This window comes from Coloeus monedula, assembly GCF_965178545.1.
Source record: "Coloeus monedula genome assembly, chromosome: 4".
NCBI classification, from domain to species: Eukaryota; Metazoa; Chordata; class Aves; order Passeriformes; family Corvidae; genus Coloeus; species Coloeus monedula.
Genome location: NC_138784.1, coordinates 28,497,674 through 28,786,031, shown reverse-complemented (window position 1 = coordinate 28,786,031; position 288,358 = coordinate 28,497,674). Strand labels below are relative to the sequence as shown.

The following is a 288,358-nucleotide window of genomic DNA, read 5'->3' as shown; positions in this document are numbered from 1 at the left end:
AGAAATTCCAACCAATGTACTGTGGTGCCAAAAAAGCCCCAAAGCCCTAAAGAGTTGCATAAAATCATGTTACAACTTGGACCAGGTGTAAGGGCAGCAGCAAAGCAGAAAGGTGACATCATTTTTAATCTGTCCTTTGTTTCTGAGAATTTCCTTTGGGTCATGCAGACCACTGACTGCTCCTGTGCCATGCGTGAGTGGATGTCTCAGGAAAGCAAATGTGTCCTCTCCATGCTGGGATCTTCACAGAGGCACAATATTTGCTGCTCCCACCCTTGGGAATGCAGTACTGTACTATTTTGTGCTTTAGAGGTCCAATGGAGCACAAAGCATATGACTTTTTGAGGCCTTCTTCGTTACTAGTAATATTCAGGGTGGTTGAAACAGAAGAAGGGAGATGGTGCTACAGTTTGATACTTTATTTAGACCTTGCTTTAGGAATGCACCAGACACAAAAAAGGAATTCAGGACTATTACACTGATGAAAGATTTTTAAGGGTCATCAAAACTGAAATTTTTTTCAACTGCACCTTTTGTGTTGCCAGAATGCCTGAAAATTAAGACCCTTGATATTCAGATACACTCCTTCTGCTTGTGAGGGAGACTCTGCTTACTGCCAGTTGCTGAAAATAATCTCCTTTGGGTAGGCATCTTATGTGAACAGCCCAATATTACTCCATGCATTTTAATGTCAAAGTGCTCTATTTCTCCTTAGCAGGTTTTGATAATTATAGTAGGTTGCAAGGCTGTATAGGAAAGGTCAACTGCACCAGTATAAGGGGCATGATTCCTGCTGTTTGTAAGGTTCTCTCAAAGAAATACTAAAAATTTGAGAAAGAATATTTTTACAGAATCATATATAAATATTAGTCCCATTCTTCCACTCCAGTTTGTAACTGAATAATTATATTTATCATAACCTCTCCCTTATTAGGTCTCCACACACACAGGCTGGTAGGTTGGAACCATACCCTCTCCCTGTGATAGACCAGGCTGGGAGTCATTGATCATGTTTAGCTTCTGTACAGGAAGGCATATTTCATGGGGTCTGCACGGTAGCTCTCGTCTGAGACAAAAGCAAGAAAGACTTTGTGATGACAGTGGATTTCCAGGCTTCATTCCAGGAAAGGGCTTATGATGCTGTAACTGAGGATAGTGAGCTTTGATAGCTGTGTTTTTACGTGTGTGCTCACAGTGTAAGAGGAAAGTGGAGAAGCTAACAATCATTCTTACTATTATTTTTATGCAAATAAGGGTAGTAGGAAATGGACTGAATTGTTCAATGTGTTTAGATCTTAGGCTTCGTTCTAGATCCTCATATGCAATGTACAGCTGTGGAGAAATATCCTTGCTTAGTTACACTCTGTGGTTTTGTGCCACTTTCAGACTATATCTTATGAATACCCATCCCAGGCATTGTGGCACTTGAACAGGATAGCTTTGTTCCCAGTAGGAGAGACACTTTGGTCCCCTGTCTCTTTGTATAATCAATGGAGTCCTTCTAGGAGGTAATTCCAAAGGCTTGTTTTGCAGCTCTGTCCCTCTACTGATTGCTGAAGAATCTGCACCAGGGCCAAATAGAGCCAAGTAACTGGAAATGTTAGGCATAGGATTGTGTGACATTCTATGCTTGGGGCTTCTGTGTGAACACTCCGGTTCTTTCAATAATCAGAACATTGTGGCATACTCCGAGCATAGATGGGAAATGAAGGGAGAGGTTGTGGGCTTTGGCACAGCAGTCCAGTAGTTTGGGTTCTTGCCCATGTGGGAGATGTGGATTATCAGCTCTCTGCAGTTGTTGTCCTGTTCAAACTCGCTGCTCAAGAGGTGCCTCCCCCTTGATGATACAAACACAGCGTTGGTGGGTTTGACTGTACTCATGCCCACGGCTCATTATGGGCAGTGAGAGAATTGGAAATATGAGAATTTGGGCAAGCAGGACCCTATCCCTACATTCTGGTGCTCAGGCTATTGTGACAGTAGAAGTGATTTTCGAGGTATTGCTTTGCACCAAGGGCTGTCTGTCCATTTTTTCTATGGTTGTCTCTGGGAAAGGCATTCACAGCATGAGAGAGAAAGAACAAGTGCTGAACACAGAAATCCCTGCTTCTCTGTAGTTAACTGGCCCAAATTCTCTGTTTGATGCCAGCCAGGGTTTAATGGGGGGAGAGTGGACACCATATGCCTTCAAAATACCTTAGTCTGTGATAAATCAGTAATATTAGGTGCTCAGAAATCTCCCCTTCACTACTGCTGCTTCTGGAAGATAAGAAAAGAGTTTTTACTAACATAATTAAACATATGCTGAGTCTTACAGTGTATTGCAATGCAAAGGGAATCTGTTTTTAAATGGCCTTTCAAAAATAATTCCAGTATTTTTATTACTGTACCTTTGACATGACCATGCACATAACCATGCACAGACATCTTTGGCATAGGTGCTTCATGTTAGTCAGAATGATTTGGGGTTTGAATTTTTGTTTTTTTCCTAACACTCCTTGGTCTTTCTTATGGAAAATGAAGAAGCCCTATATTTTTATGCCAATAATTTTCAGAATTAAAAAGACATTTCTGTTCTTTTACACTCATCTTGGATGCTAACAGGCAGACACATTATTTTATTCATAATCAGTGTGACAACCATTAAGATAAATGGTATTTTCTGCATACTGGAAGAAGATGTGTTTAGCTATACCAAATAGTGACAGACTATACATATTTGTTTTAAGATAACTGATAAACCAATTAAGAATATCAAAAGTTATGTGAAAGTTCTTATGTATTTATGGACATCTACGGAAATCTACCAGGGCAGAAGTTTTTCAAAGGTCTGCGAGTAATTCCACAGTGTACCCAAACTTTTCAGTCTTGGAAACACCTTGTGTATTAATGCTATTATTATGGAATGCTTTGTCTTAAAACAGAAATCTCCAAAGGCCTCTCAATGTGTATCATTAACTACTACTTATAATTTTTCCAAAACTGTGGATGTGGTTTGTAGCTAGATGGGGCAAATCCTGTGACACACACTGGTTTATATCGGGAAAAATGGAGACCTTTAAGATATTCCCAGTTTGTCACTACACGTACATGTGTAGATGTGGCAGATAGCTGGTCTTACTCTGATGTTACACTGCCTTACATATACAAATACATCAGCAAATTCTCAGAAACAGAGAATTAAACACGAGTTTTCCTGTCCTTATCCCCACTGCCATCTTCAAAAGGAACCCAGGACTGGAAACAAGCATCTAAATGAAAGGTAAAGGGAACTCACCACACACACCCCACCTCCTTTGTAGAAATTTGAAAACATGTTGAAGCTGTAAGGTAGAGGAAGCTTAGTGCTTCTGGTAAGGAGCAAGGATGGAAGGAAAGTTTCTGGGTAACAGTCTTTTTCCAGAAAGGAGTGCAGTGCTAGGCTGATGGGCCAAAGTTACAGATTGAAAACAAAGCCTTTTTCTTTTGTGCGGAGAAGGGGCAGCTCAAGGCTGACACAAGGCATGTTTCTGCATCCTGTGCTGAGAACATACTTAGCGATGATGATTTTGCATTGTGAAACTCTGCGCTATTGTACCTCAGAGATTTAAGGGCAGCAACAAACAATTAAATACTTTTGATCTATTAAAATATATCTCATGTAATCACTGAAGCACAATTGATGTGTACAGTAACACTCTGACATTCACCTTATGCTGTGGGAGAGAAAAAGGCTTAGGCAGAAGGAGTATAACGGTACTGGTTGGTCAGGAACAAAAAAGAATATGATGCAGGATTTCTGACAGAAAACACTCTCTGACCAATGTAGCAAAAGCAGCTCTCTCTGAAAGACTTGTTATGATACACATTAGCCTTCCACTTAATGAAATAATTATCTATCTCTGAGCTACTGCTTTCAGGCCATCTTTATCTTGCGAGGAAGACATGTGTATATTAATTTATATTTTCCTACATTCTATGACTCATAGAACAGTTTAGGGTTATTTCTGAAGCAATAATTAAACCAAAATGTTTTTCATCTGTTGCAGTTGCATTGTCCAGTGCAGTCATGGGGCAGATCCTGGGAAGACCGACTATGTTGTGCATTTTGTTTTGCTCCTGTCGCAGAAATGAAAAGTGCCAGAACTGAGAGCAGTAAAGCTGTGCTGTACAAACATGCACAGCCCTGACTAACATGTATAGGAAATGCCTAACACAATTTCCATTTGAAACTCTGCTTTTGCTGCAGATGGCCTGCGGAGAACTCACAGTGAGAAGCCAAAACAAAATGTACCTGAAGGGGTGATTCTTTATCCCACGTTGACATGGGTTTGGCTAGAGTGAGAAGGGCACCATTCACAGCAACTTTGTGCTTGCTTTAAAGAAGAGGGTCTGGTAAGAAGGAACTTCTCTGTAGAAATAACATGCAGTACTTAGTGTAGCAAAACAAACTTGCTCAAGTTAGAATTATATTTGCTCTTCCTAAATACCACCCTGTTAGAGGTAGATGGCCCTGTGACAGGAGCATCCACCCACATGGCAAAATCTCTTTCACTAGAAGTTGGAATGACCTTGTTTAACATCAGTACCATATTAACTACATTGGTACATAAATCACTTTCCTGATGCATTTGATTATTTTAATATTTAGAAGTATGTTAAAATTCTGACTTAGAACATGCTATCTCATTTAGCCTCTAAAAATTAAAGGTCTTTTTAAAATCTCTTTTTTTTTCCTAACTTAATTAATTGGGACCCTTCAAGACAAATAAAGGGAAAAGTATATTATTTTATGCACAACTTTATGCATCAATGAGTAAATCAGAGGGAGTGCCATGAGGTAATTTAAAATATTATTTCTGTTGAACTAGAAAGTCTCAGTAAACTGAGAAAAATCTCAGACTGATCTTTAAAAAAAAAAAAACATAAAATTTTTAAAATCTAATATTTACTTCACTTATATTTGTGTATGTTTCTCATACTTCTGTGGAAAGAGAGTTTTTCCCATCCTCTCAGACAATATTGCTTAGATTTTACTCAGTGGAACATATTGATAGAGCATAAATCAGCAGCTGCTAAAGCAAGAAGGAAATGCTAAAGGCAGGTTAGTGATTCATCAATAGCAACAGTGACATCAGATATTGTCTTTGCATGTAGTATTGGAGGTCTGTGGTAAGATAAAGAAAACAAATCTCTGGAACATGAATGAGGTCACTGTGACTTTTTCCGAAGATCTACTAGTTTAAAATCTCTGTCTGACAACAAGCCAGAAATCATTAATTTGGCCAGTCCACAACCCATCACACAGGTGGTGTTTCTCTTAGCTAAAAAAATGGGGTAGTCCCTCCTGAAAAGTGGATGCTGACAGAGAGGGAGGAGGATAGAAGCCCAAGTGCCCTAATTTATTGACAGCATTAAGGTCATGAGAGAAGAAAGCACTCCTGCAACCCCTAATTTAAAAGCTATGTTGTTGGTAGGTACATTTTTGCCCTTGTGTTGGTGAAGGCAAGTTTGCGATTAGCTATGTGTTTTATCACAAATGATTGGTAGAAGATTATGCCTACAATTTTGACTGAAATCAGACTGGATGCTGTTAATCTGATACTTGTGCAGTGAGGCCAGATATTAAGGCTACTGTGAATCAGATAGAACACTGTCATTTCTGTGGATTGCTGAAAGCTCCCTATACTGCAAGTGGATCAAATACAGGAGAGGAAATTTGAATGCAGCAAAAATCGTCTTGACTTCATTGTCTGAAATACAGTCAGGTTTAGGCTGGTCATTTTCTCATCACTTCCTAGGCATTTTGGTTTTTGTTTATTAAAGAGGGGCTATGAAATTGCCTATGTACATTCTGCAAGAGTTTAATTTTATTAACAGGTCTGTGGTTAGATAGTCCATCAGATATCAGCACTTTGGGACCTCCATAGCTGACTGCCACTTCCTTTCTCCCTGGCCCAATTATTTCAGATCTTCTGGAGATGCTGCAGGGATCCTGCTACCTTCATCTGTTCTGAGGAGCAGCGATTTGAATGTAACAAGGATGGAAGGTTTGGGGGAAGAAAGGGTATTTTAAATTTGTCAGTATTGCCATTAATTTGCTCTAACTAGGGTCGAAATGCAGAACAAAGGCTGTTGGAGGTGAGGATGCAAGTACGTAATGGTGTATGTTAAAAGTGGTAGCTGAGTATTTAAGAAGAAACTGAATGATATCACTTACAAAGTGCTTAACTGAATTGCTGTCCATTGATTACTTTTCTACTTCCTTTTCTTGGGCCTTAGAAATCTCTTTTGGGGCAAATCTTAGCCTCTCATCTCTGAGGCCATCTGCACATTTCCCTAGGCTGCTATTGTATGAATAATCAGTCGTCTCACTTAAGAAATTCTCTTTGTTCTACATCATTAAATGCTGACTCCTGCTGCTGCTATGACAGATCACTGTGCAAGAATCTACAAGAGGAGTTGTCTCTGATGTTAACAATGAATCTTTGCTGTGGAACAAAAGAATATGCTGAAGCAAGCACAAGACAATTTGAATTTTTATTATTTTAACACTGAAAAATAAAAAATAACGAAGCTGGTCGAAGCGTACCCATTTTGAGATCTGTATTTCCAAAAAGTGAAGATGGGCCTTTAAAATAGTTTTGAGTAGTTTTGTGCCTAGGAATATAATTTGTAGCTCCCATCAAGGCAGTAGTGAGATAGTATAGGGCAAGGAGAAGAGGAAACTACAGTGGGCTAGGACAGAATTCAAAGTAAGAGCAGCTTGCTATAGGCAGACTGTAGATGAAAGGAAAATGCTTCTATCTAAAGCATGAGTGATGCATCTAGCAAAGCACAGTAATCTAAATGACCTGAGGGTTTTTTCTTCCACCTTGGCCCTTTTGTCAGTAGGTCCTTTCCCAGATATCTCCCTGACCACTGAATGTTTCTGCTAACTCTGTGCACTAGTTACTCAAGAGCATCATCTCTTTGTGAAAGGTTTTCCTGCTACTCTTTAAAAACCAGATGTATTCCTGGTAGTTCTCTCTTTCTCTCTGTTTGTATCCAAATACCCTGTAGCCAGCAACTTAAGCCTGCTTGCCCATTTTCTGTCTACTCTTCATATGCAGCCACCTTTCTCTGCACAGAGAGCGTCTGTTCTCAAAACTTTCTGCCTTCTTTGCTCCTGTTGAAAGAGGACTGAAATGGGCAAATCTTGTGTCTATTTTCGTGTGTAAATAGGTTTGAAACTGCAACCCACCATAAAATGTTTTTACTCTTCAGTGCTTTTAGACAGCAACTGTTACCAGTGTGAATCCATTTAAAATGGACTGCAGTGCTGGGCTTCTTCCTAGACTGTGTCATGCCATCAGGTTGGCATATGAGAACTTATGGTTCCCTGTGTCTGAAACAGACTGTCCATGCTCTTTTTGTCCTAATGGTTGTTTTCTGTCTTGCAGCTTACTTTGTGTGTGTGTTTTATTTTAGTCTGTTTGTTCCAGTGTCATTCGTAATTCTTTGTTTTCACATTTGGGAGCTAGTTTTGTAGATGGTATGGTTAGGTGATGCTCATGGCATGGCAGCATATGGTCACCTGAACGAGGGACTTGCCAGTGGCAACTCTGCATCACTGCTGATAGCAGAAAATGTTGTTGTTTCATGGTATTTAGCTTTAAATCAGTCCATGTTCTATCTGAAGGTCATTAGTTCAAAGAAAAATTGGTTCTGCTAGGGAGGGAAAATGGAAGTACCTTCATTCAATGTGTATGTTTCCTCACCTGAAGCCCCTTGGCTGGATTTTCTAGTGCACTGTCACAAACCCCATCAATCTCTTCAATTTCTTCAGAAGGAAGAGAGGATTTGCAGGTTAACCAGCTGGAAACGCAAATATGGATAAAACCAGACATACAGAAGACAGATGTGGACTTTTCAGAAATTCTTAATGCAATACAAGAAAGTAAGTTATTCCTTGGATGCAAAATTGTGTTTATGGTAGAAGATTCAATAGAGATGCATTGAAATTATAACTGAAGGCATGTACACAGTGATGAACTGAATGATAAGTATCTATTATTAAAATGTCTCAGGAAGTTCAGTGGATTATTGAAGGCTAGTAAGAAATCTTTTACTATCAGAGAAGTCATAGTAAGATTTGAATTGTTATGTGACAAAGGATTCCAGCACTAGATATTTTCTATGCAGATGTAATCAGAAATAGAAAGATTCCTGTTACTTTAATCCATTCTTTGCACTCCTGAGTGGATGCGTGAGCTAATAATATCATAAAAATGCTGCAGTCAGGGATTGAAGACTGGATTTGAAGTTCCAGTTGTTCCAAAATTTTGAGGTATATTCATATTTTTGCAGCTGGTAATACTTGGGAGAAGTCATGAGATTGTCGTAACAAGTGAAGGTCCACATGTCTTAGATGCTTCATAAAATTATCTCTTTTTATATGTAATGGGCTGTGGGCTAGGAGTTTATTGGTTCACCCTTCTTAAATCTGACTACAGAATGATCTCTAGGCTTGTGCTAGAAGAAGTGCTGCTCCCGTTAATAACGGTGGAAGACACCCCACCCCCCAAAAACTGATGCAATTCTGGAATCAAATAGAATCTGGAATTTCAGTGAGAATTTTTCATAACAATTTTTTAAATCTCATGGAGGCCAGGAATCAAAATGTGAGGCATGGCTTCCTGGCTTCCTTATTTTCCAGTTTGATTTTAAACTGGGTGTTTAGTGTAGCAATTTTCTAAAGTGAGAAACAGCAGCTTATATTTTAGAGTGATAAAGGATGAATGTGTAAAAGCCCAGACTCTGCCTGATTTTTGCCACATGAATAAGGAACCACACAGTGGTAGCATCTGGTCGTTAAGTGGTGGTACTAGTTTGGGAGTGAAGGAAAATGCTCAAGTTAGTATGATGATGGGGGTAAGGATTTGAAATTGAATCACCTTACTACTTAAGCTACAGGTTTGGGATGAATTCCATGTTTTCTAATTTAAAAAGCTTTTCCCATCAGGAAATCTTAATATGAGGTTTTGTTTTCTCCCTTCTCCACACCAGCACAGCCCAGATATAGGCCTGGGGGCAGTTGATATGCAGACTGGAGAAGCTGAAAAGGCACCAAATTATCTTTCAGAGGGTGAATAGACTAGATGGCTAAACATGGATAAGCAATTCATGATGGGAATATTTCAAGAATTGCCATTTTGAGTTATAGATTTTTCACAAGCCATTTGAGAAGGATGCAGATTTTACAGCCTTGAAGGTAGTGTTTTTCATTTATCCAGTCCAGACACAGGTGCTGTTGGGAAGTTAATCTCTATGTCCTTTAGCTACATCTCCTTCAGCAAAGACAAAAGGATTTCTATGACTGTACAACACACTTTGCAGAGGTTTGTTGTGTGTCCAGGGGAGTGTTGCTCCATGCAGACTGTTGTGAATATCATCTGATTGGGATCAACATGTCTAAATATTCTTTCTAGGGTAGTTGCTCTCAACAGCTAATGTTACTCTTATTCCCAGTTGTCAGCATTGTATGATAATTTAAAAGAGTCTAATGATGCTTTTAGAAACCAAATAATTTTTCTTGCTGAAACAAGCTTTGGAATATTGATCTTCAGCTAGCATCATCCAAAGTGAGAGTATACTAGATTGCCTAGTGTCATTTTTGCTGATAAAATAAAAATGAACAGAAACATGATATCTGAGCATGTTTCCATCTTCTCACACAATAACATAATCAGGTTGCATTTTTAAATGGAAGTCCTTATTTTTAGGCACTTCAGTTTCAGCATCCACCTTCAGAAAGTTAAATGAGTTATCTTGGGTTTGAGTCCTACCTTATATCAGCCTCTTGGTCTGAAGTGGCTTGTGGACCCACTGAGATTGTGCGTGGACTCCTGCTCAGAATTTATCAGCATCCAGTTTTCAGAATATGTAGTTCTACTATATTTGGGATAAAAATATTTGTATACCCACTTTTTTTCTTTTATTCTTCAAGGGATTCTGAATTACCAAGTCATTTTGATTTTTTTTTCTGCAAAATAGAACATGAGGGGGAGAAAAGAGTTTGCATATTTAAGCTCCCTCTAAAACCAGAGGGAGAATTCTTAATATCTCCTGTAGCAATGCATGTGCTGCTCTGTATTCCTGTTGAATTTCACTGCTTAAAAATACATGACTGTACAGTAGCACCATTCTTTCTCCCAAATAGCATTTATATATATAATAAAGCCATTATATATCATTCTGTTAAGGATATTTGTGGGTATATGCACATCAGGGTCTGAAGAGGACCAAAAAGATGGATCCCTGATTATGCTTTTAGCAACATTTGGCCTTGCAGGTGTTCAGTGCATTGGAGAGGAAGGGCTGAGCTGCCTACAAGCAGCAGGAGAGTTATCTTGGAAGTACCATCACCATTATTAATGTAAAGCAAACAGAAATTGCTATACAAATTATCTATTTGGTTTTGTAGACCAGTATTTTACTATTTTATTGTTAAGTATATAATGAGACTTGGGGTAGAAAAATTATCTCAGCAAATGTTGGGGGCCCATATTTTCTGTAGTGACCAACCAACATGACAATTATCTGCTTATTTCTGATATAAGCAAGTTTCCACTGCAACTTTCCACTGCAGGAAATCTGGACAAGTCCTGGTAGCTAATTTCACAAACCAGCTGAGATTCACTCCTTCCACAACTTCTTCACTGCTGAAATGACCTTAAAATAAGATTTTTTTTGCTCCTCACAAGTCCTCAGGATAATTCAGTAATTCTGTGTTTCAAGTCCCCAGACGCATTCATTGTCTTATGCACCAAGTTCTTTATCTCAAAACATCTGCTTAAAAACCATATATTTTGCAACTCAAAGCATTACCAGCACTTCCAGAAGCAGCAATTCTAGAATCTCAGTGGCCTCATCTTTTATACCACAGCAGTCTTATTGCCAGAACAAAGATGGTTTAAATTCCCTCGAGTTCAGAGAACAGGCAAAACTTTCATGTTTACAGCTTCCATTGACCCTGTCTACAACAGATATATGTATCTTGAATATATTCAGAAAGCTTCACTATTTAATTATTTTTGTGGTTTTTTTCACTGTTGTTTTCAGATTATATTGAGGTGTAAATCATATACAGATTTACACGACACTGTCATGGAGGCACTGATGGGTTTCAATTCAGTGAAGTTCAAGTCATTGGAAGTATTTTCTGTTTCAGCTGCTCTTTCTGTTGAATACTGAGATTAATTCTTATCATTTGAACACATATGCAAAATCTGGTGACGATCTACATCCAGACTATTATCTGATGGGGTGGAATGTTTCCAGTCTTGACTTTTGAAACAGTAGGGACAGTGAAAGACATGAGGTTAGGCTGTGCTGTATTGTGGCAGTTCCTCTCTCTTTTATAATCATCTCTAGTATGATTTTTGTGGATTAAAATGGATGAAGGTGGGAAAAAAAATCTGTAATATTACTGATGCACGTGCTACAAATTAGAGTCTGTTTGTTGCCTTTTAAGTCTCCTAAAGCCTCTGTGGTTTGCCCTAGGACAAGTTGGATGCAGCCACATTGACACTGAGGAGCTGCAGGCTCTCATCACATAAAACTAAACAACACCAGAAACTCAGAATCTCTCTTACAAACTAAGCTGCTTAGGTTAGCACATTAGCCTAGTATTTAGAGTGGATTAATTTGGACATGAGGATTTCTCTGTTGTTTCTGAAACTTTTAGTCATTTTCCAAGCAAAGCTATTGCAATTAAAAATACAATGTCTTTCATTAACCTTGTCCCTATTCTATGCATGAAAATGAAGATGAAGGATTCTTGAATATTTTGACAGGGTTTTCTTTTTTTATTACCTACAGATGTAAAAATAGACTTTAGATTCTGTAAAAGACATATAAAAAAAGGGAGGAAACTTTTCCCTGTCCTCATGATTGACAGGGAAAGAGTAGTATATTTAAAGTGCAACATATGTCTATATTAAAGATGAATATTATGGATAAGACTTTCTCCTGCTTGTGAGCGTGAAAAATAGGCCACCTGCAGAGACTCGGGAGTTGGTATCATCAGCAATTTTTTGAAAGGATTCTTAAACTGGGCTATGACCTCTGAAGAAGGGAAAGGTGAAAAGGAGGTCACAAAATGCTCATGATGGCTGGGAACAGTTAGTGGCTGTTAATTTCTGGCAGCTATCCAGGCTCTACACAGTGGCGGAATTGATTTTTACACCTGCAGCCAGTAGTTAGAAATGGAACTAAGTTGCTGCCAGCAAATAGAGATTTTTGGCTGTTAATATAGATTCTCACCAACAGGAGTTACAATTGTCTGTCAATAAGTTAGGGGAGCTGAGGACAAGCAAAAGCAACAGGAGTTTATTGCACAGAAGAACAATGATTCCAAAAGTCAGGCAAGCTTGCAAAAACTGTAAATAGGGGTAGGGGGTTAGATTAACTTCTGTCAAGACTGCTAGATATTTGGTCCCACTCCAGTCAGGGGAAGAGGCTCAGTAGCTGGGACCTTTGGGGGTCCCTTCTAACAGTTATAACTCTACTGTCATAATTTTGGATTTTGCCTGTGAGGCATGAGGTTGGAGAGTAGAAGTCCATCCACAGCTGAAGCTTGATCCTCAGCTAAGGCATTTTTCTTCTCGTCACACACATCTCTTCATTGTGCTTTTTCACCAGGCCTGTAGCACATGGAGTGCAGAGTGAACCTGCCTGCCCTGCACCTCCCATCTGGCAGCCACTCCAGGCCCTAAGTATCCATACTTTTTGTAAGGGTTGGTTTACCACAGCTTAAATCTGTAGATTTAAGTGATTTGCTACATGCAAGACTGAGCGCTGTGTGGTGGGTGGATCTTAAAGTGTCAGATTTATATGCATCAAAATATGCCAGACTGTGAACAGAGAAGCATTTGCCCAGGTTTGCTTACTCGATGCCTTTCAAGAAACACTATTTATTTAAGGTATTCTGCCTCTGGCTGCCCCACAGGTCTGTACAACTTTGAACTTAACACTTTGTATAGTAGGTTAAAATTCTGCCTCCTTATAGTAAGAAAAATTCAGAGACAATACTAACTCAGAAGGTAATGATTTAAGCCATTTGCCCCAAAAGAAGCTGAGGAGATAGCTAACATCTCTTTTATTGCGACAACAGATTGTTTATTTGTCATCAGAGAAGTGTTGTGGTGTCCTAAACCTTTATGTGGCTCACTGGTGAAGAAAGCTCTCCAACAATGCTCATCAGATTTTAAAAGTAACATAGTATATACTTACACCAGAACTAGAAAGTGAAATTGGTGATGGGTTATACTTGCTGTCTTCATTTGGTTCAGTGCTGATTTGAATGTGTATTTTTATTTTTGTTTTTTAGTAGCTAAGGATGTCAACATTTTTTTTGATGAGTTAGAAGGTGTGAACAGCCCCTCCAAAGATGATGATTCCCTGCTTCACCATGGTAACTTGACCAGTACTTCTGATGATGCCAGCAGGCTGGAAGTTGTGGGAGAGGTAAGGACACACAGAATTATTAATACAGTATTTATTCAGGCCCATTATAAAGATGTAATAAATGTAATTTGATTTAAAATCTAATTATCTGCCATCAATTTGTGTCTAATCTTTCCCATGAGAACTGATTTTCCATTCTAAGACTATAATGCTGAAATATGAAATATCTCAAATTCAAAAGTTTTGATTTGATGCACCCTCAGTGAAACATCTGTAGAAATCTAAGGCTTCAATGCTTCTGAAAATGCTGGAAAAGTTTTCCCTATATTAATCCTTTAAGGGGAAAGAGTGTGGAGGGGATTTATCACGAAACTCCCATAAGAAGCATTGGGTGTCAATTATGAGACGCATCCCATTCCAGTGAAGAACAAGTGACTTGATGGTCATAATGGTGATTCAGAGAACATACCATGGAGGAAGCATTCTGCATATAGTCCCTTCTCAAATCTGTCTTAAAGCAGCCAAAGCATCATGGACCCATTACGAAAATTTGGGCCAAAATTTCTTATTGTGTTTTCTGTGCGGAAAGGAACAATATGCTCTTTAATTTTGCCTCCCAAATCCCTGCCTCCTGTGGATGTTACAGTTGTTTTCTCAGTGAGTGAAGAGACCAGGGACTTCTCTACTTTCCTCCACCCCAGGAATGGGGCTAGATCGTGCTTACTGGACTGGTCTGATGTTACCTGCAAGTTGTGCCTGAGAAGTTTTTGGCAGAGGGCTGACTGGCACAGGCCAGAACTGGCAGGGACTATGCTAGTAATTAAAAAGAGTGGAAAACCACAGGACATTGCTGAGGGCCCTGCCCTGACCCTCTTTTGTTTACTAGTTCTGATAGAGTTTAGAAGATGCAATTAGAGATTATGTCGTTTTCAGCAGCTAGAGGGTTTTGTGGTGCAAGTTCTTTTGTGCAACACTGCTGAGGAGAGAGTCAGAGATTTTCTTTGTTCTAGAAAACCAGCCCACAGAGAGCTGCGCTCCTCGAATGTTTAGAGAGATAATTAAAGCAACAAAATTCAGGGCACCGTGAATATGTTTGACCTTGCTCACAATTTCATCTTCTCTACTCACAGCTCTTCCCTAGCTTCCCATACAACTTACAAAGGACTCTCTTTGCCTGCTTGCACCACAATGGGTTAATCTTACATGACATTCCCATGTTGCATTTTGGGACCATGTACCATATGGTCTTTAGCAAAAAGGCACATGAATTTTGTAAGTTAAAGAGGAAAAATTAACAGAAAATTATCAGAAAGACATGCTGCTGTTAATGTAACAATATTACAAAACCAATACTTCAGAACCTTTTTTTTCTCTTAGATGTGTCCTTGTTGGTTTTTTAAAGGGAAAGGGAAAACTTTTGAGGAATATGAACAGATTTAAGGGGTTTTTAATAACCGTAACTGAGGAAAATAACAATGTAAGCCATGTATAGGTATAAGATGGGAGAAAAAAAGATGAAAATTGAAAGTCTAAATGGGACTTCAGGGATGCTGCATCCTACCAGAGAAAAAAGTTTCGAAGTACTTGGTCCCCACTAAACTCTAGAAGGAAAAGATACACTGTTCAGATGTTGTATGGTTTGTATGGATCAATATGGGTAAACCCTTTGGCCCAAAGCTCTCCTAGCGTGTGCATGTATAGGAGTCATAGGTCTGAATGCTGATGGTTCCCAACTGAGCACCTGAGAATATAAAAACTACTGTATTCCTTGGAAAACAAGTCCAAATTATACAACACATATTACAAATACAGTCATAAAGATAGACAGAAATGGCTAAGCTTCTTTTTAGAGTGAAGTTTTTACTGTTCTTCTACTTTCTTCCAGCATCCTTTTTTTAGATGAAGGAATGGAGGTTTGTCATATATGACTACACCACTTTTTCACCAAAAACAGAAGTCAGACCTAGTCCTACATATATTTTTTTATCAGTTTAGGAAAACTGAATTTTGATGTCATAACACGGGTGAGGGAGATGCAATATTTGAAGGAAGGTAGGACAAACTTCTGTCTGGAATAACATAAGCCTGTAATACTTGGATGATGCAGAAGTCCTGCAGCTGACACTGCTCAACCAACCCTGACTGTCTCTATATCATGTTAGATTCTCAGGAGTTCTTGAAAGTCTAGACTCAGTCTACAAAGTTGCTTTACAATCTGTAACAGAGGGCCAGAGAAAGAGTTCCTTTCCAGAGGCCACAACAGTCAATAGGGTTTGTCAGTCTGGGTTTGACATACAGTGTTCCTAAAATAAAAAGAACCTTCAAGTACAGGTAAGGGTGTCCAAGCCACCTTTCTGAGTGAAAAATTACAATACTGTAGTTGGTAGTGTTTCATAAGTCCAAGAGAAAGTAATTATCCCAGGAAGTCATATTTGTAATGGAAGAAGTCCGACAAGTCAAATACCTTGGCTGAATCTCATAGATACTCCTTCATGTAAGGCTCTGCATTCACTGATGAGTCAGTGCAGGGCAAACCAATTTTCTTCAGAGAAAGAAGAAACATAGGAAGGGGCAAATCTATTTTTCCAGTGGAGTCACTACTGCATGCAGAGAAGGACACATTCCTTATGGTGCTCTTAGGATGGGTCTGAGTTCAGATGAGGAGTGCACATTTGAAGTGGATCTGTCAATTGCCCCTACTCATGATTTCTTTACAGCCCAGAGCAGTGTTGGATTTTAAACCTGGATTTCTTACGGATGTAAATCCAGTGAGGCTTTTGGACCAGACTACAGTGGGCCCAACATGAGCCCTTAAGCCTACATAGCATAGACAGCAGATCCTCAGCATGGATTGTTTTGTTAAACAGTCCCTTTCTTATTACACCACTTGCTAAAGTACGTGTTGACTCTGACTACTGAACAGGAGGCTTACCAGGAGGGTTAGAAATCACAACAGGACCACCAAGTTGACCCACAGCCTCTAGATCTTCTGCTACATCCTTCCTTTATTTAAATAACCTTAAATACCCTTTGGTTTGTTGATTTTTTTTTGATGTCTTCTTGACAGAGATTTTTAATGGAAAAAGATAAAATGTGCCTCCTGAGCTGTTTTCACATTTAATGTTCTATGAAAAGTGCTTCTCATATCTTGATAATATCATTTATCAGCATGATATGCAGTATAGATAAAAGAGTTTGTTGCTGTTTTTTCCTTAGAGATTAAATCATTTTTCTTGCCTTCTTTTCAGACTCTAAGTACTGTTCCACTGTATCAAGTCTGCACTAAGTTGTGTCAGGAGTTAGGCACTGTAAGGAAAGAATGTTTAAAAAATTCCCTTCTTATGTTAGTGAACTGGATGTACCAAGAGGATGGGACATTTGGGATGCTTTCACTGGTTTTTACATTTAATCAAAATGCCTGCTGAGAATCAGAAAGATAGCTTATACTAAACTATTTGAATGGGAAAATCAATTTGGGGGGGTTTTCCTGTAAAAATAATTTTTCCTATTATAATGTTCACTTTGCAATTTAAATTCAGAAGTAGTTCTCTTATGGGGAAAGTACTTTGAAAATTCCTCCTTCTCCCAGATGTGAAAGGCAAAATATTATTTTTTTTAAGAGACTCAATTGTATATTATTGGGCAGAGCTATTTTTGGCAGAAATAGTGGAGCAAGTTTTGGAAAAACAGAGGTAAATTAGCTTAACCTTCCCTTCAACTTCGAGCTGGACTGAACTTGAGGTTCCTGAAGGTCCCTGCCCTTTATACTGCTCAGAGGGAGCGCTGTTTGTTCCCATGTATCCTTCACAGTGTACATTTCCTGTACGAAACACTTCAACCTGTGAACTGCCAGGCAATTTCAACTTGTCTGAAAGTGAAAGCTTAAACCCTGGGCAGTATTGTATTATATAGAAGTAGTGTTAAATTGCAAAGAGGATCTGTAGAGAATTTCATCTCATGACATACTGGAAAAAGACCAGTAGTCTGGTCTTTTATACCTCAGGAGAGTGACCTGTTTGACCTCTTATTAACAGTGAAATCAAGATGTGTTTTTCTGTCAGACCAAACATTTGAACAGGCTTTTTTCTTCTTTTTTTCTTTTCTTTTTTTTTTTTTAATAGAAAAGAAACAGTATTTAGTGCTTTTGTGTGCTGCTACACCAAATGCCAGCAATTCTCTCCAAATAAATCCAATCAAATTCATCCTCAGCTATTCATGAAGCAAGGAATATTCTGTAGTTAGTTTGATGAGGTATGGTGAGGTTGGTACAGAACCTTCATATTGCTGTCTGCGTCCTATGAGGCAAAGTAATGAGCATCTCTGTGCCAGGTTTTAGTGTTTCTCACTACAGTAAATGTTCACAACATTGTTTACTCTTTTCACATGTACAAAGACATTCAGCCATGTTAAGTTCTTAATTTTAAATTTACACTTCAGTAACACTATTCTCTGCTCTATTTTATAAGTAAGAAGTTATTCCTAACCTTATGGAAGGTGGTGGGGGAGGAAGGTTTGCTTGTGTTTTCTATTCTCTCCTATCCCGTCCCTATATGTCCAAGCATTTGCCTAAGAGTTCCTGACACCCCTTAAAACCCCCTTAAGTAGGGAAGTCTGTGCTCCTCTCAGATGAAGTTAGAAGCGCTCTGTGTAAAGAGCCTAAAACTTGAACAGCTTTCTGATTCCTTATCTTTCCTGTTGAGTATTACTGAAAACTGATGATGCAAACACCAACGCAGCAATTACCAATGCAAATTAACATTACTGAGTTGCTTGATTTTCTCTTTACAGGAAGTACCTGATAAGAACAAGACCAGTGGACTGTATTTTAGAGATGGGAAATGTCGGATTGACTACATCCTTGTGTATAGAAAATCTAATCCACAGACAGAGAAGAGGGAAGTATTTGAGAGAAATATCAGAGCAGAAGGACTCCAAATGGAAAAAGAAGTAAGAGGTCTTCCTTTAAAAAACTTTCACTTTGAAGCTATGTAGAATCTGGGTGTATGGTTTGTTTACTCTGAAACTCCTTCACTCTCTTGTAGCAGTAGAAAAATGCTTTTAAGCATGCCTAAATATAGGGCAGTGCTAAAGTGTAGCCTAAAGGAAAATCAGACACAGGGATTGAAGGCCAAAACAGGCCATTACAGTCATCTTCTTCAACCTTATGCACAAGTAGGCCACAGAATTTCATCCAGTGTGCTGTGCAATACAAAAAAACAAGTGCTGGGTTTGAATGGCCTAAATTCTACTGAGTGCAATCCTTATTTCTGCACCTACATTTTCTTCTAGCTATGTGCTCCACTATTTGCTGAGGCTTCTGGTACTTTCCAGAGACCTAACTAGATCCCTACGTTCCTCTACCTGTCAGCTTAGGCATAGTGACATGAGAAGTATTCTGGTAGTTTGAAAACACCTTAATGTTTCTCCTTCTGTCTTAAACCTAAGCCTTTAAATAATTAGACAGTACATATGAATCATTTATATCTATGTTATTTCCAACACAATGTCCTAAATCAGTAGATCTTTTATGGACAAGAGTGTAGAAATTAATGCAAAGAGTCTAAAATGTATTGACATACTAGGCAGCAGGAGCAAGGTCTAAAGAGGCCATATCTCTTTTGCCAAGCCTATGATCTTCCTTAAACTTTGATAACGTGCTCAAGCAGGGCTTAAGTCTCACTTCCACCCAGAACAGGTATTGCTGAGAATTTACTTTTATTTGCGCCTGATGGACTCACACTCGTGCTTTTATGAGTTGTCATGCTGCCACTGATGGAAACAGAAGAGGAATTTTCAGGATAGAGGCTTTGATCAATTATGTAGGTGCTACATATTATCTCCCTTTCTTTCACTGAGTTCTTGGTACATGTGTAGATATTCTGCCTGTGTACTTGAAATTCACACTTCTTTGGAGAACACTGGGGAGGAAAAAAGGGAAGACTTTACAGAAAAAGGAAATGGGGTTTTTTTAAATGCTTTTGGTTGAACATGAGTACTGGTGTATATAAGTGTATTAAGAGCATTTCTCTGGTTACACCAAACAATTACCCTAAACTATTCCTTCAAATAACTTAAAAGTCATCATCTTCAGTGCTGCAGTAGTTGATAGACGTTTTCAATGCCAGAGATGATTAAATATTATTTCCTGTATACGTGCTACTGTCTGTAGGAGCTGTAACCCAACATCCAAGAACATGGGAGTGTTGCTGCAGCTATTCAGCTTCACATCCTAGAACTCTGCCCTGCTTCCACCAGGAGAGATGATGACAAAGTCTCTGAAATTTGGGCAATGTAGAAAATGAACAGTGAATGAATCCTCCCTATTAATACATATGCCAAATGGTTCCAAATAATTTTTTTCTTACTTCATGGTTTTTGCAGATTTAATTACTGCGCTAAGGTCAGCAGGGAAAGCTATGAAATCACTTTATATTTTAAGTATTAGGAAACTTATTGCAACGTTCTGCACTGAAAAATTTCTCAAATTGATTGGTTAAGTGCTTACTATAGAGGTTTTTTTTGGCTTTCAAGACCATTTATTTGGACATTGCTGCCTAGGCTGCATGAATGATCTGCCAATTTGATAATTCATTTCAGTTTCTATTTTGCTAGTGACATGCAGTTTTATTTCTTACTAATCTCATTTGCCCTTGGTGTGGCTTCTTGCCAGCATCAGTAATTGTACATTTTCTAAACTCAGAATGATCAAAATGAGGTTGTGCTACATGACTTGAGCTAATGTTTTTAAGGTCTAAAGTAGCAATCTTTTTTAACATATGACTCTGACCTAAAATTAAACTCTAGCACGTACATTTTATGATCACGTTAGTTTCTAAATTTAATTATAATCCTGAAGGGAATATCTACATTCTTAGTACACTCCCTCCCCCATCCCCAGAGATTAAGAATAGTGCTGCATAACACTTAGCTTTAAATTAAGCTGTGTGATCTGCTAGTGTCTAGATTATTTCTCATTATTTTTACTTCCCCTTTTTTTAAGACTACACATCATTCTGAATGTTAATTGTAGAAAATTTTAGCTGCAGGGTTTTTTTAAGTTGTTCACATGCAATATACCGCTTCCACTGAAAAAAGTTTGCTCCCAGATGAGATGAGAAAATTGTCTGTGGATTTGGCCACAGAACATATCCAGAGGCAGTAGGTGGTAACTGTTGGACTGAAGGAAACTTTTTACCTTGTGTGAATTTTGTGTGGTTGTTGGTTCACTCTCCTTTGACTACCAGCTCTTCGTATGTTGACATTCGATTGTGTCAGTCCTGTCTTTTTAATGCGAAACCATTGGCAGAGAGGAAAACTTGCAGAGCTATCCTCACTGCAATTTCAAACCCATATTCCTCGCTGCAGGGAGGGAGAAGTGCACTACAGTGGCTCACTGACAAGTACAGCAGAGTGAAATTCCAAGGAAGTGGTGAATGCAGGGAGCGAAGCATTCACTTAGCAGCATGAAATGAGAACGTGAATCTGAAATGACTTCACAAGAGCTGAAATAACTTCAGGCACAATGTCAAGATCATGTAGCTGAGAAAGGTCTGAACAGGTATATGTTTCTGACTCTAGGAAAAGGTGATAATGTTTTGCAGATATTCTCCAAGGAATTCACATTCTTCAACTGTACTACATCACTCTGCCTTGGAAGTTCAGGCAGATTTGGTGCTCAGTATATACAGTAGTAAAGAATGAGAGGATCCCAGACCAAGGAACAGATCATTAAAATAGTGACGATTTTAACAAAAGAATAAAAGTAATTAAATAATAGAGGAGAAAAAACAGTGATCAAATATTTTTAAAGAGTGAAAAAAATAGTAAAAATTAAATAGGGAAGATTTTAAATTGAAAACAAAGGTCTAAGAGTGAATGCTAATTGAGTGGTACAACACAAGTCATTTTATGATGCTTCTCCCTGCTTTTCCATGTATATTGGTTCTGGATAGGGTGAGTGTGTTGACCCTATCACAGCCAGACACTTCCAGACCACATCCAACACATGTGATCACATGCATAGATGCTCAAAAAAGTTAATCAAAAATGTAGGTCGGCCCAGGAAAAGAGACTGTATTTTCTTTTCATCCAGGTGTAAAATTTCATTTGTTGATTTATTCTCTTTTTCAGTGTCTCACAAGTGAGATAAGTTATGATATCCTGGCTCTGGGATTCTTGATGACCCTGCATTTTCTAATACTCTTTGAAAAAGACTTATGTGTGGGGAAAAAGGAGAGGACAGTCTCCAAGTGGAGCATGTTCTTATGGGAGATGAGGTACCAATCACATTGCAAGTTTGTAGGCACTGATACCATCTGTAAATACCACAAGAGACTCATGCCCTCCAGAGCTGGTGTGCAAAAGGTTAACAGGGTGTTACTGTCCACATTCTGATGGTATGTTTCATATTTAATCTAAATACAAGATAAACCTGAGATTTGGATCAACACACTGACATGCAGAAGAGAATTACTTGTGATCACTTTTCTGAGAAGAGAAAATATAGGTAGTGTCTGTCATTCCAAACTAAGTGTTCATCCCTGTGGCCCACCAATTCCTGGAAAACCTGTCTTTTCAAGAGAGAATGAAGAGTCAGAATTACTTTGAGCCCATGGTATTTTTCACGAGAAATACATTTTTATAAATTCAACCTGTTGGCCAAAGTCCAGAAAAGTACCCTTATCTCAAATTATTCCTGCAGCATGAATTACTGTTTACCTGCCCCAAATGACCAGGTAGAACTAAGTTGCTGTCAAGAGTATCTATGCAGTTCTGCTACATGAATACAGTATTACAGATATCTCTCAGTAAGATACTTTAAACTATACTATGTTATAATAGACCATGTATTACTCTTTCACTTGCAAACTCTTTAAACTGCACTGTAAAGTAATGCAAATACAGGATAGAGGTGAGAAATTTCTGCTGGGTGAACAAATACAGACCACACTCACATGTGTAATTTGTGCAAGAGAAAAAGAGGAAAGTCATCTTGCATTTAACTAAAAACAGTGTATCCAAAATGAATCTGATGCTGGGTTAGGATCTGATCATGCAGCCCTAGGATCAGAATACATTTAATTTGAACTTGGCATGATTTTTTGGTTTTTCACCTTATGATTACACTAAACTAAGGCATACAGAGTTGTTCTACTACTAAATGTACTTGATACATTATGATTAATGATTGTGTTCAAAGTTTTTAATCTATATATTATAAGTTGATTTCATGCAGTTCACTTGAAAAAGCATTTGACAGACTAGAGGAAAGTGAGTGATAGAAATGTAGTAAATGGGAACTAACCACTTACGTAGTGAAATAATATTCAGACTTTTTATTTTACATATTTTGTATATTTATGGTAACTAATGTCTCAGTATAGAAGCAGTTAACTACTTGAAACCAGTAGCATTCCTTACTGCCCTGGAAAACAGGTCTCCTCACAGCTATTGCATGCAGAATGCACTTCAGAAACCAGCTTCAGATATTTTACAAATAACAGACAATCCATCTGGGCTTCTGCTGGCACATTGATCTTTGCATCTCCCTGATAAAAGATGTTATGGTAGTGCTGTATTGTAGGTCCAGTTTTCAGGAAGAAACCAAGTTGTGTGGGATTTTGTGTTATATGCCTGATTAAAAATTTAAACTTTGCCACCGTAAGTGTCAAGCTGTCACCAGGGCACCTCTAATTGCATTCACTCCCTGCCTCAAGCAGCAACTGACATTTCTGGTGCAACATCTGGCAACAAAAACGCAGCTGGTGTATACAATAGGCAGTAGAAATACATAATAGGTGTTCTCTGGGGAAAACCCGAAAGGACAAGAAAGAAAAGCACGGTATAAACTTTGGTTATGTCGTATGAACAAATATCTACTAGTGAGTATACTCTGAGTCTTAATGTTAACATGACCCTAAAAGTTATCTTTTGAAATCTTTTTCAGTAGTTTATGCCATATAATTACAGAATACTTTTATTTCATTACTTTTCAAGTTTGCAAGCAGATGTAGGTTCATGAAGAGGTAGTAATAGCTGTGCAAAGCAGTTTCTTTTAATGTGGCTGTAACTTTGTGCTAATGGAGCAGGACATAAGAAGCTAGAAATATGTATTCAGTAAGATACTTATATTTAGCAGCAACTTGGAGTCTGCTTTCAATATGATGAATGTTGAGAGAAATTACAGATGACAGAAAGAGCACACAGAGTATCTCCGTGACTTTTAGCACATCCCTGAGTGTAAAAGGAAAATAGACTTATGACCATGTCAAAGTGAGGTAAAAGTTAGAAGAATATGACAAAACTAAGAACTTCAGAGACTGAAACTTCTGAGTACTGTGTTCAGAAAGCGATGATGTGAAAGGGATGTCATAATCAACAGCTATTGCTTCTGAACATAATCAAATACTATAATCTTTCTGGAAAAAAATGACATCTACTCCTTGTTGTTGTTGTTGTTGTTAGTACTGTAGAGCCAAAACAGTTATGAGAGACCGATCTGCGTTTTTTTTGGTTTGTGCGTCATCACTGCAGTTATTCATGAGATTCCTGTTACATAAACGTTTTTTCTGATTGTGATTCATGGGTAGAAAAGAATTGAGCTGACTTCCAGACCCCAAGTGGCGCTTGCAGATCTGAGTTAGAAAAGGTGTTTTATAAACGTAGTTAATGTCATTTGGTTCTCTGAGCAGTGCACAATAAAATCTCAGTGCCTTTAGAGTTGATTCCAAGTTTCTTTTTCAGTTATGACTTCAGTTTGTCCAGTTATTGAAAGAACAATAACTTGTTTGTAGTTTATTCTTTATTGTAGTTTATTATTTATTATATAGTTAATTTAATCAACCAGGCATACAGTTTAAAATAGAGTGCTTAGTCTATGGTCAACTGACTTTTTACAGCTTGCCAGGAGAGTTTGTGTGGTACCCAGGAGCAAGATGCAGGTCAGCAGGAAAATCTTTTCCTGGCTGCTAGTTTTTATTTGGTGCTCATATCCTTTCCCTGTCATGTTCAGCTTACTCTGCACATATCAAAACCACCTATCCACTAGACAAAAGGGTGGCTAGGGAAAGCTTCCACCACTGAAATGATATCAGCTGTTCTCTGAGCTTTTTTTTACAGAGAGGAGATAGCTATGAGCATGCCTATGTGAGATATGTGCTAGGAAGCACCAAGACAACAGTGAGAGTGGTGATTAACCCTGCTGTGCATGTCTAGTTTAGTGCATGTATAGTATAGGTCAAGCAATGTATAGGATGTCACCTATGGCTAACAGGTTTCCTTTAGGCCAAACTGGCACTTGGACAAAACTAGGCTTTCTTGGTCTTTTGGAGAAGATGAGACCTTGTATTGGGTTTGCATGGCAAGGTTTTGGTGGTAAGTGGGACACCAGAGATGGCTTCTGTGAGAAGCTGTTAGAAGCTTCCCTCACATATGTCAGAGCCAGTGCCACATAGCTCCAAGACGAACCCACTGTTGGACAAGACACTGTCAACAACACTGGTAGCACCTCTGTGATAAAGTATTTAAAAAGAGGAAAAAGCCTTCTGCAGAACAGCAGCTAAAAGAGAGGAATGAGAGAGAATATGTGAGAAAAACAAGTCTGCAGACAACAAGGTCAGTGAAGAAGGAGGGGGAGGAGATGTTTCAGGTGCTGGAGCTGAGATTCCCCTGCAGCTCATGGTGCACACCATGGTGAGGCAGCTGTGCCCCTGCAGCCCATGGAGGTCCACAGGAGACCTGTAGCCTGCAGAGAACCCCACACTGGAGCAGATGGATGCCCAAAGGAGGCTGTGAGCCTGTGGGAAGCCCACACTGGAGTAGGCTCCTGGCAGGACCTGTGGCCTCCTGGAGAGAAGAGCCCCATGCTGGAGCAGATTTGCTGGTAGGGCTTGTGACCCCATACGAAAAACCCACACTGGAGCAGTCTGCTCCCAACAGACTGCATCCCATGAAAGAGACCCATGCTGGAGAAGTCTGTGAAGAACTGCAGCTTGTGGGAAGGACCCAAGCTGGAAAAGTTAGTGGAGTGCTGTCTCCTGTGGAAGGGACCCCACATTGGATCCAGGGAAAAGCATGAGAAGTCCTCCTCCTGAGGAGGAAGGAATAGCAGAGACCACAAGTGATGAATTGATTTCAGCTCCCATTCCCAGTCACTTCATGCTACTGTGTGGGAGGAGGTAGAGAAAAGTTGGAGTGAAGTTGAGCCTGGAAAAAGGGAAGGGTTGAGAGAAGATGTTTTAAGGTTTGGTTTTATTTCTCATCATCGTATTCTAATTTGATTGATAATAAATTAAACTAATTTCTCCAAGTCGAGTCTGTTTGGCCCATGATGATAAGGGGTGGGTGATTTCTCTCTGTCCTTATCTAGACCCATGACCTTCCTCTTCTATTTTCTCCCCTGTCCTGATGAGAAAGGAAGTGGCAGAGTGTCTTTAGTGGGCACCTGGCATCCAACCAGGGTAAGCCCACCACACGTGTAGCTCAATGTCACTCTGCTACTGTAACCAGTATCAAACGTTCCATAGCTTTCATGGACTCTAGTAAGTAGTTTCAGTCTCTCACTTTTCTGATCCTATTATTCAATATGTAAATATCTACAGCTAATGAACTTACAGTACAAATTATGCAGCCTTCAGGCTCTGTATTTTCATGAGCAGCATAACATCTTAGTATTAGCAGGTAAAGTTTGTTATTTAATGCTTTAAGCGCTGTGTCTGATTGCATCCCCAAATCATGGATGGAAGCATCAACATGACATAAACTACATCTGCAAAAAGAGAACCAGACTGAGATGCAAACCTTACCACAAGCATTATAAATGAAAGTGCTTCCAGTTATTTAATTTAAAACATTGGGCTGTTCATTTCATCCCAATTCAGCCAGAGCAAGTTGAAATCAGACTGGTCTTATTATCTAATGCACAGAGCAAATTGAGTCTCTTTTCAGCAATGTTTTACAGAAAAATCTGATGGTACAAGCAGAACAATGTCCTTTCCCAGAGAACATTCTGTACAAAAAGCCCATGATCACTAAACAGTTGAGAAGTTTCCAGCTGCGTTTTAGATTTCAGATACTATGTCCACTGTACAGCACAATGGCAATTTAGAAGAAAAATTTGAGGAGATAAATGAAAGTCTGGATAGATAGGGTCTGAACTCAAATTTTAGAATGCAGCTCTTAAAGATAAATTCCTTGATTATCTGAGGGAGCCCATAAATGAATATGCTTCCAAGTAGACAAATTCCAGCCTTTAACAGGGCTTTGTAAAGCTAGTAGACTAAGAAAATGTTGCCGAAAATTTGACCCACTTAAAAAAAAAAAATATGGCTTTTTCAAGGAATATGGAGGTAATACAGAAAATACGTAGATAACTGAAAAGGAGTAAGAAAGCCCCTGACATACTTCTTTCAGGAACAGGTAAAATTTCTTGTCAAAGAATTTACTGTCATCAACATTCACAAATCAGAACATCAAAAATCTTTTGAAGGAAAAAAACCAGATAGACAATACATTAAGAAAAAATTATGGTTGTTATATATGAGATGCCCCCCATATGTCAGAAGTCACCTTTCCCTTTACAATAATTGGTCTTAAACTGCAATTATTTTTGGGATGTTTTTTGCCTGCCAGCAGCACCAGGAATAAGCATAATGCACAAGGCTACAATCACTTAATGCACAGTGAGAGTTTTCAAGGCCCAAAGGTGACATGACTGGTTTGCTGCAACACTCCCTTATAGTAATGGCTTAATAAGCAAAAACCTAAAGTTGTCTGCAGGGAACAGAAGGACAGAGAACAGAAGGTTATAGAAACCCAGCAGTAGGCTTTGTGCTCTCCTTTTATGTTAATGATTTTGGTGTTGAACTTGTTTTGAGAAGGCAGCACCGTATTTACAGCATTATGCATCTAAAACAAATAGTGATGATTGGTTTCAGGGACATTTACATCTTCCCCTAAAGCCTGAGGTGGTGTGGGGCTGCCTCCCTGAAAGTAGTGCCAAGCAGGAAGAATGAATCTGGAAGGGACAGTTCCCTTTCTCACTGCTCTTGGCACAAGGACTCCAGGTCCTCTCATTGTCCAATTACTTATTTTGTTACACAGGGTTAATTAGTAATGGAGCAAGTGGAGAGTTGGTGCTCTGTGCCGTGGATTAACTGTATTTTAGTTGTGGCAACAGAACAAATAGTCAAATTACATCAGGGCTCTACTTTCTTGAAAAAGACCTTTCAGTTTATGGGTCTCTGGGCCCAAATGAAATGCAGAATTACCCACTGCATATTTACATATTTATTTTTTGCTGGTTGAGTGGTAATGAAGTGGTGTTGTAAACGAAGTTTAATAAAGCGTGACCTGAGGTAAAAATGCTTCTGAGACAGCCACATGGTTACAAATGAAGTTTAATACAGCCTGACCTGGGAGAAAATGCTTCTGAGATAGCCACATTGACTGAAACTTTTGTCAGCCAGTCATGTCCCCCTGTTTAAAGTCTTACATGGTTTACAAAACTCTATTCTGTGCACAAATTATCTTTCATTTTCTTATCTGAAAGCTCTTGAAAGAATCTGTAGAAGTACATTTTAGACAAAACAGTTTGAAAACCCTTTTGTTTCCTCTTGGAGGTCTTCATGGTATTCTACTTAATACTCTTCTTAGGTACAGCTTGCTTTTGCTAATAGGCTCAAATAGACCTTTCCATTTATAGTATGATTGACTCCCCTTTCTTAAAATATAAGAATGCTGTGCTTACTTTTTTGTCTAAAAACCATCTCACGCTTTTTGAAACTTCAATATTTTTCATAAAGAATAGAGCCTCCACAGTGAAAATGTAGATAGGAGAAGAACAAAATGGAGACATGTACATCTGGAAACCATGACTTTATACTTTGTCTTGCAATATGCAAAATTCATGTTCTTCTCCTCAAGAAATTTTTCTTTTCGTATTCAGACTTCTGTGTCTTTTTGTGCCTTATAAGTTAATAACCAATTCTGTGACCTCATTTTCTGGGGAATCTGGAGAAGCTCCAGTGTGCGGGCGGGAAGGCATGTCTGAAGGTCAGCTTCGTGAAGCAGAGTTCTCACCAGTGCTAGATCAGGATGGCCACAGCTTTTTTCTATAGAATTCTATGGATTTTCTATAGATTACAGCCTGGTCCTTCATCTCCAGAGTTCTTGAAGTTGTACTGTGAGTGTATTTTCTATTGGAAACTGTGACTTTCTGAGACAAGATTGGTTTAAACAAATGTCCTGAAACAGCAGTTGAGAGGATGGAAGCTGTGATTTTTAGAACGACCCAGGTCACTGTTCTTGTGCAAATTTATGGATTTTATCATTAGCTTCAGAAATTCACAGGAGAGAAGAATTCAAGTAATGAAATACAGAAAGTACTGACCAAAATCAAGAGGCCTTTTAAAGTACAGAGGACACTGATGGGAGGCTTTGTTATTTAAAGATCTGCATTTCCCTATGTCTTCTCTGCAGGAAGAATGAATAAGGTGGGATGGGGGATATGGATGACAGCCAAGGCCTTGTCAAATGTTCTGAATCAAATGCTGCCACTGTGATATGTCCCAGACAGCTGAGCAGTGCACTGGAGGCACCCATGAAGGTGCAGTGGTAGGAAGCAACGTGTCTGTGCTACTGCAGAAGTTGGTGTGGGTGGTGAGGAAGGTAACAGGAGTCCAGGGAAAATAAGGTGGTTGTAGTGTAGAGCCCCAAGAGGAAAAAACACAAAGTTACTGACTGTAGCTGTTGGCAATGTACATAACTGATTGGGTAGAAGCCAGCCCTTAATGTGCAGCAATTCATCTCAGCCTGAGGAAGGTAGAACAAATGAATTACACCTTGAAGGTGCCTGTTCCTCTCCATTGCAGACATCTAAACTTAGTTGCCCTGAATCACACCTGTGGTGTCTGCTCCTTGGGAGTAAGCCTTCAGGGAACTTCTCAGGATCAGTGGGCTTAGAGACATGATGATGCCAGTGTTTTGATACAGATATAGTGGCCTGCCAGTATCCAGCAGGGGAAACTAGGTCAGATACCTGTCACATATCTATAAAATACTCAAGATAAACCTCTCTGTTTGCTCTCTGTCCAGTATTATCTATAGATTTATATTAATAGATCTGTGGATTGCAAGAGCATCCCCAGTACTGGGGAAGTATAAAGTATACAACTAACAGAATTGTGTGACAACTGAAAATTTCCATTCTAAAACCCCCAAGCTGTGGAATAGATTAATTTTTCTGCAGTTTTTCCATTATTTGACGTTTTCTGTTCTTTAATGTTTTGACTGGGAATTGATGACTGCTTCCCATGCCGATTTACATTTCCGTCTTGGGCTGGTTTTTTGTCTGTCTTGTGAAAGGAAACACAATGCATGTCTCTTACTAATACATTGTTCCAGCCAATAGGCACAATATGAAAATGATTTGGGAAAGGTGAGCGCATTACAGTTTTGGGAAAGAGGGGAATTTAGAATGATAGTGAGAAAGTCTAAGAGGACAAAATGTGGAGGCATATCCACATTAAATCATAGCAGATAGAAAAGCCCCCTTCTCACTGTGTAACTCCCACTGTAAAAATCTGAGTGTAAAATCTCTTTGGAAATATAACACAAGCCCTTAACATCTTGAAACAATTGTTTTGTATTTATGGAGAATGTCTTAACAGAATGAAGGAAAGGAGAAAGACAAGGAATTAATAATCGCTAGTATAGATTAGACTCAGCAAAGAGTTTTAGCTGAGGAAAGAGGGAAACATTTTGAATATGTGAAAATATGTCATTAAACAGATTCAGTATTAAATACCTGATATAAAAATGCCATGCTAGTTGTTATAAAGGCTACCTTTACAAAAGAGAAAACAGATATAATCCAGTAACGTACCAAAACATGCTATTTTGTATGGACAGTTTTTTAAACTAAATAAAAGTGAAAATTTTCATGTGTTTCCTGACAAATTTTTAGAAATCTTGTTCAATTTGGTCTATTTTCATATAATTTATTCAGTGTGGTGTTGCAGCAAAATACTTTTCTCTCCTAAATGGCATCACAGCCAATCACTGGAATGTTCATAGAGGAATAACTATGCCTCCCTAGCAAAAGCTTTTATAGGCTGACTATCTCCTTAATTAATTCCATAGATTACTTGTAAGGCACCAAGGATATTTTCCATTAGACAATATGTCACATAAAAGAAAACCTCATTTCCCAAGCTCATGACTAGATTCCTGCTGCAGAAATGATCTAACAAAAGCCTTTGCAATCAGGGTCTCTGCACCAGCATTTTATTTCCTGTGACTACAGAAAAGTAAAATTAGATCAACAGCCTGGGATGTAGTGCTGGGCCACAGTTTGGTTCAGGTCTCATCAGGATATACATGGATGTGAACGCATTACTTGCACTTTTATTCCTTATCCCATATTCAGAGATTATCACAGTCAGTTCCTAAAACTCCTAAAACTAAAATGGGAACACGAATATGTGTCAGGTTTTCTTAAATACCTAGAATTTGTGCACTGTCAACAAACTATTACCAATATCTAAAAGCACTGATCTCTTTCACTGTGTTACTCTTGAGTTCCTAGCCTCTTGTAAATTGAGTCGTTTTGAGTGTATGCCTCTAACAAAGGGAAGACGTATTTCTGCAGCTAAATTTTGATCTTGAAGCCTATAAAAACTGAAGATCTCAGAAAGCAATTTTAGGTAAAATAATAACATATTCCACAGTAAGTGCTGCATACAGATACTGTTGAAAACTCCTAAAATCACCTCTGAAGGATATTGGATGTGTTTGAAGAAACTTATGCTTTTAATACCACTTTTGTCTGAGTTCTCTGTTATTTTTATCAAACAGCTCTTGATCGACTTTAGCGTGATGAAAGCAAAATATGTGTGTATGGATGTGGACAAAGAGTTTAAGTAAGGAACAATTTCTGCCTTCTTGACAGGATTTATTGCAGTAATATCCTCGTGAGAGCATAATGTAGGGCTTCTCCTTTTATCCTGGACCAGGCACTCTCAGCCACTCATATATTCCTTACAGCCCCACATGCCAAGTCCTAGAATGGGGTTAGATAGGATCTAGTGTGGTGTTAGATAGGATCTGACCTAAACCTCCTTTGCTACAATTTAATCCAGTTATTTCTTGTTTGATTGAGAAGGAAAATGGAGTGCTGTTCATTCTCTTCCTCTTCATAACTATTTTTTACTTATTTTTAAAATGTTACTGTGGTCTCTGCTTAGCATTTTTTGTGTGTTGAATTCCATCTGTGTTTTAAACAATCTTTTTCCCCTAGGTCAAGTTTCCCAAAACTCTTTATCATTCTTATTTTCCTGCTCCAATCTTTCTTTAATTAATCCATCTATTTCTTATTCAAGCTGTACTTTACCCCCCAGCTGAATAGCTACACACGATAAAGGACTAGGGAATTTGAGTCCTGTATGGTCATAATTTGATTTTTTTTTTAATCTTTGCGCATCTTACCCTAGTCTGGCTTCTTTTGCTGACTTCTCCTCTTGATTCTAATGGTGATCTTCTGCATTTAAGTCTCAGCCACCTCTCTATCTTCTGTGCTACAAGAATGTGTTTTTCAGACACTAGATTGTCACATGAGAAGCCATTTACCTAAGCACAGAGCATGGTTTCCCCCTCCCCCATTTTCCTTTGCTCTTCATTATACATTAAAAATTATCATATGTTAGATAAGTGCATCACTTTAGGCACTTGGTGACATTTCCAACATTAGACTTTCTATTTTCTTGTCAGTGTTGCTGTCACTGCACTTTCCACCTCCCATGTACAGTGGTGGTGATTGCTCTATTGTTACCCAGGACTCTTTCCTTATTAGTATTTTGATATTTTCCTGTTAACCTTTCATATTTTAAAGGGGAGATGACATCTGTGTTAGATGAGATCTTCACTTAAAATCTGCCAGAAAAAAATATTTTAAAGCTTTCATTTTTCTCCCATTTTGTGCTTAAACACTATCTGGACAAAGCAAGAATTCCCACATTCTTGTTCCCTTGGTAATTTGGGAAATATTGTATATGTATCTTTTATACAAGGTTCCTCCAGTTCAAAAGTTAAGATGACTTCCTGTTACTTTTTGAAACTGAATTTATAAAAAATAGAGATCTCTAATTTGTTGTGCTCCCGAGGCTGCCATTGGCAGAGATCTGGCATTGGAGCTGCCTCCATTGTACATCACACACAGCCAGAGCTATGGGCAGGACCAGTTGCCTTCTGTGGTGATGAGAGGAACCTGATGAGAGAAATGTGACTTTGATTAGGAGATAAGCAAGCCAGATGCAGATGGGATTCTGGAGGAGGAAACAAATCTACCACTGAGAGAAGTATTTATCAGTTGTGTTTCTGGATGTGTGTGTAAGGCACAGAAAGGGGAAGGGGGAGTTGCTTTAAAATATTATGCTGCAGATATTAGTAAATTTTTATGATTTTTCTTTCCTTTTTTGAAGAGCAATATGGCAATTGTGGACAGGAGGGCATTAACATTATTTTAGAAAAGAAATTCACCGGCTGTGTCACTGTGATGATAACAATTCAGTTCAAAGCTTTCAGTCTCTACTACCAAGAACCAGGAGATGTATGTGCCATACAATTTTAATATCATTTCTTCCCTAACCAATTCACCACTCTGCTCTGACATTCCAAAGAGGTTATGCATGACAGTGTATGTGTGCTTGTATAGCACAAGGAATTATAGTGACTCTGCAAAGCTGTATCAAATGATGCAAAGTATATTTCTACACTGCATTTCTTGGACATGCTGGATGTTTTATTTTAAACATTTGGCAGGAACAACAACCTGAGGTGTATGTGCAGTTATAATACCCTAAAAGGTGGCTTGTTGAGATGGTGTTCTGCAATTTGCAAAATTTTTCCCATTGTCTAGTGATGTAGTACTAATGGAATTTCCCCCCAGTTTTAAAATATCTTTCATAATATTTATTGGGCCAAAAATGCTGTGTTTTTAAGAAAATTCCTTTCAGCAGAATTATTATTATTATCTGTAGAGCCACTGATGTGTGAGCCATATTGATTTACATCAAAAATTATCAAGTGGAATTATAATTTTCCTGTCGGGAAGTCTTGTAATAGAAGAAAATGTCTGTAACAGTGCATCTATAAAGAGCTTGAAAAACTGGGACTATTAAGTGAAGTGAGACCTTAATTTTATTTCCATGTTACATTTTTACACTTCTTCTGTAGAAGAGAAAGAAACAGATTGCTGTAAGCATACTCATTCCAGAGCTACAATAGATGAGAATTTCAATTCTACTCCAGAATTTCACACTGAATAAAAGGATCTGAATAGTACCACAGAGCTAAAAACTCTTTCGTAACTTCTGTTTCACTTTTGGACTGTGAAGTCTCTGCTGCAGCTCTGAGAGCTGAGAGGCACAGTCCTTATGGAAAATCAGAAAAAAAAAAAAGAATCTAGAAATATTTATCTGTCAATGGATAAAAAAGAGACTTGTGCTTTTGTAAGCTAAACAGGCTGCCTTTTGTTAGCTAGGGACTTCTTAAAGACAATAATATTTTTTTATCTCTAGAGAAGGACATTATTGTCTATTAAGCAAAGAATCTTCATTACAGCAGTTTCCATGGTACAACTGAATTTGGAGAGGGGAATTCTTTGCCAGTGTATGTGTTACTTGTGGCCTACATTTCACAGCATCATAAGGATCTGAAAACCCAATAGGTTTCAGCAAACAATTTCAGGATTAGTAACACCACTTTGCAACATATGCAATCAGATCAAAACTAACGTTATCTCATGTGATAGTGATGTTGTCTTTCGAGAAAGAGAAGATTTGTTTGTTTTCTGCAACTCCTCTCATTAAATCTGCATGTAAGAGCTTTGACTTAGGAGAGAAAATCATCTCTGTGCTCTATCACATTTATCTGAACCGTTAAGATACATAAGATAAGCTCCATCTGGTGCTGCTCTGCACTTGTGTGTCATACAGGAGGTGTTTTCATCCAGCACCTTATGTCAGTAGGCACACTGGGAACAGCAATAATTGATCAATAGAAGAGCTCATGTTTAGGCGTCTGCCTTGACAATTCATTGTGCCATGTATGGGCATTGCTTTATCACAACAAATTAGAACAGTCCAAACCTAAATCATAATTTGTCCTTGTCATACCTCAACCTTGTTTCATTTAAAGCATGTCCAACAAATGAAGGGATTTGCAAAGAGGTGCACAAAGGATCCAGTATTTTCCCTTCTTAGTTTAGAGACGTTGTGTATTTCAACTTCATCTTGTCTCCAGTTAGATTCTAATTACTCTATCTTTGCTTAGAAAAGTGGGTTTTTCTTCTGTTTATGATGTGTGGGTTTTTAACACCAGATGATCTAGTTACATTCAGTGGTCAAATTACTTTGAGCTTAGCAGAGCAGACAGGTGAAAAATCATGTAGACCATCAATTATTAGAAATTTCCACTCTGCACTAAACCATGAGATTTCTTTTTATGATGAGCATGAAACTGCGGCTTGCTGAAGACAACACATTAATATGGATTTGCCTTTATCTCTTGGGGTTTTGTATTTAATTTTTAGGGGAAGTCTTACACAGTCTGAGCATGGCTTGAGATTTAAAAGAAGGTCAATTTCTCTAATTTTAATTTGAATCGTGAACGGAATAGTGGTAATCAAGCCTATTCTCACCATCATATTTTGCTTTGGAATGAGCTTCCCTTTCATGTAGTAATGGTGTTGTATCTGAAGAGATGGCTGCTTTACCATATGCTTTGGCATATTTACAAGACAACTTTCCTTGTAAAATTTTGTTTACATGCTTTTAGTGTATCAGATCACTTGAGTACCTTAGTTAGACTATACAGAATGCAATTGCTCAGAAATCCACATCTTATTAAAGAAATATAACTACTGTGTAACAGGTTGTATAAAGGGGAAGAAGGAAGGGAAAATGGCTTGCTCAGGTCTCTGCCTTTAGATGAGGCAGGCAGAAAAGTTTTGCAGCAATGATTTGAACAATGTGAAATGAATTATCAGAAGATGGCTCCTCAAACTCTTTCCAGTTCTAATAATCCTTGCAAGATAAGTAAGGCGCAGAAAATTGATATATGAGTCGAGCGAACAAGCATTTGAGTTACCCAGACTAGCAGAGTTTATGGGTAACTGTAACTGGTAGAGTTGTGAGTGATTCACATTCTTCACATGCATCTTTCCCCTTCATTTAACTGGATCTTGGTTTTTCTTTGGTGCTTTTTCCCTGGAAAATGAGAACCTGCATTAAGTCTGAGAAGGAGCAGTCAGCGTGCTCTTCTGTGACTTCCCTGCAGAGCAGAGACTTGTGTTTGTCCTGCACAGCCAGGCATGGTGCAGAAACCCACCCAGGTGTTGCCAGCTGACTTTGTAGGTATTCTAGTCATGTCAGCATGGGACAGCACCTGAGATTACAAGCCATGCTAACAAGCATGTGTATTACCCCACTGCTTCCCATATGGCATGGGCTAACACCTCTGCCGATAATTACTCATGTGGTGGATTTGTAGCTGGCTTAAAGAACTTGAGGCTTCCTTGTGTCATGTGGACTGAACTGAACTGACAGTGACATTAAAAGCAGTCTCTTCCTCAGCTGTGCTCTTGTTGAGCTCATGCATGTCTCCCTTTAGAAAGAATTTTGAATCGTGCCATCAGATACAGAGGTGTACAGAGAGGTGTACAGAGAGGTGTACAGCTCACTGCATCCTGGAAAGTGTGGACACTGAAAACACTTTGGAGTCTACTCTGATAGTCATATATGTATTTGTTGTCTTCCTTGACCCTATGATCTGAGAAACAAGACTCTGAAGAGGGACTTGAGCAACCAAAGAGCTTCACACTGCTGGAGCATGGGCAGGTGCTCGGAACTCAGGCTGCTGCCAACACTTCTGCATCCACAGGGAAGTTCAGCTGTGGCCTTTCTGTCCGGAGACCCTCTGGTGCCCAGGGGGGTTGCAAGGTCTCCAGCCACAGAGATATTCAAGACCCCACAAAACACTCTGGTTGTCCCTGCTTACAGCAGGAGATTTGACTAGATGGCCTCTATAATTCTATGATGCAATAAGCAGCTTATTCAGTTTTCTCTAGTTTAGTCATATGAAAAAGCTATCATAAGCCTGCCTGCACTTTTTGTGTGTTTGATTGATTATTATGTTTGTGAAATTAGCTGTTGGACAAAAAATAAAATGCCTTTTTCTTTACTAAAGTAATGTTTTTCCAATAAGCCTCTAAAAGGAAAAATGAATATTTAATAGACAATTCATTAAATGTAAGTATTTTCTACTTCAAAAAATGATTAATAAGAAATAAATCCATATTGGAAAAATATCAGCTTTATATTTTTCACTTGGGATAAATCACAAAGGAAGCTGCCTTATAAAATGTAGTACAATTGTGTGATATATTTTTTTGGTGGCCTGTGATGCCAAAAGCAAAAGAATGTATTTAAGAGGCCTTTCTTTGGCCAATAGAACAGTCAAAAAGATTTGATGATCTCAACTACCACTGTATAAAGTATTAAATTTTTTAATCTAAAATTGGAGCCCATAACTGATGTTTCATGTAAAGAGACAATGTCAAATACTGTTTTCCTAAGTAAAAATGCATTATTCTGCCCAGAGACTTTAGCTATCTGCATTTTTAAATCTGCAAATAATGAGTTCACAAGTTTATAGTAATTTTCCAGTCCAGAGGAATTAAAAGATATTTGTCCGATAAATTCCATATTATTAGCTATTTTGTCACAGAGATCTTACCCGTATGGGTCAAACCTGTATTCATTCGGTATTTGCTGATTGAATTATCAAGAAATGTTTTATCATTACCTCACAGTCAGATCAAACTTTTCCATTAAGACAGTCATGCTGCAGGTATTTCTAAATCTTTTCTCTCAGAAGTGCAGTCCAAGTCAGAGGATATTGTTTCCATGGTTGATTTACTACATCTAAGTTGCCTTACTGTAAGATCCATTCTGCAGATTTAGATGGCATTAGTTGGAATTAAAGACTTCCTTCTGATGTTGTTTCTTATCTTAAAGGAATTTGTGCTTCTCTACTGCAGATTGTGAGGTCATCATTGCGCAGTAAATTTGAGCAGTGGTGAGATAGTATTTGCATTTTACTTCTACTCAAGTAACCTGCCCTGTTCTTGAAGCTGTCCTTCCACTCACATATGTTTTGTCTATGTAGAAGGGCATTTGCAAGCATTTCCCCTCGTTCTGTTCCAGAACGGAGATCCTGTCAGATGCTGCCAGAAATTAAGCACTGTAACTATGACACCTGCTCTGAGCTGGATTAGATGACACATTGCCAGAATGCTGGCAGTAAGCAGCCACCTGCCTGCATTACTAACTCCACTGAAGCAGAACCTCTGCAAGTACTTTACAAAGTAAAAACAAAGCTTTACTTCATCATCACATTTTGTCATGAGATTTCACATAAAAATCATTCTGAATTGTAATCACGTACCTCTGTCTCCTTACATCAAGTTATTCTACATTTCACATGTCAGTGTCCTCAGGTCAAAATTGCTTTTATCAACAGCTTCCTATTTTTTAGGTAAGGCTATCTTTTTAATTCTTATTTTCATCCTTACTGCTTTTGCTCTACAGTTTCTTGCAAGTCAAAGGCTTCTTAATATCCTAATTAAAATGTGAACAATATATTCTCCTTTTCACTAAACCTGTGCTTTGATTGAAAGTACATGTGTGAAAGATATTGGCACTGTTATTCATTAGGTTCCTCAGAAGCATGAATGTGGAGGCTGAAGTTTGTGAGTATGCAATATTTTCCCTGAAATCAGACATATATTGACAGTATCTAAATAATTGCCCAGTGGTAATGTATGCACTGGAAAAGTATTGGCAGAATACACCTTCTATTTTTCCAGTTCTTTGGAACTACCCCTGTGAATTTACATTTACTTTGGTTTTGCAGAGGAAGAACAGTTTAATCAACTAAAATTTACTGGGTTTTGTTTTTCCACTTAATTCACTCCACATGGCAAATCAATCTGTGCTGTTAAGTAATTCTCAAAAACAGTGGAACCCGTGGTAGTTACTATTTACTACTCTGCACTCAGACATCATACAGAGCTAGATTACAGAGAGAATTGTTACTAGAGGAAGTATGTTGGTTTTGTCTCCTTTTCTGTTTTTGCCTGCATTATGGTCTTACCAGAAATTAGCTATATTTGCCAAAATGTAAAGAACTGTTTCTGTTCTGGCTTTTTAACTTGTCTTATAGGATCTTCCTAAAGTAGGTAACATTAATTCTAGTTGTTGAATCTGTTTCAAAGTCTTACTTATTTCATTTTACTTTTATGAGGAAGGCTTTTAAACGTGAAGAGAGACCCAGACTTGAGTAATTTGCTCTTAAATAATTATAGGGAAAACACCTTAATGGTAAATCCTGACTTTTTTTTGCCCTATTGTTTTGCATACATGAATGAAAACCTGCCTAGTAAGCTCAAGGTAAATAGACAATGGCACCATTCAACTAGAGACACTGTGATTTTATCCTTCTTCAAGGTTATGTACTGTGTATAGGTTTTCTCAAATTTCTTAACTTTTAGACTTAAGAAATGCTTGTATTGAGGTGTGTACCTACATCTGCTTTTGTCTTGAAATGACTTGACAATATTACTGATAATGAACTAAAATTAGCTAGGCAGAGGAGAATGTTTAAGAAGGTTTTTGACAAAAGACAAGGCTAATCTTTAGCCTTGATCCTGGAAGGCAGCCTGCAAATACAGCAAAATAAGGGCTTTTCAAGAGACATTCCATGTCAGCATACTCTGCTTCTATTCAGACTAACAATGATAAGTTCAGGATGAGCAGAGTCAGGTCAACAATGAATATATATATATATATTTAAATCCTGCCATCAAAAGGCATTAGAATGCTTGCAGGAATACATGGGAGCTCAGTAGCCAGGACTTAATCAGCAGTTAGCACCAGTCTGTGCCCACTTTAGGAGGAGAATGACAACCTGACCCTTACAAACTTTCCTCGACCTAGTTGATGACTGTAACTCATCAAAGCAGGTGTTTCTGCTTTTGGAGTTACATAAATGGCCCATGCTTTAGTCTCTTCCACTCCTTATACAGTGACACTGGAGAAGAAAATGTGGCTTTGTTTTTAAATCTGTTTGTGGTTGATTGGATGTCCTTGGGAAATAGCAATGGCTTCGTGAACTTAATGGTAAAATGGAAAGGTAGCCTTGCCAGAAGGGCAGGTCTATAATATGTGGACCTATAGTACTGCCTGTATTCGAGGACTGGCAGCAATGATACAGTACTAATGATGTTTGTCAGTGAAGCCATGATGTATTTTAACTGTCTGTAACCCAGACTCTGATGATCTGAATTCTACCCTACAAACCTATTTCGAAGATTATGGTTCAATCAAACTAAATAGGCCTTGCTACAGCCTCTCAATGAGAACACAATTAAATACAGTTCTTGTAATAAATAAGGGGGTTTTAAGGAAAAACAAGTCTAGAAAGTGGTAGTTTTAAGCCAAGATTTCTCTATGAGGGAAGAGAGCAGTTCTTCAATAGAAAATATTCTTTTCTCGAGCCAGTTTCAGCCAGTGGGTTGCCCAAAGGCTGTGAAATCTCTGCCTGTGGAGATATTCACTACTCAATGGGACAAGCCCCTGTCTGAGCAGGCTGATCTAAGTTAACCCCGCCATAGCCAGAGGCTTAACCCAGGTGAACCCTAGAGGTCCCTTCCACCCTAGATGAGTACAGTTGTCTGATTCTGATAAGTCTCTTGTCTCCCTGGCTTTACACTATTCTGAAGACCACCAAGAAGGTTGTTAGTGACCAGAAGAAAATCCATTTTTTTATGGATAGGTCAATTCCAAACATTTATTCCATTTCTGTGTTTGCTAAGTGCTTTATCTCATTGGTCTGCCCCCTTAATTCCTCTGTTTTTCTTTCTTCGTCATCTGGACATCACTTTATAGCAGATTGCTCATGTCAATAGTTGTCTTATTTAAGTTTCCAAGGGGAGTAATGTTACATTGACTTTTGTTTGCATGTTCCCATAATGTGAAATTGAGTTTACTTCTCCAAATCATTTAACGAGCCAAACCTTGAAAGTCAATTACAACAAAAGAATGCTCCTCTAGTCTCAGTGGAAACATTTATAAGATGAAGGAAATTGAGTCTAAATACTAACCTAACCATGAGAGTTTAGGAGATTCCATTCACTAAAGTATTTTTGTAAGGAAGATGGTCTTCATGCTATCTTTTTTCCAGATATTTTGGTTAGCTATTTACTCCTTAGATTAGGTGAATGTGACATTTCATTCAATTCATCCTCCATCTGGATTTTTTATTCTCTTTCCAGTCGTGTTTTTCCCAGCCTTGCTTAGTGCTTTCCTTTATGAACGTTTAACATGAGCAAACCCAAGAGAAAGGGATTTTCATATGAATAATTTAGTATTATTATTTCTTTTTTTCTGAATATAACTGAGCCTGCCAAATATATTTTGATTAGATTTTCTGTTGGTTAGATCTTCTGTTGGCAAAGCTGATTATCGTTTTGAAAACATTTTGATGTGCTAACACTGCAAGATATTGAGTAGAAAAATACTCTTTAAACATCTGTGTTGTGATAACTATTTGGAAATTTTTCATGTTTCTGCATGAAAGCATGTAACACATAAGGTACCGCATTTAAATAATGTTCACTTGTGAAACAGCATCTTCACAAGTCATGTTTGGCTCCCATATCTAGTATGGCTTAAACTACAATGTGCTGGAAAATACCTATAAACTTCCTGTTTAACAGCCATCACTAAGTTTATAAGCTGTTTTTAATAAATTTCCCCAATTTCTCAGTTTTTATTGGTGTATCAGTACTGTAGTTTCTTTCTGTATACTGGGCTTCTTAGATGGTTCTTTTGAGTTTTGGTAGATTTTGCTCTTTTTTGTTTTTTAATCCAAGTTGTTTGTGACAAAACTGCCAATCCACTGCTGACTTAACCTCACCTTTGAGAGAGCAGTTTGCAGGAGATTTTTAGAGTAACAGAATTTAGTTTTGGTTTTGTGGTATCTACTTGCTGAAGTCTCATGGGAAAATAAAAGCTAATTTTTGAAATGTACCTATAAAGAAAAACATCATTAAAGCCTGAATTAGAATCCATTAAATTCAGTGGAAAGAATGCAAGTGAATTCATTGTCTCTGAAGCAAGTCTCTTGGGGGCATTTTGTTGCTGTTCTATCATTTTGTATTGAAATATTTTTCAGCAATTCATCTGCAAAGAAGATTTATTTCCTTCAGTTTTTAGCACCAGAAAGTCACTCATTCCTTTATATGTTAAATCCATTTTTGCAGCCCATTAGTACTTTGAGTACAAATATTTCTCTGTCTCCATTATGGTCCAATACTATATTTGTTTAAAAATGTTAACTCTATAGTCATTGGGTTGGGGGTTTGGGTTTTTGAGGGGTTTTTTTTCCTTTGTTTTTGTTTTGGGGTTTTTGTTGTTGTTTGTCTGTTCTGGTTTGTTTTGGATTGGTTTGGTTTTTTGGTTTTTGTGGCTTTTTTGATGAGCTAAAGAAAATCATATATATATCTTAACTGTTGGAGTTTGCATTCCTATCATGTCACAAACTAGTAATAATTTTTTAGCTACTCTGAGGACATGGACATGCAAATTCAGTAATTTCAGCATCTATCAGGATAGTGGATGGAGAGTGTAAAAAGTAAAAATGTCAGCCTCCCACCCATACAGTCACAATAGTTTCCAGATAAGCAATACTAGATTTAAGAGCTCCTCATAAGTTGTAACCAAGAATTATTGTGAGCAACAATTAACCAAGAATTTATGTGAGCAACATTGAATAAAAGACAATGTCTAAAAAACACAGGAACCCTCCCCAAAGCTAACTAACAATTTTCTTGCCTGGTTTTCTGTTGTCATACTTTCTTTTTCTCATACTAAGTACACCTCTGCCTATTTCTTGGAATATCATCCACTTGTTTGTCTAAAATTATATTGTATGTAACTTTATGAACAATTCATTTTTATTCATTAGAATCTGAACATTTCATCTTCCAGTATTATCATGTGGCTCTCTGTGTTCTCACATCAGCTTCAGCCAAACCTGCGGTAGAGCACTTGTCTTGTAGAGCACTGTGTCTCCTCCTGAGTGCAAACAGAGCTAAATTCCTCCTTTTCTCCTCTTTGCTACACCTCCTCCTGTCTTTGCCAGACAGCTTCATGTTAGGTAGCAGCCATGCTGATGTGCATGCCCTGCATAAAGTTCTCTTCATGTATGTACAGTAAGCTAACCCATGGATGCATCTGTCTGCCCTCCATGTCCTCTTTTCCATGTAAAGGAAGCACATGCAGGCCAGAAGGGAGTCACAGCATGGCTTTCGGGAGAGCAGAAGAAAAATGAGTTGACAAAATATTGATACAACATTTGAGGAAGAATCAGGAATTGGGAAGGGTGACACATCACATTGACCATTGACTATGATTTCTTTCTTTTTTACTTGAAATAGTAAGCCCTGGTGGCTGTATTGTTTTTCTTTTGCAGTCATCCCTAACAAACAGTGACATCATCTTTGTGAAACTGCACGCCCCCTGGGAGGTCCTGGGCAAATATGCTGAACTAATGAATGTAAGAATGCCTTTCAGGTAGGTGTAGTTATATTTTGTCTCAACCTCCAAAGCCACACTATACTGTAAAGTAAATGTGATAATAACACCAAAATGCCTATAGAAAAGCTCTTCTATAAGATGCCACACACCTTTAGAAAATATAAATGGAGTTCCTTAGATACCACGTTCATTGCTGTTTTTTGTTAAAGCCTACAATTTCAGTACAATACTGGTTTGAGATGGGCTGTAGCAGTGCAGCTGTTTTCATGGGGTGTTCTGTCCTTAGGCCCTTTAACCCCTTCAGTGCTGGAGCCCCCTGCATACTTGTGCGCTGCTGTTTTTTAAATGGACATTTTATTGAAATCAATGGGAGGTCAAGAAGATCCAGGTACGTAAGGCAGCACAGAAAGTGCATGTCTGTTTGACGTATCTGGTATGCACCTGTAAGTTGCTTGTATAGTATGGAATTAGTATTACATGAATACGTATAAATAAGTATCCCATCTAATAGGAAAACAATTTAAGCAATAAATGCTTTTTTCTGCTGAGAAAGTAGAGAAATTATATTAAATGCTACTGATAACCAGATTAATTCCACGTTGAAATTCAGACTATTTTTACAATTGATTAAATATTATTTGCATGTTGGGCTATGAAATTTTCTTTGTAAAATACCGTATTTACTCTGCTGGTGATCAGAACTTTTAAAGACTTCCACTGGAACTGACCACAACCCATGAACTGAGAGGCCTTGATTCTTCTTTCACTTAGCAGGGTTTGTAACATAAAGCTCCATTAATTTTAATGGAATTACTCCTGAACAAGAAAAGGATCAGACCCAGAATAGTGAGCTGGTGCCTTTGTAGGATTCCTTCCATTTTTTCTTACCTAAGTATGAAAAATGCCTCTGGTATGAGACACCGCGCAGCAATAGAGAACTCAGAAGGAAAACTGGAGATGTATAAATGACAAAATTGCAGCCTTATTTTGTATTTATTTTGTTTTCATTTTCACAGCAAATCTTCAACTGTTCTTCCTTATGCTTTTAGTGCTAAAGAGAAAATTCCAAAAGCAATCACAATTCATTGCAGGATAGTAATATTCTTTTTTTAAAGTGTTCTAGAAACAATGGGGTAGGCCAAAAGTGTGCCTTCTCTGACTTCCGTGACAGTCCTTGAGATGGACCTGCTCTAGCAAATGAGTAAGATCACATGATTCAGAAATACAGCAGGAATTCTGAATTTAGTCATGGAGCAGCTTTTTCTATCCTGATCACTCAGCAGATAGCAAAGTCTGCGTCACACAGATTATATAGAAAGCTTTGAAAATACTGAGGGTTTCTTGACCTGCTTCAGGATCATGCTTCATTCTTTCCACATCCATAGAAAGAGAATTATTACAGCATTATTAACAGGAAATCATGGTAATTCACTAGTGACTGCTGGGCAGGCTCTTCAATTTCATTCTAAAAACAACAGTACAGTTTATCATTTCAAAAAATTTTACGACATGTCCACAAGTCTAGATGGTATGTTTCCAGATGCCTTTGTCTAAGCCCTTGTTTTAAGTGCTGCTGATTGTTTATTGCTCCTGATTATTCAGGCTGGAATTGTGCAAGGTCCATGCATCACTGGAGGAAATCCTTGGTGTTTCAAAGCAGGAGTGACAAAGTGGTGGATACCTCTGAACATTAGAAGCAAAATCAAGAAGTGGATGGCATCCTCAGAAACACTTAGCTTTGACCTTTCTCTGTACCTGCTGACTAGAGCAAGATAAATAACACTAACCAAAGAAGGCTGGCCAACATTAAATAGTTTAGAAAATTCTACCTCACCAGCATGATATGGACTCTGATAACAAAAATGTCAAAAAGTTCTGAAAATTAACTTGGAATACTAACCAAATTTGTTTATCATTTATAAAGCATCAGTGCTGTCTTATTTTAGAGGACTTGCTTCCAAGGCACTAACAGCATTCCTACACTACATCTGCTACAATATTTAGAGCATGTGTGGTGTAAGCTTTCATTTTCCAAAAGTGCTGCAGTTCTGCATCACACAATGGAGCCTCTCAGAATACACAGAAACCACCTTGATTTAACAATGACCTTCAGTGGATGACAATGTCAGCCTCTGGAGGGGGAAATCAGAGTTTGGTCAGGCACCCAGTTCTTCCAGTAAGGAGTATGAGTCCCAAATCCACACTCAAGAGCCCTCAGATTTTCTTAACTCTCATGAAGATGTGGTCTCTGTGCTGAAGGCAGTGTCAGATCCTGACAGCTGTGGTATGATAGCCATCTATGAGAAGAACAAGAGCTGCCAGCACTGGAGTGGGACAGGAGGTGGACTCTGTCCTGGATCTACACATGGTGGTTAGGGGCTGCTCTGCATTGCAGAGCTGGTCAGGAGGCAGGCTGGGAGTGGGTTCAGCATGTGTCTGCTCGTGTTCCCTTGTCTGCTCACTTGCTCATCATTTGCTCTCACACACAGCTTATTGCACTGACAACAGAAACCAGCCTGTATGAGGGGCAGAGGGAGTGCTGAACACTTGGCGGGGTGCTGAGCACATGTGCATTTGCTTGTGTAGCCTATATTCTGTTTCTAGGGATGTTATCCCAAGAGCAACCACCAACCCCGCTTGGTACTGCATGTGTTACAGCATAGTGCTGCATTAGATACAGCTTTCCTGGCTTTTCTAAGTAAATCCCCCTTGTGTTTCCCCAAATGCAGCCTTAATAATTCGTTAGTAGATGTCAGATACTTTATCCATATTTGTGTCAGTCCTAAAGAATTCCTGCAACAGTTCATGAACTTCTCTGAAATAGAAACATCTTTGGATCTCCATCTTTCACACATGACAAATAGCAGAAAAGGAGGAGACAATGGAAAAATGATGACCTTCTAGCAATTCAAATGCCACCAGTGTTTGTGTGGCTTCCTGTGACAGTTCTGTTAATCTCTCTTTTAGTCTCTTCCTCCACCTCTTACAGGCTTCTGTCTTCAATCTCCTTTCCTTCCTTGCTAGTTCATACTGTAACTGACGATGGGTTTTCTTCTCGACTGGCTTCATTTTTGCTGTTCTTCCAGGAGAAAAATCTATTACCTGCACCGCCGATACAAGTTCATGAATAGGTGAGTACAATTCTTATGCCAGTTGAGTTTATGTTCATTTGGACCCAGGAACAAAAACAGCAGTTAAAGTCAAGCTGGAAAGAAAAGTTTATCATTTGTGTCTGTAGAAAGGATAAAGGGAATGATTACACACTAGGACATCTGCAAAAAAAACCCAAGAGAAGTTGCATCTCACAGTCTTTAAAGAAATAGAAGTATGTTAGTACAAATGCTGCATCTCCTTCTTTTCATGTAGTTCATTAGGGAGTTTCTTGGGGTTAGAGTACCACTGTTACAGGTTCATTTCCATGAACCTTGCTTACTTGTAATAGTGATGGCATTATTTATTTATTGCTTCCTCTATGGAGATACTTAGTACTTTGTTGGTAGATAGGAAGGCAAAGAACCGAGCTTAAGAGATATGTATTTTCCAAGAATCTTTGAAGTGTTTTCACTCAATTATTAATATCTTTAAGGTTACACTTGATGCCCAGTTTATGTCTGACTTGCTGCAATGAAACTCTTTCCCTGCAGCAGTTTGTATTTTCTTCTTGATACCTTGGAAAATTAAACAAAAATATCTCCAAAATGCCTAAAAATTATACAGGCTTGGCAAAAAACAGATCATTTATATATCTACATTTATCTATCTCGCTGTATGTGACATTTAATGCCATGGTACTGTTGATGCAGTTTTCAAAGGGGTCTAGCACCTGATCTACTGATTTACTGAGGTCAGTGGAAATATTGCCAAGAACCTCTAAGAAAGAAGAATTAAAATTGAAAAATCTGCATTTTGGAATAAACAGCCATACCATTTTGCACATAACATTGATACATTTACATCCATGGGATGATCACTCTGCAGTATGAGCATATTAAAAAGCATTTTGTATATTAAGTTATGTCTCGGCGTGCTGGTGATTTGACAGTACCAGCATTGATATCACATTATAGAATTTGCCTTTTCATGTTAGTAAGCACCAAATGAGCACTTTGCAGAGTTGAGACATTTTATCCCTCTTTGGCACAGGGTAACAGATGCACACAAATGTTGATGCTGCCCCACTTTCCATTCCCACCTTACAGTAGATACTATAGTGGCCATTAGCTTTGGAATTGGTCTTGACTTTAAAGAAGATATGACTGCTTTGACTAAAGAAATAGATAGGAAGGAGAAGGTGAAGGTTCTATCATTTATATGTATTATATGAAGTTCTGCTTCATGTTCATTTTCTTACAAGTCAGGATGCAATTTGAAGTCAGAATGGGAAGAGGTATGATCCTTTTTCTGGTACTTAGTTCCTGAGTGATGAGAACACTTGGCTAAATTCCATTTTTATGTTCAGATCTATAAATAGCTACTTGAGGCAGAAAAGTTGTAACTGACTAGCCCCAGGGGGGAAGAAAGAAAACATATTCAGCTTTTTTTTAACTTACACGAAACTTAGATATATGGTTTCAATAAAAGTATCTATTTCCTCTACTCCTAGTTCAGTGTAGATTAAAGTACTTGAAGCCTTTGTCCATTTTTTTAATTAATACAAACATTATATTGACATTTGGGCAGAATTTATTTTAGAGAGGGGTTTAGTCATAAGGCAAAGACCAGTGCAGGTCTCTGGCAATTTGTAAACCTGACTTGAATTTTCTCTCTGAAAAATTCTAGTGATCTCAAAACTTCAAATTACAAAACTCCCCTGCTTTAAAGGAAAGGACAGGTATCAGGTATCTATACAGCACCTGCATCGTGGTTAAAAACTAAACTAATACAATAGCTAGCACCACAATATGCATAAAGTTCTATGAAAGCTGACCCACTCATAAAAATCAGTCTCAATTAAAAATTCTTTTTTAATTTTCCTAACTTTCCTTTGAAAAACAGTTCTATCCCTACCCCATTTTATGGTGAGAAAACAGTTTCTTTAAAATTATTTGAGAAACACTTTGTGTGAGTTAAACACAATATGTATCTTTAGGAAGAGGGTGCTGAGTAAAACTAGGTTTGGAGAGCTGGGGCAGGATTGGAGTGGGAGAGACTCTGAGACACTGTGAAGCAGCTCCCTCTACATCACTCCATGCACCCCATTGTTCCTGGGTAGGTCACACCACTTTCCAACTCCCCTTCCCCTGTTCAGCTGAGTATAGGGAAAATGAGGCATGGATTAGCCATGAAGAAGTGATAAAAAAATAGATTTTTAACACTGTGTGTCTGTATTTGTTAGCACCAACACCACTCTTTCAGCTTTTTCCTTTTGCAAGATGCTCCTGTACCATATGAAACTCGCACTGCTGACTGATGGCACTGTTGGAATGAGCTGGAATAAATTTTAAAATTTGGTCCTTTTTTTTCCCAAGGAATTAACTAGGGGGCGTTGTTTTCCCTGCAGAAGGCTGTACTGCATGTTCTGTGCTTTGCAGTAAGGTTTTGCAACCTTCTCAGACCCGTTTGCCAGCAGGCTGACTGAGCATGCCAAGTAATCTGAGTCTTGGGAATGGCAAGCCACTCAAATTCTGGGTACACTCAGTTAGAAGCCAGCATGAATAATGCATTGCTGTTAAGTGGGGAAAGCACTCGGTCCCTTTGTGCTGTGCTTGTGTGGTGTGATAAACCTGCAGTAGGCAGTATCTCATATGTGCACATTGACTTCCAGCATGAATGGGAAAAGACTGCAGATGGGCAGGGGTGTTAATAGCTTAGAGAATTCAAACGACTTTAATTAACAAGAATGGAACAGCATATTTAGAAAAACCCTCTTCCTGATTCCTCCTGCCTTTTTCATACCCAGACACACTAAGCCTGCTGAATGTACAGTAACACAGGGCTTATGGAATTTTCAGAGGAAAAAACAGAGACCAGAAGACAGGGATTTTCCTGTAGAGAACTTACTTTCCCTTGGCATTTCTATCAGTGGCTAGACAGACTAGCTCAAGGCTGTCAGGCTGGATGCTGCAGCTGGAGAGTTACAATTGGTCAGGCTCCTTAGAGCCCTGGGATCTGACATCTCACCTGCATTCAGCACAGACATTTGCAAACTACCTCCTCCTGTGCTCCAGACTGCTGGGTCAGTGCAAACACTGCCCATGGACAGTTTGTGATTAATTAAGCGTAAATCTTCTATTATGTTTACATACATATTACAGTTTTTCCAAACAGTCCTGATGATAAATTTGCACACGCATGCAACATCCAACACCCCTCACCCCATCATGCTGTTCCAGATTGGAAATGCACAAATGGGACCAAAACAGGTACAGCTGATTTAGGTACAATTTTGAAATGTGCTCGTGTTTAAAAATGAGCATTAGCTTCCTTATCTGAGATAAAAATACCTGGTGGGAGAAAGCTGGATATTCCAGGAAACACTATATGTATTTTAAATGAAAGTATGTAGCATTTTCACATTCCTTCCCCATACATTCAGCTGCCTGAGTATGGGTTTTCCTCCCTCAAACTGACTGTGCAGAGGTATCAGCGTTTGTTGGTCATAGAGTTCTTACGTTGGCTCTGTCAAAACAACCAAAACAGCAACACAAAACAAACAAAAAACCCCCAACCATATTTCCAGTCCTTGAGCTTTGTTCAGAACTGAACTTTCAGTTCAAAGGAAGTCAATTCTTGCCCTTTAAAAAACATTCTGGAAACGTTCATCCAGTGACTGAAGTATGGCCACACTCCACGATTTGTAGTCTGTGATTCTTGCAGGGATCAGTGGTTAGGACTTGGAGTTGTTAGGAACTTCTGAGAGAGTAGGGGTCATTGTGCTACACACATCTTAGCTTTCTTAGGTGTTTTTCATTATAACATTCTAGAATTTGGTTTAGATTGTCTTCTCCAATGAGCTCTGATTCTTCCCTTCATTTCACTGTGTATCTTTGCATGAGTGCACTTGTAGTTAAATCTGCCCTTTCTCCAGATCAATCGTTGTTTGCTTTCACCTTCCAAATGTAACAAGCTGCATAGCAGTCACCTGAAACCAGGGTTCTGGTTTCATGGAGGTTGTAGTATTGCAAGAAACTACAGTTGAATGAAATGAACAAAGTAGCCCATTTTTAAGTAGCATCAATCGCAAGGTAAGAATCCATACAGAGAGTACTAACAGGATGTAACTTGCTGGGGTTTAGCTGCCAAAAATCTTTGTCACAATCTGTTCTAATGTTTAGAGGGCAAAAATCTAGTATCAGTTAAGCCTGAATTTTAAGCTAACTGAAAATCTGAGAAATAAAGTTTTAGAGACATGACAAGCACTCACTGGGCTTACTAAGGCTTAGCATGTACCATCAGCATTGCTTTTCTGTTGAGACAAAATAAATGCTCCTCTGCAGAAAGCTCATTATTAATAATCAAGTTCAGCTTGTATAATTTGGTCTGCCTCAAAAAAAGTCAAAAGACATTGCACCTTTTCTAGTTGTAAATATTAGGTGGCCTGGTTTGACAACATGTGCTTCATAATGTAGTGAAAAAAACCATCATCTCAAATGCTCATGCTTATCATGTGCTGCAGGATCGAGAAACAGATAAGCAGGTTCCGAGGATGGTTACCCAGAAAGCCAATGAAACTGGACAAGGAAACACTGCCAGATCTGGAGGAGAATGACTGCTATACTGCTCCATTCAGCCAACAAAGGATACATCAGTGAGTATTCTATCATATCTCAATTGCAAGATGAAAACTTTGCCTTCTGGATTCACCTTGGAAAAAATTGATTTCTTAGTTCATGTCTTAAGGACTAGTGCCTTCACAAAAGGGAAGTGCCTTTTCACAAAAAAGGGAGAGATAGCAAGTCTGCATTTCTATTAATTAAAGGTCTGGCTCAAAGCTAAAGGAAATCAATGGGAAAGTTCCTTTTAATTCACTGGAATTTCAATTATGTCCCTAAAGTAGTCAAATGGCTATTTTCTCTCAGGTCAGAATTGCAGCTGATCTTTTCCACTTAAAGATGTGATTCGAACTTCTTTTCTCAGCATTTCTATGTCTTTAGCATAATCAAAATTAGTCCTTCATCTCTGATGGCTGAAATACTGATACTCGTGTTTCATTCCTAGTTACGACTGTAGAGCAAACAGAACTCTAAAGAAAATAGGAAATGTCAATTTGATTGAATTTCTCTTTCACTTTTATGGATGCAAAAGTGCTTGCAAAATCGCAGGGTTTAGACCTATCAGTGGCGCTTTTCCAAGCATACCAACAGCATCAGTGTTGCACAAATGTCACAGAAGCCTTTATTCACTTGCAAAATGCAGAACAGAGAAAGCCCCACATAAACTTCAGAACTCATATGGAACTCAAGAGGTGTCAAATTTTGGATGTCTTACAGGTAACTACAGTGTTTGTAATATGGGAAACAATTGTTGACTGAGAGCAAAACCACAAAAAATAGGCAACACTGATGAGGATACTAAAAGACACAGTATGAATTACAGGTCACTCAAAAATCTGAAATACGTGGTTTTATTCAAGGAGAAGCCAGGTTGATAAAGCTCTGAAATACCTAGTGAATATTTTTTCAGGGATTTGATTTACTAGCTACAATAAGAACGAATAAAATAAACCTCTGCCACAAATGGCATCTTTCCAAATACAGCAGAAAAACAAGAACAGGTGCAAAACTCTAAGGAAATTTCAATAGAAGTCTGTGTGACACAGAGATGGGTCAGTTATTGTGCCCTGCAAGAGGAAGAGTAGGTGCAAATTAGTTTGAGACTAGACCAGTGATAATAAAAAAATTAATAAATTGGGATGTCAGCATTAATGTTTTTATTGCCAGCAATATTAACTGCTAACTTCCCTTAAAATTACTGCACATAGGAAAGGGGTTGGTGGTTTGTTTTGAAAGGTTTTCTGTGTCTGAAAGGAGAATTGGCATATATGAACCAGAATATTTTTTTTTCCATTCTTCTGCCTTGCTCATGTTTGTGTTGGTAAACTGGCAGGAGCAGTTTATTAAGTAGTGTTAGTTTCATTAACACTCCTGCTGCTGTTTGGTGCTTCTTTAACGTCATTGCAGACTTGGAAACTACTCCCTGGCAGGCCTGACATTTTCTGCTTAGCTTTCTGTGTGTAGTCTTCCTTTTTTGTGTGTGTGAGGCTTAGAAAATGTTGGCATAGTTGGCCTCCTTCTCCCAAAAGGTGCTGGCTCTGACAGCAGTGGTGTTCCTATCATGCTTCACTCTGTTGCCCGTGTCAGCTTGTCTTGTTTTGTTTCACTAGAATTTGGAAATACAATGACTTGTTCAATATTTGTCTAGTGAGCTGCATGCAGATATTTCAATTTTTAACCCAGAGACCCGAAATATTTTTTTAGGAATGTGAAGATAATCACAGAAATTCTTGAGATGCTGAAAAGAATTGCTATCTACAGTAACGTTATGATAATTTAGCTTGCATTTTTTCAGTGGTAAGAAAAGTCCATACATTTTTATATTTGGGACAGTTAAAGTTTTGCTAGAGTGCTCTTACCATACCATATTGTAATACAATGAAATTGTACTGGAAGCTACATAATTGTCATGGGTAGTTACTTGTGGAGTTCAGTCTTTAACAAGTACATCATCCTGTAGGCTAGAATAGTGACAATCTCTTTCCTGCTCTTGGGCCTCTAGATGTAACTCTGCATCTTCTTCCATCACACAGTTGTGCCAAAATTGATTCAGAGAGAACAGGTACAGGACAGGAGGGGTCCCTGTACTGCACCAATGCTCAGCTGGCTGACCTCAGTGTTAAGACTTTTCATTGAACATATGGATATTTTTTGAGCAAATAAAATGTTTGTAACTCACTCAGTTCTTGAAGTCCTCAGAGAATGCAGAATAAATGCAAGACTTTTAGTCCTTTTGCACAGTATTAAGGTGGTAGCTGAAAAATGTCACTAGTGTCTGCTTTTTGTCAGAACTTATGTACAAATTTTGAATTTTAAGTTTAGAGTAAAAGACATAAAACTTTCCTGCAAATCTAGAATCCTAAGTGAAAGGAGGAGATGAGTGGGAAGTACATTCAACTGTTCTTTGAGGAATGCCCACAGGAGCCTAAAATATATAATCAGTCTTTTAATTACACTAATGAGGATATTTCTGGCTATCGTACAAGTATTTCTGGAGAGCAAGATATATATTTTTCACAGTTGAAAATATTTCAAATTTCTGTGTTGTCATAAATCACCGTTTATCCAAGACATGCTTAATGACCATGAAGTAAATCACTCACAATTACAACCATCTTGGAAGCATAAAACTCCACATTCTTAGTTTTCAGATAAGATCCCCATGGCCTCACAGTAGATTTTGCCATATGTCCTACCTGGAAGCTGCCAAGTTCTTCCTTTTTTCCCAGTTTTATGTGCTTTTCATTTTCTGAAATATTTTTCCTTAAATATTCATATCAGCTTGGCTGTGTTTGATTCTGTCCAAATATCGCAATTTGGGTCTAAAGTTTCTTCTTTCTTTCTTTCTTCATAGCTTCAGATGTCTTTCACATCATCAGAGAACGGGCAGTTTATCTTTTGTAATCTAGCCACATTTTCCACATAGCGGGCCCCAGTCTGATACAGATTTTATAACATGATCTGAGTACAGTTTTCATTTGTGATGGCTTCTTTTAAAAGCATGGAAAGACAAATAACTGGCAATATTTACAATTCCGTGTCTGGGGAGGAAAATAATTAAGAAAAAAAAGCTGACCAGACCATATTTCCATAGGAAATTAATATTTTTAAAATATTGATGTACAATGAGTGTGTGCAATTTTAGTAGATCATATCAATGGTCTTTTTCTTTCTTGCATTTTTCTTTCTCATCCAGATGGAAAAAAGCCAGATGTGGAGAAAGGTTAGCTTTTCAAAAAAAAAAAAAAAAAAAAAAAAAAAAAAAAAGTTTTGTTTTAAGAGGCACAGCTAGCCATCTGTCCTTCCTCCAAAACAGGCAAAGAAGAGAATGCAAGAATAACATCTGTGAGATGTGCCTATAGCTTTTGCAGTGTGACTTCAGGTTTTCTTTTTAAGGGATTATGGCATACTTCATAGGGTATATCACAAAGTTGTCAGTACAAGAGAAGACAAAAATTCATCTTATTTCTTAAGTAATAGGAAATCTCTTTTTGGAGGAAAGAAGTTCTGCCAGGCACTATTTTTTTTTAATTGTGTGGAATACAAAATGATAATTCTCAAGATAGATTGCTGAGTAGTGTCTCTTTTCTGCAGCCACAACTTGGAAAAGGCTGTGTTTATACCAAAGCATTTCTTCAGAAAATTATCAGTTACAAGAATGCACAATACATGAAAAATGTTTACCATCAGACATACTTAGTTGTTCTTCTACTACATCTTAGTTATTTTATGTAGTCAGCTGCTGGTCACTTGGGGATAGTAACAGTAGCAATCAGCTGCAATTTCTTAGATAACTGTACACTAGCTAGGAAAATATGTTAATTGCTGTTTAGAGATTTCAAGCTCTATATCAGGAGCTATTTTCCCCTTTGTTTTTTCTTTCGAAGGCGATAAACTCTCTGATTAAATATTAATCTAATATATAATTGAATAACCACTTAAATATTTATTACTTTGTGAAAATCAGATTAAATATTTACTCAGTTAGGAGGACTGGGATAGTAACTTGATTAATTAAGCAAAAATGGTCCTACATACCAGAGGTTAATGGAGTGATTCTCATTCATATTATGTTCCCTTGTGGTACATGAGTCTTGTATTTTTTCCAGATTTCCAAGATGTGTGTCTCTCGGGGGGGACCTACTTTTCAAGCTTTTTGTGATGTTCAAATTGACCTTAACAAACCCCATCTCTACCAAGATGATCTGTGCCCATATTCCCCTGAGCCACCTTACCCCATATTCATGGATAGATCGGGGAGCTGCTGCAACTGGAGACATGGCACAGGGCTGCATGGACACTTACTTGTTTTGTACCAGGATGGTCGTTCTGCTGTTTAAATACACCTACAGTATAGTAACCGTACATTTGTAAATGGCTTTTTGTAAATGAGGAACCATGGTTTTGTAAATGCTGCCCTCAAACTAATCTCCGTGCTTCCAAACTTGAACATGCCCTGCAATGGGTTTTTTGATTCTCTCTGCTTCTGGACATTTTAATTGCCTGACAAATAGAATGAAGAAGGGCATCCCTGAAAAATACATAAGGCTCCTTCTATCTCAGATGAATATTTCTGAGTGAACCAATTTAAATTAGGAAGTGATCTGGGGGGAAGACTGATCTGGAGGCAAGGGCAGAGGAAGGTAGAGGAGAGATTCAGCACTTCCATGACTATTTTACTTTGGCAGTTTTGAGGCTGTAGTGCCAGTTTGGAAACAGAGAGAGCCACTACAACATTTTTCATTCCAAAGTCACCCTGGTTTAGGCATATGATATGAAAAACGCCAGTTAACCATTAATAAAAATGTCCTTTTACATAAACAAGACAGTCAGCTGCAGCCTTAAAAGTCAAGGAAAATGAAAATTGACAAGTGCTAATAATATACCCATTTTCAAACAAAAAGAGTAGATAAATGTGTGGTACTATTCTCAGGGGAATACTGCAGGCTCGCCTTGTTGCTGGTACTACAGCTGGTGATTTATTTTCTCTATGTTAAATGAGCCAAAAACCTGCTATTGCCTCAGCCAATAATAGGTTGGCTGTTGGCTCAGTGATTTACCTGGGCATACAGAAGGTTGGGCATTTTTCCTGTGCCAAAGAGTACACTACTCACATAGAAATTACTCCTTCTAATAACATCTGTGCTCTTAGCTTGTACTGCTTCCAGCAGAAGGTACTTTTAGATATGGTGAGTGTCAGACATCAAATGTTTCAGTGTCTGTGGATCCTATGGTGCAAAGACACACATGGATCTGTGCATGCATCCATCCTCCCTTTGTAGCTTTGTCACCAGACCATGGGTGTTCAGCTTTCAGCTTGTATATCTTGCCAGTAAAGCAGAAAATAGCCTTTTCCTGCCGTTTACTTTTCCAAAATATATAAAGTAAAATAAAACAAGAAAAGTAAACCCACTTTTTTTTCCAAATGTGTTTTCAAAGATTCAAGAGCTAAATTTACCCTTAAAGGGTTTGTACAACCTGCAAAATTACCAAAGAGAATGTATGAACAGGAATTCATTGGTAGTTTTTTCTTGGTTGAATTTGCACTAATTTGAGGCCTTTCTTCAGACAACAGTTAGCTTTGCTGTGCTTTGCTATCCACAGAAAGATAGTTTGAAATTTCTAGTTCAGAGTCTAGTTAAGAAGGCTACAAATACGGTTTCAAAGCAATTAACCTTCACTGACTCTTCATGTCTCTTACAGTGTAAATGTAAGAGCAATATTTCCAGAATGACATTTTTAAAAGGGACTTTAATTAAGGATCAACTCTGGAACCTTTCCTTCCAAAAGTACTCTCATTATCTTCATTGGGATTTTCCTTTTGAGTAAGGACATCTCACACAAATAAGGCTTACTGGACCAAGTTAATGATTATAGCTGTTGTGGAACAAATCACTGGCTTTATCTACCTATACATTAACTTCACAGGTAATAAAAACTATAATGTATTAATCCTTGCTTATTTTTTGTTTTACAAATGAGGCGACAAGGTGGTCAAAACCTTTCATGAAAAGTCTCATAAATGAAGTCTAAACCCTTACTGAGCTTGAAAACAAGCTGTATTGCTCTTATGAATATTCAAATCCTTGTGCATGTTGAAAATCTAACAAGGGCAGCAGAAACAGAACAGCTGAGGAAATTCTTCTACCTAACAGCAACAAGGGTTAAAAAAGTTGCTAGAAAGCCTCCGCTCTATACAGTTCATAGCTCAGTAATGTCTGATAAATGTTTATGTGTACCTAGCTTGAAAATATCTTCAGCTCTGGCCCCTGTGAACTGAAATTTGAAGTGTGAGGTTCTTCACAGACTGAGAAAATCTTTCTCCTCTGAATTCTTCATTGGATGCTGTAGAACATGGAATAGATTTGATGGTTATTCTGTGAATATGGATTTACCACCCACATTCAGAAATAAGACAAACTGAAGCACAAAAATTTGAGGGGAAGAAATGTCCATAAAGCATGGGAGGAAGGGGTGGTGGTTAAAAGGGCTAAGTCCTACACTGAGCTGCCTGATTCTCACTGACAAGAATGACTCCTGTGATTTTTGAGATAAATTGGAACCTCCCTGGTATTGTCCTCATTTATGTCAATGTCCAACTGGGATATTGTAACACACAGATACAACTAGCTGAGATGTTCTCAACCTTTCAATGCCTTCCAGTCATGTCCGACTCTTTTTGTTTCCGGTGCCAGAGGCCCCTGTCCCCTTGATTATGGTGATGCTGCTCTTTCTGAGCCTACTCTACAGACAATTTCACAGAAAAAAACCTGAGTATTTGAGTTAAGCAAATGAAAAAAGCCCTATGATTTTTATGTCCAAAAATAAGCGAGGATTATTTTTTAAACTTTACCACATGCAATTCTATCCCGAAATAATGGTATGGTTAGGGATGGTCCAGGACATCCAGAGGATTCATTCTGGCATTCCTTTTTCACCTTTGCTGAACTCTAGCATCTCTTCTTCATCCATGTCTTCATGAATAACTTTGGAAAACACTCAAGGGCGTGGTTTTAGCCCACTCTGATCATGGTGAGTTCTTCCTCTCCTCTCCCCCTCCTGCCCTCAGATGCCTTTTACTGGCACAAGACTGGGCAGGTCAGAACCTCTGCAGCTCATATTCTCATGTGTTTTAGGACTGCTTCAGCTAGTTCTGGAATAGGCAGAGTTCTTCATGGTAGTTATTATACAGAGGTGTTTACATCTGCTTCACAGACACGTCTGGTTATTTCTTCTTGCCCATGTGAGATCAAAAGCTATAATAACACAATTGCTAAGTTTGCAAATGAATGCAGATGACTTAAGTGTTTCTTTAAACAAGTGATTCTTTCTTTGTTTTTAGAGTTTGCATAATCCTTGATTTTTGCCTTTTTGCATTAATGACTCATGAAAGTAGAAATGCCTAAATACAAAAAAAATACTAAACAAGTTCTCCAGAAAAGATGATGAAATGACTGCATCTAGTTGCAGTATGAGGCAGTTGTGATAACAGATGGGCAAAATAACATTGTATTACAAGGAAAATAGATTAAGGTGTTATCTGGTTCCATGCTGCAAGTTTCCCAGATAAGGTGATTCAATTCTCAGTTGTATCCTACAAGAACTCATAGCTAAGTCAGAATGAAAATTACTGTGCTGTGTTTTGATATCTGTGAAGTTATCTTCACAGTTCTGTTACATTTATTCCTGTTTGGGAAGTGAGATCTTGGAAAGTCAGTCAGTAAAAGAAAATTAAATAAAGAGCAAAAATCTCTAATTGTTCATTTCTGTTTTACTCCTGCTTTTGTTTCTGCTGCTACTAAAACAGCCTAATACAGAGTTCCAGCTTCAGCTGAAAACAACAGTGTTCTACCTGCTTCAGAGTTTAGGTGGGGTTTTTTAAATATATAATTTCTATCAGCATTAAAACAAACATGATGACCGTAGTTCTTTTTTCTCAAAATGCTTTTAATAGTTATTACTTTACATACTGATTACTTTCAACTGAATTTGATACAGCTGCAGCTGTAAAGATACATCTCTATACCTGCTTATCTTTATGCATCTGAAAGATAAGCTCAGTCTGACATACTTTTTGAGTAACAGCAGCTTGAAATGGAATAGTGGCCCAAAACTGTTCCTATACAGAAAAGGCAGTGGCCAGTGGACACCAATTGTATTTGCTGTGTGGTACCAGCCCACTGGTAAATCAGCGTGCACATGGTGGTCAGCCAATATGCATAAATCAAATTACTTTAGGTAGGTACTCTAGGGCATGCATAGGACTTTGGGAATAGTAGGGATGTGGGAGGAAGCCAGAAGTACTGACTACAGTAATGAGTAGATTGTAGACACAGAAATGGCCTGTGATTATCTGGGGTGGAGTGGCAAAGGAGACATGAGATAGTAACCTCTAGAAAACCAGGTTTCATTACTTCTGGAGCTCTTGGAGAAACTTGTCTTACATATCTTTACTATAGGATTTTTTTTTTTTTACTGTCTGCCTTTGAAGCAGCCCATAAGGAACTTATGTACACGTTGTATTGTATTGAAAATTCAGCTGAGAATTTTGATAATAAAGAGGGAGCATATGAAGTTCTCAAAGTCCAGAAGTTGAACTCCTTGTTTTACAAAATTACTGTGGAGGTGCAAAGCCATATATTATTTCCCATGGGTAAAGATTCATTCTGAAAAAGCAGATTTTCATTTGAGTAAAATTACCTGAGGGGAAAACTGAGCAGTGAATCTCACATCGTGCAAAAGAGAAGATGATGTGAGTCCATGCCAAGCTCCTGATTAAGATGATCTCATTTAAGGCTGTATTTGTCTAGTGTGCTGTCTTACAGACCAATGTCTCTACACCTCTATGACCGTAGCATTTTATTTATCAGTTTATTCAATTTTGCAGCTCTTCAAAAACACAGATGAGGAAAACAATATTGCCTCCTATCCACAGAGTTTGTTGGGTTTTATAAAAATACATTCAGACTCACCACAATTCTGTCTAACCTATTGAACATTGAACCAGAATATTAACTGGATAAATGGTGTCTGAAAGCTAATTTTCTGCTGTATTTTAGCTTCCAGGACCAAATATAGGAGTATATGATACTTTCCATTTCTAACATATTATTCAGTAATAGTTTTTGGTAAGAGTGGTTTACCAATAGATGTTTCCAGCTGGCTCATAATGGTAAAGCGTAACAAAAAGCCTGGAATAGAAATGGAATGTGAATTTCTACTGCTGCACTTACAAAGATATGCTTTTTGCAAATTTTTGTGCAAGAATTTTGTGGTTTTCAGTGAATTACCTAAAAGTAATGCTTACCATAATGAATACTTAAATATCTTCTATCTTTCTCCAGACTTCTCCATCTTTGTTAGATGTTCTTTGTTTTTTGTTAGAGAATGAATACTGATACTGACAGCATCTCACCTGGCTAATCATCTCTTAATCAAGTATCTTTAATCCTTCTTGCACTTGCTTACATACTGTAGATTTTTAGAGTGTCACAGAAAGTAATGGAACTAAATATTTGCCTTAAACATGTTATTATATGTTTCTGAGATGCCCTTGGTTTTTATTTTCATGTAGTTTCATAATACACAACAAAGACACTTTCTTCAATAATGCTACAAGAAGTAGAATTGTACACCATATCTTACAAAGAGTGAAATATGAAGAAGGGAAAAACAAAATTGGTAAGTACTGAGCAATGTGCTTTAACATGTGTGATTAAAAAAAAGAAAGGAGAAGTCTGCCTGGGCTCATAACAGACTTCTCTCCTTCCTTTTTAATCACCTCAGTTTAGCCTGTTTACATCTCAACCACTGCTGTTGTGGGGGCTTTGCCTGGAAGATGTGATCACTTCCATGTAATATCAGTCAGCTTTCACAGGCACATGTCACCACAGGGGATTTATCACCTCTGCAAGGGAAGAGGCTGATTTAAACAAGAAATATGAACAGATTACGAGCAGTGGAGAAGCAGAGAGACTCATGCAGGAAAACTTCTACTCTCATAAAAACATGCTTAGAAGGATGGCAAGATTTGTGCTGCTCTACATCTCAGCCTACAGGGCTGCTCCCTGGATACCTATCCATCCCTAAGGGAGATGGAAGACTCTGTATCTTTGTTGTTGCTGTAAGTCAAAAGGGAGTTCACCACTGATGTCCTCAGTGCCAAGACTGCTATGCATAACTGTGTCTTCACTTTCAATTAGTGAGTGGAGTGAACATTTGGAGTGGCACGTACACAGATCCAGGAGAGCAGGCAGTGACAGAGGAGGGATAGAATATGAAACAGTGGTCACCTGCCAAGTGGTACGGAGCACATACTGCTTGAGTACCACACAGAGAGAAACATAGAGACAATCTCCATAAAACTCTGCAGTCTATTTCATTTCCCTGCTGTTTAAACCTCACCTTTCCTGAAGAGGAAGAGAAATATCCCAAAACTTCCCATGTTTCTTTCTTTCTCAGCTGCTGGGATGAGGGTAGCAATACCTCTAAGCAGAGCAGACGTTGCATCTAGTGCAAACACTTGCAGTCCCTGCCTACAGCAAGATCCCAATCCCTCACATGTCAGCTTGTGCTGTACCTACAGTGAACACAACCTTGCATTGATCACTGGGCAGAGCAAAGCCCAGCTCAGCTGTACAAGTTTTACTTTTTTGCCAGAGGCACTGGAAGAAAGTATATTCTGCCAGGCAGGTACTGATGCCACCACAGAAAGTGCTATTCATATTGAATATTCATATTGATATTCATATTCCCGTTGCTGTGTCCTTGCTGCTGTGTGTCCTCTGTGAATTAGGAAAGGAATCAAGACTCCACACCTCTTGGTCAATAGAGTTCAAACACCTTCACATTCTTAGTGTGGATATTTTGTTTTGCATTGCCTGGTAACTGCTCAATCCTATTTAGGTGATTTTCCAAGTGAAAAGCACCAGCATCTCAGCAGATATTAGTTCTCAAGGCTCTCACTGAAGAGGCACAAGCCGTGAGTGAGTGGGGTGTATGATTACTTTTTTGTGCCACATAGGAATGATTTTGGTTCAGGTTCCTGTTTATTTTCTAGTCTTGCACTGCTGCAGCTTGTCTTCTTCCTTTTTGTCTGACCAGCAACTTTCGTAAGACATAAACTGAACATATTTTAGAGAGTTGTTATCATATGGAAATTAAGAGTTTCAGTTGCTTTAGTGGTCTGCAATTCAAAAATGTCGAGACCTTCCCTGAAATTTTTAGCTCCCAAGATATGCAGCTTTTCATCTAAACAGCTTTGTTAGACAATATTTTATAAGGTTAAACTTTAAACCTAGTGTGAAGTCTCCAATTTCACTGAAGTTACACTAAAGATGGATTTGGCGAACGAATCTTTAAACCTCCAGCATAATAAATGATAGATTCTGGTTAATATTTGAACATGTCCTTCTTTGTATTATATCTTAGTTATCAAAATCTATAAAAGATTAATTTTTCTACATGTATCTTGTACTGTCAATGGGCTTCAATCTTCATTTAGTCAGTTTATTATGAAAATGTGTTTTGCTTTTTGCTTAGCAATTGTTCTGCTCCTATTGGTAAATAATTGAATACTTTTGATTCTTAGGTCTGAATCGATTGCTCAGTAATGGCTCCTATGAAGCTGCATTTCCTCTTCATGAGGTACTTTTCTCAGTTTGTTTTTTTTTTCTTTTTGAACAGACATTTGCCACAAAATGAATTCTTAATTGTGTAATCATTTATCCTCGATATTTTTAATGTCTGCCTCTGACATGTTTCCATTTATCGGTGCTTTTTTCCTTGGGGAAAAATTAGGGGTGTTTTCTTGCAAAAAGAGATGAGTAAAGAAAGTCGTTCTGGATCTATTCTGTAAAAACTATTTGAGTTGATGTATCAGTATGTTTTCAAAGAGGAAAAACCATTATGCTCTGGGGGTTTTTTTGAGATTCTCCAAAGATTTTCTTTGTGTTTATAGCCTATGACTTGAATATAATTTATTATGAATATCTTAGGAAGAATAATCTCAAATCTTAGTGACATCAGGTGATATTTTTTTAATGTCATATTGAGCTTTTAGAGCACAAGTATGGAGTTTGAATAAATTGTTTTATCCATACTGCTAGTAAGAGCGATTTCTTAAATATTCTTTTTTGCTGCTGTTATTCATTAATGTCCAGATTTGTATTTTAGGGAAGTTACAGAAGTAAGAATTCAATAAAAACCCATGGGGCAGAAAACCACAGACACCTGCTCTATGAGTGCTGGGCTTCCTGGGGAGTGTGGTATAAGTACCAGCCACTGGATCTTGTAAGGTAAGACTCACTTGCTTTTATTATGCCACATTATAGATGCTTTGAGCACGGGTTGTTTCACTTCTGCCAAAACCATGAAAAGCTCCGTTAATTCATTAAAAAATGATCCTGAAGTCATGGGAAACCATTTAGTTCATGGTGCCACTACATCCAAAGATGTATCTATAGAAAAGCTTGTACAAGGACTTGAAAGAGAAAGAAGCTTCCTTCTAGAGTTTCCTGACACCATAATTTGAAATGAAGTGTTTGCAGAATATTTAAGAGAGAAAAAAAGGAAGAGAGAAATCTGTGGAGCCTGGATATACCTGATTAGACATCTGTCCACAGGAGGAATTCTTCCTCCTTGGAGAACGGCTCTGGTGAATGACAGGCTCTCATCAACTAGATTTTCTTCTTCCGAAAAACAACCACAGAATGAGCTCTGGATGAAGTTTCATGATGCTTACAAATGGCACAGAGCAGAACTGACAGTTCTGAATGTGCTACCGTATCCAGCAACACTAGTGGTGGAAGTCTCCTCTGTACCACTGCCCTTTAATTCAGACCAGCTACATCACCACTGTCTGGAGTTTTATTCATCTTGGAAGTAGTCTGCAAAGAAAGAAAACATGAGGAAGCTGAGATGTGATTCCGAGTTCTTATAGTCCTCTTAAATAGTGCTTTCAAATAGCCTTGCATGCACTAAGAGAATTAGATATTTCTTGCGCATATAGAGAGAGCCAGAGCCTTTACTTATCGTGTTGGGAGAACTATTATTGGACAGTAACAGGATTTTTCTACTTGAAGAGAGGAATACAGAGCTTCAAGAGCCTATTAATAAAGTCTTCAGATGTGTCAGGAGCACTGAAGACCCATTGGCCATCAGGAAGGGTCATCCACAACATGCAGCTGGTCCAGCATATTAATTGCCTCTTTCATAAGTCCTGTAGCTAATAGAAAACTTTGCTCTTATTTATTCTCAAAATTGTTTCCAGATGAAAGATTTCTAGAGGGTGGCCCTGGAGACAGACAGTGTTACTGATTAAGGCCATATAAAAACTATCCATTTCATAAAACAGAGAGTTTCATCTCCATGGATAAAAAGTTCACCAAGAAATACAATAAAAAATTTCACTGAGTCATGTAATTTTTTTAATGCTTTACAAAATAATTTATTAAATCTCATAATTTAATCCCAAAAGCTTTTTATTTCTTTTTTAATACACTGAATAGAAATATGGAATTTTTGTCAAATTACACAATAGAAATTGCTGATTTATGGGGGAGCCAACAGATACACTGAAGGGGATTTTTGCTTTCAATTTCCCAGTACACAATAAGATATTAATATCACAGTATAAATAACTTACCTCTAGAGAGTTTTCTAATCATTTGTCCATAGTGGTCAAGGCTTGTTCTTGTTTGTGAAAGTGCTGTTGAGGCAATATCCGGTGTTTTGTTTAATTTGATGATCAGGCATCTGAAAGGTTTTTATTAAGTATGAGAATAAATGATAACAGAGTAGGCAATGTTAGAGATATGATTATTCTGGACCTTGATGGCAGCCTTCTTGAGTAGACTGAGTTTAAAATTTAAGATTTTTTAAGAAGCTTTATTTTTTCATCAGACAGATTTTTTTTAATTCTGTTAAAAACAAACAAACAAAAGAAAGGCAATTGCTACAAACCCCCTATCTGAGGTCATGAGTGTCCTGTGGTTGCCAAGTAGGTGTTTGCCCAAAGAGGAGAGGGGCAAGGGCAGTAGTGAGATTCCCTGAGCACAGACAGCAGCCTGAGTCACAAGCCACCAAACTCAGCAGGTCCAAAGCTGCAGCCCCAGCCCAGTCTGCTGTTTGCTGCCTGGAACACATCCACAGCTGTGATGAATTCATTGAAGGAGGGGTGACACAATAGGAAAAGGGGATGCCTTTTTCTTCTCACTTCACAGATGCTGGATTACTCACATTTCCTCAGCTCCTGCTGAATTTTCAGAGTATTCAAAGATTTAGGAGGAGATAAAGAAATGTGAGTAATCCAGCATCTGTGAATGAACCTTCCATGCCTACTGCCACTCTCAGCAGTTCATATGTGTATTGAGCTGGAGATTTTTCCTTGAAGAACTGATAACACCAGCAAGACCTGCTGTTCATTTTGCTTGGAAGCGTCTCAGCAGGCACACTTTAAAAAGAAGCTTTTTTCATGTCAGTTCTACAGCAGGAAAATCTTTTTTTATCCCATAACAAGAGTTATGTGGGGTTGTGCTTGGAGGGTGTAGTGTTGTCATGTGTACAAAAGGAGTGTCTGGATGTTGATTCTTCCACAGACATCTGACCAGAACTTACACTTCTAGTTAACATTATGCTTTGGAAAGGCTAAGAAGTAAATTAGATGTAGATAGTCCAATTATGTCATTAATTGATATGATATTTCTACCTTAAAGTCAAGTTGCCTCAATGGTAAGTGAAAATGTTTATGCTTCTTTGCTGTTTTATTTTTTCCTTAGCTGTTAAAATGAAGTTTCCATCTCCTGTGCTGTCCATTTGGCAACTCCCAGATTTCATTTAATCTCATCAGCTGGCTGTTATGGAGATACTAGTCACTAAAAATAAATGAGAAAAAGTCATTTGAGGGGAATTGCATGATTCTGCTTCCACTCTGCTTTGAAACATGTGGCAGTATGGCATAATTTATGCATAATTTATGCAGACTAAGCATAATTTACAAAGCCAATCCTACTAATCGACAGATGTGGTACCATGACTTTAATTACACATCTCTTGGAATTTAGTGTCTATAGATATTTACAAGAATAATTTATGACCCTTAGAATTGATTGTAATCTGAAAGAAACAGGACTTATTATATTTATATGCTCTGGGACCATGTAAATCAATGGAAACAGTTACAGTGATTCCTGGGGACTTTGGATCACCTCCTCACACTTACGTGCATAGCTGTTTCCCTCCTGATTGTGCACAAATTGCTCCTGCTGCTGCCTGTGCATGTAATTCACAGGACAAAAACAGAGGGAGAAAACTATGGTTTTTAAGTGGCTGTAAAGCTATCTAAATGAGCCTGGAAGCAAAAACTGATGCCTGAGCAACTTGCATTTTGCTCCATTAAATGTCTTGACTGCAAGCTGACTACTCCCTTTCAATCTCCTGTCAACCCTTCCTACCCACCCCATTGCTTCTGTTGTGAGAGCTTCATATGTCCAAAACACCTGCTGGAAGGCTCTAGATTCTGTGATGTAGAAGGTTCTGTACAGAATTTCATTCTTATTTGCAAAAGGGTTAATGAAGATAGATAGGTTCTTGGCTTGAGCCCTGATCTGTCTATATTCTAGATCCATGACTTCCTTCTAGGCATGCTGAAAGCAAAATATTCTGTAATAAAGGTCATTAAACACAGCATAATCCAATATCACAGTTCATAGGTCTGAAATAAGACTTTGTAGCTTACTAATTTTCAAAAATGTGCCTTATTGATAAATATTGATATTGAAATCTTAACCCAATTAAGACATGGCTCTACCATTGGAATGGGTTGAGGGGATATACAGTTCACCTCTAAGGTAACTGGTACTGAAGGGCTATGATACGGGCTAGCTTACAACTGAGAAGCTGAAATTATGTTTTTATTATTATTTTGATGGTACAGCATATATAAGGATAGGAGAGATGGATTATTCTATTAGGTGCTTGGGGGTTTTTATGTCTCTGCTTTTTAGGTTAGTTGGGGAGAAAATTTTCTGTGGGAGAACCATTAAAAATTCAAACAATTTTTTTCTGTCCATATTAATAATCTGAAAAATTGGATAGTAATAAATTAGCAAAGTTAACAAGAACACAAAGATGTTATCAATGCTGGAAAATTTCAAAGAGGCCTTGACATGAGCAGAATGATAACACATGATATTTAGGTAGAAGTAGTGCACAGTTATGCATTCTAGAAAAAACCTCTGGAATTCCTTGTGTACATTGCTGAGCTCTGGCTCAGAGAGCACTGCATCAGTGAGGCAAGCTGTATGAAATTTCTGTTCTTTACATAGTGACAGAAAAAGAGAAGAAACAAAGAGCTTGTTCTTCAAACAAGTATTTGGGGCAAATTGAAAGGAGTGACAAAGGTATCTCTAAACCTTTTTCATGCCCTGAGGGTCATGATAGTCCAGCTGAATTACATATTGAAATAAATGTAGACCTTCTCTGAATATGGTACCTAGGAAGGCCTCCAAAGACCTTCTTACTGGCATAGTCTGTTTCCATAGCACTTAACTGAGTGGTATCTGAGCAGAGACTAAAAGGAGAAATATGCTAACTATGGGCCCAGAACACATGATATATTAACTTGATCCAGATGCAAATTCCAGCAGTACAGCATGTGCCTGTGGAATATCAGCTGTGTTGCAAAGGGCAATAATGGAATATCAAGGCTGTTTCTCCATATTTAAACCAATATGTATCAAAGTAATATCAAATCTTTCATGCATTTTTAGGACCCAGCTCAGATGCCTTTTCCTTACTTTTCAGAGATGGGTTGCTCCCCATCATGGACAGTCTTCTTTATGCACACACTGAACCTTGCTTGGGTCTTCATCTAGGGTGAAAGTGTTTGATCTCAAAGATGGAAAAGAATACTATGATTTGCACTGTTAGATTGAAGGGCTCAACAGGACAGGAGATGGTTTTTGCCATTAGTGCTTCTCAGCTAGAGGGTTGGAGCCAGGAAGCATTCATCCTTGAGGGTAGGGAATGATGTGAAAAAATAAAGCTTGATGAAGGTTAGGTTGACTTCGCTACTTTGAACTATGTACATGGAGAAAAATAGGTTATAAATATTTAGTGGAAGTAAGGTCAAAATGTGAGTTTGCCTTTTTGGAGGTGCAGGCACAGATTGACATCCTAGGTGCCAGGAAAATGGTCAGGACAAAGGTTTCATTAATACTCTTAGGTCTTAAAATACAGTTTGCAGTGTGGTTTTTTTACAATCAGACCTGCTGCCCTTGTCAGAACTGAGCATGTTATTGTTAACTTACTATCTCTTTAGCCTGTGAATTTGAGTCTGTTAAATAACAGAAGAACAAAAACAAAATGACAATATCTGGGTTCTTATGCAGAGGTGGTAAACTCAAATGAAAATAGTCACTGCAGGTCAGTATCTTCCAGCAGAGCATGAGCTCAGGGCAGAATTTCTCAAACAGGAAATTTTTAATAACAACTTGAAAACTGCTCATTTTCTCCAGTCCAGACCAAGCGTCCTCTGGTGCATCCAGCGCTAGAGACAGACCTAGGTCTTTCCATTCTCACTGAGAAAGTTTGGCCAACAAAATTCTCTCATAGCATAGAAGAGCCAGCAGTGCTGGCTCACGGCATTTATTCTCTGGATAGATCAGAAGTTGCATCATTAGGGTGAAAATGGGTTTCCAGCAGCGACTATTTTCAAATTGAGTGGATATGAAAGTTTAAGTCTCTGAAACATGAGCATGTCATTTTGCCTCATTCTTTTAAACCAGTCTTGCAAATAATCCCCTAAAATCTCAGCCTACTGTGCACACGACATCAGACACAGGACAATACATGAGCCTGCTCCTCTGCTGCTGATGCTCCTCTCCTCCTCAGCAGGTTTTTGTGTGCTTGATGTATTGATATAACACATAAATAAAGGTTTGATTGTGTTTGGGAGGAGGAAAAGTGCTAATGAATATGTAGCAAAAAGGAACTTTCTGGCCACTTTGCTGGTAGTTTTTGAGCAATATATTTAATAAATTAGGATCAATTAAGACGGCTTTCCTCAAATCATCGCAAAATAATGGACCTTACATGCACTACACTTTCCACCGCAGTAGAATAATGAAATTAATTTTCCAAGAATGGAGCTAAGAAAATAAGTAACCAAATGAAAATAAACTGTATTGGAGAATGAACTCTGGTTAACTGATTTCTTAGAAATAATTTGAGCTCAAATAATTTCTGCTGTTGTAGAAGTTTTAGGGATAAAACTGATTTCAATACAATTATTTGGGCAGTACATTCACACAGCCAAAAGGCAAAGCAGATCATCAATTTCCAGAATACAAAGAACTAGTTTTTAGAAGTAACTCAGTGTTTCCTTTATGAGGTCTCCACTTATCTAACTGTAAACTGTGGTTATTGAATTTTTGAATTAACGTTTTAAGTTCATTCCTGGGGCAGGTCCCTCAGTGTGGATTTAGAAGCTTAGTTGAAGGCTTTTTCTTCTCTTTAATCTACTCTTCAGATATGATAGAAATATTTTTGTTCTAATAATGAGCAAGATTAAGTAGATTATACTAATTAGCAGGTAACTTTGTTGTGTTGTGTTTTAAAACAGACGGTACTTTGGTGAGAAAATTGGGCTGTACTTTGCCTGGTTAGGCTGGTACACAGGGATGCTCTTCCCAGCTGCCTTCATTGGATTATTTGTCTTTTTGTATGGAGTCACCACTTTGAACCACTGCCAAGTCAGGTAACGTGGGAACTTTTATAAAGAAATTGCAGCTGTGGGTTACTATGAATAATTTAAGAGATCTTCCCACAAGCTGTTAATTATTTCATTTTGTACCGTTGAATGAACAATCAAGAAAAGACTGTGTAGTTCTCATAAGGTACCCAGTATCAAACTTCCCATGTTTTATGCTCTTGAATTGGGATGAAAGGAAATGCTTCTTGCCCAATTCCAGTTGCTAGTGGTGCTGGCAACTCAGAAACTTCGTTACTCTCTAACTGGCCAGCACAAGAGTGGGGAATTTTCACTCTCTAAAAGGCCTTTCCCAAAGATTCACCAGAGAGAGGCATTTCTCAGATGAAGAAACCCCTGGACCTTCTGCTGAGAGCTGCATCTCTAAGTTTTTGTGCACTTAAGCCACAAGAATAAGTCAAACTGAACTTTGTCTGCAGTTATGCTCAACCTCCCCCTACCAAAAGTCACTCTGACTCAAGGAGTAGCTGGAAATGATAAAGAGATTCTGCTAGGTTCTCCCTGGAGAACTGCACTCTGCAGTTATGACTGTAAACGCTGTAGTCTTAGACAGTCAACAAATATTAATTATACACATGCAATTATGAACATCTTGGCTTCAGTTACAGACCAGTTTTGTTCAATAAGTGACTGAATATTAGCAAAGCCTATCAATCCATTTTAAGACAGATTGTTGTGCAGATTGTTGTAGTAATCAAGCTATTAATTTTTGTCTTTTCTATTTTTCCAGTAAAGAAGTCTGCCAAGCTACAGATATCATAATGTGTCCTATATGTGATAAATACTGCCCCTTCATGAGGTTGTCGGACAGCTGCATTTATGCCAAGGTATGTTTTAGGCTATGCAAATCGAGGTGCTTCCTGGTAAAAGCATGAATTTTGCCTTTTGCATTTGTCTTTAGTGAGCTTGGGTAGATAAAATCTTGAAAGGACAGATCAAGTTCAGCCAGCATTAACATTGTCTTTCACCAATACTTAGTTTGGGTTGTAAAACATTTGAATGCTATTTGCACTTAGAGATTCAGCAGCCTCAGAGATCGTGTCCTAGAGCTATGTGTTATGGTGTCCTTGACATCTGTCTTTGTCTTCTCATCCATCCTCTGTATGTGGCTCCATAACATTAATGCTTTGGGTCTGAAATGATGCTCACACCTGGTGTTGGCAGGGGTCAGTCCCAGGCCAGGATGGCAAATAGTCCTGTCAACTCACAGGTGGATTTCGCGTGTCAAGGGAAGGATCCTCAGGATTGTCAGGCCAGCTAAACTCATGATCACATTAATTTTAGTAGGTGAAAATAGAAAATAAAAGCTTATTATCACAAATTGATCACATTATTAATATATCTTTCAGGTAACCCACCTTTTTGACAATGGAGCTACTGTCTTTTTTGCTGTTTTCATGGCAGTCTGGGGTAAGTTTTCATTTTGATATTAAGTAATTGCACCATCTTTTTCTTAAAGATTGTGATACAACATAGGCCTTTTTATTTTCCAGCACACTTTTTTTTTCTGACACTAAGAAAAAGAATATAGGCTTGAGACTTTTCTGTTTCTGCAAAAGGAAGATGGAATTGGTTGAGCCAAATTTTTATTTGATAATAATTTTAATTAAAACAAAAACATGAATGCAGTTATGTAGTGTCTGTGTAGATTATATATGCAATTCTGTGGAGATTTCTAACAATTTTTAAATCTGTTGGTACTGAGGCTTTCTCTCTACTACTGCTCAGGGCTTCTCTTACCTTAGGGCAGCTCAATTTAGTGTCAGTATTAAAATGAGGTGTGCATTGTTTCCCCACCTTGCAGAAAGGCAGTAAAACTTAAAGCCATGTAAGCTGGTTGCAGTTAAAGCAAACTCTGATGAAATAAATAAAAGATTTAATTGAATGGTAAATTGATCCGAGTGTGGTCTAACTGTTGCTATGGAGGCTGAATTTTGCCCATAGAAATGTTCTATTTTTGGCTCAACTATTTTCCCTACTATGTCATGTAGGCAGAATTGAAGGCAAGAGGAATCAGTAATTTCTGTCAGCCCAAAAAATTATTTCAAACGGTCCCTAAACGTGCCCAGGCTCTTAGCTGCTACCAAGCCATTCTGGGAGAAGGTTAACAGCTATAGAAAATGGCTCAATGAGGTGACACAAAACCAGCATCCATCTCACAGCTCCAGGTCCTTGAGCTATCTGGATTTGGTCATGGTTCTTCTGTTCTTACTCACACATCTCCAACTGCTTTGGAAAAGTGTCCACGTAATTTTTATAATCTTCATTTTAAACTGCAAATCTCTTTACTGAACCACAAGAAATATCCAGGAGGCAACATAAGAACCACCAGGACAACATAGATTAGCCTACCTGTCTATCTCTGTTCCTTCCTCCAAAACTCCAGTTTTGTCTTATTTAACTAATTAAATTAGGTCGTATACCAATCAAGCCTATTTATGCCTATTTCATGTAATACTGACAATATTAAGATATTGCAAATCACATTTAGGAAGAATCTACAGATCATACAGATTTTATGTATCTGCCTGATAATTCATCTTTGTTTTAGAGCTACATAGAGCTAAGAATCACCAAAAATTTCTAGGCCTTAAAGAGTCCTTTTAGATGTTTACTCAGCTTTTCCATTATCCTTCTCCATGTGTTCACTGAAGTTGAGAATTTCCAAGACAGTGTACAGTCAGGGACACCTCTAGGTAGGAAAAGTGATGGGTTAACACTGCTGAACATTTATGTCAGTGTTCCCAACTGCTGGTGAGCATGTCTTTGGAGTGCAGATTTTTGCAGCAGTGCTTTTGTTCCTTCTTAACAACAACAGTGCTTTCAGAAAACAGCTGTGCTCACAGCATGGCTTCTGTGTCTTAGCAGGGCCCAGATCCAGGGCTGTAGGAAAAGCAACTCTAGGTGAGGGGAGTCCCTCACAGAGGTGACCATGCCCAGTCCTGCCTTGCGGTCGCTGCCTTTGAGGAGACTGAGGAGGCTGAACATGCCTGCCTACAAAATGTTGTAGCCCCTCTCTCTTTCCTCTCTTTTGTCAACTCTGGTTGACTCTCATGCATCTCACTCTGGTTAGCCTCTCCTTCCTCCCCCTCCTTCAGCATCACTGTCAGACTCCCAGACCCAATTCCCTCCAGCAATCTCTACACCAGCCTGCCAGGACTGAGAAATGCACTGTCCACCCATGCATCTACAGCATCTAAGACCACGGTGAGATAAGAAAAAATACAATAGAAGCTGCCCCCTGCATGATTTGGCTACTGGAGAAGAGACTATAGAACAGCAGCTGGTGTGAGAGCTTTTGCCACCACTTTTGTTGGCTTACACTGTACTTGTGAGCTGGCTGCCAAGAGGGATGGAGGGGCAGCACCAGGAGGAGGTGTGAGTGTAAGGTGTGGTTTGGGGAATGGGGCAATCCTATGGCTCCGCACAAACCCTACTTCCTTAAAGATGACTTTGCAGAGAAAACAGTGAGATTGTGGAGATATTTTACATGCAGATAGGGCTAAAGCAACGTTCGAATAAGGGAAGTCACACTTTCCAGGGATTTTCTGGTACTGTATTTAGGAGTTGGCTTACTGCCTGTGTTAAATGGGTTTTCAGTCTGCAACAGGCCTATTGGCAGCTGTAGGCCTTGCCATCATCACAGTAAATCATAGAGGAAGAGAAGAATCAATGAGAGTAGTTTGGTTGTGGAAATGCTTTTGCTGTCAGCATGAAACAACTGGCAAGCACATAAAATACTGGCTGTGAAAAGTTCGGCCTTCCAGATGATCCAGTTTGACAGACACTAACATATTAAATAATTATGGCAGTGCTTTCATAAAAAGAGAACAAAAGAAAAAAAAAAAGGCAGATAGAACTGTGCTACCTCTTTAGCCAGAGTTTACACACTGTTTTATTATTATCCAAAGTATTTTCTTCACTGTCTTTAGATCCATTAGTAAGCTCCCATCTTGAGAGAGAAGCCTCAGCCATTTGCTTGGGAGCTTCAAAACCAGGTGTGGCTAGATTGGTCTTTCCATGAAGAGGTGATCTGTATGGTGCTTTCCTCCTTTTACTCTAAAGACCTCTTTAGTTGATGAATTAAGCGGTTTGCTCCCATTTTAAACATAAATAAAATGCATCTCCAAGTGATGAGCAAACTGCTGTGGCCAGGCTGCAGAGAGGAATTACCATGACAAATACCAGCAGGGGCTGCTTGATTTGTGGAGCAGCAATGAGCCGGACTGTAGGGCTCTGAAGCTCAGGGACCCATCTTTTATAATGCTTCATTGTGGCATGAGTGAGACCCATCAAAGGTTGGAATTGTTAAGTGCACCAGAAGATATTGGAATAGAAATACACTTTTCTTCAAAAAATATATTGACCCTCCACCTCACTTATTTAATTTCTGCCTGGTGTAAGCAAAGAAGTAAAAGTAATTGATGCAATAGAAAAAAAGTATGGTACTTACCAAAGTATATCTGACAGCCATATGACTTAAAGCAACTTTCATTTTTAACTGATGTATCAAAAGACAAAAGGTAGCCTCCCTTCAGTGCACTTCAGGAATTCATTAGTAGTTTGTATAAGGTTTTCAGTATTGAAGGTTTTGTTGAAAGGAAATACCCTTTCAAACTGATTGAATCTATAAATCTCTGTGGTTTATAGGAAGAAGTAAATCCCTGTAATCACCAACAGTTTTAAAGATTTTTTTTATTGGTGAACAGATTGTCATTGGTGCTCATTGAGATGTGATCATCTCAGAAGCTGGAAAATAATTTTTTCTTTTAAGAATCTCCAGTCTTGATGACATTTTCCAGATGTTCAAAGCTTTCAAAAATAGGGAAACAATATCATATTTTGTGTTTCTGTGCTAGGGGGAAACACCTACACTTTGTTCTTTATGTATGCCTTGAGAAATGTTGGGCTCTAGGATAAAGTAGCTCCCGTACCTAAGAAAAGTTCCTCTCTTTTTACTGCCTAAATGAGATTCTTACCACAGACAGAAAATGAGAGAAAGATCTCAATTCAAAATAAATGTAGACATTCAAAGTGAAGGAAAAAGTAATTCTCATTAGAAAAATCTAGGTAAATTTGACACTCAATTGACTGTCACCATGTTTCAATAAAGCCAGATGGAATTGTAGATTTTGCTTTTCAAATTGAGGTGGGGAAACCTGTTGCAAAGATATTACTGTCTAGATGTTTCCTGAAGGTCTATAGCAAAATTCTGTAACTTTTCAATAGGAAAGTCCAGCTATTTATCATTTCTAAAGCATTGCTGGAGACAGGGTAGGCTGGTGGTAGCTTCTCTCTGTGCACATCTTTGGGGGACTAAGGGATGCAAGAAAAATCCTTTTTGAAATTTCTTCCTGTGTAGAATGTTTCCTTTGATAAAGGAAGTAGCTTTAGAACACTTACTGAAAGGCAAAATTGGGAGGAGAAAAAGAGGCCTGGCATGAAGAGTTTAACACTTTTTTCAAGCAGTAAGAAATGCCAACATAAAACAATTTTTTTTGTATGTATCTTTTAGTCTAATAAAAGATATTACTTTCCTACAAATCTTGCCTCTAGCATAAAACATTCACATTGATCTGCTCTCTGAGGAGATAGAATTTAAGGATGTTCTTCAGCAATACTCCTGGTCTATAGAATATATTCTAGGAGTCAGGATGGATATATTAAATGTTGCTCTGAAATACAGTAGAGAGAGGATTTCTGAGAGAAGGTCAGGATAAAGCTATTTGCTACAAGAGGCCATTTGCATTATGAGATAAGATCACAACTTGTTACAAAAGCATCTGAGGAAATGATGTTAAGACAGCTGTTTGTACAAGTGGATATTGAGGGCTCAGCTGCAAGGTTGTGCTCTGAAGTAGTACAAACACAGTACAGAAAAAGGTAGTAAAAGATCTGGGAGCTAAGGCCAATGAGAAATTCAAAATTGCAAGCAGGAATTTTGGAGAAAACTCAGTATCTGATTTAAGCACACAAATGGGAAAATGCAACTGTGTCCTACTGAATGTCAAAGTCAGAAAAGAATGCTGAAGTTTGTATAGAGTATTAGTAGTTAAAATTACAATTAGAAAATAAGCAGAGAAATTTGAAAATGCAGTATTTTTAGAAGACATCAGTAGTCCAGTGAATCAATCAAAGATGGTTATTTATAGCACATTTTAAAATATCTAGCAAGGGAAAACTTCGTACTGACCTGAATAGAGGGAGGAAAGTGTAACACAGTGAAAGCTAAAACAGCACTGTACAGAACATCACATTTGCTACTTAACAATTAGAAAATAACTTTCTAAAGGAGCTTCAGGAACTGCACATGCTTACTCTGACAGGTGCTAAATATGCTAAACATAATATGTATAAATTCCTCACTCCAGGTGTGGGAAAAACAAGAAAGAAAATAAGTATTGTTCAACGAAGATGTATCTGAGAGGTTTGTGCCCGGAACTCAAACACCTACTGGAGTTCTGCTGCCAGCAGCTTTTTGGAATGGAATCAGGCTTCTTTCTCCTAGGTTTCCAAAAAGTGCAGGACTACTTGTTAAGCCTGTACAAAATAATTCAATATGAGCTGATAGGACAGAAGCAGTTCTACCAGAAAAAAAAAATCAAGGAATGAACCTTGTGGTGGTTCAGCAGCAGCGGAGCCTCATTAGCACTTAACTAGTTTTGCTGATCACAACAAATCATACTGCAGTTATTACAAACATTTATAGAAACATTAGTCTCATGGCTCTTTATTAGACTAAAATCAAAGTGGTTGTTACTTGGTGTAACATAATTCCAGCTTTCAGAAAAAGAATTACATGATATATGAAAATGCCATCAAACCAAATATTTGCTTCCTTACCCATGCTTTTGATACCTTACCTTGTCTGCTTGTAGTGTTCATTTCCTAAATATACCTTAGCTGCACTGGTTCGTACAATAAAACATAATTCTTACTGTCTAAAAATTAACTTTTGCCAAACTTATGCCAGTACTCAGTATCATGTCCCATTTTTATCAATATGCTGCAGTAGGGCAAACAGATCATTAAGGAGGTGCTTTTATGACTGGATGTGGAGCATATTGCCAGACTACTGTGACACTGTTACAGCTGATACTGTGCTAGCTCATGAACAAAGAGGTTTATGTTCTGTGGTTATCAATCTGCTGCTTTTCAGTGAGCAATAAAGGAAAGAGGCAAATTTCACAGTGGGAGAAGAAGCCTGTCCATTGATTTCTGTTAGCTTTAGGTAATTTCTACATCCTTTACACAAAATAAATGTTTTAAACCCCTGTAACTATAAACAGGCTGAGTATTAATCTTCAGATTATGAGCATATTATGTTACTACTGTTTCCTTGATTGTTCTTTCCATCACAAAATGGAAGCACAATTGTCATGTCAAAGGGGGAATTTTCTCAAATCCTTTATATTCGATTGGTCTGTCAGCGCTGCAGAAAAGCCAGTACCTTTGTCTCTGATCACTCTGTCCTGTTAGGGTGACTCTCCACTGAGCTGCCCACTGGATTAGAGGATGGTTTGACTGACTTTTTCAGGGACGCAAACCGACAACAGAAGGGAGATCCCCTCCCGGGTCTTCACGCTTTTATTCAAGTATGTTGCCCTCTGCTGGCAACTGCCAGCGCCCTTGAAGGACATACACCAACAGTTGAGGGGATAGTGCTCTTTATTAGTATACACACTGAGAGTAGAAAACTGTGACAGGTTAAAGTTCAGAGATTGACAGTGATAGTATCTGACTGCAAAAATCTGTTCAAAGCAGTATCTAGACAAGCTGTAACCATCAATCAAACCTAGCTCGAGATGATCATCAGCAAGCACAGCATATAGTTCTTACCCAATAGGCATTCCTTTGGGGGAGGCGACAGGTTCAGCCTGTCCCCTGATCCCAGAAGTTACAATGGAATCTTCTCTAACTTTTCACCATTCTTAGCTTACTTGTATACTACTTGTTTACATTTAGGTGGAGCTTGAGTGACCCTAATGATACATACCTTTGTTATTGATAGGTGTAAAATTCTCTCACTTCTCTCTTAAGGCTATAGTCAATAAAATATGGAGTGCATGCCCATGCATGAGTGAGGGGTGGTCGTACCTTGAAGGCAGGTAACTTTGGGATGGAGGCGTGTGTTAATATTACAGTTAGGTTTTAATGAACCAAGTTCATCCAAGGAGAATGATTTCACCACAGTTACTGGCTCAGCAACAAGACATCTTCTCCTGTCTCCCCTGGCTGACAGATGCTATGCAGTTTTATCAGCTGCAAAGTAACATCAAGTTCCCCTCCCTGCAAGGGTTACATCAGAGCCTGACCTCTGAGTCTCCTTTCTGCTCCACCCTCCATTCCATTCCCCTTAGCAGGTGCTTAAGTTTGCAGATTGGGTATGTGGGGAGTCATGGTGGAATAGGTTTCGGGCATGCCAACCACATTCCATCCAGGGAGCAGCAACTGTATTTTACCCTGTAGTGTCCATCCTGTTCTAACTTCTGTTAGAACGCAAATATAACCTTCCAGCTTTCTCTAATTTTACTCCCAGTCATCTTCCCATAGCAGTCATGTGCAGGCCTGTTAATCTATCTTGAAGTCAATCAATAAGGGCTGTACTACAAAATGTTTATTATCAGATATAAATGCCACACCACATATACAAACTCACATAGTGTAAAAAAAAAGGGGTTGGATTAAAAAGGTGTAAACCAGAAGTTCCCATTTCCCCACTAGTACTCAACAGATTTTCATATGCACTGGACTGTGCTTCCTGTGGCTTCTGGTTTTTGTGTAATGTAAATGGTCTTCAAAGAAAGAAAGTTACTGCTTAATATACAACAGCCCCAAGTAACCTTTAGCTTCATCAGAAATTTGCTTTATTTAGCAGTGACGATTCATAGGAACAATTATATTCTTTGAGAGCCCTCACTTGGTTGGTTATAAATTAAACATTCTCATTTAGCACCAAATGAAATCGCTAAAGCCTCAATCACACTTGAAGCAAGCAAGCTAATCCTTAGAAAGCAATGCTTTTTGAAAGAAGTTTAGATCATCAGCATGATTTGCTGTTCAAAGGAACCTACTTATGCAAAGAAACGAAAATAATGTAACAGCTTCATTCAACAGTTCTGTGATAGTCATTAACATTTTCTTGACTTCAAAACAATTTTCTATCTTTTTTCTACTTGCTCTAGCTACTGTTTTTCTGGAGTTTTGGAAGAGAAGGCGAGCAGTAATTGCTTATGATTGGGACTTGATAGACTGGGAAGAAGAAGAGGTTTGTATAAAAACATGTACTCCTTCATCTTTAATACAAAATTATTTGGTTGAAAATGTATGGTTTCATTTTGCATTTGTTTTCATTCTTTAAATCTTTATAAACTATGCAATAAGGATTTTTCTTCTCAGATGTTTCCTCTGGAATATAAAGAAACTTTCTCCAGGCTAAACTATTCTCCTTTTTCACACTTTTGGTAATCTAAATTAATTTGAGACGTTTCGGGGGGAAAATGCACTATGGGAGAAATGCATTTTTATTTTGGAAGCTGGAAATTCTTGACATCTCAGGGTACCATGAATTTTGGCAAATTAGCTTTTTATCTATTCTTTTAGTTTGTCTGAGAGTATTGATGAAGAGAAAGCCTTTTGAGGCTTGTACCAGCTTCTGAACATTCAGGTGCTGGTTATCTAAGTGCTATGGAGAGGGAGAGATAAAGAGAGAGGGAGAGAGGACTTAATTCATTCTATGTTGGTACAGGAAATCCCCTTAGGGAAAAAACTAAACTGCAGAAAATAGCCTTATCCTTTTCCTCTGGTGGTCACTGGAAAGAAACCATGTGCTCTTGGGACTGAGAACTGAGGTCTAAATAGAACAAGAAGGTTTTATTATGCAGGAGAAAAGCAAGATTCAGTGAGTGTTGCAGAAAAAGTGCTCCTCAAGTGGGATTTGGACATACAGGTGTCTACAAATCTGCTCTCCTTACTCTACAGAAGCTGTTGGACAGCAGCTCCTGGAGAGATGGTAAGAGGCTGCTGCAGTGGTCTCAATGCAGTAGAACTTCTACATTGCTGCTTTGGTGGAAGATTTTCTTCTTTATCAATCTTGCCAGCAGAGAAACAGACTTCTGAGTTATGGGATTTTTGTCTGTATGAGGCAAAACAGTTCAATGAGGCCATGAAATGGTGCGATTGCTGGTAGGATTTTCTTTTAAATGCTTAATTGCTAAGAAAATAACCCAAGAACATAACATGACTAACTTACACAACTGGAAATTGATTTCTTTATAACAACAGGAACATTGTTACCTGTGCACACATGCAGTCCGTTCTTGCTCACACCTCAGGACTACCATCATATATATAGGAAATACTCTAATACTGATTCAGCTGTTCTGAGATTAGCAGCCTGCTCTTCCCAACGCTGGCAAGTCACAGAGGGACTGAGATAGCCCTGCCTGAGGTTCGCATAGTGGTCAGGATTGACCTGCAGGGATCATGTCTTCTCATGGCTAGTTGCAAAAAAGCCACTGCTGCCGCTGCTGGCAGCTAAGGCAGAAGAGAGCTTCCCCGAATTGCAATTTCCAAGTGACAATTACAGCTCCCTCTATGTCCCTGGAATCAGAAGGAGCCTTTAACAAAATACAAAAGTACAGTATGAGACCCTCTTTATGTTTTTCCCAGGAAGCCTGGTCTTGCAGATGTTTATAGTTGGGGATGTTATAGATCTTCATCTTTCACCACTTAACCTACCTGGATTTGGGATTATGCTGGTTTATAAAGCCATCCACCTGAATCTTCTATGATCAGTTCATTTACAAATATTGAATTTCCTGGTAAGGTTGTCCTTAAGTGACACTTCGCTTTTTTTTTTTGTAAGATATGTTTATATTCCTCTGGCAGATTATTTCAGTTTGGCCTGCAGGATGATATTTGCATGTTAGTAATTTTCAGAGGATACCTGCTCCCTGTTGATATCAGCTGGTCTTTTATTCTCACACAAGGGTTTTTCCAGTAAGCTCGGTCAACAAGACTTGTGTCAGATGTAGTGGTGATTGTACGTGCTCTAGACCTACCAGAGCTGTTCAGTGCACCTCCTTACAGTTCTAGAGGGAGTCTCATAAGTCTCTACAGCAGGAGGTAGAAGTTTCTTCTGAAGTATGTTGTACCTTTCTCAAATAAGAGGTTAAAGATGCTCATAGGAACTCATAGGAACTCAGCAGGCTGCTTCTCAAAGATTTGTGTGGCCAGTCATTAGAACATCAGTATCTCATTGGCATTTCAGGCATCAGTTCCTCCTTTGTTCACCATTCAGTGGGATCCAAAGAGTAGGAGCTGACTGGCTCCCAGAGGAATCTTCTCTGAAGATGCTACAGCCACCATTCCCCACACCTACTGTACAGCTCAAGCATGTCCCTGCTTCAGGGTCAGCTCAATGGGCCACTGCTTCCTCTGCTTGAGCATTTAATGCTGCACTTTTCCATTGGAACTGCACTTTTGCCCTGAGAAAGTCAGAGTTTGGAAGCAAGTGTTCCAGATGAAGAAGCATTGAGATCATTTCCCTGCTCTGTGGTTCAAAGCCCACCTCTTCACTTTGCCATTATCTTCACCTGCAAACCACAGGCTTTGCATGGAGACTTACTTCTGGGGGTGCTATAATTGTGATCAGGATTCAAATTTTCAATCTACAAATCCTTTTTCTACATCTGGAATATAGAGAACAATATTCTTGGACTAGGAAGAACTTCAGTAATTTACCTGTTGAAGGATTAGATAACTCTTGGAAAAAAAATGGAGAAATTTCACAAAGAAATTTAGAGTAGCTCCTCTAGAGCAAAAATATCTGGTCTAAGGCAATGCACATTAATCCATATTTGATACTCCAGAAATCAATATGATTTCTCTTATGAAAAAGTTGGAATTATCCATGTGTGAGAAGTGGGAAGGAAGGAGAACAGTCTGTTTTATGTAGGGTGGAAAAGACTCATCCTGTGGAGTTTGTGAAGTTGTACACCAGTGAGAAGTCAATGAGAATTTGGTCTCCATAAGATGAAATTTTTTCTCCTAAAAGTGCTACTTTCTAATAAAATCACTGCTAATTAGATTTCCTCTCCACTTTCCATTCAGTTATCTCTAGAAAAAATCAGCTGATTGCTTTTATTAGTTATTTCAAAGCAATCGATTAAAGAGTTCTAATTACCATTTTAAATCTCAAGCTTTTGATAATGAAGATTGTTACTTTTATTAACATTATGTGTCTAGCCTTTGCTTGCTTTAATTTTCATTGTCAAATTGAAAAATAAGGTTTTGCTACAGAGGGAAATTCATTCATTCCTACCAACAGTACGCTGAAAAAAAAAAAATTTATAAGACTTCCTATCACTTTGTTATCACCTTCCTGTTCCAAATGAAGAGACTAATAAATGAAACAATGAAGATGATGGAAAGGAGAATTGCACTTACTCAGATATGCAACCTTGTGAATTCCTCCCCACTTTAGATTCTCATCCAAGAAAGGCATACAGTAACCCCTGCAATGTTCAGGCCCCTCAGTCTGGGGACATGAACTGAATGTGTTCTGGCTCTTTCAACCCTACGTATCTGGGTTTCCTGTTCTTGTAAACCAGGTGCAAAATGGGAGACATGGACAGCAACTGGGTCTTGGGTGGGCACGCCACAAGAAACCAAATGCACACAGTTCCTGGCACTCCCCGATGAAATCAGGCTTCTGTTGCTATTTGTAGCACATTTTTTTCTTTTTCTTCAGTGTCACCTTCTTTGTATCGTTAACCTCAGCCAGACACAGTACTGTTTACTTGCCCAGGCATTGCTGATTATCATTAAACAGGTACAAAATTTCATGCCAGAGTTTCAAATTTTTTTGGAGAATATCTGTAAAAATAGCATTTGCATTATTTGCATCAACTGGAGATTGTAGGACATGTGGATATGATAAGAACTTCCCTACACTGCAGATTGTAAAAGATAATCAAAACTTGGCTCAGAGAGAGGTGCAGAGAAGTAAAGGTTTCTTGCTGATGAGAAGCCAGCTGGCAGAGCCCTTGCACAATCTACAGTGTGCAATTCTCAAGAAGCCTGATTGACTGCTATCACACTCTGTCCTTTTTCATGCTCCCGGGCACACAGGAATGCTCTACCTACATTGTTCCTTTTGCCAGATTACCGTCTGCTCAGCCTCCTTCAGCCCTGATAGGGCAGGAACAGCTTGAGCAAAATAGAATAAGAACAAGGTATTACCCTGCCTCCACAGAAACATGCTTAGCCTTTGTGTACAGTTTCCCTCAAGCACATAATTAGTTACATTGCAGCTAGGCATACATGCCTCTTTATTTGTTTTTATAACTTGTTACCAGGTTGCTGCATGAATTCGGAAATTAACTGTGTTGAGAAAGCATCTTCAAAACTTGGAAGAAGGAGAATAAGACACAACGTTTTTCCCCCTCCTCTTCAGGGGAATTTTTTAAAAAGGATGTAGGTTTTTAGGATACCTCACTTTTATTCACATTCTAAAGATTTGTGTGAGCAGTTGACATTCACCTACTTCAATGCAGTCATTTAAGGTCTGGGCTTTTACAACTTTAGTCAGTCAGAGTTCAGTTACATGCGGTTGAAGGGTTGGAAGTCACCGAAATTTGTAAGCTGGTTCTCGTCTGCTCTCTTGTAGCCAGCTGTACCATGGAGCAGCTCTCCAGTATACAGCAGAGCACTACAAACATTGCTCTAATGTCTGCCAGCCTTTGTGAGAGTCCATCCTCCCAGCCTGGTGCTTTCTCTCACCTCTCACAGTGTCCTGGATGCCAGACTGGAGTGAGGTGGCACAGGACACATGGCTCTTGGTGAACCGCCACATGTCAGGGCAGCGGGGTAGCGCTGCTGCAGGTGCTACTGCACCAAGGGCGAACCCTGTCTTCTGACAATGCTGTAAACAGATGTAACCAAACCTCTACCCAAGTAATCCCCAGGTTTCATTTCACAAGGGGGTTTTGAATGGCAAGGAAGGATTTTACATTGCTGCTGCTGAAAGTTGTTCCTGCTAACATGATTATGTTCCTGCCAAGTTAAGAAGTAATTGAGCAGAATTAGGTGGCATGGATCCTTCTTCAAATGCTGAGAAGCTTTTGCTGGTAATGAAAATGTAACCAAATGCCTAAGAAACAGTAATTAGGTTTGGAAAAAGGTTGTTGGGATTTGTTTTGGATTTTGTTGGGATTTGCTTAGTTGTACAATTCCACTATCAATAGGATCACGTCAGACTGAAAAATTCTGGGGTATCAACCTTAAAATGATTTGTCTTGTGGCCACATAGTTTTGAAAGAGCATTATTTAGAGGAATAGCTAATTGGGGATTTTACTTAATACTTTCAGTATTTACTTTTATGGGTACAGTGATTTATTCTAGTTCTCATGAAGGAAACCTGATTTCCCAGCTCAGCTTTTATAGCCGCTGTGCCAGCTGCTGAATTCAAAGATGTAATTCCCCAAAACAGTGATCTGATGAAAGAGCTGAAGTTTCCTGCAGAGTTTTTCCTAGCTGTGCTGTATGTGAACATTATCTGTCTGCTCTTTAGGAGGAAATACGTCCGCAGTTTGAAGCCAAATACTCCAAGAAAGAACGAATGAACCCCATATCCGGGAAGCCAGAGCCTTATCAAGCATTTGCAGATAAATGCAGCAGACTCATCGTTTCTGCATCTGGAATATTTTTTATGGTTTGAGAACTTTTTATTTATTTACCAGTTGAAAAAGAATAAAATATTATTATCTCTGCTAGCAGAGTAGGTAAATACTGGATATGACTGCTTGAAAGTGACATAAGCTTTAGCATGTTTTCTGTCGGCTGAAAATTTACATAGCAAATCACTTGAGTTTCTGTCAAGTCCTACACTGGTTCACTCTTCACTAAATCTCACAGATAGCTAATCCCTTCCTTCAAGGCTACACCTGTAACACTGTATGTAGTTTACACATGCCAGAATAGTGACACTGTCACATTTAGGCACCAACTTCAGTTGACTGAATAGCTCACTGATAGCCTTCCCTGTATAGACAGTCCAGAGTGATGGGGGAAGTTGCAGAAAAAGAAGCAGTTGTTCTTTGTAAACTTCACAGAGAACCTAAATAAGATGCCTAGAGCGCTTAATGATGTTAATACTACCTAGTTTCTCAGTGTGTTGAGGAGATAAGGAAAGAGGGTTCATGTTCTTAGTGCAGCTGAAATGGAGAAACCAATGTTCCTTGACTAAAATGTTGCATTTATCCCCTTTACAAAGTGCAAAACTAAAAGGAACAGCAAAATCTCTCCTAACAGAGAGCTGTGTGTATTTCTGCAGAAACGCCCCCACCCTCTAATTTCAGTGAAGCAGTTGTGGGCTGTTATTCACATGACAACAGGCGTGGTAGTGCTGGTCTTGAAAACACAGTGCTGGTCTGGAATCAACAGGCTGTCACGGAATTTACTACGGCTTTTCCAGGAGAGAAGAAAATGATAGATGTGTACAGCCTCAGGAGCTGTGGAGAGCCAGGTAGCTGAGCTGACCCAGCAACAGGGCAGAGGACAGTAAGAAACTGATGGCTTCAAAATTGCCCAAAGCAATCTAGATCAAGAAAGGCAAGAGCATTATTGAGATGAGCTGTGCTCTGGTACGTCAGGTGATGGACACCCTGACTCAGCCCTTGAGGACACGTACTCAGGACTGCAGTCCTTGCTCAGAATTGGTACCACAACTCCGATATTTTGTGTATTTTCCTTATGTTTTTTTTCTTGAAGGGAGGCAGTATTTTACCCTATGCAAACTCAGTCATTAATCTCCTTAGAGCAGTGTTAGATCTTACTCAAAGTGCCAGAGAGAGTAGCCTTGCTCTAAATTGCATGCACTACAAATTATTGTCCCCATAACAGCCCTTGAAACAAGACAAGAATTATTTTCATTGAAGATATTTTTATTGTTGGCATAGCATGGGCTTCCAGCAAGTTAGAAGAACTTCACATTTTTGACCATTTAGATAAGAATATTTTTTTTAAATTACACCTATAAGCACAGGAGATATATGCTCACCAAACCAGGTTAGCACAGTTCTCAAAATTTTTCAGCATTGACTCTCGCAGTGTAGTTACTAACACAGCTTTAAACAGGTAAGTGGTTCCCTGTTAAGGAAAAGGGAAGTGGCCCTTCTTCCCCTCGACACTATACAGGGAATCCAGAGATAATCCTTCACATTCACACACACTTTCCTTTTACACCTCCACTGGGATTTTTTCAATCACTTTTGTAATGAATGTGAAAATATGAAACCAGATGGATTATCATTTGGTGTTTTCCAAGTAATTTTGTCCATTCAATTAACTTAGATATACTTCAGTTTTGATTGGTTTAAAATGGCTATGCACAACCTTGGAACACACCTCTTTTGCAAATAATTTTCTGCCTTCTACTGAGGAAACTCTTTCTCCTTGCCAAATAAGGTTGCTGGTGGGTCCTGTGTCCAAGTGTCTTTGAGAGGAGTAACTCATGCTGATTCCCAACTATTTGTCCTTTAGATGGCTTGCTAAACTGTGACATAAATTGGTCATGATGGAAAACAGTTGTCATTTGGAGCCCAACTGTTGCATAAGGAACATTAAGTGACTAAGCAGCCTGGCTCAGCTGTGCCTTTCTCATTGTCACTGTCACCTTTGCTGAACGTTTCATCAGAGAAGAAATCACAAGGGCAATTGAACTTGTTACCTTCTCTACACAGAAAATTTCCAGAACTGTAGGAAGAAACAGCTAGCTAGGCTAGCTTGGCAGGGTTGTTGTTGAGGCAGTGCTTACAAATGGAGACATTTGTGTGAAGTGTGAAGTCCTTCAAAGCACAGAATGCATCCCAAGTATGATACTATCAAGCTGGGTCATAAGCTTGAGACTAGCCTTTGCACATCATGTGCAGATAAGGAAAATTTCTAATTCCCAGAGCTGGCAACACTGTCTCCCACATTAATGTTAAGGAAGAGGAACATTTTCAAGAAAATGTTTAAAACTAAAAATTATTTTAATATTATTTCACCTATATTTTTCCCTATGATAAATAAAAAGAACTTAAAAATAAGAAAAATCATCATGTTGAAACCTTTCTTTGGAATCAAAAGGAATGCATTTTTAAAGTCTTTCATTTCATTTAATTTTCAGAGTTTCAGGGAGAAAGTAACTCCTGTTCCACTGCAAGTTTTCAGGTTCTTCTCGCTGTTTTTTTCTTCCTTTAGATCTGTGTGGTGATTGCTGCTGTTTTCGGCATTGTTATTTACCGTGTTGTGACTGTCAGCACTTTTGCTGCCTTTAAGTGGGCTTTAATCAGGAATAACTCTCAGGTTGCAACTACAGGGACTGCAGTGTGCATCAACTTTTGCATCATCATGCTACTGAATGTGGTGAGTAAAATTAACACATCTGAAGTTATACCTGAGCCACCAGAGCAGTAGATATCTCAGTCAGCAGACAACTAAATGCTTTCACTTCCTTTTTCAGCAGGAGTGGAGTGCCTGGCTAAGCCAGACATTGAATTATTGTTTATGGACATGGTTCACTATTTATATGAAGTGCAATTCCAAGTCCAAAATACTATGTAAAACATGTTTGAATATTCTGAAAATATTTTAGGGAGACATGATCATACTCCTGCTTTATCCTTTGCCACTTCTTTTCCTTTTATATGTTCACAGTTTTCAGTCCACTTCATTAATATTCTTCTTTTTAATTGTGTTTTGATGTTATTTTTTAAATATAGTGACAAAGCTAAATTCTTATTAACACTATTTCCAGCAATTCCAGTTTCAGTTTTCACAGTACTTTTCCAGTGAGGATATGCATATATAGACACAACGTCCATAAGCAGAACTCTCTTGGGCTGAAAGCTTCACAAGGCTTGAGCAGACACGACTTGCTCTAGAGCTGCCATAGCTTTGCCAGTGTGCACCAGAGACATGGTCTGGGTGCACTGCAGTGGGGCTGGCTGATGGCAGGTCCTTGTTGTGAGCTGATTTGGAACCAGACTTGGGACAAAGACAAAAATGGAATTTCTATGTGGCAGCAGTCCCAGTAAGACAGTATAGCATAAATTAGATGGGGAATGAGTTTCCTCCTTCCACTGAGATGTCGATAGTCCTGTATATTGCTCTGATAGCAATGTGTCTGCTCTTTGTTGCTCTTGGCAAGAGGTGTATGGCCTTTCACTATCAGGTTTTGTCAACTGACATTATAAAAATGCCTTTTAAGGGGAAGAAAAGTTCAATCTACAAACCACCTGGGTACTGGAGCCAGGGTGGAATATCACTACCTACTCAATAGCCAGCATCTTCTGCAAAAAGCTTGTTAGGCTTCACTCCAGGAGATACGCTGCTTTACTTCCAAGGGAAAAGATGAGATGTTATTTCAGGTCTGCTCATTTCCAAGTGCTGGCTTGGGGACTACTTTCTTTCCTATGCAATATCCAAGCATTTCCATGATCTAAAAATTATTTTTAACAGGTCCTTGTTTATATGGCAGGAAATCCCAAGAGTCTTTGCTGCAGGACTTTGCTTCTTCCTTTGGCATAGGCAAGACTGGATTAGTAACTAAGACAATCTATCTAGAACTGTTGTCTTTCCTATGTTTTCCCTTAGGTGGGACTATAGGCTGAGAAAGGACAGAAAGGAGGAAGCTGGTTTTCTGTCTGAATTTGTACTGAGGGCTCTCTTCTTCTATGTTATTTTTATTTTATTGGGTTTTTGTCTCCAGCTTTTGGGTGTTTTCTTTACTCCACCTAGAGCACACAATAAGCATAAAAGAAAAAAAAAGAAAACTATATATCTATGCGAGTACAACATCCCTTTTCGAGCTCTCAGTGTAAGTCATTGTATATGCAGTGAAGCAGCAACAAAGAAACGCTGCACAAACAAAATTTTTTCATTCTCAAAGAGTTTTACAACTTAGAGAATTTTTTTAAATAATGGAGGATTGCTTGAAGGTGCCTTTCGAGAAACTTCGGTTTATTTCCTAAAATAATCAAATAAGTGGAGCACTGCAAAGATGGATTTCTTAAGCCTTATAGTCATCACCATTCAATAAATACTACGGCCTTAAATCTGGATATAGCTCATGGAAGAAAAAGATCCACAAAATATGAAACTGCTGGAGTTTTTCAAAGGAAGGATTTAGGAACATAATCCCTTGCTTCCCATGATGGATTAATGTAGTTTACTGAAGGGCAATGGTGGGATTTCTTTTGGGAGAAAAAAAATCCCCAGAAGCAATTCAGGTAGTTGAATCCTCCATGAACTGTGAGTCAAGAAAAGTGTCAGAAGAGCAAGAAAAGATACAGTAATAAAACCAGAATGGACCAAGATGTGCACAGCAGTAGAGAATTCACTGCTAGAAGCCTTGAAAACCAGCAGTGATTCTGAAACAAGTTGACAGCCCCTCAAAGCATCAGGGGAAAGGTCTAGACCACTAGTAAATTCCAGACCAAACGTTCTGAGCATTAGGTACCTATTCTGACACATCCATCATGACAAAACAAAATGACCTTCAAGCATAATGTCTCCCAGATAATCCTGCAGCCTGGCCTGAAAACAACCACTAGCTTTACCTAGGTTATGTAAAACTGTTAATTTCAGTAATATTGACCGTGGAAAATACAAACAGAGAACATAATATGATCCTAAACAGGGCCTCTTGGGAGTAGCAGTGATAAACTACAGTAGCAGATATTTAGATCCAAACATTGCTAACAGAATCTCTAACACAGTCTTACTGTTCCAAATAGAATAGCAACAAATAGGAACTTTTGATAACCCCTTCTGCAGAGCAGCGTACATCTGTAAAAAAACCCACACTCCCTGCTGGGATCAGGGTATAAATGACCCAGACATTTAGCACATTTACAGTTGCCCTTAGGAGATAATTTTACACCCAGAAGAAACTACCTTTTCATTACTTGAAATAAAACCATTTACTCCAAAGGCAGTAGAAAGATATTCTAAGCATGAAGCGATTGTTAACATGGATGAGAGATTTCTGGATGACTGCAGTTCTTAAGCAGGCAGTTTGATCTGTAAACAGTACATAACTCAATTTAAGCAAGAGATTTTAAGGATAGCTGCAAATAAAAAGAAACATTGCTTGATATGTACTGTAAGAGTAAGTAAATACTTGAGCCTGAAATATGAGAAGCTTTGTATTCCTGTAGGCATCAGTGAGAGTTAAGGACGTTTAGCAATTTGGAGGAACAGGCTCCAGATTCATTTATAGCAAATGGAAATCTTTGTATTAAGTTACTCTAATACTGATGTTGTTGGTGATGTAGTTAATAGGTTCAAAACTCCTTTGCAAATACTGATTGTGAAAACCCTCCAAGTTAGTTTTGTAATCTTTATGAAGTTTGGAGTCTCCTGGAGAGTTTGAGAGCATGGCACCTGAAAGTGCAGAAAGTACCACTTAGGATTTAGAAAAATGACACTGGCACAGAGTAAGAAATGTGTCTCTTGGTGGGGATTACTAAGGATTTTCTCTGAGGTAACGCTGTCTCCCCTGTGTCTTTCCTTTCAGCACCAAAGTGCCAAACAAAACCAAAAAGCCCCAAACACCCAACATATCCAACATACCATAGTATCCTCTTCTAGGGTGATTTTTTTTCTTGTGAGGAAAATGTTCCATCAGTAACTAAAACAAAAATCTCAGTTGTGCTATTGTTCCACTTTGTGTTTTTGGAAAAGTTCTCTCACCCCTTTTCACTGTGTATGTAAAATAGGGAGAGTGACAGCATTTCTTCTGCATATATTATGGATGAACATTAGATATAAGAACATTACTTTTCCTTGTTTGATTATATCATTACTGTATTATTATGTAGTTTTATTGTCATTATCAGAACATCACAGAAATCATTTGCATGTCAGACTTAACATGTTCTCTCCCTAGAATGCAGTTCTATATTTTTGAGCCACCATGTAACTAAGAGGCTGTTTCTTTTGTGTTACAGCTGTATGAAAAGGTTGCTCTTTTCCTGACAAATTTAGGTAAGTAATGTTAAATATAAAATTGAATAATATTGTACTGACTTATTGGTCCATACACCATGATAACATTCAAAATGTCTGTATAATATGAAAAATCCTAACTAATGTGCAATCTATAGGAATTCATGTATTTCTTAAGCTTATAATAAGGAAGTATATAAACTAAACTACTGTGCCATTCAATCAGTGGTGACAATAATCATCCATCTTTGTTCTTGTTTCGACCCCCTACCATCAAAGAATGTGAACAAACTGTTTACTGTAAATAAATGTAAAATTGTTACCTTGGAGGGAAAGGCATGAGTTTTCAGATAGACTGAGCACTCACAACCTCCAGGGTTTGTAAACATGGAAAAGGGGAGTCACTTCTGGAAAACAAATTTATAGCTTGAAACTAAGGTGCTGATTGGCTATCAAACATTTGCCTTTAAGAAGGACAGTAAGGAGGGAAAATAACTAGGTGAATCATCAACTCTACCTACACCTAAATGATATGATGTTCTAAATTTCAGTAACCTTTTCAGCTCACTCACAGAGGCAGTGTTCATGCTAGAGTAAGGAAACATTTTCCAAGGAGAGCATCTACTGCCAATGGGGGAGCAATAGGCTATAATTCATATATCCATGGCTCAGGTAGACTCCATGCAGATTCTGATATTTTCAGAAGATTGCTGTAGTTGGTGGCAATTGGTGAGGGCTCTTTAGTGTCAAGAAGGCTGAAATGAGACTATGGCTGAAGGCCTATTAAGCAAACCATATTACTGCATGTATACAAGTGGTTTGAGGAGGTTATTTTGAGCTTCTGGAAACTTGTACATTGATGATGTTCAGGAAATTATTTTGGACCAGATGGACAGATTTTGATGTCTGGTCAGAGGAAACAGCTGATTTTAGCTACTCTCAGGGCTTTTCTACATCCGAGAAGTCATTGGTAATGTGTTCAAAACATATCTGTGTACAATAGAATTTTATTGTTTTGTTTCTTATTAAACTGAGACTCATAATTTGTATTCTGTAGTTTTAAAATATTTTTGCTATCCTGTATCCTCTATGGATATCCTGTATGGAGAAGATATCTGCTAGCTGCCGTTGAGAGATACGACTTTGAGGTTTGTGAATTGTACAAGCTATGTCCTGACACGCTGAGGACAGTAAGATATAGTCTAGAGACCTTGAAGCTTGATTACTTTCTGTTAGGTTGTCATCAAGGTATGTCTGCTTTTTGCAGGAAGCACTTTTACAGAAAGTCAGTGGGTCAAGTTGTTTCGATCCTGTTCAGACTGTTTTGTGATTTTTAGTCTGATGACCTGAGGAACTGATTTGATCTGAATGATCTTTATCGGTGTAATAAGCTCAAAGTGGTACTGGCAGCAAAACTACACTGAGGACATGGAGGATGTCCTTCTTCAGCTTTTACATGATCTTTTTCAGAACTCACATCTGTGCTCCTCCAGAGCATCACTATTGTCTCTGATGGGCATGTGAGCAAAGCTTCAGCTGCAGCAGCATTGTTATAGTCCAACTTGTCCTTCTTGCAGACTGGCCTCTAATGAAAGAGCAGCTCTAAGAAACAAGTTTATTGTTGTTTCTGTATTTCCAGTGCTTTACTGGAGGCTCCTTTGGAAGCAGTATATGAGTACTATCATTATGATACTCAAAACCAGCATTAGTACCTCCACTTCTCTGATCACTCCTGTTCCCAGCAATGGGTGGCTAACAACAAGCTCCTGCCAGCTGGAAAGTAGTTCCAGAATATGGTACCGGTGTGTTGGCATGGACATTGTTTTGTTAACTTCTGTCTTGATATTTCTTGAGATGGAGAATAAGGGCCTACCCAAAGAGAAGAATATGTCTTCCCCTTTCCTGATTGCCTTAGCCCATCCACTGAAAAATATTTTTTCCTGGTTTTCTGTGATGGTTTTTTCCCTGGGACGAGGAAGGGGAGTCATGCAGTGGCACTCCACTGATGCGTGTGGGCAAATCCATGAAACAGAATTACAAGGAGGATTTTCTTCAGTTCAGTGTGGCATCTCTAACAAAAAGGCACTTAAATAGCTTGTGGTGGAGTGGCAGTGTCATTATGGTAGGATACAGAAAAGGAAACAGGAGAAGAGCCTGAGCCTGTAAAGACCACTTAAGTACAGGAGGGATGTTTAATACATGCATTACCTCGACCACTTTCTTACAGTCTCCTGGGAACATACATATATAGATACCAGAATAGATTTCTAAGTCTCTACAAGCTCACTAGCTGAGTGCTGCTTCTGGATACAAATTCTTCTGCCAGGTTATATTTTGAAAACAGCAGGCTAATTTACAAATACATTGCCAGCTCTTGTAAGTGTGTGCAGCCTTTGTGCTGAGGGAAATTGATAATCTGAATAAATGTCTGAAACTGATAATTTTCTTCACAGAGCAGCCTCGCACCGAATCGGAGTGGGAGAACAGCTTCACTCTGAAAATGTTTCTTTTTCAGTTTGTCAATCTGAACAGCTCTACCTTTTATATAGCATTCTTCCTTGGAAGGTAGGATTGATGTCTGCACACTCATATGTGCAAAACAAAGTAGAGAGAAGAAATAAAATTGTTTATAATGAAACAAAATGGACCATATTATCACACATCTCAAAATGCAAATTCCATACTAGCAAAGCAGAACAGATTGCAATTTCATATTCCTTTCAAAAGCCCAGAAACAGATGCAATTTTCATTTCCTGTCACCACATGGTCTCAATATTAACTTAACAATTTCACTATTGGAAACAGATGCATCTCACAATACTATACATGCAGGTCATTTCACTCTGTCTTTATGTGTGCTATAAGTAGAGATAAATAAAGGATAGGATAGGATAGGATAAGATAGGATAGGATAGTTCAGTTGGAAGGGACCTGCTTCGATTACATGATCTGGACTGTAAAGAGTGAGTTATGAGCTATCAGTTGGGGTTTTTTTCCATATATATATTTATTGTATATTGTATTTTTATTGTATATTTTATATATATATTATTTGTGTGTATATATATGTCTGTATATATATTATTTGTATATCTCTTTCTGTCAGTCTCCTAAAACCAGAAGACCTTTTTAGTAGAGAAGGTTTGAATAGAAGAATCCATTAGTATGGATTCTTTGCATATGGGAATGATTTGGGGAAAAAACATGGAAGAATAGTTAGAACATCATGGTTCTTAATGAGAACTAATATTTTCACTGATTTCACAGGAAGGCAGACATCACAGCGCATTTTATAGTGTAAGGAAATGCACTGGCAGTTTAAAGCCATTTTCTAAACTGACATGAGTAGCTTCAGTCAGATTTTCCCCTTTCCAACAGCAGAGTATTCGGTATTGAAAGAAAACCGAAAGTAAAAATATCCTTAGTCCTTCATGGGGATTATTCCAGGAATACCCATAAAACATTTTACAGCATAACATCTTTTATAGTTATACCACTCACATTAAGATAACACCAGATTAAAATAAGTGTGAGCTTTCTTTTACTACTGTGAACAGACTGCTTACACAATATAGTTGATATATATTCCTGTGTTAAAGATTTACAGGACACCCTGGTGCCTACTTAAGGCTGATAAACCGGTGGAGGCTGGAAGAGGTGAGTGTTTGATAACTGCACACTGATTTATCTGCTGCCCACGGATGCCATGAATGCAAGCAGAGGCAGTCACATAACTCTGTCTAGGCATTTTTGAGTGTGTTATTGGGTTTTCAGTTGCTGCCTAAATCCACACTATTGACACTACCATCTGCTATAAAAGCATCTACATATTGATATATACATTCCCTTTTCAATGCTAGCAGTTTTAGTGTTTGCATCACATTCGAATAGTGGTATCAGACGGTTTAAAGATTACTCACATATTTATGCTGGAAATATTTTATCCTTGGAATGAATCAAAGACAGATACGAATCTGACAGGTTTTTGCTTGTAAAAAATCCTTTCTTTTCAGCTTTTCTAACCTTGTGGACCAGAGAGCTAAAATAATACAGTAAAGAATTAAAAATCCAGACACATAAAATTTATGTGAAATTTGATCAAGCCAACTAAACAAACTTCCCAAACAAGCTGCTGGCATCATGTTCTATGTGTATAAAACCAAACAAATATGGAGAGCAATGAGAGTTTGGCTTTGCAAGTTACTCAAGGACCAATCCTGTTTTATTTATTTTTTTTAACAAATACATTCAGAATTCAAAGTCCATTTGACAGTTATAGGAGGTGAACAGCAGCAGTTTCTGGACCAGTCATTTACTTTCCAGTGCTGCTATGTGCACACTGAAATCCCATGGTTTCTTTCCTGCTTCACAGATGAATAATTGAAACAACTTTGCAGATAAATGACAAATGGTAAGTGGAAAATGCCTGCCAACTTGAATTTTCAAACACTTCTGGATACATAAATATTTTGGTTATTAGAGGCCATTCAAATATTAGCAAAATATATATATAATTTTAATAAAACCATCCTAATTTTGTAGGTAATTCTCTTCATTCAAGGAAAGAATACTTGATAAATGGGCAGACAGAATTTTGCTTAACATCCCTCCAAAATCTGGCTGGGGCTGAGCTGACCTAACAACTTCCTGCTGTCAAAACACGACAGTTCTGCTCTTCCTTTTGAGTCCTCCCCCTGAGGTTTGCTCCTTCCTCTTCCTCTGCATTGGCTCTCACTTGTCCAACTCCAGGAGGAGCCTATTCAGTTCCTCGTATCAGCAGTAAACTCCCTTTTTCTGGCTGAATTAGTTTTCTGATGATTTATTGGGTGATTCATTTCACAGAAGGATCAGAGAACAGGGAAAGAACCTCATCTCTCTGCAGGAGCAGAGATGGAAGGAAAAGAGAACCAGGTTTGTGAGGAAAGTGCAACAATGAGGTGTTACAGGTTTGGTCAGTTGCTGGTGGAAGCTACTCTTAGTAGTCCCTGTTTAGCTTTTCTCAGAGAAAAAAAAAGAGTCTAATAATAATAAAAAAGTCTAATAAAAAATGTCTTGACATTATTGACTGTATCTGTGCTAGGTCTTATTAGAAACCTGCTTTAGAATATAATGTCCAGATATCCCTCCAACAGCCCTCTCTTCACCTGTTGAATGAAGCCAAGTCTAAGACATTTAGTAACACTAGTCCAGTGTCCATGGACATGCTCAGACGACAGTTTACATATTATTTATGTTACCATTATAACATCACTGCTACTTCATTAACACTGCACCTGCCTCTCTTGGGGTACATTCACTCATGTGACCAATGCCTAAAAACAGAAGGATCCTGATTTAGTAATAATGATGGAAAAGTTAAAAAAAAAAAAAAAAATCTGTCACCCTGTTAATCTAAAGAGATGCTGAAAGAGGTCAACAGAAACCTCAGCAGGGATCCAGGTTCTGAGAGCTGGATAATGCAGTATGTATAAGAAATTCACGTCTCACTTTATTACAGGTCATAACTGATTTTTCTCCCTAAAAAGTTAAAGAGAAATAATTCCAGTTCTATGACAGTGATTTGCTCAACTTATCTGTAATACCCAAGATTTAAAAATACAGCTTGAGCTACACTGTTTGGATCTGCAAAGCCAATTGTACAAAGTGCTGTTTGAGGACAGAAGGCTTTTGTTCCCTTTCTGGTTTTTCCAATACTAGGTAAAAAATTACCTAAATTTGTACTAACTGAACATCTCTCCCAAAAGCAGCACCACAACTTCAAGGTCTGGGGCCACTGCTAAAGCAAGCAAGCACTCAGCAAGAAACACTAAGAACTGTTGCTCAGCAGTTAGAGATTTTTAGTTCTTCAAGAAAATAATAGATTTTCATGGTTTACTCAGTCACAGATGTTAAATACTACTCAATTAACAGTTCTAGGTCTATCTTTTAGGCATAAACTGTTTGCCTGTGCAGCCAAGAGGAATTTTCTCTTCATTCTTTGACTTGATGCACAGTCACCCTCCCCAAAAACTATTGAAATCAATGGAGAAACTTGGTGGCCTTTGCCTCCGCCCTGCCCACTGTTGCACAGAACATTAGAAGCACTGATGTGAAAACTGCACTGGTTTCAGCTGACTCTGACCTCTGCAGAGAGTTAGGTGGTAGGTTTAAAATGTTTAAAGTGCTGACAGAATGATACAGTGTCATCTGTTCCCATGAGTTTATATTTCTTAAAAAAATAAGGAGAATGCATTTAATTTCCTTTTAGTAAATGATCCAGTATCATTTATAGCCTTTAAGAAATGCCTTAAAACTCAGTATAATTTCTGTTTAATATTTTGTTTCTTTTTTCTTTTCCTGTAGTGCCACCCTAGTGGATGCCTTATTGATCTTTGTATGCAAATGGGTATTATAATGGTGTTAAAGCAGACATGGAATAATTTCATGGAACTGGGATATCCGTAAGTAAATATAATACGTGTGTTTCTGTAGGTTATAGAATACTAAGTTTATGCTTTCCTTATGGCCTGTTAATAAAAGCAAGATGCAGCAGTATTCACTGCAATAGAAAATCCCCCCCATGATACAGAACACCAGATATGCAGATGGTGCTCAGGGCTTTTTTCCACATTGGACATGGTTTGCAAAAGTGAAAGTGTAATATAAATATTAACAAATAAGTAATACACGGGAAGTACTTGATTTTGTTAAATTGTATTCTGTGTTCTAAAACTCCTTAAAAATAACTGTGTGACCACTGTATTGATTACATGAAAAATATTATATGTATCCTTTCTTAGCTATGCCAGTAATTTCTAAATTTGATTACTTGTTGGGTGATTAAAGATGCCTGAAAGAGCAGGTACGAGCTGGAAAAAATGCACTGCTGGTATATGCACTCAGAGCTAGAAAAATGTACTGACTGGTATGTAGATATGTTCCCTTGTGATCTTCAAGGTAACATGGAGCTGTGCCCTAGCTAAAAGCTTGGCAATTATTCATTTTCTATTGGTTCATTCCTTATTGATTAGTATTTAATGAGCATGCTTAACATGATTAATATAGGTTTAATATGATTAACGTAGTTGATGCCAGAGACAGTGTTGCTGGTCATCAAGGGAAATTAGCAAGTGTGAAAATCTAAGAGAGAGCTGACATTGTCAGAAAGTTTGCCCTAGCAAAGTTCAGAGGGATTTGCTATTTCTCCATCTTTCCTGGGCCTAGCACTCCTTGCCAGTATTTTGCAGCTGTTAGGGCTGCAGGAATTAGTTGGGACAGGCAGGAGGGAACAGTAGCAGCAGTATTGATCCTTCTCTTTCCATTCCCTATCTCTTTTGTCAGTTTTCATTAGAACTCTCTGCTTTCTATTAATATAGATTTTGAAACTTAACAAGGAGCACAGAAGAGAAATAAAAGAAGGTGACTGATAGAGATAGGAGATTTTTTAAGAGCAAGTGATTTAATAAGAATAAACTGGTTCAGGTGAAGTGAATCTTCACTTTAGAGTCACAAGGAAAATCACAACATAAAAGACACAGTCACAACATTGTGAAAGGCTTCAGCTTATTCTGATGAGAGATGTTCTTGTTCTCCAGACCCTGCAGTCCACCTTCTAGCCCTGAAATGCTGCAAACTTTCTGCTAAGAGCTTGATGGCAGTCAACACAATGTGGATGGCCAGGGGACTTCGAGGCAACTCTACAATCTGTAGCTGGATTCAGTTGAACTGCATTCAATTGCACCTACACTTCTTTAAGGAAGATAGGAAAAGCTGTAACCTTTCCGACAAATTACATAAATGGAAAAATAATCTCTAAGTTTTAAGAAAACAAGCAGTTGTCCAAACCCTTACCCAAATCCAGTGACTATTTGCAGTCACTTTGCACTCTTTACCATTCACAGACCAGACCAGGCCACTGCGAAAGCAAGAAGTGAAGCATTGTCAGGAAAAGGACTTAATTATTTGGGAGATCTATCATGTTCTATCTTACTGAGACAAAGTGGCCAACCACAACTTCAGAGAAAATCTCCGTCACTGTGGTTTGGAGTTTTTTTGCTCTCTATACTAACTCTTAACTAGTGTCCTTTGTTGGCCAAACCAGTTCAACTCCTTGAAACAGTGTTTATTTCAGATGTGAGAATTCATTTCTCTTTTGGCTCAGTGCCTCTCACAGTGGTCTTACACATGCATTTCTTTGCGAATGGCATCTTCCCCCTCATGTCCAGTACAGCTCCCCCATTTCTTGAGATGGAGGTAGCTCATATGTCAGCCATCCATCTCTCAGCCACTGTGTGCTGTCAGTAGTTCAGACACTTCTTTCTGCCTCTTGCTTATCTGAATGCTTGGCTGCAGACATCATTCAGGGTTGCCTTTTCCCTTCCAGGATTGCCCAGAGACTGTTAGCATGCACACTGTAGAGCCATGCAGAGATGCCAGGTCACACACAGGAAAGGATCAAGCAGCATTAGCACTCTTATTTACTGAGCTCAGCTATCTCTAAACAGCATTGCATTCTGTCATATAAACAGACCCTGAAGTGATTTGCTGTTCTGTGCAGAGAAAAAGAAGTAAATAAATAACAAAAAGATGTCAAAATCCTTTTACCATTTTAACAACATCTAGGCTGGGATTACAGCTCATCAGCTGTATCTGTTTTCATATCTATTATGCTGTGTCATCAGCCACATGTATTACTAGTGCTCTATTTTCCTGTACATTGGGAAATTAATTTTGCAAGATATGTTTTGCCCACTTAACCTCCTTCCAATTTTGTGATAACTAGCCGTTAATATTCTTTACCTTGTTTCTTTAATTTAATTTAAAATGTAGGCTTATTCAAAACTGGTGGACCAGGAGAAAACTACGGCAAGAGTATGGCACACAGGGAAAAACAAGCTTCCCACAGTGGGAAAAGGACTATAATCTGCAGCCTATGAATGCTTATGGACTCTTTGATGAATACCTAGAAATGAGTATGGCTCTAATCTTTGTTATCTCTCTTTCACTAGATTCTAATGTTGTTGCTTTTTTGTTGATGTGGGCTGGCGTATTCTTTTAATTATCACTATGTGAAGCTAAGGAGACTGCAAAAAGGTTTTTTTTTTCTCACAGGTCAGGTGAGGAATGGGAGTAAGTTTTTAAGAACCAAACCAATGTAGTTAAGCACACTGCTGATGGTTTGCTAACCCCCCATGTATGAAACAGTTTCCAAACTGGACTTGGTTTGCCAAACCAGAGCCAAGTTCTTTATCTGCATACATTTCTGAAGAACTCTGCTGTTTTTTCTAAAGAAAGTTGCCTTGTGCTTTTACTTTTAAGAGTATGGTACAGACCTGTATGCTTGTTTATGTTTAAAATCCTCCCTCATTTACTACTTCACATTTACAAAGTAATCTACTCACAAAAGGCACTGCTCTATCCAGAGGGGAGAGGAGGAGAACTGCTCCAAAAAATATTAAAGAAACATGACCTTTTGCCCTGTGTGACTGAACTGCATATGTTACGATTGTTTTTTTCTTTTTCTCCCTCACACAATTCTTTTCAAATTAATGGGAAATCTGACAACATGAAAACCTGCCTCTAGAAACTTAAACAAAATTTCAAAATGCTTCCCATCTGAACTGTTAAAAGGAATGTATTCATTCCTGATCTTTGCAAGTATTGAGAGATCGTAGTTGATGCTGGAGTAAAAATGTTCCTTTCTAAAAGCCCAGTTTGTCCACCTCTGAACTTCACTCCAAACTACAAAATTTAGATGGTGCTGTCCATTCCAGGGTCAGATGTGCATTTGTTCTTTTCATCCTTCCTTCTGAACATTCAGCAAGGACTTGCTGTACAACTGCCACAATAGACCACTATATAGTGTGACATAATAAGAAGTGTTTGCATAATTACATAATTTTTATTTGCATATACTGTTTGGAATCTTAGACCTTAGGATCAGATCCTAACAATTATACTGTGATATTTCCTTCTTTTTCCTAGTTCTTCAGTTTGGGTTCACAACCATTTTTGTGGCAGCTTTTCCGCTGGCACCACTTCTGGCCTTACTAAACAATATTATTGAAATTCGGCTTGATGCTTACAAATTTGTTACTCAGTGGAGAAGACCTTTAGCTTCAAGAGCCAAAGATATAGGTGAGCTCTTTGTACGGTGTTTGTTATATGTATGTGTTATTTGTAAGTCAAAGTTTTGACCACTTCAAGTAAGAGCACATTTTAAGGCATTTTCAGTCATCTTCCCAATTAATAATACACCCCTTGATTGTTCAAAACAACTTCAAGTATCTGATGCCAATCTATTTATGCAATTAATAGTCTATATTGGAAAATGTCTCTTAAAGATTTTCTGGGGGACTTAAAAGCCAAGGTGTAAAGTGATCAGTGTTGTCTGCAGGTGTTTTGTTGTGGCAGACACCCTGTGTGAACACATGCTGCTGCCCAACTGGAATATAACAACCAGACAGACCAGATGAAACATGAAAGTCAAGTTCAAGGGGCCACCATCCTGTAAGGGACCTGTATGTTCTATATTTACCTGGCCAAAACCAAGCTCCCCTGTGACTCGTGCTCACTGGGTCCCTGGTGGGTCAGATAGGGTGGGTCTGGATCCCAGCAGACAACTCGCTCTCAGCGAGTCACACCTGCATTGCTAAACACAAGGTTCACACAACTCTGAGGTCATCCAGCCACACACTATTGCAAGGGTTCTTTGAACTATTTTGACTACAAATCTCTTCTGTCCTTGCAGTATGCAAAAGCAGAACACCTTTAGGAAGAACTTTAAAACAAAGTTATCTGCCCAATGCTGAATCCCTGGTGTTTTCAGAGGGGTAAATAGGAAACCTCACTAACTGTCTCCATTGCAAAAATAAGTAGCCCACACCAAGAAATAGCAGAAGCTCAGGCTTTGTACTCTTAGAACATTTTACCTTGTACCTAAAGTCTGTGTCTGATTAAAGCTTTGAATGTTAACAGTGTGAATCTGTGGGTTTTGGCACAAGTCTGGACAATCGCCAGTATATGGCATACACTGCACACATAATTTCTAAAGAAACCAGTTATATAATGAATTAATAGAAGCACAGAAAAATACTTTTTTTCCTGTCGATTCAGGTGTGATTTCTCAAAATCAATTGCATTTGCCCCTTATTCGGCAAAGTTTTCAGTCAGGACAGTTCGATGCTTCATTAAATCAATTGGCATGTCTAACCTTCCTTTAGTGTGGTTGACAGTGATGGTCCTCATGACCAGAGTTGCTGTGTGCCTGTACCACAAGATCTGTCAGGCAGTTGAGGATGGGCCAAATATACCCAGGTGAAGCCCAGACTGCCTGCCATTGTGTAGCATTAATGTGCCATGAAGATTTGGATGCTGATAGGAACACTCTGACCAGCTGTGCATGAGGTCCACACAAGGCCCCTGTGACCAGCAGATGATGGATTGCATGTATTCATGGCTACCCTGGCAGACCCTCCTTGAAGGCTGGAAAGCCATCATCATAAGCAGGGAAGCTTACAGCATTTCTTAAAACTGCCCAAATGGTCATGTGTCTTGGTGAACTAAGGCCTCTGTGAGCATTTTTGCTGCTTCCTTAATATTATTTACAGGATAAAAAACATTTCCACTGTGGGAATATGTCTGGTCCACTAAAGTCACCCTGTTCAATAAGAAAATTTATTTTCACTCAGTGACTCTCGGATAAAAACTACATAAAAACACCTTATGCAGTGGAGACAACTACTTCAGATCATGCAGTATTTCAGGCACTTTGGTTCTTGTTTTTTCTGGAGCAAACATACTCTCCTTGTTGAACAGGCATCTGGTACGGCATCCTGGAAGGCATTGGAATTCTTTCCGTTATCACAAATGCGTTTGTTATAGCAGTGACATCAGATTTCATCCCTCGCCTTGTTTATGCTTACAAATATGGACCTTGTGCTGGCCAAGGAGAAGCTGGACAAAAGTAAGTTTTTTTGGGGGGGAAGGAGGGGGAAACATGTTGACTTACTACTTGAAATAGAAGCAGTATTACTGTCTGTGTATGTTTTGATTCCACTAACCCAAATGTATTGTTTGTGTTTAGGTAACAGATACCAGCCACAGGTACTGATGCTCTGCACGTTCACAGAATGGGTTGCTGAGTGACTGTGATTCATGACGTTAATTCAAGGCAAACATGGCAGAGCTATTTCAGAGATTTAGTGTGTGTGACAGGATGCTGCCCAAGCTGTACTTACCAGCTGGTACTACATGGATATAATCCTCTTTTCTTTCTGAAGCAATGCTGATACTAACCAGTAAAGAATTTGTTGAGCATTTTAAACTTGTACCCTAGGGTTTTTTCCTGATGTAATATTCAGCATGTATTACTCAAAAAAGTAGTGTCTCTCAAGAGGAAGCAATTTCCAACGAATACATCAAGATATACTTACAGAGAAAAGTAATTTGTTTTTCTTCTTAAACTAGAGTTCTTAGATTAAATCTTCCAGGAGATATTTGTGATCTAAATCCCTGCTGCCTAAGTGGATTTTCTTTCAGTGTTGCTAAATACTAAGTCTATATTAGCCTGTGCACACTACCAGCAAGTATGAGGTAGTTGCTGCATGGCCACTTGTGAAATCTAGGCTGTTGGACTCTGGGAAGGTCACTGAATCCAACCAAACACAGACACAGTTTGCAAACGCTCTAGCAGTGCCATTAGCAAGGAACCCTGCTGTTCAAAGAAACCCAGGCTAAACAGTAGACAGTGACAGAGAGCTTACATTCTGCTATTGGGCATATGGCAGATTGGGTTTTTTACTCCATGCTGCAGAAAGTGAGTTCATCTGTTGCTGCTTTTTTGACATATTTTGATTATCAATACATTTAATCATACTGACGGAAGAAGGGTATCTGCTGCAGCAGCTCCTGATTTGCAGATCTGCTAACTTGCTGTCCTGCAAGGAGTTGGGCATTTTAGCTGGGGTTAGGGAAGATATTCTGTTTACTTTCAGGAAGAGTTAAAATCCCTTCAGGGGTAAAGTGGTCTGGTTCCAGTTGTTCTGAGCATGTGCCTCTGCTCGTGCCATTAGAAAGATCTACAGGATATTGCGACACTGCAAGAAACTCTCCTTGCTAAGGAAAGCATAAGGAGAGATTTTCTCAGGGCCACTGTGCATGAAAAAACAACACCTTTAGAAATATTTCTCTTAAGACTCAAATATGACTCAGTGGCTTTGAAACTAGCTCTGCATAGGGGAGGTAGTTTGGCTCACAGAGAAAGCTCTTATGTTCTTTTCACAAACCTCTTGTACAATGTTTTCACACTTCTGCTGCTTTTTTGAGTGAATTTCTAGATGAAACCATCAGGTAGTAATCCTTTGAAGGATTACTTGTGCTAAAAGGAATTACTTGTATTTGAAGGAACCTTGTATTAAAACTGTTTATGTCAGCATTCTGAATAATGTTATTAGTAAGTACTGTTACAAAAGCAGGAAGGTATTCAAAAATCCACAGGAATAGTGAAATTTCTCAAATTAAGGAGTGAAGACCATCTGTTACTGAATAGCTTAAAGGAGAGAGGTACTCTTTTCTTTCAGAAGACATCTGTAGGTGTTAGATCCATATGACACAGAGACCAGAAAAATACTGGAATTAAATTAAGTTCCAAATCCAATCAGTATGGAGACAAAGACAGATGGTGTTTGAATATAAATTCTCAAAGACTGTAAAGTCCATATTTAGAAAAACCCAAACCAAAACAAAAATCCCCCAGCCCTTACTGTGCATTATACTCTGCACCAAGCTGAGTAGTGTGCCTACACTTACCTGTGCTCGGGCAGTGCAGCATGAACAGCACAACACATTTTGGCCATATCTCTCCTCAGCTTTACTAACACCAAACTTGAACCTTCTATTGATGCCCACAGCCCTTTGCCAGGGGGCACAACTTCTCCTACTCAGTCTTCTCTAAATTTTGCCTGGCCTTCACAGTGCTCGGTCACCCTGGGATCTTCCAGTATGGAGTTCCTCTGATTAACTGGACATTTTCTAAAAAGCTCTTTTAAGTACATATCTTTCCATCTGATGTAGCCTCCCTTTGTGCTAGTACCATGAGTGTAACAGTGGGAATATTTTGATTATCTTCCTAACGCTCCTCATTATTTTCTCTGCCCCTATTGTGTCACCATTTAGGTGACTTTTCAAAAGTAACCAGTCCCAATCTTCATCATTCCTTCTCCCATAGAAATCTATCATTTCTTCACTTTTATTGTTCATCTGACCTACTTTAGCATTTCTTTTATATTGCCTCAACATCCCTTTCAAATATTAACAAGCATCAAAATTGTACTTTGGATCTTATGAAACCCAAAGGACATGCTCCTGGGTACAACAGTTAATGGAAAAACCTTGCTGTGTCCTGATTACAGCATTTTGTCCTCTCTAGGTGTATGGTTGGCTACGTTAATGCCAGTTTATCAGTATTTCTGGTGTCTGACTTTGAAAACCGTTCTGAGCCAACATCAAATGGAAGTGAATTCTCTGGCTCACCATTAAAATACTGCAGGTAAGTTTCTGACCAACATACTTCTCTGCTTCAAGACATTGAAATGGAGAAACATCATAATAAATCTGGAGTTGAAACTAATTTTTAGAACTTAAAAATTGAAAGTTTTAACTGTGCTGTTCAGGGTCATGCTCTTCTTGGTACTGCTTGGCTGTTACCTGCATGATTCCTTCCTCAGATAAAAGAGAAGTTGGTATCTGGAACGTGTTCCTAATGCAGGATTTTTATGGTGTCACAGCTTGACTCAGACACAATCATCGTGGATAAATACGGTATCAAAGGGCCAATAATAGGTGCCTGATTACTTGGGTACCAGTGAGATCCAACTGTGATGAGATTATATCATAGGACATACACAGGGAAGTGAAGGTTGCGTAGGAGCGGCCACACTGAGTTATTTCACAGGTGTGACAGACATAAACAGGCTCTGTCATAAGCTATCTTTAAGAAACCTCAAATTCAGCATTTCCTAATTGTTGAATTGTTAATATGGTGATGTCATTGCTTACAGGTGTAATTATTAGCAATAATCATATACCTGTGGCTTGAATCAAAGAAAGATGAGCAGTTACTTATCTGCATGTCTTTGTCTTCAGCAATAGATTGGAGAAATAGCAGTCTGAGAAAAGTTTGTAATTGCAGATTTGCACCTGAGTGATTTTAATGGCCAAAAACCTCAAGGATCTACATAAAGGTCTTAAGTGGTGTCCCAAACAAAAATACAAAACAAATACAGCTACCATTTTTTTAATTGCAATATTACATTACAAGCATGAGTCCTGGTAGTCCTTTAGCAGATATGCTTAGTGCCAGTATTTTTCACTGTGATGAAAATATTCTTTTACGAGTGCCTAAAGAACAAAAGATACTCTGTAATAGCACAAAGGTCTGTGATACAGCAAAAGTCAGTGATACAATAAAAGTCGGTGATACTTGCAATATTGTGACTTTTTATGAATAAGAAGAATTTTGAGTGGTATAGCATAATAAATGGGGGGATGGGATGGCATTAATGCTTTCATTTAACTAACTGATATTTAAGACTATTGCAACTTCTTTAGCAGAAAGAGTACTCCAATGTTGAATTCACCTGTGGAGCAGAACCACAGTGAGAATATTCCATTCCACATTGTTTGCTATAGCATTAGTTAATAATTTTTTGTCATTCTGACCATTCTCTTCCCCACGTCTAATTCCTTTCTTCCCCAACTTCTAGCATGAAGTAGCTGCTCCTTTAATGTGACGACGGAAATCCCACAATAAACAAAAAAAAAAAATTGTCTGCTCAATATCCCATAAACAGAACACTATTCAAATTGGTGTGATAAATCTCCAAAAGATAAATCTGCTCTTTTGGGAGACACTGAATTGTTATGTATATCTACCCTTGAAAGAAAATTAACATCTTTCTTTAGCTGAGTTTATCAGCTACTTACCCACCTGCATTCTGCTAAAACATCAGTCATTTTAATTGCACTTCAAGGCAGATATTGATAGGGAGGTAAGGAAATATTATGTTCTACTGTGTAATAGTGTAGGCATTTTTCCAGGAAGGCAGTTTGTCTGAAAAAAAATCCCCAGTTAACTTCTGGTCGCCTGGAACACAGATGATGCTGTGCTATTCTGGTTGTTTATAAAAGGTTTCCCTGTTTTTTCATGTGTGACATTGGATTCCTAGCAAGTAAAAAAGAAGATATATACTCTACTGGGACTTGGTCCAGGGACTTCTGTTCTCAGGATGCTTAGGATATTGTAAAGCATCCTAAACTATGAAGTCAGAATGCTGCTTGCACAAGGAAAGATATCTCAGTTTTAAGATCTTGCTCTAGAAATACTGCACTTTCTGAGAGATTTGATGCTAAGATGTCAAGGTAGTTTCTTTCTGTTTGTATAGCACCCTCTGAAATCTAAGAAGGTGAAACTTCATGGAGAAATAGAGAACTACAGATTATCACCGAGATGAAAGAACTGTTCGTTTCTTTTATTCATCTGCATTTTAATTATTTTCTTAAAACTAACTTAGTGATCAACCTTAAGTGTATTATTTACTGTGGTATTTTCAATATTTTTTTACAATGGGTTTTCTGTCCCATCTAGGAAACAGATTAAGAAGCAAACAATTTTTACACTACTTCTAAATTAAGTTTCCGCAGTACTATTTTAGAATTAACAAACTGCTAGTAAAAATGGACTCCAGAATGTGTGACTTAAACAGATTCATGGTTTATAAATATAATTTTGGAGCATTCCTGGATCCAGCTTTCCCAACAGATATCTGTAGGTAAATTATGGAGATCAAAATCTTCCATGAAACACTCTGGGAGAGAAGACACCAGATCCCTTTCTTACACAGTCCTCACCCTGTTGATATACCAAGAGGTGCAGTGCTGGCTGTGCTCAAGTCAGGATGAGTGATGCTTTACACCAGGGATGGCCAACTAATTTATCAAGGGCCAGGTGGTGTCCACGAGGCAGTTTTATATGGATTTTGGGAGACTATCAGGCTGACAAGACTGGGGACATTTGTGGGTTTAAAATGTCCTTGTAGTGGGAATAAAGTGTCTCTTAAAAGAGCAAAGCATCCCACTCTTCTCCAGGTTCTGAGGAGATGCCTGAAAGGCACATGTCGTGCTGCAGGGTCAAAGCACCCACCATCCTGTGTATTTGCTTCAGCGGTTTTGTTTCATACAGACACTGCTTTGGGTCCTTTGTACCTAATATCCATTACCAGCTAGAGCACTCCTGATACACGTCTTACTGGTAGGTTTCAGCTGAAAGTAAGCCCATTTGGATGAAGAAAAGCATGTGTACTAGCTTGAAAACAAACCAGTGGGAGGCACCAAGTCAGAATAACAATTTAATGGAAATTAAAGAAAAGGAAAAAAAAAAAGTAAAAGAAAACACTGGTTCAAACTGACAGAGTCAAGGTACAGCCTGACACCCTGTTAGGCAGGGTGGTGGTAGCAGTCTGGTAGAATGGTGGCTGCAGTCCTCTGAAGCAGTGATCCTGTAGTAAAAGAGTCTGCTCTTCCTCAGAAAGGCCAATGGTGGCTGTGTAGCTCCTGTCCTCTGGAAATCCAGTGGGAAGGGTTGTCTCTGGTGGTCAGAGTCCCAGATTATATCCACGATGGGATGCTTGGTTCCTCCCTCTGGGTGGAGCATCTCACAATGGGGCAATGAGTCATGAGGCCAAGTGTTGATGAGGCTCATTAACAGAAGATAGTCCGGAGGGAGTTATCTCTGAGTCATGTGGCAGGACAATGATGGCAATTAACAGAAAGATAGTCGGGGGGGAGGAGGCAAGGAAACACTGCCCCACCTGGTTTCAACAGCTCCTGAGGATGGTAATAGAATACACTGCAACCCAGGACAGCATGGTAAGTGGAGGTGATCAGGACACTTGCTCCAAAAGCATACACCTGACCTGAAATCAAATGTTAGCATAGGCCCAGCCTTAGAAGCAAGCAGAGTTATGGTAACCTGTGCAGTCTGAATGGAGCTCATTTTTGGTGCAGAAAATGCAATGATCAAGAGAAGGTGGGTTTTGGTTTTTCCTTCCCCCAGGCAGCAGTGCAGGAGCTTGCTAACTACCATACCATGCTTGTCTTTCAGGTACAGGGACTACCGAGACCCTCCTCACTCCCCAGTGCCCTACGGTTACACGCTGCAGTTCTGGCACGTCTTAGCAGCGCGCTTGGCTTTCATTATTGTATTTGAGGTCAGTGACCATTCACGTGGTAGAACAAAACCAAAAAGAAAACAAATTTCCCTCCAAAGCTTTGCATTGGGCTGATCTATGATGGCAGCAGTTGAGGTGGTTTTTGTCTTGGTTTCTTCAACTTATATTGTGCTTTGTTTTCTCAGATTTGTTTTCTGAACAGTATGTAAGTTCTCATAGAAAAGGGAATATAAGACTGAAAACTATAGCAGTGACTTGCAAAGAGGGGGAAATAGATGAAGCTTTTAGTTACTTTATGAGGAACTTGTCTAGATTGGGAAGCCATATGTTGACTGGTGCATGAGGATAGAGGGGAAGGAACATGAGAAGAAAATACTAAATCTGAGCAACTGAAAAACAATGATAGTTAAAGTTATAGTATTTACATATCTAGATTTTGTCCTTGTTTTTTTTTTGGTTTTTTTTGTTTTGTTTTGTTTTTTTTTTGTTTGTTTGTTTGTTTTTTTTTTTTTAATGGAAAGAAAGAAAGATTGATTTGATAGAGGCCTGCTGGGCTTAATCTCTTCTAGTTTCATGAACTGTCAGTACTGAAAGTCAGGGTATGCATCTCCAAAAAGGACTAGAAGAATGGTCTTGGCAGGTCAGCCTAAGAATTTTAAAGACTGAAGAGAGTCTGGCCTCTTGATACACACTTGACATAAAGCAGCACAGTGTAGGTGCAAAGAGAAGTGAGGGAAGAAAAATCAGCCCTGTTCAAGTCTCAGTGTCCAGCCAAATTTGTGACCAACTGTGGAATAACTTTTTGTGTCTGCCTGTTACTGACACATCAGATTTGACTTTGCTTTACCTCAACCAAAGCCATAGGCTGGTTCATATCTGCTTCCCTCAACATAAGCCACTCTGTTTAAGGAAAGCTGTTTCCTTAACTAGATCTATGAAATCAAAAAGGTAATTGCAGCAGAAACCATGACCTCTTCTTGGAAAACAACAGTGGGTGTATTGTGATTGCTGTAGTGCTTACAATAAAGATTGCACTGAGAGACAGGGGACTCAAGGTAGGTTTTTTCATAAATTTGGTAACTGCCTAGGCTCATACCCCTTTTTGGCATTCTGAGTGTGGGTTATTTTAGATAACTTAACCTTCTTTGAAAACAAACAAAAGTATTTCCTATCACTGCAGAAGAAATTATTAGTCCAGGCTAAACTGATAGAAGAAGCTTTTTTTTCTCTTTTTAGGTTTGGCAAAAAAACCCAACCTTTAGAGTATTGTGAGTTTCTTTCTCATGAGGGAAGAATACATGGGAAAACATCTTACATTCTCTTTTCAGTGGCTTTCAAAAGAAGGGTTCTGCTTGGAGAAGAAGAAATACCCTTATTTCTCCAATCTAGAACGTGTGTCCTTTCTGAGATGGAGGATTTTTCTGTTTGTCTGCTCCTCCTCTCAAGGGAAATGAGTAAATCTCCAAGCAGCATTTTTGATCAAGCAGAAAAGGACACTCAAGCAATCCTCCTGCATCAAAGTCAAGCTTTGCTGTGTCATGCCTAAAATAGGAGGGACAAAGGATCAGTTAACTTGTACGTAATTGTCATGTTTGCTAAATAGGAATATGTCTTTGGATAAGAGACCCAGTGTAAGAAAAAAGGTTTAGGTTTTGTTTTGTGCAGATACATTACTACTTTTGTATAGATACATTACTTCTAATACTGATGCAAGCATTTATGGCAACAGGAAATTGTTACATCATTTGATCCTCCTCTTCCTGCAGAGCAGGAAGTAATACCCATACTAATACCAGCCCCTGTCTGAACAAGCTTACAGCAAATCATGACCTCAGGGCTTTCAACACACAGGTCATAGAACAGTTCTGAGGCCTTATTTGAACCCACCTGCTCATAATTTCTGCTGCATATTTCTGACCAATAATCCATGGACTTTGGCTGGAATTTTTGTGGGGAAAATACTTCATGGTTTGTTTTATTAAAATTTAGTAATGGGTTTGGTTTTAACACAACATCTGCCTGTAAATTGGAAAGAGAAGGTTTTCAGAACATATGAAAAGTACTTGTTTTCTTCCTAAGGTTTTAAATTTTTCATTCCATTTTTTGTGCCCACAGCACCTTGTCTTTTGCATAAAGCATCTGATCTCCTACTTAATTCCAGATCTTCCAAAAGATCTGAGGGATCGAATGAGGAGAGAAAAGTACCTGATTCAGGAAATGATGTATGAAGCTGAACTAGAACGTCTGCAAAAAGAGCGGAAGGAAAGGAAAAAGAATGGAAAATCTTATCACAATGAGTGGCCATGACAGGGTGAGGAAGAAACTGCTCAAAAGAAGATAAGAACTCGTTTATAAAAAATTCCTGGTTTTCTACAGCAGAGAGTGCACTGAAAGGAATAGTAATGTTGTGTGCACTTAGCACATGTGCACCCCTGTTTAATAGGGTGGGTTTTGTCATAAGCCTTTTGAAATTAGAGGTGTTTCCAAGGCTTAGTCTTCTCCAGAGCTGATGTCAACATAAGCACATCAAACCAATACTGAGTCTCTGCACTCTTGCCAGGAAGCTCCCAGGCCCTAACTAAAATTCGAGGCCCTGAACTTCAAAGCAGTTAGTTATACAACTTCCAGTGCTTTACAGAACTTGGTGATCTCACGGCTCATTCTCATGAAGTTGCTACTTCATAAGCAGTGACTGCGCCTTGGCAACGTGGCAGTGTTTGTCCGTGTGTGTGGCCACCACCTGCAGCACTTGCATGGCAGCGTTGCTCTCTTCCACAGTGGACCCAACTGTGTTAGTTTGCATTTACCACCAGTTAAGGTCACGTATGTGGACCATTTCCATTACTCAACAATACTGAAGTATTATTTAGGAGGAGATGCATGATCATGAGTCCGATCAGCTGGTCTAACAATGCTAAAAAATGTAGGCATCAGAAGTGCAGACAGATAGCCGAGCATCTAAATGTGGCCAGAAGTATCTAACTGTAGGGTCATTTATTTGGAAATGACACTGTGAAAAGTGGTAATATATGTTAAAGTTTTGAACAGTGCCTTTTCAGCTATAGGACTGTCTGGTGTCTGAAGGAATCAAATCAGGTTAGGGCATTTTGCCCAGAACTGCCCATGTATTTGTGTTGCAAGATCACATTGAGCCTAGTCAGGAATTAGGATGCACATGTAAGAGAAGTCAGACAGTGTCTTAAAGACCTATCTGCCTAAGTAAAACAAAAAAAAAAAAAGACAGATGAACAAGGCCAGCAGAATAAAACACAGTCATCCAGAATATCTACACTTGTAAAACTTTCTTTATTCATCATTCCATTATCTATGAAGTCGTGGAGGGAAAAAAACAAGAGACTGTAGTACAAAACAGCTTGAAATCCTTAATGCAGAGCAATTCTACACAGGCTGCAAATTAGACTTGGGCAAAATAAGCCACTGTCAACATCCTTTAGCAAATTCCTTAGTACTGAGAAATTAAAAATTTCTTAATTAAGAAATTAAAAATTTCCAGACTATTAATGCAAAAGAGTGCATTTGTGAGCTTTGAAGACGTCATAAGTGTTGGATGGAGCAACATGAATCAAGATACTGAGTGTTGTGAAAGCTCTTCCATCAGTTGTTTTTAATAGTTATTCTGGAAGCAGTTTAATAGAAGGTGTAGAATTGGCCCTTCTGAACAGACCACACAATGTGAGACCCTGTGGGTGGATACCTCAAGCTCCACATGACAGTAGGACCATTTGCACCAAGACCAATATTATCAAATTCGATCTTTCCACTGCAAGGGAGAACTGAGCTATTTGCATGAGAGGGAGAAGCTTTAATGAAAGGGAATAGGACATGAGGAAGGAGAAGGATGGAAGAAAATGTAAGCACACTTCTCTGCAGCCACTGCCTGCCTACACGAAAAAGCAAGGAACCTCCTCCAGTAGCAACCCACCATCCTACCTGAAGAGGATAAATGACATAGCAGCTCCCTTTTATCAGCTGCTTCTGGCCTAAGCCTGAAAGTCCCATGAGACACCAAAAGCACTGAAGGAATTTCAGCATTAGTCTGTTCTGTGTTGGCTCAGTGCAAAACTGAGTGGGGAGCACAGCTAGTGGTTGTGGGGTAAATTCCTGACTAATGGGAAAGTGAATTTGTTCATCTTTCCTTCTGCTTATAGCAGCTGTGGACTCATCCCACATGGACAGTGGGGAAATAGGAGTATTTCTGTCTCTGTAAATAGGGGATGGGGATTAGGCAATGGCCTCCAATACACACATGCCAGATGGGTTAGTATTTACCATCCACCACCTACAGTTACAGTCTGGGGATTTTGGGGCAGGGTCACTGTGCAAAATTATATTCAGACCAAATTCTGATGAATAAATGGATTCGTTTGGATACGCTCTAAATGCCTAAACCAACAGATGACCAGAGCTTAGGAACTGTTTGCTAAGTAGTAAAGTGAGACATGAGCCATGCATAAAATCAGTGTCACCCATATGAGCAAAATGGACCTTTGCAAATCCCTGCAGTAAGATACAGCTTTGTCAATTTAGATCTCAATAACTTCTGAGAACTGAACTGAAACACAGTAGAATATAAACTGACTTCCACTCCAGGGAAACCACTGCAATAAAATGTGCCAAAACAAATAATGCACAGCAGAAATGCAATAGACAATAATTGCTTTTGAGGGTAGTTTTCAAGATAGCTACATTATGATGAATTTTTCTGACAATCCATTGCTAGAAGTTGTGTCCTGCTCTGCTCTAAATGAGAATATAGGTTGGCTGTTTGCCAAGCTTGTGCTGAGTATGATGCTGCAAGGGACTCAGACTTCCCTGGCAGACCCTGAGTACATCTCTGTCACTTCAGTTTGACCAGTCAACCCATTGAGGGTTCTCTGCTGCCGGTCTGAATAGAGTTCCCTGGAGTCATTCAGAGCTATATAGGAGAACACTCAGGAAAGATGCCCCCGTTTTAGTTATTAGAAGAATAAAATACAAATAACAGTATAATAATACAAAATGGAATTTTAATAGTCTCTAGAGAACTAATTTATGCCATTCTCTTCCTGATGTGATGATAGGTTTTGTTTAAACCTCGAGGTGACAGTCCTGTATGTTGTTCACTTATTCCAGCTCCACAAGAGCACTACCTTCACGGGAATGAGAAAAAAGTGCAACCTCAATGCATGGCACAGACATTTTACATAGCAAGCAGGACAGCACACATCAGAAGATTTACTGTGAAATCATCATGCAGTCAGTGTAGAATTGTTCTCCATAGGCCACTCTTGACAGCAGCATGTACTTCGTGAGCAGTTACACACCAATTTTTAAAACCAAGGAAAAAATTGTATATTGGGACTGTTTTTCAGCCTGTTTGCTATGTTTTTTGCATTCTGTCCCATGCTGGTTTTACAGATCTTAGAATAAAAAAATGTAAATGAACAACCTGGATACTCTGATAAAAGAAAAATCTAGGCATAGAATATCATCTACATTCAAGCCACCAAATACTACAACAGAAACTGTGTTTACAAATCAGTTCTTTTTTATTTTAAATCTTTCTGAGGGGAGTTACATTATTGACCATATATATTATATATATATATTATATATAAAGTATATAGAGAGATTGTTTATTTGTAAATAGAAAAATTCTATGGAGAAGAATGTCAAGTTTTCACACTTTAAAAAAAATCATCAACATAAAGCCATGTTTAATGCTTGTATAATGTGATGTAATAAACTTTAAAAATAAATTATGCATAAGAAATATTTGCTGCTTGTCATTCATGAGTTTCTTTCTATTTACCTTATTTGTTCAGCAAGCAAACTGACCAATCAGATAGAAACAAAACTTAAATGCAGACCAAAAAGAGCCAAAATCTATCACTATTTTCTCTCTGTGGTTCTTTTGTGTATTCACATAGCCAAATATTGTTACTGTTGTGGTTTTAGCATCAGGGGTTTTTAATGTTTTTACTTAAACAGGTTCCTAATTGTTTTTTCTCGTGATCCTGCCAGATGCTGCATGTACTTTGGACGCTGTGGAGTGCTCCTGCTCCCATGAAATGAATCAGTTTTGAGCATCCCACGTTTCTTTATCAGGTGAACTTTTAGCTGGAAGAGATGAAAGACCAGGGTGCAGGAGTATGGTAGAGACTCCAAGAATTATCTTGCTGCTTTTACACAGACAAGGAAGGCCCTGGCTTAGAATGCAGCTAGCAGAGGACAATATATGTTCCTAGAGAAAATATTATTCAAAATCAATAAATTGTTTTAATTAATGATGCCAATTAAAAGAAGAATATAGAAAAAAATAAAGCCAAAGGAGTCACTTTATAGCTCTGCAGCAGTCATGGGAGATGAGATAGCAAGAAATGGGGTAGTTGCAGAGGTCACCTGAAAACCATAAGGATGTTTGTCTCTAAACCACTTGCAGCAAGACATACTTCCCAGTGAAAACTCATCTTGATGTTATGATTGTGGAGCAATGGATATCACCTGGCCCAAACTTTCACTTCATAGCAAAATTAGAGTTAAATGACTGCTCAGTGCTTAGAGACTTAAGCAATAAAGGGGAGGTAAGATGGTAATTTACGTGTTTCCTCTGTTTTAAACAACTATGTGAATTCAAAGCACTGAGAAAAAAAAAGTGCATTTTTAATATATGACAGCCAGGAAGATTAGTCTTCATGAACAAAACAGGTAGAAGTTACAGATAATGTAAGACAGTCTAAAGCAGCATCAATTACAGCGCAGTAATTTCAGCACAGAGTGGTGCAGAAAGGACATGCTGATGCTGTTTCACACAGCAGTGACCAGTCACCCTCTGGAGAAGCACATTCAGAGGGGAATTCAGCATTTGGATAGAGAGGGCTGTAGCCATACTGGCAGGCACACAGATCAAGTGCTTGCTGCTGGCTTCCATTCTCTGTTATGGCTTACTCTCTCTCACAAAGCACAGGTATGCAGAGGCACACCAGTCCACTTCAGCACTCTGCAACAGCATGGAGATAGCAGTATTTACCCTCTTTCAGATCTGTGGGCTGAAAGTACCTGCTAAGTAAAAATTATGATATTCCAAGGCTCAAGAACTATTCCATAGCACAGAATGCAGTATCTGTTTCTGGGTCATGAAGACAAGGTACAAGGTTGAATGAGCTGCAGTTATCTTCCGAGACTTGAAAAGCATAGCCAGCTCATTCAGTCAATGGGCTAATTGTCTCAGAGTAACTATGATAGTCCCAAAGCAGAGATATTCCTGTCCTGAATCCTAGAAGACTGTATTCAGGATGCTATTGTTTGTCTCAGATCTTAGCTATAGGGACACAAGACATAACTCATGGGATCTATCCCATTTGACCACAGCCCTTCCACACAGTGGCTTTAGGCACTGACCTGAACCTGGAGCTGCAGCAGAGGAGTGTGAGAAAAGGGGCTGACCCTAAACTCCACACTGGATCATGCAAAGAAATGAAATCAGGAGGCAAAGGGGAAACCTGCTCCATCACATAGTTTTGTGCTGGGTCATGGCTTTGGTGGCAGGCACAGAGTGTCTGGCTGGCCTGTTCTCCTTGGCTGGTCCTTGGAGTCCAGTTTTTCACTGTCATTTTCTGATCCTAACAGTTCATCTTATGCAGTAGATCATCAAGTGCCCTCTGTCACAAGGGCACAGAAAAAAATTGATTTAGATGCTACAGGGCTCCAGTCAAGGTAGATAAGCTAGCACTGTGTCATATTTCAAGTTACAGCAGCTCAGTACTTGGCACAAATGCAGCACAACTTTTTAGAAAGAGTTTAAGGCACAGAATCAGTTTTTCACTTGATTCCCAAGCATGACTGCCTTCTAAGCTTCACAGCTCATCTTTCCTGCAATGGCTTTAATTTTCCAGCCTGATTTTGCTGCTGTAGAAGAGTTTTATACACTCTTGTATAGCCATAGTAAAAGTCTGAAATACAAAAACAACACAGTGGGTCAGAGTCTGTTCCTCACTGTACCAGAAAGCAAGCAGGAGAAGAAAGCAATGGGGGTTTTCACCCTCCCAAAACACCAGCACAGTGCATGGTCTTGAGTGGATCACCTGTTAACCTTCTCTTGGCAGCCCCACCAGAGCATAAGCCATTCCATGCCCTGCAGCCCTGGAGAAGCCTTCACCATATGACATCCTCTGTGACCCCTTCTCCATCCTGGAGAATTGTGCAGGGGGCTCTACCTGCCTGCCAAAACACAGTGTGCACTTACCTGATCTGAACCAACCTTGGACATGAATCCCCAAAGTGAAAACAAGGACTACATGAACACAAAGGTCTAAGAAGGCTTCAGCTCATATATCTGGAGAGAACTGCTATGGCACCTGCAGGTGCAGCCTTCCCTCTTGTCCAGTACAGCCAAAAGGGCCTCTTCTTTATTAACATCTCTGCTGCACTGTGCCCAGCCCAGAGCAACAACAATCCTAGGCCAGCAAGCTGGGCATGAAGTAGAAGGCTACTGTGGTTCTGGTCTACGGCATGGAGTAAAAAGTGTATAAAGATTATCTTCTTCATGAGCACCAGCTCTGTAAGGGCAAGACAGGGGAGAAGAGGGAGATAGGGCATGAAGGGAAAGACAGTACTGACTCTTGCCTCTACCCACCACCAAAGTCACTCTTGCAGCTTCCAGCAGTGAGCACAGAGGAAAAGGTGCAGGTAGCCAAGAAACCAGTGGGTTAATAAAAACACAGACGACAAAACCAGCAAAATAAATACGCTCTCAGAATCAGTTCTACAGAGGAACCAGATAGCACTAAATATACCTCCCATACAAAAAAACCCCACTGTTTCTTGCAATCTGATATGGTCCCACACCCTAATCTCTTCATACTTTCAATGCCTTAAAGCAAAAAAGAAAAATAGCAAACCAGAAAAACAGCCACATCTGGGTGAACAGTACTCTTCCCAAATAAAAATTTCACTCTGAGGGTGAAATGAGATTAAAAGCAGATATTTTCCAGGAAGCTCAAGAATATCAGGCAAATATTTCACATAGAAACATTGCTTTAGGCTCTGTCACCAAGAACCAGAGTGAGAAAGTGAGGAAGTGCAAGAAAAACCTGATTCCTTTCTTGACTAATGTCAAGGTCATGCAAGGGCAATAGTACCATGAAGTGCTCAGCAGATGCCTGCCCATGACCCCAGCAGAGCTGGTAACTGACCCAGACCAGGAATGTCAACAGTGCTGTACATGAACAAAACCGTCCTCGTGGGCTGACATGCCCTTGTGTCATATATGAAGGCCATTGACTTTGTTCTTATCACTTGCAACATCCATTTCAATGTGGCTGAAGGCAGGGTTGTCAGTTCCTTCGTCTGCCATGGTAAATGGTTTCCAGTTCAACACTTCCACTTTCTCTGGCTAAAAAACAAAAGAGAAAAGCCATGCTTGAAGCAGAAGAAACAGTCTTCCTCTCTTTGATCTCTCTTTGGCCAGCAGAGTCAGGCCTGACATGCAGGGTGCCTTGCAGGAAAACAGAGCACAAATACTTACTCATTGCAGTAGAAGGTATTTTTCTAGGGGCATGGGAAGTTTTTATTGCATAAGGTACTAATTGTGTAAGATGTTCTTGTCACACAAAATGTTCTTGTCCTGCAAATTGTCTAAAGTGCTTTTGGGTGTGCAAAGTTCTAATTGCTGTTTTCATGTCTAGTGATATGTCACCACCAGGTCTTTGAGCTATTGACTCCCAACCCTTTATCCTTGCCCCATCTTTGACAGGAAGAGCAGATTAACATGCATCATTGCTTTGATGTCACATTTCTGTTAAATATAATGAGGTGTTGAGCTCTTCATGTGCAGAAAGTTGCTTAGTTAGCCCTGATTTTTTTATCTCATCAACTTTCTGCATTATTTGTGATGCCAACCACTTGTTATTCAGCTCTTAGCCATATAAGAGACAGATATTTGTTTCTGACTCCAGGCATAAAATAAGTATGGCTGTGGACATTAGCTTCCATGTGTGTGGTGGACTGTTTTGTTTTTTTCAAAAGACTTCAGGGATTAAATTCCCAGACAGTGGAAACAGATGTTGGCCCATTAAAGACAGGGAATGATAGTAACTGGATAGTTGATCTCCAGTTCTGACATCGACAAACAGCATTACAATATTATGGTAAAATATCCCTTCTTTCACACTGATGTTCTTACCCAGAAGAACATACATGAAATACATAGGACCATACCAGAAAGAGTTGTCAGTATCGAGGAAAAACATTCTACAAACTCGACCATCTTAAAGATACGATTATTGCCTGTACTGCAGCACTTGAAGAGCACTTAACAAAGCTGAGCTTAAATGTTCAGCTGATATTGATTGAAAAGTGATCTGTAGTTTATTATAAAAAAACATAATTTCCCTGTATTCTCCCTTCTAAGGGATGTTATTACCCAATAATGTTTCCCCTTTTCTTTTTTGTTAGGGTGAGAGCTAGGAAACAGATGCACTGACTAGAAGTATTTTCTCTCAAACAGTAGCCAAAGTTACAAACAAATTCAGACCTTAGAGAACGCATGTTCACAAACAAAGGAAGCTTTGCTGAATCCAAAGTGTGCCTTGGGGGAACTTCTCAGAGGCCAGTTAGGGAGTATTTTAGCAGAAACATGGAGAAAACTGTCCCTTTTCTCACTTGCTGCTCTGTTGTTGACTGAAGTTAAGCTGTGGCAAAACAGAGCTTCCTTGACCACGACAGCTGCCTTACTCCTACCTGCCTTGTGCTCTGGTACTGCCTTAAAGCAGGTAGTCCTATCATTCAGTATCAGGTGCTATTCATCCTGATTGGAAAAAAGTAAGCCAGAACACTTGTTTGCCTTTGCCCCCAGGAGGAAAGACTGATTTAAATCAAAGATGCACAATTACACTTACTTGCTCAGTTTCAGACCGTGAGAAGTTGGACAGGAAATCTTCCTTGGTCAGCAGGAATTTACGATCTGTGTTCTGCTTTAGTCCTCCTACAAAACAAGCAGGTTTTAGTCAGCCAGCTTTACACGTGCAAACCATGTGTCAGACTCCAGCTGTGGGCACTAGGCCAGGCAAGCAGGACAGAGTCATGCAGCAAAAGCCTTCAAGCAATCACAGACCTTAGGGACCATTCCTTCATCCTGCACCTCTCAATATATAAAATGATCCCTCAAAGTCTATTTGAAATGCCTTAGCTATTTCTTAGTTTCCTAGACCCTCCTCAGATTTTCTATTTTGGAAAAAAAAAAGAATTTGGCAATCACCAGAAATGAATCCCATATAATGATGTCTAGGACTACTCTGCCAGTCCAGGAGCTGTGGCACCAAGTGCTGCTCTAAACCCTGAGCTCCAGTTCTCAGCTCCCCATCAGCAAGACTCCTGTCTCCAACCTCACCAGCAATTTTTATAGTGAATTACTTAAGGGCACCCCCAAGGTGGGGGGATGAGGGTTAATGGGATGTTTGGGTATTTTTAAGGCATGGAAGGTTAACCTGTTCTTGGGAGGGAAACAAAAGAGATGCAGGTGCTGGGAATTAGCTCTCCTTGCCACCTGATGCTTAAATGGGATCTTGCTCCACAAGAAGCACGGTGACACTGTGGCTGGGTTAACTCTTTTGTGCTTCTGTTTCTTGGGTTGAATAGTTCTCATCTGGATTTAGTGAGTTGTCTGGTTTTCATGCTTTGTTTTATGGCCTGTAGGTAACCTGATCCCTACCTGCTAAAAAGCAAAATTTGGCTACAAGCATCACTATAGCAGTGGGAAGAGCATGTGCTTGAAAGCAAGTGGGGAGCAAATCTTCTAAAAACTGAGAAGGAAAAGAGTAGAAAAGCAGAAATGTAACTTGTGCTTATTAGTTGTAAGGCACAGGGAAATTAATGGAAGTGAATTTGTCTACTGAGTTTGGAGTTTCATAGTCCTGGAGTGGTTGTGGATCAGTCTAAAAATTTGAGATCTAACAGCCTCAAAGATGAGGGCTGTTACATTAATCTGGCTGGGGATACCAGGTAAAGCTGTGACAACAGCTGGTTTTTTGCTGTTTCTGCCATGCATGAGGTGAATGACAAGTGTACTTTACATCTGACCTGGATGCAAGAGTAGTGAGGCCATGGGATGGAACTGAATTCCCCACTCTTACCCATGGCATGCTGCTTTTTCCCTTTTCACAGAAGTACTGGGAAACAGAAGGAAGCTAAAATAGCCATGCAGAAGATCTGCAGCTCTTAGGCATGTTCTTGAGGAATGTGGTGAAAAGCATACACTCTGGATGCAGGCAACAGCCCTTGAGTGCTCTGAACTCACTGAAAGTAAAACTGCTTTTGTTCTCTGGAAGCATGGGTGTATATCCTTGCTTGGAGTTGTTGCCATGTTCAGGGACAGCTCTTAAACCTCCAGCCCCTGCAGGCATCTAATATAACAGGAAAGACAGACATTGCTGAAACTTCTTTCTACTTAGAGACTTGCAGTAACTTTTGCTGTGAGCAAAGACCAGGAGTGGGATGCAGAAGCACTGAGGGGAGGAAATTAGATTTAGGATGGTAACCTTTACACAGGGTTTGCAATAGGTTACTGGCATTTGCTGTGGCAGTGACAGCTCTCAGGACATCTTAGTTTGAAAGAGATCTAAGACACATTCAATCACAGCTCTAGGACTAGTACCTGTTAGGAGGCTGATAATTATTCCCACAACTACTGTGACAAGTGTCCCAAGCGTGCTGAAGTAGAGATAAGACAAAGAATACCAGTTGTCTGCCAGGGCAGGCCTGAAATAAAGCAGAAAAAGTGTTAATCTCTCCTTTCTTGTTCCAAACAACTTGAAAATGTCTGTTTCCAGACAGTGTATAAATTCAGAGATACTTTTCAACCAAGTGACCTGGTAATCTTGAGCTACCTCCATACAATAACACATGCAGTGAAAATTTGTTCCAAAATTTGCAGAACAGGTTCCTTTGTAAGAGACGAGGCTAGTCAGTACAGTGAGGCAATGCATGAGACAGAGCAGGTAAAACAGGACAGTCCTGTCTCTGCTATGAATCTAGTGCACAGCCGAACACTCCAGTTAGCTAGATGAAGGGATTAGTTCCTTTGGCAAGGGTGATGTTATTTAAAGGAAGGGACACAAAAAAACCCAACCAGGAAATCAACCCCACACAGCTCTAAACAGCCAGAAACAATAGAGCAACTGTCTTCACACCTTATTTTGTTCTTCCTGACTGTGCTCTGTGTCAACAGGTGCTTCCCCACAGCCAGGAGCAATGCTGGAGGGCTCATGTGAGAGGTGTGGTATATGAAACCGGATGTTGGGCACCCAGGTGTGTGTCAGGGTATCTCTTGATTGTACAATGCTCTAAGGTGTAAGGATTTGGAAACCCTAGAAATATGTTTTTTCAGTTTTTTCCTGTTCCTGCTGTTTCCTATACTGTCATTCATAACTGTTAAACTTATTTATGATCATCCAGAGTAAGACATTTCGTAGTTGCAGAGCAGAGGAAATCCCTTATATTGTGCCCATTCTGAATGTACTGAATAGAACTATTCTGCACAGACAAGTTGCTGTAGGTAGAGCTGGTAACTGGCATTTTGCCCTTTAACTGCCAACTACTTTAATTCACGTGACAGACTGTGGAAGTTAACCCAGTAACTATAAATGATATCTTTGTTTAAAACTGTGGTCCACAGCAAGGCATGCCCAAGCCTTTGAACTCAAATATTGAACTGAAGCTTTTCAGATCAATAAGAAGATTCACTTTGACTTCTGTTCTGGGGTAACTCAGACAAACTTTAGTCCAATAGGAAAACTGCTGCATCTCCAACAGTGTGGTAGGTAAACCAGAAAAGGATAGTTATAATAAACCAAATACAGATGTTTGTGTTGCTTTAAAAAACCCACATGCTTTGTTGAACTGCACCTGATGAACTCATATACCTTTCTGCACCTGGTGTGCTGAAAACCGTTGTTAATGGAATTTCTGTTGATGTTATATTTCCTGAGGATATATTACAGCCTGCAGTCGAGAGATAGAGTGGCTTGGTCCTCTCTGGAAGTGGAGGATAAATCTGAGATCCAATTCCAACCCAAAGTGAAATAGTGAAGCCACTGACAAGACCCACAAACGCCCCCTGCAAAACAAAAAGTGAAACTTGAATCTACACGAAAAGCAAAAGATATCTGAAAGAAACAACAGCTAGATGAGTAAGAAATAGTCAAGATAATCTAACCTGTAGTTTCCATAGCAGAAATGAAATATACAGTTGGGAAGTGCTGGGGAGTTTACTTCATTTCCCTTTGGGGAAATACAATGTTTCCTCACAGGTCCCGAGCATACCTCTTTTTATTTGGCCGGTAGATCTTTACAATCAAAGGATAACTTTGGCCTGCATGGTATATGGGAAAATCCTGCTTTATTTGAGGCCCTCCTTGAACAAACACAGAAGCACTTTTTCAATTTCCTCATGTGACTTGTTTTAGCAAAAAGTCTCTCCTACATCAGGGGTAAGTGGGGTTTTGGCTGACAGCTAGTAAATTTTTTATTTTTTTACTTTAGTATATATATATAAAATATGCAACTGTAAAGAGGTGAAGATCAGTGATTAGTAAACCTGGCAGAATTACTATTTAGTAATCCTGCCAGACTAACCCATGGACCATATTAACAAAGTTTGTCAAATCCTTTTTTTGATGGAAAAGTTTTTTCCTCTGGAATGAAAATCTTACAATACTGAAGCACTCTGAGAATACCCCAGTTTGGTCTGCAAGTGCTTAGACCCCATTTTCCTGGCTTGACTCCCTTTTGCTCAGACAGGCCAGCATTCTCTGAGCCTACTGGTTGTTCAGCTATATCTCAAGATGCGTTGTCCCTGCTTCCAAAACCGGTTTTAAGAAATCCTTGTCAAAGTTTCATTTTTATTCAGATTATTTTCCCCCGTCTGGACATGTAAATCTCTTCATGGGATGAAAATTCAAGTTCCTATACAGCTCTGTTTGCCATTTCCTTGGGATAAGGAAGAAAGGGAGCAAGGGGAAATGCCCTCATGGAAAGTATCAAAGACATCTCCCTTGATGCCCAACATCAAATTATTGGTGGAAAAGGGGGAAGGAGATGCCCAAAATTATCAATAAATTTTGGATGAACAGGTCTTTAAATTTCTACTTACAATTCCATTTGCAAAGGAGCAGAGGATTCCCAAGGCAAACAGTCCTAAAAGGGGACCACCAACCATGCCAAAAATGCTGAGCGCTGCCTGAGGAAGGAAGAAAGTCTGCTATCAGATGCTGTGCAAGGAAGGTAAAGCCTCCAAAGTGGCATAAGAGAAGATGTTGAGAAAGAAATTATGAGACTTTTTAAAGTGGTGTGTACTCAGCTGCCAGGATTTGATATATGGATGCTTAAAACAGGCTGAGCCATGGGCAGTTTCACATCAGTAGCCAAAAAAGAATAAAAACTAATCTCATAATGGTATCCAGCAATTATTTTCTTACATAATTTATTCTGGGTCATTCAACATGGGCTTGAAAAAGCTGTCTGACACCTACCTGCAACAAGGCTCCCAGAAGAGATGCCAGTGCAGCCATAGCAATGCAGACTCCACCATAAAACAGGCCTGTGTGTGAAAGGCAGAACAATGTGTAAATCTGCCAAAGTTTGAAAATCACTAATGGAAAAGTTTCCATGGCTCCAGCATCTCCCAAATAAATGTGCTAACACCTGAGGTTTTTCTAAGAGAGCCTGAATTGGCCAAAAGGTCAGGTTTATATTTACATTAAGAAGAGACCATGTGAACTTGACAAAATCCTCTTTCTGTGTATTACTAAAGATTAGTTAATAAATGTCAGCCATATGGATTAGTCATAGTGGCAATAACCCACTTATTGTTCATATTTCTCAACTAATCTCCTGTGTCCTTGTCCTTATTTTGAGGGAACAATTTTCACTTCTCAGTCTAAAGTCTGAGGAGGAAAGGAGTAAATGCAGATCACTGGGAGCTGGCACAGTGACAGAGAACATCCCAGGTCACCAAGACATAGTATCTCTTTCCAGGAGCTGTAACACTGGCTTACTTGTTTTTTCACCTCCGCCCCTGATGAGTTTCACTGCTCTAGCAACAGGTTAATCTCACTGATCATTGCAATGTGTCAGGCAACTCATGATATGACAAATAACAATTTTGGCATAAGCATTGTTTGCAATGTTTAAGAAACTTCTCTTGGGTGAAAATATTTAATACTTGTTACCCTCCCACCAGTCTGCTGTGCTTACTGGTATGGGCCATGACACCATGTTGGGACTGAGGTATTCCCATGTTTACTACAAACACTTTCTTGGGCTACACCTGCAGCTGGTCACAGACAGTACAAGTGGCAGACATGGCAATTGCACTTCACAGATTTAAACCATCTGCTCAGCCTAGTTCTGATTCTCTTTTGAGTTACATTAAGCAGAAGAGCTAAACAGAGTGACAATCTGTGAGTATGTCAGAGAAGATGTGAAATTTCTTGTTCTCTGGAGTATTTTTGGGACGCAATGCTAGAGCTTGCATATCAATTCAAAAAATTTGTTACAGAACAGCTTCCTTTGCTTCTCATTTTTGACAGGCGAAAGAAAAATAGAAGGTGTTTAAGTCAGATATTTGGCTTTGTAGAATTGCGAATCACACAGATGCAGTGCATCTTTCCTTATTAAAGATCAAACAGGATAGTTTCCTTTTTTTCCTTAAACTCACTTGTCCCCCATTTGTGTAAAACCTACTCAGCTGATCTTGTGTCCCCAAAATGTTGTACCAACATAGTCCCACTGGTGTGAATGACTTACTCCTGACATACACTGTCATAAGCAAGACCTGAATCGAGCCCTTGCTTCATAATAAAAGCAGAAAAAATGTTTTCCAGACATACTCATCCCCATGGAAATCCATGACAGCTTCTTTTCAGAGAGCGATTTGAAGTAGGGCTTAATGAGGTCTTCAACAGTCACAGCAGCCAGAGCATTGATGCTGGAGGACACCGTACTACAGAAGGCAAGATTTATACAATTTTTTATATCTTATAATAGATAACAGGTTACTGGCACAGAGAAACTGCCACTGTCTAGAACAGTGTCAGAAAACTAATGCAACGGCTGCATTGGTTGAAATAACTTATTATTCCAGGTGATGCACTTAACAGCTTAGAAAAATTGTTTAAAATAATTATTCTTGGTGAAGACAAGGCACACACTGATGAAAAGTTGGGCTGGGCCTGAGAACTGAATAGAAATATCTATTACATGTGGCTAGGTTGTAAACACTACTGGTATAAATGATACCTTCACAAATGACCTACAGTATATATCTGGGTAGGTAAAATTCCCACATCACTAATTACTTTTAATGCACTCTCAGAGGAGGATTCAGATAATCTAATTATGGTCACCTAAAAATTAGGCATCTAGTCCAAACTGAACTCCCTGTGGGGTCAGAGAAACCAGCACTCCTAAGGCACAAACCAGGTGATCCTTTGTCCATGTGTACCTTGCTCTTGCAAGCCACCAGCTTTTCTTCAGCATGTGAAAACAAGTATTTTGGCTTTTCCCTTTATTTACGTAGCTACGAGTATTCAGAACAAAAAAAACCTTATTCTGTTGTCACATTCATAAGTTTCTTAATTTCTATCTGCTTACTATTGTTCAGAGCCTTCCTTGAGAGAGATAATGTTCCTTAAAGATACTCCTTGGGAAAGCTGAACAAAACACTCCCCAGTATGGGACAGAAGGGTATCAATCTGTCTCCTTTAGTAATAATATATAGTGATATATAGTGATTGTTGTTTCATCGGATTAATTCAAGACAACTGGAGGCTCAGGAACTCTTGTAAAGAAGTCTCTAAAGATCAGGGGTGAGGAATGGCTTTGAAATTATGCAGCTTAGAAACTGGAAAATTAAAGATGAGCAATAGGAAATTTCTCCAACTGTAGCTATTTGGTGTAACCACCCATTTATAATACTCAAAAATTCCTATAGCAGAGGGGCTCTAAAAGCACAGAGAAGGATCTGTTAGTGTTTTTTACATCACATGTGGCTAGCTGTTTCTTCATGTTTTTAGTAGGGAACTCCAAACAGCTTTGTGTCCTAGGACCCATATCTGGGAAACTATGGATTTTTAAGCTGCATCATCATAGAGGTTATAGTGCTTTTTTTAAAGAATAGAAATTAGCTAGACAAAGAAACAAGTACACAAGTTTTAGTATAAATGCAACTTTAGCTCCAACAAAAAAAGGTAAAAAAAAAGATAGTAGTTTATTATTTTAGATTATTAAATTACCTTAATGTCCCGCTGTAGGCACTAGCCACAAAAAGCCCTGGCACTCCTGGAAAATCATGCAGGATATCCAGCACTAGGTATGGCATTAGCTGAAAAATTCAGATTAAGAAATATTACCATCTTGCCCTAATTTTTCATTTTATCACCGTATCGGTTTTTTACAGCCTTCTCACTGGCATTCTGTCCAGCTGATCTAATTTTTAATGTCCTGTCTTGCTCTATTTATTGGTTTTCTACAGAGAAAACCAATCCTTAAATGCCCACTAGAGATACAGAGAGTCTGTTGAGACCCATAGCTGGGGTGCCATGCCATCAGGACCTTGCTGTCCAGTGACAATGGTATAGGAAGCTAGGGCTGGGCACCAGGTAGTCTGTACTGTACATCATTCTCTTGGGGAGGTTGGGTGCCACAGATGCTTTTTCTGCTGTTGACTCCACAAAAAGGGGTTTTTATACAGTCCAATAACCTCAGATATTGGTACCTGAGATCAATTTCCTTATTGGAAACTGTGTGCTATTTTTTGACATTTGCAAGAGCTGAGTGCTGGAAAGAGAGAGGAATTTTAAGATTTTCTTCCTATGAACCTTTTTTTTTTTCCACAGACAAGTTGATATTTTTAGTATCTTGCTTTCAGCTTCTACCAAAGGAATTTGACTGACAGGAGCAATTTAATTTCCTTCCGGTTTCCACCTTGGCTCTTATTTTATTCTACCCTTAAAGACCAAGTGGTCCTGCCTCAGATCCTCCATTGTCTGTGTTCTTCTCCTGGCTTTCCAGCTACTGTCCATTGGAGCACTATTCAGAGCCTGTGATTATCTTAGGCTTAAACATACAAATAAAACTCATTTGATTGCCTTGGGCCCTGACTCTGGCCAGTCTATGGGCTGCCAGAACTCTTGTTCCTCAGGTAAACATACTGCTCAAGGTCTATTTAGGGAGAGGTCACCATCGTGGTGAGGTGGTTTCTCTGCAGCACAGTTTGATTGCCCATCTCTCCTCCAAAGGAGGGAAGGAGTCACCATCACTAGCAAAGAACTGCCTGCTGAGAGCCTTCCTCCAGGTGTGTGCTTTGGGAACAAGTATGTTTTTAATCTGAAAAGGATTTTGCCTTCATCAGCCCAGAGGAATTTAGATGGCACAAAGCAGCTCACCAGACCCCACAGTCACTCACAAGGGCACTGCTGCTCTCTTCCCCTCACTTCTCTTCAAAGCAGTTTCGTACAATGCTGGCCCTCCTGAAACAATTTTGGGTGAAAAACCCACACATTTGCAGGGGTGGGTGGACTGAGCACTCTCCACATTGCAGCTCTCCTTGCTGCTCACCTTACCAAGTGCTGAGAGACTTGCAGCTCCAGGATGGCTGGGAAATGCAGAGATTAAACAGTGCCAAGGATGGGTCTGCTGCTTTCTCCAGGTTATTCCCTCACACTGTGGTCTCAGCCTGGCACAGGACTCCAGCATGTCACTACTTCCAACCCCCTGACTCTTGAACAGCGTTTGTCTGGTTATTATAGGAAGGATACCTTCTCACCACCTTCCCCCGGAATGTGGGACCCTACCTGGTCGAGTGCTGACACCTGATTGGCCGTCCATGGGTCACAGTCTTTGTAGATGGAGTAGAGGGCCAGCCCACACAGCGTGGCACAGACCAGGATCGCCCAGAGTCCCACCAGGTTGATGTAGAGGGACCTGCACCAACACACATGGAAACACCATGTTACAGCTCAACATCCCACAGAAGGACCCTGCCAGGGCCAAGCAAGAAAGTGACCGTGCCTGCACTGAGGAGACCCCCTAGTCAGTGACTGCCTGATGGCAAGGGAGTCACCGTACGACTCCCAGCATTTCACCTGGAGAGATACCACATTTCTAAATGTACAAATGTCACTTCTGGTTTTGGTGTCACAGTCTGAGCACTTGTCCCCTGACAATGGAGATGGTGGGAGCAATCCCCACATTTCATTATGTGTACAAGTTGTATATTGCAGGCAGCAGGTCAGAGGATGCTCTTTCCCCCATGCCACACCCCTTGACAAGCCCCAAGCAGATTTGTAAGGCAGGGTGCCCCAGATCCAAGTGTGGAGTACCTGATAGCACCAGCATTCCTTTGCCTCTGGAGCTGTAGTATCATGCTTACACAATGCTGGAGTTGCCCTTGTAAAGCTACAAATCTCCCATTTCCTCCTGAGACAATCTCTGTGGGAATCAGCAATGAGAAACTGGTACCTGGTCTGGAGCTGCCTCTGGCTGCCACTTCCAGAGAGCAGGGATTTATCAGCAAGGTCAAGGCTTCCCCTTTAGTACCAGAAACTCCATCACCTCCCCACGTCCTGATGTGAGCTTCAGCTTCAGCTAATGGTGAGACCAGAAATGTGTTTTCGCCAGGCATTAATGATGCCTTTGCCACACAACAGGCAGCTTCTACTGGCAGTAAAAAACACATTGTTCTCCTTGCTCAGCGAGGGCTTTTGTTAAGAGATCTAAGTCTCTGATTTTCTCAAACGTTTCTAAGCTCTTGATGTGATGTCACAAAATTCTTGGTATCTCCAGGGTTACAAAGTTCTTCTCACCTACAGTGGTCAGCTCAAGCAAACATACCCATTGGGAGCTAGACCTTGAAAAACAGTGTTCCTTTCCAGCAGTTGCCTCCTGGTTATCTGTGTATCACTGATAGTGATATAACTTCCTGACAGATCACATACGCTGGACCTGTGCCAATTGGTAAGACTTCCTCTGAGAGGACCTTTGGTTTCTGTGCAAATATATCCATGCTTGCAATGCTTCAGGAGGCCTTCTAGTGCTTTTGGTTCCCAGGAAGTTAAGGGGCAACAGCCTTTGTATTTCTGTAGCAGACCAGCAGGATTAATGAAGAAGTAGACCTAACTTTATAGGCCTTGTTAGACATTGAAATGGACATTTTCAGAAAGGCATAATGTGGATTAACTCACTGAACTATCAGTTTTATACAATAGAAAAGTTATTGGCAAGCACAATGCAAACTCTTAAAAAAAGACCTATATAAATAAAAGCTGATTTACACATAGTAGGGGAAACTCTGCATTTTTGCCTTGTATTTGCAATTAGGGGTGGTCTAAACATAGAACCAAGAGCACTTTAAATTTCTCTCTAATTTAGTAAAAACGAAGCAGTCGTCTTCTCATAGATGCTTATATATTGATTGGATGTCTTGCATCCATTTAGCTGAAGCTGTTCCTGCACTGGCATAATCTATGCTGATATACAACACCCAGAAACTGATTTAGCACAAAATTTAACCAATGAGTAAAATCAATCCAACTTTTTCAACAGATGTAATAGAATAATTAGCCTAGAGCCTGTAGTAAAGATTAGAAAGTCAAGAGAACACATGGAAGCAAAATTAATTGTCTTATTTTCAAGCAATTCTTGTTGCTGAACTGCATCAGTGCTTGACAGAGCGCTGGTTTTTTTCGTTCTGATTTACATCCCAGCTCATGGTACACCCTGTGACTAAGCACTGGAGAACAAAAAATGTAGCACTGTCAGAGGAAGGTGTTTCCACTAATTCTGCATGAGTAACATGGGGTGGAGTTTGGGTGAAGTAGGCATTGTGACTGCAGAAGGCTTGTTTTCAACTGTTTGTTTCAGTCTGGCTCTAAGACCTTAGCACTGAAATATGCCAGCTGATGACCTTGAAAGGGAAGTAGAGAAAAACATGTTGGTATCCCATATTTTTCTGACAGTGTAGCTCTCCTGCTCTGAGTGCCTCTTATCATTCAGATATAAACATTATGTTCAATTTGCCTAGTGATTGTTTGAAGATGACAGAATGTGCTCCTACCTACTGGTGTTTCTTGAATGGGGTGAAATACTTTCCCAAAGCCTGAGAAAATTCCTGTTCTTATGCCACTGTTAAAGGCCTTCCCAAAACCTGCAAGTTGGGATCTGTGAAGGAATAATTTTCTGAGCTCTGATATGTTACTGTGCTGTCTTAAAAAGGCTTACAGTAAATGGCATGGGGGTACAAAGCCCTATTACTTTGATCTGATGACATTTTGCATTTCTGTGTACAGATTAAATGGCAATAAGAGGTACAGGCCAACGACATGACCTGCCAGATGTGTTTAATTACATTTGCAAATAAACTAGATAGTCATCACAGAATAGCAGTGTTTATAGTTGTGACAAGCTGCAACTATTATGCAAAATGATTTCTCCATGCAGAGGAAATATCTTGCACAAGTGAGGCACAAGCAGGATGCAGCGGAGTCCAACCACCCATGACAACAGGACAGGGCTCTACTGATTAAGGCTCCACAATCACTAACATGAGAGCTATAAATTCCATGCCACCTTCTACAAAACCAGATAGCTTCCAGCCCTGGCCAAAGCTGCTGCAACAGCTCAGAAAATCTACCCTGAGGCTGCCATGGTGTCAGATTCCTTTTGGTCACATTCTGCTTCTGGGACTCTCTGGAGGTGTCTCTGCTTGCAAAGAGGGTAGGAAGGATGCAAGAGAGGGGCACAGCCCTAAGTGGAGCAGGTGCTGGGAAGAACAGCCTGACTGGCACACAAATCTGGCACAATGTACGCGTCTGTTCTCCTATACGCAATTATTCCAGGGAGAGTTACACGTGTGGGATGTGCCTCCTGCCTCTGCAGTGCTGAGAACCTAGAACCCAGCCACGTACCAGAGACTGCAGAGAAGCAATGTGGTGTGGCAGGGAAGGCTGGGGATGTGCCTAATAATGAGCATCAGTTCATTCTTGTCTGCAGCACAAATGGCTGAAAAGCAGATTTCCTTTACTGATATAACCAAAATATTTCAGTTGTAAATGGTGTGTAATTTTGTGGGTATTTTGCTAACTTTATGAAGTGAAAGCCTTCATAATGCTTCTTCTCTGTGTGTCACTGTACCATAGAATGACAGAATGTATAAGGACTATGGTTATGATGTGTGCTTGTATATTTCTTCTATAAATGAACTTTGTGAGATCACTAGTAATTCTTAAATCTTGAGCTGTGAACTAACGGAATGATGCTAAAGATAAAGGTAAGATAATAGAGCTAGTAAATATACTCCATTCTAGAGTAAAGGCTCATCAGAAATGCTGACATTCAAGGAAAACAGAACCCTCTGCCAGATTCCACAGTTAATTCCTCAAAAAATATGTCATGATTATTATGAACACAAAATACACTATTCCTCAGCAATTTTATCACTGAATAAGGCATTTCTGGATTTTCTCACACCGATATTCATTGTTAGGGAAAATTTTTTTAGTCCTTCCTTATGCGAAATCCCCACACAATGATTTAGGTTTAGTAGAGCAGCAATTCAAGATACTGTCTTGATAAGACTTCAGCACAAGTACTATAATATTTGGTCTTTAGGTTGCACATAAACTTATTGCAGCTATTTCTGTGTGAGAATACTGGCACAGTGAAACATTCAGGCACAAAGTTCAGTGGTACAGCAATCACATGTAATTCATATACCAGTACTTATACAGATACAAATTTCTTCTACCTGGTCCACAAAAAAGAAGGCAAAAGTTGTTACCCTTTATAAATGCAATTTATATAGACAAAATACCCCTACATTTCTTCTAAAAAAATATCTCTTACAAGGAACAGCCACTGCTAAATTCAGACAGTTACTTCAGACAGACTTACAGTTTTGCGTGGAATCTGTTTTTGCAAGCAATGTATCTCTGGACTTGAGACTGGTTAACCCCGTATATGCCAGTCCATGTGAAAGTCCCACCTATAACAATCGTCCAGAAGGTGTGCCTTTGCAAAGGATTGGGATTAAAGCTACAATGAGAGGAAAAAGAGAAAACAAATTCAGAATATGAAAGTCTTTTTAACCTTTTAACCTTTATGCTTAGAAGAAATGATTTCTCTGTGCTTGTTCTCATACAGACTTTCTCAATTTGGCCAGATTTTGGACATTAAGTTACTCTAACTTTACGTGAAGTCACAGAAAGCAAATTTTAAAACTCAAGAGTTGATATCCTGAGCCAATGAAACACTCTGCACTGTCCAAAGGTGAAGTTGGAGAGATTTATTTGCCTATAGACTACAGTCTTATGTAAAGTTGTATGATGCCTGTGATGGTTGTGATGAAATGATGCTGCAGTAAAAAGTGTAATATGGCTGCTTATCTAGAGGGACATCAGTCTAACACCAGTATAAAGGTGTGTTTACAATCCCAGCCTTTGTGGACAGAGCCTCTATAAAACATTTTGCTGGTTTAGCTCTAAGTAAATAGCAGATTTTAGGTGGCCATAAACAATTATTATTTTTAAGCCACTAATTTAAATTATATTCATCTTGGTGAATATTGTAGTATTATTTCACATATTACATGCCTTTATTCCATTTCTTTTTCCATCCGTGAACTCTGTGATTGGGAGAAGAATCAATGCAGTACAATCACTGCAAATGAGCCAAACAGATTGAAATAAATTACAGTTCACAAGAAGAAAAAAATACCCACAGATAAATTACTTACTGAAGAATTTGGTGAAGAATTTTACAGAACAACCTGATTAATATTGTGACTTGACAGACAAAGGACAAATCACAATACTTGTCATACTAAACTTTCACTAATACCACTGGGTGAAGGTTCTCAGAAGAATCTTATATTCATCAAAGGTACAATAACTTTTTTACTTAAAATGGTCCTTGATTCAACATAGTCAGACTGAATATTCTTGAATTTGTAAAGTGATACTTTTAGGCTATGACTACTTACAATAAGGGAGGCTAAATTACTGTTAAAACTACTTTTTTCTTTCGAGGAAAAGAAGAACATTTCTCTTTTTCAGGTTAGGCAAAAACTATTATTTTCCCATTTGTTTTGGTCCAGTCGCTGAAATGCCAAATCAGCTGTTTGCAAATTGTAATTATAAATACAACTGTCCTCTCCTATTCACTGTTCTCTTTCAGTGGAATCCCAAATGTATCCTTAAAACACCTACTTGACAAAGTAAAAACGTTTTTCTCTTTCCAGGATTTTGCATGGTGTAAAACCTAAAAAATATCCCTAAAACTAGGTAAGCTTGTTTAAAAATATACATAAACTGGGTCACAACTTCTGCCTTCCTCCTCCTTCAGTAGCAGTTTAATTTCACTGTCAGTCACATGAGCTCTATTTGTAGGAAGAGAGAGGCACATCCTCTGCAAGTACAAACTCACTCCCAGAAATTTAATCTTCCTCCATGGTAGGAATCATTTACAATGCGTCCAATTCCCTCCTGAACCACCACAGCTCGTATAATCACAGATGAAAATCCAGCAACCATGATTCCAACCTGGAAAACATCTGTCCACACCACTGCCTTCAGACCACCCTGCAAGAGCAAAAGCATGTATCAGGTACAAGCAGCAGCACTCTTGCTTTGCACTCTCAACTAACAGAAACATTACCATCTGAATTGTGCATAACAGATGAATTTCATCTTCTTCTTTAATAGAACTAATTCTGTACTCGCGTCTTTAAGAATTGCACTCTGGAACCTACTCAGGACATCCTGGCCCTTTTTTGAAGTGCTCTAGAATTTACTTTGGCTATACACATAGTTTAATCCAGTATTTCCTGTGCCACATAACCTTATTCAGAAATTTGTTTCAAAAGATAAATTTTCAGACAGTGCTCATCTTACCTATATACAGTACCACTAACTCCAGAAGGTATACCATTTATCTGAATAAAAATAAACATGATTTAGTCCAACACAGACAAATAAATTTGTCACTGAGGTTCCTTTTCATCGTTTCTAGACACTTGCTCAATTAACACTGAATTAAAGACCAATCTGTTCATGTGGCACGCTATTTTCAGTGTCTCCATTCAATAACACACAAGACTGTTACAATTGCATTGAGAAGGTGTTTGAAAAATTGCACAGCAAAACCCTACTAGATCAGAAGAAAAATCACAGGAGGATTTTTAGAAAGGGAAATCTACCTTTTTTGCTATTCTTTCAGCAACAACAGAAGTTTGAATGTAACATAACAGAAAAGATTAGAGTTGCATAGTGGCTGCCTATGCATATGGTCCTCTAGCTACACCTGTAAAATGTAATTCCATGGAGTAGCCTGATTATTAGGCTACTTTTAATAAATTCCATATTTGATGTGAGTGGTGAAAGGAACAGATTTTTCTCAGGTAGGGGCCCACATACCAGTGTGCAGTAGAATGTGCAGACCACGCCAGTTGCCACCACTGCACCCCACAAGTCAAAGCCAGTGACTGAAAGAGAGGGAAATGGCATCAGTGTGAATGAGGCATTGGGGACAAAACATTGAAGGTCAATTATTGAAAAAAGCTAGAAATAAGTTAAATGCAAAAGTAGGAGGTATAAACAGCAATGAAAAGTTTCGTATGTCTAAACCGAGGGATTCATCATAACCAGTTCTAAAACTGAAACAGTTGTTACAGATTTGGACACTGCTAAAAAGTTGAGATTTATTTCAGGATCTAGGAAGCTATTTGCCTTTAATGTGAGTGCTGCTGAACAACACATCCAATATGTCCCAGCTCAGGATGGTTTTTAAATGCATGTCCTTCCTTGAAACACCTGTGTAGTTGCTACCCAGCCCTTGGGCACGGATATAAGCAAGTAAACAGAATGGGGGTTCTGCACAGAGACAAGGTTGTTCAAGCATTGTCTGGAAGAAATGTGTCAGAGTAAAAGCCTTTCTTTTATTCTTCCTTCTCTCAAGGATCATATGTTTCTGCCAGACACGCTGTCACTGCCCCAGTTAGGCATGCTCACCTGCTGCCAGGCAGGGCATGAGGGGGCTCCCCGACAGACAGCTCAGGCTAATGAGAAACACTGAAACAAAACTAGTAAAAAACATGAGTTATTCTAATTAGGAGCCAGCTAAGTCATAGCTTGGTTTAGTAGGTATTTGCAAGGCAAATATAAATATCAAACACACAAAACCTGTGGGACTTACACACTGGAGGAAACCAGTACAGAGAGTTTTGGGGTTTTTCTTCCTTTTTGTTCAATGAACAGGGCAAAAAAAAACATTCTCTGAGGAAAAAAACTGTGACTTGATTCTAGCCAAAATGATTCATTTTTTATTTGCATTTTGTTATTCCCTTTTCTTGCCAAATGAACAAATTAATGGTGTCAGATTAAAAGTTTAATTTGGCTCCATATAAAAGCTTTTGCCCTTTTAGAAATCAATGTGGCTCATTTTCAAATCAAAGAGTCATTGTGAAGTAGAAAATGGAAATATTTAACTTTGTAAATATCACAATAAACATCTTAACAATCTCTTTGCTGTTGATTTGGTTTTCCTGGAAAAAGGACAGACCACATTAAACCATTCCAGGCAGCCCAAAATCATATTTACAGAACTTTTGCCTTGCTCTCATCTTGAAGAACAGCACTTAACCAGGGGAATTAAATTTGTCTTTAGTGCCTGTATTGCCTTCAAAATTTACTTAAGTCTTCTCAACTTCTCTGAATAAGCCATTATTTACAGGTATTGCATCAGAGGTAGAGTAAATGAGAGCCAGTATTTCCATAAATCTCTTCTGTAATTCCTTACAGGTAGGGATTAAGGGACTAGGATTACAGAGTTCCCATTAAAAGACTTCACAGTCAACCCTTGAGCTATATTTTTAGGTGTTGCATTACCAAAAAAACCCCACCAAACCAGTATTATATGCAGCAGAAATTATATCAGTAGAGGATATAATTGCAGTGTACTCATCTTACCTTGATTTAGTGCTAAAGCTGGAGCATAAATGACAATGCCAGTGTATAAAGTCTAGAACGGGAGAAAAAAAGGAATGATCAAAAGAAATGTAAATTCCTGGAAAGGTGATAGCTTTCTGACATGATTTCTTTTCAAGTATCTATGTAGTCTATGTTTCCTAGTTCATAACTGTTGGCAAATAATTCCAGTTAGAAGACAAATGTCTGAGGCTAATAAGCTCTGCAGTCTCACAGCCTAGTGTTCTTAAAACAAATACCAAGGACTCTTAAATAAAAAATCCATCTTCATCTTTTCCTGACTTTTATAATTAACTTATTTTATTCCTTTAAAACTGCAAAGGAAACAAGAGCAAAAGGAAGTCAATGAGGTTTACACATGGTTTGTCAAGGAATCTATTACTATCATTTCCTCAGTCTTGAGATCAATATGCCTCTCAGTATATAGCTATAATTCATGTGACTAAAAGCACAAAATATTACATTAGTTAGTCATTACAGATAGCATTACAAGGAATTATATAACCTTCATCATGTAAAATGAAGCCATATGTGATTATATTCCCAACCACAGTAAAGATACAGACAAACCAAGGAGCTAAGTCCATCTACTTTTGTGGGCACAATGGGATTCATACACTGATATCCTCTACAATTTCTTTGTATATGGTTTTAAGTCCCGTTTGCTTTTTTATCACTGGTAATACTGCCACAAGTTCAGCTGTGACATGAGTCAGGAGAATACAGCCTGCAATGTGCTGATGACTTCTGTGAAGGTCAGTGGTCTTGATTCAAAGCACCTAGATCACTGATAGGTCGTGAGCTGACATGCATCAGTTTTCCATGGCTGGACTCAGAATTCTGACTTTCTGATTTACAGGGATGGGATTTGGGCATGGAAAAACAGCAGAATCAGATGTCATCCAGGATTCACCAGCTTCTGCCCTTCCTGCAAGTGTCCACCCTAGGCACAGGTGGCAAACCAGAGCAGGATTGCTAACCACTGAATTACTTGCCATGGCTTTTGAGCAGATCAAATCCAGTCCCCGAGGTGGAGCTCTACCACATGGCCAGTGGCTATGCTGGGAACAGAGCCAAGAGGTAATGGGAGTGAGCAATTCTCTAGCTTTATGAGGAAATTAGTATGGAGAAGCTGCTTCACCCAGCCTAACCTAATTGCCCTGAGCCCCTGCTGCACACCTGCTACAAGCACATGCCAGAAAGGATAGGGGAGACATTGGGGAAATAGTTATTCCTACCTGTGTGCTACTCCCTGCCACTGTGTGTGCATGCTTATTTCTCTCAGTGCCATGAGTCCTCTCTAGATTTTCATATATAGCTTGTATGACAAGAAAGCTGCCAGTCCTGCCTAGTCCCTGTCAAGTATCTCCTCAGAACTACCTGCATCACTTCCCAGCCAGCTCCTGACACCTGTCTAGCCCAGACAATGTTTGACTTGCTGTCCATACAGTGACTGTTAGCGTGTGCTGCTGAAACACAGAATCATAGAATGGTTTGTGTGGAAATGGTCCTTTAAAGACTATCTAGGCCAGCACCGCTGCCATGGACAGGCACACCTTCCACTAGATCAAATTGCTCAGAGCCCCATCCAGCCTGATTTTGAACACTTCCAGAGAGGGGCCATCGCACTTCTTCTCCAGGCTACCTGGTCCAGTATCCCGCTACCTTTGTTGCGAAAAAATTCTTCTTTATAACCTCTCTAAATCTACCCTCTTTCAGCTTAGAACTATTATCCCTTGTCCAGCCACTACAGGTAAAAAGTCTCTCTTCACCTTTCTCACAAGCCCCCTTTGAAAGGCTGAAATAAGGTCTCTCCACAGCCTTCTCTTCTCCAGGTTGAACAATTAATCCCAACTTTCTCAGGCTTTCTTCACAGGAGAGGTGTTCCACACCCCAGACCATTTTTGTGGTCATCCTCTGGACCCTCTCCCAGAGGTCCATGTCTTTCTTGTGCTGAGGACCCCACAGCTAGATGCAGTACTTCAGGTGGGGTCTCACAAGAGTAGAGCAGACAGAGAGAATCACCTCCTTTAACCTGATGGCAACACTTCCTTTGGTGAAGGATAAAATTGGCTTTCTGGGCTGTGACCAGACTTCCTGGCTCATGTCAAATTTTTCATCCACCGGTATCTCCAAGTTCTCCTCTGCAAGGCTGCTCCCAATCAGCTCATCCCTCAATCTGTACTGATATTTGTAATTGCCCCAATCTATGTGCAGGACCTTGCACATGGGTTTGTTGAACTTTATGGGGCCATTCCTCAAGCCTGTCAAAGTTCCTCTGGATGTCATCTCTTCACTTTAGCAAATCAGCTGCACCACTGAGCATGGTGTCATCCACAAACTTGCTGAGAGTGAACTCATTCTCACTATCTATGTCATTAATGAAGGTATTAAACAGTATTGGTTCCAGTACATACTGGAACTCATTACTGGTTCCCATCAGAATATTTAGCTGTTGACTGCAATGCTTTGGATGTAATCATCAAGCCAATTCTTTTTCCTTCTAATAGTCCATCAGTCAAACTCGTATCTCTTCAAGCCTGTTAATTCAAGGGATTCAGCTTGAGAACTTGTGGCTTTCTCATACACAGCATAAGTGCCAGAAGCTTTGAAACATCAGAAATTAAAATTTGTCACGACTCCGACTGCATTTTTGTGTAAATTTAAATAGGACTGCTACAATCTTTCTGCTTCTTCAGTAGGTTTTCCTTTGGTTGTATTATTATATATCCTTTTCTTCTTTAAAGTATATGCCAATATTAACAGAAGAGTTAAAATTGCACCATTAAGATTTGGGAGGTTTTCTTTCCTCACTATTATTTAATTTATTCAAGTTAAATTGTAAGTGCTTGGCAGAGAAAGACACATATAGATCTTTGGTTAATTTCCTTGAGCATGTATTGAAGTTGCATAGAATTATTTTTCTCATCTTTGCAAGCAAAGACTGTGCTTAGCTTTTCTAACTTACGCAACTGTGATGTCTTCATATTTGCTGGTGAAACAGTGTCAGGTTTCACACATGCTAGCACTCTACTTTTACCATGAGCTTGTGTATCTGTAAAAGCCAGCTAAGCAGCACTGCTCAAGTAAGTAATGAGCACTGCATTGGGAACCATCTTACTGGTGCAAGTGTGATTGCCCTGTAACTTCTGGTGTGCCTTAAAAAATACAAAAATGGACAAAAAACAAGCATGTAACTTAAAAAGCTTTCTGACTGCATAGTCATCCTTACTTGGAATTACCCCAAAAGTCCACTTCAAAATTGTGAAAAGAACACATTTTTGTTCTGGTGCATCTGACACATGCTCACTGACATTTAAAAGCTGTGGTCCCCGTACTGCCTCCTTGAAAGGGCCAGATATAGCAAACTGTACCAACAATAATTTCAGAGATTGGTTTAGTTTAACATTCCCCAGGGCAGTAATTTTCTACTTATCAGTTTGCAGACACCTAATGTTTCTCCAGGGGTGGTGGTGGTGGTGCAAACCCTTGTGCAGTAAGTAAATGACAGCTCCTGACAGCCTGTTTTGTCACCTTTCACTGACCCTTGAGAATTAGTCAGACTTCGAGAATCTGCACACCAGAGGATGAAAACTGATGCTTGCAGATGATTGGGGCACATTGACATTTTGAACTCATTGTGGTTTTCTCCAGTAGGCAAGCGAATGACTGCTCTTCACACTGCTATCCTGTAGTGAAGGGTCGCTCGCCTCTTGGCGTGGTGCTGATTCAAGTGACTGCTGTGGGTATTCAGCAGTGCCCATGGAGACTCAAGAGGCAGGTAGCCCAGCATCCTCTCCCCACCTCATTGCTGTGGAGCAGAAAGAGCTTTGTTTCTCCTGCTCCCAGCCACCCAAGCACTGTGGTAACCTCACCAGCTGCTCAGAGAAAACAGCCAGTTACACTCAACCAAATAATTCCGGTGGCCCCGAGGACCATAGAACAGCTTTGAAGTTTACTTGCCGTTTGTATTATGAAAAGGATCGTTCCACAAAGGCGGAGATACTTATTAAATCGAAGTTCTAAATACTGCAAAAAAGAAGAAGAAACAAATACTGAAATTTGGCATTATTGATACGACTAGAATGAAATCATGAGCAATGCAGAAAGAGAAGAGTGTTGTTTTTACATTTTCATGAATGGCCAAAACTCCTAGAGTCCCCTTGTTTGATATCTCTTTCAACTTGGTTTGATATTTCTTTACAGACCACACCACTGGGTAATAACACACAAGCCAGTGAAGTAGACATAAGCTAATCACTATGTAAGGGAATTTATGACTAGGACATACTATCACAGAATCATTAAATATGCTGAGTTGAAAGGGACAAAGATACACAAGAATCATCAAGTCCAACTCTTGACTCTGCACAGGGAAACCTGAAAGTTGACAATGACATGTCAGCCAAAAAATAGAATCCACTAGTGTTGTGAAATCAGAGAGAAAAAGAAAACTTTGTAACTATTCCTATGTCTTAGTCAGTTTGGAAATTCTGCCATTATATGTGTCCATCTGAACTGCTGTGAGAGAGGGAAGATTTTCAGTGGTCAGCAGCTTCTTCCCATGTTAACCTCACCTTCTGCACTGCCCAAGGCAGCCTGCCATATTCTACTGGTAAGTCAACCTTTAGCCTTTTGTGAAACAGGAACTGTCACTTTTCTACCAAGCCTGGAACAGCACAACCTCTAAGTGAGTTTGTCATGCTGCAGAACAGATTTCTTACCACCATCTGTCCTTAAAACCATCTTGGTGTGTGGTTGTACAAAAGAGATCTCATTTGCCTGATGAATCTGTTCAATCAACACAGATAAACACTGAAGCACCTCAAAGTGCTCCCTCACGAACTGAGCATTTAAAATGTGATCTGTGAGCATGCCCACACAAGGAAGCAGTCTTGAACCCTTGGACAGACAAAAAAGGTTGTTAAAAATCTGAACTCTGTCCACAAATAGAAGATGTATCTTTTATAGGTGCATTACTCTGATTCAACGCTGAGATAATCAGTGAGTTTCCAGTCATGATCATAAGCCTTTACTTAAAAGAACCCTATTTAAGTATCATCATGACAGTCCAAAGATTAGTAGTTTAAAATACACTGGAAGACACCAGAGATTTCTGTTGGTGAATTCTTATCTAAATGTACTGACAGAAATCTTGTTTTCAACCTCCAGTGCTGCAATTCCTCTCTTTAGTGTAATAAAGTGCTAAAGACCAAAGTAGCCAGTCAAGGACTTTCACCTGCACCAATGCTCCTTTCCCAAAGTCCTCTGCAAAAAGAGCAGTTTGCTTCCAAATCTGCAGCTAGGAACTATCTCCATGCAGGAAGATAAACAGGTTGCATGGACATTCTGAATCAGAAGAAAGCACTGACCAGATGCTTCCCCGCCCCAAAACTGCCAGACTCTACCTGTGACTGTCCCACTACCCCAGATGTCTGCGTGCTGATGGCTATAGCTTTAATGTACATGCTGGGCTGAAGACCAGCTCAGCCTTACTCTGGTGAAAGTAAGAAAACTTTTACAGACACAGAGCACTTGCTGACCTCCTTGTCTAGTCATGATGGAGAAGACATTCAGTAGTGTAAACAGCCTCAGGTGACAAGGAGTCTCTTCAAAATCTCTAGGAACAGCACAAATATGTACTCTGCCAAAGGGGGACTTGTGGTTGCACCTAAGCTTAACAAACCAATCTGGAGAAAGTGTGATATGATAAGAGAACTCTGGTTCCTATAGTAGATGCTTTTGTGCTCTGGTTTTGCCATATTAATTACAGATGATTAATGACATGTCACCATCCAAGCTGCATTAGGATTAATCCACCTACTGAACTGAGTTATCTGGTGTGAGGAAACCAATCTAGTATGACACACAGCTCCTGAGCTAAGGCAGCAGGGTTGAACATCACCTGTCTGCAGAGACAGTGTGGGCAGGCTTGGGGACAGAGAGGGTTACAGCCTGCTCTCAGGAGTGTGGTGATGTAGGACAGCCCAGAGTGCAGGGAATCTGGGGGAAGAGAAAATAGAGAGCAGACATGTAGAAAGCAGGCACAAGAAGTCCCCCAGCTCCCTAAAAACTGGGGAGAGATTCTTTCCAGTCCACCTTACCTCATAGGTGCTGGTAATGCCCAGCTTGTAGAAGACGGGCAGGAAGATCTCGGCACTGCATAGCACCACCAGGCCGTAGGTGATGGCAAAGATGCAGAAGATGGCACCATAGCGATAGATCTCAGCAGGGGTGCCCAGCACCGTGACGGCTGACATGAAACTGGCAGTGAGGGAGAGTGCAACCGGGAGCGCACTCATGCTGCGGCCTGCCATGAGGAAGTCCTTTGATGTCTTCTGCCCCCCTCCCACGAAGGCATAGTAGACACCAATGATGGCTGAGATGAGCAGCATGGCTGCGAAGACCACATAGTCCCAGACAGTGAAGCGGCCCATTCTACTGGAAGAACTCACCCTTGGAACCAAGGATCTTCCCCAAAATCAGAGGGGCTGCTGCTGCCCCCGCAGGGCTGGCACGGGGTGGCCTAAGCAGGAGGAAGCAGATGGGGACGGCCCTCGGGGAGGTGTCCCCCGCGCGGACTGGGGCAGGTGCGGAGCGGTGACACCAGCGGGACAGAAGCAAAAAGGTGGGGTGCGGTGTCCGCCGCCGGCACAGGCGCAGCGCGGTGCGGTGTCCGCCGGGACAGGCGCAGCGCGGTGCGGTGTTCCCGCCGGGACAGGTGCGCTGCGGTGCGGTGTCCGCCGGGACAGGCGCAGCGCGGTGCGGTGTTCCCGCCGGGACAGGTGCGCTGCGGTGCGGTGTCCCCCGCCGGGACAGGTGCGCTGCGCTGCGGTGTTCCCGCCGGGACAGGCGCAGCGCGGTGCGGTGTTCCCGCCGGGACAGGTGCGCTGCGGTGCGGTGTTCCCGCCGGGACAGGTGCGCTGCGCTGCGCTGTTCCCGCCGGGACAGGTGCGCTGCGGTGCGGTGTTCCCGCCGGGACAGGCGCAGCGCGGTGCGGTGTTCCCGCCGGGACAGGTGCGCTGCGGAGCGCTCCGCGCAGGTCCCCGCCGCGTGTCCCCGGGGACCGGGAGCGGGCCGTGCCGGGAGCCGCGGTGCGACTGCCGGAGCCGGGACGGCGGCCGGACCTTATACGGTCCCGGTGGCCGCTCCTCCCCGCGGCGCTGAGCGCCCCTGCGGAGCGAGAAGGGGCGGCGATCCTGGGCCCGGGCTGCCCGCCCCGCGCCTCCGGGCTGCGGGATGGCGCCACGGCACCGCCCTGCCTGAACGCGGTCACACCGCAAACTTGGGTTTCCCCGGTCCAGAGCTTTTGGAGGGAAGACATTTCACACAGGATGGGGAACCCACCCATGCTCATTAGCATATTCCACCATCTCCCCAAAGGACAGAGGTGAAAATATCGTTTAATAGATACATTTCCATGGGTTGTGCAATCTGGAAGGTAACTCACTGAATCAGATTCACCAAGGTGAGTTGCTGAACACTGCAGTTGTGTAACAGGGAAGCCCTACTACTTGCACTGTGCTCACGGAAGTTTTACTGACAGTCTTCAACTAATCACAGGTTCAAGAGTCAAAGTGCACAGGAGTGTGACAAATGGAGATTCATACACCTTACCCAGAGAGGAATACATCAAAAACACCTATGGGATTTGAAGGCCATGTATGTCAAATGGTGGAGATGTGCCTGTTCCTATAGCTAGCAGTACACACAGGATTAACGCAGCAAATACCACATTTGGCCTCTTTGCCATATATTAGCAACCCCAGATGGGGAATGAAGACGAAAGGATGCCAAAGTTGATCAAGATGGGCTTGACAGCAGCACAGCCACACACAGCACACCTTGCAGCAGAGTTCAGAAGCTTTGCACAGTAGCTTTCCATCTTGAACTGTGCATTGGCAAAGTGCTATGCTGGAGGTGATTACCTAGTAAAAGTCAGAACCAGCTTGGGGGTTAAAAATTACCCAGTTTTCCTTCATAGAAGGTAGATTAAGTTTTGTTCCTGCCCAGCCTCTTCTGGCTCTTATCCACAGCTGGATAGGATGGAAGTAGTCTTTGCTGCAAGTACTCTGGGTTTAGATCAAGGTGCTCTGCCTGTATCTGACCATTTTGAGACGTGGTTTTCAGCAGCCTTCTGTATCTTAGACAGAAATGACCAGGCACCTGACAGCCAAGCACAGATGACGGAACATCTCTCTCCTTGGGAGCTCTGGAGTTGCAGGCCTTTTGGAGTTATTTGTGAGTGCACATTGGAACAAGGGGGAGCAAGTAGAAGTCTGGTCCGTATTAAGTTGAACTGTGAAATCATGTCTGCGTTGGTCTGGTGTCTAGTTGCCTATCTGAGAGTATAAATGTCACTGAAGAGACAGAAGCTAGCCATGGGGTACAAGTGGCATGTCCTAATGTCACCACAGCAGATTAGGGCATCAGTCTCTCTGGCCCAATTACCCTTTATTTACTTATACAATGAGTAAGAGCTTCCAGATGTCCTGTTGAGGAAGAGCAAGAAAGAAACTTATGCTCTACACCTACCAATCAATTTATTGACCATCTGAAGAGGTTGCCCTAAATCAGCTTTTGACAACATGAAAGATGAGAAACCTTCCAAGCAAAGCTTCAATCAAAACCAGCACATCCCCACTCAGTGCAATGAACTGGTGTCGTCCAAAACAAGTATTTGTTGTCAAAAAGCATGACCCCTTTTTCTCAGGAAGGACATAAACGGGCTCTGGCCCAAACCCACAGCTTGTGCTGCTCAGAGCTTCATGCTCAGTGTCCCTTGTTTGCACTCCTTCAGGAATTATGTTGCTCAAACCATTCAAACAATAACATGCATTTAAAGTATCAATTACACAGGATTAATAGAATTTTGATTCTGCTTCTTTATCATTTTTGACATAATGTAAACACAGCAAGTGATAACATGTACCGAAAAACAAGTCATGTTTCATAACTGAAACACAAGCAGCTATAAGGAAATGCACATTGCTCTGGTTTCAGGTGGCATCCTTGGTTCTTTTACAAGTAATGTTAAGCAAATTGTCTTTCAAAAGTCATCATGACCAATATGGCATGAAAGGCTGGATCCTCCCATGTGGATGCTTCCAGTTTTGGAACCAGCAGCAAATCTGTATGATGGCCATGTTCTAAATCACACCAAGTGAACCTGGAAAACAGGACTAAATGTTTTTCTGTATTTTTCACATGCGGAACCAAATTAGCTCTGTCAGTTTGTGCTGTGTGACAGAGACAGAACTGCAAGTGTTTGCTTTTTGTCATTGCTACAATAGTTATTTAACTGTCTTCCAAACTCAGAGAGTGTATTTCATTGTCTTCTTGTAACACTTTGACCAATCTCCACTGGGCCTTATGTGATGCCTCATCTCACTGCTGCTGCGACTCTGTTTTTGTAAGATCTACTGACATCAGTGGGATTCAGTGTTTAATAGCAAGAGGGGTAATATTCACATTTCTCCAGCACCCTCAAATTAAAAAGGCCATGGATGTGACTAAACAAACCCCAGACTGTCCTATGGGTTCCAAATGGCTCCTTCCTTGTGATTGTATTGGGCTCATTCCCACTACAGGACAGTTCTGTGAGGTGTTCTGGAAGTCTGTATTACTTGGAAGGACATTCCTTTCCTGTTATTTTTCATGTAGATGGGCCACTGCATTGGGAGATTGGTGGAATAGATTTTCTTCTGTAGATGAGACAAAAATATTGAACCCTGAACTTGGAGAGATGCTGCCCACCTCTCTGAGCTAAGTTGTGAAAATAGACTTTGAGGGATTCTCCTGCTTGTAGGCAAATGTGGGCATGGGCGAAAACAACTGTAAGTGAGGGAGGAGAGCACTGGAGGCCTGGTGACCATTGTTCAGCAGTGATGCAAGACCCTTTGCAATTTGCTTTGGCAGCCTGGGAGCTCTCCAACTTCCAGTAATTCCTTGCTTGAGTGTGAAGTTTCAGACTGTGTGGAGTTCAGCTGTACCTACACCTTGTGTACCTACACTGTACCTTGCAGATGAAAAACAATTTACGCTCAATTTCACTCCTGTGTAGTGCCAGGACAGGCCACTGTTCTCTGCTGCTTACACAGGGATCAATTTGGAAACCGTGCCAGAAAATGGCCGGCTTTTGGTAAAAAACAAACAAAATAATTTCAAAACAAAATTTACAAAAACTGATGATTTGTTAGGAAATCAGAGGTGTGGGATCATGCCCTGTATGTATACATACACGTATGGATGTGGAAGGTGTTTGCACTTCATGCAATGACCACAGTACACCATCACCAAACTCTAGACAGACCAAGGCCTCAGAAAGATTAAGGAGCTACCAGTTGCATTAAAGTAGATGGGAAAAAAGTGGGATCCCATAAATGTTCTTGCTGAAAGGAAGACTGCTGCAGGAGCTGAACCTCGATTAGGTAATGGTGAAACCATTTGAGAGAAAAACTTTAAAAACACACAACTGCAGGCAAAGTTTCTCATCTTAAGTTCACAAGCCAACCAACACTAAGACACAGAGATATGGGGATCCAGGTTCCATTTACTCCTCTGTTCATGGAGCTGCCTGCTAAATTTCTTTTACATCACAGTTATTGTTGGGAATAACATATCAAAATTAATCATTGACTCCTAATTAGACAGTGAATTTTTCTCACAATGCAATACTTCAAGGAAAACTGCCCTTCTTTAACTTTTGGAAGATTTTGATTGCAGCAACTCCTTCCTATGCAGCATCACTTGTCACCTTGAGAAGCCTGTTGGATTTTGGTGTAAAGGAAGCTCATTGCTGATGGTGTTCCATATTTCTGAACATCAGTTAGTGTTTGGATTCACCCTAATCTCTTCTACTTGCTGTGCTTGTCCACACACTGCTGTTTTGAATTGCTGGGCATACTATAGCTGTTTACCTGACTAGCACCGTCACGGGCTTTGCTTCTCCTGGTTTAATGCTCCTGTTGTGGTTTAATCCCAGCCAGAAGCTAAGTACCACGCAGCCGCTCGATCACTGCCTGCCCCCTTACCTTGCAGTGGAGAGGAGAAATGGAAAAAAAAGAAACATAGAACTTGTGGGTTGAGATAAAAGCAGTCTAATAATCGAAACAAAATAAAATATAATAATAATATTTATAATGATGACAATAATGATAATTTTAATTTAAGGGGGGGGAACCCAAAAAAACCAAGCAATTCACAATTCAATTACTCACCACCTGCTGACTGATGCCCAGCCCACACCCGAGCAGCAATCAGCATCTTCTGGCCCACTCCTCTCAGTTTATATACTGGGAATGTTGTTCTGTGGTATGGAATATACCTTTGGCTAGTTCAGATCAGCTGTCCTGGCCATGGTCCCTCTCAGCTTCTTGTGCACCTGCTCACTGGCAGAGCATGGGAAACTGAAAAGTCTTGCCTTAGGGTAAGCACAACTTAGCAACAATAAAAACATCAGTGTGTTACCAACACTCATCTCATACTACATTCAAAATGCAGCACTGTACCAGCTACTAAAAAGAAAATTAACTATCCCAGTCTAAACCAGGGCAGATACCTAAGAGAAATCTCCCACAGTCTTGTTTAGTGATTTTCTTAGCTTTCTTTTTAATTATTTTTTTGTCAGCCCTTTTTCTGTTAATAGTGTTTGGACATGACAGAATTACCCTGCAAGGATATTCAGAAGAGCAGTATCATTATCGATATTCAAGAGCAGTGTCATCAATATTCCTTTTGAAATTTGGATAAGTTTCTTAGAAATAGTCACCTGGCAACTGCATTTTGAGCACTGGGATTTTCTTTTACTGAGATATCCCGTAATTGTTACCTCTTTACTTCCAATAATATCACTAGGGTACATTTTCAAGCATCCTTCTAGAAACATTTTTCCAGCAGTAATTTTATAGAAGTGCCTCTTGCACAGACTGTGTTCTGTTTGTGGGCACTAACAATGTCATCCTATCCAAATCCTGTATTTGGAGGGGTGTAGATTTGTGAAAGGTCTTTGCTTCAGACCCTAATCATAGGAAGTCTTTCAGGGTAACAACTTGTTTGCTTGGAGTGCTTGTCCTCTCATGCTTAGCTTGTCTGGAACACAAGGACAGAAAGAGTGACTTGCTAAGAGAGAGATCAACAAATAGAAAAGAGCCAAAGGATCATAAAAGTCATGGTTTATGTTGACATTTTGAATGACACCTTCTTAGTTGTTTGTTTTTTCTATTTCTGCATTCCACTGGAATTTGAATGAATGCAGTTTGCAAGAAAAATAATTTAAATGTGAGTACTTAATGGTCTTGAGGAGGAAAGTTCAGATTGTGTAACCCACTAATACCAACACACCTTTTAAAATCAATAGTCAGTGCTCCAGGATTGAAGGAAGTATTTAAGTTAGCCTTGACTACTGAGCATTAAAATCTGAATGATTAGGAGTCTATAATGCATTTGCTGCAGAATTCTCCTCTTTCATTTAAAAGAACAAATTTCAAAATTTATTTATGGACTGTCCATGCAGTGAGATGTAGCATACATAATTATTTGCTCAAGAGAACAATTAGTATGGGAATAAAATTGTGGTACAGATTTTACTTCTTTAACTCAAATGGATAAATAAGTTACATGTTTGGACTTTATTCCCATGGCATTGGGATCTTTTGTTTATTTAAGGTGTCCAATTCTGCATCAACAGAATTACAATTCAACTAGTTTGCTTACTTGCAGTTAATGTATGAGAAAGGGCTGTCAAATGTTCACCAGATTGATCAACAAAAAATTGATTTTTTTTTCTGAGTAAATTTTTCTGAATTTCCATATTTTGTTTCTGTTGTTTCCTTTTTTTTGGTTTATTTTTGGCACTGTCTGTGATCCAAACTCAGTTCACATGTTCTAGCTGGTGTTATTTTGATATGTGTTTGCTTTAGGTGTACTGTGTAGGTACTTTCGGTTATGCAGCTTGGCTCCCTACTGAAGGAGAGAGACGGGCTCTTCAGAAAGAAACTGTTGCTTTGATATGCTCCCTGGAGGAGCCTGTCTCTGCATTTTCTATGGAGGAAGCCTCTGGAAATGAGCCTGCTAACTGTGCCACTTCAAAATACTCTGAAAAATGTTGCCTGCAACTGCCCCAGTGACCTAACTAGCTTTTCGATTATTTTGATTTATTTTTCTGTGCATAATCCAGAGGGTCTATCACCAGTTCTGACATCTCCCTTACTATCTGCCTCCCATCCTTCTTCGTAATTGCTACTGCTAAATCCCCTGTGCTCCCTCAATCCTTTCATCTCTGCCCCCATCTCTTTACATTAAGAAACTTTCTCCTCCCTCTCACACTTCTTCTGCAAGAATTGCCTTTTTTTTTTTTTTTTGACACAAAATCCCATGAGGCATTTCTTCCAAAATTGCTGTTTCCTATCCACTTCATTCCTCCAATTTTTTAATGTCCCTAGGAACCAACTGCCTTGCCTCCCTTTCAAACCCCTTTTTGATAGTCCTCAGTTCTTCTACTCTGTGTCAAGGCTGCCCATGCTGAGATCATATATTGCTTGGAAATGTTTGAAGGCAGTCATGCATATTTACACCAGCTCTGTGTGTTTAATTGGTTTGTTTGTCAGACATCCTCAAAGCAACATCCATCACCAAAAGTAGATAAGGAAGGAGGTGTTTCCCTCAGGTCCGACCATCTGCGTTTGTTGTCTTTGTTGTCTTTGGCTTGGTTTGTTTCTTCTGTTTTCCTCTATAACATGAGATTTGTTGCACCTATTTCTGTTGCTACTTGGACATTTCAAATAGCAAATCCCTGGTTTTTCTGTAGAGTGGAAATGCTGCCAGCATCCTTGGTCTCTCCTGATATGCTGCTGGGACACACCGCAGTTTTTCTGGCCTCCTGTACTGCAGTCTTATGGCTGTTGCAGGATGCTAAGGAGTGGTGGGTGATCTGTGGTGGGTGGGAGACAGTGGACAAGTGTCATGTGGATGTTTATGACCAAACTCCATGGCAGGGGGACTTTATTAATCCAGGCACACTAAGACTCTTAAAATTAATGTCCGTTTCTTTAGAGTACTGCTATCCAGTATTAGCATGTGTTCAAATAGGCTACCGAGTGGGGTTTGATGAAAATGTGGATTTGGGGCTAAGGCAATGGGGAAGAAATAATAACTTTAACATGCATTTTTAAATAGGCAAAAAAGATTGTGTCAATCCAGCATCATCATAAAGCCTCCACAGCTTCTGCACAGTCAGGTTAATACCATGTGGTAGTGTTAGCAATTTGCAAACTTGGTGAAGTTTGCTGTGATGCACGAGGAAGCACAGCAGTAAATGGCAGTTGAGGAGAAGCATTTTGGCTGCAGTTGGATTTCAGGGAATCCATCTCTTGGCACAGCAGATGCTCTGTATCTGTACAGTACCATTAGCTGATCACCATTTTAAAGGGGCCTATTTCATCTCACTTCAAACGAAGCAGTGGTGGGCACCCTGCACGTGCTCATCTTCTTCTACTGGCTATGAAATATAGCCCCCCATGCAGCCAGTGGCTATAGCCAGAGAGGTGAACTACACCCCTGTGGTAAGTGCTTGCCCAGTTCAAGCAACCAGGACTTCATCTGCTTCAGTGTCTTTTGGGTTTTCTCTCTTACTTGGAGGTTGAGGCTCATTTCCATTTCCTTTATTACTGAAGTGTTAGTTTCCATCTAGATATCTTTTTTACAAGGGTCTATTATTTCAGTATGTTTGTTTTATCAGCTGTTTCAATGGCTCCTGTTTGATCTGATCATAAATAAGACCCATAAATCAGTATTAAAAGCAGCAGCAGGGTCCAAAAACTTACTTAAATTTTATGGTAAGAAGGGACAGCCCTATTTTTTTCTTAGTGTTATCAACATCTCTACAGTTAGAGCATCAATAAAATTTTTTGGTGTTTTTCTGGTCGGTTGGTTGGTTTGGTTTCATTTTATCGTGTTTTGTTGGGGTTCTTTTCTGCTTTATATAGACCAATATTGGAAATTTCTAGTGAATATATATAATTTAGCAGCCAGTACCTGCAGCTTATGACACAGTGGAAGTGCCAGGAAGGGCTGCTTTGTCCCTTGATGTTATATAAGTTCTTCCACTTTTCTAAGCTACCCACAAATATTTCCCTCAACAGTACACATCAAAATTAGACTGCTTCCTAGCAGTCTCAACTTAAGGGTATGTATCAGTTTAAATGTTCTTTTCCTTACAGTACACCTGCAGAGCTGAGATTCTTAGACCTTTTCTTCAGAGTTTCAGCTTTTGTACACTATGTCTCTTGGATCTGTGAGATCAGGAATGGATAACTGAAGTACTGATTCTATTGGAACCTGAGAACAAAGTTAGAGCTGCATGAATACCATGACAGTTCAAGCTTCAAACAAGGAAAAAAAAACCCCAGAAAATTAATTAGCCAAAACATCAAATCTAGGTACCTAATTTTTGTTGCATGAATGAGATGAATGCAGAGATACGAAGAACAGTACCAATTGCTTTGTACATTACCTTCTATTCTATGCCAGGAACATACCATTCCTTTCAGTGAGCCTGGACTTATTTTCCCCTGAATGTCATGCTGTAAACAGACTGTTAGTAGTCCCAGACACATGACAGACAGCCTGAAATCCAGATGGTCTCTGTCAAATTTTAATGGTGAGCGTGAAATGCAGGAGAGCATTCAGATCTCTTTTGGGGTACAAGACCCTATCTTGCCTTTTAATTTTCCTTTCTGTGCCCCATGATTCCTCTGTGAATCCTCCTGCTGCTGCTTCTATTACTGTTGCTTTCAACAAGGCAACAGCAGGCTGTTCTGCTGCTGCCGCTGTGGCAGAGCAGTGGATGAGGAACAACAGCAGTAGCCACCACTGCAAACCTCTCCTGTCCTGGGGCTACCTGTATACATGTGGTCTGTGCAGAAATCAGACCCTTTTTCTTTCTAATACAAATAAATTCTAAAACTTTCTTCTCGACCCCAAACCACCCCCACCCCCAAACAACGAACAGAAAACCAAAGCCTAAAAAATCCCCAGGTATGGGTTCCTACTGGGCAGAAAACTGGCATGAACCAAAATTGTGCCAGGGATTGTGTTGATGATTTATTGGTGTGCATGTTCAGTTTACTTCAAGAGACAGAGCTAGTGCAGTGCACCTATTTCAGCTCTGCAGCAGGACCCTGACTTGCAATAGAGGAGTCACTGGCCTAGGTGTGTCAAGGGGTTGAATCAGGTTGTCAGTGCCCCTTTCTGTGAGGAAAGTCCTTAAGTTCAGGATATTTCAGACAGAAAATCTGGCATCTATATTCCAGCCCCTTGTTCAAACCCCCTTTGATCAGCAAACCTAAGAGTAGGTGAAATTCTCCCCATCACTCAGCTAGCATTGACCTGGAGTTCTGCATTATTTGCAGAATCACTGTGCTTCAGGCATATTAGAAAAAATGTGGCCAAACAGTTCCACCAGATTGCAGAACAGGATTCCAGTATCTTGTCTGCTTTGATTTTGAAGTGCTCTCAGCAACATCCTACATAATCTTGTAGGGTTTTCTCCCTCAAGGCAAGGCAAAATGCCAGCTACAAGCTGAGGAGGAAACTGGCAGTGAAAATATGTCACTGTGTTACAAAGGGCTCTCCTTACTTTGCAGGCAAATTTAAAAAATATAAATCTGTTTGCTTCAGTTGAAAGAATACACCAAACTGCATGATGCATCTGTATAACTTGCCTTCAGCTCACACCAGCTCCCCCCTATAGGAGGATTTTGAAAAGCTCTTGTGATGCCGTGGGTTTACAGCCATGCAGCCCCTGCACCCCAAGTTGTTCTGTGGCGTGGCTCGAGATAGGCAAAGAGAAAGGCTTCTGGGTTCACAACCTGCTCGGATAACTGTCACCACTTTAAGGCTCTGGTTACTTATTTTGGGTCTTTAATATTGATTGAGCAACCCAGCTTTGGGCATCCAAGCTTGGAAGTAGTTTGGCCTAATTCACAGTTGTTTCTGTTCATCTATTATCCTGTTACGTTTCATTCTGAAAGGGAAAATCTTCTCACAATATAATTACTTATGCAAACTCCTTCCCTGGCACATCTCCACCATGCCTCTATGAATATGGTAGGAAAATGAAAATTTGATCTTATACCTGTGTACTTATGCAATCTACAATGTCCTGTGGTTAAAAATAGGCTGACCTGGCTGCTCATTGTAACATGTAATATTTACATAGTGCCAGGTAACATGTCCTTTAAGTCAGAAACTCAGTGTCATACAGGCTTCAGGAGTATGTGCTGTGCTTGTGATTAATACATATAAAAATATGACAGAAGTAGGGCAATTTGGTAACAGTTTGGATACTGTGTATTTATGTGGTTATCGATCCATGTCTTGTGGGGAGCATCCACAGGGTCAGTTGTAGATATGCGCATATAATGGGGTCATCCAGACTTTCTGAGACTACCAATTCTAGGGTACAATTAATTCTAACACAGATGTTTCAAGTACAAGAATGTGTCTAGATCTTTAGTGAATACAAAAAGGAGCCTGAAGTTAAATCTCAAAGGCAGACACATGCACTGTAAATTGTAGAGGGATTCCTTGTGGAACAGGGGCATATGATACCCCTGGAAAGATTGGACAACCCAGGGTTGCTGAGGAAAAGCCCCTGAACAGGCTGCAGGCAGGCCTGGAAAGCGCCTGGCTGCAGGCAGCCTTGAGAGTCCTTGGCAAAATTATCCACTGGTCAGCTCCCCCAAAGATTAGAGGCTGTCTAGAGGGACTGGGTGTGAATCTTTGCAAAAGTAGATATAAGCTTGTATAGGTAAACAATAAAGGGAGAACGATGCTCAAATCGTATCGGTGTTCGTGTCGTTACTCTGGCCGGCTCTCCAGCACTCGGGCCCCCCCAAAAGTAAATATGTAGGTTATCTGAGATTAATTCTGCCCTGTGAGACCATCTTGGGTTAAATATTGAGGTATTTTACCTCAATTACTATTATTAGGCTAAACTACACATCACCAGAAAACAAGCCTGCTTCGCTTCTACATAAAATGGCTCTGGCTCTTGCTGAGTCCAGCAAGAAGATTTTGAACTGCAGGACTAAAAATCCAGGCATGGAGGAGACATAAGAATCTTAGACCTGTTTCAGAAGTGCTGATAGATTAGAGTCAGGGACTGGTGGCTGTAGCCCACACTGGGTGTTTGAAGAAGTCAGATCTGCATGGGTAACTGCTTTGGTAGACATGCATGCACTGCTTTACAAAGGTTTCTTCTACGTGCCTCTACAGGTATTACTACCAATAAGCCATTGCTCTTCAGAAGGCCATCTGCTTTAAGGTCATCTGCTTTTAATTTTTAATGCTGTTAGCAGAGATTTATGAAGGAGAATTGCTGACAGACACCATCAGAGAATCTCAGGCTGTTGGAGCTCGGGCCTGCCCAGAGATGGAAGAACAACATCTCTTATTGCAAAAGAATAAGGCCTGAGGCTTGAGGTATTGCAGTCAGAATGGAGTGTACGTAGTAAGGATATTGTTAACATAGCTGCAGCTCATACAGAAGTGGGGAAGGGCCTTTCTGGGTCACTGAACCTTGCCAGCTGAGGCACCAGACCTTCTGTCATGGTCATAGTGGTATTGATAACTGCACTACTACCCTGAGGCTCACTAAGATGTATCTCCAAGTGCAGTATTCAGTGCTGGCTGAAGTGCAGTCCATGAGTAGCTCTTGCACCCAGAAACACCCAGGAACATCAGCAGCTGCAGATCTACCCTGTCTCAATCTTCTGAGAAATTGCCAGTTTACAAACACAAAGAAGCATTTGTAGCCTTTTAAAAACTTCTTCTAATGTCTTTTATTTTTGCTGATGATGACTTCTGCAACAGCCAGAGCACACCTGAGCTCTTCTCCCCATCACTTTGCATGAATGTTAGATTTTGCTCATTTCCTTGAATGATTTTGTAATGCATGCATCCCAAGAAGTTCTACAGCTCTGCAAGATGCTATTTATAATGGAAAAAAAGATCTTGTAGACTGTTTTCCACAAGTATACAATATGTAAGAGACATAGTAAGTGAATTTACTAACCATTTCTGGAAGGTTATTTGCGCTCTTAAACAGTTACATATTGGTGCCTAAGCTCTTGTGGATCTAGACTTCTTCACATGCTTTTAGCTGCACTTTGTATGGAGATATTTGGGCTTGAAACCACTTAAGCCAACCTTTTCAAACTCCAATGCCAAATTAGGCATTCTCTTTCCACTTAATGCAAACGCCAGAAGTCCCTTCTATTCCAACAGCAGAAGAGCAAGGTCTAAAGCTAACAGCTGTCTCAGTAGCTCTGACTCCACAGGTGCCGAAGCAAGCACGTTCCCCTACCTGCCCAGATGACTATCATGTTAATGGCTTACTGCCTGCCTGTGGGCAGCCTTTCTGGATGCACCTGTCAGTGTTTAACCTGTTGGGTCTGTTCGAAGTTGTGGGTCTCTACGTGCTCCTAATAGTGAACTTCAGCCGTGCTCAAATCCACCCTTGTCTCTCGGTCTGGATAACCTGCACGCCTGGTTTCTGAAAGCGGCCTTGAGCTGCCTGTAGCAGGCAAGGCAGGCAGCCTGGGCAGGGCCAAAATCTCAAGTTGTGCAAGACGCAACCTCAAGCAGTCGCGTGGTTCTGAGGTGCTTGTACTACACCTGCCCCCACCAAAGCTCCTTCCAACCTTAAGTTCACCTCCCACCTTACTCACACGTCCTTCCCCTCCCGCAACTGCAGCCGCAGGCAGAAGCTTCCACAGTGGGCCGTGTATTGCAAGGGACGACCAGTCCGTAACCGTATGCTCTTGTGCGAGGATTTGGTTTGCATGTACTTTGTCTGCGAAGAGTGGGTTTGTTTAAATTTTTGAGGTCCGGACAAAATCTGTACTAAGATCAGGGACCTGGGTAGTGGCCGTTTCGGGACGAGCCACCAACGCTGTGCTGTGGGCTGCACTCCCCCTCATAATGCTTTCTCCATAGCACAAACTGGTCTTCCCTGGGCACCATCGCCGCCTCCCCCTGCTACCGAGGTGCCCCAGCCCGCCGCCGTACACCAGAGCGCACAGACAACGGCGGAGCAGGGCTGCTCTGCCCCGAGCCCCCAAGGAAACGCCACTCGCCGCCAAGGTGAGACGGGGACAGGACCTCCCACAGGCCCGGGCACACCTCCCGTTCCGCACCGCCACCCCGCGCCTGCCCGCCCCTTCCGCCGGCGCTCCCGCCCCTGCTCCCGGCAGCCCGAGCCCGGCATGGCGGCGCCCAGCGCGTAGGGCCGCACGTGTGGGACTCGCTGTGGGGCCCCCGCCGCCGCCGCCGCCGCCGCCGCCGCCATGAAGAGCAAGCCCTCGGCCCACAAGTCGGGGAACACGCACCGGGTGAGCGCCCGCCCGGACGCGGCCGCTGGCCGGGGAAAGGGACCTTAGGCTTCCGCTGTTAGTTTTAGTTCAGCGGTCGTGCCCGGCTGCCGAAGCGGCACCGGGGCAGGAGGCGTGAGGGCGGGCGGCGTGGCAGGGTCTCCTCAGCGCTGCCAGGGTCCCGGCCGAGACAGCGGGGCCGGAGTGCGGTTTCTGCCCCGTAGCCGGCAGCTCCATCAGCCGGGTCACCGTCCCTGACCCGCAGCTGGCGCACCACCGCCCTAGTGTACAAAAACGACATGATTAAATGAAAAAGTAATACCCTGTAAGGGTATTTACCAGGGCGTTGTTTCAGGAAAGCTGAGAGCGGGACAGTTTGTTGAAATCTGGGTAGATTCCTCTGCATCTCCTTCAGTGTGTTGTGCAGACGTGTGGGCTGCGAGCCTGGGTTTTGCAGGTCGGGGGGTAGAGGGTCTGTCCCGCTCCTGGGCGTTTTAAGCACGTTTTGCCTTAGTCTTCTTGTAGGGCTGTTATTGAGGGGTTTTATCTGGCAGCCCATCTTTAGAAGTGGGGTGTCTGTTTGCAGTATGTATGCTATCGAGAGGGATTTAGAAGGGCTGTGCTCAAAACTAAGCAAGAAATGTGTGTTTTTGGTTTTCAGTTTCTTACCTTTTCGGAGCGCCTAAGCAATATTAATATCGATATTATTCATCGGATTGACCGAACTGGGAGCTATGCTGAGGTGAGAGCAGCACTTGTGATTGTTTTCTGAAATCGCATCACAAGTAGATATACTCCATGAAAGAGTCACTTAAGAAATTTATTCAGGAGGAAATTGGAAAGAAGCTCCTGCAAGAACTGCTTTTCTTGGAGCCTCATTTCATGCTTTGTTCCCTTTTACTTTTTTACCTGGTTTGCAGTATTGCCATAGAGACACTTTGACAGTACCACCATGTTGTTTTCCATGTGGCTGGTGGGCCTGTTTCTGAAGATGAAAGATGCTGCTGTGTCACTTAGCAGTCCTAGGACCAGACCTGGACTGGAAAGACTTGCAGGTGCTGAGTAGTTGTAATAGAATCAGAAGTTTGAAAATCATAAGTTGGAAAATACTTCTAAGATTATTGAGTCCGGCTGTTAACCTAACTCTGCCAAGGTCATCATTAAACCATGTCCCTAAGTGCTACATCTGCGCATCTTTTAAATATTTCCAGGGATGATTACTCAACCAGTTCTCTGGGCAGCCTGTTTCAATGCCTGACCACCCTTTCAGTGAAGAAATTTTCCCTAATATCCAGTCTAAACCTCCTCTAGCACAGCTTCAGGCCATTTCCTCTTATCTTATCACTTATTACCTGGGAGAAGAGATTGGCACCCACATACTGGCAGCATGTGTATAAAGCATGAACATGTGTCTTTATTGATCACAAGGATCATTTATATGGGTCATATAAATCATCGTTATGATTATAGGGATTTGCAGGTTACTGCCACCTGGCCTACTGGATTGTTGTTCTGAACTTCCCACTCAATAGCTGTGAGGATGCCAAAAGAAATTCCAAGGCCTTGTGCTGGCTGAACTATGGCTCAGCATCTTAGATTATCAAGGCCACTCAACACAGGTATAAAAAGCAATTATGTAAACAAGTCCTGTCACCAGAAAATATTTTCAAATGTGTTTTGAATATTGAAAGAAAGACTTATTTTCAAGGAAACTCCATAGTACCTGTTGAAATTAGTCATTGAGGTTTGTTAGAATATTCTTTAAATGTTTAAGGCACTTGATAGTTGTCTGCATTTGAACCTCTCATCTTTATAGGACACATTCATTAGGGTTGGTAGCTACTCTTCATCTTTGTTTTGACAGGAGGTTGAAACCTACTTTTTCGAAGGACTGAGGAAATGGAAGGAACTGAACCTCACTCAACATTTTGGTATGTCGTTTATATTCACATTTCCTGCTTTCCTTAAACTGATAAAATGCATTTCTTCTTCATCCAGAGCCCAGGGGGAGATTATTGACTGTTTTTTGGACTGGGCTCTGGAGCCCTATTATTCTTGTACACCCTACATGTTTACCAGGGGCTGGACTAGTTTTCAGGGCTTCTCTTTTGTTGTTTGAACAGTGAAATTCTACAATGAAGTGGCCAACAAATGCCAGTCCTTCAACCAGCTGGTTTATTACCAGAGTGCTGTTGTGCAGAGCTTGAAGACACATTTGCAAGTCGAAGGCAGTCTTGCTTACCAACCCCTATTAAAGTAAGTATATGGCCACAAGGGTAGTCAGAGGCCTTGATGATATTTTAAGTAAACACGAGTCCTGTTGTAAGTGTTCTTTATCTTTGTTGTACCTGAGGAAAATATAGCAATGAGATGCCCAAAGCGGTCATATTTCCCTGGTAGAGCTCTATGGTTCTAAGTCTTCAAAAAAATGTAGCTGTGACAAGGCAAACAAATTAGCTGGAGTGCTTACTGAATGTCAGACAGTATATTAAGGTGCTTTGTTTGATGTTAAAGCACTTGTTTTCTTGTTTACTGTTGGCTGCTTGATGTTTTGAAAATCTTAAGATTCTTGCCATCCACAGCTGCCTAATAGGTGACATGTTTTAAAAAGTGAAAAGTAAAAGTGATGCTACCTTTCTTTCCAAAGAGACTGTGCTGGATTATGCAGTGTTTGACTAGGTTTTTATTGGTTTGTTTTTGAAATGCACTAACACTGGTGTGTTTTCTGAAACACAGTTTGGTGGTGCAGCTGGCTCGAGATCTTCAGGCTGACTTCTATCCTCACTTTCATGACTTTTTCCTGGCCATCACCAAATTACTGGATACACAGGACACAGAGCTGCTAGAATGGGCTTTTACCTCTCTTTCCTATCTCTACAAGTATTTGTGGAGATTGATGGTGAAGGACATACACAACATATACAGGTAAAAACCATGTTTAATGTCTGTCTTGATCAGCAGTTACTAGATGCTGTAGAAGTGTAAATACCACATGAATACGTGGCTTAATGCTTCGGCGTACTTGTTAGCATGCTTTCTCAGCTTTTCTCATAGAGAAACTGGCCAAGCTCCAAGGAGTTACCAAATGCAAGGACTTCTGGGCATGGGGAGTTCCTGAACTGCAGGTGCTTGAAGGCTGATTTTGTATGTGCTTGTCATGTTTTTAAACCTTTCCCAGGTATCTGCTTTTGGCAGCTGCTGTAGACTGAGTGTGTGGCCTGACCCAGTGTGACCACTTGTTCAGTCTTAAATTGCTGATGCAGCAGGGCTCTTCTTTTTGACATAGACAGTGGTTCCATGTTTCTTCCTCCTAATTTCAGTTTGGAACAGATGGAGCAAAAAACTGGTTACAAACTTCCTCCCCAGCCCAGGCTAAGATGTTGAACATATTGAAAAATGATCTGCTCAATTTTAGAGAATCTGAGGCACCACTCCCTCTGCAATGAACATGTGATGAGCCACCTGCCACTGTTACTGATACCAGCAAACTGCAAATATTTATCAGCCTTGCAAACTGAATCTTTCAAAACTTTGAAGTGTACAGGAGAGCCTATTGGCTCAACTGAAATACAAATCTGGCATATACATCAACTTTGGATTCACTTATTGCTGCTAAACATGTATCTTAAAAATCTTGATGCTCCAGTTGAATCTAGAGGTCCACAGATTTTAAAAATATTTCTGATTGTGACTTAATTTGTCTGGCACTGTCATTTGACCTTCTTTGCGAAACTCCTGATCTTTATCCAGGGAGAGTGGAAGGGAATCTAGATGAGGAAGGTATTGGCCCTCTCTAGGAGGACAGGTTCTTAGTGCTTATAAAAAGTGGTAATGTAAACTGGAAACAATTTTTTTTAACCAGCTGGTGGCAATTCTTGCATTGCCCCTAAGACAATGGATTATTTTGTGTCTTTGTAGCCTATACAGCACCCTGCTGGCTCACCACAAACTCCACATCAGAAATTTTGCTGCTGAAAGTTTTGTCTTTCTGATGAGAAAGGTAAGTGGGATGTTTGTACTTTGGTGCTATCTTCATTTTGAGGTGGTTTTTGGATTCAATGTGTAGTATTAGGTTTTCTCCAGAGAAGGGTTAACAAGGCCTGAACTGGCATACAGCATGTCCTGAGTTGTAATTTTTAATAAGTATTTTACTAAGAATGTCATGCATTCCATGTCAGTAGTGGCAAGTAGAGGCCTTAGCACTCTCTGTTTATCTAAAATGACTAGAAATAGTAAGGTGATCCTGCAGAAGGGAGGCTTGAATTTGTATATGCACATTTGCCCACTGGCTTTTTCACAAATACTTGAAGGCCTTTGTAGAACTGAAATTCTTGTGACAATGTTTTTGCATTCCTGAAGATCACAGTATGTAACATTCCCAGGCAGATCAACCAAGACCAGAGAGCAATCTTTCATGGAGTAAGGAAAGGGAGTGGTAGTTGTTGGTTTTTCTTTAGTCAAAATATACGAAAGGCAGGACTCCTTAGACTGGCTAGCTCATTTAAGTATCCTCATTTTTGTCCTAAGTTGAGAGACCTTAATAAAGCACGTTCATTTGATCGGTTGTTTTTGGAAATTTCTGAACTTTAAGTCAAATCCTCAGAAACTGAGGTGTTTCAAATATTGGGGCAGAAGTCCCTGCAGTATTCTCAAGTGTGGTTCTGGTTTTGGATGACTGGATTCTGTGGTCAGCTGATACACATCTCTTTCTCATCAGGGCAGTGACTTCTGTGTTGCAGTTGTGACCAGTTTAATAGTGCATTTATGCAGATGTTTAAAATCATGAGAAGAATCAAACCCACATATTTCAGCTGCAGTGACCTCAGCAGACCTGGGGCTGTGGGAGCTGTAGTGACTGAATAGCTAGTCAGATTTCTTCTTTGAATTTCCTTTTGTGCTCACAGAACTAGTGAGTTTGAGCTGTTGTGGAGGGCAGGACTAGGAGAGTAACATGGTGCTGTGGAGCCATTTGGTTGCCTCAATCCATTTGGCAGCTCTGAATGGAAGATAACATTTTTTTCTCCTTATGTTTTGTAGGTTTCTGATAAAAATGCACTCTTCAATTTAATGCTCTGTGACCTGGGAGAGCACCCCGAAAAGGTGGAAGGTGTAGGACAGCTGCTTTTTGAGATGTGCAAGGGTGTTCGAAACATGTTCCACTCCTGTGCAGAGACGGTAAAGACAAGATTGCTGCTTAAGCTGTTGCTGTAACAGGCCTTAGGCAGTGCTCACTGAAACCATTGAGTGTTTTCTCATCCACCTCAGTGGATCGGTGGTGATAAGCATGGTGTTAATTACTTGGTAGGATCTGAAAGCCTTCTAAGAATATTTTTTGAGATAGGAAGGTTGTTTAAATACTTCTTGTGCAATATTGCTGTGTGTTAAAATTGTACTTCTTGCTGATATTTCAGATTTTAGGTGATAGCCTTTTTCTTTTTTCCTGTAGTCATTCTAGAAAGAATTGAGATCACTGGAATATTTTAGCAGTACATTGCAGTAATTAGTTTTCAGATTGCTAGATTTATTTTCTAAGTGTAAGAACATGATATGCTCTTTTCCTGTGCAGGCTATGAAGTTAGTTCTGTTGAAGCTGGGACCTATTACTGAAGAAGAAATTGAACTACCATGGGTAGCTGTTGGAGAAGCCTTCAAGCAAATGATCAGATCAGCTGCAGTGCATATCCATAAAGATCATTTTGACATTGTCTTCAAGTGTCTGGAGGTACACTGATTGTTTTTCTTCTTACTGTTGCTTTTTTATTCATGAGTGACTGAGAAAAAATTCTGCACTTACTGCGAAAAGTATTTGTGTTTTATTGGACCAGAACTAGGGTTTTTGGGTTTTTTTCTGCTTTGGAAACATAAAATACAGGGTCATGTGCATGGGAAAAATTCCACCCTTCTTTTCTAAGTTCAGTTACCTTGGTGCCTGTTTTGTGAGAAAGGAACTACTGTAGGTGAGACTTGGAACTCAGTCCTATGGCTGGGCGAGGATGGTTTGTACGATCTTCCTTTGCACACATCGCAGAGCCCTTGCTGGAATGTAGTGCTTGTTTTATGTTGCTGAACTACATATTGGTGGTTCAAAACCACTTTGTGACAGTAAAGGGGAAGCTTTTTGCCTTACAGATCTTTTTAAAGCAAAGACTTGGATTAAACCTGGAAATCCAAGTTGGAGCCTTTCAGCCAAGTACTGAAAATAAAAATGTTTTCAGTCTGGGTGTTCCTGTGTTGCTGCTTGGGGTTTACACTCTGGTTTGAAGGAGCACAACTGAGTGCTCTGGGCTGGGCTGTGTTAGACCAGGGTGATGTAGAATAATCAGCAATCACACAGCCTGGCAGTGTGTTTTACATACCTGACCAATATTTAAAAGTTGAAAAACATCTGGGAGAGGGATTTGCTAAGGGGGATCGAAACCTCTTGCAACTGACAACATAGACTGTGTCAGGTGTGCTCCTTGGAGGGATGAAATGGGAATCTGGAGGAAATGATTCACATGAGTTTTTTTAGGGTAGTCCTTCCAGCATAGGTAAATAATTCCTCTTGGTTCCTTCTTGAGACTCCTTCCCTGTGACTAACTATTTTCCTAGAAAATCCCATCCTGTTCCTCTGGCCTCACCCAATATGATAAGCAGTTACTACCTGACTGTCATTAGCTACATATTTCTTTACCACTGAATGGTTTGTATCCCTGAGGTTTCTTTGACTCAGCATCTGCAGTTGTTAGGAAATCTTGGAAATTTGTTACATACTTCCTTTTATTTTTAATGAGGCTTTTTCTTTTACCCTGGGAACTGGTGGATGCATGGGGATATCTTGCTCAGAGGGAAACATTTGTGTAGTCTGTGATAGCTGTCTAAATTGGGTTCAATTTGTTGGATCAAGGGTAGGAGTTTACACCTTCTGGACAGAAAGAGACACTAATGTAGAATGTGCATTAAATGAGTAAGCTCTCAGCATCCACATTAGCATAATGATGGTGTAAAAGTACCTAAATTCTGATAATTCCAGTGAAAACTGGGTGCTTCTATACCTTTGTGGGTCTGGAGCTCAATATTTCTCTTTCCTATTTCTTACGTCAAGTGTTGGTCTTTCTGGAGACGCTCATTTTAGGAGTTACTGTGTTTCTGTCCAAGGTATCTGGGATGTGTTTTTACCCAAGGGAAATTTCGCAGTGTTTCTGCAAGGTTTAATTTGTGGAACATATATGAGAGAGCTAAAAATAGTTTGTTGGGCAGCTGAGATGATTGGTTGTTTAGAATGTCCTCCAAATAGCAGTAAGTGAAGCCATTTATCTGAAACATTTCATTTCCCTATTTTATTTGAACAGGAGTCACTCTTAGATTTGCAGAAGAAAATAACTAAGGTCAACTGCTCTGTGGCTTCAGAGCAGATGGAAAGGATTCTGCAAGCTTATCTGATCTTAGTGGAACATGCAAATGGATCCAAAATCTCCCTGCCTGAAGATGTCTGTCAGGTAGGTCAGACTGTCACCTGGATGTGTCAGAGAAGTATCAGTTGAATATGGAAGAGGTGTGGTCAGCTGAAGCATTCGTACACATTTCTGATGCATCACTGGGCTTAGGATTTGAGATGAGTGAACAAATGCATATATTTTGAGTATTGCTACCTCTCTGATCCTGTGAGATTTTACCTCTGTATTGTAATGCTAGTGCAGCCCAGCTTTAAATGAGCAATGGGGAAAATGGGCTAACTGCTTCTAGAGTCTGTTCCTGCCGCTATGGAGGAGACCCCACCATATCAGTTGTGTGGACCAGTTCTACCAGATTCACATACATTTGACCCAATTAGGGTAGATTTAGGGCCCTCAAACTTCAGCAGGACTATTAGGATTAGTTTCTGTGGGCTGAAGCTTAGAACTCCATGCCCTCCTGGTGCAGGGACTGTCCAGACCATTCAGACCAGATAATCATTGTCTTCGTGGACAAATATGAGTTCTCTCTTTCTCATTTCAGGTTTTAATAAAAATGTTACAAACACCCTATCTCTCATCTTCTTGCCGCAAGATGCTGCTGACCACCATTTCTGCATTCCTGTTGGCTGAGAATGTTTTGTTGCCAGATTCTTTGACCAAGGAAGCTATTCAGAAGGTAAGAAGGATTGCTGCTTATGCCAGAAATTCCAGACTGCAAATTCCCTGGAGCAGGGTGATTTCTGGACATTCTATTTCAGGCTGGGAAATACGCCAAAATGTTCCCTTTAGCCTTTTTGCACAGACAGTGAAGAAGCTGCCCAATGCCTTAAATAAAGTCTGAAGAGGCCTTGGGATTACTTGACAGTCTTGCCCAGGCTGTCAGTATAGCAATGCCACCATGGCAGACATCATTGCAATGAAATCCAGACTGATGCAAACACCTACAGCCTCTCTAGAGAAAGGAAGGATAACAGAGAAGGATATGTCCTGCCTAAGATCATAAAGCAGATCATTGAGTCAAACTTAATGAAAAAAATACATTTTTAATTAAGTTTCCAAGCATTTAATGAGCATGCTTTAGCCTTGTGAACAAGGTTCATACAAGTGCAGTTTTGATTTAGAAAGTACAGGAGTAAGCATATTTTGGTACTACCTTTGCTCCTGGAGCATTGACAGGATTAGCTGCATACATTCCTATCAAATGTCGTGTTGCAAAGATTAATAGGAGATTATACTATGGAGTCTGATCCTTTAGTTTTGCAATTAACAGTGTGGACCATAGTTGTAATGTGTGTGTGTGAAAAATATTTGAAATAAAAATGCCATGCAATTTACAATGGGAAAGCAAGACTCGAAATTGTTTAAAAAAGATCAAATTTCATTTGGTCTTCAGTGTTGACTTGTTCTGAAGTAAGATTGGTTCTTCCTGTGGCATGAGGCCAGTTTTGCTCAGGAGACTTCTTCAAACATTTGAGGATATTTGTGTGAGCTTCTGTTAAACTGGAGGAGGCTTAAAGCTGTCCTGGTGTTCTGAAGGGAAAGAGAGATCTGGGTGTGTATTTTATCTTAGCATTGAGTAGCACTGATCCTGGGTATCTCAAAGGACTCTTCCTGTTTTGGGTCCTTCAAAGGCACAGAGGTTGGCTCTGCCCGTGAGGTAGTAAACTTTTTGCAACCTGCTACACAGAAAAAATGCCGAGTTGAAATATATTTTAAGCCTCAACTTTTTCCCAACAGTTGGTGTGTCTGTGCTGCAGTCGTAGAACTTTCGACTTACATTTTCCACATCACACTGAAGAGATAGCTCAGTTGTCTTTGCACAGAGGCAGTAGGATCCAGCAGGGTTTTTGAAAAAAAGCGTGTCAGTAGGGTTTCTTAAAAAGGACTGTGCATTTTTGTATCTGAATTGTCACTTGGAAATGCTGCTGCTCTGTGTGCTGGGATTAGCAAGCGAGCCAGGCTGGCTATCTCAGAGTTCAAAGCATGCTTGATTTGTATACCAGAAAAAATGTCCTATGGGTAGTAAAGAGGTGACTGTGAAATGTCTCTTGTTCCTGTCAACTTTTCACTTGCATCTTGCAGGTATTTGCAAGTGGGTTTGAACGGCATTTTCTTTCGGACTTCTCTGAAGCAATGTTCACAATGAAGCAATTTGAGAGGGTAGGTTAAAATGTTTGTGCATTATGTTTATTTTTGTTGCCAAAGGGAACAACTGGAGAACCCACAGTATATTTACGTGCCTTGTATGCTGAAGGATTGTTGTGTATTGACATGATGTTTATTTAAACTTCTGGCATGATCTGATAAGAAGGAAAGTGGTTACTTGAGTTAGTGTTCTGTAAATGTTCTCAGAGTTGGAGAAGGTGATAGGTATCTGTTCACAAAAAGAAGCTTGTCTGTGGGGAATTAAGAGGGTGAGTGTGTTATGGATGGGAGGAATAGAAGGAGTTCTGGAGAAACTAAGTGGAAATGAAGAATAAGCCCTATAACTGGTGATACGTGAGGAATCAAATTAATTAAATGGAGTGGGAGGTGAAAGCCAAGTCAAGGATCTGGAATGTCCTGATAAGACTGGATTTGGTGCAAAATGAGTTTTTCAGCAAATTACTGTCCCTGCTGGGATAAGAAAATGTCTGTGTGCTGCTGTCTAGGGCCACTAGAATTGATAAGTGCAATGCTTTGCTGGCTTATTTGTGAGCATTTGGATTTCTCTGTGGTTGGTGTCATGGGTTTTTTTGTGGATGTGATGATGATTAAAGAGGCTTGCCAATCTTTGACTTATGTGGGGTTTTTTTCTCTCTTCAGCATTTTCTCCCATGCTTTCTAGAATACATTGAACATTGCTTCTCTGGCACAGATGCCATCACAAAGGACGAAGCTGTGGCACTTCTGGCTAAACTCATTTTGGTGAAAGCAGAGCCTCCTACCATTGGTTCAATGGCATTTGAAAAGTATCCTCTTGTTTTCACTGAAGCATCTGTCAGGTGAGACTTCTCAAGTTTAGCAAATACTAGATGTGTCTGTGTGGCTCTAGGCCTGAAGGCAGGGCAGAGCACGTAAAAGTTGACCCCCAGTATTTGCTGGAGTTGTGTAAATGGCAGCAATGTTAACCAAGTGATATAGCAGGATATCATTTTTCTTTCTGAAAGTATATGAGAAGAAATGCTGCTCTGGAAAGGTGATCACTGATATGAACAGTGTTATGGTGTGTGTACGATGGGGATCTGTTACACCATCATGCAAACTGCATCCCTTGGCAGTTAATCTTTGTAGTGAGTGCAGCAGTTCAGGTTCTCATCGTTACTGACCTCCTGCCTGTGCCCCAGCTTTTTTCCCTGTATGCATATGTCTTGTCCAGGAGCTTTCTTGGCAGCAGTACTATAGTCTTGCCATAGAGCACAGCTGGATACCAAAGGACATATAATTAACCAAGAAGCAGCACTGTGCTGGCACAGCTTGACTGCGTTTAGTTGCAAAACTAGCTTGGTTGCAATGGAGTGGTTGCTTTTCCCTGAGCCTCTTTGGAAAAATTAGGGGCAACCACTGAAGCACAGAATGACCATTGCTAATCTAATGATAGTGACTTTTCTAGTAATTCTAACTCAGCTAATTCAAAACTTCTGACTTTGTATTGCCTTTTATGTAAGGTTTTATCTTTTCTTAAAGCAGTCTACTCTGTGTGGGTTTTTCCTATTTTTATTTAATAAGAGTAGAAGCACTGAGGAACAGAAGGTTGAGTCAAAATGATTGAATTTGGTTTTCTTCCCTTATTTTCTTTGTTTCTTGGTCTCTCTGTTTTTTCTGTGATTTGGAGTACACAGCTGCAAGGACCTTGGTCCTAGTTGGACTTTCTTGTGCTCTTGCAATGTCAGTGGTGTAAATTACGGCCAGGAGGCATCTCAAGAGTTGCATACCCCATCTCCTATCTAGTTACTAAATAGTCCAGTTTTGGAGATTTCTGAGCTGCCTCTGGCAGTCTCTGCCAGTACTTTGATATCTTTATGGTTAACAGGTGGTTTTTGATTTATTTGGGCTTTTTGGATTTTAGGTTTTTTGTGGGTTGTTAGGGATTTTTTCTCCAGTCCTCAGTGTATAACTTAAACCTTCTTTACGGCAGTTTAAGTCCCTTGCTGCTTATCTTATCTGCTGGAAACATAAAGAGCAGAATATTCCTTACTCTTTGCATCAAGCTTTAGCAAATAGCAGGCTTTCATCATCAGATGTGTCTGAGATCTTCTTTCTCTGCACCAACAATCCTAATTCTTTGAGGTTTATCTCATAATTTTTTTTTTTAAGCCTCTAATGATTCTTACTGTTGGCTTTCTATTATCTTCTGTATTTCTTGAAGGGTGAAGCCCATGCAGTCTTCTGACTGTGATCTTGCAAGCACTGGGTGGAATGGAAGGGTTGCTGCACATAGAGTGTGAAGGACTCCTGTTCATATGTTCCAGTATGGTGTCAGCCCCTTCTGCCTGCAAATAGGCTTGTTGATTTGGGCTCACCTTGTGAGTCCATTTAAGTCCCAAAACTTTTACCTCACTCACTGTTTTCTTTCATCCATCTATGTCAACATTATCATGATTAATAACAGCAGTCATAGAGATGACTCTCCGGTGTTCCTAGACTCTGTATGTCCTAGTTGTAAGGGTGTCCAACTGAGAACTATTGTCTTTTCTTTTAGAAATATTATTTGAACTTGAAATAAAGACCTGACATTTCTTGTGGTCTGTGCTTTGTACTCTTCAGCATGACTAGATGATATTTTGTGCTGTAGAGGACATAGAGAAGGAAAAAATCCCTTGTGTTGTGCAAGTCCTTTTTGCTAGAAGCAGACAACATAATTTTGAATATCATAGGAGCAAAAGGAACAATCTCTGATATGCAGTGGTGGATTACTAAAACGTTTGGTTTTATTTTTAGCTCTAATACAAGGCAACAAACAAGTAAAAGACGAGGAGAAAAGGCAGAAGTACCAGTGTTGGATCATGTACTGTCTTTAATTCATTTACCAGAGAAGGAAGACATCACTGACCTTTCACGGTCTTGGGTTGCCTTGGTTGTACTGCCACATATTAGGTAAGGGATATTCTAAGGTACTATTGTCATGTATTTCTGTAATACTGTCTACTTTCTTACTGTCTGCTAGTTCTCTTTCTGTAGGAAATCACTTTACTAAGGAAAGGACAATAATTGCTTGTGGCTAGGCTCAGGAATCTGGGGTTAGAAGTCAAAAACAAGTGTTGCATGGAACTACCATGAGTCAACGGTAAAGACAGGAAGAGTTTCTTGACTGCCTACTCACTAAATTTGGCACTTTAGTATATAGAGATGTTCTTGCCTCATTTCAGTTTGTGTGCTTTAAGCACTGTCCTCTCTCAACAGTGTTTTTTCAGTAATTATTGAAGGACTAGTTGGAGACAAGATGCAGAGAATGCTACAACTTAAATTGTGACTCAGAAATAGCAAAAACGTTTCGGTGCTGGTTTCAAACTTGGAATGAGCTACCTGTAATTTAATAGAGATAAATGTGATAGAAAGCTTTCATATGTAGGGGTCAGTGTAACAGAAATAAAAGTCTTTCCATTTATTTTGGACAGACCAATGAACAAAGACCACATTCTGCCTTGTGTGACAAGTTTTATAGACTCTCTCTTCACAGCCATTGACAAAGGAAGCCTCTGCAAAGGTCAGTTACAGTTACTTCCTGTTTATTTGCTTTTTGTTGATATATAAAAAAAATAAAAGCAGTTTTTCTGATTACACAGAGCATGAAAATGAATAGTGGTAGCATTGTATCCAAAATTATTTACCAGCTTGACTAAGAAGAGCAAAGCTTGGGAGGAAACAACCTTGGGAAACAATTCTGCATTTGCTGTTCATAATAATGATGGGGTGACAGATGTCCTGCATAGTGGAAGACAGGGGTAATTGGGAAGGAAAAGAAGAAAGTGAGAAAAAAAGAGGAAGAAAATCTATCTAAACCAAATCCAGGCTGAAGCTGTCAAGTGAAGGAGAGACTATTGACTCACAAGTCCCAATTCAAATCTATAGTGCAAATTTTAGGATGTTGCCATCTGTCAGTTAATAGCTACACATCGATAACAACTATAAACTCAATCCAGCACACTCCAGTCAAATGTCATTATCATGAACCCTTTGAGCTCTGTGTTGGGTGCCAAAAAAGACTTGTGGTTTAACCCCAGCTGGCAACTAAGCCCCACGCAGCTGCTCACCTGCTCATACTTGCCCAGTGGGATGGGGCAGAGAATTGGAATAGTAAAAGTGAGAAAGTTTGTGGACTGAGATGAAGGCAGCTTAATAGGTAAAGCAAAAGCCACACATAGAAGCAAAGCAAAATGAGGAATTCATTTACCACTTCCAATGGGTGGCAGGAAATCTCCAGGAGAGTAGGGCTTTGCCATTTGTAACGGCTACTTGGGAAGACAAACACCATCACTGTGAACATTCCCCACTTTACCTGCGGAGCATGACCATATGGTCTGGAATATCCCTTTGGTCAGTTGGGGTCAGCTGTCCTGGATGTGTTCCCTCCCAGCTCCTTGTGCACCCCCAGCCCACTCACTGGTGTGAAAAACAGAGAAGGCCTTGATGCTTTGTGAGTGCTGCATACTGATAACAAAAACATCCTTCTGTTGTCAACACCATTTTCAGCACAAATCCAAGCCAGAGCCTCATACCAGCTACTATGCAGAAAATCAGCTCTATTCCAGCCAAGACCAGCACATTCTCTGCCTGTTATTCAATACCATTTACGTCATGCTTGGGTACCACACTATCCAATACAATCTCATTATCCACGCCTTCCTCTCCCATCCTTTGATAATCATTCCCTTGGTCTGTGGACCACCCCTGTAAAATGTTCACGAAACATCCACTGAGTTCATTTAGTCCATGAATTTGGGCTCCGTCTGTTATAGTGGTCACTCAGGACAGGAGAGTTGGTGTCTTGTGTGGAATTGTTTGCCACCAAAGTCAGCTCATGTTGGTTCACTGCTGCACTTGCACTGCTTCTTTTAAAGCTTGTCCTCCACTGGTTTGGATCATTCCTGCTACAGTAATTCCTACAACATGCAACTTAAACCACAAGTTACAGCAATTTAAAGTTATGCATTGTAGTCTCCACCCCAGTCCCTTTGGGCTAGGCCAAAGGGCTTAACATTGCAATAAACTCCTCCCCTTGCTTGGGTTTGGATTTATCCACAGACTGCATCCTCATTAGGGGAGTAGTTGCTCCAAGTGGAATCTTACCTATGAGTCTCAGTTTCTCCTGGGGTATACCCACTGTGGTGTAGACTTATCCATCACCACAGGTGCTTTGGGCTGTACCTGTTCCAGGACAGCCTTACCCATGAGCCACAATGCCTTCAGAGATATACCCACTCCAAATGTGGCCTTACCATGGCTGCTTTCCCTCAGGAGTGTACCTCCTCTGCCATGGGCTTATCTGTGGCCACACACTTTGAGGTGCTCCAGCATGATCTCATCCCCAGCCGATGAGGCTTGAAGGTGTGCCTTCTGCAGCATGGACTTACTCACAGGCACAGATGCTTCAGGAGTACTTTCTCCAGCGTGAGCTTACCCTTGGGTCGCAATTCCTTCAGAGGTACACCTGCTGCAGCACAGACATAACTAAAGCCACAGATGCTTTCAGATAGACTTGCTTTGGCATGGACTTAACCACGGCCACAGATGCTTTGGGGTGTCCTTCTGTGTGGATTCGTCCACAGGTCACAGTCCAATTGACACAAGTTCACACTGGAGTTCCAGCCTGTGTGGTACTGCAGAACAAAACCAGCAGCACTGCCCTGGCCACCTGCCCACCTGGGTGCATTGCCATGGCTGTTATCAAAATGTTCCCAGGTACAGCAGAGAAGGGTGATAAGCAGTACGGCACTACAGCTGTGAAAGCAAAGAGCAGTCACTAATGATTAGTGGCTGCTAATATGCAGTAAGACAAGCAAGCCCTATGGCAAGCACAGAAACTTGCCAATTAACAGCTAAACAGCAGTAACTGCTATCAATCAGGGCTCAATCTAGCACATTGCGATCAAATCTGTCATTATCTCTAACCTTGGAAGCCACATGTTGGGTGCCAGAAAGGACTGTTGTATCTTAACCTCAGCCAGCAACTAAGCTCCGCACAGCTGCTTGCTTATTCAGCAGGGATGAGGGGAGAGCATCAGAAGGGTAAAAGTGAGAAAGCTCGTGGGCTGAGATAAAGACAGGTTAACAGGTAAAGCAAAAGCCATGCATGTGAGTGAAGCAAAACAAGGAATTAATTTGCCACTTCCCAAGGGCAGGCACATGTCCAGCTATCCCCAGGAAAGCAGGGCTCCATCACTCAGTTACTTGGGCAGACAAATGCCATGCCTTCTTCTTCCCCACATGTTACATGCTGAGCATGGTGCCATATGACAGGGGATATCTCTTTGGTCAGCTGTCCCAGCTGTGTTCCCCTGGTGTTGGCTAGGGTAGAGTTAGTTTTCATCACAGTGGCTGGTATGGGACTGTGTTCTGGGTTTGTGCTGAACACAGGGTTGGTAACACAGTGATGTTTTTGTTACTGCTGAGCAGCTCACGCAGAGCCAAGGCCTTTTCTGCTTTTCATGCTGCCACGCTGGCAAGGAGGCTAAGGGTGCACGGCAGGCTGGGAGAAAGCATGGTCAGGACAGGTGACCCCAACTGACCAAAGGGATATTCCAGACCATATCACACCATGCTCAGTATATAAAGTGTGGGGAAGAAGGGGTAAGGGAGGGGATGTTGAAGTGATGGCATTTATCTTCCCAAGTCACCACTACATGTGATGGGGCCCTGCTTTCCTGGAGATTTATGAACACCTGCCTGCCCATGGGAAGCAGGTCCTGGTTCTGTTTTGCTTGTGTGCATGGCTTTTTTGCTTTCTCTCAACCCACAAGTTTTCTAGCTTTTACCCTTCTGATTCTCTCCCTGATCCTGCTGGTGGGGGAGTGAGCAAGTGACTGTAGGGGGTTTGGTGGCTGGCTGGGGTTAAATGACAACACCCCTCCCAAGGCCTCGTGTACCCCCAGCCTCCCCACTGGTGGAGTAGGGTGAGAAGCAGGAAAGGAGCAGGAAAGGCCTTGGTGCTGTGTGAGTAACAGTTCAGCAGTAACAGAAGCATCCTTCTGCTATCAACAGTTTCCAGCACAAATCCAAAACAGAGCTCCTTACTAGCTACTATGAAGAAAATTGCCTCTATCCCAACCAAAACCAGCACACCATCTCTGACCCAAATGAGACCACTGATTCTAAAATGCTGCATCTTTTTTCTCATCTTTTCCTGGTTGTCTTCCTTCTCTGGCCAGTAAAAAAAAAAATTAACTGAGCTTGCACAGAGCAGGGCAGTTGTTACTCAGGGGGGTGGAAACTGTCTGGACCTGTAACAAACTATAAACAAGTTATGGAATGCCCCAGGTTGAGTGTTCATTGTTCCTTTGTTTTTAAGGGCTGTTTGTCATTTTCCATTTATAATACCTTTGTTAATATTCCTGAATGTATTTGCCAATCAGCTCTGTTGCTTTTTCTTCTTTAGAGAAGCTTTGTCAAGCATGGCCCTTTTTGATTTAGGTCTTTCTTTTATCATATTTGCAGGTTTTGCATGCTGTCATTACTGTTTTATTGGCAATGTACTTAGCCTAAAAAAGGAGTATCTAAAATTTCTTTTCTTGGGTCTCAGCTGGCAGTAGTAGCAGCTCTGCACAAGCTCTGTGTGCATGCCAGAGGCACATTGCTGTTTCTTCCTTTGTCAATAAGGGAAAAGAAAACAAATGCAGCCTCAGTCCCGTGCTCATGCCTCCTATTGTCCCATCTTTCACTTACTTGCTTGGTTTTCTTCAACCTTCTCCCAGACTAGGGTTCCTGGATGCTTTTTTTAATCCTCTGGCATTCTTTCCACCACCATGATTTCTGCAATTCCTTCACCTTCTCCTTGGACTCCAGTCTTCTCTCACTGTAGGTGCAAGGCTCCCAGTCCTATGCTACATTTGACCTGCCTGGCCTCTGAGCCCTGAGGCAGAGTGCAAGTTCCAGAACTGGATGCTTTTGGTGTTCTAGTTGCTGTGGAATGCAAAGCACTGGCTTGAAAACTGGGACAGAGCAACGGCAAGTTATTGCTGGCAGCTCTTCAGGGCCAGTATGGAAGTGCTCCCCTTATTAATCACACAGGTGTGTCTCTAGTGAGGTGGAAGCTGCTATCTTTGTTCAGCATGGGCACACTGCTACCAAAGGGCATGCAGATTGCAGTTTGGGAACTGTCCTTACACTTGAGATGCAGAAAGTTTCCTCCTGACATTACCTGATATTTCTTCTCTCTTTGAGGAGCTCCTTATAAAGGTTAATGGTTAGCAGGATCTGGCACACACCTGGGGAATTAAGCAACTTAGAATAGAGGAATGTTTTCAGAAGAATAAATAGGAAATGAATGCTCACTTCCCCTTCTTTTCCATTGGCAGCATGTAAGACAGTTATATCTTTTAAAAACTTTCTTTAATTTGCCTGGTTTAGGAACAGTATTTTTTCTGCTTGGGAAGAGATGAAGGAAGGGATTTTTTTTTTTTTTTTTAAAGCAACCTCTTTGCTGACTTAGCAGTGTGAAAGGAAAGGAATTACCCTTTCTTGCCTGGCAGGGCTTTGGCTGTCCTGTGCTTCTGGAAAACCATCCCTAAAGGAGTCCGAGAGGTTTAGGAAGGAGGCAGCATTCAGCAAACCCACCTGTCATTCACTAATAAATACTCAGTCTTTAAGTATGTGGGACAGCTTTGAAGATCTTACACAGTAGTGCATTGCCGAAGTTCCAGAGTTTATAGGCACCAGTATCAGTATGTATTTTTGCTTTGGTTTTGCTACATTCATACCAATTTGGCAGCATTTCTTCCTTTTTAGCAGAGTGCTGTCTGAGACTCCTGCCACAGTGCTTAGCTCCAGATCCCTGCTTTCTGCACATGTGGATGTGATGGAAACATGCAAACTGGGAGCTGTCACAGCTTTCAATGCTGGCTTGCTGGAGGAGGCACTTATTTTGATAGCTAGAGAAGCATTTCTTTTATGTGTTATGATTATGTGGTATGGTTAAAAAGTACGCATGCTAGTTCTGGGATCCATAAGCTACCTTATTTCTCTGACTCCAGCCTTTTCAGGATGGGCAAGCACCATACAAGCACAAGTCACTGAGAGCTGAGTAAATTTACAAGATGTTCTTGTTCTTTCTCTGCTCCAGGAAGCCTGTTTGTGGCCTGCCAAGCTGTAAGTACTCTACTTAGTTTGGTGGAGTCTGCTGAAGTACTCCATTTGTTACCTGTGGAGCGTGTCAAGAGCTTGGTGACGTAAGTAAACTGTGCCTGTTCTGTGGTGCTTTATGGTTTTCCTCGGTAGAGAAAGAGATGACTTTGCCTTTATGTAGGAGCTGGTTAAATGCTTGTGTGCTGCTCGTTCTGTTATGCTGGTGCATTGCTTCAGTATTGTGGTTATGGAATGGAACAAAGTTGTAGACACTGTGTTAGGAGAACCAGGTAGATGTAGTTCCTGTTCAATGACATTTTCTCTGCAAACTGATGCTTTCTTAGACAGCTGCAGGGTAGTGTGTCAAATAAGGTGGCTCTAGTTTTGCATTGCAGTGCTACACTGGTTCTAGTTTTACTTTGGAATGCTATGCTTAGTAATTCTGTGTTACATTGTGATAAAAGAGACAGGAACAGCACTTTCTGAGCTGTGTCAAAAGCCTGAGTTTGCTGGTGGTGTTGGGATTCGACTATGTCCTTACCTGTCCGTGTTTGTGCTTGCTTCACAATGGGAGGAGATTTTGTATACTCCATTTTATTTATTTTGACTCAATTTTACTTATAATTAGCACAGAAAACTGGCTGTCTGGAGGGATTTAAGGAGACCATTAATCTCTCTCTAGCATCTCCAAGTCTTTGGTGGCTTGAGCTTCAAAATATCCTGTTCATTTAGGAAGTTATGGTGACCATGTCTGAGGCATGATGGAGATAAAACAGCTTGCCCAGATCAGGCAGGAATTATTGGCAGTGAGCTTTAGCCTAATGCTTTCCTGCCTGCTCTGGGCTGGGGATGTGAAACCTGCTCGGAGCAAGGGATGTAAGGTAGCAGAAGGAGGTTTCTCTGTGAACAGGCAGGATTCCTGGGATCTCACCTAAGCCTGGATTATTTCTTTTCTGTTGAAGTTGATCAGTGACAGAACACCTGGGCAGTAGCAGAAGCCCTTGTGTGACCTATGCAGGTTTATTTTCTGCAGCTGTGTGTATGTGGATCCAGCATGCAAGTCCCAGTTTGACAAGCCTGATTAATACAAAGGAGGAATCTCATGCCTCTTGGGCTGTCATGGGTTTTGCAGCTGCAAGCCATTGTGCAGGTGAAGTCTGACTTCACTGGTCTGCTGGTGCAAGCAGAGTCTGAAATAGTGGAATTTTCCCTTAATGTTGTAGTTATCACTACTGCCTTATATTCAAATACCAGTCTTGTTACAGTGCTTTCTGTATGCTAATAAAATAATCCATTGTTTTAGCACTTTCCCTTCAGACCCCTCTGCGCTGCTGTTGGCTGATCTCTATTACACGAGGCTGGCATTGTGTGGCTGCCAGGAACCCCTTTCCCAAGGGAACCTAATGGACTTGTTTGAGAAGTTGCATCCTAATATTTCCACTGGTGTTTCCAAGGTAATCTGCTCTTTTGAGCACCTGCAAAGTAATTTGTATTTTAACAATAAAATGTAAGTAAACATAGATAAATGATAAAGTCTGAAAGGAGAAGCATGAGACTGTGTAAAGCTATTATTTCCGTAGTGTCTGCTTAGACCTGTGTCACTGGGGCATGAGTTAACAGAGATTAACTGTTAGCCCTGTCAGCCTTGCCTCTTCCCTAGAGGTAAATCAGGGCAGGAGCATAATGCATTCACTTCTAATTGCCTTCTAGACTGCGGGAGTTCCTCTGTTTCTCAGCTCTAAGATGAACCTGGTGAAATCAGTCTCCTGTAGCAGACATTAACCTCTCTGTAGGTGTATGCGTGTCAGTATGTATTGCCTGCATGCTTCTGACATACACTTCTGCTTGGAATAGGTCCGGCTGTTGACTGTTCGAATTCTAAACCATTTTGATAATCCACCTTCTACGCAGATTGAGGTAGGGCCAAAACTTTTCATTTAACGTTTCAAAGCGCTATCTGTGTTCCATGTTCTGTGTGAACTGTTTTTCACTTTGCAGAAACAAAATGTATCTGGTAGAGGTAGTCCTCTGCTTTTGTGCTTTCACATTCCGCTTTTATTTCTTTGTCCCCCTGCCTCCTGGTGTTTTCAGATGTGTACCTAAATGATGAAAACCAGAGCAAGTCCCTTGACTTTGTTCTTTAGTCCAGAATGGCTGTGAGTCTGTATACTTTTGTTGAAGTACTTTTCAATGAGATAAAGGTACTCTGACAGAATTCATGTCACTTGCTTGTTCAGGGTGAAGGCACAGGGGAATTCCAGCCAGTATTTGCCATATTGCTCCAAGCAGAACTTGTGCCAGCAACAGTGAATGATTACAGAGAGAAACTTCTCCATTTGAGGAAACTAAGATGTGACATAGTGCAGCCTGCAATACCAAGTGGATCTTTGCAGGAGGTAAGGATTTATTGTCAAAAAGCAGTTGTCACATTCCTTTATTCCAAGAGAATGTTCTTATTCCATCACATGGATTGCAGAGTTTTTAATGAGAGTGCATCAAAAAATCAGTTAACCCCCAGATTAGGTTTTAGAAAACTTAATTGTTAGTAGGGATCACAGCTCCCATTGTCCTCAGGAGTACTGTCTTGAGTAGAATAACAGTGGTATCTAGATAAATGGCCCATAGTCAGATTAATTTGGGTTTGATGTCATGGAAAGGATGGCAAATGATTCCAGGGAGAAGCATTCCAGGCAAATGATTCCAGAGCTGTGGGCAAATTTAAAATCATGACCTTGCCATGTCCTCAGTGTGGTTGAACATTGGTAGGACTCCTGCTGGCCATTGGTGACCTCACTTCTGGGTCTTGCTTCAGCACGAAAATCTTTCATGCCTGTGACCTGTTGAATCTCCTCCGTTGCTGAGCTAAAGGGGGCCTCAGCTCCATGAGGAAGGATTGTAGGTCATCCCTTCTCCATGTACCTCAGCAAGGAGCCAGCCCAGAGGACATGCTTTTAGGCCTAGTGCAGTGAATACTTCTGTGGGCAAACTTTCTTCTTTCTGAGGTCCCTAATGCTGCTGTGGCAGCGCTGAAGTTGGAGAGAAAGACAGACAGTCCAAATCATCTGTGCTGAACTGTTTTTTCCATGTTTACATTATTTTGGTATAGTTATGAGATCTCAGTGCAGCTTACAGTAAATGGGTTTTGGATTTCCTCATGAAGCTATGAGACAAGGAATGATGATGTGTGTGACTTCCTTCATCACTTGTAGCACTCCAGAGAACTTCTTTGATCAAAGTTTCCTCTTTGAGAGGAAGAAAGGTTAGAGGAGCTTGGTTGGTCTCTAACTACTGTTGTTTGCATCTCAACAAGATGGTGTTGTATGTCATTCTAGGTGCCTCTTCGGTATTTACTGGGAATGCTTTATGTTAACTTCAGCCCTCTCTGGGATCCTGTAATTGAACTCATAACGTGAGTATATGCAGTTTGATGCTGCAGTTTGTGGTTGTCTCAGGGGACATTCCTCTCATTCCTCTGTGCACAAAAGCTGAGGTAAAAAATGTCCAATTTGGAGAGATTTGTGCATGAGAACGTGTGTGAAATCTTCTCAAATTAATTTGAACTCTCAAATCTCAACTCTTTAACTTAGTTCCTGATTTTTCTTACTTTCAAGGGAACAAATACAGTCAAATTGCATCAGAGCTTTTAGTCAGAGGTAGCAGGATTTAATTTGTGTTTTACAAATGGTTAAAGGAGCAAGAACTTTTTCTCAGTCTTTCCATCTGCCAACTTTTCTGTCCTTACTGAAAAAACCTCTAAATCCTACTAAAGAGTAGGGAAGTCTTACCATGGTGAAAAAATAAGTGACTTCTTTCAGCATGACTTCGTCTTCTTTTTTTTTTCCCCTCTGTTGTACGATTAAAAAGGATGGGATTTTCCTCTTCCAAGCAGTGAATTAATTAAAAAAAAATTAAATCAGCTCTTCAAAAGATATGTCCATGGTAATTCTGCCTTTGATTCTATATGATTTGCTGTACAGAAATCGGTAGAAAGCTTGAGAACATTTTTACTCAATTTGAGTCCATTTGAAGTCTTGGGATACAACCAGATTATTTTAATAGCAGTTGACATTTGGGATCTGTGAGAAAAGGCAAGGAAGTGCTACAGCTGTATTGTGCAGATGTCCTGCCTCTGGACAGCCACATGAAAGCAGTGATCAAAGCCTTTGATTGTGTTAGTTGTTAACTAGCTGAGTGACGCTTGCCTTTTCTTATCTTCCTTTTAATTTCATGCTGTATTATGCTTTGTTAGTTCTCATGCAAAGGAAATGGAGAATAAACAGTTCTGGAAGGTCCTGCATGAACATTTGGAGAGGGCTGCTACCTATGCTGGTAAGTCACCTCTCCTGAGCATGGTTATCATAGTAACTCAGCTAATAGTAAATTATGTGACTGTTTTTCATGTGCCCCAAATCTGTGTGTGATGGGGGAATTCAGAACCAGTACTACTGTCATGTCCAGGGCAGGCATGGAGAGGCTTGGAAGGAAGCTGTGTCTCCTGTCCTAAACACCGGATGGAAAAGGCCAGCTGCATTACAGGAGGGAGTTGCAGGTTGTGGGAACCATGCAGCAGTTTCATCTTCGCTTAAGGCTGGCACTGCTCAGACTGGTCAGGAACAGTGACAAAACCTGTATAATGGTGCAGACCATCTTCCTACTCCATGGATTCAGTGGAATTTCTGCAGACAGTCCTTGTTGTGTGTGCTCTTGGGGTTTACCTATGGGCATATGGAACCTAATATTTCAAGACAGAGTCAGGAGTGTGCAGCCATTTGGGAACTTCCCTGTTATTCAAGGGAACTGAGCCCAATTGACATGTGCCAGGGTTGCAAGGCATCCTAGAACGCTTTCTAAGCAATGTGTGTCTTTCAGGTCAGTGTTAAATACAGCTGTGTCTAAACAGGTGCATGTCACCAAATGTCTTACTTTTGTAATGGGGGATGGATTCCTTGCTACTGGTAATTATGAAGTAACCTGAAAAGATTTTCTTATCTCTTCTGTAGAAATGGAGCTACAAAATGAACTAGATGAACAGGAGGAGAGCATTGCTGAAACAGAAAGTGAGAAGATGCCAGAAGGACAGGTGGGGACTGTCTTTCTGGAGCAGCTGAGGAGTAGAACAGATTGCAGTGAACGGCTGGACCACACAAATTACCGTTTCCTACTGTGGAAAGCACTGGATAAGTTTCCAGACAGAGTGGAGCCTCGGTCAAGGGAACTTTCCCCACTTCTTTTGAGATTCATTCGGTAAGTAAGATTTACTTTTCAGTTGAGAGGACACAGCTTTCAATGTGTTGCTGAGCTTTAAGATTGGCTATCCCATTAGAGACTTTATTTCTTGAATGCATTGGCTAATGACATGTCTGTTTCCAGTTAAGAGAACCTTTTAATTGGAATGTGGATTGTATTAGAAACTAAGCAGGCTGAAATGAAATTTACAGTAGGTCTCTGCTGCTCAGTCTCTTGTTCATTGACTTGCCATTGTCACAGCCTCATTACTCAGTTACGGAGTGATTTTGGTGGAAATAAAGTTCCTCTTTTCCTTAATGAAAATATGTTTTCATTTGGAATCACAGAATACCAAAGTGTTTTCCCCCAAGGTGGGAAAAATACTGATTTTGGCAGAGGCTGATTTAAATTCCTGCCCCTGGGGGGAGAGCAGTGGTGTGCTGATGTATGTGTGCACATATCAGACAGTATGATGGACATGGGGTAGATGTTATAATAAGAATGGTGAGGTTTTTAGTTGTTGTTTTTGCCCTGGAACCTTGAAAAATTCTTAATTTTCTTAATTCCTTCCTTCTTTTTTTAAACACAGAAATGAGTACTACCCAGCAGATTCCTTAGTGGCTCCATCTCAGGATCTCAGAAGGAAAACTAGTGGTACCATAGCAGCAAAACAAATGCCTGCTGAAGAGGTGAATGATGTTGCTATGGAGGAAGAGGAGGAGGAGGAGGAAGAAAAGGAAGAAGGGGAACCAATTAGTGTAGGACTACCAAAAAAGAAAACAAGAAGAGCTGCTGCTAAGTAAGTATTTTTAGTTTTCCCTTTTGCTTGTGCTTTCTTGGAAAGGCAGATTCAGCAGCTCACTTTGATATATAAGCTGTGTTCTGTATATATTATTTTTTCTTCTTTTGCTTGAGCTTCATCATTTCTCAGTGGATTACAAGTCAGAAATTCTGCCTGCACAGTACTAAAAATCCAAATACACTGCCCAAGTTTTATCAACATCTCATTACCTGCTGACCAGTCTGTGGTGTGTTTACTTGAAGCAAAAAATGTGTAGTATTGTGGAGCCATTCTGAAGTTTTCAGAGACTCTTGTACCTGAATTCCCTGGCTTCTCTGTGTTTGTCTGTTAGTCTTTGAAAACTGTGGGCATTGCCAGACACTTCAAAAAATGAGACTATTTGTTTAGGTATTCTAATATTGGGATTCTGCCATTTCCTGCCCGTTTATAAATCTTATCTTCTTAAGGGACCAAGGTTTTTATTTAGTAGATTGAAGCTGCAGGTTGCTGTAATGTCATTGTTGCAGTACTGAATACATGGAGAAAGCGGCTCTTTGTATGAATTCTCCCCAGTGATGGCCTCTGTCAAATATCCCTTACAAATACATCACAAAGATTTCTATTCTGACACTTTTGCAAAGTATGGCCCTTGTAATGACAGAGAACTTCAAGGTGTCACCTTGTATGTTGGAACAAGACAAGTATTTGATATGTGACCTAAAGTGTCATTTCATCCCAGGTGTCCTACGGCTTTTTCATTTTTTTCCCAGATTCTGGCTTGTATGTGCAAATTATCAGCAATAAAATACAGTGACAGTCCAAGATATTTTGTATTTTTCCCAACCTCCATCTCAAAACATCCATGCAGTGAAGTGGAAACATTAGCTCCTGGTAGCCGTAACAAAGATATAAAAGATTTACCAGGGGCGTGTTAATGAGTTGTGGAGTGACCTCCCTTCCCTGAGTCAGGCCTGTGCCAGGGAGGACTCCCTCGTGGGGCTGCACCTGTGTCCCAGGAGGCCTGGCTCTGAGGCAGGGAGGACACGCACCTGCCCCGAGCTCCCTGTGGGGTTCTTGGAAGGCGTTGTACTCGTCCCTTGACTGTGCCCAGCCACGGAGGAGGATGGCCCAGCTCAAGAGTTCAGTGTAAATTGGCAGGGGGAACAGCTGAATGAGGACAGCATCTACCAGTTCCACAGCACACATGGTAGAGGAGATCTCTGCCTTCCTTATCCTGGTCTTCTGTGTCCCTTCCCGCGAAGAGCAGATGGGGCAGATGTGACACTACCACTTATACAGCCCTTCACACTGGTAGGAGCAACATGGGCACCATTTATGGACAAGTGAATAAACAGAGAGATAAATACAGAATTTTGGTGTTCCAGGCTGAGCTGGCAGAGAGAAGTAAGCAACATCCTGACTGTACTCCTTTCTCATGAAAAAAACTGAGCCTACTCAGGGATACTGAAGAAAAGGTCTTCTCTGTGCAGTGAAGTGACAGCTGGAAGGAGCTGTTTAGGAGATGGAACAGGACACCTCTTGCTGTGTCTGAAATAGTGCTGAAGACTTGGGATCTTCTTGTGTTGTTCTTTGTTTTCTTTCTTGCTAATGAATTTTAATTAAAGTTCCCTGTTTGTTTGTCTCCTGGACATTTTAAAAAATAATTGTTTTGTTTTACAGGCAACTAATAGCCCACTTACAAGTTTTCTCAAAATTCTCAAATCCTCGTGCATTGTATCTGGAGCCTAAGTTGAATGCCTTGTATACCCAGGTAAGGCTATTTGCTTACTTTTAGAATTGCTACTAATAAATAAACTCTTTCATATTTGAATGCAGTGTCTGATACTGCAGAAACCTGTCATTTTCTGAACTCGGCTGTGATAGCTGAGAAAGGAGCTGTCCTTGAGAGGACTTTCTAACAGACTTCACTTGAAATGAGCCCCTTTAGCAAAGACCTGCTTAAGATACCCGGCTTAGTTTGCCAGGAGTGGCACATGCAAACAGATCTGACAGCAGACAAGTAGTAGTCTTTGGCAAGGTGGAGGAGTGGCTGTAGAGGAAATCTGTTCCACTTCCTGCAGGATCTGGAAGAGGATTTAGAACCCAGAGCTTGGGGAAGATCCAAGGAGATTTGTCTTTGTCATGTAGTGTTTTGTGTACTAAGAGTATGGTCAGTATGTACAAGAGATCATCAGGCATCAAAAAAGAAAAAGGAATTTCTTCTTGAAGAATATTCAATTTGCTTGATTCTTTTTTGAGGGATTTCCCTGAAGGAATTGTCAAAAGTATGACTTTGAAGAGGGATTCTAAGTCTTTATCTTACAATCCTTAAAACGGTTTTGTTTCTTAATTTTTTTAATTTTATAGGGTTGTGTTAGTTCCCAGTTGGTGGATTTTTTCAGGTCATTGGAGTTTGCTCTCACTGTTCCCAGTTTGTGTTTTCTGAGGCTGTGGATGTTGAAAGCTCCATTCCTTAGTCCCTGAATTCGAGAATCTCTAGTAGACATCCCCTAATAGACACTCTGTTTCAGTCTATCTCAAAGTATTGCTTAGAAAAAGAGTTGATCCATGTGTTTGCTTCCCCATGTTCTTAGCAAAATATTGGACAGTCATGTAAAGGTCAAATCACTGTGGGAAGAACAGGCTGGCACAAGAAGAAAGATTACTTCGTCACTTACTGTTTGCATTTCTGTGTCTTAGTATGTGCATTGTCACAGCTGGTGTGTCCATCTAGCACAGGGACATCATGGCAAAGTGACCTTAGATGGCACTTGCCTGTGCTGTTTGGTAGGAGACGGAAGAACTGATAAAGATGCTGCTTGGAGAAATGATTTGTATTTCTTAAATTCTCTTCCCTGTCCTAATGAATCTTATGAGAATATGCTGAGTTGGAAGGGACCCATCAGGATCATCGAGTCCAATTCCTGGCCCTGCACAGGACACCCCAAGAATCAAGCCATGTGCCTGAGTGCATTATGCAAACACTTCTTTAACTCAAATAGTCTTGGTGCTGTGTGTTGTTTGGTGCCTAGGTCATGAAGAGTCATCTTCAAGAGAGGACAAATCTCAGTGAGACTTTGCATACCAAGTCTTCCAGGTAGTTAGTTTGTCACAGGAAAGAAATACAGCTATCTTGGAATGGCTGGGGTAGCCTGCTTTTTAATCCAGTCTTCTTAGATACACAGCTGGTAACTGGTTTTGATGATAAATGCAAACTGATAGTGGTCCAAAAAAAAACCGATGAAAAAACAAATATTATGACTATCCTATGTAGATAGGAAGGAAAAGTATATATGAACTATCAGCAGCCATGCCCACTTTTTATGAGTGGCAGTTGTGCATGTACGTCTTGGCTTTATCCTGGCAACACATACATTCTGTTTCCATTTGAATAAATTAGTCCAAATCGTGCTTGAGCTTGTAGCCTTTGGGTTGTTTCACTATTTTCAGTAAGCATTTCTGCCTCCTAGATAGGGACTCTCTTTCTTTCTTTTGTTATTTGCAGTTACTGTCTCATCAAGACCAGAATGTTCAGAGAATAGCTCTTGACTGTATAATGACATACAAGCATCCTCATCTACTACCATACAGGTAAAAGCTTTTATACTATTTTAGCATCGGTGAATGAGCCTGCTGTCATATCATAAGCTTGCTTCAGGGTCAGTTGTATTTGGGGTCCTGTATTTGTTGAAGACACATATGTAAAGTTTCATTTTAGCCAGCTGTATGTTTCGTAACTAAGGCAGGAAATAAGGTCTTGAGGTTGATCAGTGTCTCTTTTTTGTTTAGAGAAAAATAGCAACATTTCCATTCTGTCCCAGAATAGTGTCAGTAGTGTTAGTAGTTCCATCATTTTCAAAGATGTCTTTTGTACTGATGGTTTATAACCACCCGAAGAAAGTGACAGCACAAAACTGTAGTTTGTGGCAAAATAATCGATTTGGAGTATGCCCAGGACTTACTTGTCTACATAATTAGCTTGAACTTGCTGGTTCTTAAAAAAATTTTTTTAGGAGGGTGAGAAAATAGTACTTTAATATTTTGTATACAGCAAGGATAGATAGGTAGGTAATTAAATATAGATGCATCTGTGTGTCTGTCTGTCTATTTTTATAACCCTACCTGCCCTCAAATAATGTTTATTACTCTCAGGGAGAACCTGCAAAGGCTACTGGAGGACAAGAGCTTTAAAGAAGAGATAGTCCATTTCAGTATTTCTGAGGAGACCACAGTAGTAAAAGGAGAGCATCGACCAGATCTTATCCCTGTTCTTATGAGGTATGTTCTGAAGTGTGAGTTCAAAAGCTTCACGGCAGAGTACCATGAGCTGAGATGTAATGCTGCTTCTCATTTTAAACAATTGAGATAAACCCATGCTTAATGGTATAGTTTGATGACTTAGTTTGTGATATTCTGTATGGTTTCCTTATTAACACATTTATGTAATGTGTTATGCAAATGGTGTTTTCTTTAAAAACAGCAATTTGGTACATGTTGTTTCTACAACGGATTACAGAGAGCTGTGAGGATGTTTCAGTTCACTGAGTATTGCCAGCTATTTGCAGTGATGTGAATTGTCCTGCAGGTAACCAGTTTTATACCTGAAGTTTCCAGCAGGGCTTCCATTGTAGTAGCAGAAGCTGATCTTTCACTAAGCTGATCTTCTACTAAGTAGTTCAGTGGAGACCCTGAAGGGAGAACTTTCACTAGAGAATATTTTTAAATGGAGTTTCTCCTACAGAATAAGATGCTGGAAAACAGATGGCTTGTTGAAAGCTAATGCAACCTCTTTTTGGTTCTTGAAGAATTCTCTATGGCAGAATGAGAAACAAAACAGGGAGCAAAACACAGGGCAAGTCTTCAGCGAGCACTCGCATGTCAATTGTTCTGCGATTTCTGGCCGGCTCACTGCCAGAAGAGATACGGATGTTCTTGGATCTACTCTTTGAAGCTGTGAAGCAATTCAGTAATGGTAGGTAGGCCATAGAAACTGGGGGTGTGGAATTTCCTGACCTGTAGAGATGTGGGAGGATAAATATGCTTAGTACTGTTACGTGCTTCAGTTTGTCTCTTAACCATACCTTGAAAGGATGAAAGTAAACCCTTGGTAAGGACTAGGCTTCCACTGAGTTTCTCCTTACAAAGCACGATTGCTGTGTTTTATGTGTCCAAGGTCAGAAGAACTGAACAACTTGCCAGAGCTGTGCAGGTAAGTTGTTGCAGGCCAGGAATGAGCAGTGGCTGGCATCATAGGCTAGCCTGAGTATCATGGCAGTAAACAGAGCTTGTAAAGTGCTCTGATTCTGTAGCAGTGGGAGACATCTGAGTGTCACAGAGATGGAGAGACAGAGCTGTTCTTATTTAAAAAGCTGACTGTGAGGATCTGTAATTTAGGGCAAAATTACACTATTTTTCATGTGTCTTCATGGTGCCTCCCTAGATAATTTGCTGTCCCTTTGCCTATCATAGGGCCTTGCCAGACTGCAGTCCTTCAAAGTATGTCAGACCTGGATTTAGCTAAAGTCCTGCCTCTTGGGCGTCAGCATAGCCTCTTCAATGGTCTTGAAGTTGTGTTGAAAAACATGGGACATTTGATCCAGCAGTATCTGCCTGAAATTCTACAGATTCTGCTCTGCATGACTGCTGTGATATCCTGCATCCTCCAGCAAAGAGAGAAGGTACAGTATATGCAAACAATATACAGACAAGTAAATGAAATTTCTTGTCTCCTCCTCCTCTTAGCTCACACATATAAACAGAGCTTTACTGATTCAGGTAAAAATAAGTGGAATGCCATTGTGGAGTGAAGCTCAGCAATTAGATGTCTGTCAAAATAGAGGCCAGTGATGCTTGTCTGAAAGTGCTACAGGGCTTAAGCAGTGCAGGTAAAGTTAATGTGTTTAGAAAACTGATTTGGACTGTGTTTTTAAGTTACTGAAGAGAGAGTTGGAGGTGATATCTTTGCATTTCCTGACTGTTTTGTGGAGACGTGGGCATGAGAGAGAGAGAGATAAATGTTCTGTTGTAAAGATGTAACAAGATTTTATGGCTGGAAGTTAAAATTTGCCTTAAAGTGGAGTTTCTTGGCTGCAAGGATAAAACATTTGAGCAGGGGAAGGAGAGGTTTAAAGTTCCTTGCCTGAAGACATTAGAGCAAAACTTGTCCATGAGGTGTTTTGTTGCAGTGCTAGACCTTGGGGAGCTCAGCATTGTGGATGATCACAGGGATTGTCTACCCTGAGTGTCTCCTGTCATGGGACACAGGAAGAACATGGATACCAACTGTGCTTTCAGCACACTAGAAGCATCTTCAGCTCTGTATCAGGAGTAGTCATACTAATCCAGTGTCACAATTTGGGTCTTAGCCAGAGCACTGCAAATGTTTTTTCCCTTGCTGAGCAATGGCTGTTCATGCAGAAGGAGCCAGGTGAGGAAAACATCCTGTTAAAGATTGGTTGCACCTGAAGGTGGGCCATGGTTGCTTATTGTGGCCCTGTATGCAGGGGAGCAGTGCAGAGATCCCTGAGCTCTAGTCCAGCTACTTGGGGTCTCTTGCCAGCTGCTCAGAAACTGTAACACTGAGCCAGGCTTTTCTATCTTCCTGGTGCAGAGCCTGTTCATATATTAGGTGGGAAACAAGCAAACTGCACAGTCATCATTATCATCACTGTTGTTGTGGTGTTGAAAGGAATTATGAGATGATGGACTGAACAAGTGGGAATGAGTGTTTTGTCACCCATGGGCATGTTCTTGCCAAGACCCAGCTGTGAGCATTTGAGGTTAGAACTTGCTTTGAAAAAATCCATCAAACAAAGCAACTGAACAGAACCTTATAACTGTCCTAATTTATGAAGAGGATTAGCAAATTTGAGGACATCAGCATACCACAGTCTGATTTAAGCATGCCTACGTGTTTTCAGTGAGGACAGGAGACAGGAGTTCTAAAAGCTGCTTCATTAACTGCTAGGAAAGCCACATTTTGCCAGAGTTGCTACAGTAATCCTGTCATGATTGTGTAATGTCAGGAGCGACAGTCTGTTGTTTGCCTGAACTTAATTTAACACTTCATTAGCCCAGGGGCTGTTAAGAGCTCAAGGAAGAGTGTGAGAAATCTGTTTATCTTGAGTAATAATTAGAAGACATTCTTGGAGTTTGAGAGTAATTTATTGCAGACTGATAACTGCCTGGAGAGTTAAACATCAACTCTGACCACTTTAAGACAAGTTATTAATTTACCATTTCCTACTGATTGTGTTCAGTATTGAGTTTCTTTATCTTCTCAAAGGCTTGATCTCAGAGAACTCTTATGATGATTGAACAGTGGGAAACTCAAAATTACTTCACTTGGAAGCCACCATTAGCAATAGTATCCTGGTTTGTGCTTGCTTTGGGCTTTCAAACAGTTCATTTGCCACCTGGAAGCTGATTGCACTCCATTAGTACACATGCAGCATAGCTTGGGAGGTCCTGTTGCAAGAGCTTGGTCGGTTCCTTTTCCACCGTCTCCACTTTGTCTTTTTTACCTGTGATTTTGGATTCTGCGTGGTGGATCATGATATAAACTGGAGACCCAAAACAGCTTCAGTATCTGACAGTGGCTTTTATTTGCTCTGATGTGGCTTTATTATTTCTGAGGCTGAAGTTCATTACCTCTGCACTGTGGAGCTATTTCATGTGCTTGTGCTGTGAGCTGTATTGCACAGTATGGAAATAATTCAGGTTACTCAGGTCAAGACTCCTCTGAGGGAGACGAGTCAGAATGCAGAAGTGTATGAATTTCCTTACTGGAATGTTTTTCTCAAGAAAGGCTATGGAACATAACCTCTAACTGGGTACAGGAAGCACCTTCCTGTAACCAAACGCTCTAGTCCCCACCTCACTCTGCTGGAAGACATGATTCACATTCTTCTCTTCTCTGTTCCTCCCCCCTTCTCTTCATCTGTTGATTTCTTTTCTTCCCAGAAGATCTCAGTGTGCAAAGTACAACTTCACTTTGGAGAGCTGATTTGGGTCCTTTCAAGTGTAAAACAGAATTTTTTAAGTGTCAAGGCTGGAAATGTAATTTATTGTGGTGTAGCTTTCTGCATTGTATCCAAAAGGGGCAGATGCTACTGTCTTAAGCCTGTCAGCATGGATTTTTTATGAACTGAAGGAGTCCTGTGTAACTCACTCAATGCAGGAACAGTGGGCGCCTTTTAGAAAAATTTAGGTCAACTCTGAGATGTAGATTGCTACTGTGAACAAGTTACAAGAGAAAACAGAAGTTTCTGCAAAGGATATATCCATGGTAAATGAAATGCTGCATTTAATTTCAGGGCAAGTAGTTAGTAGTTGTTCTGCAAAGGTCTTACTGGGTTGGGGGTTTTGTTTGTTTTTTTTACAGGTCCAACCTAGGTTGATTAATCCACTGAAGAATTTGAGACGTCTTGGTCTCAAGCTTGTGGCAGAGTTTTTTTCTGATTATGAGACCTACAGCTTTAGTGTGGAAGAGATTGATGCAGTTTTCCATGCTGTGGTATGGCCTCAGGTAAATATTTCTTGTTTTTCCAAATAACTTATGTGAAACATGCACCATGCAGAAAACTCCAACTGCACTGGAGTCTGTCATGTCAGCTATGTCCACCGCTAGGTTGGATGTGGCCTTGGACAGATTGTGGCATCCCAGTGTGTCTGTGGAAGACCAGTTTCTTGGCTCATGTCTGATTAGTCCTGAAATAATCAAGTCACAGATTAAAGTACAAATTAATTCATCTGAATAAAATGGATGTCATTTCTGTGTTCTTTAACCACAGAAGCAGACTTCTTCCCTAGATGCTTCAGGGAAGCTAAGTAATACAAGTCATTTCTGGGTGCTGCTTTTCGGTGTGACAGTTGTTGGGCCTGTGGTAGAGGACAGCAGAAGCAAATGCTGCTGCAGGAAAGCAAGGACCAGCAGGGTCTGTCAGTGGGCTGTGTGGTCTTGTGCCTGCCTGCCAAGAGTTCCATGTGAGCACAGTGACAAAGCACAGGCTTGTGGCTTTTATCAGAGAAATTCAGATCATCTCTGAGCTTGGAAAATGCACTGCTGTGAGATGGAGAGAGAACACAGTATTTAAAATTAAATTGTGCTGTCTTTGTGCAGTGGCTCTGGGGTTGGCAGGGAGTGCCTGTACCAGCTGCTGGGTTTTCTCTGCTCTAAAAGCAGTTATCTCCATGCAAAGGTTAACTGAGTAAGAGGGGCTGACTCCAAGAGTGCTCTTCTACAGAGGGTTTTGAGGTATCCAAGTGTTCAGCTTCCTTGTGGCAGAAAAGCCTGTTAAAGAGCACTGGTATGGTCTGTGAAACCACAGAGCTGCTTCTCTAGACATTGTGTTTGTTTACTCCTACACTGTTTCTCTGCTCTACCAGTAACAATATGTGATGTGTAGTAGGTGTATGTGGACAAACAGTAAATAAAATAGTAGCAGGCAGTGCATATAGCTCTGTATTGCTCTGGGTTGAGGAACAGGGAGGTGTATGCTCCTGGTTTGTCCATGGAGTCTTCTTACAGCCAGGGTGCTACGTGGGAAAAGCAGTGAACATTTATTGCAGTTCCAGAGCAGTTCAGGCTTTAAGTCAACAAAGCACTTTAAAGCTTTCAGGGAGCACTGTATTTGCAAATGCTGAGTAACTCTGAGCAAGATGTACTGTTGTTGCTAAATAGTTAGAAGGCCTCTTGTCCTTACTTACGTCTAGAAGACGGCTGGTTTTGAAGCTTGGATGGTAGTACGATCCAGAAGCTCCCTCTAGAGCCTTTTTTGGTGAACTCCATGAAGATTTTGGCAAAAGAATCATTTTGCTTTGCGTGTTTTCCTTTCTTAAAACTATAGAACTGAGGTGTGTAAAAACTCGTGGAGAGGACAAATTGTTTTAAGCCTATTGAACCTGGAATTGGACTTTGCTGTTCTACATAGCCCAGGATTTTGCTGCAGAGGCTCAATACTGCTAGCCTGCACAGCAGCATTCCTGCAGGATTGGATTAATGGTTTACTCTTCATTGTACATCATTCAGGAAATCTCTGTTTTATGCAGGGCAATAGTATTACCAACCTTTGGGACAGGAGAAGATGATTTCTAAGATGTTGGCTATGATGGTCAGACCTACCTTCTTTTCTGTTATGCTCAGGTCTTGAGCAAACTGAGCTAGTCCAAACCCCACATGCACCATCCTGGCTGCCACCCCTGGATGCACTGGAGTCTGCTCTGCCTGTGTGTTCACTAATGGTGCCTTGCCAACAGTCCAACAGTGGTCAGGGTGGAAACCCAGCTCTGTGACTTGGTTGGAGCCTGTTGGGTTTCGGAATGGCAGAGAGGAGGGTGCACTGGGTCACTTTAGCCTGTGTCCAGTCATGAAAGAGCAGCAGCTATTGTGTGTGGCTTAGGCTGGGCACCTCTTAGGTGGGGTTGTTTTGGATACAGAACCCTGTTAGGAGATCCCATTCATGGGATGCAATACAGTGTTCCAGCCTCCCCAGTGAGGCCATGGAGATACAGACCAGGTGCTGCAGTCAGGGCATAGGAAATGTGGGAGGAGTGAGTTCTGGGTGCTGTGCTTTGAGATTTCAGAGGTGTGTCCAGGACAGGTTGCTAAGTCTCTGGCAAATGTGAGGCTTCATGGGAATCTAGTTTCAAGGGAGGGCAAAAATGGTAGCTGGAATACTGTATAAATAGGAGTGAGATGATCTGAGTCATTTGACAAATATTGAGGAAGTTGGGAAAACAAGGTTGAAATTACTTCATAAAAAAGATTAACTATAGAATGTGAGGTCTTTGTTAGAGATGAGGGTTTTAAGTTGCTTTACTTACTTGTGTTGCATTGCTATCTGATTTTTCCCTCCTTTAGGTCTGCAGATTGGCTTCAGAGAGTCAGTATTCTCCAACTTTCCTGCTCAAACTCATTCACACCTGGAGTAAGAACCCCAGGTAAGTGTTCTGGCAAACAAGCCTAAGTACTTCTGAATGCATTAAATACAAGGAAAAAAGACCACACTAACAGGCTGTGAATAATTGTGTCAAAAACCATATTTTCTTTTTCCATTAGACTGTTATTCTTTTGATAGCAGTCAAAGCAGCTGGGAAGTTTTCCAGTTTATGCAAGTACTCACTTTTTAATAGGCTGTTTTTCCCATATATTAACAACTAAGCACATATGCAGCCCAAACCCAACTCGCAGATGAGGAGGAGGCGTGACTTCTTAGGATATGTCCATCTTGACCAATGACTTCTTAGTCTTGCAAGGTGGGAAGTCAGTTTTACAATATATAATACCATTCATGGTTTTGTGAGTCTCTATTTCTTTCTATTTTATGAAAGAGTATGGGCAAATTCAGCATAGAATCTGTGACTGAGAGTCTGTTACTGAAAGTTGTAAAAGAGCTTTTTTTGATTCAGACACTCTGAGAAGTTCTAGTTCAACTGTCTTGAGAGATTTTTGCCTCTTCCAAAGACTCACTGCTTTTCCTTTGCTAAGGTACCTGGTGTTTCATGTAAGACACCTCATTTGTAGGCATGAAGACCTTATGTACAAACTTCTGTTAAAAATGGTATTGGATCACTAGGTTAGGAGCAGACTAAGAGTAGACTCGGGCTGTGGAGAAAGGATTAGGTTTAGATGATGCTATCTTGAAGCAAGAAAAGGGACTTGATAATCTCTCAACTTCCATTCACTGCATTTTTCATTACACTTGTTCTGGGGTTTTTTTCACTTTTTTATTGGTTGAAGTGGAAGACAGTCATTTTTTTTGTGTGACTTCTTGCACAAAAGAATTATAAGATGAAAATTTTGAACCTGATTTTCAGTGAACCTTTTTATAATCTTTCTCTCAGATATTTCCCTTTGCTGGCCAAGCAGCAGCCAGATCACCCAGAGAGTGATATACTGTCAAATGTATTTGCTGTGCTGTCAGCCAAGAATCTGTCTGAGGCCACATCCAGTCTTGTGATGGACATCGCTGATAGCCTTCTCAACAGCCCAGATTTTGAACCCACGGAGCAGGTTTCCAGTTTGAGTGTGACTGGCTGTGTTGTTATGGTCACTGGAGATGTGACAGAAGGTATGCCTGCCTGAGAGGTCTGAGAGACCTGGTGGGTGCTTTGGATGGAGGTGTTAGATTATGGTGAGGTTGTCTACGCTGGCTGAGAATACTGGGGAAGAGGATCTCCCAGCAGAGATGGAAACATCAATGTATAAATTTGTCTTGTTGTGCTCAAGAACGGTAAAGTCCTACTTGTTTCATGATTGATGAGATCTGCATTTGAGTGTCAGGGTTCTGAGCATGGAGACATTCCTTATGAAGAGGGAAATGTTGACCTGTTCTGTCTGTGAAGCTTTGACTGATACAAGTTCAAGAACTGCATTGCTGACTTGGCTCTGTGCCTAACACCACATTTTATATAAAGGCCTCCTTCCTGTATGCACATGATCACTTTGATGTTTAGTCTGTGCTCTCTGACAAGAAAGACCTGGCATCTTTGAGAGTTAGGCAGGAACAGTAGTGTGCTGTGTTTGATGCTGTGGAGACATCATTCACTGCAACACTCAAAGCTAGTGGAAAGGAGCATGTGCCCCTGTTATGGCAGCTTTGATTTTACACAAGAGGTCAGTGGTAGAATAAAGAAAACCACATCTACAAATGCTCCAGTCATTTTAGGAGCTGTTACTACTATTGAGGAGTGTCCTTGGTACCTTCTGATAAGCCTACACTTCAGAGGGCTGTTACTGAAATCTGTGAGGAGAGTGGTGTGTGCTTTCTTTGATCCCATCTCAGACACATTAGACTTGGTCTCAGCAAGTGCTGGTGCTTGTTCCCAGCCACCAGCTGCCCTGCACATTCATAGCTCCCATTTATTTATTCTTCCACTGATGAAGCCTCCTTTGTCCTAATTTCCCCTTTGTGTAGGGTTGGATCTCCCTTCTGTTTCTTGCAGCAGTGTTTCTTGGGTGTTGCTAACTGTTGTATCCCTCACAGAGCCCCTCAGTCTAGGTTGCCGGTTGGTCCTGCCTCATGTTCCTGCCATACTTCAGTACTTCAGCAAAACAATGTTAAGTGTGGAAAAGGTGAAAAAGAAGAAGTATAGAGCTCAAGTCAGCAAAGAGCTGAGTATACTTTCCAAGTAAGTGATTCTTAGAGCTCTGTCTTGGGGTGAACAAGACTCAAAACCATTAAAAAATTGGAAGGAGGCAGGAAGAAAGAGGCTTATTGTAATAGGTTCCAAATTAAAAAATGCTGTGTCTCAAACTATTTAAATTTACAACAGTTGTAAATACCTGGATCTATCATTGACCTTGCAAGTTGCTGGTGACAACTGATAAGTTTTCACAAGTTGATTGGAGCAGATTTTGTTGCTGGTACTCAAACCTAATGTCTCTTGAGGGTAGAAAAAGGTGCAGAAATGCCTGCAGTCATGTGGAACTGAATGCTTGGGCTGGTACTGTGAATTTGGTAGGTACACTCCATTAACTTGGATAGGCTGACAAAGCCCTGTGAAATGAACTAGTGCTGACAGAGTTTTTCTTTGCTCTATACTGGTGATTGAAATTATATAAAAGAGTACATTCCCTTGTCCAATTGTACAGGATCAGCAAATTTATACAAGAGAAGAGTCAGAATTCAGTGCTTGTGAGCCTTCTCCTCCCTTTCCTTTATCAGAGTAACATGGAGCAGGTAGGTAAAAATTATTTCCTCCCCCTATTAAACATATGTTTTTCTTTTAATAAAGTATATTTGTTTCTTTAAGATACAGTTAAAAGTTTTACTGATGACATGCCATTTCTCATTATTAGCCTGATGTCAAGTTTTCATGTGTTCGTAGTCTGCTCAGAGTACCATGCCACTGCATGTTGATGTTCACTACTCACCCACAGATGCCAGTGCCCAGACTGATTCTGTTCCCCCTTTTCATGGGAAAGGTCTACAGAAGTTATAATGCAGTCTTTACCTTCTCCATCACTGTAGTCAATCCACCAAATTGCTTGCAGAGTTTGAAATAATTACTCTTCTTCGCTGTGGATTTTATGCACCCCAAATCCAAGGCCACAGCATCTGGACAGCAATGTGAATATATATGGTTGAGTATGTAGTACACGTGGTATACTGGGCAGTGCTGCATTAGTCTGCTGCAGGATGAAAGGCAAAGGCAAACTGTGTACACTACTCTTTTGGGGTTTTAAATCTGTGAACCATTAAGGGACCACATGTGATACCTGTCGAGGGAGATCATACAAGAGCTTCTTTACTGTGTGGTGACTGGGCATGGAACAGATTGCCCAGAGAGTCTGTGGAGTCTCCCTCATTGGAGATACTCAAGAACTGTCTGGATGCAACCCTGTGCCATGTGCTCTGGGATAACCCTGCTTGAGCAGGGAGCTTGGACCAGATGACTCCCCATGGTCCTTTCCAACCTGACCCATTCTGTGATTCAGTGAAGTATATGGTGCTGTTAATGTTCATCTCACGTATTCAAGAAAGACTACTTTATAAAGCTCTATTAGTTCTCCTGACCTTTGAGTCGTGAGGAAAGACACATAAAAGAAGTCTTTATCGTGCTGACAGTCGTCTCTTAAGACTGTGTTGTTTCTAATTGAAAGGTTGCAAGTACTTCCGAGAGATTTGATGATTGCATTGTGTCCTTCTAATTCTTTGTTCTCGTTCAGTATCTCTGATCTGAATAAAGTACAGCAATGTTCACTTCATGTCTTGAAATATGTCCCAAGGAAATGAAATAGTCTTGTGAGGTTTCAGTATTTGTTATCTATCTCTTTCAGGGTACACAAATTGACATTCTGGAGACAGTGCAGAACTTGCTGAGGCATTGCTCAAACCCTACAAGCTTTCTCAAACCACTGGCAAAGCTTTTTTCTGTCATCCAGAACAAACTGTCTCGAAATAAGTTGTGCTTGGTATTTCAGGTATTGCATTTCTACATTTCTGTGCTTTTTTTTTTTTTAACTTGTTCTAAGAGATCAAGAACAAAGTAATAGCAGTATTTATCTTTGTACATGACTTTAAAAACCTTTTTAATCTACTTCTTGTGTTAAGTGAAAGTAACAGAATTCTATGTGATAGAAATTAATGAGCTGCACAAAGATTTGTAAAAGTTTTGGCTTACAGCCTGGTTGATGTGAACCTCACCAGGGATCTTTAGTGTAAGAGAAGCCAAATAAAGCACTTAAATTGTAACAAATCCTGTATGTTGGTAAAATAAGAATGGATTTCAGTATCCTGAAGATGATTTTTGTTTGTATTCTTCTCTCACAGTTTATAGTAAGCTGTTTTGTATTACTTTGAAGTGACTTACATAACTTCTTCTTAGCAGGAAAACACAGGAAACATTGAGTGTAGATGTTTAGAAACTTAGGAACTTAAAACAGATATCCTCCAACTTACAGAAGAAAGGTTCTTATGAAGGTTCTAACAGGAGAAAGACTAATGCTGTTGCTTTATTTTTTGTCTTAGGTGGTAAAATCTTGAGTTATCCACATTTTTAACAACTATAAGAGTTAACTGGGTTTTTTATGTTTCTTTTTAGACTTTATCTGACTTGGACAGTAAGTTGAAGTATATTACTGATGTTGTTAAGGTATGTACCGTTTCTTTGCTCCCTTTTTATCCCAGTAGTGTATGATCATGTTTCTGTCATTTTTCGTTACCCACTTGTTGCTCTGTCTTAGCTGAATGCCTTTGATCAGCGACATCTGGATGATATCGACTTCGATGTGCGTCTGGCAGCATTTCAGTCAATCACAGCCCACATCAAGGAAATGCAAGCAGTGGATACTGACTTCCTCATTGCTGTTATGCACAACTGCTTCTATACCATCCAGGTTGGCTGAATATTCCTTCTCTTGCTTTGTGCACCATGTGTCCGTGATGAATCTAACTTCCATCTTACTTCCACTGGCTGTTTTTTGGCACCATGTAACATTCAGAAAGTCTATTTAGGTATTCTTACAAACATCTTTTTGAAGTTTTGTCTGTTTACCTTTTCAACTGTGTGTCCCAAAACAAAAATACAGTGCAGCAAAAATTTCTGTCAGTGAGCCCTGGAACACTTGTGCTGTATAGAAGTCACATTACAGGACTGAAAGGCTGATTTTCTATTTGTTGCAACATGTTCTGGTTGTGTGGGCCTGCTGGTAAATCTAAAAGGATTTTTCCTGATGGGTAGGGTGAGCATTAATTTGGAAGTGGAACTTCTATAGGAAAGCTCTCAAGAGTTTCTGAGTCTCTACAGGCCTCTTTGTGTTTTATCCAGTGGTACTGTTCTGTCCAGGCTTTTGGGGATATAAAGGTGTCATAGCCAGGCTCATGGTGCCATTTCTTCATCCACTCAGCTTGGAGATATGGCTCTTAGTGACAACGCAAGCCTTTGCTTGACCAGTTTCATCCACCGACTGGCAGAAATCAGCCACACAGAAGATGAGTACAAGGAGCTAATCCAGCACACTCTCCTGGAGTCTGTGAGAAGGGGTCTGAAGAGTAAGACTGAGGTAATGTGTCTGATCACATATCTCCAGCTATCTTCAGGGTAATAAGACATTTTTTGGGTGAGTTCTCAAAGTCCCCTGCTGGGACAAGAAGTGCAGGTACCCACTGTAAACTTACTTGTCATTTGAAACCTTATAAAAATTTAAAAATTACAGAACGTAGCTATGTTTCTTTGCTGTTCAGCTTTTCTTAGCTGTAACTCATTCTTTGGAGGGGAGGCTTTAATTTATATGCAGGCCATAATAGGTGCATTTTTTGTTACCAAAAATTAGGACATGTTTGACTGAAACACTTGTAAATGATGGCACTGCTGTTCTGTGGAGTGTGTAGCAGCCTCTCCAAGGGGTACTTAAAATTTACTGCTTGCTATTTGTAGAGCATCCAGCAGGACTACACGTCGCTGCTTTCCTGCCTCATTCAGACATTCCCAGCAAATCCCGAATTCCAGGATTTGGTCCAGCTGACCAACCGCCATGATCCTGACATGGACTTCTTCGAGAACATGAAACACATGCAGGTAAAAGACAGCAGGCATTTCTTGGTGCCTCTCTCCCCCTGCCAAGTAAAGGCATCTTACTGTGAGGGTATGTTTTGCAAAGCACCTGTGTGATGTCTGCAGAGAAATTGAACCTGTGTCATTAGATACCGTTACAAAAAAGAGGGGTGTGGACATCATCAGGAGTGATTGAGAATCAAAGTCATGTTTCTATGTATAAATTTCTTGGTTTTATGATAGCCCACAGTCAGCAATATCCTGAAGATCCCTCTGACGTAGGCAGGGAATGGGTCTCTGTTTTTTCTGGCCTGTTGCCTGCTACTCTCAGTCTGGAGGCTCTGTAGCCCCTTCCCATTCACAAACCTTTGCAATATAAGTGTTACACAAAGCCTGGTCTCCTGGTTTTTCTTGCAGTGTTTCTTCTGCTTTCAGAGATGTAATCTGAGAGAGTCTTTGCTGTATCTGCAGTTATATGCAAAGTCTTAGGTTTTTAACCTGTAATTTGCTCTGGTCTTTGCATCTCATTGCAGCAGCTGCTGTTTGCAATTGCCTCCCTTGTCTAATACCTGAAGATAGCACAGTCTTAAGACTGGGAATTCACAATGCCATTGAGTAGGAATATCTGTTGAGGCAAAAGGCTAGTGAAAGCCCAGAGATTTAAGGAAAAAGGCATGGCTTGGAAACGACCATAATATGTTTATGCCATTATTTAAAACTGGGACATTTTCAGAACTGCTGGATGTAGGTGCTCTCTCGTGCTAGCTGTGACTCAAGCTTCACCTCATTCACTGTCTCCCATGTTTGATGCAGATCCACAGGAGGGCACGAGCTCTGAGGAAACTGGCAAAGCAACTCACTGAAGAAAAGCTTGTGCTGTCTTCTAAATCCCTCCAGAACTATATCATGCCTTATGCTACAACTGCCATTTTTAGTGAAAAAATGCTTAAGGTAGGCTCTTTTAACAGAATGCATCCACTTGAATATTTTCACCTTTCTTAGATACCATTTGCCTTAAAAACCTAACCACTTTAGAAGGCTGATATGTTTGTGGAGTGAGTGTTTCCTTTGCAGACAAAAGTGCTGTGCTGGTTTTGGTGACAGAAAGAGGGTTTGGAAAGTACAGATGTAGTCTGGACCCAATCCTGTATCTGCTAAACTTGTCCTGCTTCTCAAAGGTTGATCTCTTAACTGTGTGGGTTTAGGTTTTTTGTTTTGTTTTAGTTTTTTACTTGGGGTTTTATTTGTCTTCATTTTTTGTAATCAGCTTCTTATTTTTTCCCCTCTGCCTCCAAACTGCTGTCTTCCTGTTTAGTTGTGTGATTATTTACTCTTTGGCAGTAGACTCTGGGAATACAGGCTGTGCCTAGTAATAGAGGTGGGAATAAATACAGTTTTCTCTGGATTTAAAGGGAAACTGCAGGACTTGGCTGAAAACATCTGAGATTAATAGCAGCTTTGTAATTAAAATTTGAAGGGTGACATTCTGTTTGTCAATTTCCATACATTTTATTGAAAATATATGCAGTGAAATTACTTGCCGTTGGTGCTCGGCTCCTAACCAGCGTCAAACCGCAACAGTCAGTGTGGATAGACTTTCCACCTGTTGCTTTGAAAAGCAGGGTTTCAGACTTCTGTAGTTCCCTGCACACTATCAAGAGGACGTCAGACCTGCTTCTGTCAAGCCAAGTAAATGTCTAGTTTGCTTACTGTCAGAAATACTCCTCTGAAGCTGAAGCAGTTGGAGCTCAGGCACAGGACCAGTCCCTGCAGCAATGCAGACTGGGCCCCTCAGTAGAGTGAATGAGTCGCTCTTCAACCAGAGGGCAGTAAAATGAGTTGATTGAAACTTTGGTGAAGAAACAGACACATTTTATTTCACATCTAAATGGGTTTATAGTTGATCAGCATAGCCCAGCAATGTGCCATGTGTCCCTGGTTGCGTGCCTTGACTGGTTCTTAGTTCTTAACAAATGTGAGCCCATAGGTTTAAGTATGTGAGAAAAGTAAAATGTGTGCAGAAATATTTGGAGGAAGTGGGTCTGGAGATCTGCTTGATGGACTGTGATTTTTCTTTTTCTAACTTGGTGTTCAGGAGCAGATCTAAAAACACTGAATCCCAAGCATCCCCACTAGACAGACAATACTTCTGTCTCTTGTTGCTTTGAGTAAAGGATGCTTTAGGCACATGACCATTGTGAATGCTAACAGCAACTGAATTTCTCTCTTTTGAGCAGCATGAAAATATGGTAACAGCCTCAGTTGAAGTTGTTGGAGCTGTCTGCAGACATCTTTCATGGTCAGCATATTTGTACCACTTAAAGCATTTCATCCATGTCTTGCAAACAGGACAGATCGGTACGAAGCTGGGAGTCAGGTGGGTACTGTGAGCCATGCTGCTCTGGGTTTCTCCAAAGACTGCTAAGGCAAAATTCAGTATTTTTAGAAGCATCACATGGATTTTAGCCTCTTCCCTGAGATGAGAGATTGCTGACTTTGAGGTGGACTTAGGCAAGTGAAGGTGGGCATGGCTTTACTGCCTGCAACTGTGAAGTTTTAACAGGTCATTACTTTCTTACACCATGTCTCGCTGTGTACATGGCAGCAGTAGCAGCTTCTGCTTCTGTCAGGCTGTCCCTGCTCCTGGGACACCTCCATTGCTCCAGTACCACTCTCCATGAGGTTTCACAGTGAGCTGGGACACAGAATGCATGTAGCTGAGAAGTAACCAGTTTGTATTTTCTGGGGTTTTTCCAGATAAGCCTCCTTATAGTGCAATGTCACTAAATCTGATGTTTTCCAAAAAGTGCTTATAAGATTTTTCTGTTGTGTTTGTATATGCATCCTCTTCTTTTTGTACAGAGGGCTGATCTTTCGTGTTTTCCTTCTGCAGCTTGTTAGAGACAGTGCTGGAAGCCTTTCACTTTGACCATAAAACACTTGAAAAGCAGCTTGTGACCATTGACAACCAAGGTGAGCTTTTTTGTGTCTGCTTACAGAAACACTACCTCAAATTGCTCAAATGCAGCTAATCAAAGTTTTGTCATTTACTCTTGGCATCAGCTACTCCCATCTTTTTAGAATGTGCATACTGGAAGCTAGTGTTGACTTGTCTCCTCAGGAGCAGTGCAGACTTTCCTCCTGTGTGTTGACAAAGTCAGGAGAGGTATAGGGAATCATCTCCACATTACCACTCCATCCCAGGCGTCTGTCAGCCAAAACAGCCCAGAATCTGTGTGGTTCTCAAGGTCTGCACCCAGCCTGGTGGCTGCTGACACACCTGGGTTTTTTGTCTTTGGTGTTGGCTGCTCTCATGGTTGTCTGCAGCGTGAGAAGGGTGCTGCATATCCTCACTTTGCTTCCCTCGCCATTTCACAGGAAGAAGTTGTATCTTCAGCCTCTTCACCGTTGTGGTTACCTATGTTGGGACCTTTGGGTGAAGGAGGAGGATATCTCACAGTTGTGCTTGTCAGTACTTCCTGCCATGTGAAATCTCAATTTTAAGTGAATGGCAGTTCTCTACAGTTCAAGCACATTGACCTTTGCTAAGCTGACTACGCAGTTCAGACACAGAGGAACCAGCCTAGTCTTTGCTTTAAACCTGGCCCTGAGGAGTGGTTATCAGAAACCAGCAAGCCAAAGCTTCTTTACCCAGTAGAAGAAACTTGATGCTTATTGGTGATTTGCTGTCTCTGGTGATAGGTGGGAGCTTTGTCTAGAACCAAGCTGTCACAGAAGTCAAGGGCTCAAGTTTTGTGTTCTCCTGTATTTACCTGTACTTTTGGCAATTACTTGATAGAAGCTGCTGCCATGGACCTTGAGCCAGTGGTGGAGGCTGAAGAAGCCATGGAGCTGGAGCAGAGTGAAGGGGAAGAGGAGGAAGTTGAAGAAAAGAATGGGAAGAATCTCTCTGAGAAGCCAGCAGAACCTGAGCAAGCAGCTGAGCCATCTGAAAATGCTGAACAAGTGGCCAAACCTGTTTCATTCTTACCCCGAAATAAAGAGGAGCTGGAGTGTCTGATCAAACACATTCAAGAAACAGTTACAGTCAACATCTTGCCTAAATTGCACAGGTGCATTGTTGCAAAGGTGAGGAGTTGACATTTCAAAGGTCTTTTGTGGGTCTGTGCTGCTACTTTAAGGATTGGGATACTACTTCAGAGCCAGTGAAAATGCAACACATTAAAAAAATAATAGATGCAACTGGAGAGAGACCATATGAAAGCACAAAAAAGGTTTCATACCCTTTGCTGAGTCATGGAGATTACTGACAAGACCCTCTGGTCAGTGTGGGTGTGGTGTCTTTACTTCCCTGCTGAGAACTGTCTCAAACTACACAAGTGAAATGATTCACTTTGTGCAACCTCTTGAAGAGTTTTCAGCCACTTGCTAGCACCAGCCTAGTTTCTGTAACACAGACAACACAGGGATTTATCTCACCTGTCCTTTAGCCATCTGGGGTTTCCCTGCAATCACCAGAGGATAGCAGCCTGGCATGCTGGCCTCTTCTAGGGTTTGCTGAGAAAAAGCAGGATTTGTTTCTGTATATTAAAAGTGCATTGTGTCTTGCTCTCTTAAAAAGGTTAAAAGAGACGAGGAGCACAAGCTTGTGAAATCCAATGTTGTGAATGATGATGAGGTGGTTCGTGTTCCATTAGCTTTTGCAATGGTCAGAATGATGCAGTGTCTCCCCCAAGAAGTGATGGAAGCTAACCTACCGAGGTAAATGCCAGTGGAGCTCCTTAAATACTGTTCACTGTGCTGGGGATGAGTGCAGGCGCCTTTCTCAAGCTGTGGTTATGTACAAGGCTAAAGTCAAGAGGAACATCCCAACAGACCTTAAATACTTCTTTTGGTAATTCCTATTCCTAGTGACATGCACCTCTGCACCTCAGCATTTGACTTCTGTAAATCCTTACCTAAGAGCAGAGCTGTGAATCAAGGTGCAGAGGCAGAGATGGTTGTGCTGGGGAAAGAATAATGTACACAAAGAAAGGGCAATCAGTAAAACACCCTGACGGACAGTAGGTGTGTGTATGCCTGTAAAACCTCTTTGTGAGACTGGCTGTGAGTACAGCTGTGGTTCTGAAACAGGCCTGAAAAGCAGCCTCCTTAGCAGCATAACTATTTCTGCTCTGCTTGGAGATGAATTAAGCTGTCTCTTTGTTTCCAGCATCCTGCTGAAAGTCTGCACGTTTCTGAGAAACAGATTTCAGGAAATACGGGACGTTGCCCGTAACACCCTCGTTAAAATCATGGAAGTGTTGGGAGTGCACTACCTTCTGTATATCTTAAAGGAGATGAGGTCTGCACTCATCCATGGGTACCAGGTAATGCTGAAATTCTTCCTCTTCTGCTTTCTGTGGGCTTTTTTAATGTGTTAGGAGGAGAATTCAAAGGGAAGTTGCTATTGAAATTGTTTTGCACAGATAGAATAGCTTGGTATAATGCAAATAAATACTGTTGCTAATGCCTACATCAGTCTTTGTTATGCCAAGTGTCAAGGGTCTGTACCCTCAAAGAACTGAGAGTCTAAGCTGTTTTCCTGGTGAAGAGTTGAGGTATGAAGGGGAAGGACAAATTTCTGGTTCCAGTAAGATTAGAGGAAATCTCTCACTGAGGTCATGAGGGCTAAGCAGTATCTGAGGGGAGTTGCCACGGAGACTGCACATACAGTATGTGGTGATGCTTGTTGAAGGCTTCCTAGATCCAGAGCCAAGGCTCTGACTAGTAATTCATCTTTCCTCTTTCCATGGTTTGGGTTAAGAATCATTTTTCATGTGCATTACCACAGTGGAATAGCGTGAGCTTCTAGCTGCTGTAACAGTGAAAGCACCAGTTAGAGCAGCCTGAGTATATCAGTAAGAGCATTGGGGAGAGAGGAGATTCCAGCCCTCTTGCCAGTACATGGTGGGACAGGGATCCTTTTCCTGCTGCTGCTACATGGATTCTCATCCTCCCAGTATTTTTTTTTTTTCCTATAATGAGAGCTCAAGTGCAGTGTGTGACTTGTGATGTCTCTGCTGTGGGAGTGTCCCCATCCAGTATGATTAAAGAGGTCAGTGCAGAAGTTTGGAAGCATGATGTGTTCTCTTTTTCTCTAGCTCCATGTGCTGACTTTCACTGTGAACCTGTTACTGAAGGGCCTTACTACCAGGCTCAGTGCTGGGGATTTGGACCCCTGCTTAGATATCCTGATTGAGGTAAAAGCTATTTCAGACTGAAAGAAAAAAACATTATGAAGTGCTTGGGACATATTCTGGGAGGGGTTGGTGTAGATTGTCTTTGACCTGGTGGTAAACCAGGCTGCTGTGTGTGCACTGCCAAGGAAGGAGACTGTTTTATACTGAGGCATCTAGAGGGGAATCAAGAGAAGAGAGAAGTCAAGTATCTCTGGGGCTGTATCCTGAGCCCTGCATCTTGAGAGGGGATGGATTCAGGATTAAGACACCTAACAATGTTTTCCTGTACTCTAAATGGCCGAGCAAGTCAGCAGACATCTACTCAGTGCAGTCCACAGAGCCCAGGAACTCAGCTGGCCACACAGATGGGGTATATTGGGATGTACTAATCTGACTGCAGTCCCATTCCTTGTATCACAGCACCACAGAGGGGTGTGAGAACAGTGTTCCCATCTGGTGTGCTTAAACTAGGATGTTCTATGTTGACAAAGGAAAGATCAACATGACTTGTAGGAAACCTGGAGAATCATTTTTTCTGTGAGTGGGGGAAAAAGTGTTGCTCTGTTGCTACTGGAGGAACCTGCTTTTGTTCTCTCATTCACTTCTCTTGCCTGTTTTGCAAAGATTTTCAACCAAGAGTTGTTTGGGAATGTAGCTGAAGAGAAAGAAGTGAAGGGAATTGTCTCCAAAATCATGGAAGCCCGCAAAAACAAGAGTTACGATTCCTATGAAATTCTTGGAAAGTTCATAGGAAGGAGCCAGGTGACAAAACTTATTCTGCCACTGAAAGAGGTAAGAAAAGTCAGCCAGAGTCTGTCTTAACTGGAGCACTTTTGATTTTGTTCGGTGATTCTAGACCCTCTGGGTGGCTACTTTGAAATCACCTATGGAATCTTGCTTTGGCTTCCCATTTTCCTTTGGGAAAGCAGTGTGCAACCAGCTTGTACAATGAGACTTTACTGTTGATGTCCAGGGCAGGGAGTGGCACTCTGGGAAGCTTTTAACTGCTGCTAGAGTAGAAACATCCCACTTTGAGTTCTCCATGCACTCTCCCTCTGCCCACTCTTTATTTCCTCTGGAGCTTTGAAGTCCTGCAAAGCTGCTCTGTGGTTTAATCTCTTGTGCATGAAGGAAACGTCAACAAAATGTATCCAGGGTCTATCCATGTGCAATAATGGCCTTTTCAAAGATGCAGATTTTTTAGCAGAGTGCAAGCTCACACAGGAACGGAGCCCTGGTTTGCCCATTAGCTCTTGTGTCCTGGTGGCGATAGGTGAACTGGCTGGAGGCTGACAAGAGTCTGCAGAGGAAGGGAGGGATGTCGGTGCAGAGCTGAGGAAATGGGATGCTGTTCACATAAAGAGCTGGGGACTATGACAGCATATGATGAGAGAGAAATTGCTCTACTTTTTCCCATGATTTCTGAATACAGATAACAGATGATTGCAATCATGCTGCCCTCTTAAATTCTCATGGTTGTACCTTTGCAGACTCTGGAGACCACTACAAGCTTGAAGATAGTCCGGAAGGTGCATGAGGCACTGCGTCACATCATGGCAGGGCTGATTTTCAACTCAGACATGAATGCACAATCCCTCCTCCTCCTCAGTCATGGTCTCATCAGTGAAAATTTGCCTCTGCTCACTGAGAAGGCCAAGTGAGTTCCAGGACATAGTTCATATGGTCTGTTACTGGTTGGGAGGTTTGCTTGCAGAAATGGCAGTTCTCAAATCCAACTGGTCAAATGTGTGAGAGTTTCCTTGCTTTCATTCCCCTTTTGTGTTCAGTGTAACTGAATTATTTGGGCAATCAGAGAGCAAGGAGAAAGCTTAGTAATGGGAGTTAGCATTTGCTGAACTCATGGGAGTCTACTCTTGCAAGCGCTCAGGACCTTCAGCGAGGCTTTTTCACTGTCTGATGAGTTGATAACGTACATTTGGATGTTAGGATGAAGGGACAAGGGACAGTGTTTAGAAGCAGGCTGCAAACATTTCCATGGGGCCAGGAACAAGAAAAAGTATGGGCTTTCACTTTATGGCTTTGCTGCTAGGGCACAAGATGAGGAGAACCATCAGATTTTCTCTCCATCTGGTGGTGTCACTGCTCAGAGTTGATTTTGGGTGTCCTGCATTTCCCGTTACGTAGGCCAGCTTTCTCTAGGATCTGACAGCTGTTTGCAGACTTCTTGGAGCAGTGTTTGTAAGCCATCAGTAACTGAAGTAACTGTCAGTAAATGAAGAGCAGTGGGCAGTGGCAGGAAGTGTATTTGCTTGAAGATCGACTTCCAAAGTTGATCTGTCCACTGAGAAGAAAAAAGTGAGGATGTTATATAAATGACTTTGTGTTTGTTATCTCTTTGTTCTCAAGTCTGAGTCCCATCTATCTTGCTGCTGTCAAACTGGTTTTATTTCATTGTGGTCCATCTGTGACTTGCTTTTGCTTGCTGTGTGCAGAGCACACAGCAGAGCACAGTTTAGCTCTTTTTACTTCCAACAGCAAGACTCTTGTGGAGAGGGTTGATACCTGAATATTTTCCTTTGCCATAAATACACTGCTTTTCAGGAAGAAAGTTACCCCTCCTCCAGATCCTCGGCTGCAACCAGAGAGCTGCCTGCTGCTCCAGCCCACTCCCACAAGAGGAGGGCAGAAAGCACGTGTCAGCAGCAGGACTAACACATATATCCTGGTAGATTCAGGACTTCGGGTAAGGATCTCCTCAGATACAAAACTTTGCATTCAATATTTTATTAAGAGAATGCTAAGGAAAGTATTCTGGGTATATTGTTTTAATAGCACAGCCATTAGCCTTAACTTCATTTTGCATATTGTTACTCCAGTAGTGCTTCTTAAAGAGCTATAAAAAGTGCTCAGCCTGTTGAAATATTTGGGTGGGATTTGGCATAAATTCTACTATAACCTGAAACAGTGGTGGGATCTTACTTGACTCTTTTGATTTCCAGCCTGACTTTGAGATGAATGTTCTGATTTTTCCATGACAGCTACTGCACATGAGCCTGAAGAGGTCCAAAGTAAATTCTTCTGAGGAACATGCTTTGGAAATGTTAGACCCTTTTGTTCAGCTGCTTATAGACTGCCTGAAATCTATGGATGTCAAGGTACAGTTCTGAGCTGTCCGTCTCTTCTGTCTGCCCTACTAGGAAGAGTCCTGCCCACAAATGTCATCTTGCAGTTGACTTGCAAGAGGAGAGAAAGCCACCCGTTTTTCAAACCTGATTTAATAGGTGTGCAGATTAAGTTGTTTGAGGACATGTAATCAGTCCCAAGGGGGAGGAAGGCTTGTGGCTGATGGAGAACTGAACGCTCTGCTCCATGTCGTAGGTTCAACTGTGGGCAAGTTCTCCTAGTGCATGCTCATACAAGGAATTTACAGACTATCTGTGAGGATGTTCATGAGATCCTGTAGCTGCTGGGAGCAGTGTTGTCACAACTGTAGTTTCTTTTGATTCACCTCCAGTGTCTTTATTCCTAGCGCTGTAGGCAGCCACTTTTTGGGACATCTTTTGGTTTGAGTGAGCCTAGGGAATCTGTTAAACTTTGAGTTTCCCAGGAGTGGAAGGCATGCCTCATACTCTATCAGATACTTGGAGCAGGGCTTTCTGTGTCTTGAAGGCAGCTCTGCTTCAGAAAGCGTTCTTGCCATGTACAGAAACAGTGCTGTGTTAATGTCTTTACCTAGTAAAATAAAAGTTATAGAATACTGGAGTGGCAGATAGTGCTTTTAGAACTGAGAAACCCTTTGTATTACCTATGAATGGTTTGAAAGAGGTTGGGTTTGCTAGCTAATTGCCTTTTACCACAGTTGTAGATAGCCTGACCATGTCTGTAAAAGAGGGAGAAAAGAGTTCTCTCAGTGTCACTGTACTCACATGCTGTCCTTTGGCTCCTTCTTCCAGGTGGTAACTGGCGCTCTGCAGTCCTTGGTATGGATTTTAAAGTTCCCTTTGCCTTCTGTCAGTACGAATATGGAGTCACTGATCAAGCAGCTTTTCCTCTTGCTGAAAGAGTTTGCCAAGACAGGGATAGCCAAAGGCCAGAATTTCCACCTTGTTGTGAGCTGTTTCAAAGTAAGTCAGACCCAGCTCTGCTCGTTTCTGCTTTAGGATTAACTTTCTAGAATGAGACTCTTCCAGCTGCAGATCCCTCCTGCAGCTGTGCCTGGAGAGGTAGTTTGGAGATCACAAGCTAGTGAGGAATACATGGCCTTGCTGATTGTTTCCCAAGTACAAACTTAAAGAAAGTTGCTCCCTAAAAAAGCACAGCTTGCATCTGAAGAAATGTTTCTATAGAAACGTTTGCCTTCTTTCTTCCTTATAGTAGTATTTTGTTCCACCTGAGTAAATCCTGGTAGCTGAAGTGAGACATGGGAAGGGGGCAATTCACTTGTTTAGTTTTTGTCTCAAAATTGTCATCTGAAAGCAAAATGTGATGAGAATAGTGTTGGCCACATGTTCTAGAGCAGCAGTTTGTCTTTTCAAGCTGAAGTGGTACAAATGAAGTCAGACTTTGGTGTGGACTTCTATTTTATGGCACCGCATGTGTATTGACAATGTGCAATTTGATTTTGCAGTGTGTTACAATACTTGTGAAGAATGCAAAGAGTCAGATAACAAGCAAACAGCTCCAAGTGTTGCTTGGCTTTGCTGAAGAAGACATTTATGATTCATCACGCCAAGCCACTGCCTTTGGCCTTCTCAAGGTATTTCTGTGCAGCAGTCGTGGGGGTTCTGTGAGCCCCTAGAATCTGTGATTCTGCTTCCTGGTGAAGGGCTGTACATTCTCACATCAGGAGCAGGCTACAGAATGCTGTTAAGGCTCTCTGTTATAAGAGGGGGAAAATCAGCAAAGCTTTACTGTTTGACTTGTAGTCACTGTTTAAAATTGTTTGGGAGGCTGTTTTATACATGTGCATATAAAGATGTATTTAGATCTGAGTATGTTTTTGCTAAAGAATCAACATCTCTGATCATTAGACCAGGTATTTTGTGTTGCCCAAAAGAAACGGATCTTGATGTGTAAGCCATCCTTTCTTTTTTCCTTTGAGTTGCTGTGTTTGTGTGTGAAAAAGTCAGCATTAAGGTACCACCTGAGGCCAGTGTAGTCCAGGTTATAGTACTGTGTAAGCAAAATGATGTGACTTCAGCTGTGCTTTTATGTTTTCAGGCTATTTTATCCAGGAAGCTGATTGTCCCTGAAATTGATGATGTGCTGCAGAAGGTTGCCCAGCTGGCCATCACGGGTCAGAGTGAGCCAGTGCGAGTCCAGTGCAGGCAGGTTGGTAGAGTGAAGAGTCTCTCACTTTATTTACAGCTGTGTAACAGGCTAGAGGGCTTGGTGTGGCCATCCCCACCCTCACAGACATGTGCCTTGGCCCTTCTGAACCCTGAACTCCGTTTCCCCTTCTTTACTGGTCTTTATTCCCCTTGTTATCTGGCTTTAGTTCTTGAGACTGGTGCACAGCAGAATAACAGACTCCTTGCCTATAGTGAGACTGTGGTGTGCCTTCATAGAACTGTAAAATTGTTTAGGTTGGAAGGTTCCCTTAAGGGGATCAAGTCTAACCCTTAAACCAGCACTGCCCTGTCCACCAAGAAGCCATGTCCCCAAGTGGACATCTATACTTCTTTTAAATACTTCCAGCCAGTTTTAAATAGTCCACCACTTCCCAGGGCAGCCAGTTCCAGTGCTTGACCACCCCTTCAGTGCAGAATTTTTTCCTAATATCCAGCCTAAACTTTCCCTGGCACAACTTGAGGCCATTCCTTCTTGTCCTGTCACTTGTCACGTGGGAGAAGAGACCAACCCCCACCTGGTTACAGCCTCCTTTCAGGTAGTTTTAGGGAGTGATAAGGTCTCCCCTGAGCCCTCTCTTCTCCAGGCCAAAGAACCCCAGCTCCCTCAGCCACTCCTCATGAGACTTGTGCTCCAGCCCCTTCTCCAGCTTCTTCTCAGTGTCTTTTTTCTTGTGATAAGCCCAAAACTGAACACAGTACTTGAGGTGCAGCCTCACCAGTGCCAAGTACGGGTGGAGAGCTGCTCAGCAGCAGTGACATGGTCCCTCCTCTGGAGGCTTTTAGGCCTGTGTAACTAAGCCTTGCTCTTTTTTGGACCCCAGGATAAGAGAATTTCCCACAAATCCACGATTGCTTCCCTCTACTGCCTCATTCTTTCCCAGGTAAAACCAACCAAAAGACAGAATTGGTTACTTTATCTCAAGCATTGGGATACAGGTGCAGTAGGAGCTGCACAAAATGCAGCTTTCGTAGTTACAGGATGGATTTTGAAGGATGCAGAATCTCTTCACAGATGCCTGTGCAAATCACAGTAATACTTTGAAAACTGATCCTGTTCCAGGCATAAAGCTTGGGAGCAGTTGTTGACCCTTTGTGTAATAGAAACAGGATGAAAGGGATGATTCTTAGAAGCTTGCTGCTCCATCACTAAGTTTTCTTCATAACCTTTTTACAAGCTTACCTGAGTGCTTATTTTAACTCCTCTCTGTATTGTTTTTTCTTTCCAGATTTACTTAAAATACATTCTGGACTACCCCCTTGGTGACAAACTGAAACCCAATTTGGATTTCATGCTTGCACAGCTGGAGTGAGTTTGTATTCCTGACATCTCTGTGAGAGCAGAACCTTGTTTTTAAATATGACTCTAGTGTGCCAAAAGGCTCTTTGTGATGAGCAGTAGGCATGGCTGAAGTCTTCATTTTCCTACTTCTAAAACACTTCCCTTTTCCCAAGACAGGTTGTTTGATGAGGCAGATGCTTTTTTCTTATCCCTGTTTCACAGCTGATTTTGGTTTGTATCTGTTTGTAAACAAAGGTTCTGTTGTTTGCTTAGTGGTTAGCCACCTCCACTGGTTGTGGACCAGGTGAACTGAAAAATCTGGGATGAATAAGGGAAGATGCATTTATATGAGACTGCTATCCCATGGCAGTGTCTCAAGTACAGTTGCAGGCACAGTTGAGACAACTGTACCAATTCAGCAGGGTGTTGTGTCTCCAACTTCTTCCTGAGCTTCACCCCTCCCTTGCTCAAGGTGACAGCAGTTTATCAGGTTCCCCAGCACAGCGTGGCTGTGCTGACTCAAGTGGGCTGGAACCCTTTGTGGCCTGTTTGTGTCCCTGTGCTTCATTCTCTGACAGACAGAGCTGATGGGCCTGCTGCTTCTCTTGTCCTAAGGATCAGGCCAGGTCTGGTAGCTGTTGTAGAAAGATCCCTATCAGCACATGTTTCTGGAATTGGTTGTTCTTGTAAATTGTTCACAACTTCATAGGAGGATTAACTCACCCCTATTGGTTATTCCTTTATTTCTTCACAGGTATGAGTATGAAACTGGTAGGGAATCGGCACTGGAGATGATTGTGTACCTCCTCGACATGTTCCCACAGGTAACCAGCACCCCCTGGTGTTCCAAGCATCAAGCAGTTACTGTGGTTTGCAGTAACAGCATTTTCTGAGCAGTTCATTCCGGAAGCACTTGCTAGTTCCTATTATCTCTTATCATGAGTAGAACATTCACTTACCTCCAAAAAACCTGGCTTTGCTCCAAAAGAGAAATGACATGCTGGAAAGTCTGCAGTACTTCTTTGCCTAATGTGCTTGGTTTGCAAGTAAAATAAAGCTGTGTCAGCTGGAGTTTGGATAAACTCAGTCCTTATTTATGCCAGGAAGAAACACAACCAGTTAAGGAAATGGGGTAGGAATAGAAAGTGAAGTCTAGAGTTTTCTCACTGTAAAGGTTTTTCAATATTCATGAAAGATTAGTGACTGAACTGGTGTGTGATGTACCATATCTGGTTGTTTGGCCTGATGGGAGAGGAAGGGCTTCTCAGTGAGGTGGATCAAAATGAAAGCTAAAAAATAACTATGCATCTATACAGGATCACATATGCAAAATCCTAAGCTGCCTTGAAGCTCTGCAGCTGGAGCTTAATGGTGCATTCAGGGCACTGGGAGAAGTGCAATCAAGCAAGAATTTGGAAGGAAGAGAAATTTTGTACAGTAAGCTGAGCTTCAGCACTGCCCGATGATTCAGTATTTCAGATTGGCTCCTGGGAACTCTTTAAAGTGGCAAAGAGCTGCAGTCTCTGAGAGAAGGATATTTGGGTGATTGCTGCAGTTCTGAGGGACTTAAGCCTGTTTCAGTGGGAGTTGGGCATGAAATTACCCTATAAGGTTTCACATTCACTTTGCTGACCCAGGGATATGGTAGCAAGTCAGAGCAGGGCTGGGCCTGCTGTACATTCCCTGTGTGCTGCAACAACAGGATGATCCCATTTTAGCAGTTCAGCTGCCTTGACATGGAGCCCACTCAGGGCTAACACTGCTCCTGAATATAGTGCAGCAAATACCCCTTTTTTTCTCTTTAAATGCCAGAAGTTACTTGGGTATCTGTGGTTGATAATGGTTGTTTCTTTCTAGGATCTCCTGCACAAATACTGTGGGCTGTTTTTCCTCTCTCTCTGTATGATGATGATAAATGATGACTCAGCCAAATGCAAAAAGATGGCGGCTTTGACGTGTAAATCTCTTCTCAGTAAGATCAGCAATGAGAAACAAGATCTGATGTTTTCGCTGGTCACAGAATGGTTTCACAGCAAAAAGGTACTCTCTGGTCTTTTCACTGACCAGGTCTGAACTCTGTTGGAGGGCTGACTGAGATTAATAAGGCAAGTGAGAGATTGCTAGTACCAGATCTGGTGGGGTGGTGGATTAGTCGTTCCTGACTCTAGCAAGAAATGGTACAGCTTCATAAAGCTGCACAAATACAGGGATGTGCTGATGCTGTAGGTCAGCCTACAGACTTCCCAGCTGCATTTTGCTGCTTTCTAACAGTTCCACTTTTGGGTCAGGTATTTCACAGTGTAGTCTTCTCTCAGGTTAGAGGTTTGACCAAATTCCTTAAAGTTCCCAGCATTTTGTGCTGACTTTATCTCAGACATGCTTCATTCTGTTGCCGGCAACTGGAAGCAGCAAACCTGGTCTTCCAGATCTGCTGTTTTGATCTGGGTGCTTGGGTGATAAGCTGTCCTCTAGCTGAACCCAGGTTCTGTCCCTCTACGCTGATAGAATTAGCATTCTGCAACGTCTTGGTTTCCATCTTAATATGTTCAGTTTTGGTTTGTAGCTGTTAAGCTGCCTGTTGCATTGTGAAGAGTTGTGAAGTAGCTCCCAGATCTCTGCAGTTGGGAACTGGGCTGGCAAAGGTCTTCCGGCATTCAGGTTTAGGGTGCATTCCCAGGGATAACTTGTGCTGCCAGGTGCTTTTATACCTAGCTGGCAGCATCTCCTTTTTCAATATACTCTGAAAACCAAGTTCTCTTAAGGTGTTATTGGTACCAGCAGAAGATAAGGGTTGCTGCCAGCTCCTGCACTTGGGAGCTGCAGGGTTTGATTATAAAGAGTTAACAAGGGGTGTTATTTTTTTGTGTGTCAGAGCTCACACAGGAGGTTGGCTGCCCAGGCATGTGGTTTGTTTGTTGAAGTGAACGGAGTAATGTTTGAGCGGCGGCTTGAAGCAGTCCTCACTTTGATTGAACAAGAAATCAACCCAAGTAAATTTGAAAATGTAAGTAACTTTTCTCCATGCATGAAGCTCGAGGAAAGAGAATTAAGAAAACGGAAAAAGGGAAGAAGTGTAGGAGAGATTTAACAGCTGGACTTACTTTTGTGTCTTTACTCAGGACTGAGGAAAGACACAGAACACACATTTGTTCTGAAAGGGACCTCACTGACCTAGAATCATATTTTTTTGCCCGTAAGCCCAAATTTGATGTCATATGTCACAGCACAAGGGGAAAAGGAACTTTGTAAAGCTACCTGGCCTGAGCCTGCAGCCATAAAGTGTAACCAGCAAATAGATAAATTGCTCCTTGCAATGTGGGAAACGTGTCTGCTAGCTGCAGAGATTTGTGTAAGCATTGCAGGTCAGGAGTGCATGGCTTGTGACTGTCTGCTTTGTCCAGCGTTACCTACAGCTTTAACTTTCAAAGGGGTTCCCTTCCTGTACTTCGGACCATGGTTTTGTTGTATGGAAAATCTTTTTAGTGCACATGATTAACTCAGAATAACAAGGTTGCCTCAGGTTCTTCTTGGCATGTGATAATCCCAAAAGGATCCCAGTCACTGTGCCTGGAGAGTGGCCATGAATTTTACTAATGTTCAGCATGCCGCCCTTGCACAAGAGAGAAGAGAACCTCAGGATCTGTAAATTGGCAAGAGATGAAAATAAAGTACCTGCAGTGATGAGAAATTTGGTGTAATCTCATGCTGTGCTGTGACATGTACTGACAATTTATATCAAGCCAGCAGGGTGAGGACCACAGGCAGCACACACAGTGTTGTCATAACAACTCAGGGCTTCCCAGGTGATACAGGCAAATCTGCACTCAGCTGGGCTCTAATGATGAGAATCAAATCCAGACAAATACATGCACAGACATAATGTGTGTAATTACTTGCATTTAGAAACCCAGCAGTTTGTTATAGTAATGTCTGTATGAAAAACAAGAAGAATGATTCTAATACAGTCTCCTGCAGAGATTCTCTCCAGAGGAAATGCTTCAGTGGAGGTGCTTCTGTTCTGTTTATATTGGGAATTGGGTACGAGTCAGTCTTCTGTTTTTTTGAATGCTTGATCTGAAATTTATCTAGTGAGGATTAATCAGTGCTTCCTCAGGTTCTCATAAGTATCTTTCTTGACTTGTTGATTTTATTAGATAACTGAAGAGGAAGAGGAGAAGGCTGCAGATAGGCTGCTATTCAGCTTTCTTGTGCTGGTAAAAAAGCTAATCACAGAGTGCAACTTGATTCAATTAACCAAGAACAGTGATGTTGTGAGCAGTATCTGGGGTAAGTATCATTACGGAATTATTACAGCTGCATTACAAGAAAGATTTCTTTGTGTGCCTTGTGGTTTTTCACACACTAATATAAATGACTGAACTTTGTTATACAAAGTTTCCATTCTGCAAAATGCTAACACACACCAGTTACTGGGCAATGAAAAACAAGCTGTAATAGAAAGGTTACATGGTTGATGAAAACAAGACACCCTCTGTCTCAGTTGCTGGGACGTACTTTCTGTTACCCCCAGAGCAAATAGTTGGAACTATTGCATGTTTCACTATAATTACATTCTCGATGAAAAGATTGAGCTCTCCTGAGAAGATGAGATTTCCTTGATCATACATACCAGCCAGAAAGTGATGACACATGGTAATAGTGCTCTAAATACTGTGTGTCTGTCAGGATGTGAAGACCTGAAAGTTGCTTGATTCAAGCAATTTCTCCATGTGTGAGAGTATACAGTATCAGGCTGGTTTATTGGCATTTTGTCGCCCTGATTTTAATTGCTTCATTTGCTGCAATCAGAAGACCTGGTATGGCTGGTTAGTGACTTTGAACAGTCCAGCCTGCCAGGTGCCTTTAGTGAGATAGCAGATAACCATTATTATCTTGGATTTTGGTGATGGGCAGCTTGGACAGAGGTGACACAGGAGGGTAGCTCCATTTCTTCTCTGGAGCATCTTCAGCCTCTCTCCAGGAGTTTGATATGACCATCAGCAGCAGGGCCAGCTGACACGAGTCTCACAGCAGCCAGTTCCCAGCCATCATGGGCAGATGAGCTGTGGCACCGAGTCCCTGAGGGGACCATAGTTATTGCAGAAACATGATTTGCCAGTCAGGATTGGAGCAAATGTCTTTTTGTGTTGGGCCCACTTTTCCTGCCTAGTTGGCATTGCCTTTCAGCGGTGACCACATCTCTGGATGTTTCAAAGTGCTGTGAGTGCATTCAGGAATGCCTGATCACTGTGGGGACATTTGTCTACCTGTAGCTTTTTGCTGCTTTCTGCTTTGGCTGGATTCAGTTGCTAGAAAGTCTTTTATTATGTTCTGAGCAGATGAGCACAGTTCATTTCATTCACCTTGTTATTGCAACATATGCTGTGGTAATTCTTGGGAGTGAGCTGGTTCTATTTTTGCTCTCAATGGGCCGTCTCCTGTGCTCAAAGAGGTTTTCTTCTCCCCAGATCATGTCCAGTCTCACCTGTGGTATCCTCATAGCTGGGTCTGGCTGACAGCCACTGAGATCTTTGGCTTGTTGTTTGCATCTTATAAGCCAGAAGATCTTGTCAACAAATGGAAGGAAAGAAAGTCAGGGAAGAGAAAAAAGACACCAGCAGAGCTGTCTGCATCCATAGTCTTCCTGACTGCTGAACTGGACAAAAAGGTAATGATGTCTGTACTACTCCTTCTCTCTGCTCATGCCTATTCCCTGAGTGGGACATAAAAATAGTTCATAGTTTTGCATGCACATTTCTCTTTTAGTTGCTTGTCTGCTGCCTAATCCGCATCGCTTAAAGGATTTGAGGAGGTGTCTCTGCTGCAGGGAGGGGGCTTCTCTGGAGTCTTATTCTCAGCAGCACAAAAATACTCTTCTAGATTGTAAGATGCAGGCAGGAGTTGTGTTGAGCTGATCCTTTGGTCTCCCCAGCGAATGCCTTTGGTGACCACAGAATACTGTTTTGAGTCTCTGCTACCAGCCCCTTCAATTGAGTCATTCCTTTCTCCTTTTTCATTTCCCTAGATGAAGGAACTCGTGTTTGCATTCTGCCATCAGCTGCAGTCCAAGTTCCTGGACATGTCTCTGAGTGAGCAGGTAAGGGCAGGAGCCTGTCTGGGACTGCAGGAGGGCACAGAGCAGGCCCTGGCATGTGAGGGACATTGTGTCCTAGTCAGGACAGCACTGCTGCTGTCTGCTGGTCGTGGCTCAGGGCAAATACACAGTTCAGGGCCAGCTGCTGTCTGCTGAGGGCATCTGAGCAGCCGTGGGCCTCTTGAGGACCCAGAAAGTCCCTGTTGTGGTGTGGTGGCCTACTGAGGGGTGGTAGGGACAGAAAGGGGGAGCACTATGCAGGTCAGGACTGGGCTCTGCCATTGCAGACTCCTGGGTTGGCAAGTTCCTCTTTCAGATCAAGTCTTGGCTCTTACATGCCCTGGTGCTTACAGAGGGAACCCACAGTGACTGACTCCTGTGTTTCCACACTTCAGGTTATAAAGAATTTACTTTTTGTGGCCAAAGTTGTTTACTTGCTAGCCCCTGCCTCAGAAGAAGGTAAAGAGGCAGGTGGAGAACTCAGCTGTGAAGTGGAAGAGCAGGAGGTCTCAGAGGATGAGAAAGATACTTCTGCTCAAGGAGAGGAAGAAAGAGAGGACACGCAAGAGAAAGGCCAGCCAGCCACACTGCTGTGGTTAATGAAGAAGCTCTCTGTCATGGCAAAGAGAGAAGCAGCATATTCCCCTAAGGTCCCTTTAAAGGTAAGAACAGGGTTAGTCCCACTGCTTTTGATGGGGTGGGCACATCTACAGGATAGTGCTGCTCTCTGCTTTTAGGGGACAAGGTGCAGAGGGTGCTGTGAGCTGGCACTGAAGCAAGGATTAGTAGGTGCTGAGGAAATAAGCCGTTCAGTTTGGGGCTCTCGGGAAAGGATTGTGCCAGTCTGGTTCTTGCTGATGTTTCCAGCCTCCTGCAGGGTGGTGGAAGAGTGGTAAACCCCAAGGGACCAAGCTGAAGGGGACAGAGCAGTGCCTTTGAATGCCCAAGAGCACTAGGCTTATGCAGGCAGGGGAATGGCAGTGTGGAGTGTAACTTGCTAGGAGAAGGGGAGGGGATGTGTGGGAGAGCATCAGGAAAAGCACTGTGGTTCCCCATGGTGCAGAGTTAGGTAGAGCTTTCATGTCTTCAGCTGCCTCAGTTGAGGACAGTGAGAACAAGCCTGTTGTTCAAAGTGTCAACAGCTGCCAGCCCAGTCCCAGCTCACACAACAGGGGTGGTGTCTCTCTAAAGGCTTACTTGGATGCAGTAAGACCTTGTAACAGCAGTGAGTTTGTGACTCAGGTGTCTAAAACAACAAACACCTGCTGTGTTGAACAGTTATGCTTGGCCCTCTTGTAGCACTTCAGTCAGGAAGTTTCCTTCCAGCCTTCCTTACTCCATGTCCCACACACTTATTTTCAGAGAAGCTGCATCTTTAAGTTCCTGGGAGCAATCTCGGTGGATCTGGGGCAAGACAGGATCAAGCCCTACCTTCCAACAATTCTCACCCCTCTGTACAGGGAGCTGAACAGCAACTATGCAGAGCAAGGTAAGGGATTTCCCTCACAGAGAGGAATGTGCATCACAGCTGTGCTTCAGTACAAACACCACCTGCCATTCCTTTTGTCTCGAGGTGTTGATACTGTAATCAGTAATTTCATCTACTTGCTGTCTAACCAAAACACCAGGGAGGAGAGTGTATGTCAGCTGAAATAGAAATCTGCATGTTCAGAGACTGGAATGAAGTTAGGCACGCTTCTGTGTGCAAGTGGGTAAAGCCTGAGCATATGGTGTAGTGGAAAAAGTGTAGTACTCGAGGGTGGGCTCATGGTGGCAGGACTCACAGAGTCCTTGCTGAGGAGAGGAACTTGGAAGAACTGTTTGAAAGACTGAGGGAAATATTTGCCTTGCTCTCAGTTTTCCCTTAGCACTTCTTTGTAGCCTTTTTTCACCCCCAGTATAAATTTTTTTCACAGTGATTGTAGTTAATACATTGCCACTAATTAGTGATTCCAACAATTAGCCAGCCCTTGTTTTGCTTACCAAAATGCTGACTGACAAGGCTGGAATCATCCTTTATTTCCAACAAAGCCTATTCCACTAGAACCCTAGGTGGCTATATATAGAAAGTCACTTGTACTTCACCTTTGGGATGCTTTTGTCCTTCAAAAAAGTTTCTGCTTCTCAGAAGCATTATTTTTTGTTTGCTGGTTGAAAAGCCACTCAGTTCTCTGGGAAAGCTGGTGAAGAACCAAGTACTGGTTTGGGCAAGGTCAATCAGTGCAGCCATCCTTTATTAAAGAAAGAGGAATCCATACTATGCTCTTGGCTTTCATTCCATATGCTGAAAAGATTAAGTAAGCCCGTTGTGTTTTAATAGATCCAACACTGAAGAACCTTTCCCAAGAAATCATAGAACTTCTCAAGAAGTTAGTGGGACTGGAGGCCTTTTCGCTGGCCTTTTCTTCTGTGCAGAAACAGGCCAACCAGAAAAGAGCAATGAGGAAAAAGCAGAGGGCTTTGCAGGTAAGATGCCACTTTCTCTTCTGAGTAAAAGAAATAGGGCTTCTCTAAAGGCTTGAGAGCTGCCCGGGGAGTTTGAGGAAGAACTTCGTCTTGAATTAGGAAAGTTTCATCAGTTCATTTATGAAACTTCAAAGAAACTCTATGATCAGCCTCTTGGGCAAGTTCTGGCTGACAGCGATGCTTTCCTGCTTACCTGAAGGGCAGAGCAGCCTGAATACCCTCAGATTTGAGGAACCTAAGAACATCCATGCATTGTCTTAGCAGCTACCAGCTTCTCAGGAAGTTCCTGATGTACACAGGGCCTGTTGTTAGTTGTAAATAAACAATGTACTATTTCTCCCTAGACTGTAGCAAATCCTGACATTGCTGCAAGGAGGAAGCTGAAGAGACACAAGAATAAAGCAGAAACCAGGAAGAGAAAAATAGAATCCCTGCGCCCTATGTACAAGGCCAAGCGACATCGCAGTCATGCACTGAAAGATCTGGCAATGGTGGAATGAAAGCGCTTTTCATTCCTGGAGGATTCATTTATGAAAAGTAATATCAAGCTAAAGAACTAAAGTACTGTTTTAAAAAGTACTTGCGTATTTTAACTATATTTATTAGTATTTTTTATGTCCTCTTTTTCATCGAGGATCTTAAATAAACGCTGTTCAATTTTTTTCCAAACCTGTATATTTACCAGAGCATGTACAGTTGAATGGGCAACAACTATGGTATTTTATATTAAATTTTACTTCATTTGTAAGAAATGGGTTCTGTGATGACTGCATTCCTGCCTGTGAACACACTGGTCCCAAAGAGAAAAGTCTGCCTCCTGACTTTGATTTGGCCTTCAGTTTCTGCAGCTACACTGAGCTACTTACCTGTCATTTCTGGCTGAGATGAGAATACAGGAACAACAGCTCATGAAGGTGGAAGTTAAATTGAAGTTATGGCCCTGGAACATCAGGGCAGTAGGGGTCTACTGAAGACACTGATTTTCCTTTCAGACACCCACTGAATGCCATGCTGGCAGCCAGAGGTGCACTACTTGTGCTTTGTTGCTGTACTTCACTGTAACAGGGTGTCTGCACTGAAGGGTTACGAAGTAGAACAATACCAGCCTAAGGAAACCTCTGCAGGTGTTCAGCTACGTGGCTGCTGAACTGGCAGCACTTGGACTTCTGTAAAGCAAGCGGCAAGCAAGCAGCCTCTAGCAAGCAACACGCCCCTGGGTATAGCTGACAGTTCCAGATTTTATTAGTGTTCTATCCACACCAATATGCTGGCCACCAAAACCACCAAAGGAAGGAGGGATGACAAAAAAACCCCTATTTTCCCAGCAAGTAAGACTTTCATACAAATTAACATAAGTACATTCTTTAAACAAAAAGAAAGAAATGGAGTATGATAATGTACACAGACATTCACTTATTTCAGTTTTACAGTTCAAGAGAGGCATCCACATTACAGAAGTCAAATTCAAATCTGTCCTATTTACAAGTAGCTGTGGCCTGAAAATACTTAACTGCAGAAAGGATGATGCTGGCTATAGCTGAGACTTCCTTGCACTGGTCAGTTTTGTATCACTGTCTGCTCTTCAAGGCCTCCACCAACCTAGGAACAAGGTTAAGTCAGTTTACTGGAAAGTCATTTCAATTCTGCTGAAATACTTCCAGGAGAAAACCAGTCATTCTTCTAATGTGGACTCTTTTATGTCACACCGTCCACAAATCCAGTCTTATAAAAACCCCTACCAAATCTGTAAAATTAAGCCTATGAATGAAGCATAACTAGACTGGTACTCACCATTCCATTGCTTCATCAAGCCCTGTGCCTTTAGTTGCAGAGGTTTTGAATATCTGCCATTTTCGGTCCTTCAAAGCTGGTAAGCCAAGGGCATTTGCCATTTCTGTGGGAGTCATGGCCTGTTCCATGTCCTGTTTATTTGCAAACACCACCAAAATGGCTTTCTTCAGCTCTTCTTCCTAAAAGAAAGGGAAATCGTGGAAGTTGTTGCAGAGACTTCTACAGAATTTATTTAAGGAGAGAAAACCTGTATAATAAAAAGGAACTTCAGCAGCTCTCAATGATTTTGTTTGCTGATTTCTGTTCTGTACAAAATTCTTCAGTGAAAGAATGGTGTTTATTTTGAATTCCAGTATGATACCCCATAGGGGCAGTTTCAAAACATGGCCAGTGCAAATTATGAAACAAGCTGGTAGTTGGATTTAACAAGGCACATTAAATGAGCTTGCAGGTATTTTGAGGGGCAGGGGAAGAGAGAGAAAGGAAGTGTTGCTCAACTCATCTTACTTATAGTACCCTGTTCTACATGTGTTCTTCAGCTTCAAAACATAGTAGGATACTAATTACTGTCAATCCTTCAGGGCCTGATTTTGCCACCACTGCAGTACTGAGCAGCTGTCCTGGCAGGCAGGTGAATTTTCATAGGACCACAAGGCACCATGAAATTAACTGCCCAGATAAAGCTGCACAAACCCATGAAATACCTGCAGAGTATTCAGTGCTTTTTTCAGTCCAAAGTGGTGCATGGGCTATGCTGAGGGCTGAAGTTTCACAAGTGAAGTTGAGCTTCACTTGATTCACTGAATCAAATTTCACATTCACTCCAAAGAAAAAGTTTTAATTTCTCAATTTTTTTACTGATAACAACTGCCATCCTTGTTTTCTTACCTCTAACATAGCAACAAGCTCTGATTTTGAAGTGCCAATTCTGTCTCGATCACAGCTGTCCACTACATAAATGACAGCGTCTGTGTTCGAATAGTAACACCGCCAGTAGGGCCTGCAGAGGAGAGAGAAGTTCCAGTCATGGCATTTGCATGTAAGCAATTCTTTTTAGCCAGATAATTAAACACAGATCACCCAGAGGAAGTAAAAACTGTCTCTGGGGTGAAAGACCCCAGGAGGCAAGTAGAAGACTTCTTCAGGAGACTTCAAAAATGAACAGATAATACAAATACTCTCCAAGGCAGGAAAAAGAAAAAAGTCCAACACAAAGCAAATAAAAAGCAGCTTGAAAACAGGAAAAGAACAGAAATGCTGGGGACAGATTTATTTGGGAATCAGACTGCGGGACATTAGGTCCATAACTGAGGGACAGGAAAGCATAGAAAGTTTAAAGACACAAGCATCTTCATTACAGTCACCAAAGAAGGATATCCAGAGAAATCTTAAATGACTAATTAATACAGGCAAGTAACTAACAAGGATCAAAACAAACCACCTTTTGCAGAATTACTGTACTGAAACTAAGGGAAGGAACCTTTATCTCACGGACTGCACCTTCCTTCCTAACTAACTACGCTGCACCTTGCTATTGAGCACTGCAGAAGGAATCACTAAAGGACTGTACAGGGTAATGTACTGAATGTACAGGGATTGTACTGATAATGACTCATTACAAAACTTGTGAAGCTTGCTAAAAATTACTGTCTATACCTAAATCCAACTTCAATATTCTTAAGAGTGCAAAGCTAGGAAGTATCCTTTTGGGTTTTTATCACCCCCTCCACTCTTTCTCAGAATGCTACTCAATTGCCTACTACACTAATGAATTTGTTTTTCAAAGCAAAACTGAATACAAATGAAAAAACACTTGTTTGGTTTTTTCCAATCTGTAGTGCATCACAAGTTTTACAAACTGAATTCCATCAGATGAAAATGCTTTCCTGAGAATGGGCTGTTTATAAAACCAATTTGCAGAAGTCCCTGCTAAGAGTATTCCAAGAACCTGGCACTCTTTAGAGAAAGTTAATTGACTTTAAGAAATCTATTACCTTATGCTTGTCTGTCCTCCTAAGTCCCAGACTTGAAATTTCAGATTCTTGTAGGTCACCGTCTCAACATTGAAGCCAATGGCTGAAACAAAGTTAAACAATTTCACTGTTGGTGATTTTCCTGTTTTTCTGAAGAATACCACGACACTTAGTTTAAGATTTTCAGACCTGAAAAGTCTCAGTAGCTGCACAATGAAGTTCATGCCTTTTGCAAAGTTACCCCAACAAACATGATTCAAAATAATGCAGAAATTTTTCTTCTTTGAACAATAAAACCACATCGTAAACATATTTTAGAGATTTGTAACGAATGCTAAGGTTGGCAAAAATCCACAGCAGTGTGCCTGAAATCGCCAAAAGAAACAGAGCAAGGGCTGAAGAACTGGCCTGCTGTGACAACCACGTACACAACTGACAGCAAGAGAGCACTAAGGAATGTGTGCTTCCTGTCCACACAAGGTCTGCACGCTCGTAAGAACCACAGCAGAACCAAAGCAGAACCAACTTCTCAGCAGAGGACTCGATACTGATGTCTGGAAGATGGCAACTAGGCTGCAGTATCACATATGTCATTCCTTTTCCTGCCAGCCCAGGGAAACAACAGCACAGGAAAGTGAACAGTGGGCATAGGCTGCTTAAAATTTACAGAGGGTGAAATAAGCAAAACCCTTGGGCAAAAAGAGTATAGCCCAGCAAATACCCTGCTGGCTTCTAAAAGGTAACAGAGGCCTGAACAAAGTCAGATTCAGGAGGAACACAACAGACATGACAGGGACAGAAAAGTCAAGCATCCCTTGTCCTTCATGTTACACAGAGCAATCATGGCCAGAACACTTGGCCCAGTGTGTGTGGCTGCATGAATGCCAAGACAAGTGGTGAAATCAGCTACATTTTTTTTAAATAAGCATCATCTTCTTCCATGAAACCTCACATTGAGTCTTGTTACATTTTCTACAGAATGTAAGGTTAAATCATCTGATTTCTTCTTCTCCATGTAAAACAAGTGTTTATATAACCCTTGTCAAAAAAAGAGGTATGATTTACTGACACCATCCTATGTACAGCAACAGTGACCTCTGGAATTCACATAATAGCTATATTTGGAAATGAAGGAATTATGCAGTCCACTGTTACCTATCACGGTCAGCCTGCCAAATCATGCTAACAATCTTGAGGTCAAATGCTTTTTGCATTTTGCAGGGCAGCATAAAATATTCTTTTGTAATACTTTTATCCAAGAAAAATTCTTGGATACAGCAGTGCAAGGCTCCCACAACACAAGGTCCTTTTGTTTATGAAGGAAGAGTACAGTAAGTTCAGCTGGCAAAGTTTATGTGTTAGAGCTACAGGCAAATATACTCCCTATGGGCAGATCACTTACTCGGAATGGTGGTCACAACTTCTCCAACTTGTAACCTGTAGAGAATGGTTGTTTTTCCTGCTCCATCCAGCCCCAGGATGAGAATCCTCATCTCTCGAGTGCCAAACAAACTGGAAAAGATGGTGGAGAAAAAGCCCCCTACAAAAAGCAGAAGAGAAAGACATTTCAACGTCAGCCAGCTCTGTGGAGGATATGCAAAGGCAGACAGACCGACCTCATTTCTTACTGACTACAAGATGCTTCTTTTCTCCACTGAAAAAAGACAAGTTCAGGTTGTTGCCCAGATGGCTGTGTGCTCAACTACATTATGTCCTCCTGGTTTATGTTGCCATTTTATGGTTCTATGGTAGCTCACTCCAGCAAATTATGTTGCAGCAGCAGCATCAAGCTTTCTCACTGCAGTTACACTTCTATTTTTTCCTTTTCTCTCATTTGCCAAAATCTGAGTCATCTTCTTTTCTTCTTGCATCAGACTCTTATCTTTTCAGTGCCAGAGACTATACAAGGACCAAAAGAAGCCTGAAAAAATTCAGCATCAGAAGATGTTTATGGTCTTCCATAGAACCATCCACTTCTTTTTTTCTTAAAATTAGGTATAAATCAGTAAGTACATGTTAAATCAGTTCATTACAAACAGCAAAGCTGCACTAAATCAAGTACATTAATGCTACAGAGAAGTCTAGGAGCTGATTTTTAATGTCCTTCTCATCCTTTTTTCCAAAACTGGCTTGCCCCAGCATCTCATTTATTCTCTAAATGCATGCAAGAGTACTTGTGGCCAGGCTAGTATCTGATTTATGCCTACTAGATTTTTAATCCTAGAAACAATACTAGTGTTCTAAGCCAGTAACAATTACATTTTTTCCAATGATTTTTATAACAACCATATGTTAAATCATAATTCTGTAAATACACCAAAAGCCTGCAAAAGATAATAAAACATCCAACAAGCCAGAATCACTGATGACACTGATAAATATATCAGAGACAAATTAATGAAGATGTGCAACCAAAATCTTACTGAAAGATGTTTTGATAAAAATTATTTCCTGTGTTTGCCTGTCTAGGCATCTGTGAAGCCTTTCCATGGAAAGGAGGGAGCAACGAGCTTAGGAGCAAGCATGCTTATACTTCAGAAGGAATTCAGACTGATAACAAGTTGCTTTATTTCTTCTAAGCCCATCCCACCAGAGAAGCCATACACACTACAGACCTGGAAAACAAGGAGAAGGTCTAAGGGACCATCAGTTGCCAGTCTGCATAGCGCTGCTCATGGCACCTCTTATTGCCAGACAGGCAAATAACCTTAAGAGAACTCAGCTGGGAAAAGGTATTTCAACAGAAACATCACAAGTAGAAAGCTACCATTGGCTGCATGGAGGCCTAAGATTCGAAAATTCAGTCCGTAACTTTGCTTGCAGCCAGACACCTCTCTCTCCCTCTTTTTATATGCAATTGTGTATGCTTTTCCCACACTAAACCACTGCTCAAATACCATCTGCAATAAGACAGGTTCACGTCAATCACTTAACTCTCAGATTCAGGGCCTCTCTTAAATTTACTAGTCTGCAAGACCTTCTCTCCTCATTCACTCCGTATTAGTAGCCCATCAGAGACTTGATGCAGAGTTTAATTTTCCCAGGTGTCAGGAGCACAGAAGCATCAGGATATGACCGAACACACCCTCCTGCCGCTGCACGGACGATTCGCCCTCGCAAGGCAGCTCCACCGCGGCCTCCGGGCGCTCCAGCGGCGGCTGCCCGGGAACCGGCCCGCGGGCAGGGCCTGGCCCGAGCGCAATGTGGGTACCGCCCGAGCGCGGCCCTCAGCCCCGGCCTCCCGCCGCCGGCGGGCAGGAGCCCGTCCCTCCCCGCGGGAGGGCTCAGCACCGACCCGTCCGCCCTCCCCGCCGCCCCCGCCTCTACGGCCGCCGGGGAGTGAGGGACGGGACCCCTCGGGCAGCCGCGTCCCGCCCGCTCCTCACCCATGTCGAGCCGCTCCGCCGGCGCTCCGGCCCGCCCCGCTCCGTTGCCCTCGCCGCGCTGGCCCTGCCGCCGCCGCCCGGCTCCACGTCGAACGCCGGCGAGTAAACAAAGCGCTCCGCGCCCGCTCCCGCCGCCGTTTCGACACACGGAGCCCGGCAGCGCCCCCGGCCAGCAGGGAACGGTCTGAGAGCGGGACCGTCCCCGCGCCCTCCCTGGACACGCCCGGGCGGGAAGGGGAGCGGGGAGAAAGGTTTAGGGAATAAAACCGGCAGCGCCGGGGCCAGCGCCTGACGAATCTGCGGCGGCGGGAGCGCGCGGGGCGGAGCGGAGCCCGGCGGCGTCACCGGCCCGGGGCCTCCCCGCTGCCACCGCAGCCCGGCAGCACCGAGAGCCTCCTGCCACAGCGGGGTGCGGTACACAGGGGCCTGGATTCCTCGGAGCCAGCACAACGCCCACATTAGGGTATTGGATTAGGGCTTGGGTTTCTCCGAGAGTGGTGGACACACAAGGAAGACGCTGGTGAAACTCAACAGCCAAAGTGCAGCTGGGTAAAACATTAATAGCAAGCTGCTCCTGTGGAACAGCTAACAAGACACACCTGACAGCAGCGCTGGCATCATCCCTCCGTAAAAATGATGTCATCCATGTGATTAGGCTGTGCAGATAAGTAAACATAAAAGCATAAAAAATGTTAACAATTATGTAACGAAAATTTAGAGGAAACAGTGTACAAGGCACATGTGAACTAGGCCGTAAGTCTGACTGAGTTAAGGGAGAGGTGCAACAGAGCTCTTGTCAATAATCAATGATTATGCTTTTTTTAATAGCTTTTTTCCAGAAGATACAAGGATAGATGAATGTTTCATAGGAGAACAATCTAACTACAGAACCAATCTATCATTCACGATTGCTGGCTTCCACCCCATGCGCTTTATTCTGTCTTTATACTTGTGTTGCAGCAAGAAAAGCACAGAAACCTTTACTCCTCCAGCCATAAGAACCCAAACCTATAGCCATCACCTTCCATGACTTTTATCACTTTTCTCATTTTAAACTTTTTCAAAGAGAAGCAGCTTGGACTTCTTTCAGCTGAAAAAACAACAGGAGGAGGGGGAGCAGAAATTAGCAGTTCACAGTGCAAAATGAATATAAAATCCACACCACAGTAATCAGTCTGCAAGTGATGAAACATGAACCCTATGGTTTCATTAAATCTGTGTGTGAAACAGGAACAACACAGACAAAGATGTTTTAGTTTTCTCTGAAAGCATCAACAAATGTAGTATCATCACAGCTGCAGAACTTCCTGTTTCCTTGATATCCTCCATTAGAATTCGTTCTTGCTTGAAATTTTACATTATTCATAACTCAGTCAAAAACAATCCTTTATTTTTTATGTCAAGTTGCGAGCAGTAGGAAAGAATACACAAAACTCATCCACAGGGATAAAAAAAAGTAACAAAATAATTTTGACAGTATTTAGAAAATGCTTGATCTATAAAATGTGATGATCCAGAAGGCCTGCCCCAGTACACGGCTTCACTGGGCAAGCAGCATGTATCAAGAGTCTTTTAGGTCCTTGATATCCTTAGGAGACCACGGATACGTCTAACGAGAGCTTGGATAAAGGTGTATCGTGAGCGAACCTTGGAATATAAACCTTCGATGTCCAGAAGCTTCTTCTGCAGAGATTCACCAAAGCTGTTCGTGGCTTCCAGCTGGAGCTGAGAAACAGAGATTTGATGCAGTCATCAACTCAAAATCTTCTCATCCTGAAGTACCAGCTTATAATCCACTGCCTGTCAACCCCTTCACTGTGATTTATTCTCTGACCTGCTTTCCAAAGAATGGGGCTTTCTAACTTCTCTAGTAAGTACTGCTTATTCTGTTTTAGGAATTATTGGTTATAATTCAGCTTCTTCACTTACAGTCATACAAACACGTCTTCCAATTAAAATTTTCCTAGTCCTTTAAGGGCTCTTTAGAGAGTCCGTGTGCACCAACAACATTTTTTCATTTATGCATATGTAAGAGGTCACTGAATTAACTACATTCTAAGTATTTTACCAAGATGATATTGTACAGTTTGCTTTTGAACAAATTAAATAAATGACAGATACCTCATCACAAAACACACAGCAATTTTTCTTACAATTCTAGATCATAGAAAGGTACTTGAGACTGCAGTTTTGACAAGCAAGGGTTTTTTTTCCTGCACAGTCATAGAAATGTCAGTGGGATTTATTAATACATATCTTTTTTTTCCTGCCACCTCTGCATCAAATTTACACAAACTATTAAATTGCTGTGTGAGTGGAAATTACTTCTGTTCTAGCATTCACATTTTATAGTCTCCTCAACTCCTGTTACCCTTTTGATCTCATTTCTCTATAGCCTAGCTAAAGCTGACCTGTAGTGAGCAGTTGGAGGACCACAGAAAATTGGGAAATTTGTCCTCATGTTGCAGGTCTTTCAAGGACAACTGGTGTTTTCAGAAAGCCATTATTAAAAAACCACCATTTGACTGGTTGGTAAGAGAAAAGAATGATTACTCTATTTTGTAAGTATAGTTCATTTTTTACTTAACACTCTGTATTAAGATTGGAAGATACGTGCACAGCAGCACAAGTGCCACCTATTTCACAATATCTTCCAAAACAATTTTGTAATGCCTCACTAATCCTAAATGAAGTTATGTGCTGTTGGTGTTCCTGCAGGTTGTTCAGAAGTGGGACAGCAACAGTCAGACTGCTCCCAATAGCTGCATGGTAGCCAGGAGCATTCTGTACCCTGCAGCCGACTGTCACATCTCACCTGGTCTATATCATGCTGGCTCACTCGATTCAGTCCACTACTGAAATCCAAGCTTGGCTCTGAACCAAAGGAATCTGGCAATAGAAAACGAGATGTTAAAATTATGTGGGCTGCTCCACGCTATCTCTGTATCAAGTCATATAACAAATTTAAAACAGTGTTCCAATTTGGTCCAAAAGTAAGCTTATGCATTAGAAATTACACTAATTTTTTGACTTAAATGATTTAGATAAAATACATAAAGAGTGAGTCATGAATAATTTTGATCACACAACATGGCACTTTAAGCAAAAGACTCTTCCTCAAATCCCCTCTCCCTGATTTCCTTCCATTTTTCTTTTTAAAAAAAAAAAAAACATTCAAGGAATTTAAAATCTTCTGGTGAATCAATGATGGCTATAATTCTAAAAATACTTCTAAAAGCACCAGTATTAACTTTATTTCTTAATTTCATCTTAGATTATTATATTGAAATATTTTCCTATAAACTATTTTGGATCACTGATCTGATTATATTAGCTGAACTTCACTTTGTTTTGCAGTTTCAAGAGCAGAAATAAAAAAAGTTACTTCTACTTTCCTTAAGAGGTTGTTTGTAATACACAAACCCCAAAAGTCTGTGAGTAAACGTTATCAGTATTTCCAGTTCTACAGTGGAATATCCAAAGGTGTGCCAAATCCAAATAAAATCTCTTTTATCAAATATAAAAGGCAAGACATTACAAGTAGCAGATCAGTTTTAAAGCTAACCATGAGAAGTTATTCAAAGGCACTCTGATGTTTGAGAAATTTTACCTTGCAGCCTTCCTTTCTTAAAGGACATCCTAGAGGACAGCAGTGGGTCTTGGGAGTCAGTGGGTGTACAGTGCAGTAGGTAGTGTTCCAGATGGCGCCAAAGAATGAAGAGACATATTTCTATAATATCTGCAGACACATCTCAGTGAAGGACTGCAATTTGATTGTCTTTGGGTTGTACATTTACTGTATGAGCATATTTACACACTTGGAAGCAGCTGAAGATGTCAGCTCAACCACCTGTCACCTCCTCCACAGTCACGGCCCAGTGATGGATCACTCATGTGGTTTGTAAAGGTACCTCAGCTGCAGCCAGTGAATTAAAGCCGAGGTTATAAAGCTGGGATGGCAGTAACATCTTTGCTGATAACAGCCCAGTGTGCAAGAGCACATCTTTCCCAAGGGAGGCTGCAGAGGAAAATTCTGATCTGTTGAAGACAATTCTTTTGTCCGTGACTGGTTATTTCCATAGAATTACTGATGTGTATGAGATTCAGGTTTATGCCAGGTTGACTATAAGGCTAGAAACTCCTATTTTGATAGGCACATCAAAATTATTTTTCTATTTCTTCCACCACACTTGGACACGTGTGAATGTTTAGGGGGTCTGGATACTAAATTGAAGAGCTGGGCTGTAACAATTCCTTTATTATCATGCTGCAGAAAGTCCTAGCAGGGTCTCAAAATGGGAATTACCAACTTGAAAACACTTGTATTCTAGTAATAGCAGAGCAATAGCCTCCTAAGTTAATTGTCAGTATTTCAAATTTAGTTTTTGTAAAAAAATTTTGCTCAAAGTGGTCAGAAATCCAGGTAAAAAAACCCTGTTTCTATCTCTCTGCTTTTCTGGAGCATCACCTTGAGGGTCATTTCAATTTTAGAAGGATACAGGAACAGAGGGAGAGCAGCTTGGCTCGGTTATTTATTAGCTTCACCAGGCGCCGCCTTGCCAAGACGTATTTTTGGGAAGTGGAAATCTTGTCAACCCCAGCTGGCATAACTGACTGACACAACTGTGACAGGAAGAGAAAAAACAGAAAGACTGTAGCAAATCACAAAACATCAAGAAAAATAAACAAATAAGATTACTTATTAGTATCTAGAGCTTTCTTGTTAGCTACTATTTCTTTAAAACCTTGCTCTCTGTTTTGAATTTGCATAATCTTGCTGACCAAAAAATGGAAAAATGAAACATATCCCCAAGCAACTATAATGAAAATCACAACTTTTACAAAGTTAAGCCAAATATTTTCCCCTTAAGTTTTAGATCACTCATTCTATGGACCCCCTGCACCAACAGTAGAAAAGAATATGTACAAGAATGGAACTACTTGCTTATCTAAGATGCTTTGGAGCCTTTGTTACAGCTATGTCCAAGTTACTACAATACAGAAACTATGGAGTCAGAAGAACAATTACCTCTTTTATTTCATCTGGTGGCAGTTGCTCCACATTTTGCAGTTTGTTAACACTCTGACGATGGCTGTCATAGTAACTGAAGAAATCACTAGTGCTCTGTTTCAGCAGGTAGACGATAATGCCCAGGCCAGGCAAGTGCCAATAAGGGACCACTGGTGCTTGTGTATCTAGACAAGATGTTGAAGATAAAAAAACAAAACTAAAAAACCCCAAGAAATCAATAAGGTATGCTCTCTGCCAATAATCTAGTGAAACACATGAAAGCACTGGCAAGAATATTTTGCACTTAGTTCACAAGTAACATAAATGGAAGTCGAGGCAAAAAGTTCTGTAACTGCAGTACTAACAGGCAGTCAGCCTAGTGCAGTACTGAGTATAACATGTAAAATATAACTCATTTAGAAGACTTACTATTTAAATATTTTAGCCATTCAACTGTATAATGACACAGTGTAAACTCTTGCCATGTGTTATAATAGAGTTCCAGCCAGCATCAAAACACATCTTACATGTTTAAAATAATATAATCCAGCACAGGAGCTGAAAAAACAGGAAATCTTGACCTTCCCCTGTCTTGTGCTATTTATTTACATACACATATCTTTTCTGACATATATATTTCTGATGCTGTGAATGAAGTGAATAAAAAAAAATTTTTAAACTAATTTTAACTAACAATTTAATTGTTTTAACTAGGATTAGTTTCCTGATTTGGCTTAGTGCAAGGCTGAACAAGCATGGATTCCAGAATGAGAGAGTGAGCAGCTACAGTGTTGGCATAAAGTGACTTCAAGAGTATGTGAAACTACAGTCTCTGGTTCATTATTTTGTAGTAGCCCAAATGTCACAGCGTTCAGTCTCATAAAAGAGCAAGTCAAAAATCTCACCCTGCCGAGGCCCATCTCGGTTGGTTGACTCAGACAGGCTGGGAGTAAACAGACAAACAGTGTGCTGAAAACTGGGGGCGCTTTGCAACATCAGTGACTCACAGTATTCCATCACGTTTGCACAGATCTGCCAACAAAGGAAAAAAAGCCCCAGCATGTCAATTTTTGAACATTAAATTTTACATGGAAAAATATCAGTGAACAACATGCTTTGCTCCTCTCCTCACCACAATGTGACAATTCTATTTTCTCATCAGTAACAGACTCTCTTCTACTTCAAGTCTAAGACTTGCAACTTTGCCTCCTTCCCAAACTTGCTAGCTAAAATTTCTGGATAATTTTAAGTCCCCTTTTGCTCTAACTTAGTGTTAGCCATTGCCCTCTATATCCAGCTTTCATTTTGAAAATTTCTGATCAATTTAAGCCTTCAAAATTCACAGAGTATGTACCCAAACAATAAAGGTTTCTAATGCAAATGTAAGTAAACACATTTTCAAGGGTTACTTTAAATAAAATGTGGAATCCTATACCTCACTAAAATCAGTGTAGAGCACTACCACTATCATATGAAATTATGGTAATTAAACAAATCTGCACAGCAGGTAAAATGTTGAGACTGAAGGCTCCAGCAGCTTGTGTCCTTACCTGTTGCATGGCCAACTCGATTTCATCCCTCTTGTTCACTCTGTCTCCTGCTGCGTTATCATCTTGCAGCTTGAACTGGCGAAGTCTGTCTGATCCTCCAAAGCGACTCAGAAGTCCTAAGCACTGGCGCTGCCGTAAGGAATGAACATTTAAATTAGCATCACAACAAATGACATGCATTATTCCTTTCACTTAAGTGATACATGTCCCTTACAACACAGTATGAAGAAAGCAATGCACAGAAAACTTTTAGCACTTTGTAAACATAGTTTATATTTTTAGTGTTTTAACTTACCTTGACTTAATTTAGAAATTAATGGCCCCCTAAAACACTACCAATGAGAAATGAATGCAATTCACAAGTGCACAACTTTGTTTGATGTCTCTTGCAGACTATTATACAGACTACTATCAATGACAGTTGAGGTTTACCATTCCCACACCTAAAATACCTTCACCTATATAGACAAACAAAATCTGGTAAGTCCCTTAAAAGCAGAGTACAAAAACTAATTCAGTAGGAAAAAAATAAACCACTAGTGTGTCTGATACACCAAATTGTTGAGCTAGAGACATGCTTATGGCCAAAGTGGTAACAGAGTATTTCTGCATTGCTTCACATACTTTGGTGTTGACTTCAAATTTTTCTCTTCACATAAGATGAGTCCTACGCCAGTGTCTTGGGGTGACGTTATGATGTGTATCCCATATCGCTGCCTATGCCCAGAAATTAATTTTTGTGCCTTTCTATGCCTCTAAACTGAGCCTGAGAGGGGGAAGAGGAAAAAAAAAACTGAGCAAAACTTTCTCCAAGCAGTTTGCAGCTCGTTCAAGGTCATATAAAGATAGCAGGTTTTTTTTTCCCCCCCAGCTGCAGCAGGGGAGTGAGGAAGGACCCAGCTTGCTGTTTTGCAGTCAGCTTTTGGCCAGTTTTTTCAGTTTCTCGTTCTCCAGAGAGAGACTGAGAGTTGGACTTTGCTTTTTCCTTCTCTGGAATTCCGGATTTTCTCCCTTTCCTACTGGACTGCTTTCAACCTCAGAGCACATCGGGAGGACTTTCCACCAGGCACAGAGGGCCTGGCCCTGGCCCAAGCCCCAGCTCCGAGGAGACCAAAGGGAGGACTCTAACGCTTTCCCAGGTTTTTTCCTCCACAGTGAAAGATTTTACCATTTAGCATTATTTTCCTTTCCCGGGTGTTTGTTAAATAAATAATTTTATCTTCTTCACTTTCCTTCGAGGAAAATTTATTTTTTCCCGAACCTGGTGGGGGGAGGGGTGGTTGTACCTTCTCTCAGAGGATATAGTTCTAAATTTGGCCAAACCGGAACAGCCAGGAAGGGAAACAAAGTCCCTGATGCAACCCTGATGTTGCCAAATGTTGTATTTTCTACCGGATGGGGAAGTGTGGGAAGACAACAAAAAACAGACCACCAAAACCCCATCCCACTCCCACACAAACCATCCCCACTCCCACAAAAAACCCCAAACTGCTACACATTTTTCTTGATGCTGGAAAACATCCCTTTCCTAACTGCTACTACTCAGAGTAAAAAAAACAGGAAGAAACACATCTAGATAGCCAATTCTAAAAGGACAAGGGTTAAATACATGACTTTATTACCTGAAATCGCCCTATGTGTCCTTGTAGCTCCATCTGCGTCCCTTCATTAACATCCATGTCCAGCTCATTTAACACTCCTGATAAAAGATACAGCCATTAAAAAACCATTTGTTTGGAGTTTTTTAAATAGATTTACGCAGTATATACCTTTAAATACAAGCATTGATCAGAAATACTTCAGCCAAACATACAACTTGTATTTTGCATATTTTTTGAGCAAAACACTCAGATATGAATGAATGCAGCTACCAGGAGATGCACGAGAGCACGTAGCTTACTGTTCCGGTAAGTAATCAAATGGGGGTAAGGGGGAGGAGAGGCTGGCATGGAAATTGCAGCTGTCGTGCAAAGCTCTGTATACTGTAAGCAAAGAAGCACTTGGGCTTAACCTACAGCCCTGCACTCCTTTCTGTTGTGGTCAGACATCTCTCCTGAACAAAGAAAGCCATTAAATCAAAATAGAAAAGTTATTTTGAACTAGTAAGCATGCAGAAGAAATCACAATACCCATCACAATAATTATTAGCCCTTATTATATGTAATAATAATATATTATTATATTATAATAAAAATAATTATAAATAACAACTATATTTTATATTAATTATATATATAATACATATATAATTAGTAGTAGTAGTAGTAGTAGTAAGTCACCCAAGAGAAATGTCAGTATGCTGATCGGCAGTGCTTCCCCCCCCGGAAGCTTTATTTTTTGAAGAAATAAAACCAGAGAAGAAATTTAAAAAAATATGGGTATGCAAACAATTTTCCGTCTTAATTTCCTCAGTTACAAAACTTACTGAATAAAAATTCTTTTTTGAAGATACCACAGAAACTTTGAACACTTCTATTTGCAAGTCACCTCCAAGACAAAAAGTACTTAGTGTAAGGTAGAATGATGAAAAAAAAATGGAAAGTCAAATACATACGGATAAGAGCACTATGTCTACTGCAAATCCATCATATTTACTTCAAGAACAATAATGTAACACTTCCCTATTTTTCTCAGGGCTCTACATGTCAAAAAAGATCTGTATTGTCATAGATATTCTCTTCTGTCTTACTGTTTCTTTACAGAAAACAAAGCCTGAGATTCATGCAGATGGGGCTGAGACTTTAAAAATGCAGTTCCTACCAGGCAAAGCTGCCTTGCTGATTATTCCTGTCAGGGAGGCCAGCTCCTGGAGAGATCCAACACTTACATCTTGACACCTCAGGATTGCCTGGATGGTATCTGAATGGGAAATTAGAAACTGCAAAACCTGCACCACAAGAAAAAAAAGAGCAAATATGAATTGAAATATGAAATTTAACAGTGAGCAGAGAGGAAGCAATGCTTTTGAACAATTTCAAAAGACCTCCTGTACCAGTGAGGATGGGATTTAAAAAAAAAAAAAAAAACAACAAAACTTACTATCAGAGCAAAGGCACCTATAATTTCTTTGAATGAGCAATAGCGGTGATATTCTAGCATGTTTTGGAACTTACCTGTCCTGCTGCTTGCAAGTGTTGTGCCATGCTGGATGTGAGAATCACTTGGCACAGTTGAAGAGCTGGAAGAAGAATCTGGTGATAACGTTCCACTGGAGCAGGAATGAAGACTGGGGGATCTCTCATTGCATACATTCTTAGGAGGTTTAAAAAGAAGGGAGAAAAAAAAAAAAAGATAAAGAGTGCAAGAAGAGTGAAGTCTACTAGTGAGGTAGAGCCTCAGCCTACAATCACTCTTAAGAACCTAAAAACATACTTCAGTAAGAGGTCTGGACTTGAACTGAGTTTATATTGGAAAAGCAGCACATTTATGATACACAGCTGCTGCCAGACATTTTCTTTAAGCTGGGAAAATTACTTCTTTGTATTATACTACACTAAACCAGATTACTTTGTTGCAGAAATACGATACCTGCTTACTGATATACAAAACTAAGTATTCTCAAATATTTTAGGAAGAGCTGTGCTTAATTCTAGAGCAACTGCTAAATGCAGTCCTCTACAAATGTCCTATAGGTTTTATACAATCCTGTAAGTCTAACTGGAACTTTCAAATAGTATACCTTGTCTAAGTCTTAAATTTTTCCCAACTGTTTGAACTCCCAGTGTGTCACTAAGAACTGTACGTTTAAAACGGGGACCACGGCTTGAAATCAACCCAGGTAATTTCCCCTAAATATGGAATCTCCTTCTCTGAGATCTTCTCAATCACCTCACAATGACTAATGTGGCAACACATCAATAGACCTGCCAAGCAATATATAACTGTGAATATATATATGTTTTTTAAACACATCATAAAATATTTCTGAAATAGCATTTAATTCACTGCTCTCTCAATGTTTTATGGGTGAGGACAAACTGCACTTCACCAGCTGCAGAGCCCCCAAAATAAGTTTACAGTGTATGCTGTTCCTCAAACATTACAGTATAAATTATTTCATAATAAAACATTAATCATTTCCATCCAAGCTATCAAGTAAGTTTTTATGTAGTCTAAGTAATTAGCATGCAAATACAACCTAACACCCAGTTATCTGAAATTTTTCTCTCAATAAAATGTAGCTTTAAACTGAACTGATAGGTTTAAGAAAGACACACACACAAAGAATAAACCCACAAATCATTACTCAAAAATCATGAGGCTATAAAAAGATGTGATGTGCTTCCAAGAAGACTGCATTATGGTTTCATCATCAGCCAGAGACCCAACACTTACCCCTGATGGTCTGTTTCAGGTCGCATGTCATACACTTGGCACTGTGCCAGCCGCACAATCACTCCAGACCGCAGCAGCTCTAATGCACCTTGCTGACTTTTAGCTATTCGAGTGAGGAATGCCTACACAAGAGCAGAGAAGGGTAAGTTCTGGAGATGCACAACGAGGCTTACAATGTCTACTTTCCTGCTTGATTTTAGAGTCATTTCAAATATATCATTTTAGTAAAAGACCATTAAGGAATACCTTCAGTGCAGGTAGCTCAGTGTGCAGCTGCAGACTGAGCTCTGGCTGGCAGAAGCCCCAGGCAAGAGCCTGTGAACTGCCCACCCTTTGCAAAACAAAGGGCAGGAGGGACGTGAGGCACCTCAGAGACACTGCAGAAGATGAGGACTCAGTTGGAAGACCCCAGACTCACACAGATTGTGAGGGTATAAAAGCCCAGGGGTTCCTTTGTTAAGGTTTCCTCCTCAGAGGCACCAGCTCGAGCTCTTATTCTGTTGTTGCACCGTGATTAAATCATTTTAAGAATCCGTATGTCTGAGACTGCCCTGGGAAACCTGGAGTCAAACCAGTAAGGAAACCTGGTCTGACTGTGAGTGTGGTGAGGGCAAGGAGTCAAGCAGGGCACCCTTTGGTCACTGGAGCCACTCTCTGTGAAGGAGCTTTGGTCCCAGCAGTTAAAATCTCTGGTGGTTCAAGTGTGACTGCCAGCATGCTCCTGAATGGTCAGACAGGAAAGTTTCCTTAACAATATCTCTGAGTACAATCAATGCAAAGTATAGACAAACAACTTCTACTAAAAAAAATTGAAAAATAAACATAAAACCATTTCTGAAGTACTATTACCATTTTGGACTCATAGGTGTACAGTGCCTTAAGCAAAGGGGGCTGAGGTGTGAGCAAGCTCTGAAGAGCCAGATCATCATCTGCTAGGCTATCCACAAGCACCTTCAGGTAGCCACTATTGGAGAGATACAAGAGCCACTGCTGCTGCTTGTCTACTGAAACAATGTGATCAAGTAAAGCCAATGCCAGCATCTGTGATGAGGAAAGAAAAAAAATAAATAAAAACAAACACATCAAAACATAATTAAATCTATGAAATCAATGAGATTTTTAATAAATACCTAGAAAGACAAAATGCTAAGCAGTTTCTTCTAATAGCTTCTTATAAGCAGAATGCATTTCTACAATTGCAATCATTTATGTGAAAAAGATTTTAAGATTTCCTGACACTAGTATAGTATGAGCCAATTACCTTTCTCAGCTATTCTTTTAAAAAACATTACAGATATTGTTGACCAATAACTAAGCCAAAATATTTTAATGAAGTATTGCCTCAAGCACAATTACTATTTAAAACTAGTTTGCCTTCTGACTAGATTCTCATCTACTGGCTACTATCAGAAATTACTTTCTCATGAAGTCATCTTCCCAATGTGAGTAAATAAACTGGGAAGTCCATGACTTAAAAATGCTAACAAGTAACTGTCACAGAGGTCCCTGCCTGCATCTTTTGCAACAGAGCTTTCTACCCTTATTTTTAAACAATAGGACACATAGCCTTGCTGAGAAAAAAATTCATATGCATGTATGGCTCTACTTTCAACAGCCTGAAGAATGAGTGGGAGGACGGAAACATGAAACAGATCAAGTATCTACAAAAATGTTCTCGTTCTACTTCTTAAAACTTCCCATCTCTGCACAGGTAAGATGTTCTTTAAAACAAACAGAACAGTAGTTCTAAAAGAATAGATTCATTTACCCGGCCTATCTCATGGCCATCACAAGCATCCCGACAGACCACCTCCATCAGAGCTGCCCCATAACTCTCAATTGTTGCCATATTTTCCCGTTGCAATTTACTAAACACATCTTCAGGAGCTGTCAAGTGCTCCCACATAGTTTTCTTAGCTGTAAAAAGCAAATAAAACGAAAAATGAAAAAATTCAAAGACAGGCATCTTAGCATTAGCTTGGCTACAGCTGATGCTACATTATTCAAGGCATTCTCTCTACCTTGCAACAGAAATGCCCCAAACAACAGTCAAGAGCTTTTAAATGAACTACAAATGTTCTACAAATCCATCCTTCCTTGAATATCACACAGACCAGCCAGAGCAACAAGTGTGTGCCTGTATACATACACCACCCTAGTAAACAGTCTGCTTAAAATAATTCAAACGTTCAGTACCTGTTACATAGAAAAACTAACAGGCCTAAAACTGGAAGTGTTCAAAGCCAGGTTGGATAAGGTTTTGAGCAACCTGGTCTGGTGTCCCTGCCCATGGCAGGGGGTTAGAATGAGATCATTTTAAAGGTCCCTTCCAACACAAACCATCCTGTGATTCTATGAAGTTTCAAGTGGGACCAAAGCATTCAGTTTGAGCTAAGTAAACAAGGTGACTTGAATGGGAGAGAATGAAACCAAAGTCAGTAATAAACTACAAAGGGGTCATAACAAACTCATAGGTTGTTTTTTTTCCTTTTACTACTGTAGCTCAAAACACAGACCAAGTAAGAGTCTGCATGCAGGTACTAGACCCAAGATTTTTTTTTCAACCCTTGTCTGAGCTCTAAGATTAAATAATTATTAGAAACACTAACAATGCAAGTATTTAGGCCATTTGCAGAGAGAATGTGGTATTTACCATAAACACTCTCAGACAAACAGCAACTCTGGTTGGCTTATTTTTTGGGGAGCGGGTGGTGGTGGGGTGTGTGTGAGGCTTTTTTGAGGGGGATCTTCAGACAAAGGAAGAGAAAGGGTATGAAATAATCCTTGGGGTTTGTTTTGAGGTTTATTGTGTGGTTGGTGTTTCGGTTCTTTTTTGCTTTGGAATTTTTCTGTTTTGTTTTATTGTTTTGGGGTTTTTTAAATAGGATCACTGTGGTATGAGTGTGCATAAAGATGCAAATGCAATATATTTCTACTGCTGGACCTGCTTGAGAGCAGTTAGTTACAAGTCATCTCCAGTCCTTTGACAGTCCTATAGCTATGATGTATAGCTGTAAATGGACACAAATTAAGTATCCTCTTTAGTGCTAGAGATCAGAAATTTAATATTTTCATCCAGAGCAACAGATTTTGAATACATATGCAGCTAGACAGGTCAGAATATAAGATAAGCATTGTTTAGCATAAGCAATTAATTTTAGAGGCTCTTGGAACACGATGTTTTCCATCTATTTCCAAAAGACAACTCAGCATGCAGAAACTGTACCATCCAGGGTTTAATAAGCTTGTTTTTTGCTCTTTTCCAAATACAGTTGGACCATACCTGCTTCTAAAGTGTCTGGTTCATCTGGTCTCTGGGCAATCTGCAAATAATAAAGCAGTGATCCATAAAGGTGCGTCCTCACTCTCTGGAAGCCACCACCTGTTAACAAGAAACATTCACAATTAAAACCAAACAAACGTAAATTCCATAACACGATCTTCCACTAGCACTTAATTTAACTTTCCTGTGGCAGTGCTGGCAGAAATAAATAAAACAACTAGACTCCTTAAGGTAAAGTTCTACTGTTTGCATAACAGTGTATTTATGAGTAAATTCAGCAAGTTTATGCTGTTCCGAAAAAATGACAATATGAAATTCTCTTTAGTCATTTATATATCTCTCGTCTGTCATTCAGATTTTTTTTAAAGTGTGGTTTTTTTTGTTAGTAACATCACTTACATCTATACTAATCATATAAGATCCATCTAATTGACTGTAACAAAAATCTTCACTGCACTATCTGAAAGTAGCTCAGCCCATCTTTTACTCTTGGCAGTTGGAATTCACGCACACACCCTGCAAAAGTCAACACACCTGTTTTCAAAATGAAATCCAGCAGCTTTTTTAAGATGATGTGGAGGGAGGAGTCACCAATGGAAGCAAAACCCATGGATATGCTCTCAGAGCCAGGTGATGAGGTGAAAGAACCATCCAGCATCAAGACGTACTGGGACTGTCCTGCCACAGGGAGCGCAAGTGGCTGTTTCTGCTCCGTTTTCACAGACTGGCTCAGGTGGGCAGTCAGGGTGAACACAGCCCCTGCCACCACTGGCATCAACTCCTGAGCTGCATCATCATCAAGGATCTTAACACAGAAGGAAGAAGGAAAAAAAAAAAAAGGCAAAAGAAAAAAAAAAAAGTTTAAAAGTGCCTGATTTCATGAGTTATTAAAGCAATTAAATTAGCCTCTCAAAACTATTTAGTATGCATAAGGATTTCATTAACATGACAGTATTTAAAACACATCAAAATCAGTAATGTCAGAAACTTGTTCAGAAACCTGAGTTGAACGCGTTTTAATTGAGAAGACATTAGCCTTCTGGTTTTCATTTGCGTAAATCACAGGCAGGCTGATAATCAAATCTGGATGGCAGAAAGAGAAGGAATGTGTTGACATTTGAGATGCTTTATTAGTAAAATATCTAAACCTAAGCTAGGGAAGGAACAACTGGCTTTACAGCTATTTTATTACCATTTAAAATGTGAAGGTACAACTTAAAAAATCCAATGGGTTGAGTATCCAAGAAGCATTAAGACAACATGGAAAAACACTAACAAGAAATTTGCATGTGCTATTTTTTTCACCCTTATTTAAAAGGTAAATCTGGTATCTTTATCACTAATACTGAAGGAGCCTTCCTTTTAAGCAATATAATCATTTTGAACAGTAGTTCAATTATTTTCAATAGACAGTAACAATTTCTTTTCTCAAATTCACAAAAGTCTTCACCAAAGTGTTACAGAAAATTAAGTCTGTAATTTCCTCTCCATAAAGATTTTGGGAAAGAAATTTCTTCTGCTAGTGAAGGCCTCCCTTGTTTCCTGGTTTTTTAAATTTTGTTCACATAAGAAACAAAACCAGCACTCCACTAAAAAATACATAACTTTTAGGTAACTCCTACAGGAAAAAATAATGGAAGTAACAAAAACAAAACCCAGAAAGATTACTTCTTCCCTTGTAAAGATAAAACATTTTCATACATATTTCTCAAAACAAAACTCTATTAATCAGAACTACAATCCACATAACTCTTGCAATAAAGCAAAAAAATTATCATGCCCCAGCAGCCTGAAAAATACAATGATCCTTCATTAAATATTGCCTTTTAGAATGGCTGTCAGTCCTAACTGTCTAGTCTGTCTCAAAAAGTATTACTGTAACTCAGCAGTAAAACATCTAGACTTTTAAGGCAAGCCTTCACACTTCCAAAAGCCCTTCTAATTGTAAAATCGTTAGTTTTTCTACTATGAAGCTTCATTCAACTCTTTGATTTTTCAAAAGAAGCAGCAGTAGGATTTCCAGTGAGTCATCTAAATGCAGGAAATCAGCAAATACAGTAGTTTGCCTTCAGTAAGTTCTTCTTTGTTTCTCATCAAAGCAGGCTGTTTCTTTTTCACACACCTTTTCCAGACTACCATCATACTGGATTATACTAAAATATCTTTGAAATCTGTCGATATATGGTTCACAGTTCAGTAGTAGCTACGCCAGAATATAGAGCATCCCCCTGTCCAGAGTGCATTCAGCTTCAGCATAGCAGCAATTGGAAAACTAAACAGAATATTAAAGGCAGACAAAATCTTTTTGGATTACAATCAAAATTGCAGCACTTTCACATAAAAAGCTGCAGCAACAAAGTTCAAGGAGAGGGTTGATTTCCAGCAGAGCACTACCTTGTCATGCACATCCTGCAACAGATCCCGGATAATCAGCTGTCTGTCCTCAGCCTGTATGAGATCCTGGGGGCAGGCTGTGAGTATGATTTCCACCAGCTGTCTCCATGACTCCAGAGCATGCCTCTTGGCATGGAGGCACTGCAGCAGCTTGTTCCGCTCCACTACGTACTGCAGGATAGTGTTGATCTCCTGAACGCCCGCCACAAAGAAACCCAGTTACAATGTGCTAAAAGAAATTCATGGCAAAGACAGACTTCAAGATGACCATTTTATCTATTAGTAATAGTCTTCAGAAAAAAATGTTAAGACTTCAGCTTATTAGAAACAAGCTGCTATTACTACTTTAACATGGTAGCCCATTCAATTTCTGAGCTGCTTTTCACAGGGCCTTTTATCATGAATGCCTCAATCTCATAGGGAAAAAAATTGACCAGGAAAGCTCTTTTCTGGCACTTTAAACAAAAACAACTATGAAAAACCTATTTGTGCCTTTTCTTCCATTTAGTCTGCGTAATTTCTCTTTTATCTTTTGCATCCATTTAACCTATTTCAACTGAATTTAAAAGATGGGAGGAAACTCAGAAAATAATTAAGCTCCAAGTTCACTGAAACTACATCTGTGTAGAAGAAAGGAGAAATAAACTGGCATCCCCTGTGAAAGAAAGGCAACTAACTTGGCCATAAGATGAACACACTGTACTTGTCAACAACCAATCTTGACATCAGTATGTACCTGCTTTCTGTACAGTGGGGTGGGAGCTGCAATTGTTATCACTAATGGGAAGGGAAGAGATTAAAGAAAAAAAGAAAACAGATTCCAGGCTTGGTGTTTAGAGAACAATATGGTAAGAAGTAGCTTATCTTATTTATTTTGGGGATTTTTTCTTCAGGAATTACTAACTAAGTTAGGACTCAAATCCACAGTCTTTTACAGTAAAGCTTACTGTTTGACAGGGTAGGAAATCCACCAAGAACAACAACAACAACCAGTAGTTAGCTTTTTCTGTACTCACCTCCATAAGTAAAGGTCTTTGTCCTATTGCTGCCATTCCTTGAAGGGCATTGACTTCTGCAACCAGAACTCTGTGAAGGTACTGAAATGAAAAGTGAAACTTCAGTGATGACACGGTTTAACCTGGCAGGTAGATAAACACTACGGAGCCATTCGCTCCCTGCCCCAGCGGAGTAGCAGAGAGAACTGGGGAAAAATACAGTAAAATTTGTGGGTTGAGCTAAAGACAGCTTAATAGGATGGAAAAGGAAGCAGGGGAAAATAACAGAATATTTAGAATCATACAAACAAGTGATGCACAAATGCAATTGCTCACTACCTGCTAACCTCTGCCCAGCCAGTTCCTGAGCAGCAGCCCACAGCCAGCTTTCTCCTTAGTTTATATACTGAGCATGAGATCATATGGTATGGAATATCTCTTTGGCAAGTTTTGGGTCAGCTCTCCTGGCTGTGCCTCCTCCCAGCTTCCTGTGCCCACAGCCTATTCACTGGTGGGTGGTATGAGAAGCTGAAAACTCCTTCACTAAGTAAATACTGCTTAGGAACAACTAAAGGATCAAAGTGTTAGGAACATTATTCTCATCCTAAATGCAAAACACAACACTATACTAGCTACTATGAAGAAAATTAACAGTATTTGAGCCAAAACTAGCACAAGTGACAAAGGTGATGTATTCATACCTCCTAAAAGTATCTAGGAGATGGCTACATAGTGACAGATGCAACAGATGGGCTGGAGTTTAAACAAGTTTTACTCATTTCTTAGGGTCACAAATTTTTCAGGACTACTTATCATACACTTGTCAAGTACTTATCACAGTGTGACACAATCTTAAGTGAAGCCTCCAAGAGTTACTGCAGTACACAACGATGTTGTACATGTGATTGTTACACATATGTAGTGCTAGGTAGTTGTGTATTGGCAACCAAAGAAATACATAAAGTAGATGTAGTATCATCATGTGGGTGTTTCAAGATGGGAAAAACATTAAGATAGAAGATATTTCCTCAAAGTGTCTTAAACTGATGCAGCTGTGTACTGCAAGTGAGAAAGCAGTGTGTGCAATGTAAAAGAAATAAACTAACCTCAACAGCTTGCATAAACTATGCACATATCTGAAACACACCTTTTATGTGAAAGCAAGTTTCAAAGTATTATTAACACAAAGACCAGTGCTAACCTTGACATTGCAGACCACTTGTCCACGTGCATTCTTGTGCTCACAATTAGCAATGACTTGCTCAATCTGAGCCCGGTCAAAAAAATCCAGTTGTAAAGGCTCTGGAATGTCCTGACTGAAGTCAATTGAATCCAGGATATTTAAGATCTTTCTGCGTACTGGAAATGCAAATAAATTCAAATTGTATTCAGAAGTATCAAGGGGAAAACAAAAAATTGACAAAAGAGCCTAATTTACCTTGGTAAATCTAAATCTCAAGGTGTAAAGTTTCAAAAGAAAGCATTAAATCTTCAGAAAGTGCTATCAATCTATATAGCAGGTTTAAAAACATTTTCTAAAGCCTTAAGTTCTTAATGTGTCTTGTATTGTATTGTTCTCCTGTTACATAGGCATGTAATCCAGTATTTACAAATACAAGATACTAATTTTTTCTCCTAAATGAAACCAAGCTGGTTTACAATGACAACCATTGCAGTCTTCCGCTGCATAAGGAATCTGAATTTATTTATTTATGTGGGACTTACATTCTTTGCCATGTAAATACAAATATGTTCAGCCTTTGCAACAGTCTCAGTGTTTCTACTGTTAGCAATAAATTTTATAGACTGCCACTCTCCCATTCTATCCCTGCACAGATACTTAAACACACTCTTTGAACTGCCTTTCCAGTTCATTATTTTTCACTCATTCCAGCCATCTACATCAAGGTTCTTTAATTTATTTTTTTCCCCACACTAAAAAAAATTGTTCCATGTACTGCTGCTGTTTAGAACACCTACTGCTTTCTTTTCCAAAGTGTCCTTTCTGGAGGTGGCCTTCTTGCCTGTACAGGACCAGATACACTTTACTGATAAATAATCAACAGTCATAATGGTTACCTTTGGAAGCAGTGTCAAAGTGGAGAAATCCACTGACTGATCGACTTTCATCTTCCATCCCTCCTTCACCATCAGCTGAAGGTAATAAAGCATAATAAATAATATAAATAAATAACAAATAAATTACAAAAAGCAAATCTAAGTGAAAAATATTACCTACTTTATTACTAGTGAAAGAGAAAGAGCACAGTGATAAGTCGATAAACCTTTCTCTTGAAAGTCTTCTAATACAATACAGCCTTGAATTGTTTATAAAATGAGAACGATACTTATCTCACAAAAGCTATCCCATCATCATATACAGATCAGAAAGTACTAAAAATGCCTAAAAAGACACCCCACCCGCCAGTATAAATGCAGCTGGATGGACACTGTAAAATGAGTAGGGTACCTGAACACAGTTTCCCATACTCAGATCCCCCCAAGGATGAAGATAATGTTCAGGCTGATAAAAGTATGGGAAAATACCATACTGCAGTAGCATGTTAAAATATCTTCCATTTATTCTACTTTCTTTATGTGAAGAGAGTTTTATTGCCATCTGGTTTTATTTTTCTTGGTTTACTTCTACCCTATTCTAAACCTCTGAAATCTAGCCTTTTTATTTAACACTGCATTCTACACCACATTGGGATGAAATATCACTTTTGTGTTGTTATAATGTTAAAAGCAAAACTGTCCTGTAGCTACTATCTTCTCTGAGAGAGGGTTGAGAGCTTGTGACAGACATTAAGACTGAGAAACTCTTTACCATGGAAGACCCTCCACCTTCTCTACATTGTAACGATTCTAAATGGCAACTCAAAATAAATTACTCTACAATTTTAATGATTTTTTTTTAATATTTCCCTCTCCTACCCCAAACTATTTTTAATTTTTCTATCTGCAATGAACAAAACAATGCCCTGATTTCTTTCGCTTTGGCATCTACAACCACCACCATCTTTCTTCCCATCTCTCCAGTAGCAATTCTGCACATGGTATCACAAACGAACTGTCACAAGCTTAAGAAGAAAAGAATTCAAATAAAGTCTCTCATAGTCCATTTATTCCAGCCTATTTACCCTCACCATAAGTTCCTCTTACCCAAGTATGGTTTCACAGGCATGTCATCAAGCAGCAGATGCAGCAGTCTCTGTGTGTGGGAGCGCTGGCGGTTCAGAGATGTCACTCGCATTTCTATAGCTGCAGTCTTCATTAGCCAAGACATTTGGTTGAGTGTTGAAATCTCATGTTCTGGATGGGGATAAGGCAACAATTATAAAATTGAGCATAAATAATATTACTTACTCCAAGGAAAGCATTTTTCATTTGAGAAAGCTTTTAGAGGATGTCATTATTTATTATTTGCTTAGCAATTGTTTATGAGACAACAAGTCACAGATCTGACAAAAGCCAATAAATGAACATGTGGCTATTTTGAAAACAAATGATACACATACACACACTTAAGCCCATACACAACGAAACTGGATAGAAACCTCTCAGAACAGTCATTGTGGAGAATGCAGTGCTTCATGAGCAAATACGGTCAGTTAGAATTTCAGTGAAAATAACCAGGCATTTACCCAAGTGAACTATAGCTTTAATTAAAACTGGTGAGACTGGAACACAGGTCTCCTAGAATCTTCCTATTCTACATTTATCTAGTTTAGATTCCTAAGTTATATAAGAATCACCTACAGCACTTTATACATGCTGGATACATGTACTTGAATGCTAAATTTACTGTCATTGAACAAAAGACTGATGGTCAAGCATCTGATAAAGTACATTTATTCAGGTTAAGGCATCTGAGAAATATTGATTTGAAATACAAAACATACCTATAAGCTTAAAAGTACTTTATTCAAAGAAAGGGACGATACAGGTGGTTACAACCATCAGCCTTCTATTCCCTTGGATCTTTAACATTCTTGTCAATATTTTTTTTTTATGTAGCATAATCTAACAAAACTACAATGATAATCACCAATACAGATTAGGATGTGGTTCTGGAGACTTGGTGCACTCCAAAGCTAATACTCTTTTCCAAAAGTTTAGCATCAATAATCTGAACTTCTTAAGTAGGGAGAGTTCAATCTTTAAAGAACTAAAAGATTAGCAGAGCCTGCAATTCGTTCAGTTTAATAATGCTACCTGTGTTTCTTCTTTCATTCCTAGGGAGTCAAAGAATGCATTGAATTTTAAGCACGCACAATCTTAGCAAAAAAATTACCTTTGATAGAAAATGGTAAGTACTGAAGCTGAGTGAATAAGAAATCCTGACTGGTCCTCAGATATCTCATAGTTGGACCTGAAGTGTCAGAGCATGCACACAACTGATAGATAACCTGACAATCAAAAACAGCAGAGATCCATGTATGGAATTTATTTTAAAAACAAACCAACAACCAAATCAAAAGAAGCATAATACTGTTTTACTGCTCAAACAACATTACCAGTATTTAAAGTAAGTTTTCCATCAGCTTTCTTCAAAGTTGAACCTATTATTTGTAACAGATGGTGAATTATGATATTAAAGGATTATCAGCATATGTGTACACAATGGCTATACAACATGACACTAGATAAGCCTGTTTGCTTAGCTCACTTAAAAATGAGTGTCTTTGTATGTCTGCACATCCACCAAGACAGGAAACGTAATAAATTTTCCCCACTTCTACAGAATTGCCTTTTGCTTTTAATAATGTTTAAAATCCTTTCTAGAGTCCATGGATTTTTAACATGTTACAAGTGTGTAATCATATGATTCTATGATTTACGTGCAAGCATCAGCTACCTTGCACATCCATCTAACTCAGCTGTCTCCCCCACCTCACCCCCTCAGCCATACATACGTCCGTTCTCTCACGGCTACAGAATAAAGCAGAGAATTTCACTGACTTGCCGTCAAACTACACTTCCAAAATTAAAAAAAAAAAATTAAAGATTGGTATATTGTCACAATGGATCAAAAATATTTAGGTTTAGTTTTTAAGTATGCCCTAATTCCAAGTTTCTGACGTGAGTGCAGTTTCTTTGATTTCTGTGATGCTACAAGATAACATTTTTGCAAATAGAAGGTAAAACAGAAAGAGTTCAATATATATAAAAACCTAACATATTCATTTTAAAAATGAAATTATTATCAGAGTCATCAACCATCTGTGTTCATCAACCAAGAAGTAACTAATTTCATTTAGAGCCTACTTTCAGTATATGCAAAGAGAAAATATGCTAAATACCTGGTAACAGAGTTCTGCAAGATGGGGAGATTCCCGAACTGCTGTCGGCCCATTCCTTGTTTCAGTACCCTTCTCCAGTATGTTCAAAATGGCATGTAGGCAAGTCCGTGGGCAACCCAAGACACCTGAAAAGAGAAAAATAACTTGACATTCTTGATCTTACCTTCCTCCATAGCAAATATAGGTTAGTACACAGAAATACAGAACCTAAATTGTTCTGATACCTTGTGCTGCACTGTACTGCTCCACAGAGCTGCAGCAAAAACATCTGGCAAAGTTTTATCACCACTACTTAAAATCAAAGAAGGAACCATGTTTCAGCAAATATCTAACAAAAATATTTATAGTTAGTCTGTAGGCTTTTGAGATGCTGGTGAATCAATTTGAATTCTTGCTTTTACACTTTTAAATGAATAGCCATTTGACAATTTCAAAGAATAGCTTTAAATAATTCCTGCTTTATTTTACAAATACAGCCACTACATGACTAATGCTCCTAAAGGCACCTGACACTGCAACCAAGGGCAATAGGGAGAAGATTTTAATGCTGAAGTCAAAATCCTGTGTTTTTGCATTCTTCCTTTAGCCAATTATTTCTTTAATCGACCCAGAAGGAGGTCCTGAAGCAGTAAAGACATCAATAACCAGAATTCCTATAGGGGAAATAATCTTGTGTTTGAACATGTATAATTTATGCTTTAGCAGGAAATTATTATCTTGAGGTAAATGTCTTACGGTCTTTATTTCTTCACATTATTAACAAGATAATTGAAAGATGTGGGCAAGTTTCTCTCACGCCCTTGAGACACATTTCCTCACCACTGACTTAACATATGATATCCTGCAAAATTGTGTGGGTGCAGACCAGTTACATGTACTGTGTAACTACTGAATTCCAAAATATCAGAAGAAATAAAATTCAGGTCCTAGCTACTCTTCCATTTAGAACTATGAAGAACTGAAAACTGCTGGGCCACAGAGTCCAATACAAACCTAAAGATAATGAGAAATATTCTTCTCTAAATAACTAAAATCAAATTATTCATGTTTGCTCAAACTTGTTTATATAAAACATCCCTTAAAACAGTTGAGAAATAGTCTTGTATTTCTGACTGGAAGAGACACCCAACTACTAAACACCAAACATGTCAACACCAAACTATTGCTAGATTATGGTATCAGACCACTGTTCATGGCTTTAGACAACTGGGTCTTGAAAACTTCCAAACATGAAGACTGCACGACCTCTATAGCCAACCTGCTTCACTGACTTCTGGTCAAAACATTTCTCCTACATTGAATTTGAACTTCTCTTGTTTCAATTTATGCCCACTGCCTCTCCTCTTCCTGCCACACTCCTCTGAAGAGCCTGGTTTTATCCTCTTATTAATGCCTTTGCAGGTAATTCAAAGACTTCTATTAGGTCCCCTCAAAGCATTTCTCTTTTCCAGAGTTCCTTCAGCTTCTCCTCATAGGCTGAGAAATCCAGCTCCTTGATCATCTCTGCTGGACTTGCTCAGTCTGTTTTGTAAAATACAAGTTAGAAATGGAGGAGGAGAAAAAAATATAGTAACCCACTGTTATTCCCACCAATTCAACTTTAAAGCAACAGGAGTGATATTTCTAAAGTTTGCATTGTCATATATACATGTAATTAATTAATATATTTGTATATTCCCGGCACTAGAATGAAACCCCACATGTTCTAGAACATTTTCTTCTACAATGCCAAAAAACCAAAACTGGTTACTGGTTTTCTTTCCTATAAATAATTTTAAACAGGAGTTTGAGGAGGGACAGGACAGTACCCAAGTAGTAGAACTAGTCCAAAGTGACAGTCTGTTTTGTAGATTCAGATGTTAGCATATGCGGGTACTACTTGGATCATCAAATCAGTTTCTTTGTATTGGGGACACAACTATGCTGTATTAAACAGTAAATAAATTAATGTTTCACTTCTGAAGTATCATTTTCTCTCATAATTCTAATTTCAAGTCTGTTCCAAAATCCAACTTAAACAAAGAATCAAATCCTGAAGTTGTTTAAAGGCTGCATTTGAGTACTAATATTAATGTAGCTTTCAAGGAGTCAAACAAGGCCTGTTGTCATAAATTGAAGAGGAACTGCTTTTCCCCATGAATTTTCCAGTAAATACTCTCAGTGTTGGTAACAGAACTGATAAAATGGCAGATCAACCTCTCCTCCTCTTACCTGGATCTTGCAAATTTGTGGTGCTGACAGGTTTCTTTAGTTCGAATCCCAAGAGATACAGAGCAAGGCTGGGAGGACTGCACTCAAGAGAGGTGATAAGGAGATTCAGAATATGGATCCTTGTTTCATGATGGATTTGTGCCCGCTTCTTTTCAGGCTCCAGCTCTTGATTAGAAAAAGAAAAGAAAAAGAAAAAGCAGATGTGGTGAACAACGAAGTAAAAAACCCATCTAATAGAATAATCGTCAGTGTCTTCAAGTTAAATACAAGAATGTTGGGGGATCAACTTATATTACTGCAAAGGGATACAAGAACAGAATTCAAAATTACTGTTAACACAGCTCTAAATAATATATCCAAAGCAATGTTAAATACTTGTCTTCTGAAAACAGATTCAGTTTGTTGTTGGCTCATTGTACTGTGGATGTTATTTAACAAAACATAGGTGCTTTTCATTCTGTTAAAGGTCCAATTCCACAGAAAACAGAGGAAGATTGTTTCCTGGCTTAAAAGCACTTTTTACATCTCTTTCAGTAATTTCATTCCATGCAAAAGACAACTGTTTAAGCCATTTTAAGAAGCCTTTTACATACCCTCATCTGGATTAATTAATTCTTCTGCATCTTCATTGTCTAAACATTCCACGAATCCAGCCATCAGCTTCTGGCTAACACTCTGTATTTAACAATAGAAGGATGGAAATGAAGAGAATTTTAAGAGTATTAAACCAAATACTTTTCATAATTCCCTTCATGTAAGTTGACAGAACCTCTAGACAAAAAGTATATAACCTACTTAATAAGCAAGAGTGGAGAGTCATAGCTCTTCTAAGAACAGGTTAACAATTAGCCAGTGAACAGGAAAAAAAAAATCTACTGTTGTTACATATGCTAAATTATTCTCACAGATTGAAGACTATAAAGTCACAAAAAGATCTCCACATCTCAAAGAATATTGCCCTTTTTCTTCTTGAAAACATTCATGATTTTGGTTTTTTTCAACTAATGAAGTAATTGTTTTTCCAATGCCATGGTGAAAGACATTTTAGAGGTGGGTAGATATAAAACAAAATAGGTATTTTAATGTAGTTAACCTAGAAACCTATCCTTTAAAGAAACATTATGAAGTCCCAGTATTTCTCCATCAGTTTCTCTTTCCAGATTCAAAGAAACAGCTACTCACCTGATCATGTGTGAAATCACCAACTAGTTTTATCTGGATGTTGGAATTATCAGAAATACAGCACAAAATCTTGGCACTTTCAAAAGCCAGTTCAGGATTGCTGTTTCCATGGTAAAGATACCTTCAAAGACACAAGATTATGGTAATGAAATTGTTGAGAATTTTACTTTTTCAAGATGGTAATGCACAGATGAGAAATTAAACGAGATTTAGAACTAAAACATTTACAAATCAAATTACATGAGATAACATTCAAGCTTCAAATAAAATTTCACTCTATATGAAACACTGAGTGCTTCTCCATCAGGAGAGATGAGTAGGCTGAGTAGGGATAATAACCTTTCCTGGAATTTTTACCATTCTTTTTATCCAAAATCTACATTAAACACTGCAGCATAAGTTAAAACAACTGCTTGCAGGCATTTAATACAGTAACTAATGGACAATACTGTAAAACATGGTTAATAGCAACTAAATGTGTTTAACTTTCCCACTCTGTGATGAGTCTGGGGCAAAATGGAATTATAAGCAAGGGAATCATTGCACATAAGGTAGACAGGAAGAAATCATGAGAGGGGGAAAATTCAGAAAGAAGAACCATAAATACAGATTCCCATCTTGCGCTAGGACAATCACAGATCATACCACCTGTGAAGACATCTCCCCCCACCAAGAAAAAAATTCACAAGAAGCTCTGTGTAAAGAGAAGCATTGGCTAGTAAAGCTAATGAAAGGATCCAGGATCCAAACACTTCTGTGCATCCAAAACTCCTCCCTTCTCAGTACTTTGCACATACCTGGCAATATTCACCACGTGATCTGCCTTTTTAGTGCGAGGATTGATTCCTTGAAGCAGCTGCTCCAGTGGTGTGACAATAAGGGAAAGGTGGCTCTCCCGCAAAAGATCCATAAAAAAATTCTCCTTCTGTAGGGTTAAATTTAGAAGTGCAAGGCAATACTGTACAGCTTTCTCTAAATGCTTCTTCCCTGCAGTGCACAAAAAACATAAGAAATACAAAGAAGCAGCTGAATAGACTACATTCATAAATGTCATTCATCAAGCCTTGCACCGAGAAAAAAAACCCTGTCAGTGGTTTACCAGTAGGAAAACTTCCCCCATAACACGATTCTTTATATGCAAGAGATACAACCATCAAAGTACAGATATGCAATGTTAGCTTTAAATCCTTCTCACTATACATTTTAACTTCACATGAAAAATGAATTCTAGGCACATACCAGGAAATGGAGCATAAGTATCAAGCTGCTTAACCCCTTCTTCTAGCAAACTAAGGCAAAGTTCCAGCATTGGGGACTCATTCAATAGATGATACATCAAATTGAATCCAGGTGGTTTATATGCTATTATTTCTTCTCCTAAAGACAGAAGGAGTAAAAAACAATATAACCTCTAATAAAACCCTTCTATTACTCAAGCTAGTATAAGATATAAAATGTAACAGCCCCCATGGCTCTAAGCAACAACCTTGGTAAAAAGTCTTCAGAGATTTTCTTCATATAGAAGCCATTGAGGTAATATTAAAAGTTTGGGAAGAGATGTAATGGCAATTACCCTTACTTTTCAGTATCTAATAGCACATTTCAAATTTAACCCCAAGTAGATCTGACCAAAAAGCAACCAGAAAAAGTTTATATCCCACCCCCCCTGCATGAAGACCCTGGATGAGGGAAAAAACATTTCCAGAAGTCAAAGAGAATGTCCACTCAACTCCTAATCCTCAGAGGGTAGGGATAAACTCCCACGACTGCTGTAACAATGTATACAAAAATAAAACTACTAGCCTAAAATTCAAAGACCTTCATGACATGAAATAAAAGGAAAAGACTCATGCTTCTAATTCATCTAGGCTCTTCATAAACTGTGGTAGATAAAAGCAGAAAAGCAGTAAGAACCTTTTCTAACATGCAAGTGAGAACAAGGGTAGTTTCTTTTGGCACCACCTTTTAAGTGCCTTTCTTCCATTCATTCCATGTGTGCCACTCCATCACACACCAACAGACAAGCCATGCCAATGTGGAGCCACATACTGAATCCATTTGAAAAATTTGTCTACTCAAAACTACATTAACCCATTTCTCCAACATATCCCGTAACCCACAAATAATCATAACAAGTTGAAGGACTAGCAGAGGACAGGAACGAGCTAACGAATTCTCTGAGCCAGTTATGCTGCCAAGTACTCTTTGTCAAAAAGTATGAGGCACAGAGGCCTTCTAACACTAAAGTTGTTTTCAATTAAGAACTGGTTCTCACAGCACTGCTACAAGAAAATCCACAGGCATCATGATGGAATTCATGCTAAGAAACTTTGTATTAAGAAAAAAAAATTTAAAGCCCAAATAAGCCTTAGATTTCCTATAATGAAGCAACTGTCATCTACTTTAGCCTTTTAAAGAATAGTTGTTCAGAATTAAATTACTTCAGGTCACAATTCTACTGCTACTGTCTGCTTTGAATAGTTAATATATCAACAGTATTAACAGTAAAGGATATCTCCAATACAATGACACCCTTGAATTAATCCTATGAATAGTAGTGATTTAGATATAGATCAAAGAAGCCCAGAAGAAGAAGCCAAAACTGAGGTGTTGTTTAAGTGTCAAATGTTGCTCTTCAACCGAATTGGAAATGACAGAAACAGAAGTTATCCGCCTAGTAGAGATAGGGAAGTAGAAAACAGTGTACATGAAACCCTATTGAGTCAGCAATGCAGATCTCAATACTACATGGAAATTTTTTTAACATCTTCCTATCTTAAAGTCTTGGTCTAGCTTTCCACCAGCTTATCTGCAATATTAAACAAGATCCCAAGACAGAGCAAAACAAGTCACAATTCTGTCTGTCAGTGAACAAACAAACATTTGTAACCTTGTAACTCCACATATTGGTCCACAAAGTCTTCAAGTTGAGGTTCGTAGTCCCGCAATAATTTGTAAAACACTTCCAGGACTACCTCAGCTACTTCCCACTGCAGATAATCACAAAACAAAGAAAAAATCATACACAGATTAAGACTGACACCGCAACAACACGACCAAGACGACAAAGAACACAACACAGTGCATTGAAGTACAGGACAGAAGGATGACTAGTATTTCAAAATTAGAAAGTCATGCAAATTACATTATAATTCATTATGTCAAAGAATATGAAAGGCCAAGCTTCCTTTCTGAAGTGAAATGGAATACTGAAACAGATTTCTTACCTATTTTAGGCACTATTATACAATACACGTATTAGAATATTGAAACTATAAGCAATAAGGAGTTCTTATTAGGTATACAGCTAAGAATAGATCAAGAATAGCCAGCTTCCAGCATACAGTTAAGCATGTGCTTTCATCCAGAAGTATTGTAAAACAAAGCCAAATCACTTGGTTCAGCAAGTCAGAAATATTTTCTGAGGTAACACTGAGAAAAGGACAAATCTGACTTGTATATTTGGGCATGTAATGTTCAGAAGTCATTAGCCATGTAGTAGACTTGCAGAATCCTGTAGAGCAAATTGAAATTTAGGAATACAAGCTTCTTTTTTAAAAGATACTTTATACAAGCTCCTTTGAAATATATCCTGACCCATGAGTTGAAATATCACCTGTTTACAGAATCAAAACACTATTAAGTGCTCTAGGTTACTTTTGCTGCATCAAACTTGCACAGCTTTCTCAAACAGATCTAAGCCACATCAACAGCTACATGCTCAGGAAAAGAAAAATATTTTCAAACAAAAATTACTTTTTCAGCAGCTCTCCGGTATGCCCTGGTGCGGAATCGGAGAAACACAGAATCCCTGAGGAACTGGAGATAGGGATCAAAGCCTGGCGGGCGGAGACCTGCTCCCAAGTTAGCTGGGAATGAACTCTCCACTAGTGTGCTGATGAGTCGACAGAAGGCGCGAGTTAAAGGATACTCCTCACATCGGGACTCAATCTCATTCAGTTCAACCTTCCCAGGAGGACAGCAAAAACAGGAGGAGACAAATCACAGATTTTGGGGAAGGAAGAAACATGTGAGAAAAAAAAAATGTAATAGCATCATCTGTGAATTACTTTACAGTGAATCAATTCAGCAGCTTTTCTGCCTACAGTACAACACAAACAGAGCAAAAGCAGCAAAGCATCAGTACTGTTATTTCAGTTCAGCAATATGCATTCACTCCTCTCTGAGCTACTAGAGGATACATCTCAATATTTACCTACTTGCTTTTATTTACCACTGTTCTTAGAAGCAAAGTGAGCTGTACCAAGACATAACAAAAGTGAGTGCAATTTAGGAAAATCTTAGTAAGAAGTGCTCATGAGGAATTTGAGAGTTTAGATGCTGTTCTGCTACTAGTGTGAAGCTGAACTAGGTGCAAAATGGATAAAATTTTCCAGAAATTACAAGCAGGCTTGCAAGTAAGTTACAAAGCAGTGAAACAACAATGTCTATTAGGAAAGTTTCCCATGGGCACAGCAGTAGATGCAGCTTCTGCAAGTGCCTCCCAAATGCATATGCAGATGATCAGAGAGGCTGCCTAGGTACAGAGAATCTCTTACCTCAATACCAATTGCTTGTCTCTGGCCTGGACTTCTTACAGTTTGTAAGATCTTCAAAACAGAAAGAGAAATGAAAACAAACAACACATTTCACACAATCCAAGTGCATCTCCATCATTTCTATCAGGAGTAAAAAAAAAAGATACTCATCACATTTTAGATCTAAGAAGAGGTTTTCTAAATCCTTTTAAAAGATAAAAAGCTAAGATTTTTCTCTCTGAGAGGCTGGATTATGTTTGACACATGTATGCTCCCAGCTTTACATTCTCCAAGATCTGCATCACATTTTCACATTAATGATTTTTATCTCATATCGGATAGGGGAAAGACATTTCTCTCATTATCTCTTACAATAATGTATTTTAAGAAATATCATAAATTAGGACGCAAATATGGTGAGATGTTGTTATTGTCAGGGTCTCTTATTAGCAAGTAAAAATAAGGCAGCAGCTGCAGTTCAAAGAGGACAGTCTTGGTATTTCTGTATAAACCTGTATTTATGTAAAATAAGCACAGCCAATGAGATCTCTGAGATGATTCTGTAATTTTCAAAATTGTTCCAAAGTATTAACTACATTAAAAAAAAAATTATATTCAACAACAGCAAAAAGAAAATTTAGGAGGAAATGCAATACGATTTTGAATACGCTACTGGCAATTTCAACAAACTACAATGCTACAGCTCTAAGCACTGAAAATCCTAAAATACCTGTGTATATTCCAGGGATTGCCAGAGTGAAGCAGCTATTTCAGGAGATCTTCCAAAAGCAGTAAGGGTTTCTAATAGCTCTGCTTTCAAAATAGGAGGAATGCTGCACTGTAGAAGTCCCAGGATGACCACTACTGGTGTCCACTGAGGGTGCTCACAAAGAGCCAAGCGAGCATTCTCACTCTACAGAGTTCAACAGAAAACAAAACTGCAGATTATAACTTTGAAGGTTTCTCATATCTTACAGTCTCTAATTCACAGCTCAGTTCAGACTCCGCTTTGTACTTGAAGGTATGCAAAATGTCAAAAGAAAAGCAGACAATTCCAAAGCCAACCATTTTAGTTAAACAAAAAGCCGAGTATAAAGACTTACAAGCACTAAATTGTGCCTATCCACACAGAAAGATTATTTGGATAATACACGTATCTTATAACAACCCACTTTTTTTTAGTGGACACGCATTCATGGAATTAGTCTAAGTACTTTAGCAACTTTTTCAAGCATGGGTAGAGGGACTTTTATTAGTATTTCTATTACATACTTTCTATATATTCCTATATCCATATATTTCTATGAACTCACACTGCATTGGACATTTGCTAGGAACTTGTAGCAATTTTAGTCTAAGAACAGGATCATTGCTCATGTAAGCTCACTGGAGACTCTGAGAGGAACCACTGGACAGGAACAAGCATTTAGCCTCATCAAATGGTAATTCCCTGCATCCTTAGAACAAATTTATCTTCATCCCAAATTATGATTTGATGATGTCAGGAAATAGAAGTTTTAAGAGTTCCCTTTTCTCCATGTATGTCCAATGCTGATATTACAGCTCACACAGGATCACCCCATTATCTTTACCACCAAAGATGATTTTCAAAATATTTAGTTTTACTGATCTGTCTCATGTTTGTGTCAGCAAAACCAAGGCTATCTCACTATGTCATAGAACTTTTAGGCTGCAAAGTCTGGTGGGTGTTTAAGAGCAGAATTCCACACTACTCAGAATTACACAGACAACTCACAATACAAAATTATGCATTGCAGTCTTATTCTCCTGGAATCCTCTTCCAGTCAATTCATTCAAAACATTTTACACCCTTGGTTTGGGGACATTTTAAATCATAACCCTGGATGCAAGTTTCACAGCTGATCAGCTTCCTTATCAAAATTCTACCACTTCCTTTTGAATACAACTATTACTTTTGTTATTTCAAGCTCATAAATAAAGGCAAAGAACTTTCCTACTTCTTGGTGATTTATTGCGGACATACCTCACTTCTGAAAGACATCTCCATTACCACCACCAGAGTCAAGAAAGCAAGAAAATCAGCAATACTAGCAACACAGGAAAGGGCATCATCTCTTTCTGCTTCACCTACACCTTCAATGTTTGGTCATTACAGTTACTCCTGATGCTTCCCATACTTTTGGAATTCACTAATAAAATGACAACTGCTAGGTAAATTTTCCTTACATACTTTTTCAGTCAAGGAGAATTTCGCAGCTGAATGATGATGATTCACAAGGAAAAAAAAAGTATTAACAAAGAAAACTAAATAAAAGGTTACTTACCCAATTGACTATAACAGTGGTCAGCTGTAAAAATGCAATCAATCCATCCTGTTCTTTCTGTGTGATGCCTCGGAGAGGCAGGTGACGGTACTGGACACTGTCTGCACTTGGCAAGTCTTTCCTTAAGTGCTCATGATAAAGCATCAAAGAGTGGAAGAAATGCTCCCAGGAGACAGGACTGCCACCTGCTCCTTGGATGTTTTCCGCTAGAAAAATGACAAACAGGTGACAAGATTTTCTTTTGACTCTTTCACAGGGTGAAAAGCAGGGTAGCTAAATTTAGAATGAGAACTTTCTTATCTAAAGGAAAAAGTAAAGTTCAAAGAAAAGTTATTGTTTCCAAAATTAATCATTTAGGTTTGGGCATTTTTGCTTGTTTATGGAGTTTTTTTGAGACAGAAAGGTGCTAATATGAAAAACTAGTACAAATAAGTTTTCTGGTTTATGAATTGGAATCTTTGCAACATTATTTGTATCTTCAAAGTAGGGAGTTTTTTTATAATTTGACCAATGCAAAATGAAGGCAAAACACAGGACTGACCAGCATCTCTTACTTTGAGAAAGTGGTATTGTACTACATGTATCAAAAAATTCTAACTGAACAAAGTGCTTCTGAACAAAGTCAGCTCAGGAACTTGTATATTTTGTAAATATAGCTAACTTTAAGACATGACTCATTTTTTGTTTTACAATAAGCAACACTGACATTCTGCATTTCTTATGGTGTAAGACACGGTGTTTTTTTTAAAAAAAGCATTATTTCACTAGGTAAATTGCTTGCTAAGGTGCTCAGCCATCTAATTCCTTATCTGCTAGGTTTTTTTAATCAGACTACAGTAAAGTAAAGCCTTCCAATTTCATCTTTGTACTAATAATAAAATGTTAAAAGTATGAGGCCACAATTCATCTCAAGTAAGTCTTTGCACGTCTCAAAAGAAAAGGAGTTGAGAAAGAGCTGAAGAGTCACTTCTCTTACCATGACTACTGCCATTGACTTTTAGCAAACTAAAGCAGTAATGAGCACACTGAGGCCCACTAGCCAGTCCCCGCAGCATTTTCAAGTATGGGATGTAAATTGTGGAAGGAAGTAGATCTCCCATTTGCCTAACAAACTTTGACAAGACAACCTAGAACAAATAAAGATCAGTGTTTAAAAAAAAAAAAAAACGTGAATCTGAGTATTTTAGGAAAACATTAGGCAGCAAAAGTCAGAGAACAGATTCTAATGTAATCAGGGCAGGGTAGACAGGAATGACAACTCCAATTTTAAAAAAGTTCCTTTGCAGACTGGCCTATTCAGTTAGACATGTTTGAAAGAGGAACTAAACAAAATAACTAGTGACTGCAAAGTATACTAACTCTCAAATTCTGTATTTCTAGTGATAAAATTTACTTCACCTCCCAAAAGTTCCACAGGAGTATTATTAGCACATCTCACAATGCAATGTAAGTGAGACCAGGAAAGAATCCAGTGTGCTTGTCAGTAACTCACACACAGTGGTTCCTTTCAGGGTCACATTAGGCTGCTTGCAGATTGTACCTGGCCATAATTCAAGCTGCCAGCATTCTGTGTGGGTGTTGGGATGTGTCTGATTTGTCTCGTACTAGGTTTTGCCTAGCACTGCACAGTCCTTCCAGAAGCATTGAGGGCTGACAGCACCCCAGGTATCCAAAGAGTTTGGTTTGCTTTGTCTGCTTAGACTGTTTCGTCACTCTAATTTTAAGTTCTGTCTCTTATGGACTATAATTTTTGAACTTGAATAATTAAAATATTCTTAGGATTTTTACCCCTAAAATACTATCAACTGCAGTTAATAAAGTTTTTTTTACAGCTAAGGAATTTGATTTCTCAGTTACATGAAAAAGGCACGTAGAAGTCATCAGACAAAAAACACGAGAGAACTATCAGAATCCATTTAGCAACTGTAACAGATCAAACCTAAATAACATTTTCACAGAGGTTTGTTAGTACTCTTTCTTTCTAAGTTTATTGACAGCCACGAATGGCTGGCAGTAGCTAATTTTATGGCAAGCAACAACACCCACGCCATACAGAGCAGGAGACACGCAGATAAGCCACTGAAAAAGGCTAAGGTCTTCTTAGAGGCTACCTGTAATAAGGATACCAAAAATTTTGTTGCTTGAGGGTTTTTGTTACTTTAGTTTCAAGTTACTAGTAGTTACTCAAGAAAATCTAGATAACCTGGCGCTGAGGGGGCCGCTGGTGAGCTACCCCGAGGTAGGAGCCCATGATGGTGGATGTCTGCAGGGGCTCCGACGGACACCAGTACTCATGAGCAAGCTCCAGATTAAAGGGGTCTTTCCTATACAACTCAGCGATCTGTCAGGAAAAGGAAGGTGTTAGAAAAGTATCCTCTCCAGGAAGAAAAAACCAATTACTTCCAACAGTAAGCACTGCTTCTAGATTAGCTAAACACATCTGAGAGGCAAAGCATCCCAGGGCTGGTGTTCTAGTTCTTAAAACCTTCTGAAAATAACAGCTTCTAAATAACAGTATCAGAACTAGTGACAGCCAGCAAAATTCAAAATGCACATATCAGTGAAAACATAATAACTTTCTATTTAATTATTATGGATTAAATCGTTGCTAAGAAAGCAGTGTCATTTCTCCTTAAATAACCATATGCCTACCTTTATATATTAATTTTACAAGTTAGCCAGTGAACATACAAATTTCTCCGAGTAAATTTTTATTTCTAGTTCTTCATTTAAGTTCACTATATCTCTCTGAGCTGCTTAAGAAAGCATTTCACTACAGATTTTCCTGCTAATAACCTAAGGGAGCATCTTTGGAAAAGACTAATAATACAAGTTTTTAAGTTATCAGAAAATACACAACACCTCAGTTCAATATGCAAATCTGTTTGCCAATATGGATTTTTTGGAAAGTGCAGTTAAGTAACCTTAATAGCTAATATTTAAACAAATAGAATTATTTTTATTTCCATTCTATTTTGGTTTTATTTTATTAAAAATATGAAAAAAAACTCTTTCTTTTAAAGGTACATTTATGTTCAAAACTCTACTGCAATCAGGGAATTTGTAATTCCACTAGCCTTCATGGATTCACCTTACCAAGCCTACTCTACAGCAAATACAAAACAGTCTTCTAAAATTCTCATTACAAATACATCAACACATGAAAATTATTTAAACATTTCAATTATTTATCAGAGTAATCGTCAACAGTGGAGTAAAACCTCTTAAGACATAAGGAACAATGCACTACTTACTTACTAAAAAATAATTACGTGACATGAACATCAGAAACCAAGACAGTAAATTAATTCCTTCTTATGAAAAATTATAGAGAAGTGCCTATACTTAAGGAAAAAAAATTAATCCCAAAAGGGAAAGATCCAGCACCATATGGTATCATTGAGACACAGGCTTTCAGATAACAAATGAAAGTCACAATCATTATTTTTGACAGTAATTTAGAAGAAAATAAGGCTTACTAGAAGCATTAAATGCTCCAGATCTCTCCGAAGGGAAATAGGTGGGTCGTTACCCATCTGAATACTCATGTGGATCATGCGAGCATCTTCATCAGCACGATTTCTCAGCTGTTTCACCTACAGGATTTATGAAGTGGAAAAGGAAACAGTGGTCTATATTTAGCTAAGAATGAAACAGAAAGAAATAATGGAATTGTCTATATGGCCAATTAAAACTAAGAAAGCAAATGTACTTGCATGAACATGACAAGAACACTCCATTTTCTAATTTTTCAATCCTCACTCCTCCCAAAAGCTTGCACTCGAAGTTATAGTCAATCACTTGCTTACTGCCAAAGCCCTCAGCACATAGGAAAAGCCCTGAACTTATATCACAGGAGTTTTTCCTAACTGACTTCACCAGATACTTTGGTTTGGCCCCAAAAGGTAGATCCTTTTCCTCCTTTTAATTTAAAAGCTAGACAGTTTAGGTTCAAAGAATGCTGGATCATTATTCACAAGGAGTGAAAAGAAACATGAAACAACGCAAAATATTGATTCCTGTATACAGATCTGAGGATAGCACCTTTCTTCACCATTAAAGACTAATTTACTTGCAGCTACTTTATGACTTGAAAAGTTCTGCACTGATCCCACTTTGGAGTTAATCTGTCTCAACTAGAAGCATTATCACATGTCAATAAACACCACAGGAAAAACAAGCGAGAAGAGCAAGAAGAACAGCAGCAATTTTTTTTAAAAGTAGCCATTTAATCAGCATCCTAAACTTCTTTGTGCTGAAAAAGCTAATTACTAAACAAAAACCAGATGACATTTAATTTTAAATTCAAAAAGCTTTTGACATGAGACCCCAACAGAGGCTTATAGAAAGCAAACAGATGAGATTAAAAGTTAAGTTTAGTTAAATATTAAGGAGACACTGAAGAACAAGAAACAGAAGCAAGCAACCAATTCAACACATAAAAAATACAACATGGTGACAGTCAACAGAGACTAGTTCATGGTCTATAATATATCTCAATGTGTGAAACTGAATGAGCAGCAAAATAATTGTGTCTCATCAGGAAAAAACAGTTAAAATGTAATAATAATAAAGATTAAAAACTAGAAGTAACAGTGGAAAGGGTCAAAGCAAACTACCTAAATCAGTACACTAACTGAACAAGGACAAAACTGAATGTTGATAAGTTAAATGATTAATTATTTGAGGTACTAAAGCTAATTATCAAGTTCTGAATGAATGCAATGCAGTCAACAAAAAGATTTACCCAAATCATCACTGGCAAGCAGCATAAATGCTAAAATTACACACAAGAATTAATTAAAATGCTGACTTAGAGATTTAAATAAAACCGAACAAAAGTTACACAGATACACAAAGCAAAATAAAGATTGCACAAAACAGACACTTCTTTTTACCTAAAATTTGAGATTCAGTAGAAATAGCTGAGGACATAAGCCAACCACTAACTAGCAGTTAAGACAAAAAGTTGCCTCGTAGGGCTATATCCCAATTGCCTACTAACAAAGTCTTTCCTGTGAAAGAACTAGTACTGGCCTCTAGCAAACTAGAATACAAGTCAATGGTCTCATTTTGGCTTATATCCTGTATTACAAAATCCTACTTGTAATAAACATCTCTCTTCATCTTCAGGCATTAGCTACAACCAACTGTATACCTGAGGGAAAAAAAACTCAAGAGGAAAAGAAATATTCTTCCCAAAGATAAAGTATCTGAGTCCATAATGAAATGAAGATAAGATATACCAACAAATCAAGCTACTGCCTTGGGATTTTCAGGCAGTTCTGCAGCTACAGGAGACAGGGTCACATATGTTCTAAATTTAACATGGCAGAAACTTCAGTCAGGGTCATTCTGCAGCCACCCGTGTAATTATAGGGAGACACTTCTTTTGTAAAGCAATACCATTCAATGAATTGTCTCAAAAAAAGGTCCTCAGTTCCACACTTGTTTGCACCCAATTGTTTAAGGGTATTCCATAAATATTCCTCACATATTCCCCATATATTCAAAATATTCCCAAGGGCTACTGTGTCTGCATTACAAAAATCACCATTGTGTGCATCTTTCAAAGGATGTCCAAAGCCTCTTAAAAAATGGTAAGTGTTGGGTGCAGGCAGCTATTGCAGCATAAATATAGCAGTGATTTATCAATATGAACCTGGTGGAACTGACATTACACTTGTTCTATGGATGTGCTTTAAAAAAAGCTTGAGAAAACAACATGCAACACCAACAAATTATAAATAAACTAGGATTAGACCTCAAAGCTATGTGTTTATATATGCACTTAAAGGTTCACGAGGCTCAAATATTGCTTTTCCTGCCAATATTGTTCACATTCTGTAAGGTTAAAATGAACAAAATACTTTTTAAAATCCTTTTTGCACACTGAAAAAGGTAATTATTTGGCAACTCCAAATACAGCTCAACACAACGAAGGTCATAAAATAAAGCCTCCATTAATTAAATAGAAGTGTTTCCATGGAATTTTGATTTTCTCTGTCTAATTACAAGATCTTGCACAAATGAAACTTGTAATTCTTTAAAAATCCTTTTGCAGCATTTCTCTTAGACTGAAAACAGTTGCTTATTTTCACAACAATTGATACTACCAAAAAAGCAGAATCCCTCCCCTAAAATGTGGAAAAGACCATTAGTAAAAGAATAAACTAAAAATGAGGGACAAAAACCGTAACTCAATTTAGGTTACACTACTGTCTGTATCAAACGATAAAAATATATTAAAAAAATCAATACATACATGCATAGCCATCAATTTCAGCATTCATTTAAATTTTAATCATGTAAAACAAACACCACTACGACCATAAAAGCTTGTTTTGCAAATCTGACCACACTGAAGTGTTTTAAAAATCACGTTCTACTTCAGCGTGGAAAACAAACCCCAAACATTATGGCTTCTACAGAGTGAAGAAGTTTTCTGAAGCTGAGGCTTATGTCTGAATCTCTCTATGCTACCTTGACCAAATATTAGAAATACAGAAGAGATGCCCACATTTCTCAGTAAGTGCTATTCACACAACCAACTTACTTTCATTGGCATGAGTGCAAGGAAGTCTGTGACAAGGTTATGAATTTTGCGAATGTAAAATTCCTCATGGTAGAAATTTTCAGATGCCACAACAGATTCAGTCAGGAAGAGGAAAACGTAATCAGCGATCGCTAGCTCTGCCATTGCCTCATCTGCCTCAGTGAATTCTGCAAGAGCTGGGCAACAAAATTCACAAGAGCAGATAAAGTAAATAACAATCTGTTACCAAACAAATATATTTCAGGATACACAGCTGACATGAAAATTTACATGCTTCTATCAACTCTTGTCTTTTTTTCAGTCTATTGTTCTCCTGTACAGTAGAAAAAACAATTAATGGCAGATGATGACCTCAACTTTCTGCTTTAAAAAATGTTACAGTGCATATCCATTTACCCAAAAATAGCTAAGGTAGTGAACCAAGAATCACAAACCAACCTTAATTAAACATTATATTTAATGTTTGCATTTTCTTTAACAGATATTTTGAAGTAGACTCAATTTTGACCTAGAAGAAAGCTGGAAAGCTTGTGAAGCTCAGAGAGGAAAAAAGAAAACTATAAATAGATTTGTCCTCTCAAGATACTGAGGCCTGACATCTACAGATGTAAAAAAACACAATCAGGAACTTATTCTGAATTTAAGCATTCAAATTATACTAAAGCTGAAAATGAAATCCTTGAGTTTTCCAGTACATTAAAATCTCTCTCACTTCAATGAGACACTATTACTGTCTAGTAAATAATTACTGCTATATCTGTGCACGTTTCAGAGCAATTCAATTCTCGACAACCAAAATCAAATACAGAGAAAGCTTTATATAAGTGTTAACAGTGATTTTATCATAAAGGTAAATAATAACACTTCAGAAAGGTAATAGATCCTTTGACTTACAGCACTTGCAAGCTCTGAATACCAATATGCAGCAACTGAGCTTTAGAGTAATTTACCTGTCACATCAGAGAATTGGGATATTCCCCGCAACGTCAGTGCCCAGGCTAATCTAACAGTAGCTTGCAGGCCTGGCAATTTCCAGGGCTGAGACTCCTGAAGCCGAGTGTGGATCGTTGCTATGTACTGTCGTTCTGCTAGCAGAGGGAGTCGGTGCATCAAGTCTTCAACAATAAAAACAAAACCAATACCCAGTAAACAAATGTAGGATTTTGCATGGGTTTTTTCACCAATTTGTTACTGATCAATAATAAAATTGCTTAAACAACAATTTATCCATTTGTACGACGTAACCTCTGGGAATGCTGCCAGCGTTACCTTCACGATCCTCTGCACCTTGTTCCAGAAAGCTGACATCAAAGCAGTAAAGGAGAGCCATGAGAAGAGACAAGTTCACGCCATCCAACGAGCCGTCAGCTTCCACTGTTACCTTCTCCAGGTAACTTATGAGGATTAGAGTGTCGTCCTTGCTCAGAGGTGACTGACAGGTCCAGACAAAGAGACTTTCAGCCAAGGACTGTCGGCACTCTTTAATGAGATCAGAAACCTTTAAAAGACAAAACAAAAAAAATCCAGTGAATGTACCTATTCTGGTAACAGGTTCAATTTGTCCTTCTCAGTCAATCATGATGACTAGCTTAAACTAAAAATCACTCTAAAGAGAGCAGCTACAGAAAATGTTGTGTTTATTTGCTAAACAACAAAAGGACACTTCTGCTTGTCAATTGCATTTATATTCCCATGTATTTCATGAGAGGTGTGAGTAGATACCTGGGACTATGACTACACACAAACCAGCATCCCTGTCAAGGGCAGGAGACATCAATCTACACAGAATTTACATAGCTGTAAATGTATCACACAGAAGTCACATTTCCTGTCTCTAATTACACAACTGCACTGGCAGTTACCCCAGATACAGTCAGCCTTCCCCTTGCCCCAAAAAATCAATCTTAAGGTGAAACTAAGGTAAATTAAGGTAATTTAAGATAAATGAGAAGGATATTCTTTCCATAGTTTCTAGGTTCATAGCAAAAGTGTAAGACTAGTTCTTTATTCAGTGGAAAATAAATTGATTTATTATTACACAATGATTTTTAGGCAGATCACCCATTAGAAAGGAGTTCAAAATTTAAAACAATAATGTTTAAAATCTTCCTGCTAGAAAAAAATATGCTGCAGTTAGTCACAGTGTCAATTAAGTTCAAGAATTACAAAGATGACAATGTATTTTCAAGCAATTTTATTTGACTATTAGAAATGCTTCTGTTCATATTAACACAATGGGATTATTAAGAGAATTATTCACCTGACAACTTGGTTTCAATCTGTGTTAATAATTTGTGAATTAGTTCACTTTTCTTATGCCAATAGTGTGGATAATGGTGGTGCTGATAACTTAAAATACAGACTTCAGAATTAAAAAAAAAAAGAAATTTACACATAGTGTAAATACTAGGCTTAGATTTTTACTGTTACAGTTCTTCACTAAAAATAAGGAATGCCCTAGCATCTGGGAGCAACAGTAAAATAGAAATCCAGGAAGCAAAGTGAATCCCACACTGATATTGCACAAGTTGTGGAGCAGTACCTGTGATCTCAGACAGCAGCAGACTGTGTGCAAAGGTAAAGAATTCTCTGTAGTCTAACCCTATTCTAATGTGTTCAGTAACACAGAAGAACATCCATGCTTGGTGAATTTTACCTCTTTGCGATGCTTCTCACTGCCCAATCCTCGCTCTCTCTGGAGTTTATCAAATTCATTGTTCAAATCAATGTGAGACACAAGTGTAAGGATCTTCTGAGTCAAACCCTGCTCCATTAGGTCATCTGTAAAGCGTGTTGTCATGGAAATTAACTCTTGACTATAATGGAAAGAATATAAATTTAACAATTAATCATAGCTTTCCAGTCACAAAGGACGTCTAAAATAATGAATCCCATCAAACGTATTTGATGACAAAAAAAATGTACAAATAATTTACATACAGAGAGCAACTAAACGTGCATTGCTAATCAGTAAGCAGTGCAGTCCCAAACCATTATGCTGAATGGGTACAAAGTCTTTAGGTAGCTGTAGGTTCAAGAACATGGAATATGAGAATACAACAGGGATCAGGTACTTAAGATTGCTATTAAAAGCAAAAAGTACTACATATAAGATGCACACAGATCACAAACTCACAGGCTCTTTCTTACTAGTAAATGCAATTGTCCAGACACTGCCCTCAGAACACATCTTTTCATCTTTCTCTAGCCAACCAATCATTGTGCACTGGAAGCAAGCAGTGTGCACTGCTTTCTTTTTCAAGGCAAAAAATACTAGCATACAATGTTCACCAGCAGATGCTACATTCCTTCTAAGTAAAGGTAGGAGAACAATTCTCTTTTGTGGTACACAGAAAGTCAGAAGACAGCAGGGTTCTCAAATACTGAGCAATCACCACTAGTTAGAGCAACAATGACTGGGAGAATGTCTGAAGCAAAATACCGTCAAAAGGTGAAGTAGCATGAAAGAAATGGAAGTAAAATAGATATCCTTATAATCCAATAAAAATATGTGCAAAAAATGATTCTGCTTAAAAAACAAACATGAAAGCAGCTGCATCAGGTTATGAGAAACAAGCAAATTTGAGACTATACATATTCCCTCTAGTCTAATTAGTCCTAAAAGCACTCAAAACAAAGAACTTCGATCAGCTCATTGCCCTGATACAGACCTGAGTTCCAATGTCCATGTCTTGCCTTGGCGCGACTGGATGAGGGTTCGTAGTGAATTGGCAATGCATCTTTTTCCATCCCAGTACAAAAGAACTGCCACTAGACCTCTTGTAAGGCCAGGAAAATGAGGCTGCTGGTGTTCTCCTAGTGAGTGAAAATCCACAGAATAGTCAAAGAAAGCTGAACATACACGTCTTGATAACAGCTCTAAACCTTTGTATTTCTAATTGAAATACAAATACCACATTCAAAGTAAGTGTGGTTATTCACTATCACTTTGATTTGTTTCAAACACTCAAAAGAAATCCCAGATATTTTGGGTGCTATTGATAAAATTAATATTTAACTTTTAAAACATACAAAAATTGTTTTAAAGTGCAAGTCCATAAATATCCTAGTCCAAACGGTATTTGCCACTGATATGTACCCATCTTAATAATCAATTCAAGCTGATTATCATAGAAGTATCTTTTATTCAAAATTAAATTTTCTATCTGAAATTACATTGAAAATTTAAGTTCAAAATAGAAAGTGAGGCTGACTTGAAGATGGCTTTCCAAAGGCAACAAATTTGCAAGCTACTTCTTTAAAGAACTTTCCAAGTTAACGAACAGTAGCTAGTAATAACGACTAACAATTATAACTTAACTCTGAAATCAATCTTCTACCTGCAAAGAATGTGTCACTCTCCAGAATATTTCTCTTACTAATCAGTTATTAGACTACAGCGTCACACAGCAATGCATAACTAATACATAATTTGAAGAATCAGTATCTATCACACTGCTTTGTGGAAAACTTCTCAGTCACATTTTATTTATGTTTAAATTCAATGATACAGAAAGTAAATCGTAAGACTTCCTCAGAATATTCCCCTTTTGCAATAGCTGAGTGTACAAACATTAGGGTTCAGAACACTGCTATCATATGACATTACAGTGAGAACAGATTTCTTTTTAAGAACATTCTGTGTTAGGAGGCTAAGGCCTTCACTGCATCATACATTTACATTAAACATACACTTAAATAAGAAGGCCCTATTTAAGCTGCATTTCTCCAGCTCTTAAATATTTTCCCTTCTCACCAGCTAGAAGGAGCTCAACAGCTGCCAACTCTCCAATATCAAAGAGGTCACTGAGGATAAAGGCTTCTCTGATGAGCTGCTCTGGCAAAAGCCTAGTTCCCTGCTGACCCTGGATAGCAACTCCTTCTGTGCTTGCTTTCTGAATTTTCTCATGCTGCTGAACATTTTTTGGCTGCAAGAGAAACAAGCAAGTTTCAATCTTTCAAACAATCAGAAGTTATTCAGAATGGCAAGATCAAATACTGAATAAAGCTTTACACATTAATCCTTCCTCACAAATACAGTTCTGTCAGGTTAGGTCATCATCATAAAAACAAAGGCAGTATTTTTAAACAAAGAGAGTAAAGGTATCCTAAAAATGCTTCATGCTTGGAGAGGAGAGTCCCTTTGGGAACATACGAAAAATAATCTTATACAATCGGCGCTGACATTTAGTTTACTCAAAATAATAGAAGTTGAAAGTATACTTTGATGCAATTCTCAACAGGAATTGGTATCAACTCAGTGAAAGACATCTGGGTTGTTGCTCAGAACTGTTGCGTTACTCCCAACTATTTTCTACATCATTCTTTTTCCATTAAACTGAGATGCTAAAATATACTGATGAAACTCTGTAGCTATCAGTTTAAAAAAGCCATCCACTACTGAAAAAATAACACCCCTGAAAGAAGATATATTTCTATATATTTCCTTTATGATCCACCAGCCAGGGAACAGGAAGTCTTTTCACATTATCTGGCATTCCAAACAAGACACATTCTGTATTTTTTAAGTTCACCTGTTTTGTGTGTTTGTTAATCTGACTGGAACAGGAGCAAAACAAGACAAAATAGATTTGTGCTTTATTTCAGACACACAAGAGTAACAAAAAAAGTTAATATCTGACTGATGGATCATTAGATACTTTTACTATTGCTTTCAAAACAGCACTAAAATAATGAGAGAAAAAATACATCACAGATAAAACTCTCTGTAGAAGATACAAAATAATATGTATGTATTATTTTCTCCCACTTAATACTATTTGTATTCTTACAGCAGGACAAGACTGATATAACACATCTATATTATGTACTGTAAAAATGTCACATGAAAAGAATGGTCAGGGTCTAAAATGGCATGTAAGACAACAATATAAGACAGAGCAAATCATCAACTCTCCAACTCATTCCAGAAGCGAGCATTAGTCCAGTACCGGATTTCTGAAGAGAGAAATGAAGTCAGATTTGTGCTTCTTTAAAACTTGATCGAGACGATGCACAGCTTCAGGCTGCCTTTTCCAAATGGCATTCATTACAGTCTGCCATATGTCCTTATATGGACCCCACAAGCTTGCAGCTAAAAGAAGAAATAAAACAATGTATTTGAAATAGAGAAAGGAAGAAAACAAATTCTTTATACACTGTTTTCAATAAGTAGACTCTTTTTCAGTTTACTGTTACTCTTGGCATGTCAGTATACTGTTACACCCATCAAGAAAAGTATATTTTCCTTTCTTAAGGCACAAAAAAACCCCAACAACAACGATGGTTTGATGTAAAATTTAATTGCATTTAGGGAGCTAAAGAATCAAAAAAGATGATGTATGCACCTAAATTCTGGTGCTCAAAGTCATCTTGTAAGGATACTTACAATACAGGTATTCGGTCAGAAAAGACCTTCAAGATCACAGAGTTTAAGCATTAATCTGGCACTGCCAAGTCCACCACTAAACCATGTCCCCAGGTGCCACATCGACATGTCTGCTAAATCCCTCCAGGACTGTGACTCTACCACTTCTACAGAATACTCCAGAAAAGGACTACCTTCACTATTAGCTAAACAACCCATCAAATCAAAACAAAATACTCTCGCATGAGAGCAGATGGCTAAAGAAAAATGGTTTCAACCATTTCCAAAGATTACTACTTGAGTGAGCAAGTTGGGAAAACCATAAAGCAGTTTAAGCAAAAGCAAGCTATTTAAATCACCCTTATTGCTCCTACTTTGTCAGAGATGAACCAGTGTGTACTGAGCTAAGTCATCTGGAAGGGGTGTAAAATCCTGCCTCACTAATCAGAGAAAAACATTGGCTGTCAAGAGAGAACAAACTCCTTTGATTACTCAAACTAAAATTGATATCCCTCCCAACAATCAAAATGCAAATCTCCCAGGCTTCAAAGTAGCTCTAGAATGTCAGATCAAAGACTGTCATACTTAAATGGTGAAGTCTACACACATAACTGGTGAAGCCATTCATGCTGAGTAGCTACAGAGAATTTACAAATGACTGAGACAACACATTTCGCAGTGCCAGTATGGCTGTGTTGGGTTAGCCTGTAAAAAAGGGACAAATTCGTCTTTTCTGAGGATCAGTGTTTTAATGCATACAATGTTACCCCCACCTAGAAACAGCTACTACTGGATGCATAATTTCACACTCAGCTATAGCTGACTGTCCCACATAACTTCAGAGTTCAGAGATTTATTTCCACTTGAAATTGTCTTTTCACTCTTATTACATTACCAAGTCCAATAAACACCAGCAGCAAACCACAGTGTCTGCCAAAAACTGTTCAACTACTTCCCTGGCCCATTTGCTTGCTCTTGTCCCTACCACAATTGCTTTGCACCAGCCCAAACACATGTACTGCAAGGCATTAGAACAAGTTAAGGATCTAACTTCTCTCACCAAAACCTAATCCAAAAAAAAAGTTTATTTTCAGCAGGATCACATCTACAACCCAGCTTGCTCTGTGATGGCACAAAGATGGATTATTGCAGAGAAAGGAATCCCACCCAGGATGGGAAGAGGTTGGACTTTAGCGACCACGCTGACTTTTTCCCACTTAAGCCATTCTATTATTATTAGTTTTAGAGGCTGACCATCCCATTAGGGACAGCAAAGAAGGACAGGATGCATTGCTTCTTTTGGCAACAACAGCAGTTGACGCTTACGCCTGAACTTTTTGCCAAGTTATAGACTCAACCATGATATGTCTGCTCCCACAAACAATATACTATAACCTAAGGCAAATTCTTCCCTAGTTCTAGTGCCACATCCCCTTTAATTTTTCCCATATTTCCCATTAAAAAACTCCCTCTTCCCCTAGTTTTTTTAATTATAAGGCTGTAGACTCTCTTGCTGTGTAATTTATTAAATAGTCTCATTAGAACTACTCCAATCCTCACTTCAACAAAGTCATAGTTTCTTATGAAGAGTCTTTGCTTTACTACTGCCTTTCTGTGAGGCTACAGGGATGCAATCCATTCCGCGAGATCAAAATATATTCTCTGTAAAATTTGTTCCTTGCTTGCCACAGGAATGGAGGTTTTAATTCTATTAACTAGAATTAATAATGACTATTAACTGTCACTACTAACATACAAAACCTTATTTACAGACCTTTTGGCCTATACTCCAGTGACAACTGTTTTTCCACAGGGTCTCCATTCTCCTTCTATTAACCTAATGAAGCTCAACAATAATAAATGCAACATTTTGCCCCCAACACAGAATCACTGCACAGGCTGGGGACCAAGGAAGCTGCTGGAGAATAGCTTTACAGAAAAACACCCAAGTGTCCTGGCAGGCAGGAAGCTGAACACCAGTCAGCAGCACACGCTCATGGCAAAGGCTGCCTGCAGGCTTCAGGCTGTATTAACAGCTGTAGCCAGCAGATGCAAGTGATTATTTAGGCACCTCAGAGTCCTTCACTCCCACACTGTGTCTACTTTTGGGCTCCTCAGAGAAAGATACAGAAATAATGAGCCAGAGAACGGGATGAGTGAGAAGCTGAAAGAACTGACCTGGTTCAGTCTTACAAAAAGAAGGCTAAAGAGGGATGGGGGCTTTGTTTTCTCTAACTACTGAATGGCACTATACTTAGAAAGCAGAGGCAGAGGTACCCCAGGACAAGACGAGCAGCAACTGACACAAGCTGTGATAACAAAACTTCCAATTGGGACGGTGAGGGTTTTCAAGTCCTTAGCAATACTCAGTGGATGAGAAACCAGCTGCACATTTCCAGACTCCATGTGCACCACTGAGCAAAATTCTGGATATATTTCTCTTTTGCCTCCTACACCACACAGCATTAAGAGATGAGCGTAATACCGAAGTGACGCGTAACCACGTGTACACCGAGTTACCACAGTCCCCTCTAACCAAAGAGGCCTTCGCAGCCTGGTGTGCCTCCCCGCCAGGACCAGCCAGGCGCGGCGGCAGCTCTGACCGCGGAGCTCCATCGCCGGGCAGCTCTGCGCGGCCCGAGCCCGGGCACGGCCGCACGGGAGGCCGCTCTCCCACCGCCTGCCCGCACACCGCGCCCCCGCAGCCCTTCCCCGCCGCCCGCTCGGGCCTTCCCTAGCCGCCTCGGCACACCCGGCCTTCCCAGGGCGGCCGCCCCCGGTTTCGCGGGCTCGGAGAAGAGGCGCAGGGCCGGGGAGTGGGACGGCCGCGGGGAGAGGTGGAGGAGAAGCCGCAGCCCCACACTCGGATTGTTCTTACCCGAATTTACCGCCAACGGAGCCGCCATCTTGGCGAGAGGGAGGCGCGACCGCGGCGCCGGCGCCCGAGGAAGGCCCAGCCAACCCCCGCCCGCCGGGCTGCGGGGCCGGGCTGGGCGTGCCGCGGCTCCCGCCCTTGCTGGCTGCGGCACAGCACAGCTGGTGCCGATCACGAGGCGGCTCCGGCAGCGGCTCCGGCAGCGGCTCCGGCAGCGGCTCCGGCAGCGGCTCCGGCAGCGGCTCCGGCAGCGGCTCCGGCAGCGGCTCCGGCAGCGGCTCCGGCAGCGGCTCCGGCAGCGGCTCCGGCAGCGGCTCCGGCAGCCCCGCGCCCGGGCTGACGGGAGCTGTAGTTGCACGTTGATGGTTCATTGTGCCTCGAGGCGGCTGCGGGAAAGGAGAGCGCCGGGCTTCTGCATTCCCGCCTTCGCTCCTCTGATGTAAATAACACATCGATTCCGTGCCGTTCCGTTTTTCTTTCCCTTTCCACGCCACGCTCAAGGGAGTCTTTCCTTCCAAGCCAAGCCCTGCCCCATAAGCCGTTTTCACTGAATACGGCTAAATACCCGAATTCAAACACTGCACTAGGAGATGCATTTATTAGAATATTTTAGTTTATTTTTTTAACTGAAAAAAACATATTACCAGGATGGCTTCAGCTTCTCTGGTTTCTGGTTGAAGTCTTAAAAAAACAGAGTCAATAAATAATTTTGAATGTGAACTAGGGTTTACAATCTTGTATAGGGGAGAAAAATAAACAAAAAACCCCACAAACACCAGCTCTGGTAGGAGTTATCCTGTCAAGAAAGCTGCATTTAAACTCGAAGTATGTGCAAGAAAGAAAAAAAAAAAGTACCAGGCATGAAGAAAAGAAAACAAAACATGTTTATACATTTACATATCTGGAGCTGAGGAACAAATACCAGTATCTTAGAAGTAGTCTGTGTCTGACGTCAATTTACCATTCTCTGTCCCAGTAGTAATCAACTTTCTTACAGAAATTCCTTCCTGTATCACCTTTAGGATAAAAGATTCCACCAAAAGTGGAGTTCATTTTTAGTTCTAATAGTTTAGCCTTTTGAACTTTTTTAAAACAGTATTTCATGGTTGCAAAACCATGTCCAATGAACTAGACCTATGGGAAATTGGCAAAATAACTATCTTTCCTTCTCTAGATCCCCCATATAATGGGATGGCAGAAGGGGTAATGGTCCTGGGGTGAGTGAATTGGCAAGGCAGCTATAAAAAAAAGAGACAGAAAGTAGAGAAACTGTGTCACAAGCATTAATCAGAAGAGGAGAGAGAAATGGAGATTTTAGAAAAGAAAAAAAAAGTCTGTCCTGTCAAGAACAGCTTCTCTCAGTTCAACAGATGAATCTGTTCTCATTAATTTGGCCTAATTTGTTGATTTAGTCAAAGGCCCCATATTTCTTTGAGATTTACCCTTTCCTGGTCTTAACCATGAACAGACTAGACCTATAATGATGAGAATGATAGTGAATTGTTCATTTTAGTCTGGGAAATGAAGAATGCCAGGCAAAAGGTAAAATAAGCAAGGGTATTCCACAAGCAGCTGAACTAAAGCAGCCTTGGTACCTGGGCAGAGCATTCCTGTATCCTCTCCCGTGCACCCTTCCCTGCAAAGCCATAGTTCTGCTCCTATGCTGCCCACATGCCACCTCAAGACCCATGACTATGAAAGGCAGGTATCGTGACAGACTTGGAGATGCATGTCCTGATCATCTGGCCGCAGCAAATGTAATGAGGTTTTGCTTCAGTCTTTCCTTCCACAGTGATTCTAATTTTGATCTTTTTCCTTTATACATTCCCCAAGTTTCACAAAGTTTATGAGCCCTTTAGCCTTCGATCAGATTAGGTTGGAATTGACTCAGAAATTGCAACAGGTTCAAAAGTTACTGAAAAAGTTTGGCATACAGTGTGATTTCATAAGCTGTGTTTCCTTAAGAAACATGAACTTTTAAAGAAGAGCGAGAAATAAATAATTGAATTTTTTTTTTAAAAAAAAAAAAGCCTTTCCCAGGCATTAAGAGCTGTCATATTTCTTTTGGCATTCAGATACAGCCAGATTGCACCCACTGTTTTTAGAACTCTGTTGAAGGAAAAAATCCTTTCTAACCACTGCACATTTAGTATTTTAAGTTTCCAGATAATTCTTTCTTCTCCTTGCCAATTGACCTAGGGTCACATAGCAACAAGAAAAAAAAAAAAAGACAGCCTGAAATAGTGGATGGCAAGGGGTAGGTCACTGGGCAGCTTCACTGGGAAGCTTCTGAACTTCAGAAGAAAAAATACCACATTTAGCTCCAGCTGCACAGCATTTATTATATTCTTTCTCTGTCAGCAATGTGATATTTTAATGCAAAATAGTTGTGACAGTTCAGCTCCTAGTACAGATGAAGTAAGAGAGGCATCTAGATACACCATACCATACATTCTGCGCATGTTTTTATTGGCATAACTGCATCCATCCATCCATCCATGCTTTAATGAGTAGAGAAGTCCATGAATAGTAATTCTTGCTTATTCTTGCTTTATTTGCTGTCCTTTAATTTAGGTTCCTATTGTTTACCCAGGATCACTGGCTGGTTTGGTAGTCTATTTTTGACAGGTCACTATAGGGAAAGAATACCTCATTCCTCTCCCTAAAAATAGCTCTCAGCAAGTTCTCCAATACAGATGGGTTCAGGAAGGGACACCAATGTCTTTCATCCTTAATTACTAGACAGAAATCTGTGAAGTATCAAAGGTAGGCTGATACTAAATACCTGGGGTGGATATTAATTCCCCTTGATTCCAGGGAGAGGAGGTTCCGAATTGCCCATAGGGTAGCAAATTCTGCTTGTAAGGTGAGAGACCTACATTCATTTCTATGGGTGGAAATAACTCTCAGTAATAATTAAATTGAGCTGCACAGTGGCAACCTACTCTTTGACTGTAACTTGTAGGTGGTTTGTGATGTACTACAGGTGTAACATTCTTAATTTTGATAGTACTGTATTTAGTGGTTCATAGTCAAATCATACCTCAAGATACAAAGATAACGATGATGATATAATTTACTCCCTTTACATGTTATTATTACCAGGAAGAATAATTATTAGCCAAAAAAAGAGTATTGTTCAAATGCCTGAGAGGCCCTACTTAATTTCCTACCTTTAATCTTCAGTGTCATTATGATCACATCCTTCACATCTCCATCACATGATGGAGAAAAATGAAAAAAGGCTTTTCTGCATTGCAGCTGAAACTGAGAAAGTTGCCTTGTAAAAGTGCATCTACATACATAGACCAGTCCTTGCATTGTGAAATATGCCTCTTTCCCAAAAAGCCAAAAACATTTTTGGCTACTGATTAGACCATAAAACTTCCTGGAGCTCTTGTTTTGACTGACACTAACTCTGTGCATCTCAGCTTACTGTTTTGTGAAAATGTGTATAACATCTCACAGCAGGCCTGGAATGACAACTGAATGGATCTGCAGCCTGGCTCCATCATGTGAACAGGAAAAATAATGTATTTTTGCATCATGTTAGTTGGCAGAGTAAAAAGTCCTGAATTCTCTTACTATGCCAGCTAATTTTCCTAGAAACTTCTTAGCTGGCTATAATTCTGACTTTGCTGCAAAAAAGTGTGCTTTATACATTGAGATAGTTAGCTTGGCATCACATCTTAGAAAAAAGTCTGAGACCTTTCCCTGCAGCATTTCTCAAGGAAATAACTTTGTAATTTCTGTCTTTCATCCTAGATATTTCTAGTGTCACCATGGGATCTAAGCTCATCAAAGAAACTGTGTGAGGTTGTCGCTAGCTCGTGTAAGTGGTTTATCTAGTCAAAAGCAACAATGAGCTAAATATTCTTAAAGTTATGTGAACACCTTTCTTGGGGGCCAGGGAGCGGGGGGAGATGAGCTGAACAACAGCAAGCGCTGCCCTTCCTGTGTAGGTGAGGGCAATTACTGACTATAGGCATCTGACCAGAAATAAATGCCTTAATAAACAGTATCCTGCTTATCAATTGGGTCTTGATCCTTGTTCAGGCTTCAGTGGTAAAATGAAAATGCTGTTCTTGGCTCTGTGATGTATTTTGAGTCATTTTTTCCCTAATTCCCGCTTTGGGGCCCTTAAAGCTATCTGTCTTGTTTCTCTTTCTTCTCCATCCCAGAATGAAGAATAGCCTTTCTTTTTTTGTAATAATTTCTCCATTCAGTTTCTGAGGGCAATGAGGCAGTTATTAGCCCAGAAGGTAATCTGATTACTGTAAGGATGTAGCTGCTAGTGATTGACAACAAGAGGTGCAGAAACCTACAACCAATGAAATGCTGGAAAAACAAAGCATAAGCAAAGTGGAGAGATTTGATATAGTACATAGAAGCCTTGGCACATCAACTGCCTTATTGATATTCATTCTGTTCAGGGATTTACATATCAGATTTCAGGACAGTTGATGTTTTTCCAAGTTGCCAGTTTCACAAATTCAGGCTTTATCCTGTAATTCACTCTGAGCACTTTCTAGAGCATGTTGAATGTATTCTACAGTGACTTACACACTTCTTTCATCCTTTTGGGCTCCCATCAGGGAATGGGTGGGTTGGAAGAGGTGCAAAGCTACAGAAGTGTAATGAGTTCACTTGGGCAACACTGAAGATGTGTAAAGTTGCACAAAACTCTCTGTGCTAATAATGTAAAGCAGAGGGTTTCTGTAACTAGATACAATGCAAAAAATGGGAGAGGAAGCATCTTGGCAGTCAATTAAGCTAAACTGAAATAAATCATTACTTTATACTTACAAACTGAGTGAAATGGATATAGGAACCATTGAGACTGAGGAAAAGGGTATCTTGCAATGCCATCTCTACTGCAATGTAAAATTCCTTCACAAATTATGCTGCCATTTTGTTCATTATCTTCCCAGCACTGTCCACTTCTTTGGAGTTCTCTGGGCACAAGACAAGAAGCATCCTGTAGACAAAAGATGTATGCAAAATATAGCTTGTGCACTTCTGACAATTTCTTACTGAAATAATTTCCCTGTCCTGATGCTCTGAGGTAACTTATTTGGAAAAAAAAAACCAACCTGTTTAAATAGGTAGCATAGGAAAGAATTTGCTTTCTGCCCCAGTCCATTTTTTTTGTTTCATTTAAGTTTTCTGAGAATCAGGAAGAATTTTGTTCAGGAGCAAGAATGCAAAGGATATGGACTGAACAAATTCAATTTCTGGAACAAGCAACTGTATTAATTGGTTCTGATGTCAAAATATTTCAGTGGAAGTCATATGTCTGTTAAAGTCTCCTCCTGCCTTATTTGCTTATGACTATTGCTGCAGAAGGATAATGAGAAGCAATATTAGCTCTTCACAGTAAATGGGGCAATTGTTGAGACCACATGTTCAATAACTCCTACCAAGGTGACACCTTAGACACTGGAGCACTAAACTATACTATGTGCTTGAATAGTCAAGGCTGGAGTTTATGGTTCATGCTCATTCAGTTGTTTGAGTGCTTAAGAGTCAAATAGCAAAAAAAACTGTGTCATATGAGCAGGTTTCTGAGCTGCTTGGCACACACAACTCTCCTACCTTTCTTATAGATGGTGCTAGACAATCAAAATTAATTTCTCTCATCCTTCAAGAACATTCCTATTCTAAATCAGACAAAGCTAAATCTGTCTTTGAAATGTCTCTGAAAAACACCTGGTCAGCTAATCTGGACTCTCAGATAAAATGAGACCTAACCAATGAACAAAATTCTCAGAAATAATTGTGTGTGTCTGTAGATGCCCAGCATGGCGGAATGATAATCCTTTTAAGTCTTTCTGCAAGGTAGGACAACTACTATTGTAGATTAAGTTTGATGGAGTTATAATGAAGCATACTTGGTAGAATAGTTCACTCCAAAGTAAATAACCTATTGAAAGTGTGCATACAAGAAATACTGATTTGAAGAACAAAAATTCAAAGGTCAAGACGGACATTCAGCATTATGGCTGATATCCACAAAAGGGGCCTCTTTAAGTAGATAGCAGTAAATTATGATTAAAATCTCAGGTTAGCTTTCCATCTTGTGCTATCTCCTTACAAACAACAATCAATACTTGCTTGAAAATAACACTCAGAGTGCATCACTCAGTTGCATTCCTAGGCATCTGCCTGTTAACAATATAATTTTGTTTTTCTTATGCATCACTCTGAGTCCTCTTTAATGAGCAGTCTGTCTGCAGAAACAAGTAGTTATGGTGAGGTCCAGCCCAAGAGAAGCTTGAGGTACTGACTCATTCTGAAACGCTGAGGGAAAGGTTTGCTCGCAGGTATATTTAGACTATAACTACACAAGGACACTAAGCTATGAGAAACCCCTAAAAATTAGGTGGCCATAGTTTTAATGAGGATTTGATTATGCCTTTTGGGTGCCTTAGTTTGACATTGTTTTATATTGAAAGATGGTAAATGCGTTTCAAAGTGTGTTTCCCCAGAACTTCTCAGAAAGTCTAGTGTCAGTTTTGAGGTGAGATCTGAAGAGCATTACAGGGAAGACTGATGCCTCCCTTTCACTGGAGGAGTTCAGATTACTTGTTCAGGTTGTGAGAGGCTCGCTGAATTCTTCCCTCCCAGCTTAATATGCAACTGCTACCTCCCATAAAGGTTGGAGGGGTCTTTGGCATTCTGTGCTCTCAGTCTCTTGTTAGTGACGCTTAATTTTGTGAAAATAATTAAACTTCCACCAGATATGCAACTGGAACCTGCCAGGGAATGGGGCAGAGAAAGTCCTGCCATTCAAAAGGCTAATCTGACCACGAGATGAAGAATATTTCTCTTGTGATCTGTCTCAGTGATTAAGTCGTTTTGACAAACACATCAGCATGTGTTTGACTCAAATACTAATTCACTTTCTTTTCACAAAAAAATATAACCTATGTGTTAACTACTTTGGAGAGTTCTTGAAAGCTTAAGCTGTATGTGAAAGCAAACTACCAGCTCTGTCAACCTGACCAGCTATAACCTTTTTCCTTTACAGATATTCCAAACCTAGGCAATCTGAATTCATAGAGTGGATGTTTTTTCTGATCTCAACAAGAACAAAATCATGTTTTTATTGTCAGTGATCACAGCTATTCTTTCAATACTTTCTGGTTTGTTTGCCTACTCATATAAATCAGTGAGTCATATAGGCCCAGTGCTCTCAATAAACTGATTTCTTGTCTGAAAGTTGTGTCTTTTCTCTCGGTTCATGGCTCCATGAAACAATGATCCAACTCCAAGTCTTGCTTCACACAAACTTAATGCATAACATGTGAAAAGAACTTTTTGAGGAGCTAGTATCCCTCTAGAGTTAACAACCTACTTCGTTTCTAGGAATTCCTGTCTGTAAGCAACTTATCTCCTCTTTAAATACTGTGCAAACACAAACTTGGACAATGCTAAGGGGATAGTTATTAATTGCTGGTATTTAAAATCAAGGGGAAGAATACAATGCAGTACAGTAAGTACACACTCAGCTATAGTATCACCCAGGGCAGTGTATGTTTTTCTCGTTATGCTTCTCCGCCCACATCCCACATTTTCTCATCCAAATCATGACTGGGGTCAGCCATAGATAGCTTAGTAAGAAGTTCTTCAATTTTAGCATGGCTGCCTGTGCTAGAACCAGTTGACACAAGGACTGCTGTGGTAGGACAGGAGTAATCACCTCTTTAGTAACCTTTTGTCACATGCTGTGACATGACCAAACTGCTGAAGCTCAGCCTTTTCCCAGTAGGGCACACCTTGCAGGTAATTGTGCTGTCAGTCTGCTCCATGGCAGTTGTCAGTGCTTTGCAGACTGAGACATGCAGACCTCCTGTAAGGAAGACATACCATGCTCTAAACTTTAAAACTCTATATAGGATGAAGATGAGCCATGAAAAATTAATTTGACTCTATTTATCATCTTAATTCCAAAGTTATCTGAGAGGAAAGATACCAATTAAAGGTGAATGCTGCACCAGAGCTAAGTTTTCTTAAGGAAGTACACTGGTCAGAATATTAGATAAGCACCTTTTACAGCTTTGATGGTTCAGTCATGTCAACATTTAGAAAGCAATGCCTAATAAAACTCCATTAGGCCACCTGGTCCTGTTTTTTATAGGAGTACAACAGAACCACGGTTATTCTTCCAGCAGTTTGCATGTTTTGAGACCTGAGCTTTTTTTTTTTTTTGGTGCATGAAAGTAGATGTACCTCAAAAAACAGGTACTGTACCTTTTTAACTATTTTTAAATAAAATCCATAGTGGCATTTTCATTTAAATTACTAAATTAAAAAAATCCTTGAATTTTAATGAGATCTTGAAGATGAAAAATTAACTCCCTTGTCTTTACTAAGATCTCAGCTGAGACAACTCACTGTTTACCTGTCCTGAGGCGAGAATGTATGACTTCACTCTAGTACGAAAGGTCTGAGAGTGTTCCCTCTGACTTCTGTGCCTTTGAAGTAGGCCTGAGATGAATCAAGGTATATACACTCAGAAGAATGAGGAAAGCTATACATTACGCAGAAGGAAGTCAGTCCAATGTCTAGGTTCCTATCTGCAAAGAGCAGGAGTGAAGAAGCAAGCAACCAGCAACTCACTTCTCTCTTGTCCCTGATTTTGGCCAAGTCTTTTACAGGAATGGGAAGCAGCTGGCTACCCACCTAATCTTAGTGCTCTTACTCTGCTGCTTCTGTGCTGGAGAGTGAAGAAAGTGATGACTCACCACGCCAGTAAAATGAATGTGTTGCTTCTGAAGGACAATGAGATGTCCACACGTATATGGCAGACCCTACTGTTAGGCATCACCTTGTGCATCTGTCTCCATGGTACATTCCCTACCCTATTCTCTCAAGGAATTTTTCATTACCTTCTACTTTGTTTAGGCATAGCTTTACCCTTAAGTCTTTTCCAAATTTCCGACAGAATACACCTGAGAGATTAAGCATCTGGGCACATTTGGTAGAAACTGGTGTGTGTCCCCCTGGTTTTTTTGTATCATAATATTGTACATAGTGTTTTCCACAGTGTAGGACTAATAATCAACATAGAAGTCCTGTGTGGAAACATGCAGAATGAAACTGTCTTTCAGAGAAGATGAGTTTTCATTGACCTCAGGAGAAGTTGCAAATGCTCAATTGTTTTGGAAATCATGCTACTTTCATGGGATCCCAAGCAAATATAAACACCTAAAAGTTTCAAATTTTGTGGCTTTTAGACATTACACTGGTTTGTGTACTAGTCAGGAGAAATAGTGCTAGGAATGGACTAACACTGAGCATATCCTACCTTCTTCTGCTGTCAATCTGACAACTGCACAGTACATTTTAAGGCCCAGCATACAACAAGTTTGCATACGACAAATTATAAGCACTTCAGGCAAGCATGACACCATACACTATCGGTGGAAATGTTTGGGGCACATCCATTCTGAAGCTTTCCGTGCAAAAATTAATTTTGGTTTCCCAAGTATGATACCAACACAAAGAAAGTAAGGAGGAGAAAACAAAATGAAAGTAGGTTAAAATAAAAGTCAGCACCTGATTTATATGCTTTATCAAAATATGGCACCTACCAGAGGCTGACTGGCTACAGTTTAAAATAACCTATTTAAGATGTGGCAATTTATCATTCCTGAAAGCCCCACAAATGCTGGATTATTAGGAGTAAAACATACTGGTTCTACCCAGGGCTTTAAGTCCACGGCTGGCCTGCTAGCAAGAAATTCTCATATTCAGACACTGATGTACCAATTATTTTAAAATGTTGCTGAGGAAAGCATAGTACAATTTTAAAATTCATATGGAAGAATAAGAAAATGTATATTAAAATAGAAAAGTATCTACCGTTCTTTAGGTGTCTTGGTTAATCCATAAAATATGGTCAGGATACCAGCTTGGTCTCTGCTCCCCCTGGATATGTTCCCAACCTGTAGTGGCTCTTGGCCTGGTCCCATCATGGTGCAGAGTGCTGAAGGAAAGATGGAGCAGAAGGGGAAAGGGGGCAGAGCAGTACAAGGCACACAGCACAACCTTCCCTCTGTTGGCATGTCAAGCACAGGCTAAGAAGCAGAAATGTTCTCTATCGGAATATAAGAGCCAAATTTCTCTGTACAACAAGCAAATCTGCGTCATACAGAGTCTCAGTTACAGTGCTGCCTATATGCAAAACTGATCTTATTATTCTGGGATCTCTAATTTGTCATCATTACAGCTGGTTTCCTGTGGCTCCTTAAGGAACACATTCATATTTCTGATTAATAAATGCTTTGACTTTCCTATATAATCTATTATTTTGTCTATCTAACCTATCTAATTTCAGGCTTGTCTCTCTATCAGCATTATTTATATAGCATAAAATTAGCTGCAGTAGCTCACATTCCTTTTGGCAAAAGGAAATATATCCGTCTGGAAAACTGCAAGGTTGCAGCTGGAGCTTGGCTGGTGCAATATATTTACAAGTGTCAAAGTTCATGCCAACTCTTTAATGCAACGTCATACTTTCTTGACAGGTGAGCTCCTGTCACACCTGGCTTATGTGGAGCATGAGTTCCAACACAACAAAAAGTCAGTGGAAGTTCTTGTAACAGACAGTTCCTGTTTATACAGCAGCCATGGAATCAATATGCAGGATAAAGTATTGCATTTTCTCAAGTCATTCACTTTTTATTTCATCTCAGCAAATCCTATACGACTGAGGCATTTTTATAAGAATGTGAGCAATTTTGAGCTCTGTGGAAAATGCTGAGTGCTGTTGGATGAAGGAAGAGAAGGGCAGAAGAGGAAAAATACATTCCTTTGAATGCACTAATATAGAAAGCAATTAAGGAATATGACAATAATGAGCAATCATTCTGTCTCGTAATGTATGTTTTGCTTTAAAGAGCAGGTGATGGCTCCTTGAAAACAATAATAAGTAACATAATGAAGCCCTGTCTACACAGGCATGTTACTTCAAGTATTTCAGATGAGTTGGCTTGAGCATATTCGTAATGATTGTTTTAAAGTGGCTGGGCTTTCTTTTTTTTCATGAATGAAACCCAGGCTCACCAGCCCTCAGCTATGAGCTGCATCCAGTTTATGAGAGGATTCTGCCCATTTTTGAATGATTTTCCCTCATTGTATAATGTGATAAGGTTTATTTGCTGTCTGGCCCCTGAGTGCCCTCTTCTGTTACAAGATTATCTGGATCAAGTATGTTACCACTCTTGCTGAATGCTGATGGCTTCCTTTGCAATTCCCGTATGTGTGTGTTCCTCCAGATGCACACATTTTTGTTGAGCACCACCTCTTTCCCTCCCCTGATATTGTCTCATGGGTTGTGTGTATCAGCACATTCAGCCCCAATTTATAGCACTGCCTCAAATATTATTTGTGACTGCTGGTCAAACTGAATGCAAGAGAGGGACATTCCTGAGAAATGGACCACTGCTGCCATAAAGCAAAGTAACACTGGCATTTCTACAAGACCTGAAGGGATGTGAACAGGACCTCCAGGACTTCTAACTGGCCAGAATAGGATAAGATATGAAAGACTGATCCATGGAAAGTCACTGCTGAACCCCACTATTGTAATGGACCCAGGTGACTTACCACAGCTGTCAAATGATGTCACTTCAAATATGGAGTTGTAAAGCTAATATTTTTTTCAAACCACCGAGCTAAAATGCAAAGACTGAGGTTATGAGAAAGCTGTTTGAAATCCAGATAGGTGGTTAGTCTAAATGCTGCTGAGAGAAGTATTTCTATCATGTCCTATTATGTCATAGCTCTGCATCTCTAAGCCAGGTGGTATCTGAATGCCATCACTAGCAGGGGAAAACGAACTGTATGAACCATAAGCCTGTTTCCACCTGTTTGGTGCCACCTTCTCGACTGTGGTCATCGTGGTGCTCCACAAACAAGAACTCAAACTTGTGTCCCCACCTTGCACTACTTGCTACGCCTCTGGGCTCGCTGCTGCTCTTCCTGCCACTCAAATAACATGGCAGCATCCCCTGAGTTAAAAGGAATATAGATTGTGGGGCAGGCATAGTTATTGCAACAGCAAATGCAGGGGGAAAAAAAAGGCA

At 40.1% G+C, this 288,358-nt stretch overlaps 5 protein-coding genes across 5 annotated transcripts in view; 2 read left to right on the top strand and 3 right to left on the bottom strand.

Moving 5' to 3' along the window:
- ANO4 (anoctamin 4) overlaps positions 1 to 111,075 on the top strand; it is a gene marked incomplete at both ends in the record, with an annotated part of 117,890 nt that extends 6,815 nt beyond the window's left edge. The window contains 25 exons of the mRNA XM_082280340.1: positions 7,808 to 7,918; positions 13,352 to 13,488; positions 18,217 to 18,375; positions 43,018 to 43,118; positions 46,169 to 46,213; positions 50,698 to 50,829; positions 60,369 to 60,475; positions 62,385 to 62,440; positions 62,969 to 63,090; positions 69,417 to 69,551; positions 70,294 to 70,390; positions 70,913 to 70,973; positions 78,749 to 78,831; positions 84,140 to 84,280; positions 86,812 to 86,976; positions 90,564 to 90,600; positions 93,015 to 93,126; positions 94,162 to 94,219; positions 96,905 to 97,002; positions 99,371 to 99,513; positions 100,526 to 100,678; positions 102,359 to 102,506; positions 104,970 to 105,089; positions 108,702 to 108,807; positions 110,884 to 111,075. Coding sequence (XP_082136466.1) covers positions 7,808 to 7,918; positions 13,352 to 13,488; positions 18,217 to 18,375; positions 43,018 to 43,118; positions 46,169 to 46,213; positions 50,698 to 50,829; positions 60,369 to 60,475; positions 62,385 to 62,440; positions 62,969 to 63,090; positions 69,417 to 69,551; positions 70,294 to 70,390; positions 70,913 to 70,973; positions 78,749 to 78,831; positions 84,140 to 84,280; positions 86,812 to 86,976; positions 90,564 to 90,600; positions 93,015 to 93,126; positions 94,162 to 94,219; positions 96,905 to 97,002; positions 99,371 to 99,513; positions 100,526 to 100,678; positions 102,359 to 102,506; positions 104,970 to 105,089; positions 108,702 to 108,807; positions 110,884 to 111,075 — 2,819 coding nt within the window. The remainder of the gene's footprint in view (positions 1 to 7,807; positions 7,919 to 13,351; positions 13,489 to 18,216; positions 18,376 to 43,017; positions 43,119 to 46,168; positions 46,214 to 50,697; positions 50,830 to 60,368; positions 60,476 to 62,384; positions 62,441 to 62,968; positions 63,091 to 69,416; positions 69,552 to 70,293; positions 70,391 to 70,912; positions 70,974 to 78,748; positions 78,832 to 84,139; positions 84,281 to 86,811; positions 86,977 to 90,563; positions 90,601 to 93,014; positions 93,127 to 94,161; positions 94,220 to 96,904; positions 97,003 to 99,370; positions 99,514 to 100,525; positions 100,679 to 102,358; positions 102,507 to 104,969; positions 105,090 to 108,701; positions 108,808 to 110,883) is intronic.
- A 6,955-nt stretch (positions 111,076 to 118,030) lies between these two features.
- On the bottom strand, positions 118,031 to 143,239 carry SLC5A8 (solute carrier family 5 member 8; the record flags this gene model as incomplete). Its single annotated transcript, XM_082279807.1, has 15 exons — positions 118,031 to 118,162; positions 119,667 to 119,752; positions 121,421 to 121,524; positions 122,688 to 122,881; positions 123,917 to 124,003; positions 124,296 to 124,363; positions 125,655 to 125,767; positions 127,059 to 127,147; positions 128,619 to 128,748; positions 132,715 to 132,855; positions 134,245 to 134,399; positions 135,234 to 135,301; positions 136,785 to 136,836; positions 140,766 to 140,831; positions 142,907 to 143,239. The coding sequence occupies 15 exons, from the start codon at positions 143,237 to 143,239 to the stop codon at positions 118,031 to 118,033; spliced, it is 1,818 nt and encodes a 605-aa protein (XP_082135933.1).
- A 13,825-nt stretch (positions 143,240 to 157,064) lies between these two features.
- On the top strand, positions 157,065 to 220,907 carry UTP20 (UTP20 small subunit processome component). The gene is made up of 62 exons (XM_082281106.1): positions 157,065 to 157,195; positions 157,836 to 157,916; positions 159,039 to 159,105; positions 159,298 to 159,430; positions 159,911 to 160,099; positions 161,093 to 161,174; positions 162,212 to 162,349; positions 162,741 to 162,896; positions 164,506 to 164,652; positions 165,152 to 165,286; positions 166,693 to 166,770; positions 167,416 to 167,594; positions 169,531 to 169,686; positions 170,208 to 170,296; positions 175,868 to 175,973; positions 177,173 to 177,323; positions 177,724 to 177,786; positions 178,107 to 178,265; positions 179,202 to 179,278; positions 180,119 to 180,198; positions 180,870 to 181,113; positions 181,685 to 181,894; positions 183,557 to 183,647; positions 185,382 to 185,467; positions 186,029 to 186,154; positions 186,682 to 186,848; positions 187,346 to 187,554; positions 190,260 to 190,403; positions 192,738 to 192,817; positions 193,721 to 193,947; positions 194,863 to 195,007; positions 195,471 to 195,558; positions 196,659 to 196,802; positions 197,423 to 197,473; positions 197,565 to 197,717; positions 198,228 to 198,383; positions 198,758 to 198,898; positions 199,688 to 199,825; positions 201,112 to 201,251; positions 201,768 to 201,847; positions 202,674 to 202,963; positions 203,457 to 203,596; positions 204,048 to 204,204; positions 204,979 to 205,077; positions 205,681 to 205,848; positions 206,547 to 206,713; positions 207,619 to 207,760; positions 208,056 to 208,172; positions 208,971 to 209,141; positions 209,645 to 209,773; positions 210,238 to 210,348; positions 211,595 to 211,674; positions 212,402 to 212,471; positions 213,505 to 213,687; positions 214,520 to 214,651; positions 215,802 to 215,934; positions 217,116 to 217,315; positions 217,673 to 217,744; positions 218,137 to 218,403; positions 219,104 to 219,230; positions 220,062 to 220,207; positions 220,552 to 220,907. The coding sequence occupies exons 1-62, from the start codon at positions 157,151 to 157,153 to the stop codon at positions 220,705 to 220,707; spliced, it is 8,388 nt and encodes a 2,795-aa protein (XP_082137232.1). The 5' UTR covers positions 157,065 to 157,150; the 3' UTR covers positions 220,708 to 220,907.
- Positions 220,908 to 221,425: 518 nt separating this feature from the next.
- ARL1 (ARF like GTPase 1) lies at positions 221,426 to 227,562 on the bottom strand. The gene is made up of 6 exons (XM_082279886.1): positions 227,358 to 227,562; positions 225,374 to 225,511; positions 223,993 to 224,074; positions 222,887 to 222,998; positions 221,999 to 222,177; positions 221,426 to 221,806 (listed from the first exon to the last, which is right to left on the bottom strand). Exons 1-6 carry the CDS (start codon positions 227,359 to 227,361, stop codon positions 221,776 to 221,778), a joined length of 546 nt encoding a protein of 181 aa, XP_082136012.1. The 5' UTR covers positions 227,362 to 227,562; the 3' UTR covers positions 221,426 to 221,775.
- Positions 227,563 to 228,137: 575 nt separating this feature from the next.
- Positions 228,138 to 276,297, bottom strand: NUP205 (nucleoporin 205; the record flags this gene model as incomplete). The annotated part of the gene is made up of 43 exons (XM_082281107.1): positions 228,138 to 229,082; positions 230,173 to 230,246; positions 230,968 to 231,096; positions 231,857 to 231,980; positions 232,387 to 232,553; positions 233,274 to 233,400; positions 233,919 to 234,047; positions 235,541 to 235,617; positions 236,679 to 236,805; positions 237,032 to 237,170; positions 238,254 to 238,375; positions 239,103 to 239,294; positions 240,022 to 240,170; positions 241,537 to 241,635; positions 242,071 to 242,341; positions 243,931 to 244,122; positions 244,947 to 245,027; positions 246,127 to 246,284; positions 247,005 to 247,079; positions 248,091 to 248,240; positions 249,223 to 249,337; positions 250,232 to 250,356; positions 252,443 to 252,607; positions 253,036 to 253,117; positions 253,625 to 253,745; positions 254,422 to 254,611; positions 254,864 to 255,001; positions 256,515 to 256,614; positions 257,381 to 257,590; positions 258,184 to 258,234; positions 258,893 to 259,075; positions 260,469 to 260,674; positions 261,445 to 261,595; positions 262,672 to 262,809; positions 263,948 to 264,064; positions 267,025 to 267,200; positions 267,975 to 268,139; positions 268,294 to 268,522; positions 269,681 to 269,840; positions 270,696 to 270,840; positions 271,781 to 271,952; positions 272,976 to 273,118; positions 276,270 to 276,297. 43 exons carry the CDS (start codon positions 276,295 to 276,297, stop codon positions 228,930 to 228,932), a joined length of 6,045 nt encoding a protein of 2,014 aa, XP_082137233.1. The 3' UTR covers positions 228,138 to 228,929.
- Between the last annotated feature and the right edge of the window lie 12,061 nt (positions 276,298 to 288,358).

What these genes read in the sequence shown, in the direction of transcription:
- UTP20 (XM_082281106.1), top strand. Translation starts at nt 157,151, where the DNA reads ATGAAGAGCAAGCCCTCGGCCCACAAGTCGGGGAACACGCACCGG. An exon ending in TCCACTCCTGTGCAGAGACG is followed by an intron (nt 162,350 to 162,740) that starts GTAAAGACAAGA and finishes TTTCCTGTGCAG; the next exon opens with GCTATGAAGTTAGTTCTGTT. An exon ending in ATGGAAGCTAACCTACCGAG is followed by an intron (nt 203,597 to 204,047) that starts GTAAATGCCAGT and finishes CTTTGTTTCCAG; the next exon opens with CATCCTGCTGAAAGTCTGCA.
- ARL1 (XM_082279886.1), bottom strand. An exon ending in AGTTGTGACCACCATTCCGA is followed by an intron (nt 224,075 to 225,373) that starts GTAAGTGATCTG and finishes ACTTTGTTTCAG; the next exon opens with CCATTGGCTTCAATGTTGAG. An exon ending in CTTGATGAAGCAATGGAATG is followed by an intron (nt 221,807 to 221,998) that starts GTGAGTACCAGT and finishes CCTTGTTCCTAG; the next exon opens with GTTGGTGGAGGCCTTGAAGA.